The 241,444-nt window shown below is 48.7% G+C and overlaps 3 protein-coding genes, 1 non-coding gene and 1 pseudogene across 6 annotated transcripts; 4 read left to right on the forward strand and 1 right to left on the reverse strand.

Moving 5' to 3' along the window:
- The first annotated feature begins 18,442 nt into the window (after window positions 1-18,442).
- Window positions 18,443-35,753, forward strand: LOC115836413 (translation initiation factor IF-2-like). Its single transcript, XM_030818381.1, has 5 exons — window positions 18,443-18,450; window positions 20,391-20,503; window positions 24,822-24,898; window positions 34,848-34,998; window positions 35,171-35,753. Exons 1-5 carry the CDS (start codon window positions 18,443-18,445, stop codon window positions 35,635-35,637), a joined length of 816 nt encoding a protein of 271 aa, XP_030674241.1. The 3' UTR covers window positions 35,638-35,753.
- On the forward strand, window positions 35,335-186,108 carry SHB (SH2 domain containing adaptor protein B). The gene is made up of 6 exons (XM_030817438.1): window positions 35,335-36,493; window positions 87,997-88,117; window positions 130,649-130,864; window positions 149,370-149,541; window positions 156,665-156,784; window positions 185,233-186,108. The coding sequence occupies exons 1-6, from the start codon at window positions 35,777-35,779 to the stop codon at window positions 185,414-185,416; spliced, it is 1,530 nt and encodes a 509-aa protein (XP_030673298.1). The 5' UTR covers window positions 35,335-35,776; the 3' UTR covers window positions 185,417-186,108.
- On the forward strand, window positions 168,630-168,691 carry LOC115836485. The gene has a single exon (XR_004031563.1). It is a non-coding gene; the product is annotated as a U7 small nuclear RNA (small nuclear RNA).
- A 14,670-nt stretch (window positions 186,109-200,778) lies between the features above and the next one.
- On the forward strand, window positions 200,779-223,335 carry SLC25A51 (solute carrier family 25 member 51). 2 transcript variants are annotated; one of them, XM_003263306.4, is made up of 3 exons: window positions 200,779-201,034; window positions 205,154-205,278; window positions 222,347-223,335. In XM_003263306.4, the coding sequence occupies exon 3, from the start codon at window positions 222,389-222,391 to the stop codon at window positions 223,280-223,282; it is 894 nt and encodes a 297-aa protein (XP_003263354.1). In that variant the 5' UTR covers window positions 200,779-201,034; window positions 205,154-205,278; window positions 222,347-222,388; the 3' UTR covers window positions 223,283-223,335. The 2 variants fall into 2 exon arrangements, with proteins under 2 accessions (XP_003263354.1, XP_012364542.1); XM_012509088.2 differs by lacking the exon at window positions 200,779-201,034 and adding an exon at window positions 201,329-201,571.
- Window positions 223,336-229,122: 5,787 nt separating this feature from the next.
- Window positions 229,123-232,320, reverse strand: LOC100590741 (annotated as a pseudogene). Its single transcript, XR_004031502.1, has 2 exons — window positions 232,314-232,320; window positions 229,123-230,421 (listed from the first exon to the last, which is right to left on the reverse strand). The product of XR_004031502.1 is annotated as a multifunctional protein ADE2 pseudogene (transcript).
- Window positions 232,321-241,444: the final 9,124 nt, after the last annotated feature.

The raw sequence follows: 241,444 nt of genomic DNA on the forward strand, positions 1-241,444 counted from the left end.
ATATTCAGTCCGTGAAGGGCTGCCAGGGAGCAGAGGGAATGGACCTGTTCTCTGTGTCTAAAAGGGCAGAGCCAGAACCAGCTCTGCTACAGAACCAGAGGAAAGCTACATGAAGAAGAATTTTTTTTTTCTTAGTAAAGAACTTCTCAAAAATCAAGCCATTTAAGACCAATGGGGTTGTCTTGAACAGAAATGATCTCCCTGTCAAAAGAGGCAAGCAAGCAAGCAGGTCTGATGAGCACTTGGCAGGGAGGCTGTGGCTCAGGGTTGGCCCCAATGACCTCTGATCTGAGTCCCCTCCCATCCCAAAGGGTACTTGTCTGCCTGCAAGTGAGGGTCCCTCCTTGCAGTAGGAATCTGTCTGGTGGATTTGCCAAGCATATTCCAGTCCATGAGACCTTTATTAGTGCTCCTGCTTTGGGGTGGAGCATTTCATTTATTCAAAATTAAGATATAATTCAGACACCTAAAAATTCACCTTTTAAGTATACAATTCAGTGGGGTTTAGTATATTCACAAAGCTGTGCAACCATCACAACTATTTCCTAGAACATTTTCATCACCCCAAAAAGAAACTCACACCCATTAGCTCTCACTCCTGATTTTTCTCTCCCTCCAGCACCTGGTAACCACTAACCTGTTTTCTATCTCTATGCATTTGCTAACTAAGACTGTTTCATATTAATGGAATCAGACAATGAGTGACTTTTTGTGTCTGACTTCATTTATAATGTTTTTAAGGCTCATCTACATTGTACTATGTATCAGCACTTTATTCCTTTTCTTGGCTGAATACTCCAGTGTGTGGGTATACTCCATTTTCTTTATCCACTTATCTACTGACATTTTATTTTGACTTGGCTATCATGAATAATGCTGCTATCAACATTTGTGTACAAGTTTTTGTTTAAACATGTTTTTAATTCTCTTGGGTGTATACCTAGGAAGGGAATTGCTAAGACATAACTCTACATTTAACTTTTTGAGGAACCACCACTGTTTTCCAAGGTGGCTGCACTTTACATTCCTACTGGAAATGTATGAGGGTTCCAATTTGCTAACACTTGTTATTGTCCATATTTTTATTATAACCATCCTATCGGATATGAAGTGTTATTATGGTTTTAAGTTTGCATTTCCCTGATGGCTAATGATGTTGAGCATCTTTTCATGTTTATTGATCATCTGTAGATCTTCTTTGGAAAAATATCTATTCCAATCCTTTGCCAATATTTTTTTGCATTTATTTGTTTATTAATTTTTGTGGGGATTTGGGGTTTGAGACAGGGTCTCTTTTGCCCAGATTGGAGCACAATGGCCCTATCATAGCTCACTGCAGCCTTGACCTTCCAGGCTCAGGATCCTCCCACTTCAGCCTCCCAAGTAGCTGGGACCACAGGTGAGCACCACCAAGCCCACCTAATTATTTTTATTATAATTTTTAGAGATGGGGTCTCCCTATGCTGTCCAGGCTGATCTTGAACTTCTAGGCTCTAGCTATCCTCCCACCTCAGCCTCCCAAATTGCTAGGATTACAGGCATGAGCCACTGAGCCCACCTTTTCATTTTCTTGATCATGTCCTTTGAAGCAAAAAGTTTTTAATTTTGACGAAGTCCAATTTATCTATTTTTTTCTTTGGTTTGCTTGTGCTTTTGGGGCTGTATCTAAGAAAGTGCTAAGAAAGTCCAAGGCCACAAGATTTACACCTATGTTTTTTTCTAAGAGTCTCATAGTTTCACCTCTTGCCTTTGATCCATTTTGAGTTAATTTTTGTATGTAGTGCAGGGAGAAGTCCAATATATGAAATCAACCTAAATGTTCATCAACAGATGAATAGGTAAAGAAAATGTGGTATATACACACAATGAGATACTATTCAGCCTTTAAAAAGAAAAGAATCCTGTAATTTGTGACAACATAGATGAACCTGGAGGACATTATGCTAAGTGAAATAAGCCAGGCACAGATACAAATACCACATGTTCTCATTTATATGTGGATCTAACAAAGTCAAACAGCTAGTCATGGTGGCTCATGCCTGTAATCCCAGCACTTTGCGAGGACAGGGTAGAAGGATTGCTTGAGACTACAAGTTCAAGAGCAGCCTGGGCAACATAGGGAGACCTCGTCTCAATTAATTAATTAAAGTAGAATAAAATAACAAAAAAGTCAAACTCATAGAAGCAGAGAATAGAATAGTGGCTACCAAGGGCTGGGGCTCAGAGGTTGGGGAAAGAGATTGAGGAAATATTGGTCAAAGGATACAAACCTTCAGTAGACAGTGGGAATAAGTTCAGAAGATCTATTGTAGAACATGGTGACTACAGTGTATTCCATACTTGAAAATTGCTGACAGTCCAGGCGCAATAGCTCACGCCTGTAATCCCGGCACTCTGGGAGGCAGAGATGGGTGGGTCACCTGGGGTCAGGAGTTTAAGACCAGCCTGGCCAACATGGTGAAACCCCCATCTCTACTAAAAATACAAAAATTAGCTGGGCATGGTGACACACACCTGTAATCCTAGCTACTCAGGAGGCTGAGGCAGGGGAATTGCTAGAACCTGGGAAGAGAGGCAGAGGTTGCAGTGAGCCGAGATCGTGCCACCACACTCCAGCCTGGGCGACGAAGCGAGACTCCATCTCAAAAAAAAAAAAAAAAAGAAAGAAAGAAGAAAAAAAGGAAAATTGCTGACAGAGTAGATTTTAAATGTTCTCACCACAAAAATGGTAAGTATGTGATGTAATAAATGTTTATTAGATTACTTAGCCATCCCACAATGTACATTTATATCAAAATATGATGTACAACATAAATATAATTATATTAATTAAAAGTAAATTAATTTTTAAAAATCAATTGAACATAGATGTTTATATTTCTGGACTCTCACTTCTAGTCCATTGATCTATATGTATATCCTTATGCCAGTACCAAACAGTCTTAATTACTGTAGTTTTGTGGTAAGTTTTAAAATTAAGAAATGTGGTTTCTCCAACTTTTTTTTTTTCTCAAGATTGTGTTGGCTATTTTGAGCTTCTTGCATTTCCACATGAATTTTAGGATTAGCTTGTCAATTTCTCAAAAAAAGCCAGCTGAGATTTTGAGATAAGTTGCATTGAATCTATAGATCACTTTGGGTAGTATTGACATCTTAGCAATTTTAAGTTTTCCAATCCATGAGCATGGGATGTCTTTCCATTTACTTAGGTTTTCTTTAATTTCTTTCAGTGATGTTTTATAGGTTTTAGTGTACTAGTTCTGCACTTTTTTTGTTAAATTTATTTTTAAGTGGTTTGTTCTTTGTGATGTTACCATGAGAGGAATATTTTCTTAATTTCAGTTCTGGATTCTTCTTTGCAAGATTTAGGATTCTTCTTTGCAAGAATCTTGTATCCTAAATTTTGCTGAACTCGTTTATTATTTCTAAGGTTTTTTTAATGAATTTCTTAAGTTTTTCTATACTGACAGTCCCCAGCTTACAATGGCTCAACTTAGGATTTTTTTACTTTACTATAGGTTTATCGGGACATAACCCCATCATAAGTCAAGCAGCATATGTATAGTAGTTCATGCCTATTTGCATGCAAAAGAGCTAGTTTTACTTTTACTCCTTTCCAATTTAGATGTATTTTATTTCTTTTTCTTGCCTGATTTCTCTGGCTAGAACCTGCAGCATAATATTGAATAAGAGTAGCAAGAGCAGACATTCTTATCGTGTTCCTGATGCTAGAAAAAAAGCTTTCAGTCTTTCACCATTACATATTACATTAGCTGTGGGTTTTTTATATACTTTACCAGGTAGAGGAAGTTCCCTTCAATTTCTAGTTTCTTGAGTATTTATCATAAAAGGGTGTTGAATTTTGTCAAACGCTTTTTTGCATCTATTGACATGATCATATGGTTTTTATATTTTATATTTTATTCTATTAATATGGTTTATTAAATAAATTGATTTTTCTATGTTGAACCAACCTTGAATTCCTGGAATAAATCTCACTTGATCATGGTGTAATCTTCTTATATGCTGTTGGATTCATTTTTCTAGTATTTTGTTGAGAATTTTTGCATCTATATTCATAAGGAATGTTGGTCTGTTGTTTTCTTGTGATATTTGTCTAACGTGGGTATTATGTAAGTTATACAGCCAGTATCATGATAATACTGGCTTCACAGAATGAGTTGAGAAGTGTTCTCATTTTAGGGAAGAGTGGTATTACTTCTTCTTTAAACATCTGGAAAAATTCACCAGTGAAATCATCTTTTTTTTAATGGGAAGGTTTTTTTTAATATTCACTATCTTTTCTTGTTATACTCTGTTCAAATGTTTTAATTCTTCTTGAGTCAGTTTCAATTGTTTGTGTCTTTCTAGGAATTTTTCCTTTTTAGGTTGTCTAATTTTTTGGCATCAGTTTTTGTTTTTAAAAGATTACTCTGGCTGCTATATAAAGAACAGATTACAGCAGGGCAAAAGTAGACATGAAGAGACCTGTCAGGTAGTTATTGCAATGATAGTTGGAACAAGGACCATGGAAGTGTGGATTGAAAGAAGTAGACAAATTCGGGACACATTTTGGAGGGTCTTGAGGATGGATTAGCTGTGATAATAGGGAAAAGCAGGAAATAGAAATAATGCCTATACTTTTGTCTTGAGCAACTAAATGTTTGAGCTCTTTGGTGAAAATTGAGAGGACATGAAGAGAAATTGGTTTGGGATGGAGAATCAAGGGTTTTCTTTATCCTTGCTAAGTTTGAGATGCCTTTTAGATTTCCAAGTGGAGCTACAAACGTGGAGACACAAGTCTAAGATCAGGGAAAAGTATGGGCCAGAGATACAAATTCGGTACTGTTCAGAGGAGAGATGGTACTTAAAGTTATGGCTCTGGATAGACTGTGCAGACAGAGAAAAGAAAAAAAGGCCCAGGCCCAAGTACTGAAGTGTTTCAATACTTCAAAGCTGAGCAGAGGAGGAGCCAGGACAAAAGGCTGAAATGGACTGGTCATGAGGTAGGAGGAAACTCAAGAAGTGTGATGTCAGAGTATACAAGAGAAAAAAAGAATTTCAGGAAGATAGGGAGTGGTTGTCCATGTCACATTCTTCAGAAAGCCTGAGTGATAGGAGAACAGAGAAATGTCAGTTGCATCTAAGAAAAGGATAAGCAACTAAATTAGGAAAAAATGCTTTAAAATGTAATCCACAATTGTTGAATTTCAAATCTCCATCAAGTCTGTGTCTCTATGAATTGGAAAGACAAACACAAGGCATTCTCCAGTAGCTCAAAGAACAGAGAAGATCAAAGTGACTCGAATGATGAATCCAGATATTAGTAGGAATCCCTAAGAAAAAGAACAGAGCAAATGAAGAAATGATCATCAAAGAAAAAGTAGAAGAAAATGTCCCTGAACTGAATAAACACTGTAGCTTTCAGATGAAAAGGGATTACAGAATACTAGACAACTCGTTAAATAAATGAGATGTACGTTTTCATATAAACTGCTGAAATTTTCCTTCAGTTAGTCTGTCAATGTAGATTTACTAAGCTCCAGCTATGTGTTACACATAAATAGAAGAAAATTTCTATAGGCTAATCAGAGCAGGAGAAAAATTAGTTATGTTTAAATGAAAAAAATAAGATTGCCACAGTTCTCTGAAATAATGAAGTCAAGAAGAAAATAATGTAACATCAAGAGTTTGAAGGGAAAAGATTGTAAACTAAAAATCTACATCCAACCATGTTGTTATTTATGTACAAATGCAATGCTCAAGTAACTTTTCAGGTATAGGTAAAGCCACATTCTGAGAACAATTTTTGGGTTTAAATATTGGCTTAAATACTTTTTGCTTTTAAATAAGAAAAACATTTTTAAAAACTCAGCATTCAACCAAAAAAGACAGTTAGAGGAAATTAATTCAATCAATCCAATTAGCAGATGGTAAAGGTAAAAGCAGATATTAAGGAATTAAATATCCACACAAACATGCACATACACAGGAAGTAGAATTAGTAAATACCTCCAAGAGCAAATTCCTTGAAAAGACCAGCAATCGAGGAAAGTAACAATTATCTCTAATCGTGAAAAATAGAAACACAAACAATGATGGAAGTGAGAAAGGTGATATAATCAGAGATTCTAAGGAAATGCTAAAATTTGAATTAAAATAAATAATCCTCTAAAAATATAAATTACCAAATTATTCTGAAGAAGATATAGAAAAGATAGACAAAAATAGAAAGGTCTAGAAAACTTATTTTTAAAATAATCCCTTAAATAGGCACCAGGTCCATACAGTTTTACAGGTGAATTATTTTAAGCCTCACACAATAGATAACTTCTATGCTATTTAGGTGGTTCCACAGCATAAAAGCTGAAATGCTCCTTAATTTGTTTTACAAATCTAACATGTCATTCATATCAAACCTGATAGTTTTTTATTCACAAAAATATACCAAGCACATTAAAAGCTAAATATTAATATCACATAAATATATTTGCAAAAATAGCAAGTCAAATACTGCAAATCAAATCTATATATTATATATTCATATAATTCATTAAATGTTGCATATATTTAATATATGCAATGTATTAAAATAATAATATATCATGATTACAAGTCTGATTCAATATTGGAAAATCTATTATACTTTATTGTTTTAATAGATTAAGAAAGAAAAATATGATCATCTTGATAAAAACCCAAAAGGAATTTAATAAAAATCCTGAAGACAAAGGATATGTAATTATATCCACACCCATTTAGGAGAAAAATTCTAAGCACAGATCTTAGAAAATCAGAAGAAAGAGGAGAATGAAGGATACTTATCACTTCATTGTCTAATATTGTCTTGAGGGGACTAGCTAATGCAATCGACAAGAAAAAAAAACTAAGAACTTAACTCTACATTATTAATTAAACTTTGGGGCCGGGCGCGGTGGCTCACGCTTGTAATCCCAGCACTTTGGGAGGCCGAGGCAGGCGGATCACGAGGTCAGGAGATCGAGACCACGGTGAAACCCCGTCTCCACTAAAAATACAAAAAAAAAAAAAAAAAAAAAAAAAAACTTTGGTATAATCATACAATGGAAAAAACTGTCCCACATATCAGAGAAGATGTAATGTCATGGAAAAATACAATGTATATAAGAGAGATAGTGATAGATGATACAGATTACAGATATAGGCAACATATTGAGGCATATACAACAAAGTTTTGAGCGGAGAATGTTCTGTTGATGGAGACAGTGGGTTGTCCCGTTCAGCTGGCCTCTCATTCACTATTCACTAGAGTTTCAAGGGATTTCAAATAAGTAGGAAGGGGTGTGCCCAGAAAGAGAAAAATCTGACCTAATTCCTATTCTTAGGATCAAAAGGATACTATAGTCCCCTGGTTAGTGAGGGACCCCCAAGACTTCACAGTTGATGGAAAACAAAAGAGTTCCCTTAGGAAACTAATCCCTTAAAATTGTAAACCCTTTATAATTGTATATAGTCATTTGACAGGACCAAGTAATATGGGAAATGAAAATAACACTGCATTAGGTTGCAGTCTAGCTGCACCACCAGCTCCAGTATGTGACCTCAGGAAAGTCTCCCTTTCTTTCTGGGCCTCCATTTCCCCATCTGTACAATGAAGGTGCTCATTGTAGACTAGATCACTTCGACAAACCTACCTAGCCTAAGTTCTAAGATCTCACAGGTAAAACAAAAACTCACCTCCATCCCCTGGGATGGCTTGGGTGATGCTACGGCTGCAGTCCAGTCCTCTGGTGTTGTATTGTGTTCTGCTTTCCCCAAAGAGGGCTGAGTCCCCAGGAGCCCAACATCCATGCCTGTCCCTTCTATCTGCTGTGCTGCTGGGCTCTCTAGGATCTTCTTTGGCCCTGCTTCAGGGTTGACAGCAAAGTTATGCTCACAGGCTCCTGTGCTCTCCCAACATGTTGAAACTCAAGCCCATTTGGCAAGATATTTGGCACCATTCGTGCCAAGGATGGCAGTCTGCCCACAGCCCCACTGCATGCCAGGCTTGGCCTGCAGGTTGGAGCTTGCTTTCCTTCTACTCAGGGCTTGAGTCACATGGGGCAGGGACTACAGGGTTGCCTGGCTTTCCATGTGGCTTGGGAGAGTTTCTGGCAAGCCTAAGCCAGCTCTTTTGGGCTGTCCTTCTCAAAGGATGAGTGGCAGCCAGTGATAAAGTAGTTCCTTGCCACTGGCAGGAAGCCTCTTTACACCCTAAAAGGGAAAACCTCTAAGCTTTCATGGATTAGGAAAATTCTGCCCCTTGAGACCTTACCTGAGGCCAGGCTAGACTTGAACTCTTAAGGAACATGGTGGAGGAAATCTTTCTATAGGTCCACAGGAAATGGAGGAGATGTTCCTGCTCAGGCTTCAGGGTCAAGCAGACAAGCCTGGTCCAAATGCTTAGTCCAGTTATCTCCTAACCTCTTTTGTGAATTAGTTTTTTTCTTACATGCTGTGTTATTTCTTTGGTTTAGTTCTTACATGCTATGTTATTCCTTTGCATTGCTATAAAGGAATACTTGAGGCTGGGTAATTTATAAAGAAAAGAGGTTTATTTGTCTCACGGTTCTGCAGGCTGTACAAGCACGGCACCAGGATCTGCTCAGCTTCTGGGGAAGCCTTAGGAAGCTTACAATCATGGAGGAAGGTGAAGGAGGAGCAGGCCAGTCACATGGCGAGAGCAGAAGCGAGAGACAGAGGGCACCACGTTCTTTTAAACAACCAGATCTCACATGAACGAACAGAGTGAGAATTTACTGATTCCCAAGAGGACAGCACCAAGCCATTCATGAGGGATTCACACCCATGACCCAAACACCTCCCACTAGGCCCCAGCTCCAACACTGGGGTTCACATTTCAACATGAGCTTTGGAAGGGATACACATCCAAACCATATTACATGCTTTGTATGGTGTCTGGTAAACATACAGTACAGTAACGGCTTAATAAATGTGAGTTGACTGTTCCTCCTCCCTAAACCTTCCCTGTTTTAGATGCCCTGACACCACACACACACACACACACACACACACACACACACACACTCATTTCCCAACCAGGGCCCTGGAAGCCCAGATTATGGAGGAATTAGAAAGCAGATAAAGGGGCCAGGCGCAGTGTCTCACACCTGAAATCCCAGCACTTTGGGAGGCTGAGGTGGGTGGATCACTGGAGGTCAGGAGTTCAAGACCAGCCTGGCAAATATGGAGAAACCCCATCTCTACTAAAAATACAAAAATTAGCTGAGCATGCTGGCGCATGCCTATAATCCCAGCTACTCGGAAGGCTGAGGCAGAACTGCTTGAACCCAGGAGGCAGAGATTGCAGTGAGCCGAGATCACACCATTGCACTCCAGCCCGGGCGACACAGCGAGACTCTGTCTTAAAAAGAACAAAAGAAAAAAAAAGAAAGAAAGAAAAGAAAAGAAAAGAAAAGAAAGAAAGCAGATAAAGGGACCAATACACTCCCCACCATACCTCACTTTCCAAATGTGACTCCTCCCCCGACTCCCAACCTCACTGCCAAGAGAAGGTCCAGAAGCCCTCTCCCTCCACACCCTAGAACATCACAATTATATTCAATAGTTACTGAGCAGTTCTCCTGTGCCAGGAGCTGTGCTGAATGCCTTTTGTGCAGGATTCCCCAACCCAGGAGGCAGGTCAAGCCACCCTCAGGGGTCCCAGCCAGGCCCGAGTTTTCAAGACAAAACCTTCTGCAACTCCTGCAGCCCCAAAGCCCAACCCTTTAGGTAACACCAGCCCCAAAGATCCCCAAGCAGCTGGGCATGGTGGCTCACACCTGTAATCCCAGCACTTTGGGAAGCCAAGGCAGGCAGATCACCTGAGGTCAGGACTTCGAGACCAGCCTGGCCAACATGGTAAAACTCTGTCTCTACTAAAAATACAAAAATTAGCTGGGCATGGTGGCAGGCACCTGTAGTAATCCCAGCTACTCGGGAGGCTGAGGCAGGAGGGTCACTTGAACTCAGGAGGCAGAGGTTGCAGTGAGCCAACATTGCACCACTGTACTCCAGCCTGGGTGATAGAGTGACTCCATCTCAAAAAATATTTTAAAAAATGATCTCCAAGCATGGCTTCCTGAGGCTGGACATTACTGAGAACGAGCCTTCAAAACCCAGCGCTCTCCCACATGCCACCTTTTTTAATCTTAGGATTGTAATTTCGACTTTTTTTTCTGAACTGATATAGCAATGTTCCCTGGAAAAGAAAAAAAAATTGAAAATGACATTTACCAAAGTCATTCTATCAACTTTGCTTTTCAGTTGGGTTTTACTGAGTTTGATAAATTGGAGATACAGTAACAGCTTTCCAGTCCTTTCATAAATATATAGATCTGCAACCCTGAAACTTGAAAGGAAAGGAAATTATCCGTTTAAATAGACTGGGTTTGCCCGGCAGCTGCCTTTCCCCTTCCTTTCTCTCCCTATACATATTAACAGAATTTCATAAGATGTCTCCTAGCAGCATTTCCACTGTAATTAATTGCTTTTCACTCAAAGTGACCCATCTAAGAAATGAAGTAGCACAAAGAAAGATATATTTAAGAAACTGAGAGCTCAGTTAACTTTGCTACAGACTGCTGTGAAAACAAGTAGCTCTTCTTTAGAAAAAGAGGGACTCTCGAAGATTAAAGAAGTTTGCAAGTTTGCCTCACTTAGAAAAAGATTACAAGAAACGGAGCAAAATGTTATCAGGTGTTGCGTCTGGGTGATCGAAGGGTAGATACATATTTCCTCGCTTCTAATGCTTTTGTGAGCTTTCTACATGTTCAAAAATAAGCATGAGTTATTCTTTTTTTTTTTGAGACGGAGTCTCGCTTTGTCACCCAGGCTGGAGTGCAGTGGCGCGATCTCGGCTCACTGCAAGCTCCGCCTCCTGAGTTCACGCCATGCTCCTGCCTCAGCCTCTTCGAGTAGCTGGGACTACAGGCGCCCGCCACCACGCCCGGCTAATTTTTTGTATTTTTAGTAGAGACGGGGTTTCACCATGGTCTCGATCTCCTGACCTCGTGATCCGCCTGCCTTGGCCTCCCAAAGTGTTGGGATTACAAGCGTGAGCCACCGTGCCCGGCCATGCATGAGTTATTCTTATAAAGAAAAATATATACTCGGGGTGATGGCTGCTGCGATTAAGACCCCAATCTCACAAGTCATTTCCCATCTCTCACTTCCCACCTTTTCCTGGTGAAAACATCAGGGGAAAGGAGGGAGAAGGTTGTATCATTGAGAAGGCCTTGTCCTGAAGTGAGCAGATGAGAACTCAAGAGATCACACAACTTGCCCACAGTCACGAGGTCATTGGCAAAGTTATGATTGCTCTCTGTGGCTCTAGGCTATCAGGTTATCTGCCCATAAAATGATGTGATACTTCTCCCATTGCTCAGTTCTAATAAATAATTAAAAAATGTTCTAAGGCAGTCCAGAAACAGGCACACCCATTAGAATAGATACTACCAAGAAAACAGAAAATAACAAGTGTTGGTGAAGATGGGAAGAAATTGGAAGCCTTGTGCTCTGTTGGATGGAACATATGATTGTATACAACTGCTGTGGAAAATAGCATGGTAGCTCCTCAGAAAATTAAAAATCGAACATATGCTCCAGCAATTTCTCCTCAGGGAATATTTCCAAAAGAATTGAAAGCAAGCGTCTCAAGAGATATTTGCACACACCCATGTTTACTGCAGCATTATTTACGATAGCCAAGAGATGGGAACAACTCGACATTGACAGAGGAATGGATGAAGACAATGCATATCCATATCATGGAATACGATTCACCCTTAAAGAGGAATGAAATTCTGATACATCCTACACATGGATGAACCTTGAGTACATTACACTAAGAAATAAGCCAGTCACAAAAATACATATACTGCATGATTCCACTTATATGAGGTATCTAAAGTCATCGAATTCATAGCAACAAAGTAGAGTGGTAGTTGCCAGGGGCTGGAGGGAGGAGATGAGAGTAGTTATTGTTTAATGATTGTTTAATGGGTATAGGTTTCAGTTTCACAAGACAAAAGCTTTCTGGAACGCTGCTTCACAACAACATGAATATATTTAACATGACTGAACTGTACACATAAAAATGTTACAACAGACGGACACGGTTTCTCACGCCTATAATCCCAGCACTTTGGGAGGCCAAGGCAGGTGGATTTCTTGAGTCCAGGTGTTTGAGACCAGCCTGGCCAATATGGCAAAACCCTGTCTCTACCAAAAATACAAGAAATTAGCTGGGCGTGGTGGCACAGGCCTCTGGTCCCAGCTACTCAGGAGACTGAGGTGGAGGATTGCTTGAGCCTGGGAGGCAGAGGTCGCAACGAGCTGAGGTCACCACTGCCCTCCAGCCTGAGTGACAGAGTGAGATCCCTTCTCAAAAAAAAAAAGAAAAGAAAAATGGTAAGATGGTCAATTTTATGTTATGTGGGGTTTTTTAAACCACAACTTTATAAATAAAAATAGGTTGAAGACATAAGCAGGCCATTGTCTGTTTCCATGGGCTTAAATGCATTTCTATAACAACCCTGGCAGTGATCTGATTAGCAGGCAGCCTGTGGTCACCCTCTGTAGATCCCATTGTTTCCTTCACGTGACACCCACAGCAGGAGCCAGACAGAGGTCCACCAGACATGGAGTGGCCAGAGCCCAAGAACAGGGAGGGCCCTGACACCAAGCTGACTTCCTGCAGATGCCCTGTAACTCCTAAGTGAGCACCCCCAAGGAAAGACAGCGTTGGCCTCAGAGCTCAGCAGGTCTGAGCCTTTTAAGAGAAGAGGGGTTGGAGTCCGCTCTGGGAAATGGAGGGCTGAGGGACAGAAAGCTAGGAATAGAGCTACAGTCAGGCCCCTGCAGAGTCATAGATCAGTTGGGGCCCAAGGATTGATTTCCAAAGCAGAAAGAGGAACCAGAGATCAGCCCTTCCTGCTGCTGGGCTGCCTCTCATGTTCAGGTCACTCAGCTTGTCTTCTTGGTTTCACTCTGATTCCTCCAGCCTCTGATGTCCTATTACTTACCTTGGCTCCTACCTCTTGTGTCTCCCTGATCTTACTACCGTTTGCCACCTCTGCTCATGAATTTTTTCATTTATTCTTCCACTCATTCTTCTGTTCATTCATTCATCCATTTGATCTATTACAGAGGTTAAGAGCACAGACTCTGCAGCCACACTGCCTGAGTTCAAGTCCCAGCTCTGCCCTTGACATTAAGCAAGTTACTTCTCTGTGCCTCCATGTCTCCATTCCTAAAATGGAAATTAAAATGACGCTTACCTCAAAGTGTTACTAGAACATTAAAGGACTTTAATCCATGCCTGGCACATAGTCAGCACTCAAAGCATGTTAGCTGTATTCATTCATTCAGTCAGCAAACATTCAAAGTATGCACGTCAGGCACAGGTGAGACTATACTGGGGGCAACGAAGAAAAAGAAACTAGATACAGTCCTTGCCCTTGATTTGCTCCCAGTCTACTGTGGGAAACAGACTTACACGCAACTAAATGTAAACCAAAATAGGAAAATAAGCAAAACACAGTGGGCAAGAGGGCAGAGAGAAAGGAAGAAATGATTTGTTGGGGGAACGTCTTCTCAAAAATGTGTCCTGTAAGCTGGACCTATAAGTCAGTGTAAGACTCAAGAAACTGTAAAATAGAAGAGGCTGGAGGGAGCCTCTTTCTGGTGGAAGTTGAGCCTGGAAATGTGTATGTACTCGGGAAATGAGGAGAAGTGCTATGCTCCTGGGTTAGGGTTGCCAGAGAAAATACAGGATGCCCAGTTAAGTTTGAATTTCAAATAAATTTTCAGTAAACATATATCCCAAATATACAAAAAAAAATCATTGCTTACCTAAAACTCAAATATAATATAACTGTGCATCCTACGTTTTTATTTGCTAACTCTGGCAGCCCTACCCTGGCGTGAGAATAAACCTGCTTTGAAACCTGTGACCTATATCGCAGTTCTGGGTTCCCCCCTCACCCCATTTCTGGTTTGCTACCTTCATGAGTCATTTGGCATTCTTGACTCTGGGCTTCACAGGGACCTTTATGAACGAACTGTCAACAAATCATTTGGTGTCACTTTGTTATTAACGGTCACCATCCCCATCCCCCAGGCAGAGATGAATGGAAAAATCTCACATTTGTTCATCCTGCTGAAGGTCACTGTGTCCTCCATTTTTATGTTGGTGTCTTTATTTGTCTGAGATCTTATCTGTTTTTTCTCCCCCCTTTGAGATCCATTAACATCACTATGGGAAGGAATTCATTACCTTCATGGCTGTGGGGAAGAGGGGCGGGCAGGGGGGGATCCAGCAGAATGGAGTGTCTGAAGCCTGCAGCACTGGCTGTGAGGTACACTGAGAGGACCAGGTCTTCAGGGTGGGCCCAGAGCTGCTATAGGCTGGTGGCATTTTGTGCCAACTCTTGGGGCATGTCTAGCTTCCACCCAGGCTGGGCCTTCCAGAGGTTACCAGCAGTGAGAGAAGCAGCTGCTAAACCTTCACCTACAGAAGAGTAGGCTGGGCGATCTGCAACCAAGTCAGAGGCTGAGGACATGAAAGGCAGTCCTCAGACCCTCCCCTCATCCATAAAACATGCCATGCAGAGTCATTTCATGCCCCAGCACCCACTCACTGTTCCAGAAAGGTACACCTATTCATCTTTCTCAAAAATGTTTATGGAGAGGAATTATCAGCAAGAGAAAACAAATTCTCAGGCGAGATAGTGCCCTTTGTGGGATATCTACTTCTGTGGAACCCTGACAATGGGGATGATGTCTGGCTTCACTGTGGTATGCCTGAGAGCACTGGGGAGAGACAGGCTTTAGAAAAATCCCTGGGCCTGCAGGGATTCTGCCACCCTGATGCCTGCCTATATGACTGCTTAGCTGAAAGACAGATGTTGAAATGAAGTTTCTGAGATTAAAGGAAAAGTGAAAGGGGATGTTCTTTACTTGTTGATATACTCAAAGCTTGCACAGGCTCTCAGGCCAGAAGACATGAGACAAAAACTAATAATGAAAAGAAATGACCCCCCACTTCAACTCAGCTGCCTTAAGCAGGAGGATTTTTCCCATCAGGTGCCACAAATAGAGGACGGAGGACCTACCAGCTTCTCAAGAGCCTCGAAAAATGTCTCATGCACTACAAAAATGCTCATTGACTCCAAGTTACAAAATGAAAATTCCGCAGTCAAAATGTAATGAAATGCCCTGAAATTGTGTTACATCAACTCTATACATTGTCATACTTAGTATCTGTAAATTTTTTTATATTTGAAAACAATTAGCAGATTCTTTCACTTCAAGGAATTCCTAACTATGCACAATGATTTCTAAGAAACCGTAGCCATTGAAAATAAAATTAGCAAAATAATCCTCAAAGCAAAATTATTAAAATGCCCCCAAAAACTATTTTAGAGAAAATGAATTGCATTTCCAGTGGGATGTGGGGGCATTTTGGTGTGTGCTATGTCATGGGTCAGCGCATCTAGAAATTAGACTGCTCAGCTTCTACAAAGGTCTTTGAACAATTCTGGTCCCAAAGGACCAGGGCCTCCTCAAAACTCATAAAGAGAGTAGGTGTACACAGGCAGAAGTGAGAAACACAGGGTCTTTGCAGCCAACTAACTGTTTTGTTCATGTCACTCAGAGACCATTGAAACTGAAAGGAACCCTGGTCATCACGGTGCCCAGTGCAAGGGTGGGGCTGGTCTCTCAGTCTCCAGACATCAAACTTACTTGGTAAGATGAGACACCTGAGGCTCAGAGAGGGAGAGGTTATCACCTAAGGACACACAGTACAAGCTTTCATCAGGGGCCATAGACACAGGATTGAGGAACTACAAGGTTAGAGATCAGACTCCAGACCCCTGCCTCCCAGACTCAGTCCTTGCCACTGTACTATGCCTGGGCTTCCTGCTTCCTTCTCCAGGACATTGAGTCATCCCCCATCCTTAGCAGAATATCTGGGTCACTGGACATTGACTCACTGGTCTAATTTTGGAGATTCTAGCTCATATTCTTCAATGTTTATCAATGTTTGCCATCCGTCTGTTCATCCTTGGGCTTTCCTAACCTTGGTCGAGGCACACTGCTTCCTAGGCCTTCTGGTTGGAGGCCTACCTTATCCTGTGCAAATCACCTAGGCCAAGATCCCCTTTCCAGCCAGGGCTCAACTAGCAGACCAGCCAGCTGGCTGACCCCACAGCCACAGCAACATTTTGGCACCTGGACCATGCCCTCTCTCTCTCCCCCTTGTGGCCACTGAGAGAGGTACACCGCCTGGGACTCAGGGTCCACCCCATGTGTGCCAAGTGCATTTGAGCCAGCTTGATTATTCTTTCCGGAAAGGCTTCCTTATTTCTGGATGACTGTTACTTGCGCAGCATTACTCTTCTCCACTCCTGCTCTCCCATTTAACTGCCCATGGCAGCCTCAGACTCCCTGTTTGATTCATCAGTCCATCAACTCCCAAGGATTCTTGAGCACCAGTCAAAGGCGATAAATCTGTGGATGAGGATGCAGTCCATGGCGGGAAGTTACAGCCAATAAAGAGCAGCTGAGGCTACTCACCAAAAATTTAAAAATAATTTGGGTTAAAATTAGACTGTGCCAAGAACTTCAAGAATTAAGAAATGGGGTAATATAGCTGTGGAGGTCCCAGAGAGAAAGGAATCAAATTGGTCTTCGGGAGACAGGAAGTCTTTTGAAAACAGAAGGAAAGGAAGAAGAGAATTCTGGAAGAAAACAAAACCCATGAGAAGCAGTAACTAACAGCCTGGGCAAAATGGGGAAACTCCATCTACACCAAAGATACAAAAATTAGCCGGGTGTGGTGGCATGCACCTGTGGTCCCAGCTACTTTGGGGGCTGAGGCAGGAGGATTGCTTCAGCCTGGGGAAGTCAAAGCTGCAGTGAGGCAAGATCGTACCACTGCACTGCAGCCTGGGCAACAAAGTGAGACCCTGTCTCAAAAAATAAAATAAAATAAAAATAAAAATAAGTAATAACTAAGGTAGAATTATGGTTTAAATAATATTTCCAAGGAAAAAGATAAAACGGAGATGAACTTTTTTTTTTTTTTTTTTTTGAGATGGAGTCTCACTCCTGTCGTGCAGGCTGGAGTGCAGTGGTGCGATTTTGGCTCACTGCAACCTCCACCTCCCAGGTTCAAGCGATTCTCCTGCCTCAGCCTCCCGAGCAGCTGGGACTACAGGCATGCACCACCACACCCAGCTAATTTCTGTATTTTCAGTAGAGATGGGCTGGTCAGACTGGTCTCGAACTCCTGACCCCAGGTGATCTGCCCGCCTTGGCCTCCCAAAGTGCTGGGATTACAGGCGTGAGCCACCACACCTGGCCGAACTCTTTCTTATTATCTTCTCTAGATGTTCAGATTCCTTCGTTAGTTCTTTTTGCAAAGCACACACCATACTCTGACTCTGCAATGTTTACATGCTCACCCTTCTGCTATTCATGCTCTTGGCTGCAAGTAACAGAAATCTAACTGAAATTAGCTAGAGTGAAAAAGAAATGTATGGATGGAAATAACTGAGAAGGACATGGATAACACTGCATAAGGTAAGCCTTCAAATCCAGGGCTGGCACAATATGATCAGTGTGCTCTCTCTTTCTCTCCTTTTTCAGCTCTGTTTTTTGCTCTGCTTTTCACTGTTTGGGGGCCTCATTCTCTCCTACCACAGCTGGGCTTCCTCTAAGAGTCAGGGATAACGGCTTCCAAGGTAACCAGTTTCACATCCTTCCAGCTGTGACCCTAAGAAAGAAATAGGAAGAAAATGTCTTCTCCACTTGTCTCCAAGGAGACACCTTTCCTTGACCAGCACCCCTTCTCTCCCCTGGATCACAGGTGCTAGAAGCCTGGGAAATACATGTCCCAGAATCCCTGTCTTCAGAGTCCTGCACTGAAAAACACTCATGAGAAGCACTTGCCAAGATCCAGAAGGTAGAAAGAAGGCAGAAGCCAGATTTTTGCTCCTCTGGCAATGTCAAATCTTGGGCTTAGGCAGACATGGCATTTTGCAGCAGCTTCTATGTACTTTCCTGAAAATCTCAGGCCTCTGGATTGGAGGCAGCTGAGATCATCCCTAGTAGTTGTCCGAGTTCCTTCAAATTTCGTATCTATGAAAGCTAGTGACAAAACCAGTGGCCTTCCTTGACCTTGGCTTGTCCAGACTGTCTTTTGAGTTGTTTGTCCAGATTTTCCAAGCACCTGATTGCCTTCATTAAATCCCTTTCCACGTGGAAGCCCGAGTGGTTTCTGTTTGTGACCATATCCCAAGTGATTTATGCATGCACCCTTGTGTGGGAGTACGGGAAATGAGGGAAGTCAGGGAGAAAGTGCTAGGAGCCAAATCAAGAGCAAATAGTCGAAGAAATGTTCAGGTAGGGGACGAGGTGAGACCATGAAGGGTGATGAGTGCCAGACAGTCAGACTTGACGTGCTGGGGAAAAAGGAAGCCAGCTGAATATGATGACAAGGGCCACATTTTAGGGCAACCCATGGTGGCATGTATGGGACAAATTAGGATGAGGGCAACAGAAAGGAGGCAGTATCAATAGAAGTGCCCTAGAATGGGGAAACGGGAAAGTACAGAAAAGGGTGCATCTGACAGGTGTGTTGGAAGAAAAAGTAGGATATTTTGGTATATTGTAATTAAGGACTTAATAGTGGCTGCCATTTATGAAGTTATGATTAATTATGCATCAGGTGACCTGCTAGGTTCTTTACTTATATTTGTTATAATCCTGCAAGGCCAAAACCATCTACATTTACAAAGAAGAAAACCAGGTTCTAGGAATATTCTTTGATAGGCTCAAGGTCAATCAGCCAGGGACATGAGCCAGAACTTGAGCTCTCTTCTGATGCCCTTCACAGTGCACATTCATCCCACCAAACTGGGCTGCTTTTCTTCCCACTCCAGGCCTTTTAACAACATAAACGGCCATGCTCCATCCTCACCTGGTAAGAGGCAGTGGCAGATCATCAAAAGAGTAGAGCCTCTGTCCCCCTGACATGAAGCTCTAAGAGGGAATGACCAGTCAAATCCAAATTGACGGATATTCTGTAAAACAATTGGCCTGGTCTCCTTAAAAAAAAGTCAGTGTTATAAAAGACCAAAAAACAAAAAAGACTGAAATACTCTTTGAGATGAAAAGAGACTCAAGAGACTTGACAAGTAAATGCAGTAAGTGATCCTGGGTTGAATCCTGAATCAAAGAAAAAAAAAATACTATAAGAAACATTTTGTAAACAATTGGGAAAATAAACCAGATATCATTAAATGGTAATGTATTAATGTGAAATTTCCCAAGTGTAATCATTGTATTATGGTTCTGTGGGAAAATGCCCTTGTTTCTTGGGAGATAAACTGAAATATTTAGAAGTAAATCAACACAATGTTCCCAAGTATTCTCAGATGGATTAGCAAAATTAGTTAGGTAGCTGGGTAAGGTAGGTAGACAGAGAATGCAGAGGTGGCAGAATGCTAACAATTAAAGGGTCGAGGGGTGTTACTATACTATGCTTGCAATCTTTCCATAGTCTGAAATTTTTCAAAATAAAAATTTGAGGGGAAAAAGACCGGGCGCAGTGGCTCACGCTTGTAATCCCAGCACTTTGGGAGGCCGAGGCGGGCAGATCACGAGGTCAGGAGATCAAGACCACAGTGAAACCCCGTCTCTACTAAAAAATACAAAAAAAAAAATTAGCCGGGCGTGGTGGCGGGCGCATGTAGTCCCAGCTACTTGGAGAGGCTGAGGCAGGAGAATGGCGTGAACCCAGGAGGCGGAGCTTGCAGTGAGCCGAGATCGCGCCACTGCACTCCAGCCTGGGCGACAGAGTGAGACTCCGTCTCAAAAAAAAAAAAAAAAAAAAAAATTTGAGGGGAAAAAAACTTAAATGTATCCATTGCCCCACCCCTGCAAGAGAGAGAAAGAAAAAAAGAGGAAGGCCTTTAAGTAGAACATGACTGAGTTTACAACAAAGCATCTGCCATTTCCTAGCCGTGGGACCTCTGAGCCCTCAGCTGGAGAAGTGTGCAGTAATGCCAACCCACTGTGCTTCTGTGGGGGTGATGTCAGACACAATCGGTGTGAAGCCCGGAGCTCAGCATCTAGCACAGTGTTCTCACTGTTCATATTTGTTCTCTTCCCTTCCTCCTTCCTAATCCCCATTCCATCTGCAGAATCCATTAAACTGGGCACTGAGGGAGATTAGCTCAGGATAAATAAGAAGAACTATGGACCCTGCAGGGCACACAATGGAGACGTGATGCCCCTGCAGGGACACTGACTGCAGCCTGCCTGCCTAACCTGTGATGCAGGCTGGCCGATCCTCTGAATGTCAGACTTTTGGCTGGGGACATCGACCAGCCAAAAGTCAGAAATGCCTCCATCCCAGATTTTGTCACCCACAACTTGCTGGTTCATATCACAGGTGAGAACTCAGACACTAACCAGAGTTTCTCAAAGTGGGGTCCTCGGCCCGTCGGCAACAGAATCGGCTGTGGCTCGGATTCCTGAGCCCCACTCAGCTCTGTTGAGTCGGCTTCCCTGGAGTGGCCATGGGAGTGTCTATGATAACACGGATGTCTATGTGGCTCTGAGGCACAGTCGAGTCTGAGTGCCCCTGACCTGCACTGTGGCTGTGGGAGATGTGCTACCTTACTGCAAAAAACTGGTCCACTGGAGGAGTAAATTCCTGTGGTGAGTGCCTAATAATAATATGCAAAGGCTATACCTACCACAAAACCGTCAATAGGAGCAAACAGAAATACAAATCGACTTGTACATAAAATAAAACTGGGCCAGGCGTGGTGGCTCACGCCTGTAATTCCAGAACTTTGGGAGGCCAAGGTGGGTGGATCATCTGAGGTCAGGAGTTCAAGACAAGTATGGCCAACATGGTGAAACCCCATCTCTACTAAAAATACAAAAATTAGTCGGGCGTGGTGGTAGGCACCTGTAATCCCAGCTACTCTGGAGGCTGCGGCAGGAGAATCGCTTGAACCCGGGAGGTAGAGGTTGCAGTGAGCCAAGATCGTGCCATTGCACTCCAGCCTGGGCAACAAGAGCGAAACTCCGCCTCAAGAAAAAAAAAAGATAAAAGGAGGCTTACGAAGAAAGCAGTGCTTCTCTGTGGCCTGTGCCAGCTCCTGACTCAAAGCGTGCAAATGAGACGCTGCCCAGCCTTGGAGTGAGGAGGTCCATAGTCTACAGCCCCCAAACAATCACTGTCTGCATCTTAAGACTGAAAGGATCAGAGAGGGCTCGAAGGCCCGGGCAGAAGGAGCCCCTCCACCCACCATGACTCTGGAAAACTGCAAAAACCAACAGTTCTCTCCTTCAGACATTTGCAATATGCAGTGATTCTACAGTATCTTGTAAACCCTAAGAGATTCAGAAATCCTAATGATGAGATGCTCACTGAGATTCTGCTCCAGATCTGCCAGTGCCTCTCTGCACTGTGTCCAGCAGCCTCAGAGGACTCTGTGGGGATGGATGCTCTGTCAGATGCCACTTAGGTGAAGGAAGATGACAGCAGTCATCTGGGTTCCCTGAGGGCCCTGAAAGAGCTTGTTAGTGGATGTTTGGTTTGGAAGGTTACTGAGCTCCTTCTTCTCTCTTCCAGCCCAAGAGATCAGACCATTTGGCCAGGAACATTCCCTTCCAACCCTGAGAATCCTCCATGCCAAGCTAGCTCCTGCTCAGGGCAGGCATCTCCCCACAGGGTCTGAGTTATTTTAGGAGACTTGATATCCCACACTCAGCCCTAGGGAGGGGAAGAAAAGGACAGACAATTGGGCGGTATCCACCCCCATCCCCAGACTGAGAAAGACGACAGACGGCCATTTGCAACTTTAACTCTTTCTTGGCTCTGGCAAAGACCAATGCATCCCACTTAGCGAAGCCTCAGATGGCAGCGTGGTAACCATTTCAATTCGAGAAAAAAAAAAATAACAAAGTGTAGCGGGAGAAAATTATGCATGGAAAGTGACTTTTAAAAATTGCCTTTAAATATTACAGCCAAAGTGAGAGGCTGGAAATTGCATCAGAACATTTTTTGGTGTGGTTTAACACTGAAGAAATCAACCATTTTCCCAACTGCAGGGCGTCAAGTAACATTTCATCTTTTCAGGAACACCAAAGTTTAGTTTGAAAATGAGGAAAATTGGATTAAACTCTTCAGATTTAGGGTGTTTTCCTGGCACCCTGGCACATGAAGCCACTAACAAGTAAACCCAGGTAAGTTTAATCTTGGTGGTTTCAATGTTTAATGCCTTTATGTCCTTTTTTTTTTTTTTTTTTTTTTAGACAGGGTCTCACTCTGTCACCCAGGCCAGGCTGGAGTGCAGTGGCACAATCATGGCTCACAGCAGCCTCGACCTCCTGGGCTCAAGCAATCCTCCCACCTCAGCCTCCCAAGTAGCTGGGACCACAGGCACACGCCACCATGCCTGGCTAATATTTTATTTTGTATTTTTTGTAGAGATGGGGTTTTGCCATGTTGCCCAGGCTGGTCTCGAACTCCCGGACTCAAGCAATCCACCCACCTTGGCCTCCCAAAGTGCTGGGATTATAGGCATAAGCCATAATGCCTGGTACGTCTTTTGTTTCAATTGTTACAGTCAGTGTACAAAGCCCAGGTCCAGGAGCTGGGTGGATCTAACATCTGGACTGCTGTGCACAGACAGGATGCTCTGCAGGAGGATGTGGGAGGGAAGGAGAGATGGACACAGCCAGCAGGAGAGTCTGCAATGATTCTACAATGATAAAGGTGCCCTTTTGCACGTGGTGGTGTGGTTTAAGGCCAGAGATAATAACTGAGATTTAAGAACTGTGACTTGGTGGATGTCTATTGGATTCAATTCCATACACAGTCACTGGGGCTAACACTTGACAGGCACTCAGCCACCCACTGGGGTGGACAGAAGTAAATAATGCACAGCCCCTGCTGCCTGCTCTCCAGACCTCTCTCAAGAAGAGGAGAATCACACATCCTGGGCACCTGGTAATCCCAAAGCTAATCCCCCACAGAAGAAAACCTAAAGGTGCTGGTGGGCACGTAGTATTTAAGTCCTCTTCAGTTGCAGAAAAACACTGCTGTGTTCTTGATCACCACTTGCTTCTAAAGCAAAGCAAGCACAGCCTTCCTGCTCCATTCTGACACCTGCCTCCTCCAGTCTGCCCCAGTTCTGGCCTGACCTGAGGCAGAAGCTCCCAGCAGAAGCAAGGTCTGACCACCCACCCAGCCCTGCAGATATCCGCAGATATTCTCTCTCTGCCGGCACCCTTAGAACATGGGGACTTGGCACCTGGCTGACCTGTGATGTCCTCTGACCAGGCCTGATTTCCTTTCTCCCCACATTCACTTCCTCCTTGCCTACAAGCTCCATAGGTCCTTCTGCCATACCTTCAGGCTATCTGACCCAGACCTTTCTGCCCCTACATGCCCCTGTGTACTTCTGACTCTTATTGGCCTAACTTGTCCTGTTGCCAATAAGCCCCAGGTTCCAGTGGTGGCCTTCAAGACAGCTATCAGTCTGACGTCTGGGACTGAAAAAGCCACTGCACTCAGTGGATTTGCAGCCTCCATCATTTATGCTGCACTTGCCAGATGGCAGGCAGTTTGACCATTAAGATGCATCGCTGCAAAGCAATTCAACTCATTTGCTCTCTTAGCACCCACCTGTAGATCAGGGCCCTGTGTACACAGCCCCTTGAGTAAGGTCACCAGAGAAAATATAGAGCATTCAGTTATACTTGGATTTCTGGTAAATAAATAAGAATTAGCTATAAGTATGTCCCAACTATTGCATGGATGTCCTTTGTTGTTGTTGTTTTTGAGACAGTCTCCCTCTGTCACTCAAGCTGGAGTGCAGTGGCACAATCATGTCTCACTGCAGCCTCAACCTCCAAGGCTCAAGTGATCCTCCCATCTCAGCCTCTTGAATGGTTGGGACTACAGGCTTGCACAACCATGTCCGGCTAATTTTTTTTTTTTAATTTTTTTTTTTTAGAAAGAGTCTTGCTCTGTCGTCACCCAGGATGGAGTGCATGGTACAATCTTGGCGCACTGCAACCTCCACCTCTGGGTTCAAGCGATTCTCCTGCCTCAGCCTCCCGAGTAGCTGGGGTTACAGATACCCACCACCACGCCTGGCTAATTTTTGTGTTTTTAGTAAAGACGGGATTTCACCATGTTGGACAGGCTGGTCTTGAACTCCTGACCTCAAGCGATCTGCCTGCCTCAGATTCCCAAAGTGCTGGGATTACAGGCATGAGCGCCCAGCATAATTTTATTTTTTTGTAGAAATCAGGTCTCACTATGTTGCCCAGGGTGGTCTCCAATTCCCGGACTCAAGCAATCCTCTCTGCCCTGGCTTTCCGAAGTGCTAGGCATAAGCCACCATGCCCAGCCTGTTTTGTTTTTTCTAAATATGGTAGCCCTATCTTAAGGCACCTCTACTATCCTGAATGGAAAACAATGATCTGCTAGCTCCCATTTTACAAACAGGGAAAGTGTAGCCCCAGAGGTCACAGAGGATGTCAGGTAAGAACTCAGGAGTCTTGACCCCAGACTAGAACTCTTTGCTTCCATTACACTTAACTTTGCTAAACGCATGTACCCTCTTCTTGCTAGAAGGCGACTGTCAGTTGCCTGGAGGTGATTTCAAAGGGGTCACTGAGGTCATAATTTATGACCTCTCTGCTCCACCCCATCCTCACCTCTACCCCGCTTTCTATTGCTGTAGGTATCACAGAGGCTATCCTGGGTTATGGCCATTCTGGGGCCATATCATTAATGGCCACCTCAGGGAGGAAGTGGGCTGTAAGTGGCAGGGTCAGAGACAGCTGTGAGTGACAGCCCATAATTGGGTAACACAAGGACAAGTGGGATTTGAAACAGGCAAACACCGGGCAAAGCATGTTGGGAGAGGCCCACTTAATTCACAGAGACACTTGGAATTAGCTGTAAATTCTCTGGGAAGAGATCAAGGCAGCGGCATAAACTGCTCAATTAAACTGTCGGCTCAATGCTCAGTGCGTGGTAATGGTCAAAACACAGACTTTAATCTAGACATAGAGGATTATTTCTCGACCCATAATGAGATTCCTAAGATTAGTTGTACCTGATGTGGAGAGAACAACAGCTGGCTCAGTGACACTGGGGACACGCTTGCATGTCAGCAGGACTGAGACTCATGTGGAAGCGGCTAACTGGATGCCACAACTTTCCTGGAGCCCCCTCCGGATGCCAGGAAGGCAGAGATGAGTCATGTTCTGCTTCCTCCATTTAAGAGATCTGGGAACAGAACCCCAGAATGCATGTGCTTCAAAAGTACAGCAAGTCAAAACAGTATGGCTCTGGCATAAAAACAGACGTATAGACCAACGGAAAGAATAGAGCCCAGAAATAAACCCGAGCATATATGGTCAACTAATTTTCAACATGGGCACCAAGAACACACAACGGGGAAAGGACAGTCTTTTCAATAAATGATGTTGGGAAAATTGGATTTTCACATGGAAAATAATAAAATTGGACCCTGACCTTACACCAGACACAAAAATCAACTCAATATAAATCGAAGACCTAAATGAAAGACCCAAAGCTGTATAACTCCTAGAAGAAAACACGAAAGAAAAGCTCCTTGACACTGGCCTTGGCAATGATTTTTTTGGGGTATCACACCAAAAGCATAGGCAATGAAAGCAAAAACAAACAAGCGGAACTACATCAAGTTAAAAAGCTTCTGCATAACAAAGGAAACAGTCAACAAAATGAATCGGCAGCCTACAGATTGGGAGGAAACATTTGCAAACCACATATCTGATAAGGGATTAATATTTAAAAGATGCAAGAAACTCATACAACTCAATAGCAAAAGGGTTTTTTGTTTTGTTTTGAGATGGAGTCTAGCTCTGTCACCCAGATTGGAGTGCAGTGGCACAAGCTCGGATCACTGCAACCTCTGCCTCCCGGGTTCAAGCAATTCTCTGCCTCAGCCTCCCGAGCAGCTGGGATTACAGGCGCCCGCCACGCCCGGCTACTTTTCTGTATTTTCAGTAGAGATGGGGTTTCACCATCTTGGCCAGGCTGGTCTCGAACTCCTGACCTTGTGATCCACCTGCCTCGGCCTCCCAAAGTGCTGGGATTACAGGTGTGAGCCACCGCGCCCGGCTTTTAACTATTAAATAACTCAATTTAAAAATGGGCAAAGGGCCGGGCGCAGTGGCTCATGCCTGTAATCCCAGCAGTTCAGTAGGCCAAAGCAGGCGGATCACCAAGGTCAGGCATTCAAGACCAGCCTGGTCAGCATGGTGAAACCTCGTCTCTACTAAAAATACAAATATTAGCCGGGTGTGGTAGCAGGTGCCTGTGATCCCAGCTACTTGGGAGGCTGAGGCAGGATAATTGCTTGAACCTGGGAGGCAGAGGTTGTAGTGAGCTGAGATCACACCACTGCACTCCAGCCTGGGTGACAAAGCATGACTCCATCTCCAAAAAAAAAAAATAAATTAAATTAAAATGGGCAAAGGACCTAAATAGAAATTTTTCCAACAAAGACATAAAAAATGGCCAACATATATAGGAAAGGTGCTCAATATCAGTAATCAACAGGGAAATGCAAATTAAAACCACAATGAGATACCACCTCCCACCTCTTAGGAGGGCTATTATCAAAGAGACAAGAGATAACAAGTGCGGGTGAGGGTGTGGAGAAAAGGGAACCTCTGCACACTGTTGATAGGAATGCAAATTAGTGCAGGCATTATGGAAAACAGTATGGAGGTTCCTCAAAAAAAGTTAAAACTAGAACTGCCATATGACCCAGTAAACTCTCTTCTGGGTATATACCCAAAGAAAATGAAATCAGCACTTCATAGAGATGGTTAACCTCCCTTGCAGCAGCTTTCACAATAGCCAAGATACAGAATTAACCCAACATTCACTCAATGGATGAATGGGTTAAAAAATTGTGGTGGATACTCCATTTAGTCTGATGTGATTATTACACATTGCAGGCCTGTACTAAAATATCTCATGTCCCCCATAAATACATACACTTACTATGTACCCATTAAAATAAAAAATATGCTGAGTGCAGTGGCTGACGCCTATAATCCCAGCACTTTGGGAGGCCAAGGTGGGCAGATCACTTGAGCCTAGAAGTTCGAAACCAGCCTGGACAACATGGCAAAAACATTACAAAAGTCTCTACAAAAAACTTAAAAGTTGGCCTGGCATGGTGGCACACAACTGTAGTCCCAGCTACGCAGGACGCTGAGGTGAGAGGATCACTTGATGCTGGGAGGTTGTGGCTGCAGTGAGCCAAGATCATGCCACTGCACTCCAGCCTGGGGGGCAGGGCAAGACCCTGTCTCAAAAATAAATTAAAAATTAAAAAAAATGTATGTACACACAATAAGATACTATTCCAGCTTCAGAAAAGGAGATACTGCCATTTGTGATGACATGGATTAATCTGGAAGATGTTCTACTAAATAAGTCAGATACAGAAAGACAAATACTGTTTGACCTCGCTCGTATGTGGAATGTTTTTAGAGAAAGTTGAATACATAGAAACAAGAGAGGGGAATGGTAGTTACTAGAACAGGGGAGAGGACAAGATGGGGGAGAATGGGGAGATGTAGGTCAAAAGGTACAGATATGCAGAAAAAATAAGTTTAGAGCTGTAATGTACAGCATGAGGACTAAAGTTAATAATATTGCATTGGATACTGAATATTTGCCAAGACAGTAGATATTAGGTGCTCTTACTGTGTCCGGAATTGGTGGGTTCTTGGTCTCACTGACTTTAAGAATGAACCCCCGAACCCTCGCGTTGAGTGTTACAGTTCTTAAAGGCGGTGCGCGTCCGGAGTTTGTTCTTTCTGATGTTCGACCTGTTCAGAGTTTTTTCCTTCTGGTGGGTTCGTGGTCTCGCTGGCTCAGGAGTGAAGCTGCAGACCTTCGGGGCGAGTGTTACAGCTCTTAAGGCGGCCCGTCTGGAGTTCTGGAGTTGTTTGTTCCTCCCAGTGGATTCGTGGTCTCACTGGCTTACAGCAGTGAAGCTGCAAACCTTCACAGCAAGTGTTACAGCTCATAAAGGCAGTGTGCACCCAAAGAGCAAGCAGTAGCAAGATTTATTGCAAAGAGCAAAAGAACAAAGAAAAGAAGCTGACGCCATAGCAGTTGCTACTGCAGGCTCAGGCAGCCTGCTTTTATTCTCTTATCTGGCCCCACCCACATCCTGCTGATTGGTCCATTTTACAGAGAGCCGATTGGTCCATTTTACAGAGAGCTGATTGGTCCGTTTTGACAGGACGCTGATTGGTGCATTTACAATCCCTGAGCTAGACACAAAAGTTTTCCATGTCCCCACTAGATTAGCTAGATACAGAATGTCACACAAAGGTTCTCCAAGTCCCCACCAGAGTAGCTAGATACAGTGTCCACTGGTGCATTCACAAACCCTGAGTTAGACACAGGGTGCTGATTGGTGTGTTTACAAACATTGAGCTAGATACAGAGTGCCGATTGGTGTATTTACAATCCCTTAGCTAGACATAAAGGTTCCCCACCAGACTCAGGGGCCCAGTTGGCTTCACCCAATGGATCCCATACCGGGGCCACAGGTGGAGCTGCCTGCTAATCCCTCGCCGTGCACCCACACTCCTCAGCCCTTGGGTGGTGGATGGGACTGGGCGCCGTGGAGCAGGGGGCGGCGCCCGTCAGGGAGGCTCGGCGGCCCAGGAGCCTACGGCGGCGGGGGAGGCTCAGCCATGGCTGGCTGCAGGTCACGAGCCCTGCCCTGCGGGGAAGCAGCTAAGGCCAGGCGAGAAGTGGAGCACAGCAGCTGCTGGCCCAGGTGCTAAGCCCCTCACTGCTCGGGGCTGGCGGGCCGGCTGGCTGCTCCGAGTGCTGGCCCGCCGAACCCACGCCCACCCGGAACTCACGCTGGCCCGCAAGCGCCACGCGCAGCCCCGGTTCCCGCTGGCGCCTTTCCCTCCACACCTCCCCGCAAACTGAGGGAGCCGGCTCCAGCCTCAGCCAGCCCAGGAAGGGGCTCCCACAGTGCAGCGGCAGGCTGAAGTGCTCCTCAAGTGCCGCCAAAGTGGTAGCCCAGGCAGAGGAGGTGCCGAGAGCGAGCGAGGGCTGCGAGGACTGCCAGCACGCTGTCACCTCTCATTACCACACACACACAAAAAGGTCACTATGTGAGATGATAGGTTAACTTGCTTAATTTGACTGTAGAAATTATTTCACTATGTATATGTATATCAAAACATCATGTTGTACATCTTACATATATATATTTTAAAACATAGTAAGTCTGACATGCTCCTACCTTCAGGCCAAGGCTAGCAAGCTGAAGTGGACAAAGATGTCCCACTGTTACCTTCTGTTCTTCCACCCTCCACGATATCAATTGCTTCCATCCACTCATTCATTCAACAAATAGTCATAATGTGCCTACTATGACTACAGGCACTGTTCTGGACACTGGAGGTACGCAGTAAACAAAAAGGCAAAGATCTCTTTCCTGCTGTGGGGCAAGACAAAGAATAAACAAGAAATATACGTAAAACATACAGTAGGTGAAATGAGGAAGAGAGTTATCGGGAAAATAAACCGAGGAAGAGGGATGGCAAGTGTTGAGCGGGGACTGCAGTTCTAGACACTGTGCCCAGGGGAGGCCTCACTGAGCATGTGACATTTAAAGTCCTGAAGGAAGGCACAAGTGTGCCTAGAGGCTTCAAAGAACAGCAAAGAGGCAGCCTGGCTGCAGCAGAAGAGAGAGAACAGTATAACAGGAGGTTAGGAGTTTAAGGGGACCAAGTCATATAAGGCCTTATGGGCTACTGTAAGAATTGTGGCATTTCCTGTTACGAAAATCAGGATTCCAGGAGGGATGTGAAGAGAGGAAAGACATAATCACATCCATTTTTAATAGGATCACTGGCTGCTGGGGTGAGATGGAAGCAGGGAAGATGGATAAGAGACTCCCACAATAATCCAGGCAAGAGGTGAAGGAGCCTTGGTCCAGGGTGGTAGCAGTGGAGGGGGTGAGTAGTGGCCAGATTCTGCATATACTTTGCCAACAGGCTGGGTAAAGTAGGAATGAACTAAGGGGTCATGGATGACAGAAGTTTTTGCTTCAGATCTTTACTGAGTTCTAATAACTCCCAAATCTACACCTCCAGCCCAGACTTGTGCCCTGACCCTCACAGCTGTTTATACAGGTAGCTAATGCCAAGTCAACGACCTTCTCCTTCCTGTAGTATCACCTTTCGCTGGGAAGTGGTTGGTCACCACTCACTAAGTGGCCCAAAGGCAAAGACTTGAGAGTCAGGCAGAGTCTGTCCTCTAAAATGACTTAACACCTTTCACTACTTCAACGTTATTTATTCATTCAACAAAAGTACTGAGTGCCTTCTGTGCATTAGCTACTGTTCTCTGCGCCATTTTCTGGTTCCTTAACATTTCTTTAACTGCTCTGCCTAGTTTCTGTCTCTCCCCAAGAAATACATCTTCCACACTGCTTCCCAAATAATCTTTATAAAATGCAGAAAACATAAGGTAATTAATTTCCTTGCTCAAAGACCTTCAATGGCTCCCTATTGCCTACAAGATAAAAAATTCTCCTGAGTTTGATATTCAAAACTCTTCCTGATGGGGTATAGCCTACCTTTCTACCCTTACCCACCATTCCATGCATTCACAGATTCTCAGCTACTCCCACTCCACTTGACAACTCACTATGGCCCAAGTGGCTTACCATATGTTCCTGCTTCTATGCCTTTCATGATGTTGCTCTGTCTCTCTCTGCGTGGAATTCTCTCATCTACTTCTACTATATCATAATGCTACTCACTCTTCAAGGCCCAGACCAGATATCACCTCTACTAAGAACCTACTATGATCTACCCCGCCCCATAATTAAAATCTCCCTTCCCCATAGCCCCATAGTTCTTTGTCCATTGTTCTGTCTTGCACTTCTCTCATCTTGCCTTGTATAATTATTGGTGACAGACTGTGGTCCAGATCATCTCTGCATCCTACAGGGCCTGGTTCACAGACAGGGGACCAACGTTAACATTCAATGGACAGAACTGAATAATGTTATCTAAAAGAAGTAGATGAGGCCGGGTGTGGTGGCTCACGCATGTAATCCCAGCACTTTGGGAAGCCAAGGTGGGCGGATCACCTGAGGCTGGGAGTTCCTGACCAGCCTGACCAACATGGAGAAACCCCATCTTTACTAAAAATACAAAATTAGCCCAGCATGGTGGCGCATGCCTGTAATCCCAGCTACTCAGGGGGATGAGGCAGGGGAATCACTTGAATCCAGGAGGCGGAGGTTGTGTTGAGCCAACATCACCCCGTTGCACTCTAGCCTGGGCAACAAGAGCGAAACTCTGTCTCAAAAAAAAAAAAAAAAAAAAAAAAAGGCCAGGTGCTGTGGCTCACACCTGTAATCCCAGCACTTTGGGAGGCTGAGGCAGGTACGTCACAAGGTCAGGAGATCGAGACCATCCTGGCTAACATGGTGAAACCCCGTCTCTGCTAAAAAAATTACAAAAAAATTAGCCAGGTGTGGTGGCAGGGGCCTGCAGTCCAGCCACTCGGGAGGCTGAGGCAGGAGAATGGCGTGAACCTGGGAGGCAGAGCTTGCAGTGAACAGAGGTCGCGCCACTGCACTCCAGCCTGGGTGACAGAGCCAGACTCTGTCTCAAAAAAAAAAAAAAAAAGAAGAAGAAGAAGAAGAAGTAGATGAGTCTGTTGGGTTGGTGGTGGCACTATTTTTCTGGACCTGTACAAGTGGCACAGCCGTCCTCCAGATACTGGAAGGAGGTGCAGCAAAGGAGACACCATGCCCCTGGCAGCTTGAGGAGTTCTTGGTCTAAAGTGAGAAGCTGAGATAGAACAGAAACAGAAACAAGGCCATACTCAACCCTTCTAATAAGAAAACTAGGGTGGGACTGGAGGAGGACATGAAAAGCAAAAATTCCAAAAATGATGGGCATAGTTTACAGCATCAGATAATGTTGAGTTTGTGATGTCAAGAGACTGGGGACCAATCTTAGCTGTGCCTCTTGATTTAATCTCTTCCCTTCACTGGTCCCAGTTTGCCCTCTGTAAAATGGAGTGGCTGGATCTCTGAAAAGAGAGTCTGTCCAGCTGTTACGTCCTATAGTGCTCTAATACTTCTCCTACAAGTGTTTGTCTTCCTAAACCATTTGGCAAAGTCCTTAGGAAGCTTTTTCTATTTCCCTTCAGAATGATTATTTCGGACTCTGAGTCTTGGATGGTTGTCTCTACAAGCTCCCAAAGGAAAACACCCATGTGGTTTTTGCCTGCTTGAGGTAAATACCACCTTAGGCCAGCTACCCCATCTGTAAACTGGAAATAACACCAGATTGCAGGGATGTTGAGGAGGGTTAATTATATACAGAGTGTCTAAGGGTTGAGCAGATACACAAGTGCTCTGGAAGTTCTTGGCATAATACTATAGCATTACAATAATTCTGGCTTGCAAATTATACCCCAGCAGAGGTATCACATGGGAAAGTGGATCCGACTCTATGGACTGCTGAAAGTGACATGGAAAAAATAAGTTATGAAATATAACTTCTCTTCCTGAACCTTTGGAAAAGGCAGAGATAACCCTTCCATGTGCAAGACACATGCAGGGAGTGAGCTTCCAGATTCCGGAGAGGACTTTCTTGTCTCAGGTGGCCTGGCCTATTGCCAGGATCTGAGCCCAGAAGTAGAAATGGGAAGGAAGGGAGCTGGGGAGGATTTGTGGTTGGATGAAAGGTGGGGCTTAAAACAAGGATGTCCTTGCCTTTCAGGTTTTCTACTGGGGCCTCCTTATATGCAAGATAATTAAGTGCCAATGCGACAGAGAAGTAATTTAAAGGGTAACGGAAATACTTAAGTCTAGGTATATTCAAAATAAACATCCTAGCCAGGTCAACTTCTGGGTTCTCTCTGCATGCCCCAGAACACACACACACACATACACACACACACACACACACACACCCCTTAGATCATTTCCTGTGAAATGCTAAGTAAATAGATCTCAGGCAATGAAGAGGCTCTGTAGTTGGTGATAGTATCTGCGACTGTGAGACGTCACATAGTGGGTTTGGAAAATTCAATTGGCCACAGAGGATGACAGTTTTGTCTGACCAAGGAGGGAAAGGGCAAATAGCTTGATTCTGGAATAACAAATTTGAAGTCAATTCCACTTTACCACTGTGTATGCCTGAGCAGAGGGAGGTCAGCTTCAGGATAAGACCAAGTTCAAGTCCTGCTTCTATCACTTCTGTGCTGTGGCCTCAGGCATGAGTCTGGGTGGGTTACAGAGAGGAAGCAGTAACAGCTCTCAGGCCTTCCCTGTCCAAGTGTCTCAGATTGAGAGTTTGACCTCCACTTCCGGCGTGGCCAGACTATGATGTGATCAAAAGAGCCCCTGGCCTTGCTGTCTGCCCTCACAGTTCCCGCTGTTACTACAGGATACAGGAAAAACAGACTCCCCCAAAGCGCATCTATAATAGACAGACAGCAAATGCAGATTATTGATTTCAGCTATTGTTTTAGTAAATCAACATTCTTAGAGAATTTCTCAGCTCTCAGGTTCCCACATCTTAGAGTTAAGTCACATTTTGGGGCTTGCCCAGGCAAATTCAAAGCAGCACCAGGCCCTAGTGGTAGCTACTTCAGCTTTAGGTAGCATTTCCCTCTCAACAGGGGGCATGCCACCTCCCCTGGGTGCAGATCCCAGGAAAAGTTACACTGACCAAATTGGGCCACTCCTTGGGCCTGTTTCCTCAATTTTGGTTAATAATCAAAGGATGATCTGAAATCGCAAAGAAGAGACTCTTGGAAAAGACATAATTATGGTGCCACCCGACTTAGGAACTGGCATCCAAGTCCACCTGTGTGACTTTCCTCTGGGCCTCAGTTTCTCCATCTGTAAAATGAGGTCCTGTATGTATTTTTTGAGAATCTCGCTCTGTCGCCCAGGCTGGAGTGAAGTGGTGTGATCTCGGTTCACTGCAACCTCTGCCTCCCGGTTTCAAGCAATTCTCTGCCTCAGCCTCCCGAGTAGCTGGGATTACAGGTACCCGCCACCACACCCGGCTAATTTTTGTATTTTTAGTAGAGACGGGCTTCACCATCTTGGCCAGGCTGGTATTAAACTCCTGACCTCGTGATCCACCCGCCTCGGCCTCCCAAAGTGCTGGGATTACAGGCGTGAGCCACCGCACGCGGCTGAGGTCCTGTATTAAATGGAGACTTGCCAGCTCCTACAACATAAGGCATTAAATGTTCCCACAACTTGCTCCGCCGGGCTGGCAGTGAACAGGGCTAACGCCTCGACTTCCTCAGAGGTGAAAAGGTAAGCAAACATTCCGACCTCCCCTAGCCTTGCTCTCGGATTGGTGCTGGGCCCGGCTCCCACCGCCTATCCCGGCCACGTCCGTCATCTGGACTGCTAATACACTCATTAGCATAAAGATTCCTCCGAACACCTGGCACACGGGGCTGAACCGGAGTCTGTCCCTTTAAGGAAAAGAGGGACAGCCACTCTGTCCCTAAAGGCACTCGGCACTGCATTTCCTCCACACGGGCCACGCTGTAAACTAGATAGGTTCCGTGTTAATCCACCCTCCCTCCTCAATCCCGACAGGGGGATCCCTGGAGTGAACAACGCGCAGGGTCCCGGGGGACTGCGGAAAGGTTTGGCCTCTGCGCGTAGCAGGCTCCTCCTGGCAACCTCTCGCCCGAGGCGGCGGCGAGCTGCAAGCTAGGTGGAGCCGGCTGCGCGGCGGGACCCCAGCGCCCTGGGGCACGACCCTGGTGCTGGCGCCAGGGCGGCCGCGGGAGGTGGCGCGTGCAAGAGCGGAGAGGTGCGCCCACCCGGGCCCCGGGCGCGAGGGGGGCGGGGCTTGGGCCGCCGCCCGGGGCCAGGCTCGCGGGGGTGGGCGGTGCTGGGTCTGCGGGGGCGGGCGAGGGGCGGGGCGCGCGCGCGGGCTCCGAGAGGGCGGGGCGGCGGCGCGGGGCGGGCTCTGGCGGCCTGAGTGTCACACACGCGGCGGCTCGGGAGGCGGAGGCAGTGGCAGCGACAGGCGCCGCCGGGACGGGCACGGGCGCGCGGGCGCCGGCTGCCTCCCTCCGTCGCTCGCTGTCTCTCCCGGCCGCATTCTCCTCCGCTGCGGGGCCGAGCTCGCCCCAGCGCTCGCAGGAAGGAAGAAGGGAGCCAAGGACGCCGAGAAGTTCCCGCGGCAGCCGCGGATCCCGGCCAAGGCGGAGGCTGCGGCTCCGACGGGGCAGGAGCGCGATCCACGGCGGGGGGCGTACGGCCACAGGGTCCGCGGCGTGGAGCGCTCGGACCTTCCGCTCTCCCCCGGGCCGTGGGCCGGGACCCCATGAGACGCGCCCACGAGGGGCGCGAGAGCCCTAGCTCGGGCGGCGCTAGGCGGAGGGCGGTGCTGCAGCTGCTGGAACCAGAGAGCTGCCGGCAGGAGGCGGCGGCGGCGAGAACTTGAACTTGGCGTCGGGAGCGGGCGCCCCGGACGCCCCCCGCCGGGGCCGGGGCGCCGAGGGACCTGCGCCGCAGCGCTGCCCCCCGAATGGCCGCGGCGGCGGACCGGGCTCCCGCGCCGCGGCCCTAGGCGGCCTCTCGCCATGGCCAAGTGGCTAAACAAGTACTTCAGCTTGGGCAACAGCAAGACCAAGAGCCCCCCGCAGCCGCCGCGGCCAGACTACCGCGAGCAGCGGCGCCGGGGCGAGCGGCCCTCGCAGCCCCCCCAAGCCGTGCCGCAGGCCTCCTCTGCCGCCTCGGCGTCCTGCGGTCCGGCCACTGCCTCCTGCTTCTCGGCCTCTTCGGGCTCGCTGCCCGACGACAGCGGCAGCACCAGCGACCTCATCCGCGCCTACCGCGCGCAGAAGGAGCGAGACTTCGAGGACCCCTACAACGGGCCTGGCTCGTCGCTGCGCAAACTGCGCGCCATGTGCCGCCTGGACTACTGCGGCGGCAGCGGGGAGCCAGGCGGGGTCCAGCGCGCCTTCTCGGCCTCGTCCGCGTCGGGCGCGGCGGGCTGTTGCTGCGCCTCCTCGGGCGCGGGGGCCGCCGCGTCCTCGTCCTCGTCCTCCGGCTCTCCGCACCTCTACCGCAGCAGCAGCGAGCGGCGGCCCGCCACGCCGGCCGAGGTGCGCTACATCTCCCCCAAGCACCGCCTCATCAAAGTGGAGAGCGCAGCGGGCGGTGGGGCCGGGGACCTCCTGGGGGGCGCCTGCGCGGGCGGCCGCACCTGGAGCCCGACGGCCTGCGGAGGCAAGAAACTGCTCAACAAGTGCGCCGCCTCAGCCGCGGAGGAGAGCGGGGCCGGCAAGAAGGACAAGGTAAGGTGCCCCTTGGCCTCTTCCCGAGGTTCCAGAGCCACGGTGCGCACGCGGAAACCGAGGTACCCACCGCTGTGGTGTCGAGTCTCTACTTCAGCTTCGGCCTAGGACCCTGGGTCGGGGCTGGCGTGCTTCTTCCCGCTTCTGCCCCCTCCCGCGCCCATTTCCTGGGACCGGCGGCCTCCTGACCCCACCTCTTTCGCCACTGCTCCCAGAACGTCCCCTCTCTGAGCCCACAGCCCGAACGAGAGCGCCCGGCCCAGCCTTGCCCCAGGAAGACGGACCCAGCCAGCCTTTCCGGCTGCCAAGGAGTAAAGTCAGAGTCAGAGCTGTCTAGGACTTCAAAGAGCTTTGACTCCTGACACCCCTTACCCCAGCCTCCACTCCGCTCACGCTGTAGGTGGGGAACTGAGGTCCAGAGCAAGGAAGGGACTCGCCCAATATTACACAGCATTCTTGGTGGCAGATCCGGACCGGCTGTCTCCAGCGTGTATATGTAAATCCCTCGCGGCTGCCCTGCCCGGCCCTGCCCCGCCCCACCCCCAGCTCCAGGTTTCCAAATCCGGGCTGCCTGGTACCGGAGCTGCTCTGGGAACCTCCACGCGTGCTTTTCCGGTTGAAATGCGCTGCCTGCAAGAGAGCTCCTTATCGAACCCGTCAGTTCCTCCCGCTGCGCGCGGGAGGGGGTCAGCCTATCAGGCCCGGCTAGAAGGAGACCCCACCCCTCCTATCCTTACCTGCTTCCTTCCTGACCTCACCTCTACCTCATAAGGTCCCAGGAACACGGGGGGGACTTTGTGACAGCCCCCTTCCTAACGCATTAGGCCATCTAGATCCCTCCCTTTGAAGCAGACGAGTTAATTACAGCCAGACTAGGCCCCCTCCTCCCCCTTCACACTCCCCCCTTCCCCCATAAAATAATACTTGTTCTGTCTACTTCTGGTGGAAGGCAGTGTTTTGATTAACTCTGAGGCCCGGTGGGAGAAGGGCTCCTTCCTTCTCAGCGCCCTGGTGCGTGGCTGTTGTTCTCCCCACCTTCTTCCCCCAAAGGTAAACCTTTGCCCAGGCCTGGGCTGGGGAAGACTGTTAAGAGTCTGAGTTCCTTTTAGACTGAATGTCCAGACAGGAGGGATACAGGCTCTTACCTGCCAGCTGGTGCTTGGAAAGGGATCTTTTTTGTTTGCCAGGAGAGAGGAGGAAGGGAATGTCCCTTCTCTAGTTTTACTGCCTGGTCTCCTCTCCCCGAGGTCCCCAGAATATCCCCTCCCCTGTTTGATCTGCATGGGCAGTCCGTGGAGGATCCCACCTCTCCCTGGAGGCAGTTTGGGGCACGCCTCGGAAGCTTGGACTCTGGGTTTCTAAAGCACCTAGGATGCCACACCTAGATGACGACTAGCTGGGAGCCAGGTGGCTACCTAGGAGCTGCTTTGGGAGAGGGGGCAGATTTCCCTGGGAGCCACCAGGACCCTGGGCTTGTGTTTGATCAGTGAGGGAAACACCAGATAGGCTCGGTGCAGTCTTATGCATAGCTGAAGCTTGGCTTGGTGCAGGCACTGGGGAAACCTGGAGGTCTTGGATATAAAAGGCACGAGAGGGTCACGGCCAACTGCGCTGGACTTTATGCATCCTCCTTGTTACCCTGCAGCCACACCCCACGTGGGCAGATCTCCTTTCTCTTGCACTGCTAGTGGTTCAGAACTTCAGTAAACATTTTTTCCCAGTTACAGTTAAGACTGTTTCAAACACTGAGGAATGATTTGTTTTATAGCCAGGATGTCAAGATGTTTAAGACTTGACTTCTTTTCATCACCAGATATTTCTTACGGGTCTTCTCTGTGTCCTCCCCTGCTGGGTGCTGGAGCAGGGACCCTCTGCAGTGAATGCTATGACAGAGGCCATAGTGGCGTGATGGTGATGAGTGCTATGATAAGACCTTGTGTTACAAGGTTACAGGAGGGATGAAGGGCAAGGGAGAGGTTGGGGGATGTGGCATCAAGGAGTGCACCTTGGAGGCAGGGCCATTATTGTGAGGCAGGGGTGGTCACCATCGTTGGCTGGAGAAGAGCCCTGTGCTTCAGGGAACTGCAGGTGAAGCCCCTTGTGGCTGAAATTGAGAAATTAAGAGTTGGGCAGGGCCTGGATCAGGGAGGACCTTGTAAGCTAAGCACAGAGGGGGCCTGTGAGGGGATTTAGCCGCGAGAGTGTTGTGATCAGATATGGTTTTTTAGAAGGTCTCTCTGGGCTCCTTTTCACCTACCAGGTTGTGACTGTGAGACCTTTGATCTTTTGAGAAGTTGTCCAGATGTTCTTTCTACCCAGGAGGGAGGAGGCAGCCAGGGAGGGTCAGCAGGGCGTTATAGTGCAGCGATCCTCAAACTTTAGTGCACCTAGAGGGCTGGTTACAACAGATTGCTGGGGCCCATCCTGCAGTGTCTGATTGAGCATGCCTGGTGGGGGACCTGAGTGTTCGCATTCCATCATTTCCCAGGTTGAGGGGAAATGGCTGAGGGTCCTGGGACCATGCTTTGAAAACCACTCATGCAACAGTGGCTTCTCCTTAACTGTCCCTCTGGGTCTTCTGGTCAGGGCAGCCTTGGGATGCAGAGACTCTGGATGCCCTTGTTTCTGCCATCTGTGTGTGGCTACCTCCTGATCCTGGGCCAGCACACCTCCACCCCATCAGGCAGTCAGGAAGCAGTTGTTTTCACATTATTTCCAGCCAGACAGCTTTTGGGAGGCCAGGCACACTGTAGATCCAGCCTTCCTTCTGCCCCTCACTCATGGATCCAGGAAAACCCACGTCTGGCACCTCATTTAGCCTTTATCCATTGTTAGAGGCCTCACTCTGTCACCTAGGCTGGAGTGCAGTGGTGCAGTTATGGCTCACTGCAGCCTCAACCTCCCAGGCTTGAGCAATCCTCCCACCCTAGCCTCCTGAGTAACTGGGGCCATGTGCTGTCATGCCTGGCTCATTTTTTTATTTGTGGAGGTGAGGTCTCTCTGTGTTGCCCAGGCTCCTGGGCTCAAGTCATCCTCCCGCCTTGGCCTCCCAAAGTGCTGGGATTACAAGTGAGAACCACAGCACCCTGCCCACTTTTCCATTTAGAATTATTTAGAAGAGAAACTAGCCTTACTCTACTGGTTTCTCCCCTAACATAGCCCACTTTTTCCGGCATTTACTTTGTGCTCAGAGATGTCTTGGTATAAGTGTGAGTGAGGAGGGGAGGTAATGAAGGATGCAGGAGACTTGTCCATGATCTCTGGCCTGAGCCCCTGGAGGAGATTGACAGGAATTTCATCCTTTGTTTCCCAGTGTTTTTATCTTGGAGAATTTGGGAAGATCGTCACCTAGGAGGTGGCTTTGAGCTGGATCTAGAGTTGGAAGTGGAATCTCAGCTCAGGGGAGAGGGTGACTGCACATTGCAGGAGTGCTTATGTGTCAGGGTGTGTATATGTTAAGTGTATACGTGTGTGTGAACATAGACGTGTGTGTATGTGTATAAAATCTCAATGTGGGGCCTGTTCTTGGAAAGCAGCACGTTCATGCAGCTGGGCCTTGTTTGGGGAATGAGAGATGACAATGTGAGTGAGGTAGGGGCTTGAAGTTGGACCCCACAGGGGAGACCTTGAAGGTTGTTGAGCCAGGGGAAGGGATGTACTCAGAGCAATGGTGGAGGGACATCCAGGCTATAAACAGCTGCCAAAATCTGGGGAAAATAGGATCAAGGTTAGGGGACAGTTGTTGTTCTGGTGAGAGACGGTGAGGGCCTGAGCTCCTGGGATGAGAAAACGAAACTGGAATAGGTAGACACAGTATTCCTTCAAGTTGTGCTTTGTAAAAAAAAAAAATGATGACAAAAGAGGCCAGTTACTTTGGTAGGTCTCCTTTTGTGCAGCCAAGCAGGTCTCATCCAGTTATAGTTTCTGCTGAAGTCTTGTTTCTTTTACTATAATTAAATAAATGTTGTTTCCACCATAAGTCAGGAGCATCATGACATCAGTTTTCCCAGGTTTTAAATACATACTAATGTGTACCAACACTTTATGTTTTGTCAGCATCCAGAGTTGAGTTAAATAACACTTTTCCGTAGTTACAGAATAAATAATATCATGTCTAACTTTTTTTTTTTTAAACATTCAGCAAATAGTTTCTAAACTGCCTGCTAGGCAGAGGGAATTCAGAGAGAAGTAAGTGGTGGCTAACTTTCCAAAAAGGAAGCTTCTCAGTTTGCAGTTGAATACCAGCTTCTCCCGGTCTAGTCAGGGAGGCAGATACAACCAGAGAGACGCTATCACAACCCAAGGAATGCCAGAAGTGTGTGCAGAGGGCCGGGAGGGCCTGAACTTGGCTGGGAAGCCAAAGAGGGCCTTCAGGAGAAGGTCGCTCTTGAGCTGAGTGTAGAAGGCTGAGTGGGAATTCCCAAGGCAGGGGAGTGGGGAAGAGGGCTTTTCATGCAGAAGGAATAAAGCAGCCTGTCCCATGGCCTGGAGGCTGGAGAGGATGGCTGGGGGCAGCAGGGCAGGTGTGGCGGGAGACTGCAGAAGGAGGTTGGAGCCCACAAAGGGAAGAAAGTCTCATGTGCCTTCCTGCGGAGTTGTGAATTATCATTTGTCCTGTTTCACATAAAATCATTGATGTAGGGCTTGGTTGAAGCCGGGGTCAAACATGAGTTGTCCGTCATTCCCATTTGATGAACAGCCACATTCTCCAGTTCTTAAAATGTCATTAATGGAAAAGGTCAGGGTCGCACTTGATAGCTGTGGTTTGGCTTGGGACACTTTCCCCTTTGAAGTCCCATCCCCTGAAAGCAGTGTGAGAGAAATGCTGCGTATCAAATCCAGTTTTTCCTGGTTGATTCCCCAGAAGGGAAATACATTCTCCAGGCTTCATAGTAACCACTCAATCGGTCATTTAATCCTCACCGTCCCACTAGGAGAGGCTTGGGTACTGTATTAGCTGTTGCTACATAACAAATCACCCCAAAACGCCGGTGGTTTGATTGTGGGCCATGCTGTCTCTATCGTAGCTCTTCAGCTTTGCCACTGTAGCTTGAAAGCAGCCATAGACAATATGGAAATTAATGGGAACAGCTGTATCCCAAAAAGACTTTATTTACAAAAACAGGCAGCTGGCCTGTGCGCTCTAGCTTCCAACCCCTGCTTTAAACGATAAGGTTTTATTATAGCCACGAGCCTGCATATCTGAGTCATTTTTCTGGTCTCAGTTGGGCTCACTCATGTCTTTGCAGTCACTGGGGGTGGGGTGGGTATGCAGCCCTGCTGATCCTGGCTAGGCTTGCTTACGTGTTTGGTGGGCTGGTTTAGGATGGCCTTGGGCTGCAACAATTCAGCTCTGTTCCGTGTAGTCTCTCCTCCTCCAGCACATGTTCATATGATGGCAGCAGGGTTCCAAGAAAAAGCAGGAGCACATAAGGTCTCTTGAGGTTGGAAACTGGCATGCTGACCCTTCTAAAGCAAATCATAAGACCAGCCACAATTCAAGGAGAGAGGAGGAGCTGCAGTGTCCCATGGCAAAGGGCAGGGATACAGGCAAGCCATTAATTAGGGCCTTCAGTGCCATCATCTACCTTATCCCCATATTCCAGATAAAGAAACTGAGGCTTAGAGAGGTTGATGACTTGCCTAAAGTCACACAGCTGCAAAGTGATAGAGCAAGGATCACACCAGTGCGGTCTTGAGTTCAAAACCTATATGCTTCCTCTATTTTCCGTGGTTTCAATGGAAATAAGCAGTATAAGGCTTGGATATTTACTGGAATATGTGTTACATGTCTCCTCCTCCCCTTTATTTAATGCTACTCTTCTTGCATCCCTCTGCCCTAATTTCTCTGCTTTCAGCCTTTGCTTTAGTGTCCCTAGAAGAGGCCCTAGAGCTGGCTTTTCTGTTTCTCTGTCTCCCATCTGCCTCAGAGTTCCAGAAATGAGATGTTAATGCAGCACTTGAGTTATTTTATAGAGAAATTCTGAGCACAGAGTTGGCACATCCCAAGGGACAGCTGCACAAAACGTGAGTCTTGTAACTGTCATGTCTTCTCATTCTAACACCAAGCATTCCTTCCCTTCAAGGATTCGCCAGGCTGTGTGTGCTCTGTTTGGAGGAAGAGACTGGTGGTACATTGGCCCTGATCAACAAGGAACTTAAGTTTCCTTGAAGGAGATCAGGTGACTGTCCTCTCTAATCTGACAATCTCAGAACATGACTGATTACCCCAGGGCTTAACCCCCGTGACTTGACCCTATCCTCTCTTTGCCCCCAGAGCATTTCTGACCCATAAAAATTAGCTTTAAAAGTCAAATCTGAAACAGCTGTGGTTTCCTCTGATCAGTCAGCAAGGTCTAACTTGCCTGTGGTCAAGCCTTCCCCTGATTAGTTTAGCTTGTGCTGGGAGAGCCCAGAAGTGGTGGCCTGCGGGGAACGGGTAGGTCAGGCTTGGCCCTAGAAAATAAACTGGGACGTGTGACTTTCCAACAGAGCTCGCATGCTGGCTGGCTGACGGCAACACACCCTGTGGCTTTGTGAGGTTGGTTGGTGGTGGCGGTAGGGGTGGTGCGTTTTCTATTTCTTTTTTTTTTTGAGACAGGATCTCACTCCTGTCCCCCATACTGGAGTGAGTGGCACGATTACAGCTCACTGCAGCCTCAACTTCCCAGGCTCAGGCGATTCTCCCACCTCAGCCTCTCAAGTAGCTGGGACTACAGGTACACGCCAGCACACCCAGCTAATGTTTGTATTTTTTTATTGCCCAGGCTGATCTCAAACTCCTGGGCTCAAGTGATCTGTCCGCCTTGGCCTCCCAAAGTGCTGGGATTACAGGTGTGAGCCACTGTGCCCAGAAGGTTGTGCATTTTCCGCAGGACAAAGGTGGTGGTCGTCTCTGACTTCCTAACTTTCATTTGGCCTGTGCTGACTGGGGGATTGTTATATGCAGGCCACCATCAGGAGCTGTGTGGATACAGGGATGAACCAGGGCGTGGATAGTGCCCGCCCCTGAAAAGCTTATCTTTTGGTTGATGACACAGGAACCAAAGTTGAAACCCACATCTGTATGTCAGAATTTATCTGTAAATAAAGTGGTGTGGGTGAGCCAAAAGCCATCTTGGCACAGAGACTGTTCTGGGCAGGGCCTTGATTTCATGGAGCCACAGGAGATGCAGGGTGAGGAGGAGGTATTTGAGTAAAAAAAGTACAATCACTTGAATTAAGGGAGTTTTCCACTACAGTAACAGCTAATGCTTTTATTATACATACTCTGAGCTAGGTGCAGTTCTGTGTGCTTTGTATGTAACTTTACTCCTCACGATAGTCCTTTGAGGTAGCTACTACTGTTGCTACTTCTATTCTCATTTTTACATATGAGGAAACCAAGGCACAGACAGGTTAAGTCACTTGTCTAAGTCAGGTCGGCCGGGCGTGGTGGTTCATTCCTGTAATCCCAGCACTTCCTGTAATCCCAGCACTTTGGGAGGCCGAAGTGGATCACCTAAGGTCAGGAGTTGGAGACCTGGCCAACATGGTGAAACACCGTCTCTATTAAAAATACAAAAATTAGCTTGGCGTGGTGGTACACGCCTGTAATCCCAGCTACTTGGGAGGCTGAGGTGGGAGAATCGCTTGAACCCAGGAGGCAGAGGTTGTAGTGAGCTGAGATTGGGCCACTGCACTCCAGCCTGGGCACCAGAGTGAGACTCTATCTCAATAAAAAAAATAATAATAATAAAGTCAGACAGCCAGTAAGTGGCAGAGATGAGATGTGAAGCCAGATCCAGCGTCTGTTTGTAACCACTGTGCCATACTACCTCAAGCTGCACAATCCCATGCCTGTATTTGCTCTATTGTCTCTGCCTTATTTGTGGCTAGACTTACTCTTTGTAAAATATCCCCTCTGTTGGCATGGTAGAAGTGACTGATTCCAACATTTATGTAAGTATTCCACAGCTTAAAGGGCACTTTCACACCGGTAATTGTTTGCTTCTCAGAGCCACTCTGTGAGGAAGGGGCTGTAATCTCCCTTTTGCAGATAGAGAAACAGAGGCTCATGGGGAGGAGTGCATTCTGCCCTGCCTCACAGCAGAGGCAGAGCTGGTGGCCAGTACGTGCTATGTGTGTTGACCTTGTGTTGAGGCCAGTGCCCTTCGTGCCGGGGTGGTGTGGAGGTGGCGTGGCCGAAGCTGGAGTCTACAGGAAGGGTGACAGCCTGATTGATTTCCGCTTCTTCCCATGTTTTGATTCTGAAAGACTTTGCTGAGACCATTAAGGAGCATCAACAGAGGACCTTGCTTCCACAATGGAATTTTCCTTCCCTTCCTGTTTGGTATTTTCCAGTAATATTTCTATTAATGTTTCACTTTCAGCGGCACTGACTTCCTGAGGGTTTGAGCTTTCCTAACTCCCGAGGCAGGAAGAACTGAATTTTCCTCTAAATCATTCAGTTCCTTTCCATTTTCTCCAAGGGGAGCTGTCTCTGGATTTCCCATTATGCTGTAAAGGAAGGATCTTGGAGGTGGGTCCAGGGGATGGAGAGAGAATTAGAGCCCTAGCGAGTGACTCAGGCCTGGTGTTTTCCAAGCAGCATGTAATACTCCTGGTCAGAAAGGGGCTTCCCATGGCCGAGGAGGGGAGAGTGACTCGACAGGTGGGTGGGTGGGTGGGTGGGGGAAGCGGATCCCCTGGCCCACTGCCGGGCCTTGACTTACGGGCTGGACCCAGAGTTCCCAGCGGGGCTGTGAGAGCCCATGCCAAGTCCTTTCTTCTCATTCATTCATTCATTCATTCAGTAGACATTGTTGAGAGCCTGCTATGTGCTAGGGATTGTTCTGTTTAGGTGCTGGGAATAGAGCCACGAACAAAGCAGATAAGAGTCTATGCTCTCCTGAGCTTGCTCTCTCGTGACAGGAGTCAAGTAAATACAGTTACGTCAGGGATAGGGACTGTGGAGGAAAGTAAACAGGAATGAAGAGGCGAGGGCAAACATTAATTTGGGGTGGGATGCTTTTTATGTGGGTGCTCAGAGAGGGCCTTGCTAAAGGTTGTGATGGCACGAGCCACCCCGCTCTCCGAGGAGGGCATTCCAGGCAGAGGGAAGAGGAACAGTGCAGAAGCCTGAGGCAGTAGCATGCCTGGGTGGTTCAGGGAGCAATGCAGAGATCTACATGACTGAGCGGAGAAGAGGAGGTGTGAAGGCAGCTAAGGGCTGAGAGGTGGGGGGCAGAGGATGTCGGGCCTCACAAGCATTGAAGAGGCCTTCCTCGCTAACCCTGCATGAGATGGGGGCAGCAGAGGGTTCTGAGCAGAGGAGCCAACCACGCATCTGACTTGGGTTTTTAAAGGGTGGCTCTGGAGATTCTAGAGCAGAGAGGGCACCAGCCGGCAGACCACTGGAAGCAGGGCTCTGACAGCAGGTAATGAGAAGAGGGCGGATTCCGGCATGTGGTGAAATTGGGCCTCAGGATTTCCTGACAGAGATGAGGGAGAAGAGCCAGGATGGCTGCAAGGTTTTGGTCCTGAGCAGCCACTGATGAAGTACATTCAGCAGCTGAGGCCTAGGGGTCCAGAGTGCGACACGCCCTGCCCTCTGGGGCCAGGAGGTGCCTGAGATCCCGGGGAAGAAATGGATGGTCCTCTGTCTGGGTCTGTGGGAGGAAATGGGGAAAACCGTCAGGAATAGGAGGACTCACTGGAGATGGGTCCAGAGGAAGGTGTGGATGGGGTATCCAAGATAGAGGGGATCCCATCTACAGTGGCTGAGATTGGAAGGGGAACTCTGCTGTGTGCAGTCAGGGGTGGCCAGAGCTTGGGGCATGCCATGGTGTATTTGCCAGGGATAGAAAAAGGTGGCAAGGGGCCGGGCCCTGCCTGCCACCGGTCTGAAATTGCCCCAATACTCCTAATTCAAAAGAGGCCACCTGCTATGTTGCATGGCTGAGCTGGGCACCACAGGAGGGTGGAGACAGTGTAGTGATTAAGTCTCCAGGGACAGGGCTGGAGCAGCCACTGTTTTGCTCAGCAGAGCATTTTATTGCTGGCTGCTTCTGATAGGAAGTGGTACCTTATATTGTGGGTTCACTGGTACATGGGCTATGGGGAGAATGCAAACAGAACTAGGAGGAATGAGAGTTTGCAGGTTTCTCCAGGCCACGGCTAAATTCTAAAAATGAAAATCATCAGAAAGTTCTTAACAGTGAAACTTTACCATTTTGTTGGACGTGCACTCCCAGAAAGCCAGACAGCCGGGTAATCCCTCTGGTGCATTCCAAAGCCACACATGTGATTGGGGACTGCATGGCATTTGCGGAATGGCGCGGTGCCTACCTGCCCTTTGTGGGGCCCTTGCAAGTTGTCTGTGCTCTGAGTCGGTTCCTCAGAAAGGGGCCAGCTTGCATTTTGAGCTGTAGTTCCACATTTATCTTTTGACTTTTTACCCCTTATAACAAAATTAAGACAAGTTTGGTATAGAAAATAATAAGTAAGCAAAACTCAGAAACCAACCCTAATTCTGTAATTCAAAGAAACCACCATTAACATTTTACTACTTTTTCATCTAGCCATTTTTGAGTGTATATATATATATATGTTTATTTTTCCCTCCACAAAAATTAAGTGATACTGTCTATTTTTTTTAAACGTAAAGACATGGAAAGATGTCTACAATAGCTTATTTAACAACTGTAATTTAATAGCTGCATTGTATTCTGTTCACATGTTAGGCTTTTCCTCGTTTTCACCAATTTAACAGTGCCGTAATGAACATCTTTGTAACTTAATTCTTTGCATAGATCTGTGATTATTTCCTTGAGGTTGATTCTGAGAATTGTTGGATAAGACAGTAAAAAGTTTGATACATACTTTCAAATTGTGTTCTAGAAAGACCTTACAAGTTGACACCTGTTTTACCCTTCTCACACAATCCTGGGAATTCTAATGCGAGTTAGTTGCATTTGCAGTTTCCTGGATTCCTGGTGCAAATGTATGTTGACCATTTGTGTTGCTTTTCCAAAACTGTTTATCATCTGTTCATCCTTTTCTGCTGCAGGGTTTTCTTTGTTGATTTGTAAGAACTCTTTGTGGATTAACAATGGCAGCCCCTTGCCTACCATTTGGGTTGCAGAATATTTTTTAAAGTTTGTAATTTGCCTTTTGGTTCTATATATGGCAATTGTTGTTGGTTACAATGAATTGTTTTCTATTTAATCAGTCTCCACCTTCATGATTTCTTGAGCATGCTGCTGAGAAAAGTCTTCCCGTCTGGGCGCGGTGGCTCATGCCTATAATCCCAGCACTTTGGGAGACTGAGGCGGGTGGATCACATGAGCTCAAGATTCGAGACCAGCCTGGGCAGCATGGCAAAAACCCGTCTCTACTAAAAATACAGAAAATTACCTGGGTGTGGTGGCATGCCCCTGTAGTCCCAGCTACTTCAGAGGCTGAGGCACGAGAATTGCTTGAACCCAGGAGACAGAGGTTGCAGTGAACTGAGATGGCGCCAGTGTACTCCAGCCTGGAAGACAGAGCAAGACTCTGTCTCAAAATAAACGAAGTCTTCCCTACTCTAGTATTTATATTTTCTTCTGATACTTTGATGGATTTTTTTTTTTTTACATTAAAATTTCCATCCCCCTAGAGTTTGATTTCATTGTATGAGGTAAGGTTGTCATCTTGTTTTCCAAATGGCTAGTGTGTTTCTGGGCACCCTGTATTGCTTGCTCACGATCTTCAGGTACCTTTTGAGACTTAAATATTTTGACTCCATCTTGCCCTGACAGTGTTTAGGTCTCATCAGTGATTATGATAATGATGATGAAGGCCTGTCTTTATAAAATGACACCTTTCTTCTGCAGATACCCATGCGCTTATTACACATTCAACTCCTGACATCTGAGAAAAGTTAACTAGGTATTAACTAGGGCTTCATCTTTACCCACCACAGCAGAATGCCAAACCTGCTGTGATGGGTGGGATGTGGCCAAGACAGCCTTGTCTTGCCTCTGGTGGAGTCGGCATCCTCCTCTAATACTGGAGGCTGGGCTGTCTCCGTGTATTTGAGGCAGTCACGGTGGTCTGCCCTGCCCATGTGGCTTGAGCCAAGCGAGTGTTTCAGTTTTCACAGAGTGGGTATAGTGTTCAGTCATCCAACCATATTCCAGCACTGGGCTATGGAACAATCAGAGACAGTTAAGCCTGGGTGCTCTAGCTGAGAGCGCAGGAGTGGGTATTGGAGAGGGAGGAATTCATTGCCAGCGTAGACAGGCAGGTAAATGACTCCCTGAGCAGACAAGATAAGCATTTGGGCTGAGGTGGGTGTGGCTGGTGGGAGAGTTCAGAATGGGTAGGATTTGAAGGTGTGGCCTGTGTGGGCCACACGATTTTGGTCACTCAAATTTTTTAACACCTGCAAAAAGTCCAGGTGATGATAATTCACCAAGTTCTTCCTCTGCACCCCACCGTTTTCTGTCCACCATCAACCCAGGTGTCCCGTGTCTTCAATCAGTGAGAGATTTTTTTCCAGACCACTATAGCCTGTTTCTCTTCTTCTGGCTCATGCTGGTGTTAGGAAAATCCATCCTGCAGTGTTTGCTGTGAGGTTGATAACATTAACAAATTGGTATTAAAGGAAAAGATTAAGTCCAGGAGTGTTCATGGGGAATAAATCCAGGAAAAATGCAGATTTCTGAACACTGCCGAACATGACTGTGGTTCTAAGAGGCTGAGGGTGTCTGCCTAACTCACATCACGTCACTGAACCCAGGACCAGCCCTGGCAGCACAGTAAAATTACCTGCATAGCATTTTACAAATTTCAGTTCCCTAGGCTCCCATCCCAGATTAATTAATTTCTGGAGATAGAGCCAGGGCATCAGTATTTTTTGAAGCTCCCAGATGAATGTGACCTGCAGCCAAGGTAGAAAGCTGCTATCCTTGACCTTTGGTGTCCCAGACAGCTGGGGATCACCCCATCCAACTCTCTTCCATCCATGTTGAAAACTTCCAATGTTGAGATTTGTTACCTTTTGTCCGGCCACCTTTGCACAGCTGGGGTTGACTTTTTTTTTTTTTTTTTAAATGTTTACTCTAGCTTTTTGAGCACCTGGTATTCACAGGAACTCTGTTGGTTGAACTCTTTTTCTTTGTAGATTCTACTGCTGTCTTGGTTTGACTCTCTAAGGTCAAGTAGAACCAGTCTAATCTTGCTTCTCTCTTATAAGGACCCTCACATGTGCGATTGTATCTTCAAAGGCAGAGAGAAGCTGCAGGCTATAACACTGCCCACAGAGCCAGATTCCCAGCCAGGATCCCAGCTGCTAAGGGCAAGGACCTTAGGATGTCACAACTGTGGAGGTCTTGATGGAGCCCAAGTCTAGGAGCTTCCTGTGGGCACGAAGTAATAGGCTAGAGCAGGTTCCCAGTGGGTGAGTTGAGGTTGGCACTGAGGTGTTAACTGTACAGGCATGTGACTGGATGGGGAACAAGGTCAGATTCCCAGGTGGATTTGGGGAGTCTCAGCAAAGGAGCTGTCAGGAGTGGATTCCAGAGGAGTAGGTAGCAAGTGGAGCAGAGGTTGCCTGGCTGAAAGCAGTGTGATGTCAGGGTTGGGCATTCCCTGTCCTGGTTCTTGGCCCCTTGTGGGGGCTAGCTGACAAGGTCATACACCGCAGGAGCCCAGGGCTGTTGCTCCAGACACAGCAGAACCCAAGTGTGTCCCACTGTGGTGGCATGAAACACTCACTGGCTTTAGGGTCGGAAGTCCAGAGCTCAAATCCTAGCCCTGGTGCTTGGAAGCTTAGTAATTTGGGACAAGTGATTAAATTCTGTGGGCCTGGAATGCCCCATCTTCTATGTAGGTAAAATAGTAATAGATGGTGTTTACTGACCATTCACTCTGTGTCACCATAGGTAACACTTCCAGTACTTGATCCTTAACTGTGTGTCTTTGAGATGTTGCTGTGAGAATCCCCATTTTACAGATGGTAAGGCATTTGGGAGATGAGGTTCTGGGGAAGTACATTGGCTCATTGTGAGGATTAAATAAAATCATTTGTTGAAATGGCTGAGCACAATGCCTAGCATTTAGGAAGAGCTTTATGAATGTTTTATATTATGTTGGCCTGTGTATCTTGGGCCTTGGTCCAGCTTTGAACTTTGGGCTTTCTATAGCCACAGTAAAGCCAGTGGGGTTGCCCTGTCTGGGCTGATGATGTGGTCCTCAAAAAGTGAACCTGTCCTTATCTTTGTGGGTCTGCTTATGGTTAAGCTTTACCTAGGATCACCACTCTGTTCTAAGAGCTTGAGGTATGTTAGCTCACTGATGCCCACAACACCCCATAGGAGGCAAGTTCTATTAAGAGTCCCATTTTGGCTGGGTGGGGTGGCTCACACCTGTAATCCCAGCACTTTGGGAGACTGGGGTGGGCAGATCACGAGGTCAGGAGATGTAGACCATCCTGGCTAACATGGTGAAACCACGTCTCTACTAAAAATACAGAAAATTAGCTGGGCATGGTGGCAAGCGCCTGTAGTCCCAGCTACTCGGGAGGCTGAGTCAGGAGAATTGCTTGAACCTGGGAGGTGGAGGTTGCAGTGAGCTGAGATCACGCCACTGTACTCCAGCCTGGGCAACAGAGAGTGACTCCGTCTCAAAAAAAAGAGTCTGATTTTGCAGATGGAGAAACTGAGGCAAACAAGTTTGTATCTTATCGTAGATGACACTGCTAGTAGTGGGCAGAGCAGGAGCTGGGGTTCCAGCCAGGCAGTCTATGTTACACAGATGCAAGGGACAGTGACAGGGGTCAGCTCTGTGTCAGCTGATGGCCATTTAGAAACCATACGTCTCTACTGTCGATAAAGTGTCTAGTTTGGGCCAGGTACTCTCCATAGGCATTCTCAGGACAATACTGCCAAAGGGGCATCAAGGAAGGCTTCATGGAGGAGGCGGCATGGGAACTGGGCCTTCATGCATAAGGAGGATCTGGATATTTAGAGATTGCTGGATGTGAGGAGGACATCCTGGGAGAGGGGCCCTCTGAATGGTCCCTAGTAGATGATGGAGGAGAAGCCAGGTGTGGGAAGGCCTTCAGGGCCAGGCCACAGTTTGGTCTTAATTCTGTGGGTAATGAAAGGTGGTGGAGGGAGGGAGCAAAAGGGTCAGCCTCATGCTTTAGGGACACCTGTATGTCTGTAGCCTGAGGGGATAGTTAGAAAGGGGTGGGGGTGGGGGGGCTCTAAGCTGGGCATGGAGGTGGGGACCCAGTTAGGAGGACATGGAATGCTTTAGGCAGAGGCACCAAGGGCCTGAAATACTGCAACTGACTGCTCAGGCAGCTCTCAGATGACACTGGGCAATCGAGAGAAATCGACTGAGCGCTTGTCAAGAGGATAGATTTTTCTGTCAATAGCCGAGACGCCCTCTGTGGGAGTTTGTGAGTTACTCAGTCCATCAGAGCATTTGTCCACATTCTGTCAGAGCCAGACGGAACATGTGCTGGGGTCACGGAGTCTGGGCCGGGAATGGCCCTGCTGGTCGCAGAGTTGGGCGGAGGAGGCCCTGTACAAGTCAGACTGCCTGTTTCTGCTGAAACATGGAGCAGGAAAGGACAGAGCTACCGAGCAGCCCATCCATGAGGAAAGACGTGGGGGACTAAGGAGATGGGGGAGGGGGCTGTGTGTGTTCTTGGGGTGGACAGAGCTAGTCACCTGCCCTTGACATGGAGCTCTCACATCTGATGGCAGCACCTCGTGGAGTTAAGAGGCATTCCAGGATGTCCAGGCAAACGATGGCAGTTAGAAAGAAGCCATGTAAAGTTGCTGGCGTCGTAGTTGAAGTCTTCAGAAGGCAGCAGTGCAAGAGGGGAAAGGGAAAACCAGGGCTCTGAGCCAATGCTGGATGCTGACCTTCAGAGGAGGTCCTCCCAGGGAGAAGCTCTTTGAAAAACAGTAAGTGCTCAGCCTGCTTTAGGTCCCCAGAGGGAAAGAAACGTTAGCCTTGAGGAAGATGTTTGCTGGGCTCAGTCAAAGAGCCCCTTGAGGATCCCTGGACAATTCCTTACGCATTCACCACTCCATCAGAGGGCTACTGTGGGCGGCAGAGCTCGCTTTACAGGCTCAGAAGAAACGCTTTGTAAAGATCTAGGAATAATGTTGCCATCAGTCAGCTCCTGCTTGCTGGGCTTCTGTGGGGCTCTGGATCATCTGAAAGCCATCTGTCGTGTGACTGTGAAGTGACGAGATGGTGGGAGTTGGTGTCATCACTTCCTCGTCACCCACAGGACAGCTGAGAACACTGTCACAGCCTGGATGATATTCCCAGGCCTTGGGCCTGAAGGTTGTCAAAGTGCAGACACTCAACCCGGGCATGCTTTGAGGTCTTGCCTACTTGCCCTTTGTCCCTCTGCCTTGAATTTTTTTTTTTTTAGATGGAGTCTCACTCTGTCACCAGGTGGGAGTGCAGTGTCGGGATCTTGGCTCACTGCAACTTCTGACTCCCTGGTTCAGGCGATTCTCCTGCCTCAGCCCCCCAAGTAGCTGAGATTACAGGCATGCGCCACCATGGCCAGCTAAATTTTTGTTATTTTTTAGTAGAGACAGGGTTTCACCATGTTGGTCAGGATGGTCTCCATCTCCTGACCTCGTGATCCACCCGCCTCAGCCTCCCAAAGTGCTGGGATTACAGGCATGAGCCACCCCACCTGGCCTGCCTTGAATTTTATGTGCAACTTTGACTCAGATTCTTTGTCACCTGCAAACTAGGGTAGAAGTGGGCCTGGTTTTGAAAAGGGAGAGAAACTTTTCTTTATCCAGGCAAACTATTTGTTTTGAGGAATCCTTACAGATGATTAGACTTGAAGCCTCCAGTGGAAGCAGTAATTGTGACAACTCAGAGGATGCTAAATAAGCAGTTTGGTAGTAAAAGATTGTAGTCAGTGGTTGAGGTGTGAAGGCACGTTCTTTTTTGTGTGTTTTATACTGTTCAGTTTTCTCCCGTCACCCCCAAATTAGAAATCTTTCTCTTTTTTTGTATCTGCCTGGCCTTTTTGGGAATGATTATCCTAGAAAATATCTTACCCTTTACTTTTGACGGTTTCTTCTGATTACATCTTTTTTCTACAAACTAGCAGACACTTAACAGTATTGGATTTCTTAACATTCGGCGGCTTCTAGTTCCATATATATTCAAGCATTTCTTACTCTGAAAGTAAATTTCAGTTGTGTACATTCATTCATTTAGAGAGTCATTGTATGCTTGGACATTTCTGACAGCCACCTTCATAGTTATGGGGAAGGGACTTTAGATCTGTGAAGGGTACTGAAACAAAACATATATTTTGTTCATACGTTCTTGTGTCTTCCCAGACTTTTCTTTAAAAAAAATCCCAAAAAGGGAAATCAGGGCTTCCCTTGCAGAAAGAGGCCTGGCTGCCTTAAAAGATCCATATATTTGAATTTCAAAGGTTTGTTTGAATGTGAAATCTAAGGTAACCTTGCATTCATAGTCTAAATTCAGAGATGAGCAAATTGGATTGTCATTATTAAGTCTATTCCTTAGACTTAATTGGGACATGGCATTTTCTGCCGCTTAGTTCTTTAGTGGTAAAAGAGGACCTTTCCCATTGCTGAATAAAAGAAAGACTACTTGAGCCCTTTTGCCGAAGGACTATGACATGTCCCTGCATCGGTTCTGGGGTTGGATGGTCAAGACATTGACAGGTGGATTTAAGATTACAGGGTGAGGCTTGGGGACCATACCAAGCTGTGTTTCAGATCATCACGCATTCAATTTTTAAATGTTGGCTGGGCGCAGTGGCTTATGCCTGTAATCCCAGCACTTTGGGAGGCCAAGACAGGAGGATCACTTGAGGTCAGGAGTTCGAGACCAACCTGACCAACATGGTGAAACCTCGTCTCTACAAAAATTAGCTGGGTGTGGTAGCACATGCCTGTAATCCCAGCTACTTGGTAGGCTGAGGCAGGAGAATCACTTGAATCCGGGAGGCGGAGGTTGCAGTGAGCCGAGATTGTACCACTGCACTCCAGCCTGGGCAACAAGAGCGAGACTCTGTCTCCAAAAAAAAAAAAGAAAGTCCCCATGGTACCTGCTCAAATACTGGCCTGCCTAGGGGCCTATGAGGGTAGCAGTGTGGGCCAGTGAAGGAGCTCTGCCGAGGGTTAGCCTGGGTTCAGGGTCAGACTGTGACTGTGGGCAAGTCACTTAACCTCTCTGAGCCTGTTTTCTTTTTTTTTTTTTTTGCTTTGTTGTTTGTTTGTTTTTTTGGGACTGAGTTTTGCTGTGTTGCCCAGGCTGGAGTGCAGTGGTGCGATAGCTCACCACAACCTCTGCCTCCTGGGTTCAAGCGATTCTTCTGTCTCAGCCTCCCAAGTAGCTGGGATTACAGGCGCGCCTCACCACACCCGGCTAATTTTTGCATTCTTTTAGTAGAGATGGGCTTTTGCCATGTTGGCTAGGCTGGTTTCAAACTCCTGACCTCAGGGGATCTGCCAACCTCAGCCTCCCAAAGTGCTGGGATTACAGGCATAAGCCACCACACCTGTCTGAGCCTGTTTTCAGTGAGGATGTTGGCTGGGCTCTCACACCTGTAATCCCAGCACTTTGGGAGGCCGAGGCAGGAGGATCACTTGAGCTCAGCTTGGGCAACATAGGGAGACCGCATCTCTACAAAATAAATTTAAAAATTAGCCAAGGGTGGTGGCATGCATCTGTGGTCTCAGTTAATTGGGAGGCTGAGGTAGGAGGATCACTTAAGTCTGGTAGGTTACGGCTGCAGTGAGCCGAGATGACAGAGCAAGACTCTGTTTCAAAAATAAATAAAACAAAAAAGATGTTCGTTCCTGTCCTGAGATCAGCTGAGAAGGTGCCTGTGAATAGACTGTAATGTTGCCCTAAAAATGTTGTAGACTTGGTTTTAGGTCAAAAAGAGTGACTGGAAACAGTGAGAGAGCAACATGGAGAGGCTTAAAAGTTGTTACCCTGGGAACCCAGTGGTGCCCTCCTAGGGAAAAGCACCTAAAACATTTGGCAAAACCAAAAACTGGAAATTACCTAAATATCCAGCCATGGGAAATGGCTAATGTGTGGCCTAAAGTGAGAGGGAATACAGCCAACAAAAGCTGAGTTGAGTAACTCCACTGCAAAATCGTTAAGATGGAAAACACTCAATGACGTAATACTTTTTCATTTTTTATATTTGTATTTATCATTATTATTTTGAGGCAGGGCCTTGCTATGTCACCCAGGCTAGAGTGCAACAGTGCCATCATAGCTCACAGCAGCCTCCACCTCCAGGGCTGAAGAGATCCTCCAGACTCAGCCTCCCACGTAGCTGGTACTACAGGCACTCACCACCATGTCCAGCTAATTTAAAAATTTTATGTAGAGTCAGGCTCTTACTGTGTTGCCCAGGCTGATCTCAAACTCAAGTGATCCTCCCACCTCAGTTCCCAAAGTGCTAGGATTACTGGCATGAGCTGCTGCAACCGGCCAGAAGTAATACTTTTTTAAACGCAGGATATAAAAAACGATGAATATTTGTATTCTTTTCCAGTTACTGCATTCCCACCTGCATATGTAGAAAAAAGACTGGAAGGAAATCGACCAAAATGTATACACTGGTTATCGCTGGAAGGTTGGAATATTTTACAGTTTTTAAAAACAAATGCAAATAATTTAATTACTATTGGAAATTTTTTTGAAGTGGTAACATTGCAAGCACAATGCGGGGAGGGAAATGAGAAAGTGAGGTAAGGGAGCACAGGCTCTCCACCTCCCAGCAGAGTTTTTGCTGGGGCCATCTGAATGAGTTGTTGAACTTCAAAGCCGCTGAGTGTCTCATTGTGTTGGAATGCTGGCGATGAGGATCACAGGAAGTGGTGACAAGCCCTTTGTTATATAAGCTCACCAGGCTTGCTCATTGGTGCCAGCTTTGGCCCTTAGTGTTCGATCGGGACTTTATCTGTCTGTGTCCGGGGCCACAGCCTTAGCTCGGGCAAGGACCTGTACGGGAACTGCATAGTCAGGCACAGGAAGCTGCAACTCACACCCTTGTTTGCTTAACACCCACTGGCACATTGGTCTATTCCATGAAAGGAGAAAGGACAAAGTGGAGGGATTTACTGGCGCTATTCCTGACCTGTAAAGATGGGGGATTTTCCCTTGCCTCTTTGGAAGAAATCTGTCTCGCATCCTCCAAAAGCAAGAGCAACCTGCTTTTTGATCTGCTGCTGTTTCTCAGTTCCTGTTAGTTCTGTGTTTATAATTGTGGTCCTGCTGAAGGCATTAGCCAAGAGGGGTAGGAATGTTGCAGTTCCAGAGCCAGATTGCAGTTTTCCCCTCTGTTAACTTCCCTGTTGGAGGCAGGCAGGGTCAGTCCTCGCACAGGACAGGTGCTCAGTGAAGCCTTGCAGTCTCCAGGAGTTTTCTGTACCGAAGGGGAGGTGTGTGTACACACTTGTGGGTAAGAAGATTGGACCGTTGCAACTGGAAAATAGCTCAGCCTTGTGCCTGAAGTGATTAGCTGCTTTCGGTTGAGCACTTACTGTATGCAATACTCTGCTGGGTGCTTCAGGTACATCTCTCACTGGAGTCCTCACAGGAATTGTGTACGGAAGATACTATTTTTCATACAAGTAAGCAGACTTGGAGAGGTCAGGGGACATACCCAAGACCTGCCAAACTTCTCTGTTTTTATTGACATTCCTGTGTTATCTGGATACCAGGGACTTGGCTCTTGGAGAACATGAACTCATTTTTCACTCGCCCCTCACAGCTGGCACCGAACCTGAAACACTGGCCACTTTGGGTGCGTTGAACCTTGAGGTGCCATGGCTTGGTGATGTTGGCAAGGCGCCTCCGCTCCCTGGGCCACAGTGTCTGCATTTGTAAAAAGGCCAGGTGTTCTTTTCTCTCACCAGGCCCCATCTTTTCCAAAAACTTCCCAGGACAGCCCTTAACAGCCCTCTCCAGACCGCAGGTTCCTGTGGAATGTGGTTTGTCTTGTAAGAGGTAGTCATAAGCCATGAGCGACGAAGGGATTTTTACTGTCAGGCCTGTCAGGCCGAGGCCCAAACATTATATGACTGTTGTCCCCAGTTAATGAGACACAAGAAACCAAGTTGTGCAACTTTACAATGAAGCCACATCTCATTGCGATTTCAATTCCTTCCGTGTTAGAGGCATGCGTCCTGCCTCTGGCAAGCTTGCATGTTTCATTCCTTGGCGTGATCACCCACCTTTTCACCTAAATTGGTTTGGAAAAGCCGTGGGCAGTTTCTAGAAATTAAATGCAATCCAGAGTATGGAAGATTGACCACCCAAGATGTTCAGAGGAATGTGGTGTCTCCTGAGGGCCCTACTCGGAGAAGAAGGACCCGGCGGGCTTCGAGCATCAGTATATTGCCCTGAGGGCGACTGCTTGTTCTAGTTTGCCTGTATTCAATTCTTATGTGTCTAACATAGAGGTCAGCAAACTTTTTCTGTAAAGGGCCAAATGGTATTTCAGGCTTTGCAGCAACACGGTTTCTGTTGCCTCTGTTCACTTCTTCAGGGGGCCATAGACAATATATAAATGAGCAGGCCTGGCCACGTTCAGCAATGCTTTACTTACTGAAGTGAAGCTTTGCCCATCCCTGGCTGAAAACATGAGGTGCCTCTTTTCTTCTTTTTTCTTATCTTGGCTCCCTGCAACTTTCGCCTCCCGGGTTTGAGCGATTCTCCCACCTCAGCCTCCCGAATAGCTGGGATTACAGGCACGCACCACCGTGCCTGGCTAATTTTCGTATTTTTAGTAGAGACGGGGTTTCATCACGTTGGCCAGGCTGGTCTTGAACTCCTGACATCAGGTGATCTGCCCTCCTCTACCTCCCAAAGTGCTAGGATTACAGGCGTGAGCCACCTGTGCCAGGTGCCTCTTTTCATAATCATGACCCATGTTGACTTGTCATCTCTGTGTTTTATACATACCCATTTTGACCTGATTGTTTTGACCCCACTCCCTCTTGGTTTCTTTCAAGCTGTCTCTGGCCTAGACACGCTAGAAGATCTTTAATCAATCTTTACATTGCACAGAAATTGCCCATGTTCTTATGTCAAAAAACATACGTCTTTTTAAAATGCACCGTTTTCACTGTACCTGTGTTGTGCTGTGTAGGATCTCCCGTTGTATAGTCAGGTTCATTACAAAGTGGTAGGAAATTGATATGTTGTCAAATTGTTTATTGTTGTGGCTTTTTCTCTTTTTTTTTTTTTTTTTTTTTTTTTGGAGACAGGGTCTCTCTCTGTTGTTCAGGCTGAAGCACAGTGGCACAATCCCGGCTCACTGCAACCTCCACCTCCCAGATTCAAGAGATTCTCCTGCCTTAGCCTCCCGAGTAGCTGGGATTACAGGCGCGTGCCGCGCCACCTATTGGCTAATTTTTATATTGTTAGTAGAGACGGGGGCGGGGATGTTGACCAAGTTGGTCTCGAACTCCTGGCCTCAGGTGATCCACCCACCTCAGCCTCCCAAAGTGCTGGGATTACAGGCATGAGCCACCGCACCCAGTCTGTTGTGGCTTTTACAAATGTTATTAGAAGAAAAGTTCCATACCTGATATCCCATGTTGCTAGAGTCTTGACCCTTTTGATTTGTCCTTTATCTTCTGTCTTCCAAAAGTGAGTCTGGACATGTCATCATTTAGACACTACTCATGGCTTCTATCATGTCCAGACTCGTAGCTTGACATTCCAGCTGACCCTTACCTCTTGGAAGGGCGTCTTGTTACTCCATCCCTTCCATGACAGCCAGCTGAGAACCTCTGGCCTTGTGCCAGGATGCAAGGCTCACCTGTGAGCCTCTGTATCTTCACTTGTGTGTCACACCTTTATCGTCCTTGTCCTCTTAAGTTCAGCTCAGCTGTCCTGCCATTTGGAAGGCTTCCTGACCTCTCACCCCTCCCTCCTCTGTGTACACATGTCCACACCTCTGGCGGGAGCAGTCGCACCATGTCATGGCTCCTGGAGAGCCACAGTGAGAGCTCTGCACCTTGCACAGGGCCTGACCCCAGAGTGGATGCAGGAGTGCTTGTCAGATAAGTGATCTCAGGTTGATTGAAGAGCCAGTATGCTGTAAAACCCCAATAGTCCCCAAATTGCCAATAACTCCAACGTGGGAACAAACCTCCAAACTCCAGTGCCCTCCAGAGCAGCCAAGACTCTACATTTTAGGCTTCTAGTGGCCTCATGCAGGCCTGTGCTGCCTGCCTTTTGGTGTGGTGGTGGGCATTGGGAAGAGCAACTTTGATTCTCCTCAGTGGCTGGTGGGAGTGATGATTAGAAACAGTTACTAATTACTGAGCACCTCCTCTAGGCAGAGCTTTTAGCTGGGGACTTGTGTGTGATCTGCAAAGGATTCAGGACCCGTGAGACCTTAGGAGTGCTTCAGCTCCTTCAGCATCATGCTTGGCACATAGTAGGTGCTTAGTAAACATCTTATAGATGAATAAATGAATTAGATTAGAAAGAGACTTTTCTGGAAAGAGTTGTTGCAGCCAGATTGAAGGGCTGCAAATACCATACTAAGGAGTTAATTGAGCCTTTGGCCCACAGGCAGTGGGACTCCAGGACAGGTTTGTGCAGGGAGGGACGTCTGCACAACATGTGTCGCGCTCACCCCATTATTTGCCCTTTCCGGTGTGACTGAGTTGCCAGATAATGAGGTGTTGGACTGCACAAAGCGCTTCCTTGTGCTAGAGAGAGGCAGGGCCAGCCTTGAAGCCAGTTGGCCACTGGCCTCCTCCCTGTAATTTATGTGCAGTGGCAGGTTAGAGTGGGCTGCCAGGCAGAACCAGGGCATGCCCGCTTCTCCAGGTCACCGCCTTGGTGTGCTGGCTCCAGCATAGGGGCCACGGCGCTGGCGTGAGGCCTGGCCCTGAGCTTTCTCTGCCACCAGTGCGTTCAGGGAAAGTGGTTTATTTTCTTAATTTTTTTGTGTGTGTGTGATAGAGTTTTGCTCCTGTTCCTCAGGCTGGAGTGCAATGGCATAATCTCTGCTCACCTCAACCTCCGCCTCCCAGGTTCAAGCCATTCTCCTGCCTCAGCCTCCCAAGTAGCTGGGATTACAGGCATGTGCCACCACACCCAGCTAGTTTTGTATTTTTAGTAGAGACGGGGTTTCTCTGTGTTGGTCAGGCTGGTCTCAAACTCCCGACCTTAGGTGATCCCCCCGCCTCGGCCTCCCAAAGTGCTGGGATTACAGTTGTGAACCACTACACCCGGCCAGGGCGGATGATTTCTATGGCAGGGGAAGGGGGAGCCCCACTGACCCTCGATACCTCTCCCCTCCAGCTCCACGTTCCCAGACTCAGACACCTTGGGTTTCTCTCCCATCTAAAGGTGGCTGCCTGCACAGCAGTGCTTCCCAGTCATCACTTTTTCAGGGAGGATGCAACTCACTGCTTTCAGACGGGGAAATGCACAGTTAAGATGTCAGTCCCCAGAATCTAAGTGCATGGAGCAGTTATCCTGTTCAAAGGAGGGTGTTGTTTTGTCTTTGTTTTTGGTTCAGTTCCCTATGTGTTTACTAGGTAATGTCCCCAGGCATAGGCACAGTGGAGAATGCAGGACAGGTCACTGTGGCATAGGCAGAGAGAAGCTAGGGGCAGAGCATTGGACACAAGGACTTCCACTGCAAAGCAAGACAGGGTGTTGCAGTGTGTCAGATGGATTGATTCTGGGAGAGTAATCTGGGCAGGCTACTTGGAGGAGGTGGTTTTGGTCTGGCCTTGAACACGGGGTAGGGGAAGAATGAAATGTACTCTAGGCAGAGAGCATAGCTTGGCCAAAAGCACGGAGTTTGGCAAGGACAAGTTGGGTCTGGTGAGAAAGGTAGAGGACTGGAGCTCAGAGTGGGAACAGGTGGGGCTGTGGGCGGTCTGGCAGACTGGGGGAGTTTGAGCAGCTCCTAGAGCATGGCCAGAGACTTAGCTGGGTAGTGATGGGTCTGAGGAGCCTCTGTGACTGCAGGGAGTCTGGGAAAGCCCAGAGCCTGGCCTGGCCTGGGGCAGACATTTGGTGGGGATAGTGAGAATTAACAGGAATTCGACTTCGAGGCTGGGCCAGGTCGCCCCAGGAAAGCCCATGCTTGGCCAGGCATGAATTGGGCCCCTGCTGTTCTGGCTGCAGCTGCTGCTTCCTTGGCTCAGCCTTCCAAGAGCCTGTCACAAGTGATTTCCAAGGAAAGCCAACAGAGAAGCATGGTGGAAATGTCACTCCCTTGGAGGTGGATCCCCTCTTAAACACCCAGCTGAAGGTGGAGGCAAGAGAGTGCTGACCTCTGCACTGGCACTTTCCAGCTCGCTTTGAGCTGCCCCAAGAGGCAGAGAGACTGGGGATTCCCCTTTCCCATTTTAGGGTGGAGAAGTGAACTGCTTGGTCACCCAGAAGTCAGTGAATACCTGAGCGGGCCTGGGGCCTCCCCACTCTGGACCCAGTGTGTTACACACAACACTGCTCCTCAGTAATTAAAGGGCATGTGTGCAGTTTGGAGGTGAGGTTAGCAATTAAATGATAACTGAAGATGATGGGTGATTTCTGGATCTACTAGTACATAGTGAGCTCTTACTGTGTCCCGGGCACCGTGCTAAACTCTGCCTTGCTTTGTTGCAGCAACACTCGTGGGTAGGTATTTTTGTTACCCTGATGAGGAGACGGGTACAGAGGGTTTAAGTAACATACTTGGTGACCCCGCACAGGACAGATGTGGCAGTCCCACCCTAGGGCCTGCGCTCTAAACCTTGATGCCTTCTCGGCGAAGCCAGACGTTGGCACGTTTCCCCCGTCTGCCCCAGCGCTCCTAGCATGCTTTATAATTAGAACAGACTGCAGCGCCAGCTAATGACTTCCTCATGAGATTAATATTCAGAAACTCTGGAGAAAATTGAAGAACAAGAAAGGAAATAGATAGAGAATGAGGTTGTTTCCACTAAGGCCCAAAGCACTATTTAAAAAGTATGTTTGAGAGCCGAGTTTGGCTGCGTTTTGGCAATCGGGAGGCTCGCACTGTGAGTACCTCTCCTCTGCCTGTGCTTTGGGCATTCAGTACCGGCCCCTGTCATGACCTGTTTGTGGAGGGCAGCTGATCACATCCCTCCTGTCAAAGCATAAGCCTGAACCAGTTCCTCGACTTCTCAAAACCACCGGTGGCTTCCCACTGCCTTTGGGAATAACGTTGGGTTGCTTTAACCTGGTATCCAAATCTCCACCCCACCACCACCCCCAGCGAGGTTTTCTCCACCTCCCTTTTCTTCCCTGAACTCACCAAAGTTTTATACCTCTGCAGTTGCCTGTGCCCATTTCTGAAGCAGGCATGCCCTTCTCCTTCCCATCACCCATCCAGCCTAGTAAATGCAGGTTTGCCTCAGATCCTACTAGTTGGCAAAACTCTGTCCCAATGCAGTCTGCCTCTTGCCCCATACCCATGGGTCATGCCTGGGCCTTGCTTGTGACTACCTGGCCCATCTCATGTCATAGTGGTCAGGTCACTTTAGGTCTGAGTCCCTTCCCCATACACAGCCCCCGCTTGGCTGGTGGATTCACCAGTGTGTGTGCATGGTTATAGGAAGGGAACTGGGGTAGAACCTTTACTGGGCAAAGGTAAAATGCAGGCTGTTGATTAGGGAAAAGGGCTTTCTGGGTGTCAGGCATGAAGGGGAAGGGCTTGTTTCAGTTTGTGTAGAAAGAGAGCAAAGGACTTGGTGGTGGCCACTTTTGACCGTCCATCCCTGCCCAGAAGAAACTAAGCTGTGGCTTGTTAGCCTGGAGAAGAGGACTTCGGTAAGGACAAATGTCCTCGGACCTTCTCTGCTCGAGTCCCACCAGGTGCGCAGTCCTGTGGAAGTTAACGCTAAGCGTCCCTGGGTCAGTATCTTCCACCCCAGCCCTGCCACATGTCCTCAGTGTGGCTTTGTTCCCACCTAACCCCACCCTGCACCCTCCCTTGCCATTCATCTTCCAGAGCACACATCACAGCTCTGCTCCAGTACTTTCATGCTTCCTCCATTTATGGCAAAGCCCCAAAGACTTTAGCATCTAGAGCCCTCAAAATCTATCCCCAAACTCCTTTTCATCATTTTGCTCTATACCTCCCCACAAACTCTGCAATGTCATAAACTGGTCTCTTGACTGCCCCTTTCCTCACTTGCAGTCCTCCCACCATAGTGTGCCCTATTGCTGATACCCCTGCCTGAGCCCAGGAGAGACCGCCACCTCCTCCAGGAAGCCCTCCCAGCCACTCCAGCACTACCTGCCTGTCTGCCTGCCCGCCCACTCACTTGCTGTTGGTGGTATGGCATGCGGTGGCTGGGGACAGGGATAGCTCTTCACTTGAGCAGAGCAGCGGAGCTCTGGCTGACCCTGTGCCCTCGCTGTCCCTCCACTGCACTGCATGGGTGCCGACACATGTCTGGGGAGGCCTCCCTTCCCAAGCCCCCCTTTAGGGATAATGGATGCGGCAGCTTCCCACCGTGGTGTGGCTTCCTCCTCACGACAGCCCTCAGCAGACCATCATCTCTGTCTTACCCTTGAGGCAGCCAAGACTTGCTCAAGGTCACACACATGGCCAGCCAGTGGTGCAGTCGAGGCCACACCCCAGCCAGCCTTGCCCCATCGAGTTGTGCCCTCTCTGCTTCTCTGAACCTAATGTTCAGCTGCCATTGATGGTGAGTTCTGAGCCTTGGAAGGAGTCGCTTTCCTGCACACAGCAGACAGCGGCTATGGGGAGAGACCCGCTGACCTGAGGTAGTGTACTAATTTCTGAGGAGGAAAAACCCCCAGGCTTATCCTCCACAAACAATCACCACAAGAATTAGGCTGCTGTAAACACGCCTGGGGCGCAGCTCTAGGACGTAGTTTCAGAACCCAAATCCTGGATTCTGGCTTAAAATAAGACTGAGGCCCAGGGATTCATGGAGGGCAGGGCATGGGCCACCAGCCTCCCGTCGAGAGGCCCCTTCCTCCTCCTCTCCCCTCGCGCCTTGAGCTCCAGCTGCGAGTTGCCCCAGAGGCCTGTGGCCTACTGGACCAGCCGCTGCCCTCGCTGAGGCAGGAGGTGATGGTGGGCCCGGCCAGCCTGGCCTGGACTCATGAGGGAGCTGAGCTTCCCTGAGGTATTTCTTATATCAGGGCTGTTTCCGGATGACCCCTTTGCTACATGTTTTACTGCAGTTGTGTGGTCAAGTTAAAGAGGTTGTTCAGGAAGTAGGATTACAACGGGACCTTGTCGTGGCTTTGTAACCTCTGCTCTGTAGATAGCAGGGACTGGGCCCACAGGGAGGGGCCAAGGGTAGTAAAATCCAGAATCTTGGAATCCATTCGTTCACATACTCCTTTGCCACAAAATCGGATGGCTGTGCTTGGCCCCAGGGCCATGACCCCCTTTGGATCTTGCAAACTTGAAGTCAGCAGCAGCACATACAGGCTAATGACTGAGCAGTTCCCACTACGCTTTAAGGTCTTGCCTTAGGCTTTCAGTTGTGCTTATCATTCAAAATACTCTTTTTTGCAAAAGAGCCCATTTTGTCAGTTTTCTTCTTGTTTAGATGTAATGATTAATGAGAAAAGTGGTTTTTTGTTTTTAGGGTTTTTTGTCTGGTTTGGAGATGACGTTGGAGGCTTAATGGCCTGACAGCAGTATCTGACAGGGCACTTTATCTTAAGGATGCTTTTCACCATTTTGGCTATATATTATCCACATTTTTCCGGGGAAGAAAATGTTCTCTGGCGACCCCTTTTTTGTAGTGTAGTGTCCTGGGCTGTCACGCCCGCCTGCCAGCCCTGCCTGATAAGCTTCAGGAGTTCAGAAACATGTTTTTCTTCACGGCTGACAGTCTGTCTCAAAAAACTTCCATCTCCTCACTTCCTCGGGCTCCCGATCCCACCCGCTCCATTCCTGCCTTTGTTCTCTTTGGCAGACACTCCTTCTCCAGGGTTCCATCTGCCTTTCCCCACTTTTCCTTGATACCTCCCTGGGGGGGTGGCCCCTGCCCACTGTCACTCCCCAACACCCAGTTTCTCCCTGCCCCCACCCCGGGGTCTCCTAGATGCCCAGGCAGCTCATTGGTTGGCCTGGGAAGCTGGGCTGGCTCATGACCCGAGTAGGGAGCAGAGTGGGCTGCATCCCTGTGTCCCGGGGAAGGAGGCACTGGGCTGGGGCAAGAGGGAGTCTGGGAGTCAGGCAGACCTGCTGCTTTCCTTTGCTGTGTGACATTGAGCACATTTCTTAATCTGTCTGAGCCAGTTTCCTCATTTGTAAAATACATTTTTTCGTCACTCAATACCCTACTGTGTGCCAGGCCCTGCATTAGACTCAGGGACCAAAAAGATAAAGTGAACATAGGCCGTGTCCCAGAGTCTCCAGTTTGGGGTGGGGGTGGGGGGTCTTAGTAATCATGGTAAGATGACTCCCTGGGTGTTTGGGAAGGGGAAGTGACAGACACAGATGTGTTTTATGAACTGTAAAGTGCAGTGCACACGTGGAGAGTGTTGGTTCCTGGGGCTCCCAGGTCCGTTGCTTTTGTGATAGAACAGGGCCTGCCTTGTGGCACTCTTAAGTCTGGAGGTCCCCCACGCCTGACCTGACCACGCCTGGTGCCTGTGCGCCCAGCCTGTTGTGTGCTGCTGAGCTCTGGCCTGTATGGAATGCCTGGGCTGGGGCACACATGCATGGGGTGTAGGGTGGGGAGGGCAGAGCCGGACAGCCAGACCCAGGCTGTAAAGCAGGGTTAGGGGAAGATTCTGGGTGCTGTTTGGAGTTCTCCAAATAGAGTTTGGCCTGACTTTTAAAAACTCTTAGACAATGTGTTAGGAGTTAGTTAAACCACTTTTAGTCAGTACGAAGAGAGCCAGATTTAAAAAAAAATCTTGTTAGAGTGTGACAGAATGTGAAATGTCACTTTTTAGCTCCTCTTCTAGCCCAGCCACCTTGTGTCATGGCTATTTGTGAGCCTGTGGCTATCCCCCAATGAGCCTGTGGCTCCTGCAGGAAGGACCACTCCTTCTGCTGTATGTTCCAGAGCCCAGCACAGGACCTGCCCCAAGGTCGGCCCAGGGAGGCTGAATGGAGGAGCAGACAGAACTGCAGGGCTCAGAAGAGAGAGGCTCACTTCTAGCGGAGGTGGGGGTCTCACAATGGTACCTGGGGGCTGAATTGATGATAATGACACACAGTTGAACCCCTCCTGTTATCAAGCACTGAGGTGGGTTCTGTTACTATCCCCACTTTATAGTGAAGAAACTGAGGCCCAGAGAGGTTGAGCAAGCTTCTCAAGGTGACACGGTGTGGATTTGAACCCAGATTTCACTCTAGAGCTCATGTTCTCATGTGCCGAGCATTGGAGGTTAGATAGAATTTGAACATGCAGTGATCAGAGAAGAGAGAAGGAGGGCACAGTATGAGTGAAGACCCCCTGGGGAAGTTGGGGGCTGGTGACTCTGCGTGTGACTGGAGCAGGCAGTGGGGCGGGGGCAGGTGTCGGAAACAAGCTCACAGCCCTGTTGACCATGGGCCTATGTGGAGGTAAGATAGGAAGTTTCCAAATGACACGGAGTACGCCAGCAATTGGTACTTTACACAGACTGCAGACAAGAGCCCTGTGTGCCATCTCTGTCTCCAGTTCTCTTGTTTGAGCCCACTGTTGTGTCATAAGGAGATGGCAGGATTCTTCTCCAGGAAAAGAGGGAGTTGTGTCAGCCTAGTAGGGCCCAAAGCCAGGCTGTCTACAGGGCAATACACAGAACTGCTTTTACCCCAGCTCCCGCGCTGCATGGTCCCGCACCAGCCCCTTGCTCTCTCTGGGTCTATTTTGCTATCTCTGCAGGGAGGAGTTTCACAGTAGAGTCACTTCTAAGTCTGCTGAGCATAACATTAAGAGACAGCACCTGAGTTTCAATCAGGGCTCTGCAACTTACTGCTTTGGTGACCTTGGACATGTTATCAAGCCACCCCCTGCCTCGTTTTTTTTCATCTGTAAAATGGGGACACTATGAGAATCAAATCCATAGGGATGTTGTATTAAAAGAACTAAGCATAGTCCCTGGTAGCTGCTCTCAGTATTTCTTGTATTATCACTGTGCTTGTCCCACCCTTGTTCTCTCAAGTCCCTCACTGTCCTGTGGCTCAGTGGAGAGAACCCCAGAGGGTCTGGGGCTCAGAGATTCTCCAGTTATCTCCACTAGCAGGGCTCCTGCTAGGCGGCGGATGCCTGGGTCTGCCCTGTCTGTCGGAGCTCGTTTGCTCTGTAGACGTTGAGATCATCACCGCCAGTGGCCGCCCAGCCTCAGCCAAGCTCTTGCAACATTCCCAAGGGCTCTGGGGGTTCCTTGTGCCCAAGTCCTGCGTGGGCAGAGCTCTGGGCAGGCGGCACGTTTTGGCAAGTCTTTACTGGTGTCATTGGTAAAGAGTTTGCTGTGGCTGCGCTTGTTAGGACTGAAGAAATACAGTTTTTACAGCCCTCTTTTGTTCCTCCCAGATGCTAATAAACTGTTAGCAATTTTGGTTAAAATGTGGCTGTTTTGGAAATTCATTCCCCTGTTAGTTCTACGTCGTCTGGAGAGAGGGCAGTGCTCCATGCGTTAGAGTGGGTCGGGGCAAATGTGGCTGGTGTTTCTCTGAGGTCTTCACCTTATGGGGCAGCAGGGCTTGAGCAAGAAGGCCTGGTATCCTGAGCTCTGGAACAGGAGTTCAGGCCTGTTTGTGCCTTGGTGCTGCAGGGAGAAGATCTTGGGCTCAGATTCTTTGCCTCTTGACTCACTGTATGACCTTGAGCGAGTCACTTCCCCTCGCTGGGTTTGGGAAATCACTGGGGATTATGCTGAGGTTTTACACGCGCCTGTTTCTGCTGGAGACCAGTGAGTGATTCTCAGTGTTGGATGGACTGTATCCAAGATCCTAGGGGAGCTTTTAGAAATACTAATCCCAGGCCCCACCTTGGGCCACTTAAATCAGAATTTCTGGGGGCCAAACTTAGGCATGGGTGCATTGTAAAAGCTCCCCAGGAGCTTTTTCTGATGTGCAGCTATGTTGAGAATCACTGGGCTAAACCAGGAGTACTGCATGACCCTCAGAAACCTAAAATATTTTCTATATGGTAATTTACAGTAGAGGGTTGCTGACCTCTCCCTAGACTATCCACTCGTTGAAGGTAGACACTGACTGAGCTTTGTCCTTCTGTCCCCAAGACCTACCCCACCGTGAGCATTGCTGAAGTTCAGGGTGTGATTCTGTGCTTCTCTCACGGCACCCAACCTTTCACATGCCACTGGGGAAAGAGGTGGAGAACCTCTCCCACTGAGCAGCCTGTGGAAGTGAGCGGGAGGGATGCAGTTTTATAAGGTTGGAGCAACTGCTTCAACAATGGCTCCCCTATCCCCAGTCCTATGCTTTAGGGTACCATAAAAATCTCAGGAGGACTATAGAGTTTCTAGTGGCAAAGGATCTCAGTCTAGGTCCTCCTTGCCAAGTGCTCAACCCACTTCTGCTTGGAGGTCCCCTGTGGCAGGGAGCTCACTACCTCCCAAAATACCCTGTTATACTTTGAATAGCTCTGTCTGGTCATTTTGCCTAAAATTGAGTTGAAATCTTTTTGAGAACTTCTACTGGTTGGTTCTCATTCTGTCCTCTGATCCCACAGAACACGCCTGCATCCTGTGCCAGGGGTTGACCACTGTCTTGCATGCCCCCAACAGACACCCCTGAATCTTCTCTAGTGGATATCCCTCGGTCCCTTCAATTATGCCCATGAGACGTGGGGGAGAGTCTCAGCTCTTTATCATCCTGGTGACCACTCCTTAATTAAAGTACAAGGCCCAGGCCAGATGGGGTGGCTCATGCCTGTAATCCCAGTACTTTGGGAGGCCGAGGTGGGTGGATCACCTGAGGCCAGGAGTTCTAGACCAGCCTGACCAACATGGTGAAACCCCATCTCTGCTAAAAATACAAAAAATAGCCGGGCATGGTGGTGCACACTTGTAATCCCAGCTACTCTGAAGGCTGAGGCAGGAGAATCACTTGAACCCGAGAGGCAGAGGTTGCAGTGAGCTGAGATTGCACCACTGCACTCCAGCCTGGGTGGCAGAGTGAGACTGAGTCTCAAAAAAACAAACGAACAAACAAACAAAAAACATAAAGTATAGGGCCCAGAGCTGGACGTGATTCTCCGTTGGTCCTCTGGTTGTACAGAGTAGAGGGAGACAGTCTCCTCTCTCGTGGTGGATCATAACATCATATCACTGTCCATGCAGCCTGTGGTCAGGTTGGCTGTGGGAAGCTGTGTTAGACCACATGAGCACTGCATCACTTTCATAAAGGTCCCAGGCAGTGGAGGCCTCTGAATTCTTGGATACGGGTGGCAAGTTACTACATTATTTCTTCCTCCTGCCTACCTGCAGTTGGTTTTATGTGGGGCGTTAGCACACTTCCCAAAGGGCTTGCCCACAGGGTGAGAGGTGCATATTGAACTCCCTCACCAGGCAGATGGGAAGTGTGGCCATGAGAGAGCTTCAGGGGCCCTGGGTTTATGACATCGCTGGGCCAGGAATGAGGTTAATATTTTTAATGGCGAAGGGTGAGCCCCATTATTACCCGAGCTCATTCATCAATGGCAGAACCCGTTTTACCTGTTAAGTGCCCTCGGTGTGGGTAATTCATGAATGGGAATCCAATTTTCTTTTTAAAACCCAAGCCACCTCCCCTTTCTTAAATCCAGGAGGTGGTGCTGGGGAGGGTGTCAGGATTTTACAGCAGTTTTTTCCTGGGTAGGAAAGGCCGTGAACAGCTTCGAGGGCCCTTCCTGCCTTATTCAACAAGCAGGCCTGCGTGAGCCAGTACATAAGACTGAGAGTTATGGAGAGGCTGAGGCTGCAACAGCTCTAGTTGTGGGACCCAGGATAGATGGGAAACTCGGGACCACCTGTTTTATCCTGTTGCCCACTGATCAGAGGATGGGCATAACAAAAATATGGGGTGGGGGAGTGTAACGAGACCACTCAGGTAAACCCTCTCCAAGCTTTTCCGAAATGATTGGTCAACTGGGGCATTGGATTAATTTTAATTTTTATTTTTTGTGGAGGCAGGTCTCCCTATATTGTCCAGGCTGGTCTTGAGCTCGCGGACTCAAGCGATCCTCCCAACTTCTACCAGTGTGAGCCACTGCACCAGCTGGGGTATTGGTTTAAATGTCTCCAACGAGTACATTTTTCTGGGATCTGTGGGTTGGAAGGGCCCCCTCCCTGAATTGGCTGGCCCCAGTCACTGGTATTATCCCTGAGAAATGGGCATGATGATGGGGCACCCATAGAGGTGATGGGGTGCTCACTTTTATCTTAGGAAAGCATGGCTTTAAATTATTCCCAGATGCCCCATCGGAGCCGGCACCTGCTCTGAGGTGTGATTGCAGGCTAACCATGCCGACCCTGAGGGCTGCCTCATCTCCTTAGACGTCCAGTCCTCACTGCATTGCGGATGCTTGGTTTTCTAATTCAGCTGGTCTCACCCTAACCAGATGAAAATGGAACCACTTCTACCGTAAAATTCCCTTTCCTTGCTAGTTCTGATGAGAAAAATCAGGTTTTCTTTACAGTCATCTTTGAAAATAACAACAGCCAGCATATTTTAGCACTTAGTACTTAGTGCATACTGGGCCCAGTACCAGGGCTCACTCTTCCTAGGGAAGCAGGTTTCCCTTCTGGCTCTCATTCCCTCCTGTGCCTGGCACGGGTATGCTTCCATGTGCAGAGGTTTGGTGATGGGGTCCGGGGCCTCTCCGTGGGGACAACTTCAAAACAACGCTGGTGCTCATTCTGTGTAACTTGAAGACAAGGACTCTGCCACGCTGCACTGGTTTTGGTATGTGGGGAAGTAGGATCCCCCAGGCAGGAAGGATACGCCTGGTATAGGGTGGAAGGAGAGGAGAGCTAGAAGCCAGGCCTCAAAGGCTGCAGGCGGAAGCACTGCTTCCTCAGGTGTGGCCCGGGCAGGGCAGGTTGGAGGTGTGCCGGAGTCACAGAGCAGCTGAGGAAGGGGAAAGGAGACTTCCAGCACTCAGCTGACTTAAGGGAGTTGTCAGGTGGCCTTTGCTCACGGTTGGCGCAACTGAGCCGAGTTGGCAAAGCTGCTTCTTCTTCCTGTCAAACTTCCCTTCAGAGTCCTCTTCCTGTTGCCCAGAAGGAGGCTGGACTTAGAAACTCATACAACAGGCTGTGGGTAGCCCAGGAGAGCCAGAGCTTTGAGGTGACGCTGGTCTGGGTTGAAACCTGCGTAGCCTTCTGTGCTCTGAGGCCTTGGCAGGGTTCCTAGATATTTCTGAGCTTCGGTTTTCTCATCTGAAAATGAGGTGATTAGGAAGGATGAAATACGATGATGTACGTGAAAGCACAGAGCCAAGAGCCTGGCTTGTAGAGAAGGTGCTCTCTAGGCAGTGCCCCCTCTGTAAGCATTGTCCTTCAGCCTCCTGCCACTTCTAGTCCTCTAGAACACTCAGGCGCTTGGAGGGTCTGGTCTGAGGTTCTCAGGCCCTGGCACTGGAGGATCCCAGCCTCCGGGACTCAGCCCCCGTGAGTCCTGCCTGGCCTCAGGTCTTCACAGAGAAGTGGGTGAAGAGAGAAAGCTGGGTGGTAGATTGAGGTGTCTTCTGATAGCCAAGTTATCAGCAAGGGGCCTGCCTCCCCTTGATTTACTCATCAGCAGTGGATCAAAGTTTGCTCTTTTGAAATGGGTAAGTCTGGGATTCAGTTCAAGATACCTTTGCCTCCCTTTCAGGATAGAATGTTTCCAGTGGCAGATGATTTATGACTTTCCATTTGGAAGGGGATTTTACAATGTGCATTAATAAATAAGGGCCATTCTGGGCCTGATTCATACAGCCTTGTCAAGTGCTGTGTTGGGGTTTCATGGAAACCAGCCACTGTGGTGGTCTCAGATGTGCCCTTAAAGCGGAAGGGACACAGGGTGGGAAGAGGGTCTGGAAAAGTCAGTGCTCTTAAGCAATAACATGTACACCAGACTACTGACACCCATAGGAAGGCTTGGTTTCTAAAGTAATACTAAACGGACTGAAACACTCACCTGGGGTAATGCTTCCCCAGAAGCATGGTGATCTCCAGTGAAATTAGAAAAATGGACGGTTAGGGGGTTTCTTACGAGGCTAAACTTACTCACCTTAAAGGACTATCCTTTATTCTCAATTTCCTTTTTACCTTTTTACTGTTAGATTGTTATTGTCTTTACCTTTTTTGTTTGTTTTTGTTTTTGTTTTGTTTTGTTTTTTTGAGACATAGTCTCACTCTGTCACCAGGCTAGAGTGCAGTGGCAAGATCTCAGCTCACTGCAACCTCCGCCTCCTGGGTTCAAGCGATTCTCCTGCCTCAGTCTCCCAAGTAGCTGGGATTACAAGCACACACCACCACGCCCAGCTATTTTTTGTATTTTTAGTAGAGACGGGGTTTCACCATGGTTGGCCATGATGGTCTCGATTTCCTGACCTCGTGATCCACCCACCTTGGCCTCCCAAAGTGCTGGGGTTAAAGGCATGAGCCACCGTGCCCAGCCCTTTCCTTCATAAAATGTGGGTGAGGACAGATGGTAGTCGGGTTCTTTTAGTGTTTGTGATCTTGTCTCTCCCCCGACCCTTTTTTTTTGTATAGTGGTCCATGAAATCCAGGATTCGGGCCCTAACGACCCACTGTACCCATTCTACAGATGGGGAAATTGAGGAACTGATAGAATGACTTAGCTAATGGTGTCCTGCTGGCAAGAAGAAGGGATTACAGTCAGGGCCTCAAGCTCCCCATGGAAACTTCTGGATGTTGGTGTTTGGGGAGGGGTCATCAAGATCAGCTACATAATTTGCAGGGCCCATCCCACAAAAAATAAGAATGTGAGGCCCCTCATTTAAAAACTATTAAGACTTTCCAAATGGTGATGGCAGGCTGTTATACCAAGTGCAGGGGCCTTTGTGACTGCACAGGCCACTCACCTGTGAAGCTAGCCCTGGAGACTATAAACGTCAGTCCCTGATATACTGGCATTTAAAAATAAGAACCTAATGTTCTTAACCCCAGAAATAAAGTTCATTGGACCGGGCCTTTTAAAATCCCCGTTATGCCCGACTTAGAGCATTTCCTCTGCTCTCTGCAGCCCTCTGTGAGGAAGCTTGAGGTTAGATAAAGCAGCAAGTGGGAAGAATCGCAGCAGTGAGGCCTCTTATAAACGGGAGGAAGGAGGTGGGCAGGTGGTGTTTATCTGGGCTCATTTTGCTGTGTCGTCTACAGAGTGTGTGTTCTGGGGGCTCAACATCTCTGAAGGGGGGGAAGTTGTACATGGTCCAGGACTAATGGATCTGGGGTCCCCTGTCCCAGGCCAGACCTGTGTGGGCTTGGGTGGGCGGGCAGTTGCTCTCTGACTGGGAGCGGCAGCTGGTGTGATAGCTGGGTCCATTGGCCACAGCTGCTGGTCATGCCCTCACTGGACTTTGTGGTTTAGGGCAGACTGCAGCCCTTCTCCCTTTCCCCACTGGCTGTGAGAGTACACCCACATCCATCTTGCAGTGATGTGGAGAAAACCAGTTGCAGTACATGCTATTGTGCTGAAGCACACGGGAGTGTGGGCATACCTGCTTGTGTACACGCGTGCACATGTACATCTAGGTGCAGGGGCAGATGCTGTGCAAATGTGTACACATTTACTTATTTACCAAATACTTAAACGGTGCTTACCATGCATATGGGTCTAAGCATTTGACAAATACTAAGTCATTTAAATCTCATAGCAGGCTGGGTGTGGTGGCTCACACCTGTAATCCCAGCACTGTGGGAGGCCGAGGCGGGCATATCACTTGAGGTCAGGAGTTCGAGACCAGCCTGGCTAACATGGTGAAACCCTGTTTCTACTAAAAATACAAAGATTAGCTGGATGTGGTGGCGTGTGCCTGTAATGCCAGCTACTCGGGAGGCAGAGGTGAGAGAATTGCTTGAACCCGGGAGATGGAGGTTGCAGTGAGCCTAGATCGCACCATTGCACTACACCCTGGGCAACAGAGCAAGACTCCATCTCAAAAATAAATAAGTAAATAAATAAAAATTTTAAAAAAATCTCATAGCAACCCCATGAGGGTAGGTCTTAGTATTATTCTCATTTTATAAATGAGGAAATGGAAGCACAGGGAGATAAAGTATGTCATGTAAGTTGCCCAAAGTCATGCAGCCAGAAAATGGGCAAGCACTTGAGTAAAACCTTGCTTGTCTATACTGTTGTATGAATTGTCCCTTATTGGCAAGGACTTCTGGCTTTGCCCTGGAGAGAAATGGCCCCATAGACCCTCTGTAGATTCATTTGCTCATTGACTCCCCCAGCATTTACTCACACCCCTTTATGCCAGGCTGGGGCTGGGCAGAGTTGATTGGAGCACTTGGTGTTGAAAGCTTTGGGCCTGGTGGAGATTTCAAGGCAAAGGCTGTGATGGACTAGAATCATTTACGTGTTTACAAATAGGCTTCTGGCTAGGATGTAGTAAGGGGTCCGGGGCCATGAAGGGAGGCTCCAGGAGCAAGGAGGGTTCCCCGGGCCTGGGAAGCTCAGTGGTCCTGTATCCACTCGTCCACGCCCTGGCCCTGGAGGGCTTGATCAGAGAGGAGCAGCGGGCAAGGTGCCCCTCTCACCCCACCACCCCGTGGAATGGCAGGTGACCAGGGAGGCGGAGAGCGTGCATCTGTGTGTGCTGTATTTCACTTCATTTCTTTCTGGTCCTTTTTCTATGGATATAAACACATTTCTTTGATGTTATATTTTAGAAAAATGGAATCCTTTTATAAGTACTGTTTTGAGACCTGATTTTGTCAATTGCTGAGATGCCAAAAAGGATTTTGTTTTAATGAATAAATAGACTCCTTAACTTCTTTCACTGGCTGTTAGTATGTCTCCTCAGCTAACTCACCCTGCTCTGGAGCTGGCCTTGCCGGGTTAGAGGTGCCATAGGCCTTCTGGCTAGAGTTCCTCTTCCGCAATTCTGGTGTGGCCTGAGCCATATTTGTTTGCACAAAGGAGGAGATTGGTTTTAGAGGCAGCCAGGAAGGGCATCACTGAAGGTGGCTTGCTTCTCTGTGTGTGGGGTTGTGAGCAAGCCTGGGTTTCCAGCATCCCAGCTGCAGAGTGATGAAATGGGCACACCATAGTGTTCTGATTTACCACTAGCCAGTCATGAGGGACTATGGCCTGGCCCACATGGACTCACCCCTGAGGCCCTCATAGGTATCATGGGGTGCATGAGCCCGTCCATTATTGGCACAACAGCTCTGGGCCCTCCTTGAAGCTGCCAGGCTAATGTTGCAGGATCTAAAGAGGCCCGTAGGGTCCCCATTTGGTTTTGTCCGTGTGCTTCCTCGGGGAGGTGCCTGCTTAGTCGCTGGGACAGGGCAGAGGAGAAAATGATACTTGGGCTTTGGGAGGGGAGGCAGCCTGCACTAGGGAGGGTGGCTTCTGGGGACTCCTGTGATTCTGTGCAGTCTCCGATGCATTTGCAAAGCCATTATCTGGCTTCAAACCCTAGGTGGGAGATGGGGCATGAGATCCAGGGTAGGAGCCAAGCAGATGGGAGCCCCACACTGTACCATTGCTTCAGCTGGGTAAACGCACCAGAAGAAACCTCTTGGCTCAGCTCCATCCCTCTCCAGGAGGTGCCCCCTGCCCTGGGCAGCAGATGCTGTCAAGACCCACCCTGTCCCTTCTGCCTCCCCAGTCTGGCCTTCTCCAACTGGCTCATCCACATCTCTGTGCCCGAGGGCTTTTCCAGAACATAGGAATGGGAACAGCTGCTCTGTCCACACCAGGAGCTCCCAGGAGTTGGTGCCTGACCCCCAGCTCCCTCACTCTTGGTAAGGTAATTCTGAGGAGTGGGTTGTGCATGGTTTCCCAGAGTTTCCTCTATCAGATCATGCTCCATCTAGTTGCCCACCGTGGGTAGCTGGCTTAGTAACCCAGCTTTCCCGATACCCTTCTCAGGCCCATTTTCCCGGTCCCTGGTAAGTGTCTCCTCCCAGATCAACCACTTGCACTTGAGTGCCTGCTTCAAGGTCTGTGTCTGGGTTCCCCAGACTAAAAGGCATGGCCTGTGGCCTCTAGAGGATAACAGCAGCATCTTTTCTGTGTTCTCTAGTGCCCTTGTGCCCTTGCCTATGCCAGCATAATGTGCCACGCACTACATATCCCTTGGTTCATTGACTCAGCTTCTCCTGCACCGCAGAACAAAGATGTTTTCCCAGTGAAAGTGGGAGGGCTCAGGCTTAGAGAAAGTAGAGCTCCACAGCTGGTGAGAAACCTGGCGGTGTTGGAGTTCAGGACCTGGAATCCACCACCCTGGAGGCCCTGCCCTGCCCTGCCCCTGGTTTCGGCCCGGCACACCTTGCTGGGACCCTGCTGTGCACCAGGTAATAAAAAGGAAACAGAGCTCCAGAACCTGCCTTCCTGGTGGAGTGGAAGCAGATGGGCCTACACATAGCTGCAATTCAGGGCAGGGTGGGAAGGGCCCTTCACCCAGGCATTTACTCCCCCTGCCTGGCACATGCCAGCCTGCCTTGGGGAGGTGAACTGAATAATGCCCATCTCCCCTGGGGACCTGGAAGCAATGCAAGAGCAGGGGGAGGAGGCCTGCCTTTCCTCTCCTCTGTATCCCCAGCACAGAGCCCATTGCCTGGCACGTGGAGGCACGAGGTGATCGGACTGAACAGCGATAAACACCATCACAGACCTGCTTGACATCGCAAAGCCCTAGCCACCCTAACTTTCCTGTAGAAAGCGCCGAGTACATGTGAGAAACAGGCCTGTGAGGTTCAGGGTTTCCCAGCCTAGATGACGGCACAGGAGAAAGAGTTCATCAAGGCTTGGTTGCTGGAGGATACAGCATTATTTTAAAAAGTGAATCAGCATTTATGGAGCACCTGGTGTTAAGCGGAGTATAATTGGGAGCCCTCAAACACGGGGCTGGTAATTGTGGCTGACGCTGCCTATCGTCAATAAAGAGAGAGTGACTCTTGGGGAGAGCAGCTGTTTAGTGCCGCTTGTGCCTTAAAGGGGCCTGGCCCAGCCTTTTAGCTCCCCCGTGGGAAATGTGCATGAGTCATCCTAATGGGCCGCGTTCCGGGAGAAATGATCCTTCACTTAGTGCTGGTTCCTGCGCCTCTGCAGCTGATCATTAAAACACACTGTGCTGGCCCGATCTCGTGCTCCTCCAGGCCTGAGCTCTTTCTCCCCTTTAACCTCGGCTTCGAGCACAGGAAGCACACACGAGAGAGAGGGTGCACTTGGTGACTCCCAAGCCTTGGCTGGGGCACGGAGGCCTGGCTTTGAAAGGTACCACACTGCACAGGAAAGGCCTTTGGCTCACAGGCGCTGCTGTTTTGCTTTTACATACTTTTCCTGTGACCACACTGGAAGTTATTCTTACTGTACAGAGCCTTACGTTACCGTGAGAAAGCCTCACGGGCATTCCTGATCCTTTCTTGGAAAGGGGGTGGGAGACCAACGGGCTGTGCCTATCAGAAGCAGAAAAATGCCTCGAATTAAGCTGTCTAAAACCAGTTTGGGAGGCACGCTGTAAATACGTAGTTCAACAGATGACATAGGTCCTCTCATGGTTGGGATTTGATGGGAGTCTAGTTCTGTCACCCACTCAGGAGTGTTCTGCTGTGTCACTTGTCTACTTGGGGCCTCTGGCAGCTTCTCATCAACATGGGGAGGGGGATAGTCTGGATTTCTGATGTCCAGTTTACCCTGGGCAAGACCCAGACTCTGCAGGCTGGATGGTGTGTTGAGCTGATGGTGATCACACCTGACACCGAGCACTTGCTGTGCGCCACCCTGTTCCGAATACACTGTGTGCACTGGCTCAGGTAGGCCTTGCCCCATCCTCATTTCACAGATGAGGAAGGTGAGGGCAGAGGGCTAAATGATTTGTGGAACCATCCAGCACCTGTGACTAGTACCTTCCCCTTACCCTTCCAGCCTTCAGCTCTGAAGGAGAAAGGAGAAGAAAATCTTGCTCTTACTCTTCGTGACCAGGGCTGGTCTGAGAGCTGGCTTAGTAACCCAGCTTTCCTGATACCCTTCTCAGGCCCATTTTCCCTGTCCCCGGTAAGTGTCTCCTCAGGCCTCAGGCCCCTAGAGGAGCACTTGTACTCCCTAGAGCAGGAAGCCTAAGAGGAAGGGCTGTCTGGCAAGGTGGACAGAGGTTGATGGAGTCTGCAGGAGAGCTGAGCAGAGCCAAGTAGGAGTTCAGGGGAGAATGAGGGGCGGCTAAGTCAGTGGCTCCATGGGGACCCAGCCTGGCCCAGAGCCCACCTCCCACAGAGAGCTGTCCACAGCGATGGGTGGTTGGTCCTTGTAAGGGGAGGTGGGGGGGTTCTTCTGTGAGGCAGTTGTGGTGATTATACTCTGAAATTTTTAAAGATGATTTTAAGAGGAAAGTCAGCGGTATAGGCATTGAAGAAATCGTGTGGACCTGGGAGTTTGGAAACATGGGTTGGGTTACCTGGTCCTGGCATTAACTTTACTAAGTTCATCCCCGCTCAGGGCCTTCTGTCTCCAGTGGGTAAATGGTTTTCAGACTATGCATGGTGTCACTTTCTTCAGTGGTGCATGTTGGGATTCTGTGTTAAGATTCCCTTTGCAGAAGTCATGCACACACAAGAGTTTGAGATCTAGCAGAATAGACCATCCCCCAGGGATCCTTTCAGTAGTGGCTGCAGACCCTCCCCGGGTGTTTTTGTCCTCAGGAGGGATGTGCTGGATTTTCTATCCATAGTCCCTGGCTGAAAGCACTTAAGAAATTCTAGGATTGAGGTATTTCTGAGTTCAAAATAGAACCTCCCACTACTTGAGAGATGCTGAAAAGCCTGTCTCTACCACTTGAGGTTCTGGGGTAAACAGAGGGTGGAGCCAGGCTTTGTTCCCAGCAGCCTCCTACCCAGGACCCATAGCTCACTCTGAGGGGGTGAAACTGGAAGACAGTGGGCTGTGGGTGTGTATGACAGAGAGAGAGAGAGAGAGAGAGGAAAGAGAGAGGCCGAGCAAGCAGGCTTGAGAGGAGCTGACAGAGGCTGGAATTTGGAATGTGTTTTTCCTAACAAGTTAGAGCCTGCAGGTGTCTAGGCAAGCAGCTGTGGCCGTGGGAGGGGCAGGACTGGAAAGACCAGTGGTGACCACTTTAACCCCCCACACTCCCAGCCTCCTGACATGTGGGGCAGGTCACTGTCAGGTCTGTAAAGGAGCATTTAGGACAGAACACCTTAGGTCAGTACAAAAACGGATAGTGGCTGCTGGGAGACAGATTTCAACTCAGTGTAGGGAAGACCACTTTAGTGGTGATGGCCGTCCCAGAGGACTGTGTTGCCACATCATGAGCTCCCTGCCCCTGGAGGTATGTGGGCGGAGTACTTGGCAGGGGCCTTCATGATGCAAGAGGGGGCTTAGAACTTTGAGGCGAGCCAGATCTTAGAAGGTAGAAAGCAAACCAATCCTAAGTGGAGTGGAAAAGCGACCTCCCCACCGTCTGATTTCCACGAGTTGCAGCTGAGTGCATGAATGTAGCTAATCTTCCCTAAATTAATTTCCTTACCATGTCAGCAGTGATTTATTGGCGTGCCTATAAGGAGAGTTGGTCTATGATGATAGTCAAAGCTGAGGACAGGAAGAGGCGAGTAGGGGGCGCTTGTATGTGTACCTGCATGGGGTGTCCCCATATCCCTGAGTGGTGTAACAGCCTGGTGCTGTGGACCCCTCAGGGCCCTGGCTGCTGGCCATAGGCAAGTCACACTTCTGTCTCCCAGCACACAGGCAGAAGTGCCTTGAGAGTTATGAGAGCTTCTCCACCACTTTGCCAGGTGCCCCAACTAGGGCATGGATCTTACCCAAAGCATGAAAGGGGGGAGAAAAGAGCATTCACAAACATTTTCCTTTTTGTGGTTGAGAAATAGGACAGCTGTTGTCATGCATAATTGTAGCCATTTTCCCTGGTAATCACTGGGGGCTTGGCGGGGGTTTTTTTTCACGTCTTTGTCTTGTCTTCCCTACCAGATTTTCTTCTTCTCGCGGGCAGAGACCCTGCCTCACAGTGCTTTTGCCCCTCACCGCACTCACTTTCGTCCTGGAGGTGCCACCTGCTCTGTAACAAGGACATGGCCTTTTCTTTATAAATTACTGACACATCCTTGGATCATCTGATTATTTGCTCCTTACAACGTTTATGTGAAGCTGAGAAGGCAAACCACCCTGCTCCACTTCACAGGTGACCTGCCGAAACTCAGAGAAAACAGCTTGCCCCGAGTTACCCAGCAAGGGTGTAGCAGAGCCAGTTCCAGAGCTCCACTTGCCTGGACTGTCCCTGCCTGGCTGCATCCTTTCTGCACTGCCACCTGCCTTTCTGTATATTTACATAGCCTCGGGCAGCTGCTGCAGCCCAGCTGCCACTGGTCAGGCTTGGGACTTTGGAAATGCTGCCTGCCTCGGCCATGGCAGGGGTTCTGCAAACAGCCACCCACTTAGCCAGTCCTTAAAGCCAGGGCTCTGCTTGAGGCAGCTCAGACCTCTACGTCCAAGTTGAGTCTGGGCTCTGCACTGCATGTGCACTAGAAAGATACTGAGTGTGGCATCCAGTCAACTGACCTTCCCCCCAAAGCAGAAGCCCATCTTAGAGCCTCTGTTTGGACACCCCAAGCAGCAGGAGCTCCCTTTCCCAGGCAGCATGTTCCTTTACTGGCTGTCGATGTCCTTCCTGAATCACCTGGCTTGTCTCTGTATGGCTTCTGGGTCTGCACAGAACATCTGTCCATTGCCTCTTCTCTGAGCGGCCTCATCATTATTTGAAGCCCTCTCCAGACCCCGAATCTCTGTTTCTTTAATGTCATCTTCGTTGGCATGGCAACAGAGCCTCCTTCCTGTGGACATCAGGCCCGCCAGGGCCTGTGTTATGGGGGGGTCCCAAAGGAGGACTGGGACTTTAGGCCTCGGAGCGGGGACAGAGGCACTTCTGCTGCTGCTGCCACCTCACATCCCCAAATGCTATTTGCTCACCTTCAAGGAGCCCTCCTGACCCCCAGAGCTGGGGAGAGGGCCAGGGCTCCTGGCAAGCCAAGACAAAGAGCCCCAGGCCATCATTCTCTCACAGTGACCCCCTCACAGCCAATGACAGGCCTGTGTCACACACCACACTGCATTTTTAGCCAGGTGAATAATGAGTGTTGAATTACGATGCAGTCAGCACGTCGTGTCTGCGCACCTGCCACCTTGCTAAGTTAAAGGAGAGTGTGTCTTGTTTTCACTGTTCGTTACTGTGGCCCTAGACAGGGGGGCTTGCTTCGTGACCTTCCTGTGATGTGCTCAACAACACTGTGGGTGTATGTAATGTGATGAGGGGAGGCACAACTTCATCAATGATCATATTCTCTAAGAGATTAGCGGCCCGCAAACTGTTAAGGAAATTAACGTATAGTCTTAAAGGTGAATCCGTGAGAAAATGGTCTGACTGGGAGCCTTGAGAACATTCTCAAGTGCATTCATACGCGGTTTGCTTTGGAGTAGAACAAAAGTCAAGGGCCTGGCAAGAATCAGGGGCCTTGGGGTGCTGCCCCCTCACTTTCCGGGGAGAGGAGAGCAGCACAGAGACCCTTCAGCCAGCAAGACACTCTCTCCTTTGCCTTAGCAAGGTGGCGGATGTGCAGACACGACGTGCTGACTGCATCATAATTCAGCACTCATTATTCACCTGGCTAAAAATGCAGTGTGGTGTGTGACACAGGCCTGTGCTGTCCCATAGACAGCAGGGCACATGAGGGTGACCATGGGGCAATAGGGACAGTGTGGGTCACCAATCCTGGAAGATGGCAGCCAGTCTGCCTCTCTCACCATTCTTTTTTTTTTTTTTTTCTTTTGAGACATAGTCTCGCTGTGTCACGCAGGCTGGAGTGCAGTGGCATGATCTCAGCTCACTGCAACCTCCACCTCCCAGGTTCAAGCAATTCTTCCCAAGTAGCTGGGACTACAGGCATGCACCACCACACCCAGCTAATTTTTGTATTTTTTAATAGAGACAGTTTCACTATATGTTGGCCAGGCTTGGTCTCCAACTCCTGACCTCAGGTTATCTGCCCACCTCGGCCTCCCAAAGTGCTGGGACTACAGGTGTGAGCTACCGTGCCCGGCCTCATCATTCTTTTTTATTTTATTTTTATTTTTTTGAGACAGAGTTTCCCTCTTACTGCCCAGGCTGGAGTGCAGTGGCGCGATCTCGGCTCACCACAACCTCCACCTCCCAGGTTCAAGTGATTCTCCTGCCTCAGCCTCCCAAGTAGCTGGGATTACAGGCCTGCGCCACCAGGCCCAGCTAATTTTTTTGTATTTTTAGGAGAGACTGGGTTTCTCCATGTTGGTCAGGCTGGTCTTGAACTCCTGACCTCAGGTCCGCCCTCCTCGGCCTCCCAAAATGCTGGGATTACAGATGTGAGCCACCAAGCCCAGACATGCCTCATCATTCTTTTTAGCAGGTTTGAGCAATTTCAGCAGAGATTCCCTTTGCATTTCTGCAGTGGCTCCTCTTGGCAGTGCCACTAGCCCTTCCTGTAGCCGGGTGATCTTCCTAGAACGAGTTTGCTGAGAGTAAATTGGCCTTGGCCTGAAAGCTGCTGTGGGTTTCAAACAGAGAGCCTTGGCTTGCAAGCTGCTCAGGGCTAGGATCCCTGTTGGGCCACCCCCCCCTCCCACCCCATCCCTTTCGGGGTGGTGGCAGGGCAGAAGTCGTTTTTTTTTTTGTTTTTTGTTTTTTAATTTTTATTTCCATAGGTTATTGGAGAACAGGTGGTGTTTGGTTACATGACTAAGTTCTTTAGTGGTGATTTGTGAGATTTTGGTAGCCCTCTCCCCCTGCACAGGCCGAATTGCTCAATCTGGAGCCAGCCCACATGATTGCAGAGAGGTTACCATTTCCTCCATGTCTTAGATCCTGGAGATGGCACGTTGGGTCCTCTCTTTCTCCAGCTGACCCCCAGGAAAGAAAGCAAAAGAGCTGCAGTTAGCACAAACTTCTTGCTTCACTTCAATGAACAGGGCTGAGCAACACCTGGGAAAAGTGCAATTCCAGAGTAATATCTGGAGGCTTGTCTCTAGACTGGTGGGGAAGGGTGCTGGCTCTAGCTTATTGTTTCCCAAGCTTTCCTGATAAGGATCACCTGGCTTGCTTGTTAAAATACAGATTATTGGGCCTAGGAATCTGTTTCCTTAACAAGCGTTCCAAGCCATTCCTATCTTCAGGCAAGTTTGGGAAACAGTCTGTCTACTGTACCAAAAATAGCCTGTGGAAGAGGAGTGCTTTTAAGCAAGTTTAGTTTTGCACATAGTACATGAGTAGGTTCTCCTTGTTTGAAAATGTTTTAACATTACAGAGAAGTAAGTCTCTTTTGACTTCCCCTAAGCACCGCATTCCAAGTCCTTCCCTCCTTCCCAAAGAGGGGTCAGTTTGGAGTTTGCATCTCCCAGACCCTTTCTTTAACTTAATAGAGATACAGGTTTCTGTTTTGTTTTTCATAAGTAGGTATCATGTTGTAGTTATCATTCTACAGCTTGCTTGCTTTCCATTCAGAGCTATGTCATGGAGCGCTATGCCAGCTCACACAGAGTAACTGCTTTTTTTTTTTTTTCTCCAGCCTGCTGCATAATGTTACATCGTATGGAACTAGCACAGTTTATTTAGCAATTCCTCTATTGATGAATGTAGTAGTTTTGGGTGGTTTCTCATGATTACTTCAGGCAGCATCCTTGCCCATGGACCCTTGTGCACATTTGGGAATAAATACTGAGAAGTAAAATTGCTGGGTCAAACTCGGTGCATTAGGGGATTTTAATGGATTCTGCCCAAAGTTACCCTTGTAAGTGTCTCCACCCGAGTACATTTCCACTGAAAGCATGTGGAGAGGACCCAATTCTGCTCACAAGTGCAGCTGTCCCACAAAAGCAACTAAAACTCTCACCGGTCCATAGGGAAGTGTGGCCAAGGGGCAACACCCACCTTCCTCTAGTCCTTTCCTTTGGGATGAACAGCTGCAGACTACTTCCTATCACAAAGTGAAGTTCCTAAGATAAAAACACAGGGGCCCCAGCAGTGTGCATTCCAGAGAGGAGGCATGGAGGGGCCATCCCCAGGCCACTGCTGGTTTGCTAGGTGACTGTGACAACGCCCTGCCTTCTGGGCTGCAGTGGGCCCTGTGGAAAACAAGGGGAGGCCAGAGCAGGTCTCCAGGAGGACGAACCTATGGAAGCCCTGTAGGGGCTTTGGGCTGACCTGGGGTCTATGGTTTTGTCTGAAAGCAAGAAAGGTGCTTGCCTGGGGTTTAGCACTGATCCCAAGAGGCCAAGCAAACAAGACGACGTGGCTCATTGGCTAAGCAGCCGCACTCTGCAGCCGTGTTTTCTGCTACTGCTCAGCTCTGCCTCTGTGGCTGCCAGGTCTCTGCCAATCTGAGACTAAAATCAAAGGAAAGCTTCTTGTGGACCCAGGTGGCCTGGCCTGCAGAGGAGTCCCGGCTGGCTCCCTTTTGGTTGAATTGTTCAATTAGATATACAGGAGTTGTCCGCTAACTGGGAAGTTTTAAAGCAAAGCAAAAGCAATCCCATCAGAAATCCAATCCCACATCTGGAGGAAACTCATTCCCTTTCTTTTAGCTCAAAAAAGCAGCACGCTTCACACAAACCTTCTGCCTGGCCATCTGGACTGGCGGTGAGCCCCAGGCAGCTTGGACAGTGGTCACACTGCCCAGTCCTGGTGGCTGGGGCCCATGGTACTTCACAGGGCACTCTGGTTGACTGCCTGCCCAACTCTCCTAACACCTGGTTGAATTTTTATTCCCAAAACTAGGACATGATTTTACAAAAGATCAGACAGTTCAATATAGTGTTTGCCAAGTTTCAGGTTGCTCAAACCTCAAATTTCTTTCCCTCCACCAACCTCACTTTGAAGTTCAAAAGCAAATTGATTAAATATACATTTTAGGAACTTTCCAATTTGCTTCTTAAACTAACAGAATTCTAGACTTTTTTTTTTTTTTTTAATGGAAGGATTTTCAACTGTCAGCAGGTATAACTGGAACCATATGTCAGCAGAGACCAGGGGCTTTTCCTGGTTTTAGGATTTGTACATTCTCATTGAAACGGAAGTAAGTGGAGCAGGCAGCTCCGGCTCCATGACAGCCTGAGCTCAGATCTCATTTTAATTAGAAAATATAGGTAGCACTTGCTGAATCACAGGCCTCCCAGAACTCCTGTCCCAGGGCAAACAAAGATTTGGTTTATATCCTGCAAACCTCTGTGTTTGCAAATTACAGAGCACTTCTGAGAGCTGGAATGGCGATTTCTAGATTACTATGGAGACTGCAACCCAACTGCCTCTCACCCCACCAGCAAATCCCCCCAAATGATTTTGTTTTCCAGGGGAGATATTTTTTCCCTTCGTTACTGCAAAATAGATGGAGCATGTTCATGTTGAAGAGAGACAGTGAGGAAATCTGGGACAAGAGAAATAAGATTGGATGTCATCCACAGCAGCAACATCATTTTCTCCATTTGGATGTCTGGCCCCTTGAACTCTGAGACACAAAACCCTGCACCTGACCAGCATCTGAACTGTTCTGTTTGACAGCAGTTTATGTGTATAATTTTCTCCCTAATGTATTCTGCAAATGGTAGAGTAGAAATAGCAAATAAAAGACATTGCAAGGCCTAGCTCTCTCCCACCCCTTCTTTCCCCGGCCTGGTGTCATTTGAGCTCAGTGAGTCTCAAGAAAGGCTGCCATTACAATGTCAGCATCTGGAAGCCACCCCCACTGGGTCCCCACTGGGACTCAGAGCCTGAGCCAGAGCCACGGAGAAAGCGGTGGAGTGGGGGCAGCGGGAGCCATAGATGCTCCAGTGCTGGGCACTCTGGGCTTCGGTCTTCATTGATGAGCTTCTCTTATTTGGGGAGCAGTGACCACTGTGTGCTAAACCTCTCGTTGGCCTCCAACCGCTTGCCAGGGACAGAGCTGCCGCCTGCTGTCCCTTCCCGGGCATCACATTCCTGGCAGCTGGCGGTCACTTGCTCACCCTGCCAGGACGGCTGCCACAAGCTGCCATTTACCAGGCAGACAAAGGGGGATTTTCCCTTCCCCTGAGTTTGCAGGCCCCTCAAATGCCTTACATTCCAGGAGCTGGGAGAGAGAGCAGGCTCCTGTGGTTTCTAATTAAACCCACAATTTAAATAACAATTCATGTAACCCCAAGGGTTGAGAGGAACGCTAACCTACCCCCTCCCAAGAGAAGCAGCCGGGTGGCACTGGCTGAGGAGCTGAGGGCTTGGCCTTTGCCAGATATGTGACCAAAAAGGGCAAGAGTCCTAGGGAAATTTGTGATGAAGCGGGGCTAAGCAGGAGGGGCATGGATTCGGTGGGTTCTGTGCCTCTCCTAAAGGTTAGGAAGTAAAAAGAGGGAGGAACACTTGCCACGTTTAATTGGAGCCTCTAATCGAGAATTTTTACTCTTCTCCAGGGAAAACATGGAATGGTGGTCTCTGAAGTGTTAGAATCCCAGATACTCAAGGTTCTCATGGGAGTTCCCCCCACCCCCAGGTGACTCACTCTTTGTCTGTGATTTGGAGAATTTTTCTCTGGGGAGAAGAGGCAGGGGCTGTGTTCTGGAATACAGACAAGTGGGGAGCTCAGGCAGGGCCCTGGGAGGCGGAAGATCTGGCCAAGCCTTTGCTCACACTGGACCTCAGTTTACCCATGTGTTGTCGAGGGGTCTTTGGGTTTGTTGCTTTCGGGTCCTTACTGGCCCTGGCTGTCTGTCGATCCTTGAGCTGCTTTTGTGTTTTTATTTGGCCTGTCTGGGGCCACAGTGATCTTTGTAGTATGTTGATCTCACCAAATTGTTGTCTGATGACCCAAGGCGTGGTTGTGTTCCAGGTCTGGGGAAATGGAATTCCGAGCTAATTATCTCTAGACAGACTCTTCTGTGCCTCAGCCAGCACCAGGGGCATGTCAGCATTTCTAGGCTTTCTGTGATCTCGTTTCCAACTTTTCCTCCACTTCCATTCCATTAAACCGAGCAACTCACATTCTCTGAGGATGCCCTCCAGGTTCTCGCCTCCGTGCGTAGTGTGTGTTATTACCTCCACCAGATGCCCTTCTGTTCTCACCTCACTGTGCCCGGAGCCAGCCAGGCATGCACAAGCTCAGAGGGCTCTTCCTCGCAGTGGAGCCCTGCCAGTGTGGGTCCCTATTCGTTACCCCTGTGAGACGTGGAGCTCCCTGAGTCCGGGTGCCGGCTTTGGTTGCTGCCTCTCCTACCTCTTCTTGCTCATCCAGCTGAGGCCCAAAGCATAGCTGTGAAGAGATGTGAAACAAAAAAGCCAAAGGTGGACTCACACCTGCCATCTTCCTCTCTGCAGGTGACCATAGCCGATGACTACTCAGATCCCTTTGATGCCAAGAATGATCTCAAGAGCAAAGCAGGAAAGGGGGAGAGTGCTGGCTACATGGAGCCCTATGAGGCACAGAGGATCATGACAGGTAAGCGGAGCTGAAGCACAGGGGCTCACAGCTGGGATTTGGGGGGTAGAAAGGGAGTGAGGGCACTGCTTGGTGGTCCCCAACCAGCCTCAGTGGGGGCATGGTGCGTGCTTTCATGTTGGTAGGTGGGGGCAATGGTGTATTAAATCTTCCCCACAGTTTACCTGCTTATGTTTCACCTATATTAGGAAAAAAACTGGCAGGGCACCATGATAGTCCAAATACAAGGATATCACTTACAGATAACCAAAGGTAGGGGCCAAGAAGTAAGTGGGGAGAGGAGGGAGAAAAAGTAGTTCTATCAGAAATTTCTGAGTGAAGAAAGATAGCATTTGAGACATAAAACTTTACTTGGAGCTTCCTAGTAGGCAGGGCAAAAAGGGAAGCAGGCTGGGTCACCTGGCTTTCATTGCTCAGTGGAAGATAGCTGACCAGATTACTAGTAGAGACAAAATTATTTCTGGCCGCATACCCAGAAATCTTTGTTTTGGATCTGGAAGCAGCATAAAGAACCCTGGTCTACATGACAGGGTTACAGGAAGCATGGAGACATTCCCCCAGTGGCTGTTTTCCTGTTGGCCCTTGATGACAAAACCTTGTCAAAGCAATTGTGTGGAGTCAAGAAGAATGTGGCTGGGTATGCAGCATCCTGGGGGCCTATTTTAGCCAGGATAATACAACACTTGGAGCATCTTTAAGGAGTGAAGGGCTATCAGACATCAGTCATCTTGTAGGCAGGATTGGGGGAAGGTCACAAACAAAAGGGAAACCCCTGTTGTGGCTTCTCCTGGTTCAAGAGGGCAGGCCAGACACTGAAGAGCAGCTGTGTGGGCTGCCCCTGTGACCCTGAGAGGTGACAGCGTGCTGGCAGTCCTCACAGCCGTCGCTTGCTCTTGGCGCCTCCTCTGCCTGGGCTCCCACTTTGGCGGCACTTGAGGAGCCCTTCAGCCCACCGCTGCACTGTGGGAGCCCCTTTCTGGGCTGACCAAGGCTGGAGCCGGCTCCCTCAGCTTGCAGGGAGGTGTGGAGGGAGAGGCGCGAGAGAGAACCGGGACTGCGTGCGGCGCTTGCGGGCCAGCTGGAGTTCCGGGTGGGCGTGGGCTTTGCGGGGCCCGCACTCGGAGCAGCCGGCCGGCCCTGCCAGCTCCGGGCAATGAGGGACTTAGCCCCTGGGCCAGCGGCTGCGGAGGGTGTAATGGGTCCCCCAGCAGTGCCAGCCCACCGGCGCTGCGCTCAATTTCTCGCCGGGCCTTAGCTGCCTTCCCGCAGGGCAGGGCTCGGGACTGCAGCCCGCCATGCCTGAGCCTTCCCTTGCCTCCATGGGCTCCTGTGCAGCCTGAGCCTCCCCGACGAGCGCCACCCCATGCTCCATGGCACCCAGTCCCATCGACCACCCAAGGGCTGAGGAGTGCGAGCGCATGGCGCGGGACTGGCGGGCAGCTCCACCTGCAGCCCCGGTGCAGGATCCACTGGGTGAAGCCAGCTGGGCTCCTGAGTCTGGTGGAGATGTGGAGAACCTTTATGTCTAGCTCAAGGATTGTAAATACACCAATCAGCACCCTGCATCTAGCTCAGGGTTTGTGAGTGCACCAATCGACACTCTGTGTCTAGCTGCTCTGGTGGGGCCTTGGAGAACCTTTGTGTCGATACTGTGTATCTAACTGATCTGATGGGGACATGGAGAACCTTTATGTCTAGCTCAGGGATTGTAAATGCACCAATCAGCACCCTGCATCTAGCTCAGGGTTTGTGAGTGCACCAATCGACACTCTGTGTCTAGCTGCTCTGGTGGGGCCTTGGAGAGCCTTTGTGTCGATACTCTGTATCTAACTGATCTGATGGGGACATGGAGAACCTTTATGTCTAGCTCAGAGATTGTAAACGCACCAATCAGCACCCTGTCAAAACAGACCACTCGGCTCTCCCAATCAGTAGGACGTGGGTGGGGCCAGATAAGAGAATAAAAGCAGGCTGCCTGAGCCAGCAGTGGCAACCCGCTCGGGTCCCCTTCCACACTGTGGAAGCTTTGTTCTTTCGCTCTTTGCAATAAATCTTGCTACTGCTCACTCTTTGGGTCCACACTGCTTTTATGAGCTGTAACATTCACCGGGAAGGTCTGCAGCTTCACTCCTGAAGCCAGCGAGACCACGAGCCCACCGGGAGGAACAAACAACTCTAGACTCGCGGCCTTAAGAGCTGTAACACTCACCATGAAGGTCTGCAGCTTCACTCCTGAGCAAGTGAGACCATGAACCCACCAGAAGGAAGAAACTCCGAACACATCCGTTTATCAGAAGGAATGAACAACTCCAGACGCGCCACCTTAAGAGCTGTAACACTCACCGCGAGGGTCCGCGGCTTCATTCTTGAAGTCAGTGAGACCAAGAACCCACTAATTCCGGACACAACCCCACACAGGCAGGGCCATGAGCAGGGGCACATCAGCACATTGTGCTGCAGGGTGCAGGAAAGTGGCTGGGAGCAAGTTTGGGGCTGCCCTGGCTTTGGAGGCCGGTCAAATTGGTACCCTGTATATCCGGGGACTTGGGATACAGATACCTCTTTCTGTGGCCTGCTTATTGTTTGTCTGGTTTTTGCTTGTTTTTTGCATTCCTGTCTTTGAGTACCTTCTTCTGATTCCTTCTTGAATTAGGAGAAAGAAGGGAGAGGAGGCAGCATTTACTGAGCACTTAGCATGTGCCAGGTCCATGTCCATTGTCAGCTTATAGGGCTGTGCAGCCCGTGCAGGTTGATTGTTGAAGGATCTGGGTGCACCTTCTCGGCTCTGCCTTTGCTGTTCTCTGCCTCCTGCTCCTCCTTTTCATGAAAGGAGATTCTCTGACCACCAGTGTGGCCTCCAGAACACTTAGCCATTTAGTGAGGGCCAGGGCAGAGAGCAGTGGACCGGAGGGACTTAGGTCCAGACTTCTGGAGGGTCCCTCTCACACTCACTCCCATCTTTCTAATCTCCTCTGGCAAAGCAGCCTCACTGGGCAACAAGAGGCCAAGAGCTGAGCTTGTGTTTGGATCTGGGGTCCCGAGGGAAGGCAGCCTGCTGTCCTCCAGTGGCTCAGAGAAGCAGGCTGGCGGGGGGAGTCCTCACCACAGATGTGATGCGTGCCTGGGCCCTGCGACAACCACGGCCAGCGCATCCCATCACCTCCACCAGGCTTGGTGAGACACCAGCTCTGTGGAAGCCCCAGAACCAGCTCCATCCCTTGGGCTGTTGCCTGTACCCCCCTGCAGCTCTGTCAGTCTTGCATTCAGCAGGTGTTGGCTCTGGCTTAAAGGAGTGGTGGTTACAGGAGTGACTTTGGGTCATGTTCAGAATGTCAGGGTGGGAAGGGATCACTGAGGTCATCTAAACCGAACAGCCTCATTTTACAGATGGGGAAACTGAGGTTGGGGGGGGACAGAGACTTGCTTGAGGACGCCCAGTGAATTGATGGCAGAGTACAAAGTATGGCCTGCGCTTTGCAAACTTTGGGGTGGGGTACTGAAGGAAGTGTAGTGTTTGCATCAGATGCTGGGACAGCCTAGACATGAGGAAATGGCAGGAGCCCCTGCCAGGGACCAGACTCCATGCTGGGCACTTTGACATATACCCTCATTAAGCCTCATTATGTCTCTTCATCATGAGGCTGAGGGAAACTGAGAGGTTCGGCTGCTTTCCTGGAGATGCACTGATAGAAATAAGTGGCTTGCTCTGAGTGCAGAACATGGGACAGGGGCTGAGGTCCCATGGAGCCACAGGCAGGATGTTGGTATAGGAGTCCAGACTGGGAGGACAGGCAGGATGTTGGTATAGGAGTCCAGAATGGGAGGACAGGCAGGATGTTGGTATAGGAGTCCAGAATGGGAGGGGGCTGGGAGGGGCATCTGCTGGGAGCCCCGATCTCATGGAGGGTTTGCCTTAGGAATGGAGCCGGAGTCCCCTACCGGGTGCTGCTGAAGACCTCAAAGGTGAGTAGTTGTTCATCTGGCTAGAAGTGACCTGAGAAACTTCGGCTTTTTTTAAGACAGGGTCTTCCTCTATTGCCCAGGCTGGAGTACAGTGGCACAATCTTGGCTCACTGCAACCTTCGCCTCCCAGGCTCAAGCAGTCCTCCTGCCTCAGCCTCCCTAGTAGTTGAGACCATAGGCACGTGCCACCATGCCAGGCTAATTTTCTTGTAGTTTTAATAGAGACGGGGTCTCACTGTGTCATCTCGGCTGGTCTGGACTGAAGCAATCCTCCCACCATGGCCTCCTAAAGTGCTAGGATTGCAGGCATGAGCCACTGCACTGACTTTGCCTTTTAAATGAGGGCACACCCCATGGGGTTAGGTCCAAGGCAGGGCAATTTGATTGAGGCAGTTTGATTTAGAACCTCTTAAAGACCTCATGCATTCTCTCTCCAAAGAAGCATTCTAGCATATGCTGCTCTGTGTTTGCATCCTAGCTTGGCAGCTATGCCCTAGTTTACCCACAATTCTTGTTTTTAAGAATATAGGTTATTAAAAGGGGTGTTTTCTGGCTGTAACGATCCTTGCTGAAGCTCCCTTTGACTCAAAATTATTTGTGTGTAGTTCTTTGTGGCGTCACCCCAGTGATTGATGGCAGGGCTGAATGTGGGCCAGGATGAGCCTTCAGTGCGTCGATGCTCCAAGAGGCTCACAGAGCTGACGTGAAGCTCTTCGAAGGGGAGATGGTGGGGGAAGACAGAGTGGTGCTGGTGACGGCAGTGGAGTAGGAGTGGCATGGATAAAGTTTAACGTTTTAGAGTGATCCTTTTTGGATGATATCACATTTTATATGTATGTGTGCGTGTAACTTGTAGTTACAGGGCAGCGTCTTGAATAAGTAAGCATAACGCTGACAAGAAGGCCGTGCCCTCCGTGTGCCGCAGGTGGCGTACCTGTGCAGGAGGAGCCCAGGCTGGAGTCAAGCAGATCTGGGATGGTCACTTGCCACCTGAATGACCTAGGGACCTCAGTTTTCCCCTGCAAAGTAATAGCCTCTGAGCAGGCAGTCATTAGTGCTTCTAGCGACTTTGGGCTGCTAACTGGCTGTGTGACAATGGGCAGCACGTTGTGTGCCCCCATATTTACTTATGTATGGAATGATAGGTCGGTGATAACAACAACGGGGAGGCAGCTAGTAAGCTCTCTAGTACTTGCTTACAGCACTTGATGTCAGTTCTTAACTGGATCCTCACCATTACCCTTTGGAGTATAGGCTGCCCCACTTGACTAATGGAGAAACCAAGGCACAGAGAGGTTAAAAACTAGCCCAAGACAACCCAGCTGGTAAGTCAGTTGTGGGGCTGACTTCCCAGCCTGTTTGAACCATCATGTGGGGCATTCTTTCCAGGGCCTCTCCAGCCTTGGTGCACTGCAGTTTGGTTTTTAGATTCCCCAGCACAGCCATCCTGGGCAGTGATTCACTGACGAGGCTTTGTCCTCTGTGTCCCTCGGCTCCATGCAGCAGGTGGTGGGGAGATTGGCCCAGCCCTATGGGCTACAGCTAGGATGGAAGGCATGAGGAAGTGTGCCTGTTTCTCCCAGGGGCTCCTCTCACACCTGCCCTCTGAATGCCTCAGCTTATCCTCTCCACAGGCTCCAGTTTGTATCACCTGCAGGAAGTATGTTCTGCTTCCAAGATGGATGCTCAGCCCTTCACAAACCTCTGAGCCCAATTGTCTGGGCCTCACTTGCCATCCCCATCGCCTCTCTCACCCCAGCAGCATCTCTGGGGTGTCTCCTTAAACCCTGCAGCTCTATGGAACCTAAGTTGGAGAGCTGGTGACCTGGTCCAAGCTTTCTTTTTTATAGATAGGGAAACTGAGGCTCAAAAAAGTTATAATCCTTTGGAGATTTTTTTTAAAACCCACTGATTAAATGTGAAGCTGCTTGTAAACCAGTGAACTGCCTATCCCAGAGGTATCAAAGCAGAGGCAAGACAGCCAGCATTGGGCAGTGACATGAAAGGGAGTTGAGTCTCAGATGGGTGTCTGGCACAAGCAACTTCTGAGGTCTGCATTAACCCTGAGCTCCCAAGATGCCATGATTCACTGTGACCTGCCTTTCAAGCACAGTGACTGTCACTAGTCCCCCAGGACCAGCCCCACAAAGATAGCACCTGAGACCAACTGAATAGGAGGGATCTGGGCAGGGCTGGCAGCTTCCTTTCTCAGTGCTGGCCTGGCTAATTGCTCAGTCCTATTTCCCCTTTTCATCTTCCTTGACTCATCTCTCAAGATCAGATTCTGGTCTTGGCCTTTTCTGTGCCCTGCTGCCCATCTGGGCCTCAGTTTCCTTGTGTATAATTTAAAGAGAAAGTACCAGAGCGTTTCTGGGTTTCCTTCATGCCCCAGCATCTCTGTATTTGGAATCCCCAGGCCAAGCCTCCTGTTGAGCCAGTGATCAGGCAGCTTCACAGCCCCTTGTTTCCCTCTTCCCCAGGTCTTGATCCCAGGCTAAAGGTCCCCAGATGCATGAAATCCTGCTGATGCAGCAGGAAGGGCACTGGACACTGATCAGGCCGACTTGGGTGCCTGGATGGGTCAGCGTGCCTAGCCCACTGAGGGCCATGGTGTCATGGTAAAATAGGGCCTGTGATCCTGATGCCCAGGTGGAAAACAAAGTTTGCACATGTGCATAAGATTGTTGTTATTGGAAGACAGAGGACCTGTTTGTCCTTCCTGGGGTACGCTGTGCTGTTGAATTCTCTCGTTATTCCCTGTAGGATCACCTACCCACCTGGAAGTAGGTTGCACCCTTGCCAGTGCTGGAGCAGGTGGTCCCTGGGCCCTCTGCAGTGCACTCAGTCATCGCAAGGGCTCCAGGCCAGGCTGTGTTGGAGACTGGACCGAATAACCTGGGCAGATACCACCACTGCCCTCCAGGAACATCCACGAAGCTGATAGGCATGGACCTGGAGTGGTCAGTGGTGGGTGCACTGAGATGAGCATGTGGCTCTCCAGGAGTTCAGAGTAGCGAATGAGGGCTTCCAATTTGGGTGATCCAAGTAGAGTGGGTTGTGGGAGGTGGTGGTGATGAGAACTGAGTCAAGCATCCAGGCCGAGGGAAGAGCTTGAGAAAGGCGTAGAGGTGGGCCCTTGTTGATAGAGAGGAGTGGCTGGAGATGAGGCTTTTGATAGGATAATGATAGGAAAATCTCATGGGGCAAGAGCATGTAGAGACTGACTGGGATCTGGAAGCCCAAGTTAGCCTAAAGGCACAGCGTGTTTTTGTGCCTGAGATCGTCTCTCCACTGGCCTTCAGCCCTAGGAATTCTCAGAGGTACCCAAGGAGTTGTGGTGGCATGGATGACAGTCACTAGCTTTTGCAAAGGGCTTCCCTGTGTGCCAGGCACTGCTCCAAGTACTCTCCATGGATTAGCTCACTTAATCCTCGCCTATGAGGTATAGGGATGTTCGTCATCCCCATTTTACAGAGGAGAATACCGAGCCTCAGATTAAATGAGCAGCAAAAACAGAACCAACAAGCACCTTCTGGAGCCCTCGCTTGCAACTAAAACACTCTCACATCTGTCCTGTGTTCCCCAGAGAGTCTGAGGAATAATTGGAAAATGTAGTTACTTAGGCCGCCTTTTTAGATGTGACTAACCCTTCCTCTGGCATCCTTTATAAAACTGTTCAAAGTGTCATCTCACAGGATGAATCTTTAAGCATTAATTGAAAGCATTTTCACATAATTTTTAATATGTAAGCAATTACACATTAAAAAGTCCTTAGCATGTTTTTATTATTAAATCAACTTTATAGCCTAATAAGAGGAAATTAAAGTCATTTCACACAGAGCCCCCCTGCTTTGACGTGGCTGTTTTCCTTGCTTACAACTGGCCTTCTGCCCTTTTTAACCGTGTGCTAGTAGGCACAGTCCAGATGAAGCCAGCCACTGATTTTAAAGGCAAGAGGGGATGTTCTTTTGTATTTTCTCATTGTCTGGCATGGCCTCTTCTAGTAGCAACATGCTCTCTGGGAGAATCATGGGGTTTATCATGTTAAAGACGATGTTCCAGTTGTGGCCTCTGTGTTTCAGGAGAAAGGAGGCAGGAAGTACAGGTTCTAGCCTTGGCTGTGCCCCTGGCTCTGCCCTTGGGCAGGCTGCTTCTCTTCTCTGGGCTTCAGTTCCCTCATCTCTAAAATCAGATTCTGCCTCCTTCACTGGGTGTCAAGAGGATTCTTAGAGGTCATGGGTCTGTAATGACTTCATAAACCCTTAGGTTACCCACCCCTGCAGTCACACTGGGCTTCTCCAGCTGCCCTTGTCAGGCCTGGTTCTAACAGTCCTGAGGGTCCTGCCCAACCCCCAGCCACCTCCATGTGGCATCAGCCTCAGCCCCTCCCAAAAGCATGCATGCTGCCATCTGCTCTCAGGACAGACAAGACACCATTCTGGACAGCCAGCTCTAGAGGCTCTTCCTAGGGCTCCTGTTCTCATTCTGGAATGAACTCTCCTGGAGACCGGCAAATGCTTCTCAGAAAAAGGAGCCTGTGAGTCTTGCCTGGGTGTCAGAGAAGCTGTCTGTGGCCACCCTGCCTGAGACTTCAGCCTTCCTCTCATATTTGCCGTCAGCCCTGACCCCTGGTTCCAGGCAGCACTGTTCCCCTGACAGCTGGGAAAGCAAAGGGCCTTCTTTCTGGGTCCTGAGTCCAGGCCATTCCCAGCCCCAGCTCTGCAGTACTGTGGACTCTGCTCCCAGGATGTCCACACACTTGCCTCCCTGCACAGCTCTGCTCCCCAAAGCCTGTACCCTGAGCCCCCTCACTTCCTTCTGTCCTGCTGCCTCTCACCCTCTGCAGGCCTCAAGCTCCTCCCTGGCCTGCCCTCCCCACCAAGTCACCACAGGCTTCAGCGTGTCCTGGTGGTCACAGCTCTCCCCCAGCTGGATGATGGCAGGATGGGACTGTCCTTGAGGAGCAGTGCTTCTGGCCCCATATAGGCTTCCTGCCCGAGGCCCAGAGAGGGGTGTGGCACTAGCCAAGTTTACACAGCAGCAAGCCACAGGGCGAGTCTCTTGACTTCCATCCTGGAGCTCCTGGGCCTTATTTTGAAATGTGAAATCTGTTGTCACATCCTCCTGCCTGGCAGATAGCAGGCTTGGTCATAGACTGTGCAGAGTTCCCTGGCTGGTCTGTCATTTACCAGAATGACTTACCTACCGGACAGGAAGGAGATCATCAAGTGTAAATAGATTTTGTATTAGTCACCTGATGACTTTCCTATTCTTAAGAAACAGCAGGGCTCACACACCCAGCCCAGTGGTGCTCACCCGCAGAGCTGTGGGCAGGGAGAGAAGTGGGAAGCCTGGGTTTCCATGGCGACCAGCGAGCCCACTCTAGGAGCCGCTTCCTGTTCTCTCACCCCTGCTCCCCTCTTGTCTTTGACCCCTGACACTGAGCACGTTCAGTTTTTCAGGAAAGTTGCAGCAGGCCAAGGAGAGCAGACAGTCATTGATAGCACCCCCGCTGTGGGCTGAGGGTCTTTGCCCTCCAGGTGCTCCTGTCACATGGAAGGTGGACAGGGGCCCAGAGAATGCTTGATGTCTGTAGTATAAAACAAACTAAGAAAAATTACACTGGAGAGAGAAATCTGGTCTTGGAGAACACAGAAGAAGGAGTGGTACAGCCTCCAGGACCAAAGTGTGCTGCACAAAGAGGGCAGCACCCCAGCAAAGCCACGCTTGAAGTCCTGACTCAAAATGACCTTCTCAGGGAGGCCTTCTGGCCACTTACCTTACATTTCCACCCCTCCCTCACCTCTCTGATGTTGTTCCTTAACACTTATCATTATTTAGCATATTGCATACTTTTTTTTACATTTTCCTTGTTTGTTGTCTGTCTCACTGCTGAGATGTGGCCTTCACAAGGGCAGAGATAAAGGTTTTGTTCCCTGTTGGAACCTGAAGTACCTGGTACAAAGCAGGTGGTCAGTAAACACTGGTTGAATGAATGAGTGCATTAATTCACTCCAGGGACCCGGGCTGGTCCACAGAGTGCTGGGTGCCCCTCAGGAGCCCAGGGACCTCCTGTCCTCCTCCAAAGAATGCCAGATCTGGAAAGTCTGAGTTTAGCCACTTGCTAGGTGGGCAGGGAGGCTGCCTTGGCCTCAGGGTCGGAGTTGGGTGGGCGTTCTGACCAGTTCTGTCTCCACAGCTGGTGGACTGCATAGGGATAGCTGATTCTGCCTCTTCTCCTTCCCTCTCTGGGCCGAGAGCTCCATGAAGGAAGGGACTGGTCTTCACCCATCTTCATTTATCTTCTGGGCCTAGTAAATATTCACCAATTGAATGAATGAGCATAGAAATGCAAGTCTGTATGGAGAAGAAATGAAAGAAAAGGAAACAAACAAATACTCACTATAAACAGCCTCTCCCATTCTGCTGAGACTTGCTTGCTTGAAGTCACGGGGCCTGGGTCAGGGGAAAAATGCAGTGCATTCGTTCATTGGCTGGGTGGCTATTTGCGAGCACCTGCCATGTGCTGGCACCGTTCTATGCTCCCGGGTCTATCCATGAACAAAACAAAGTTGTTCTCTTGGAGTTAACAGTTGAGTGAGGGACCAAGGCGGCAGTTGCCTACCCATGATTCCCCGAAACTCATTTCCTAGATGCTGTGGCTCTGGGTTATCGAGGGCTGGAATTCAGGGGCTTTCTCAAAGTCAGGAGCTGAGTGGAGACTTGTCCCCAGGGCCAGGGCCACCTTCAGTAGGAAGGACGGTCTCAGTGCTGTCTTCTGGGGGTAAGGGGGACAGCTGTGGCCCAGTGGCTGGCAGGTGTGTTCCTCTGTCCTTGGCCTCAGTAGAGGAGCATGGGCCCTGAGGGTTGCCACTGTTTTTCCCCGTGCTGCTGGCACTAAGCCTCATAGATGTGAGGGCCCAGCAAACAGATTGCAGTCCTGCTGAGTGTTTGTCAGCGAGGGCTCAGGCCCCTCGGAACACTTCCCTAACTCCTTGTCTTTCCTGGCAGATGTGAGAGAAACGTGCATTTTACCCAAGGTAGAAATACAGGAATAGAAATGTGAAATGGAGGAGTTCACCTCCCCAGGCCTGCCTCCGTCTTCCATTTCGGAATCCCAGAGAGACATTAAAAGATCTGAAAGTGCAGAAACTGGTGGAGATACCTGTCCTGAAATAGGCTCAGGGAGACTCAGATTAATCTGCAGCAAAGCTCCTGCATCCTGTACCCGCCAAGCTCCCTGCATGCTGGGCAGGGTGTGGAAACCTTGCGGAAACCCACACTGCAGGGGTGTGGCACAATTAGGAAGTCATTTAGGAAAACAGGCCCGCCTGGGAGTGTGGGATGGAATCTTGCAGTGCCTAGCAAGAGGCAGGGAGACAGGTTCTATGGTTCCGAGGCTATAGCAATCATCTAGGCCAGGCCAGGGGCTGTGGGGTCAGGGTAGATGTGGTGGAAGGGCCCACCAGCCAGTGGGTGCTGTGTGGAAGGGAGAGGAGAGGGTGGGGTGACACCACCGGTGGGGTCCTCTGTTAGTGGGAGGATGGGAAACTCAGTCACCTGATGGGGCCTGTCCTATCTGAGAAGGGAAGAGAGGTTCCTGGGGAGGAGTCAGAGTTGAGATGTGGTCACCTTTGAGGTGGGAGCAGCCAGCTGGGTGCTTGGGAGAGATTGAATGCATTCATGTGTTAGGGAAGGTGCTGGAGTCAGATCAGAGGAGGGCCCCAAACTATTCCAGGGGCCTGGGGGCCACCATGAGAAGTCCTGGACTGCGTTTCTGGTCTGGGGAGAGGAGTAGTGTGCAGGGAGTGGCCAAGGAGATAGCCGGCCACAGTTCCTGCCTGAAGGAGGAGATTCCGTGATTTGCCCCACCCCTATTATTTGACTAATTAATTAGTACTCTCCTCTAAGTAGGGCTCAGGCTGGCTTTCTGGAAACTTACAGAGATGACAGAGGTCTGTGTTTAAAGGCTACCTTTTATAGATGATACCAGGAATCTCCCTAAGGCCCTGAGAGGAAGCAGGTGAGATGATTTCCATTTTGCAGATGAGAAAGCTGAGTCCTGGTGGCTGACAGGACTTCTGGCCCCTTCTCCCTGCAGGGGTCACTGCCTGGTGATGCAAGGGAGGGATGCTGAGTAACAGCAGGTTTGAGTCCTGCCTCAGTGGCGGCAGTGTAGCCGGTGCCTCAGGTTCAGTGCTCTTCCCCATCTCCTGGAGAGTCCCACCTTCTCCCTTTCAGCCAGCTCAGCCCGTTTGTGTTCCTGTGGTTAGTGAGGGCTGGCTGTGGTCCTTTTCCAAAACAGGCAGCTGAGCAGAAGGAAATAAAATGCCACCTCTTCACTCTCCCTTTCAGGGTATAGGCATATAATTGTACCTGGCCACCTTAAAAAAAAAGCACCGAAAGAGGGGCCATCTCCCAAGCCCAAGCCTCAGCTTTCGGGCCTCTGTGTTCCTACTGCCCCCGTCACCCCATTCTGTCCATATGCCGACACAGCCCTCACCGTGTCCAGTGTGGTATATCTGCTAGACTGAGAGCCCCTGGAGGGCAGGATGACAGGACAGGCCGGAGCTGGGGTGTCTTGTGCTCAGACTGTCGGTGCCCTGTGTTTGAGGTTTTGACCTGGAACTTTCTGGTGAAGAATGTCCCCTCGTCCAGAACTTGCTGGTTTTGATGGAGTGGTGTGTGCACATGATGAGTAAACATCCCCCACAAAGCTCTCAGCTCCCAGAACTGGGTCTCATGCCTGCTGGGCTGGCTCACCTCTGCCCTGGCCAATGGGGCAGTGCGTATCCTGTGCCCGGCACCCCAGCTGGTCTCTCAGCTGCTGGCCTGTGGCCCTGTTCCCTCCCATCTGCTAAGCCTCGAGTCTCTGCGTGGACGCTGGCACATGCACTCGTGCCCATGCCCCCAGCCACACAGCCCTCTGTGAAGCCACCCTCTCTGGCAACTCCTCACCAGGTCGGGGGCCTTCCAAGTCTTCGTGCTGCCCTAGTGGGCCTCTCTTGGCCCCTGGGTCCCCCTTCCCCACCCTCTGCCCCTCAGGCTGGGTTCTGGAGTCCTCAGCTTCCTGAAGTGAATGGCCTTCATCATGCCTGCCTTCAGCTCTAGCCTCTTGCTGCCCAATTCAGAACACCTCTGACCTGGTCCCCCCACCTTTGCCAGCACAGCCCTAGGGGGTGGGCTGGGGGGCACCCACCTCCTCAGCAGATCTTTATTCACTCGTCTCCACCGCGGCCCTTCCAAGTCCCACGCAGCCCCCAGCAGCTCAGGTTCACCTTCCCCAGAAGCCTCTGCATGCTTCAGGCTCCCTGACCTGCTGCTTTCCCCAGGTGCCTGTGGCTCAAGGCAGAACCAGGCCAGTTGGCATTCAGCTTTCTGCTCAGGTGGTGTTTATTGAAGCCCTGTGTTCTCATGCCCTTCACAGCCTCTCTCCTAAGCCTCCCTAGGGCCCAGGGAGGGAGCGCCTGGGTTGTTTCCATTTGCCAGTGAGAAAACGAGCAGAGGCTTCCGCGACAGCTGGGGACCTGGGAGCACCTTCAGGAACCTGGGAGTTGTGTTCCAAAGCCCAGGCAGGAGCAGGGCAGGCGGTCATTGGGCCGGATGGACCCTGGGCTGAGGGAAGCACATCGGCCTGAGATAGATCCCCCGGGCCAGTTCCTGCCCTCCCCAGTAACAGAAGCAGAGGTCTGGAGCCAGGAGGCCCCCAGCAACAGCCTCACCACCCCACACAATTGGGAAGCAGCCGGTGGGCGACAGCATCCTCCCTTCCTTGACCTCTTCTAGGATTTGCTTCCGTTTCTGTGCTGCATCCCTTTACTTTATGGAGAACTGCTTCTGCTGAGCAAGTCTTTGCTGGGGGAAGGGTTAGTGCCGAGCCACTGAGTGGCCTGCTCCGGTGGGCACTGAGGGACATAGTACAGTTGGGACGGTGTCAGAGCTGGGTAAGATAGAGGAGGGGCAGCCAGGCCCCATGCTCCTGTCCTGCCCTTCAGGGTGAAGCTCAGGAGGGTCTTTGTGGAGCATCCATGGAAGCCCTGCTGTTCTGGGCACTGCAACAAGCACAGGGTCTGGGAGGTGGAGCCCACTTTGTCCCTCCCCTCAGGAGGGCTGTCCACTGGGATGTGGCTTATGACTGCTGTCACGTGTGGGTGTAGAACCCTGCCCTCGTCGGATGGGGGGCCACGGGGAGGGTGTGGCCCATTCTGCTTAGTTAGGGGTGGATGTTGGTTAGGACTGGGTGGGAAGGGTGGTGGAAGCAGGTGCAGCAAGGGGCATGGCCTAGCCCCAGGGTTTAAGGGTGGAGTTGTAAGGAAGTGGAGGCTCCAGCCTAGGACAGAACCCAAGGAGGTCCTGTGTTTAGCTGAAGGGGACTCAGAATTATGAAAAGCACCCACCTGGGGCAGGTCCCTATGCCTTTGGCTCGCCCATCCCTGCCCCCCCTCGCTCTCATCCCCAGCACAGCCCAGGCTGCCATGCAAAGTGAGCTGTCCTCCAGCTGATCCTCAGAGGAAACTAGACAATATTTTTAATTATTGTCTAATTTACACCCAGAAATTAGGAGGAAGGGCTTGGTCCTTATTAATAGCCTCAGCCTGTTTACCCCTAGACTTGAAACTAATTTTCATCTGGACCAAGATTTGTTGTAAATTCCCAAGGCTCCATACTAATAAAAAGTTTCTGGCTGCCTTTTGGGCCCCAGCCCAAATTTGGGCCTGGCTCCCAAATTTGCAGCAATGTGTGATTTCTTGGGGTGAGACAGGGTGGATCTTAAAACTCACGGTCTCCACCCCAGGGAACTTGATGCAGGGTCCTGGAGTCTGCAGGATCTAGTACTGCAGTTAAAATTCACAGTCTGGTTTTAGCTCACTTTTTAACTGAACTGTATGTGATGCTGTTGGAAAAGCTTGAACTCGGGCATTAGAACCTTTCCCCTCTCTGGAAATCTTCCTTCACAGAGTGAGAATTTTAGAGCCAAGCTAGGTTTGGGGACTAGACAGATGGTGGTGAGGCTAGGGTGAGGAGGGTGTGGGAGGGAGGGTTCTCACAACTGTCCCCTGAATGGTGGCCTGAGCTGAAGTCCCAGCCCAGGGCCCCTTCCAGTCACTAGGATGCCTTCTTATGTGGTTCACATGGTTCGGTAGTGCTCTTGCAAAGCAAGGCCTCCTGCCCTGCCTTCCCCTGTAGGAACCCTGTCCAGGCCGGTCATTTGCTCTGCCTCTAGGTCCTCTGGGGGGAGTGATGGCTTTTCCACCTCTCTGTTTAAGCATCGAGGAGGAAAACTTCTTTTTTTCAGGACATCTATGGCTTTGTGGAAATTTCTAATTAATATTGTCAGATTGTTGGCATTTCTCTAATTTCTTCCAAGACTGTGGCCTTCAGTTATATGTGTGGGGTTATTGCTATCACCATTTATATTTATTTCTCCTTTTGCTGACTACTCATATCTCATTTCATCCTCAGAACAACCCTGGAGGCTGTCCTTGCTATCCTTTTTTTAAGATAGACAAACTGGAAAACCAGAGAATCGACATGACCCACCCAGGGTCAGCCAGCAGTAGTGCCAGGGCTCGAGCTAGGGTCTCTTTGCTATATCACATCAGTCCCTGTCCCCTTCCCCTCCCTCCCATTAAAAAGAGTCTGTGCTCAGAGCCAGGTCCTGTGAGGTGGGATCAGGGTGGATGAAAGTCACTCACCACCACTCGTGCCCTCTGGAGCTCATGGGGAGGATGCAAATGGCCTTTTCTCTCCCGTTCATCTCCTTTGGGCTGTTATCTACAGAGGTCTCAGCAGGTAAGTGTAGGTGAACTGCCAAGCGCTCAAGTCATTCTTCTAACTCCATGGTAGACACTGGGAGAGAGCCTTTCTCCCAGCAAGGATGTGGCCCCCAAGGGAACTAACTCTGACCCTCTGTGGCCAGCCAGTCTCCTCCCACTCTAAGAGGCTGCTTGTGCCTCAGTGTCCCTGGCACCTGGTCTCACCATGCCGCGAGGCAGGACCGCAGAAGACCTAACTTGGAGAGTGTCCAACCCAACCTGCCTGGACACGGCTTCCAGGTTAAAGCGTCCAAAGGGCTTCGCCTGGAGAAGCCATCCTTGGCTGAAGGACAGAACTGGCCACGCTCTCCCCAGCCCACAAAGAGCCTTGCACGTCTTCCCATTCAGGGTGAGGAAAGGCATAATTGTGTCTGGAAAGAGCCCTGGGTTTGACACTAGCCATGGAGCTGTAATTATCGTCTTTAATTACATGATGGTGCTTTTGCCAGGAAGGTGTGCTTGACGATTATCTCCTCTCCTGACAAGGGTGGTTCCATCTCCCTTTGTAAGTACTGATGTAAACACACAGGCTCACTTGAGATTTCAGGATTACCAAAGAGCCATTCAGAGTTGCCTACCTAAGGACCCCTGCCTTTCAGAGGAGAAAGGGGCAAGCCAGGTATCAACCATGCAAGTGCTTTCTTGCCTGCTGCTGGAAAAGAATGTCTATTTACCTCTGAGTTGACTTGATCTCTGAAACTGAAAAAAAGAAGAAACTTTTCCCTGATGCTTAAAATAAAGAAAAAAAGGAAGAGCAAAAAGCCATGTAACAGTATCCCGTGCATTTACATACCAAGCACATCCCCGCTGATTTGATTCTCACACCACCCTGGCGAGGCAGGCAGGACACGTGGTGCTATCTCCATTGTATAGATGGTGAGATGAGGTCTCAGAGAGGCTAAGGGACTTTCCCGAAGTCACATAGGAAACCAGGACTAAAGCACCCTGCCAGCACCCTGACTAAAAGCCAGGCTTCAGCACCTACAGGGCAATATTTTGGTTCATTTTGTGAGATCCCTCAACTCCAACTCACTCTGGGGCTCCTACGTGGCAAGTAAAGCCCCTCAGCCTTGAGGGGCTTCTGAGGGCCAAATGCCATGCACTTTATAGGACTGAATTGAGCGGCAGCCCCCAAAGACTTTGGAGGCCAAATCACACTACATTCCCCAATGGACTGTACAGGTTAGCCCAGTATTGCAGACAGAATCAGCCCACCCGGCCTCGGAACAGCGCCACTGGGGAATCAGCACACACTGCAGAGGATGGGAGGCTCGGTAGAATGCCCCCCGTCCTCCGGCTCTGCTCACCACATTGGGTCAAGGTGAAGGACAGGCTGCCCTGAAGATCCATGAGTGCAGGGCCTTCCAGGGTCAGTTGGTACCATGATCAACATGGGGAAACAAGGGCAAGGTCGTGGGCAGTGGTGAAAATGCAGATTCCTAGGCCCCATCCTCTAGAGGCCCTCAATGAAGCCCGAGAACCTGCTCTATAATACATGGCTCCATGGCTCTGGGACAGATGGTCCCATGGTTAGAGAGTCCCTGCTTTAGCAAAGAGCTTAGGCCTGGGGTCTCTTTCAGTTCTTCGAGCTGTGGCCTGGCTTGGGCTGCCAGCAGCAGCAATTATCGCTGACTTCTCCCTCCCTCTCTTTTCTCTCTCCACTGCCTGCGGGAGGGATGGACATCCATTCTGTTGTCTCCTGGAAACTACCTGTGCAAGTCCTGAGGACCCAGCCCTGGGCCTATGGAAGGGAATGGAAACCACCCACTTAGGTGTGGTGCCCCAGCCTCGTGGCTCTTCTTGTCAGCCTTCACAAAGCTGTGATTCATACTGGAATCTTGTAAATCTCTGAATGGCCAAATAGAACAGGGCTGGGGGTAGAAGGCGTGGGGTGACTAGTGGAGAGAGTCATGAGCTGGAGGCTGCAGGAGTGAATTGCAGCTCCTCCAACACCTGGTTTGAGCTTGGACAAGGCATTGCCTCAGTTTCTCCATCTCTAAAGTCAAGGCTTCAGCCAGATCCTAAGGTGACTTTAGTGCTAACCTGCCCTGGTAGTGGCGGCAGTCACACAAAGACACACTGGATGCACACAGGGACACAATCTCCCAGAACACAGAAGCCTCCCACGTGCTGCCGGTGGTTGGGCTGCTGCCTCGGCTGCCTTTGTCCCCAGTCTCTGTCAGACCTCCACTCAGTATGTGGCGCTTAGTGTCAGCAGTGGAAGTTTCCACTCAGCACTCCGGAAACCTGTTTGTGAGCTAAAGTCACACTAGCCCCCCTAGGAGATATCTTTCCACAGAAGCCTACTTCCGAATTGGCCTAATTGTAGCATATATACCTTTAAATAATTTTTTTCAGTGTATTTTAAACAGCTGTCATTTTGCACGTGCATCACCTGAATAAAGTGGAGCAGCCATTTGAGCTCCTGGTCACCCCGAGTCTGCAGCAGGCTGTCTTCACCCCTTGCAGGAGAGAGACCTCAGGGAGTGAGATCAGCTCGCCTGCTGGTCTCAGCCCTTCCCAGATCCCTCCTCACTGTCCCCTGATGAGTTTCCCAGGCCTGGCTGGATCATGTTACTTTCCTGCTCAGAGATCTCCACTGGGTTCCACAGATCTGAGCCCAGACTTTCCAGGCCTTCTTCAAACCCCACACCCTAGAGGGTTCCCAAGGCCCGGCAGCACCCCAGCACCCACTTGCTTTCCTGTGTAAATGCTCACTGTCCTCTTCACTGAGGGGCTCCCCAAGGCTCTGTGATCCTGCAGGGACTTCCTCCCTCTTGTTCTGCTTTGCTCTTGAGGTCCTCCGGCAGCCTGGCCAGGGCCTGAGTGACTCACAGTGGGTTCCTCAGAGCCCAGCACAGAGCTTGGCTCTTGTGAAGAGCTGGTTGAAACCAGATGAAAAACTGGCCTTTCCTCTGCTTCCATCTCATCCCTGCCTTTGAAGTCAGTTTAATGGCTGCAAACGTATTAACCATTGGACTGTTGGATTTCCTGTTTGTCCCTGAAAAATAAGCATTCAAAATAGGATTTCGAGGACAGGCGGGACAGCTCACACCTGTAATCCTAGCACTTTGGGAGGCCAAGGATGGTGCATAGCCTGAGCTCGGGAGTTTGAGGCCAACCTAGGCAACATGGCGAAACCCTGTCTCTACTAAAAATACAAAAATTAGCTGGGCATGGTGGCGTGTGCCTGTAGTCTCAGCTATTCGGGAGGCTGAGGCAGGAGGATTGCTTGAGCCCAGGAGGTGGAGGTTGCAGTGAGCTGAGACCGTGCCACAGCACTCCAGCCTGGGCGACAGAGCCAGACCCTGTCTTTAAATAAATAAACAAAATAGGATGTTGAGACCATCAGAACATGTGCTTTCCTGGATTTGAAAACAGGCGATGCAGAGACCATGTATCTGGCCCTGAGGGTGGTGGGGGAGGTTGTGAGTCTCTGGGGCGCTTGCGGTTCTGGGAAGTTTACTGTTTGTGGAGCCCTTGGTGGTCAGGAAGCCCAGGCCAGCAGGATAGCGGTCCAGCTCAGTACTGTGTTGGGGCCCTGGCCCTAGTGCTTCCCTCCCTCCTCCTTCCGAGCTGCCTGCTCCCGGCCACTGGTGCCTTGGAATCGTAACTCAGAGCTCAGAGCAACAGGAATGCTGTAAATCTGCATCGCGCTCCCCTTTACAAGCAGGCAGTTGGGCGCAGCAGCACTTTACAAGAGAAAGCAGCTCCACCACAGCAGAATGCAGTGAGTGCCTGTCACACGGGCTGTCCTGCCGCTGCCTCTGCTTGCTCGGTTAGACAGGGTACTACAAGCCAGGAAGAAGCATTGCTCTTGTTCATCCCCATCCCGTCTCAGGGCCCTCTTTCCCTTAGCAGGGTCTCCTCCTGGGCCTCAGGCCCCCACAGCCTTATTGTCCTTTCTCCCACTTGCCCTTGTCACACAGTGAGAAGCTGCTGTCACCCTGTACAGCTGTTGTTTGACAAGCTGGCCATCTGCCCCGGGGTGAGAGAGCAGAGTGCCTCGGCCTCCATGTCTCTGTGATGTGAGAGGTACAGGGCTCCAGTCCTGAGGTTGAGCTGGACAGCCCAGAAGGCCAACCACAAGGATGAGATAACTTGGGGTAGCAGTCCTTTAGGAGTTTTGCCCACTCTGCAGTCATTTTGCACCCTCCTGTGCCAGCTTCTACACTGGGCGTCCAGAGATTGACATAAATGAGACCCAGGCCCCAGTGGATGTGGACTCAGGTCTGACATGTCTTGGGCTTTACTTTGTGCTGGGGGGACCCCCCACAGAGATGTTTTGATCACTCAGGTTCCAGGGGAAAAGGAGGTAGGAAAGGCTTCCAAGGAATTGGAGCTTGGCCTGAGTCTTAAAAGATGAGCAGGCCAGGAGGGAAGGGGCTGTCTAGGCAGCAGCCCGAGCTCAGACCTGGAGGAGAGGACTAGCTAGTGGCTCTGGGGACCCACCAGTGGTTTCATAGGTGCTGAGCTGACACCTGAGTTGGGTCCTGAAGTTAACTCAGAGGTGGGTGCCATGTAGAGAAGAGGGAAGGGGTGGCTTGCAAATGGAGATACAGCCTGTGGCCAGCAGGTCTGCAGCTTCAAGAACTTGCAGAGGGGAGACATGGCTGCCAAGATGTTCGATGACTGGTTCATAAAGGGCTTTCTGAGCCCCCTAAGGGGCTTGGACTGTATCCTCAGGACTATCTGAAGTTGTTGAACCTTCACCTGCTCCCACCCACCTCCTGCCTGTCAGCTTACCATTTCCCTGACTCAGACTATTGAGCTCATTGAAATCCTCCTGACACCAGGCAGACACACAGATTTATCACATACAGCCTCTGTTCTCAAACCTGGATCAAGTTGGAAAATTAGTCCAGGATAAGAAGGTAGATATGGAGAGTCACAGGGCAGTTAGAACCAGCACTGGCAATGTCTTAAGGCCTTGGGTGATTAATTGACATACGAATCAGACAGATAATTAGCGCTACATTGGGGTACCAAAGGGACAGAATTCTTCTCCAGGGTGGTTAAGAGACTACAGTAGAAGGAGGGGAGATCTAAGCCCAACCTTGAATGCCTTTGGGTGTTGAATGAGGAGCTGAAAGGAAGGCCATTGCTGGGGAGGTGGGGACCAGCAGGTTCCAACCTTGGCCCAGAGCCAGCACATCAGTGGACACTCTGTGTCTGTCCAACATTAGGAGATGGGGAGCCAGCTGGTGCTATAGAGATAAGGGCTTTAGAGTCTCACGTAAGTGTTCATTGAATTACCAAATATTTTTAAAGAACTGCTGCTTTATTTAGGCGCTGGGCTCCTATGTACATGATCACAGAATTCTGCACATGTACAGGCCTCAGGCCTGAGTTAAGGACCCTCTACCCAAGGGCTGGACAGGCCGCAAGGCTGTCCCTGCTGTGTGCTATTTCTCCCTGTTGAGCAGGCTTCAACCATGAGTACCAGGTAAGCTCAGACTTTATGATCCAGGTGAGAAACAGGAAAGTTCATCCTGGGTGTGAAGGAAGAGGAGGGGTTCAGATGCTCCTGAAAATGGAGTCGCTTCGTGCAGCCTGTGGACAGATGGCCTGGCGGCTTCCTCAGCAGGCTGCCCTGTGTCCACTCCCACCTGCAGACCCTGGCTGACTGTGGGCACACAGAATGGCTGCAGTCATTTCGGCTTGGACATTATTCAAAACCGCCATTTCAGGTCATCCACCACATAGAAAAATCTCCACAAAGCACCCTGGTACATTTCATTTTAAACAGTGGGAGCTTCCTGGTGAACCCTGTAAGAGAAATTACTTGCAAATTAAAACCTCAAGAAACAGAATGATTTGACCTATTGTATAGAATTGCTGGGTGTAAGCCAATTTAATGTTCAAAGACACCTGCCTAAGATGGCGATTTGGGTCTTAGAGCAATGGCTGTTAAACTCCTCTGGCAGATGTAAGGGAGTGCCATCAAGTGTCCTCAGAACAGTGACCTTCTCTGCAGAATAGATGAGAATGATGGGAATCAGCCAGCATGGAATGAGGTCCCTGCAGGTGCTGGGGGGCTTTCTGGATAAGTTTGTCAAGGACTCTTCGTCTCATTGCTGCCTCTGCCCCCTAATATTCCTTCTGATATTAATATACATGACATTGACAGTGAGGAAAGCAAGCTAGGAAGGAGGCTCCCTGCCAGTGGAGGAGGAATGAGAGTGTAAGGACCTTTGGGGTGATGCAAGACTCAGCAGGGCCTGGGCCTCTGAGGTCCTGTGCTCCCCAGGCTTGGAACACGCTGTGACCCAGGCTGGCCTATGGAGGAGCATTTTTCCAGACCGACTGACAGTGGCCAGCCCCTCTGCCAGAGCTGGGAAAAGCAGGGCCTTCTCCCCATCAGCAGTGGGCAGATGGCAGGAATATCAGGCCCAGAGGCCAGCAGGTATACACAGCAGAGGAGGGCTGGCACTAAGAGGGGTTTAAAGATTCCTTGGGACAGTGGGGTGGGACTTCCCCAGGAAAGTGTCCACCTCTTTGTCTCACCAGGACAAGGATGAGCAGGATGAGCTGGAGCCTCAGCGGTCACGTGGCCTGTGGCTGGTGCCTCCCTCCATCCGGGGACGTGAGTGAAATCTGAAGTGCGTGTCTGTGTGGTGGCAGCTGTAACGTGACAGCTGCCGCCCGCCCGCCCTTCCCCCAGCTTGTTCTCGAGTGAGGAAGCTTGTCTGGCAGCGCCAACTCAGCTGTCATCCCACATCAGTTTTTGTAGGTTCCCAGCTAGTGGAAAAGTGCCAAATGCAAGCAGATGATATACTTAATGAAACACTCAGGAAGAACGCTTCAGTTCCAGATATTAGGGGTTTGTGTGTCATGTTGCTGAGCCCTGGAATCAGATCATGCCTCCTCAGCCTTGTCACAGAGTACAGGGCTCTTCCTTTTAGGGGTGAATGTAAAAAATATTTCAGAGTGAGGTAGAAGTTTATGCTATGGAAGGACAGCATACATGACTGATATTACAAAAGAAAAATGAAATGAGACATCTTCTCCATGTGGACACAAACCGATTGACTGGTGAGTCATTTATACCAGATGTCAGCTAGAAGGAAGGTTGTGTGTCTGCGCACTCTATGTATATTCCTCATATGTAACATCTGCATGGGGTTTTATGGTTCAGGGCTCTTTTATATACCTTTTGTTTGGTTTTATTTTAAATAGCCCCATGAAGTTGATATTAATATTCTCCCCACTCCACAACAGAGGTTGCCAAGTCTCTACTGGGGCATATTGCTCCCCGGAGGGCATAGGCTGGTAGGCGGCACAGCCAGGGTTTGAACCTAAGTCTCCTGAGTCCAGTTCCAAAATGAACTTACTGGTATTTGGAATTGCCAGTGTATTTCATATGTGGAATCAAAGGGGAAGTAATCAGTCATTTGAGTTATATTTGCGTTTATTCTAACCTGATCAAGTTTAATGAGGGATGGGACAGAAGAGAATAATGTTTATATGCACAGTGCTCTTCATTGGTTACTCTTTGATATCTACTGATGTCATTTGGCTTTTGAGGATCTGGAAGCACAGAGAAGTTGGAGGATTTGCTGGGGTCACACAGCTTGGAGTGGCCAGCTGAGAGTCCATTCCAGATCTCATGGTCACTTTCTACTCTCTCACATTGCAGTGTTGCTATAACTGCATATAAATATAAACTAACAAAGGGATAATATGAAAAAGGGTGATTCCGTAAATAAATGAACCACTGAGGTCAATCAGCCACCTATGGTTCCATCATTTTGCAGACAAGGAAGCTGCAAAGGAGAGGGGGTGCTGTCTGGGGTTTCCCAGCAGCAGCTGGGGCCAGGCTCCTGACCCCAGCCATGTTCCACCCATTGCCCTCCTGGGTCTCAGCTTCAGGCAAGTCTTCACAGTCTAAGTTTTTTGTAGGTCTTTGAGCCAATAGACAGGAATGCTCTTGGAGTTGATCTCAGTTCTGTATCGTCAGCTTCCTATTTAGAAGAGAACCTTAAAATTCTAAAGTTCAGGTAACTCCTCCCTGCCAAGTGAGACTGTAAGCTCAGGCTTATATCAAAAATTCTGCATTTCTCAACGGTGAAGTCCACATTTATACTCTCAGTTATTTTTAGGTGGGAACTTTATATTTTCTTTTTTTTTATGGGAGAATGAATTAACAAATATATGTTTAATTTATGTTAACACAAACTCAATATTTATGTTAACGTAAAGAATAGGATTTCTTTATTGTAATTTTTTTTTTATTATACTTTAAGTTCTAGGGTACATGTGCACAACGTGCAGGTTTCTTACATATGTATACATGTGCCATGTTGGTGTGCTGCACCTATTACATTAGGTATATATCCTAATGCTGTCCCTCCCCGGGAACTTTATATTTTCTGTTTCATATCACATTGGCTTCCCTGCCTAACTGAGGTTATATTTTCTGTCTCGCAATAGTGTTGGAGCAGCCTTATTTTTAGCTGGGTTCGTTTTTCTTCCTGTGACTTCCTTTTTCTTGTTTAACACACACACGTGCACACACATTCAAGTAGGCATCCGTTCCCATCGCACTCTCCTTGCCAGTTCTCATTCACTTGGTCACAAGACTTCATTCAAAAGGCAAGTGTTAAGCCTCATCTCATTCCAAGAAAAAAGGAAGAGGAAGAGCCTTCAGCAAACCTCAAGAATCTACTTGTAACATAGGCTGCTGCTTGTCATTTTATTAAAATCTCTTCACCTGTCACTCACCTCGCCTGCCGCTGACTCCTGGCTGAGACACTCTCATGTGCACACCTGATAAATGCTTTGGAGCCCCCTTGCAGAGAAAACCTGTTGACTATGGTTGGGGGCATCTCAAGAGCTTGGGTGTCAGGCTCCTAGAGGGCCTAGAGTGTGAGACTGTGTGTGTGTTTGTGTGTGTGTGTGCGTGCATATATGTATATATCCCTGACACCTGTAGCATTTGATTCTGGTGGCAGGCACCCCATGGAGAGCACTTGCCTGTGGTCCTGTGGTTGATGATCCTTGTTAGTGCTGTCTAGTTCATTTACACCATGCCGTATGGTGGCAGGCCACCAGTGAGAATCCAGTCTAAAATGTTAGGAAACAGGCCGGGGGAACACGACTTACCCAGCCCCCTGCATGGGATAAAGTCCTGCTCACCCCGAGTCTTCCTCAGAAACCTTCAGTGGCTCCCTGTTGCCCCTCCACTGAAGTGTAAGCCTCTTTAGCCTGGTGGTACTTGAGCAGGTGACACACTTAACTAGCCCCAAAGAAGACCACGTTTTTAGGTCATGAGCTTCTCTAAAGCTGGACCAGGTTTTTATATATTTTTTATTTTTATTTTTTTGAGATGGAGTTTCGCTCTTGTTGCCCAGGCTGGAATGCAATGGCGCGATCTCAGCTCACTGCAACCTCCGCCTCCTGGGTTCAAGCGATTCTCCTGCCTCAGCCTCCTGAGTAGCTGGGACTACAGGCGACCACCACCACGCCCGGCTAATTTTTGTATTTTTAGTAGAGAGGGGGTTTCACCATGTTGGCCAGGCTGGTCTCGAACTCCTGACCTCAGGTGATCCTCCCGCCTCGGCCTCCCAAAGTGCTGGGATTACAGGCGTGAGCCACCATGCCCGGCTGGACCAAGTTTTTAATTGTTCAGTGTTTTCCCGTAAAACAGCAACACAGATGCTTGGGAGGGGAGGAGTGGAAGAATGAACTAGTGAGGTGATATGTCATATCTGGACCTCCTTCTTCACCTACTCTAGCCACTCGTCACCAGAAGCATGTTTCTGGTCTGGGAGCCTGGGACCCCCTGTTAATCTGTGGGAAAGAACCTGTCGTGGTGCTGCCTGTAACGCCTTCAGATCCCTCAGTGAGGCGTAGCCTCTTCTGACAGGGTGTCTGACCTCCTTCGCTCCCAAGCACACCTTCCTCCACAGAGCACAGCCTATGGGTTATCATCCACTCAGTTTGGTTTTTGGTTCAGAGCTTTGCTGATCAAAATTGGGTGATGGGCATCACTTTGCCTTGTGACTTAGAGGGTATCAAGCTTCCAGGAGAGTGGGGCCCTTTGCAGTGAAACCATGGGTCCCAAAAAGTCATTAGGCCTGTCCTTGTAGCTGTGTTTTTAGGGAAATCTTTCATCATTTCCTGTGCTGAGACCGTAACTACGGTTCTTTAATAATCGGGTACCTCTGTGGATGACCAGGGTCATGTTTGGGGGCATGTTATAATTAAAATGTACATCTTGGAGTTGAAAACCAAAACATAATTTGTTCCAAACTTAATTTCCTAAACTTCAAAATGTATAAACATTACATGAAGTGAAAATTGTTTAGAAATACTCATGAATGCAGAAGCCCATTTCACTGGAATATTAAGTAGAAGTTGATGGAATTCCATGACACAGTGTCCCCGGAAGTGTGGAGCCCTGAGGAGAGCGTGTACAGACTTTGATCGGAGAAGTGGAGGTGGGAAATTCTAGCCCTACCATACCAGCTCAGGTATCTGCCCTCTCAGTCTCAGCCTCAGTTTCCCCATCTGTCCTAGGGGTTAATGTAGAACTCCTGGCACTGTGCCTCATTCCACATAGGCCCTCAACAAGTGCTGTCACAGATATTGATAATATCAAACAGGAGAGTCTTTATATGCCACATTTGCAACTTCCTTTTAAAATTTTAATTATCACATTAAGTAATATGTGCTCTGAGTAAGAAGATTCAGCATACAGGCTTATAGGAGGTGAAAAGTGAAATCTCCCTCCAGAGACAAGGATTGTTAATAATTTGTTAGGTATTCTTATAGCCCTTTTCCCATTTGCTTACAAAAATACACATTTGTGCCTATCTACAAACACAGTTTTCTACATAAATGCTATCCTGCCAAACATTGTTCTTTGTCACAGATCTTGTCTGAGGTCATTTGTTCTATTGAACGATTCTGTGTGACTGTAGTGTGATGTGTTCAGTTGTTTTCCTGTTCGTAGACTTGTAGGTTATTCCTAGTTTCTGGTCCCTTCATTCTGGGCTCCCTTCATTCTGTAGCAAACATTTGTGAGCAGTTATTTCTGCCTGTGGGTCTGGATATTTCTGTAGAGTAGGTTTCTAAAAGTGGAACTTTAGGCCACAGGATATTTACCTCTGAAAAGGGCATTTCCAGTTTATACTCCTCCAACAATCTATGAGTACAGTTCCTTTCTTAGAGTACACAAATTTTTTTTTTAAACATTTGTCTTCTGTGCTAAATTCTGAATTTGCAAAAGGCTGTTTGTTTATGTTATTCCTTCAGCAGTATTTACTGAGCATCTGTGGAGCTGGGTTCTGCTCTGGGAATCACAGGGGATGTGTTAAGTGGATTCAACTGGAACTTGACCCCCAGAGGTGGGGTGGGGTGGGAGCTGAGCACGCAAAGGGCTAGAAAATGGTAGAAGCCTCAAGGCTCCCAGGGTGGAGAAGAGATGACAGTGAGAGTATTGGATTCATCTCTGAGCCCCTGTACCACTTCCAGCACCCTTGACAGTTTAGAGTACCTGGTGCTCTAAACTGAACAGAGGCTGAGACTTGAAGCTGGGGCGGCAGCATGTCAGGTGGGGCACCTGGAGGGGACTCCATTGGAACAGACCACCAGGGTAGATGAGGCCATCTCTACTCAATCAAGGTGCCTCCAGTCTCGTGTTCTGGAAGTTGACGACATCTTCCACACAGTCTGGAACCTCTTCAGGATGCCTTTTCAGGGCCCTGAGCAGGGGCTATTCTCGTTTCTTCCAGCACAAAAATGTTCATCATCCAGATGTTTCCTTCCACATAATTCTTGGGATGGTTGTGTGGATGGTGTCATCTATAATAACTATTGACAGGAAAGAGCCGCCTGAGAGTAATTTTGAATAGTGGCAGCTTTCAGGTTCCTGGCTCTTGTGCATGGCATCCCACACACACCTTTTCCTTCCCCACTCCTCTTTAAGACAAAAGCGAAAATAACAACAACAACAACAACACTTTAATAGGGTTTTATGTGCTGTAACACCAAGAAATACAAGAAGTGACCTTAGAGTTGTAAAGGCCATTAGGGTAGGAAGTGGAGACACAGGAACTGTGCCGACCACTCACTCTGTGAGTTTGGCAAGGCCCTTCAATTTTGAGTTTCCCGTTTCCCCACTTAAATGGAGTTGCCAGCTCTGTCTGCAATCAAGTGGTTACAAGAACCAAATAATGCAAAGGGTTTTGTGGACCGTGAAGTGCTATATGGAAGGAGGGAGTCTTGCTGTTAGTCCTTTCTGTTAAATTTTGGTTGACCCCTGGCAGGCGATCGCTCCTGGGCCAGGTAGGAGGCCCCACCGAGATCCTTGGGCTCATGGCGGCTTTGCTACTGTCAAGTCTCCTGAAGGAAGAATTGCAGGTCCTCTTAGGGAACTGCTGTTTGGCTGCATGCCTTGTTCTTTGGGGTCAGGAGAAGGGGCAGACAGATCCCTCTGTATTGTGATAAAGATAATTCCTCATAGACGACTTTGAATTGATCCAGTCTTTGCAGGAACTTTGTCTCCTAAGAAGAGAAAAAGACAAGCAGCTAGTTTAAGGACCACGTTCTGGGCATGTGGGGAAAGGGCTCTCCATAGAGGCATATATTAGGGTTCTCCAGAGAAACAGAGCCAACAAAATGTGCGTGTGAGTGTGTGTGTATGTGCATGTGCAAAGAGATTTATAAAAAAAATGGATCATGTGATTATGAAAACTGCCAAGTCCCAAAATTTGTTGGTAAGTTAGTAAGCTGGAGACGCAGGAGAGCCAGTGGTTTAGTACCAGTCCAAGACTAAAGGCCTGGGAACCAGGAGAGGCAATGATGTAGTTCAAGTCTGAAGGCAGGAAAAAGGCTAATGCCCCAGCTCAAAGGCAGTCAGGCAGTAGAGTTCTCTCTGACTCAGGAGAAGATCCACCTTTTTGTTCTATGCAGGCCTTCAACTGATTGGATGAGGCCCACCCACAACGAGGGGTGTGCAATCTGCACTATTCAGTGTACTAATTTAAATGTCGATGTCATCCAGAAACACTCAGAATAATATTTGACCAAATATCTGGGCACCCCATAGGCCAACCATGTTGATGCATAAAAAGAACCATCCTAGGCAGGAAAGCAGAGCTTTGTGTATGGAAGAGAAGCTTCTCAGTGGGCAGAGTTCTTGTTGCATGTGGTGGTCGGATTTTGGAGGCATTTGCTGGAAGGTGGTCAGGATGCTGGGTCAGCGTCCAACATGCTAGTAGGATGGGTGCTCTTGACAGGTCCCCTTCCACCTTAACTTGATGGAGCCACAGCATTAGCAAGTTACAAGAACAAGAAGAAGCCGGTGTGAATATCCACTCTTCATAGAAGCAGACTGAGAAACTCTGGAGTCAGAAAGGCCTCTGAGATCATCTAGTTCAACCCCTCTCACCTCACCTGCGAGGAATATTAGCCCTGATGGATCAGGCAGCTGGCCAAGGTCACACAGCCGGTGAGCGGGCAGCCAGGCTGGTCCCAGGCTGGCAGCCTCGTCATTGTTATCCAGAAGGCAAAGGTTGTCTCTCAGTCCCTGGGGGGATTAGTGCCTCTCTTGAAGCAGTTCCAAAGTGAAGAAGGGTGGGCAGAGCATGTGCCAAGATCTCAGCAAGTTGCTTCCGCCAGGGCAGCTGTGCTGGCACTGGACACATTGTCAACAGCACCCCTCAGCTTGAGGCAGTGACCCTGTGACTAGCCCCAGGTATACAGGTGGGGTTTGGCTACTTTGGTTGGGAAGGCTGGCATGTGGTGAGGGGCACCTCAGCCCAGGTGACCAGGGCCCCCAGGGTATATAGGTAGAGGGGAAGGTCCTCGCCAGCAGAGGACCCTGGCTCTACTCTAGGCAGCTGGCACCCTGCCCCCACTGCCAGTTTGTAATCACTAAGCACCAGCCAGACCGGCACCAGCAGCCTGCGTTGGCCGCCCCTCTGACACATCTAGAATGTGCTGAATACCTCCTTGGTGGGCCACTCTCTTCCTCGTGATACCACCCCAGGCTTTCCTCCCAGGCCCCCCAACCATGATGAATCCTGTAGGGACCTGTGTGTGGTCAGATAAACCTCAGGGCTAGAGGGCAGGGAGCCTGAGATTACTCCAGTGACACTGACTGATGACCAGCTGACAGCCAGAGGGAGGAAGCGACTTGCCTGGTGTCACTCAACCTGGTGGGATCGGGACAGAGCTGGAGCTGGGACTGGGCTCTTGCAGTGCCTGCCTCCCTTGCTGACCTGAATGTGTCCGTGTTCTTTCGTCCCTAGTGGAGTGGAGGGAACACTGACCTGGGCTGGAAAGGCCGTGTAGATAGCTGCACAGTTAAGGACATGGACTTTGGAGCCAGGCTGCCTCCATCCCTTCCTCGCTTGTCCTGTGGCTGTCCATAAAATGGCAGTGTCTGTGGGCTACCACCTCATGGGGTTGTCTTGAGAGTTAAACAAGAAGCTGGATGGCATGCACTTAGCACAGACCCCAGCACGCAGTGTTCCTAGAATGGTGATTACTGCACTATTGACAATTGAGTTTTTGAGATGTTGGCCTCACCACTGAGCTTGTCTGAGCTGTGGACTTGGCAGCAGTCAGGCGGGGAGGGGCCTGGCTGCACCACAGCCCCTCTGAGGTTCGCTCTGTGAGGTTCTGTGAGAGCTGCAGGTGAAGCCACTTGGTGAGCAGGGAAGCCCCCACAGGGTAAGGGTTATAGCCGTGACTGGTCTGGCGTGAAAGTCTGTCCCCTATGGCTTTACCTCATTAGAGTAAAGAGGCCCCAGGCCTCTCTGGAGGCAGAGACCTCACCGTGCCCAGCAGACTGGAAGATCGCGTGTGTGGGGCGCTGGCCCTTCATGCAACTGTGGTCTGTCAATACTCAGAACGAACAAGCCGGGACGCACATCTGCCTGTATGTGCCGCAGCCCTGTGAAGTCCCTGCTGGGCCCTGGCTCTGTCTGCAGCACAGGGGCCTCGGGGATGCCCGCCCTGTCATGGTTGGCCTGAGGATGGATGCTGGTGCCACCCGTGCTAGCCCAACCCCTGCTCCTCATCCCAGTGGATGTGCCAGCATTTCCACATCTGGGGGCTGTTCACAGGAGTGTGTTTTGCTTTCTGGAGCCCTGGGCATCTTCTGCCCACTTCTTGAAAGGGTGGAGCCCTAGTTGTTTGGAAGGCCCAACCTTCAGATTATCAGTTTCTAGTTACCACATCCCCATGTTTCCTGCCAGCTTCTTAAAGGATTTTGTGTATGTGAAGCACAAACTCAATGAAGTCTCCTGGTCCACCTTTCCCAGTTTCCTGCCTTTAGTGGCTGCACCCCTAGTCCTGGCATCCCAGATCCTCCATGGCCTGGCCCCACCTTCTGTGGGGGCCACTCCCTGTTTCCTTCTACCTCATGAGCATTAGGCTTAAGGCAGCAAGCCCTGATTTTCACCTCAACATCCCCCAGCTTTCCTCTCTCCTAAACTTGGTTTATGCTTATCCTGCCCCAGTTGCCCTTTCTCCTGATGGCCTCATCTTCCTCCTCTCCTGGAGAGCCTTCTACACCTGGGCCCACTCCTCGCTGTTTGTGACACCAGGCAGGTCCATCAGCGTCCCTGGCCCTCAAGGTGTCTCCTTGCAACAGGACTTGAGATTCTGTGAAATGCCACCTCCTCCCTAAAGTTTTACTGAATCCTAGGGCTAGATTTCCTTTCTGTCTCCACCAAGCTGCTGGTACATGCACCACTCTAGGGCCCTGGGAGCCAGGCAGAACTAGGCTTGTCCTGGCTTAGCCCCTGCTCCTGTGTGAACCTCAGTTTCTGAATTATAAAATGCAGTATAACTCTTGCCTCTCTGTTTTGAGGATGAGGAGTAATTTACTCCCAGTGCCCAGGACACAGGACAGTGCCTGGCGCAGGCAGGCGCTCACTCATCACTGCTGTCCAACTCAGTGCTTACAGACGGTGGTGTCCCGATTTCTCCTGCTAAGCCACAAGTTCCCTAGGAGGCAGGAGCCTCATCTAATGCATCTAGTGCTCAGCATCTGGCCTCGGGTCTAATGTGGCACATAGTAGGGGCTCAGTGGGTGTTTAAGGAAGAAAAGCAGGCACCCCACTTGCCTATGAAGTGGGATCTTGCAGTCGACGAGGATTTGGAAAGCAGTCTCCTAAGTAGACGTGGCTGCTTTAAAGGGAGGCCCGCTCGCCCCCTGCTTTTGGCCCCCAGAGCAGCAAGCTCGCCTCAGTGAGTCTCTACAGGGGATGGCGCCAGAACGCGGGCCTACAGCGGCTTAGAGGCCTCCGCACGCAAAGGCAGTCACTGGAAGATGCAGAGTGACGGCAGGGCTGAAGGACACTGTGGATCATTGCAGAGCTGCACAGCAAGGTCCACGTGGCCTTTTTACTCACAATGAAAGCAATTGGTCGTCATCAGGTTTGCAGGCTTTGTCTCTCTTCTAGTACTTCAGGCCAGAGGGGCTCATGAGAAGACCCTGTCCTTGTACAGATGACCAAGGGAAGGGAGCAAACCCAGGCGCCCTGACTCCAGACTTGGGCCTTTCCCTTGCCCTCAGGCTGAGCATAAAAGATGAGGCAGTACAGGTTCAGCCAGGCAGCCACAGGCCCTACTCTGCTTCCGAGGTGACCATTGTTCTTGTCCCACAGCTCTGCTTCCGCGGAGCCCGCCCTCTGTTGCTTGGGTGTTTCTGTGCACGCCTGGAAAAGAGATGACAGAAGAACTCCAATTAGTCAGTCTCCTGGCTCCTAGACAGCTCCGGAAACTAGACTAGATAGAGGAGGAGGAGGAGGTGGGGCCTCCTGCCCTGTGACGGTTGGGGTGGCTCCAGCTCCGTCTCTCAGCTGCCCTGCCCTGCCCTGCCCTTGCCGTCCTGCAGCCCTGCTGTTCCGTGCCACTCACCCTCAGCCTCTGAGGGACCCCTGAATTCAGGTGTTGAAGCACCCTGGTTAGGGGAGGATTCTTCTCCAGCAGACGTTTGAATGGTTTAGATGGGGGTAAAGTCATCTTCCTTTTGATGTGACACCTGGAACTTGGCTGGTTTTGCCGCGTGTCTAATTAGGAAGAACCGCCTGCCACTCCCGCGGAGCTCATCACTCACTCCGTGGTGCCAGGTGTGCTTTTAACACCTCGGGGACCTGACTGCAATAGACGCCCTGGCCCCCGGAAGACCAAAAACAAGACAGACTGATTTAAAAAAAAAAAAAAAAAAAGTCAGAAAGTGTCTGGAAAAGGCCAGGAGAGCCCTGGTCCAGGAGTTAAGGAGCCTGGGGACTCGTCCCTGTGACTTTCTTCCCTTCCTCTAGCCTCAGTTTCCCCATCTATAAAATGGGGTGACTAGACATACATGAGACCTTCCCTGTGTGTTTCATGTTACATACAAGAGCTGACCTAGAGCATGGCTCCTATGTGGGAGTGTCAGATTATCAAAGCGGCACTGGCCTCGGGAGTTGTGGACCCAGAAATGGGAACAGGCTTAAAGGTTGGTATTGGGACCCTCCCGTCCCCAGTGCATTTTTGGCCTGTGAGCTTCAGTCAGCAGGCCTTCTGTGGCTCTGTGGGCAGAGACAGCCTCGGAGGAGGAAGAGTCTTGGAGATGGGGCTTCAAGGAAGCCCCCAGGAGTGGTCATTGAAATGACAATATTCACGAAACACCCTCTGTGCACCAGGCACTGTTCTAAACACTTGACGTATATGGATTCATTTAATCCTTGTAACATCCTTCCTCCAGTGGGTGCCGTTTTCTCCCCTCTAGAGATGAGGAAACTGAGGTAACTTGCCCCAGGTCACCTGTTGGAGCCAGGATTCAGATTAATCCTCCAGGTGGTTGGCGAGGGACAGCCCCGGTAAGTGGCAAGTGCATCATTCCCATAATGCAGCCCTTCCTGACACCGCTGGGGCCCTGAGCCTAATCTACCTGCAACCCTGGTGTGTCGGGCACAGATCCCCGGTGGCTGCAAAGCCATGTGAGAGAGATCAGATGGCATGCCTACCACTGGCAGAATAGAGGCTTCCTGGGCCGAGAGGTAGAGGCAGGGCCTGGGAATGGAGAGCCATACAACTCTACCTAGCTTGCTACCCTATGATTAGGGAGTGGTATGGATTCCCAGACAAGCCCAGCTGGGAAAATTAGAGGTGAAGGGCCTGCAGGCCAGCGTCTATCATTTCCAGCAAGGCTCCTTCACGTCTGTGCCAGCCTGTGTCCTGCCCAGCTACTCCCTGCCCAGAGGTTCCTGGGCATCACTCCTTAACCACTCCTGGGGATGCTGCCGTGCAGTACTTTTAAGGCCATCCAGAAACCCACTTCCGTCTGCCTCCAGCATCATCTCCCACCAGGTACCTGTCAGTCCCCAGCCCTCCTGAGCAACCTCATGTACAGCTTAAGCTTCTGATTCCCTGGGCCTCTGCCTTGGTTCTTCCTCTGGTACTCATTTTCGCCACAACATCACTGTGCTATGACCTCCTTTCTAAATTTTTTAAGGCCCTCCCAGGTTCCCCCAATGGAAAACTGTCTCTTAGTTATCAGATTGTGGTATCAAGTCTGCTCCCATTAAGGAGGCTGAGCTGTGTCTGTCCCGGTTGGGAGCTCTGCCCTCTCCTACCAAGAGCTTCATGAAGGCCGGGACTGCATCTCATTCCTTTCCGTCTCTCATACTGGGCATTCAGTAGATACTTGGTTGGTTGGGAGGACAGGTGGTTGCCAGCACTGCTGGAAAAGATGGGGAGGGGGCACCAGAGAGGCCTGCTCATTTCCTTGGCCTCAGTTTTCCAGAGAGCAAACCCAAGCCTTTTTTTTCTGTTCCTAAAAAGAAGGTAAAGAGGTAAAGAACAGGTTTCTTCTGATGTTTACCATAAGACATGTTATGTATCATTTCATTAGACGCTTATTCTTTTTTTTTTCTTTGAGACGGAGTTTCGCTCTTGTTGCCCAGGCTGGAGTGCAATAGCGTGATCTTCGCTCACGGCAACCTCCGCCTACCAGGTTCAAGTGATTCTTCTGCCTCAGCCTCCTGAGTAGCTAGGACTACAGGCATGTGCCACCACACCTGGCTAATTTTTTTTTTCTATTTTTCGTAGAGACGGGGTTTCACCGTGTTAGCCAGGATAGTTTCAATCTCCTGAGCTCATGATCTGCCTGCCTCAGCCTCCCAAAGTGGTGGGGATTACAGGTGTGAGCCACTGCACCCGGCCTGCTTATCCATTTTTTTTTGAGACGGAGTTTTGCTCTTTTGCCCCAGCTGGAGTAAAGTGGTACAATCTCAGCTCACTGCAACCTCCGCCCCCTGGGTACAAGCAATTCTCCTGCCTCAGCCTTCCCAGTAGCTGGGATCATAGGTGCCCACCACCACACCCCTCTAATTTTGGTATTTTTAGTAGAGTAGGGGTTTCACCATGTTGGCCAGGCTGGTCTCGAACTCCTGTCCTCAAGTGATCCACCCCCCTCGGCCTCCCAAAGTGCTAGGAGTATAGGCGTGAGCCACCACGTCTGGCCCATCTTCTTTCAAAATATAGATTTTGAGACTCTCCATAATAAAATGTTTAGGCATACTTCATTTTATTGTGCATTGCTTCATTGTGGTTTGCAGGTATTGCATTTTTTTTTTACAAAATGAAGGTTTGTGGCAACCTTCTGTCAGGTAAGTCTATCAGTATCATTTTTCCAACAGTATGTGCTCACTTTGTGTCTCTGTGTCACATTCTGGTAATTCTCATATTTCAAACCTTTTTATTATTATAACTGTTACGGTGACCTGTGATGAGTGATCTTTGATGTTACTATTGTAATTGTTTTGGGGCACCACAAACTGCACCCACATAAGATGGCGAAGTTAATAAATGTTATGTGTGTTCTGACTGCTCCACTGACTGACCATTCCTCCATCTCTTCCCCTCTCCTTGGGCCTCTCTATTCTGTAAAACACAACAATATTGAAATCAGGCCTATTAATAATTCAACAATGGCCTCTACATGTTCAAAGGAAAGGAAGAGTCACACATCTCTCACTTTAAACCAAAACCTTGGAAATAGGCCTAGTGGGGAAGGCATGTCAAAAACCGAGATCTGCCAAAAGGTAGGCTTCTTGCACCGAATAGATAGCCAGGCTGTGGATGCAAAGGAAAAGTTGTTGAAGAAAATTAAAAGTGTCAATCCTGCGAATACACAATCGAAAAGAAAGCAAAACAGCCTTCTTGCCGTTATGGAGAGAGTTTGGTCTAGATAGAAGCTCAAACCAGCCACAGATTCCCTTAAATCAAAGCCTAATCTGCAGCAAGGCCCTAACTCTTCAATTCTGTGAAGGCTGAGAGAGTGGAGGAAGCTTCAGAAAAGCTAGCAGAGAATGATTCCTGAGGTTTAAGGAAAGAAGCCATCTCCATAACATGGAAGTGCATGGTGAAGCAGCAAGTGCTGATGTAGAAGCTGCAGCAAGTTATCCGGAAGATCAAGCTAAGGTCATTGATGAAGGTGGCTATGCAAAACAACAGATTTTCAGTGTAGACAAAGCAGCCTTCTGTTGGAAGAAGATGCCATCTAGGACTTTGAGAGCCATAGAGGAGAAGTCAATGCCTGGCTTCAAAGCTTCAAAGGACAGGCTGCCTCTCTTGTTAGGGACTAATGCAGCTGGTGATTGTAAGTTGAAGCCAGTGCTCATTTGCCATTCTGAAAAATCCTGGAGCCCTTAAGAATTGTGCTGAATCTACCCTGCTCGTGCCCTGTGAATGGAAAAACAAAGCCTGGATGGCAGTTCCTCTGTTTACAGCATGGTTTACTGAATATTTTAAGCCCACTTTTGAGACCAACTTTTCAGGAAAAAAAGATTCTTTTAAAAATATTCCTGCTCATTGACACTGTTCCTGGTCACCCAAGAGCTCTGCTGGGGATGTACAAGGAGATGAACGTTGTTTTCATGCCTGCTAACACAACATCCATTCCGCGGCCCACAGATCAAGGAGTAATCTCAACTTTGAAGTCTTATTATTTAAGAAATACATCTCGTAAGGCTATAGCTGCCAGAGATGGTGATTCTTCTGATGGACCTGGGCAAAGTAAATTGAAAACCTTTTGGGGAAGATTTACTATTCTAGGAGCCATTAAGCACATTTTTGATTCATGAAAGGAGGTCACAATAGCCACATTAACAGGAGTTTGGAAGAAGAGTCCAATCCTCACAGATGACTTTGAGGCCTTCAAGACTTCAGTGGAGGAAGTAACTGCAAATATATGAAAATAACAAGAGAACTAGCATTAGAAGTAGAGTCTGAAGATGTAACTGAATTGCGGGAATCTTATGATCAAATTTGAACAAATAAAGAGTTGCTTCTTACGGATGAGCAAAGACGGTTTTCTTGAGATGGAATCTATTCCTGATGAAGATGCTGGGAACATTGTTAAAATGATAACATAGGATTTAGAATAGTACATAAATTTAGTTGATGAAGCAGCAGCAGAGTTTGAAAAGATTGACTCCAATTTTGAAAGAAGTTCTACTGTGGGTAAAATGTTATAAAACAGCATTTCGCTAAGAGAAATCTTTCGTGAAAGGGAGAGTCAATCTATGTGGCAAATTTTATTGTCTCATTTTAAGAAGTTCCCACAGTTGGGGGGAGGGGCATAAAAAAATTTCCACAGCCACCTCAGCCTTCAGAAACTACCACCCTGATCAGTCGGCAACCATCAACATCTAAGCAAGACCCTCCACCAGTAAAAAGATGACTCACTGAAGGCTCAGATGATTGTAAGCAGTTTTTGGCAATAAAATATTTTTAAAATTAAGGTACTACATTTTTTTAAGGCAGTGGTATTGCACATTTAATAAACTACAGTATAATATATTATTAGTAGAGATGGGGTTTCACCATGTTGGCCAGACTGGTCTCGGACTCTTGACCTCAAGTGATCTGCCCGCCTTGGCCTCCCAAAGTGCTGGGGTTACAGGCATGAACCACTGCACCCAACTTTGGTGGGGAGCTTTTTTTTTTTTTTTTTTTTTTTTTTTCAGGGAGGCACAAAGTTGGTGAATACTAGAGCAAAGTATAGCTTGTTGCTTGTGGACTAGGCAATCTTTCAAACCCCCATCACATCATCTCAGGATTATTGCCTGCTGTCTTCCTCAGCCCTTATCTTCTCCACATTCCCATGGGCAGACCCCGCCATGGCCACAGTCTGTGGGGAGCACACCCGCCTAGCTCCCCTGGTGAATGGGCCCAGGCAAATTCTTAGGGTCCCTTTCAGTTCTAACATTCTCTGATTCTAAAGAAAGTGCTTTATTCTTCCATTCTTTCTATGTATGTAGTTCTGCTTACAAACCTTTCTGCTCCAGAGGTCAACAGAAACCCCCACCCTGTTAATGTTTCTGCCTAAGAGGCATGAAATTACAGCCTGCCCCCTAATATTAAAGGTCATTTTGCATGAATGTGTAGATGGTGATGTCCAGATAACTTGTGACTTAAAACATATGGTCACAGACTCCCCTGTGAGATCGGTCTCTGGACACTCATGGATTGGCCCAGCTAATAAGGAGGACGGGCCTGGTAGTTAGGCAGGAGGCAGCAACATCTGGCCAGCTGGCCTGGCACAAGGGCCTTCGATGTCCTGGAGCTGTTGGTGAGCATCTCCCAGGAGAGAAGATGCTCCCAAATGGGCATTTTCTCAGGGAAAGGCAGCTGCTTCCACAGCTCCTGGAAGTCCAACCTGCTTAAAATCATATTTACTCTCATGGGGCTTAAAATCATATTTACTTTCATGTGCTCCTCATCTTAATTACATTTTTTCTGCTCTAGTGTCTTTATTCATTATTTAAAACAACTTTCAAAAATAATTATGGGATAATCCCTTCTCCTCTACACAGTAGCTGTTTACCTTCCTGTATTGGGTTTTTCAGCTGTTGGTGTTGGGGATGTCTGTACTTACAACGTTGCTGTCATCACAGTGTAGATATAGGCCGAATGTGTGATGTCAGTATTTACCAATGCCCAGGCAAGGAGCAGAATTCCCTGTGGGGCCCTGCTCACATTGACAGAGACTTGTTTAAAAAGCCTGCGTTATGCTTTGCCCTCCACACATAAACAATCTTGTATTTCACTTTTTAGCTTAGCATAATTTCATGCACGGTTTTCCATGTCGCTACATAATCTTCAGATTTATCATTTTAATGGCTGCTTAATATTCCATCCAGTTAATATGCCATAATTTACTTAACTGTTCCCTATTGTTGGGGCCTTAATGAGAATTTGAATTCACCATGTAATATAGTGGGGGAGGCTTGTTTTAATGATTACCTTTATAACATCCCCTGCCCTAACTGCATGCCATTACTAGCCCAGCTTTGGTAATATGAAGATGCTTCTGGAACAATAAATCCTGCATGAGAGGTGTATGCACAAGTCCTCTGATTTAATAGCTAGTCTGTTCACTGCACATGTTTCCCTTTAAGGCTGGTGTTTATGGAGAATATCCGTCTCTTCTGCATATTGTGTAACACTAAACTGTATGCATTTGGCATATTGTCCCAGATCCTTTATCACTGCTGTCAGGGACTTTCATAAAGTATCTGGAATTTGGGGGTAAATAGTGGTTTCTGGCTGTCAGTTCTCTCATTTATCCCACCACATTCACTGAGTATCTCTATGGCGTGAGAGTGAGCAAAAGCACTCCTGATTATCAGGGGCCCGACAGGAAGTACATCTGTGAATTGTTTGTGGTTCCTTTAGATTAAATGGCGAATTGCATGAAAAGTGCTTCATCAACTGTGTACATGGGAGTGGTTGCTGGTCCTGCTTTTGTGAAGGAGGGTGAAGAGGAAGGTGGTTTTCCCAGGTCAGTGCCTTCTCAGCTGCCGTATCCTCAGCCCCCAGAATTCTGCAGACAGGAGGCTAGACTTCACTCCTCAGAACAGAGGAAGACGAATCCAGCTGATGAGGACCCTACAAGGCAATAAGTAGCAGATTAGTTTGGTAGATTTAGTGATTTACGAAGTTGTCCACCATACTTAACGGTTGGTCTTCACCTTAAAGTGACAAAGTCCTACCACTCTATAGCTTTTCCCTTCTCTTTTCCTGTTCCTCCCTCTGTGAAAAAAGGAAGCATCATCCTCAAAACTAATAAATGATCCCCGTTTACTCATGGGACCCAATAAAAGCTGTGTTTGCCAAAGTGTGGGACACCTTCTCATAGATGTGATATTAGGTGCCCTGAGAAATAGAGTGAGAAGGTTTTTCCCTTTTTATTCTTCCTCTTTCCAGAGAGAGAAGATTCTTCGTATTTGCCAGAGAAAGTGTTTGCTGATTACATTTCCCAGTGGCACTCTAACACTTGCAAATCTCCCCTCTCAGCAGAGAAAGCAAGCCCCACACTCAGCTTCCCAGCAGGCATCAGCACCTACCTTGTTGGTTCTCATTCATTCTGCTTAGTATCTATTTTTGGCAAAGAATAATGGCTTATGGGATGGTGATCCAAAGTCTCTTTTTTAAATGAGTTTATTTTATCTAAAAAGTGAGGCGAGATAAATAAAAATGGTAAGCAACCACCCAGGTTACTACCACCCAACTGGTAGGCAGAAATGGCCCAAGTCATGAAGTCACATGACTAAATAAAGTTTGGGAAATACTAGCATAAAGTTAATTCATGTAAACACTAACGATCACAGGCGTAGCATCCTTGGCTTCTGTTTCATCGGAGCGTGTGTCCACATGAGCCGGCCTGGATCATAAAGCCCAGCCTGAAAGCAGCTCTCTTTCTCGGAAGGGCTGATGTCATTTGTGTGTGTTTTATCAGCTGCTCTTCAAGGAGCATAACTCCCGTGGCTTCTGCCATATCTTTATGCCATCAGAATTCTGATTTCGGAAGGCCTCAAGAGAGCATTGAAATAACTCACTTACAGTCCTCACCCATTTTGCGTCAAGCCTCACCTTTACTCCCTCACCTCCTTGGACTTGGTACTCCAGCCAACATGGACAGTGAATATACATAATGATGACTTTCCTGAAAAAGGAAAGTCATACATATGCTACAACATGGAAGAACCTTGAAAACATTATGAAACGGAATGATTCCACATTGTTCAGGATGTGCCTAGACTGATCAGATTCATAGAGACAGAAAGTAGAAGGGTAATTGTGGGGGCTGGGGAGGGATAATGGGGAGTTAGTGTTTAATGAGTACAGGGTTTCAGTTTGGGAAGATGAAAAACTTCTAGAGATGGATGGTGCCAAGGGTTACCAATAGTGTGAATGTACCTAATGCCACTGAATTGTATGTTAATCATGGCTAAAATGGTCAATGTTGGCTGGGTGCAGTGGCTCACACCTGTAATCCCAGAACTTTGGGAGGCGGAGGCAGGCAGATCACATAAGGTCAGGAGTTCAAGGCCAGCCTGGCCAACATGGCAAAACCCCATCTCTCCACTAAAAATACAAAAATTAGCCAGGTGCGGTGGTGCACGTTTGTGCTCCTAGCTATTTGGGAGGCTGAGACACAAGAATCATGTAAATCCGGGAGGCAGTTTGCAGTGAGCCGAGATTGTACCACTGCACTCCAGCCTGGGTAACGGAGTAAGACTCCATCTCAAAAGAAATAAAAAATAAAGTGCTCAATGTTATTATATGTATTTTACCACAATAAAAAATAAAGTAGGCAGCAAGCACATTCTTTCCAGCCTCATTGCATTGGCTTGCCCTGGTCCTACCACCAGGAAGCCGCCCCTCTCTTGTTTCCACTTGTCAGAGCTGACAGTTCAAATGCCATCTCCCTTCCCTCCTGCTCTGCCACTCCCAGGTCCTGCACTGAGCCCCCTTTGCTGCCAAGCATGATGGTAATTTAGGCACATGTTGTGTCTGCTGGGAACAGTGGGGTTCCTGAAACCAACCTCCATGGTAAACCTTCCCCACATTCCCCGCTTGGGCCATGCACATAGTATCCATGATCAAACAGCAGGTCAGATTTCCCTGTTTGACTGGGAAGCGCCTGATTTTAGCATCCATCCTTCCAGCCCCCACTGGCCTCCCAGGACTGAGCAGCAGCCAAAATGAACACCTCCTGTCTGGGACCTCATCTAGACAAGCAGTCACCCCTCAGCCCACACCAGTGCCAGGCCTTAGCATCTTCTCTAGAAGATCAAGAGCTTTCTTTCTTTATTCAGAGGTGAAGCTGGACACCCTCTCAAATCCCTAAATAAATTCAATCTATTTAGAAGATGTTCTGGGGGAGGTAGAAATAAAAGGAAGGGGTCACTCAGGCTTTTCAGGGGAGAAAAGTGGCCTCTGGTCTCCTTGGGGAGGCTCTTGTTGGTTCTTTTAAATGAATGTTGAGCTTGTGGGAACCGGGAGCTGGTGGGAACTGCATGGCCCAGTCTTTTCCTTGTACAGATAAGGACTGAAAGTCTAAAGAGGGCAAGGAACTGCCCTAGAGGGAAAGACCTCAGCCTGTCTATGAAGCAAGAAGTCAGAAGCTCTGCGTGTTCTGGGTGGGCATCAGGACACACCTGGTGCATCAGGTTCACATCTGGGCTCTGCCTCTTAAGACTGAGATTCATGAGTGGATGGAGGCAGGGCTGTCATTAGGTCTGCGAGCCTGTGAGCCTTGTGAGCAAGCCTGGCCCAGGAAGAGCAGAGACATGGCATTGGGGGTTGGTGGGGTGGGTAAAACAGGGGTCTGTCTCTCTGTCGTCCTCACCTCTTCGTTGACAGCTCTGAGTTTGTGGTGTTTCTGGGTGGGAATCCAGGTGAGGAAGTGTATACTGCACTTCCATTTCATCTCTGCTTCCTTCCTTTTTGCCTGCAGAATTTCAGAGGCAGGAAAGTGTCCGGTCCCAGCATAAAGGTATCCAGTTATATGACACCCCTTACGAACCTGAAGGCCAAAGTGTGGACTCGGACTCGGAGAGCACAGTCAGCCCCCGACTGCGGGAGAGCAAGCTGCCCCAGGATGACGACAGGCCTGCCGATGAGTATGACCAGCCTTGGGAGTGGAACCGGGTCACCATCCCAGCCCTGGCAGGTGAGGAGCCCTGGCCCTGCTCAGGAGGCAGCTGCTGAGCCATGCTCAGCACTCACCTTGGTCCCCACCTGCGCTCAGGACAAACTCCAGGGCTGTTTAGTAATCCAGTTGGGTGGTCTTTTTTTCTCAGTACCCTCAAAGATGTAGGCTGCAGAGGAACGGGAGAGGTGAGGGTAGGGAAACCAGGCCAAGGAGAAATTCTGGGCCTGGCTTCCAGGGTCTCAGTGTTCCAGCCTCCACACAGAGACAGCTCAGATGCTCTCATTGTCTGGCTCTGTCTTGGTCCTATTTATTGATAATGCCCTAGCTCACTGAAGCCAAGAGTTTAGTTTTCGGTTTATTTATTTATTTATTTATTTATTTTTTTGAGATGGAGTTTCACTCTTGTTGCCCAGGCTGGAGTGCAATGGTGCAATCTTGGCTCACCACAACCTCCCCCTCCCCAGTTCAAGTGATTCTCCTGCCTCGGCCCCTCGAGTAGCTGGGATTACAGGTGCCTGCCACAATGCCCAGCTAATTTTTTGTTGTATTTTTAGTAGAGACGGGGTTTCACTATGTTGGCCAGGCTGCTCTCAAACTCCTGACCTAGGTGATCCGCCCACCTCGGCCTCCCAAAGTGCTGGGATTACAGGCCTGAGCCACCACACCCAGCCTGATTTCAGTTTTCTGAAGGAACTTTCTTAGAAAGTAAGAGGAAACCAGTGTGCACAGCAGCCCCTGTTGACCCTGAGCGGGCCCAGTGATCCCACCCAGTGCTGCGAACTGAGCTAGGCCTGCAGGGCTCACAGGGCCGCTGTGTCTTCTATCCCAGCTTCAGCGTGCACCCGCTCACAGAGCACAGGTGATGGACAGAGCTCAGCCCCTCCCAGATGACCCTCTCCTGGCCAAGAGCCCCTTGAGTGACTTGGGTGTCCCCTTCCTCCCTACTCAAAGGCTGGTTTTTCTAGAATCTGGGTATCTATCACAATTCTAGAACTCCTCTCCCACAGCCCTTTTGAAAAGTCATCTTGGGCATGTGCATCATAAGTCATAAACCTAAGCTCACACCTTTTTATTCTAATCCCACTCCTTAGAATCTATGCCAAAGTTATGATAAAAAAATTCAGAAGGCCGGGCGCAGTGGCTCACGCCTGTAATCCTGGAACTTTGGGAGGCCGAGGCGGGTGGATCACCTGAGGTTGGGAGTTCGAGACCAGCCTGACCAACATGGAGAAACCCTATATCTACTAAAATACAAAATTACCTAGGTGTGGTGACACATGACTGTAATCTCAGCTACTCGGGAGGCTGAGGCAGGAGAATCGCTTGCACCTGGCAGGTGGAGGTTGCGGTGAGCCGAGATCGCACCATTGCACTCCAGCCTGGGCAACAAGAGTAAAAAAAAAAAGGAAAAATTAAAAAATTCAGAAAAGTCATTGTTTATAATCATGGAAAATTGAGAGCAACCCGAATGTCCAGCAATGGGGACTGGATTTCTGTGCGTCTGTGTGGTGGAATATTGGAATATTGTGCAGCCTCTAAAAGGTGATGTTTAGCAAGAGTTCATAATAACCTAGAGAAATGCTTATATCTAATGTTAAGAGTTGAAAAGCCAGATGTCAATGTTTAGGTGTCTGAGAGTTTAGGCATGTAAAAAGAGAGACAGTGAGTGACATTTAATTCCTACTATACTGACAGTCATAAAGGGAAACTTTTTATCTTTAATTTGTTTAAAATTTATTTTGCCTTATATCTCCCCTTTTTTCCTATATAACTAGACCCTTTCTCCCTTTCTAACCCCGAACAGTGAGGCCTCTACCCTGCCCTCATCCCAGGCCCCTTAATTGCTGTTCTAGCCATTCCAACACAGATTACTCATAGTTCCGTGAATATAGCATGTGCTGAGCAAATCCCATTTTTCTAGCTAAAATGCCCTTCCCTGCCTATCTTATCTGGAACAATTCTATGCCTCTTTTGAGGCCCAGCTTAAACATTATCATCTCTCCAAGCCCTCCCTGGTACACAGCCATGCACCCCACAGGCTTCCTGCTGCCCCTATGGGTCTGTCGAGTTTCCTGCATGCATCACTGGGGGAACATTTCTCATACCACATCAAGGTTAGTTCTGTAGGTGTTGGTCTTGCCTGCCAGGCTGTGAGGTCCTCAAGGACAACCTGTCCCATCACATTTCTGGAGCCCCAGCCCCTGGCTGAGAGCCAAAGATAAGAGTCATCCTGTGGCTGTAGGTGCTTAGTTGCCCCAGGTCTCTCCTGTGCATTTTGCAGCCTCCTCTATTCCCTTGAACCAAAGGAATCCAAGGCCTTGTCCCCTGGGCGTGGCTGATCAGGGGCTGTGCTTCTCTGGGCATGGGAGGAACTAGGGCCATCCGAGAGCTTACTCTTTGCAAAACATGAGTTTGATTAAAGGGCTAAAAAGGCTCATGTGGCAACTTTCCCAGACACCGAGGGCCCACATTATAACGTAGCACCACAGGCAGGTGTGGGGACTCACCCTCCCCTGGACTGACCACCTGTGGGCCTCTCAGGGGCTGCCCTTGCCTTTGATGGTCTAGTCTAGTCTGACATCTTGTTACTCAAAGTGTAGTCCCTGAACCAGCAGCATTGGCCTCACCCGGAGCTGGTTAGAAATGCAGAGTCTCAGGTCCCACCCCAGGCCTACGAGTCAGAATCTGTTTTAACAAGATCCCAGGTGATTTGTGAAAGTGAAAAGCAGTTCCCCTATTGGACATCATCTTTGAAGAAAACTCTCAGGCCAGAACTTGCCCACTTCTGCCCAAAGGTGGTTTTAGAACTCCTGTACATTTAGTTGTTCACAAAGGGTCATAAGGTCTCAGATGGAACTGTCTCAGAATGAGTTTCTGAGCCCACAAGCATCCGTTTTGGCCTGGGTTTTGTGTGGCAGAGTTGCCATCACAGGTGTCACGGTCAGTCTGAGTTATTGGGCTGTTGATAGAAGATAGAGAATCACATCCAGGTGTGTGTCTCATCGGTCACCGGCCTCTGTGGGTCATGCTCCAGGGTGGGTGCTGGCTGTGCTTTTCCCAAGCAGCTTTTGGCTCAGTTCTGCCTCCTGGGGCATAGAAAGAGGAGGCCATCTCACTCAGGGGCTGGAGGGGTCCTATGGGCACCAGCCTTCTCTCCCCGTGTCTGTGGACAGAGTCCATTAGGCACAGCATTGGCAGGCAAGAAGCATCCTCACTGTTTACTGTCGCTGGAGGGAAAGTGGAGAGGTGGGTGGGCCACCTCTCAGGTGGTGAGGACGAATTGAAGCAGCTCAGTTAGATTGCTGATGTGTTGCCACAGCTCCATGTGTAAAACCAGAAGTGCAGCTGCCTGGGAATGACGGCGAGGACCCCCACCTGAGTCAGTGTTGTGTGTGCATGTGAGAGTGTACATCCATCTGCATGTGTGTGGGTGTGTATGCAAGTGTATGCACTCACACTTGAACGAGTCGTTGGTGTGGTCAGTGAATAAGGCAGCTTGGCTGGGCCCCATCCTTAGCATAGTACCCGTCGGAAATGCCCTGTGCGGTTTTTTCTCGGCTTTTGGGAGCTCTGTGCACTGAGTCTTTGGAGCCTGAGGTGCAGGATCCATAGCTGGAAGAAGAGCTGTATGGGATGGAGTCGGCTAGCCAAAATCATTACCCTCTCCTTTCACCCCTTGTATTCGCTGATTGTGCAGATTTGGCCTAGATGGGGAAACTTGGGCTGGGAATGGGGTCAGTGCTTTCAAATTAACAATGGGTAGAGAGTGTGGGGGACCCCTAAGGGACAGACCTGGGCCTCCCAAAGGGGGAGTCACAGGGATGTAGGGCCCAAGTGAAGTGTAAGACTTTTGGTTAGACCTGAATGTGTGTAATGAGCTTCCCATCACTGGGGGTTTGCAAGCAGAAGCTTGAGTGAGGCAGGGCTCTGACAGAGGGCATGTCCTGGGAGGTCAGTCTGCAGCCAGCTCTGGGGACACATCCAGGCTTCATTCCGTCAGAGACCCAGCGTGCTGGTCAGAGACGGGGAGAGGGGAAGATGGCTGAATTAGCTTCATCCATCTGTGAAGCAAAAGTGCCTTCCAGCTTTCAAAGCGCTGTCCCGAATTGCGTTCAAGAAAAGACGCACCTCTCAGGCACTGCCTCAGCATTCTCCACCAGAGCGCCCTTCTTGGGCAGTGTTTCTGGAAGTCAGCACCTTCCTTCCCATCTCATCAGGCTGGGGCTGCCACCGCGGAAGGCTCAGTTATCATTTCCCAGTTGTCACGAAAACAGCTCTTAGAGTGTGTGAGGTGGCCCCAACTTCTTAGGAATGAAGGTTTCCCCTTCTCTGAGAATGGCCAACATGGAATTTAATTAAGGATTTGGAGAGTTATTGGTGAGAAATACTTGGAGCTGTCCAAACAGCAAACCCTGGGTGTTCGTTGCCTGCTCTCCTCCAGGAAGCTGACTGTGGCCTCACCAGACCCCCACTCCCACTTGTCGGATCCCAATCCCCAGGACAATGCCCAGTCAGGTTCCACTACCGGCTACTGGCTGCAGGGAGTGGAGTGCAGCTCTGCCTCCACAGAGAAGTGATGTGGCTTCCATCAAGCTGTCAGCCCCCTTCCCACCCGGCAGAGACACCAGCCTTCCAGAGCAGGCTAGACTCTGTTCCTGGCCCACTTTGAATCACCCCAGGAGTCTTTACAGCAACCAACAAATTGCAAGGCCAGCAGGTGGGTCTAGAAATGGCCTTCTTGCTCTGTCCCCAACCCACCCCCGCCAGATGCAGCTCGGGCCCACACGAGGCCTATGTGGCACCCCTTGCCCAATGTCGGGAAGGGGACAAGGAGCCTTGGATGATGTCATGGTGTCTGGGGGTGGTGCAGGTTGGTGTGGCAGGTCTACTTGGTTGCCAGGCTTTGTGGCACAGATTGCAAGATGGACAAATGGAACCTGAGCAGAAAGTGGCCACATAGGGAGTGGCCCAGAGGCAGGGACCAAGGAGCCGGGGTGGATAGCCTATAGAAGCAGACCCTGGTGGAGGTGGCAAAGACACCAAATTGGTGTCTTCACATCTCTGAAGGACCAGTGTGAGGACTGGGCATGAACATGTCCTGGGAGTCTCAGTTTCTCCACCGGGGAAGTGAGACCAGTAGTTCCCACTTCAGGAGGGTCTTGGTGAGACTTGATGGATATCACATCAGGAAAGTACTGGCATCGTTGCTAGCATTTACTGAGCACCTTCTGTGTGCATTGTCTCATTCAGTCCTCACAATCACCCTCTGGGAGGTTAGTTTCCTCCTTTTACAGATAAGGAAGCTAAGGTCCCATGAGAAGAAATAACTTGGCTGAGGGCCCAGGCCATGGCTGGTCAGCAGCAGAGCCGGACTTTGAACCTGTCGGCTCCAACTCCAGAGCCCCTGCCCTAACCCAGTCAAATGTCTGGCCTCTCTGGTGCTATCCAAGATGCTGCAGGAAATATAGTTGGAGCTCTCATCCTCCCATAGCCCTCAAGAAGTATCGCATGCCCTTCATCTCACTTGCACTAATTTCTGCCGCATCTACACCAGGACATGTAACTGGGTGATGGCTTCCCACCTGAAATGGTTACAGCCAGAGTTTCTGTAGGGGACTGGGTTCTGGAGGTTCATGCCTTCATTGGGTGGGGGGGACCAGTGCCATCCCATGGGTTGGTCTTCTCCTGCCACCACTCAGCACAGAGAGGGGCCCACATACCATAGAGTCCCACATACCATAGAGTCCCACTCCCTGTCCTTCTGGGGAAATTAAGGCTCAGAGTGGAGAAGGGAACAGCTGGAGACCTCATGGCAGAGCCAGTCAGGCCATACATAGAGGAATGACCAGCATTTCCTTTTAACCCAGTGAGTAAATGGCTATGTCTTTAATAATTTGCACTTGTATCTGAGAAGTGAGTAACTGCAGCTCTTGAGCTTGATAGAGGAGCCAGATGACAGGAGGGCGTGTGAAGGCCCTTCTCAAGAAGGGCCTTCTTGAGGGCCCCCAGACCTTCTTGAGAAACTAAGTCATCTCATTTCAATTCACCGTCTGAAGCTTTGTCTCCATGAAAGTTACTCTTCAGGCAGTGTCCTTGGCTCAGCCAGGTCTGCCTCAGAGCAAAGATAAAAGACACATGACTCAAATACTGCTCAGCATACTTATTTTGGGTACTTATCTGTCTTCCCTACTAGCTCCTTGGCAGATTTCTCTGCCCTAGAAGTTTAGGACAGCATCTTGCATGTTGGGACCCATGGGGCAATGGGAGGAGTCAGACAGTCCCAAGTTCACATGCCGGCTCCACCCTTCACCGCTTCGGGACCTGAGACAGACTGTTCAGTCTCCCTGAGCCTTAGTTTACTTATCTGTAAAATGGGGATGGTCACAACTTCTCACACTGGATCTCTGTGTTGATTAAATAAAAACAAAAGATCTGAATGAAAAGACGTGGTAAGCCCTTAAGGATCATGCATGTAAGAATTGGTTTTGGTGTTCAGAGAGGGCTTGCTATATTACATAAAATTCAATTTAACATAAAAACCATGCTGCATGAAGAAGTACTTAGTGGCCACAGAGGACCTGTTTCCAAAGCTCATTCCCAGTTATGCCTGGCAATGGGAAGCACGGATGGTGTGGAAAGCAACACTTCTTCAGGAAACCCCATATCTCAATTCCAGCAACAGTTCTAACGAGTCCCCTGGTTCTTCCATTCTTTACTCAGTCCCTCCCGAGGATTGGGCCACTGGTCCCCTGGGTAGGAGAGGGTCCCCGGGGCCTTCCTCCGATCCGCGCCTTCCCTGTTCTAGGTCTGACACGTCTGTGGATTTCTTTTTTGCCTGGAGCAGTAAGTCTTAAACTTGCAGGCATCCAAATCACCTGGAGGAAGTTTATATAGATTGCTGGGGTTCCACCCCCGGGGTTCCTGATTCGGTAGATCCAGGGTGAGGCATGGGAGTTTGCATTTCCAACAAGTTCCCAGGTGATGCTGATGCTGCCATCTGGGGAACCCACTTTGAGAACATGGAGGGAACAGAGTACATGCTTTGTATTAGGTGTGGGGTTGGGGTAGAGTTAGGGAGGGGAAGTCACCTCCTCCAGGAAGCCTTCCCTGACACAACCAGTTCCTTCCCCTCTGTGCTCCTACTACACCCTGTACTGGAGTACGTTGGTTTATTCTGAAATAGCTAGATACACACTAGACACTGTCAGCGTGTGAGGTGCTTACGCTATGGTATCACTCCTTAGGCAGCCTCCCTCTTGAGTTTTGACACCTTCAAAGCCTCATCAAGTGAGGCTAAAAGGGAAAAAGTAAGGCCCCAGGTATGTCTGTTTCCTAAACAACTGTGAATTATCTCACAGCCAGCTCAACTAGCTAATTTAAAATAATCCCATTAAGGTAAGGAAGGATGAGGAGGAACCAGGGACAGGAAATTAACATTTATTGAGCAATAATTATAAACCTGGCATAGGTTAACCCTACAGAGCCTTGCAAGGTAGGGGTCACTTCATTGTCATCACTCAGATGACAGTACTGAAGCTCAGAGAGGGTGAGCAGCTTGCCCACAGTCACACAGCTGTGAACTTGGGCCAGTCTGACTGCAGAGCACTTGTTCTCTCCACTGCTGCCTTGATATCCTGTGTGTGTCTGGGGTCAGGCTGGACATTCCCTTGCACACCGGTACAAGGCAGAAGCAGTTGCACCCATACCATGTTGCCCTCATGACTTGTCACTGTCCCCCTCAAACACAGTCGCCCTGAAGCTGGTTTAATGCCACCATTGTGTGTGTAGGGCACTGCTCCACACTTGCTATTCCCACCAAGCTATGTAACTCATCTTCATGTGCTCAGAATAAACAGGGCCCTGGCATCTGCAGAGGGTCCCTTGGAGAATCTTAAACCCGGCCACCACCACCTGTCCTAGCCAGGAGAATGCTGTCTCTTCCAAACTGGCTCCCCTTAGGCTCCTATGATGCTTCCTGTCCCCTGTATAGCTTCCCAGAATGCCTTGAGACTGTGAGGAAATTAACAATTGTATTTGTACCAAATGCTTTTTGCTATGTAATGAGTAACAGTTGTAATTAATGTTTAACATGTGTGAACAGCAGGTCTGCCCAGGAAAGGGGGGTTTCAGTGAGAGAACGGGGATCAGTTGCTTCCTTTGGCTAATGTGTTACTGAGGGACAGGTTTTTCCAGTTGGTTTTTCTATTTGACATATGAATAAATTCATTTAGTAATCTTTAAAAAAGGAGAGAAGAAAAACACCAATGTTTAATACCTTTGTTTCATCTGCTAATTACATTGATAGAAATACTCCTCCAAGTGCCTTTGTCTCCTCAGTGGAAAAAAAAGATTTGATAGAATACCTTTGCTCTTCTGTTTGGCAGCTCAGAGATCTTCATGTGGAGATTTTTAAGTTCCCTGAGGTCAGAGACCCTGCCTGTCTTGTTCACACCTGCGATCTGTGCCTGGCACACAGTGAGCCCTCAGATATTTGAGTAAATCAGGCCGGACGCAGTGGCTTACACCTGTAATCCCAGCACTTTGGGAGGCTGAGGTGGGTGGATCACATGAGGTCAGGAGCTCAAGACCAGCCTGGCCAATATGGTGAAACCCTGTCTCCACTTGAATCCAGGTCTCTACTTGAATTCAGGTCTCCTGAATCCTGGAGACCCCTAACAAGTTCAGCATAAACCCCGTGTGCAGTGCAATATAGTCTCAGAAACAACCACAGTAACCACAGTGATACATCTATGAGCACTCACTGTGCCCCCAACTCTCAGTGCATAGTACCGCCCCCACTGTACAGATGAGGAAACAGAGACAACTTGGCCCAGGTCATCCCGCCAGCAAGTGACAGCACAGGACTTTAAATCCAGATACCCTGGCCCCAAAATACAAAATTAGCTGGGCGTGGTGGCAGGCACCTATAATCCCAGCTACTCAGGAGGCTGAGGCAGGAGAATCACTTGAACCCCGGAGGTGGAGGTTGCAGTGAGCCGAGATTGTGCCACTCACTCCAGCCTGGGCAACAGAGCGAGACTCCGTCTCGAGAAAAAAAAAAAGATATTTGAGTAAATCAGGTCTCAGGAAAACCAACCCTGTGTTCTCTTAGGAGCAGTAGAATACCAGTAAATCTCATGGCCTGCCCACACACAGACGGTGTGTTTTCATGTCTTTCTTGCATGCTGCATACCTGTCTCCTCACTAGGTGAGGCAGTGGGAGAGAATTTCTGAGTAGCCGTTGACTGCTGTGGCTGCCACCTCTGGTCTCAACTCCCAGGAACAAGTGGACAGCATGTCCCTGCCTGTCTGAGGATTGACTATGAATCCAGATGCCACATTGTGGGCCTGGAGACTGGTGTATTGGTCGGGTGCAGGCAGCCCTAGCAAGCCATATTTGTGGCCAGTACCTGGCTTGTCCCCCCGACATCCACTCCTCATCTCTCCTGGCCTCCCTCACAGCCATCCACAATGGGCAGCAGAGAAACATACACAGTGGGGCTGGGACTTTGGGTCTTATGGACAGGGAGACTCATTTCCATAAATGCCCAGCCTGCTCCTTGCAGGTCTTTGGGCTTGTGGATGGGGAAAAAGTCACTTTCCCAGGCTCTAGGATTCTAAATAAGTGTCTGTGGTTGTCTGCAAGTGAAAGTGTTGGGAGACATACTGTATCAGACGTGTGTAGGTCCCAGGTATGTCTGACAGATGGGCCTGGCCCAGAACTCAGGAAGGAGCTCAGGTGCTGGGGCCAGGGGTATCTGGATTTAAAGTCCTGTGCTGTCACTTGCTGGTGGGATGACCTGGGCCAAGTTGTCTCTGTTTCCTCGTCTGTACAGTGGGGGTGGTACTATGCACTAAGAGTTGGGGGCACAGTGAGTGCTCATAGATGTATCACCGTGGTTACTATGGTTGTTTCTGAGACTGTATTGCACTCACCCAGGGTTTGTGCTGAACTTATTAGGGGCCTCCAGGATTCAGGAGACCTGGACTCAAGTCCAAGTTCACGTCTAACTGTTGACTCTGGGTGAGTCAGTCCTTTTTCCAGCCCTCCATTTCCCATCTGCATAATGAGTTATGACAATAAATGTGGCTTGCTTTGGCAGCCATAGAGGCCTCTGTGTTCGGGTTATTTCATCATCTTCATCGGGCTTTATCTTTAGATTTCCTGTAGTCAAGCAGCAGATCTTAGGGTGGAGTCTTTCCTCCCAGTAATAGCATTCATTTTTCCTCTGGGGATGTCACAAATAAGAGGACAAAGGCACGCCCCTTCTGCCAGGCCCGCCATCCCCATCCCAGGCTTGGACATGTGTGTACAGCATTCCTGGAACCCAGGCAGCGTCCTGGCACCTGCCTCACAGCCTTCCCGCTTGCCTGCTTTGTGGTGAGTTGCTGGCCGCCTCCCCTCACAATGAGGACCTCTGTTTTCAGGCACCTCCCATCACGAGTGGCAGCACAATGCCCTGAGGCCTGTGTGTGTCTTCCAGGCGAACACAGAGGCCTCTTGTTGGTGATCCTGGAAATACAAATCAAACATTTGCTGAGCCACTTGTCCTACAGGTACCTGAAAGGAACGTACACTCACTAGGCAGGTGGGGTAGGTGGGTGAGCGAAACTCACTCTTGAACTAGAGGGAAGAAGGGGCCTCACCTCTCTGGGCCTCGGTTGTGTCATCTATAAAATGGTAATTCTCATACTTGTTTGGGAATTCTAATACTTGTCTTGCTGTGTGTTGGTGAGGGTCAGATGAGATGATATGGTATGTTGTTGGGAAAGCTGAAACAGCAGAGGCCCATTGTCATGCGAACAGAGTTTCAGTCATCTACAGGTGTTAGTGCATTGTTGTGAAAGTTGATGGCATTTTCATAGACTCCGGGGGTCATGTAGTCCACACTACCTCCCAAACCAATGCATAATCTCCCCTCCTTGCCCCTTCCTGGGGTCGCACAACTATGTGGGCAGCAGCGCCTTCTGTGCTCTCCACCTCAGCTCTCCCCACTCTCACCCACCTTTCCCCCTCACCAACACCCCAGAGTCCCAGCCTAGCTGTTGGTGCTGTGCAGGAACCCCTGCCAGGGACTGTGCAAGGCTTTGGGCACCTTGACTCTGCCTCTGTACATTCGTGAACCAACACCAGGGCTGCAACAGCCTTCAAGCCCCTCCTGTCAGCCACATATGGTTTACACATGTGGCCCATGTTCATTCCAGCTCATGCGCAGAGGGGCTAAGAAGCCTTTGGCGGTTGAGAGCTCCTTGCAAGCAGTCTACACACGGTGCCTTGTTTTTCATCGTTCCAACCTTTATTGCCTCTGCTTAAAGGAAACTCCATCTTATACTGGAGAACTGAGAGGGTCATAGACTTCAGGCCAGAAAGAAGCAGCCAGACAGTCAGAACCATGCCAGTCTCCTCTGGGTCCTGTTGCTCTGTTCCAGTTCTCTTTGAATGACCCTCTATCCCCGGAGGCCACTGCCCGCATCCTTGGTCAATGGTGAGGACAAGAGGATGTGTGGCAGACTGTCAGCTCTTCTCTCACTGCACCTCAGCTGGGGAAGGCACTCCTGGGTTGGGGAGGCTGCCCAGGGCTGCAGTCCCAAAGCAGAGGGCTCAAGGGCTAGCCCTGGGACCCATTGCCTGTCATAGCAACCTGTTCCTATTGCCCTGGGCAAGTTACCTAACCATACCAGGCGTCACTTGTAAAAACGAGGGCAGTAATAGCACTGACCTCATAGGTTTGCCACAACGACTAGAGGAGAACATGGACTTTAAGTCCTCTATGGTGCCTGCCCATGAGCAGGAATCACTAAATAAAGAGTAAGCTGGGCCAGGCGTGGTGGCTTCTTCCTATAATCCCAGCATTTGGGGGAGACTGAGGTAGGAGGATCACTTGAGGCCAGGAGTTCAAGACCAGCCTGGGTAAGATGGTGAGATGCCACCTCTACAAACTTAAAAAATAACTTAAAAAAAAAAAAAAAACTTGGCCCAGCATGGTAGCATGCATCTGTAGTCCCAACTGCTTGGGAGGCTGAGGCAGGAGGATGGCTTGAGCCCAGGAGTTCAAGGTTACATTGAGCTATGATCATGCTACTGCACTCCAGCCTGAGCAACAGAGTGTGACACCCTGTCTCTTAAAAAAAAAAAGAAAGATGAAGCCATTTTTCAAAACTGTTCCCAAAATCACTTGAGTGAGCCCAGCTCCTGAGTTTCCTTTGTTGGCTGATGAATGGAAGATTTACAGTCCTGCTGAGCAGGGTGCAGGTTCGTTCCTTCAACAGATGTTGAGCATCCACTGTACATCAGACACTGTTTTAGGTATTGGAGATTTAGGCTTAAAACAGAATGAAATGCCTTATCTTCTTGGAGCTTCTGACTCCGGAATTTCAGCAGGAGTCAGAAAAAGGGGTGGTTTCTTATAAAGGCATTGATTGTATCAGAGCATAGATGTGACCATGGGTCAGGGTCTCCCGCTTACAGGGGGCCTGCCTGAACCTTGGTACATCATCTGTTACCTTCACGGTACAGGTATTGTCAGCCCTGGTTTGCAAATGAGGCAGCTAAGGCTCAAAGAAGTTTAAGAAACATGCCCCAAGTCACTCAGTAATGACAGAGACAGGATTCAAACCCAGGTCCTCCTGACTCCTAAACTGTGAGTCGAGCCACTGCAGCTCCTCCATTCCCTGGGTGGGTTTCAGCCATGGGCCATTCATCAGAGTTAGCTGCAGGTCGGCCATGGGGAGACTCCAAGGAGACTGAGGCACATGGCCCCATCTCTGCAAAGTGTCCAATTCTGAGAAGACACCTACATGCCTCAGTGTTGCAGAGGCCAGTGCCAGGACAGTGGTGCAGACTTTGGAGCTCAGAGGAGGAGAAAGGAATTCTACCTGGGGGTCTAGAGCAAAACCTACCCCAGGAGGTAACGTTGGAGGTGAGCTCTGAAGAATAGCTGGGGTTTTTGCAGAGAAATAGTGAAGTAAAGGGATTCTAGAGGGTAGACTTAGCCAAACAAAGCCTTAAAGACAAAAAGGCAGATGATAGATCTGGGGACTGGCTGTCCTTTGTGATTGGAACCTAAGGGTGGGTGTGGAACCCACAGGGGTTTTGCAGGGGAAGATGCATCATTACATCAAATTCAGAGGAACTTGAGTGCCGGAATGAATTTGTCCTTTGTCCTGGGGCACTGGGGAGCCAGGGAGGGTTTGCAAGCCCAGGAGAGCTATGCTTTAGAGGTCCATCGGCTTTTTGGAGTTTACTCTCTGGCCAGCTCTGAACAGTGGACAGGACAGTGGAAAGAGATCCACCCTGAAGGAACACATTTATCTCATCCAAGCACCTTCTCCACATGAAACTTGTGTGAGTTAGGGGCAGACAAGAGCCTGGAGAGGGCAAAGAAAAATAAATCCCAGGCGCAGCACCCACAGCACCCAGGCTGACTGAGAGGAGTGGTGTGGGTGCCCCCTGAGCCACAGGAGATGTACTGAGGGCTGGGAGCCACCCAGAGGAAGACAATAATTCTCTGCAGGTGGGATCAGGGTAAGCTTTGTGGAGGAGGTGGCGTTTGTGCCAGACCTTTTCTAGACATCATTCAGATGGAGCAGAAGGGCAGTAATTCCAGGCCTAGAAGTAGGAAGTGCACAGCAGGGAGGCCAGATGAGTGAGGCCCGGCTCCTGCCAGACCAGCAGCCCTCAGGTATTCTTGTGCGGAATGAAGACCCAAGGGTGGGGTGAGCCTGACCTTGCAGGCCTGCAGTCCTGGGCTTGACCCTCGCCCTGCTATTTGGCTTTGAGACCCTGGAGGAGTTCCTCCTACCACTCCTCTGGACCGCCGTTCCTTACCCGTTACCCAGGTGGCAGGGCCAGTAGGAGGGATAGAGCTAAGCTAGGTGTCTTGGATGCTGTCTTCTGTTGTTGGCAGTGACCACACTTCAGGACTGATTGATGTAAAATCTGTAATACAAGCAGAAAGGGGACCAATCCAGATGGGAGGGCCAGGAAAGCTTCCAGAAGCAAGACACTTGAGCTGGGTCCCAAGGAATGAGTCCTGCCACCATGGCAGAACTTTTGGAAAGACATTGACCAGGCTCTCTCTCCCATCAACCACCAGGGTCTGGTCCCCATCATCGGAACCAAAGTCAGAAGGGCTCCCAGAGCCTCAACCTGCCCAGCTCTGAGTCTTACTTTCCTCCTTCAGATTCCGACTTCCATTTTTAATTGCCCACAGGTGAAATTAATTAGGTTCTGTCATTCTAATGACTCACGGGGGTAACATATTTTTTCTCTAAATGCAGATATTCTTTTGAGGGATTGTGTCTTTATCTTTTGCAGAAAAATCACTAAGTTAAAAGAATTGCCATGTTAAATTGCAGATTAAGGAGAAACGTAATTAGAAGGAATGAGAGCAGTTGTGTTTGGTGCTTTTGTTCTTAACATTTTTTTTCTTAGGCTGCCAAATCACTGCACTTGAAGTTTGTATATTTGTATTTTAGGTGAAATGATTTGCCTAATTAAGCCTGTCACTCATCACCACCTGTTCTCTCTAAGATATATGGCTATACTATTAAGCTTGCCAGCAAATGTATAAATTATTTCAGTGGGGAATTACAGTGTTGACTAGGACATTGCTAGTTTTTATCCAATTTATCTGGCATGAAACCGATTTTTTTTTCCCAATAAAGCAAAACAGCAGTTCATTAAGTTTCTTCATTTAATCACTTATTGAGCACCTGTTATGTTGCCAGTAATGGGCTAGGTATGAAGGAAGGGGCACATGATACAGCCCCTACCCTCAGGTGGCTCACCGGGAACCAGGAAGGACACGCAATTAGGGTGCTAAGATCAAGGTGAGTCTTGGGAGAGGTGAGGTCCAGGAAGGCTTCCTGAAATAGGTGACCTTTGGAGGGTAAGTGGTATCAGTGAGGTGAAGAGATTGGTGGACTTGAGGCTGGACAAGCAGCCGGGTCCTAGAGAGCCTTTTGGGTTGTGCCGAAAAGCTTGGGCTCCCTCCACAATCATGTTCTGTGCTCCATGCCTCTCTGCTCACCTTCTGTGTCGGGATGTTGATTGTAGAGATTTATATTGGCAGAAATCCCCCAATCCTGATTTTAGCCAGTGGAGCCCCAGGATGTCAGGAGTGAAAGTGACTTATAATTCATCTGGTCCCTCGGTCTCCTGAGCCTGTGGCAAAACTAAGCCCAGAACCTCACTTCCAGCTTAGTCCCCTTCCTATGCCAGGCCAATCCGCTGCCTTTCAACGCTGGCAGCCCTATGGGCCAGGATGCCTGCTGAGTTATATCCTCCCTATTCCTGACAACCAGAAAATTAGCAGCAGGGAGGCATCATGGAGAAGTGCAGGCTGGTCCCATGCTCCCTGACCACATCCCCCTCTGTGCCCATCCCAATGGGGGCATCACCCTCCCCCAAGCCAGAAATCTGGGCATCACACAGCAGTCATCCCGGACTCACTCCCACAAATAGTCAAGCTTCTACATCCCTCCCGTCATTGAGGGGGTCAGCCTCTGTCACCTTTCCCTGACTGGTCTTCCCGTCTTCAGGATTGACCCCAAACCCACCCTCCACCAGCACTCAGAGAGGTCTCTAAAGCCCATTCTCTGATTATCCCCATCCATAAGTTCAGGTCCAAGCTCTTTAGAAAGGGGCTCCAGGATGACATGGCCCCAATTTGTCTATCTAGCCCCAGTGCTCTCCCCTGCCCAAGGTCACCCATGGAGGGCTCTGCAAAGTAGGGGCTCGGGTAAAAACCTGCTTCACCTCTTTCTCTCCTCCCAACCCCCTGTCCAAGACCATATGTCCCATGATTGGTTGCTATGAGGGTGCCATCATTCAGCCGGAACCCCAGTGGGAGATCCAGGCTACTGGAAGGCCAGCGAGGGGTAGATGCTGGTGGTGATGTGTGTGCTAGGGCCCCAGCTCCAGGTTTTAGGCCACTACCACAAAAGCCCCCTTATCAGCTGATGCGAAAGGGCCTTCTCACTCTCCAGCCCCAGGACCTGTCCCCTGGGAAGGCCTTGAGGTCATTGCTGTCTGTGTGTAGTTTGACACAGGACGGAACTGTGGCCAGAAGGAAGGGCAGGAACCCCTAGCGAGTCCTCGCTCTGCCCCCTCTCCACGCCACCAGCCCTGGCATCGCGGAGCTGTGAGTATCCCTAGGTTAAGGCATGGCCTCCATGCTGCTTTCTGGAAGCTTAATTAGGACCTTTGGTGAGTCTTCCTCTTGTGGGTAAGGCCAGCCCATCCTTCCAGCGCTTAGGTCAACAGCCTGTGGTCACCCACAGTCCTCCTCTTCTCACGCTGCACTTTGCATGCACGGGTGAGTCCTTCCATCTCTGCCTGCAGAATGTGGCTGGATCTGACCACTGGTGGGCACTGCCTCGCTGCCCTCCTGTGTGCCCGTGTACACATGCTCTCTGTCCCTCTAATTAGCCAGCTGTACTTTCTAGAGCAGTTTTATGTTCACAGAAAAATCGGACAGAGTCCAGAGTGTTCCCATACACCCCTTGCCTCCATCTCTTTTCAGCACAGCAATCCTGTAAGGAAGCGCCTGGTCAGAGCGGCTCTCCACGTCTCTCAGAACAAAGCCAGAGTCCTTCCCAAGACTGGGAAGCCCGGCTTCCTTCCCAACTCCCTTCCAGTCACTCTGGGTCATTTTGTGTCTCACTCTAGGCACAGTCCCACCCCAGGGCCCTTGAACTTGCTCTTCCTTCTGCCTGGAGTGTCCTTCCTACAGATGTTCCTCCCTCCCTTCAGGTATTTATTCAGATGTCACCTTTGGAGAGGGCTTTCCTGCCCTGCTGTATTTTTCTCAGTGGCACTTGTCACCAGCCACTGATAGGCAGATTGATTTATTGCCTGTCTCTCCTCACAGGGCCGCTGCGCTCCATAAGGCAGGGATCTCTGTCTGTTGTGCCCACCACTATTTTCCCGGCCTTGAACTGTGCCTAGTACATGTGGATGAGTGGTTAGGAGCGTCATCGCGGGTGGACTACCTGCTGGTGTCACTGCTGGGTAGCAGGCTGGCCACACGCTCAGCACAGTCTGGAAAGCAGGTGGGTCCGGTGTCTCTGGAGCCTTCTGTTGGCAAGAGCCTCCCTTCCCACTGTTTTCCAAAGTGGTTAATGGAGAAAGAGTGTCTTAGAGGGACAGAAATGCCCCACAATCCCTGATAGGGAAGATGGTTCAGTGGCTGAGATGTAGAACAGGTTCATCACGCTTCTCGGTTTCAGCAGACAGCACATTTCCCCACCGGCGCTGAGGTTTCTCCAGGACCTTCTGTGAGCATGGGGGTTGATTTTCATGTGTCTGGCCGGGCTTGGAGGATAGCTTGCCACAATCATGCTTGCTGGTTAGAGGAGAGGTTTATGCCTTTGTGTGGCACAGCCAGGGACATGTTTGTGAGCCTGCAGCTGGCCTCGGCTTCAGGAACCTTCCTCTGCAGGCTCTAGCCTCGTTTCTTAGGTACCCTCTGTGTGTCAGGCACTGGAGTATCCTCTCATCTGACCTTCACAGCAGCCTGGGGACTCAAAGAGGTTCAATAGCGTAGCCGAGGCTCGCAGCTAATCATTGGCAGGCTTAGGAGAGGAACTCAGGTTGGTTCAGTTGCTTCCGTGAGGTGCCTAGTATTGTGTGTGCATTGAGCAGACACGATAAGTGTGATTTATAATAACAGCACAGACCACGTTCCAGGCACAGTGCTAAGATTTCTAGGTGTGTCACCTGCTTTAATCCCCATGAGACGGGTGCTTTCATTATCCCTGTTTTTCAGAGAAGGAAACAGGCCCAGCTGGACAACTGGCAAGGTGGTCTCCAGGAACCCTCTGGCAACTCCAGTTTTAGCTCAGTGCTTTCTGCCCTTTGTGGTGTCTCCAGGGTCTCCCTTAAGGAGCATCCTCCCCCAGCCTGTGGGGGTTAACGATGCTCCCACAGGCCCAGGGCAGGGAGAAGAGCATGTGGAATGGCCCTTCCTGTGCTATAGGCACTGCTCTAGCCTCACCTCGGCGCTGGGTCCTGGGCCCATGCCGGGGATCTGAATACAGGGGATGTAGCATGCTCCCCAAGTGGCACTCTGTAGGAGTATCCCAGGGAAAGGGGCAGATGTGGCCAGTATGGCCTGAGGTGGGATGAGAGGAGGAGAGGAGCCACTTGGAGGCAGATTTTTGGCCCAATACAAGAAACAGCTTTTTCCCCTGAGAACTGTCCAGAGGACAGAGCTCCCCCAAGGCAGTGCCATGCCCCCCTGCTGGAGGCCACAGAGAGGTTCCTGTGGGGGTAAGGCTGAGCCCAGTGGCCTCTGGAGGCTCAACCAGCCCCTCACACGCACCACTGGGCTGTGACCATGTGGGTGTCCTGTCTTAGGAAGCCAAAATCTTTTGTGCTGTGTTATGTCATTGCTTGAAACCCTTCCTCCTGCAAGTTATAAAGTGCCAACTAGAGCAGCTGAACGTTACCCTTCTGTGCATCACAGTAGCTCCCTGGGCTGAGCTCTGCTAACCCTGCACTTTCTCTCTCTCCCCACAGCACAGTTTAATGGCAACGAGAAGCGGCAGTCATCCCCCTCGCCTTCGCGGGACCGGCGGCGCCAGCTTCGTGCCCCTGGAGGGGGCTTTAAGCCTATCAAACATGGGAGCCCTGAGTTCTGCGGGATCCTAGGAGAAAGGGTGGATCCTGCCGTCCCCCTGGAGAAGCAAATGTAAGTTCTGAGGGAGCAAAGCCCAACCTAACCTCCCAGTTCACCTAGTTTTTGCCCTCTCTTTCATGTCATCTTCTTTTAAAAATCCACAGACTGGGCTGGGCGTGGTGGCTCACACCTGTAATCCCAGCACTTTGGGAGGCCGAGGTGGGTGGATCACTTGCCTAGGAGTTCAAGACCAGCCTGGACAACATAGTGAGAGTCTGTCTCTACAAAAAAAAGAAAAAAAATACAAAAATTAGCCAGGTATGATGGCATGCCCCTGTAGTTCCAGCTACTTGGGAGGCTGAGGCAGGAGACTGAATTGAGGCCAGGAGGTTGAGGCTGTGTTGAGCTGTGATCACACTACTGCAATCGAGCCTGGGCAACAGAGCGAGACCCTGTCTCAAAAAAAAAAAAAAATTCCCAGACTGAGGCATGCTAGAACTCCAGGGGCCTTCTAGTCTGCCCCTACCTCCCCCTCTGTGTATACATGGGCAGGTTAAGGCTCTTGGAAGGTTGAGGCTCCCACCCAGCCAGTGGTAGGCCCAGGACTGGAACACATACCTCCTGGCTTCTAGCCCTGAACTTGTTCTCTCCACACTGTGTTGCCACCTTTACCTTCAATGGCAGGAGGAACTGCAAAAGAGCCTACAGGTGCACTCCTCCTTTTTACATCCTAGTTTCTCATTTCATCATGCAGCAAATAAGTCCTTGGGAAAACTAAATAGAAACTAAATCCTTTCCCCTAAGTGTAAAACTATGTGTAAATTACATTTATTTTGTAGCTACAGTCGTGTTCTTGCTCCATGTCTGCTTGATACTATTAGAGTTGGGCAAGGCCTTTCCACTCTTGATGCGGGTTTTCTCAGCCCCTTTGCCCAGAGATTTCCCACCTCCAGTCAGTGGCCAAGTCCCATCCATGCTGCCCCCAAGGTCTCATATCCCTTTCCATCCTTGCTGCCCCCCAGCACTGTGCAGGGCCAGGCCCTTTATTGCCCCTCCCCTTGGCCATGGTTATCATCTCCTTGCTCTGCCAAGTCATCCCTCGGTGCAGGTTCCTGCTCTGCTCTGAAACCTTCAGTGGCTCCACATTACCCCCAGGACAAAGTTCCACCTCCCTAGCCTGCCATTCATTCTGTGAATTGTCTCCAAACTATGTTTTCAGTTTCTAACCGTGCCTCATACCTGGACTAGAATGAGCTTCTCCAGGAACTCGACAAAGCAGGTGTGGGACTTGTGCTGGTGTCCTCAGGTGTCTTGTCTGCTTAAACAAGCAAATGTGCAATAAAGGGTTGTCAGCCCATTGCCTAGATGAGAACATCAGGGCCCAGAGTGGTGCAGAGCCTTAGCAAGGACTCACGGCTCAGAGTGCCCCCAACCTCGTGACCCAGACCCCACCCTCTCCCCTCCCCTCTCCTCCACTTACTCCTTGCTCATTCCCACCCTTTTCCTGGTACAGAGTAGGCACACATAAGGCCACAAGACTCGCTGACAACCACACATGGTCCGTGCCTTCCCTGGTGTGTGTCATGCACTGTATTTGTCTTGGCCCGGGGATTCTGGTCTTGGCATGGCCGGCAGGGCATCCCCTCACAGGAAATTCTCACTCGGTGAGCAGGATGCAGGGTTTTCCGAATGACGTCACATGCTGCCCTTTTAAGCAAGTGCTGTCACCTCTGGAGGCTTCTGCCACCTTTGTGAGTGCTCCACTCCTGCGGTTCAGAGCACATCGGGGGTGGGGGGTGCTCCCAGCCGGTGCTGTGAATCATTTCTCACAGCTGTGCAGATCGTCTGACAGGTTTTGCTTATTTCTGATCAAACTGTGCTCTTTTAATCAACAAACTGTGACCCACAGATGTTCGGCGTGCGTCCTGACCAGCAGTGGCCAGGTCTACCTGGGTCAGTCTGGGCCCAGCCTGCCCTCTCCCACCCCCAGACTCAGCCTTCATCTCAAGGCGGGAGGGTTGGGCTCTCTTTCCTTTCCTGTTCCCGCTTGATGGGGCCCCCAGCCAAGTCCAGAGTCATGACTGGCTTTTCCTCCCCCATCGTGTCATCTCCCCACGATTAACTCCCCAAGATGAGTCAGAAGTCCTGACTCTTCACCCAAGGGGTTTGCTTAAGATAAAATCCCATTTCACATAGAGCCTGATGACCCCAGTAAAGAGGATCACCTAGTCCCCCACCTGAACTGATGCTGTTCTAGAGTTCAGGAGGCGCCTTCCAGTCTGAACCTCTCCTCCACCCTAGCACAGAGGGAGGTAGGAGGGGGAGACCGAGGCACTGGGGGTATGCCCCAGGTCACACGGGGTGGCCATGGATGGGCAGGCACACATCTGCCTAGGTGCTCATACCACCTGCCTTCCCTCCTGGGACAGCAGAAAGGCTGCTCCAGTGCTCAGGGTCTGTCCCCACTGCCTCCTGGAGGCAGCCCCACCCGCACCCCTCTTCCTTCCTCCATCATTACCATCAGCATATGAACGTGTCCCCGTAACAAACTTTGCCAACCTTGACTCAACATTCCTCTCGACTGCCCCTGCTGAGAACAGAAACTCCATGAGGGCAGGAACTTGTCTAGGTCACCACTGCATCCCCTGTGCCTAGAACAGTGCCCAGCACGTAACAGGTGCTGAGTAAATAGCTGTTGCATGAATAAACAGTCTCCAAAGAGCTGCCAGCACTTCTCCCCTCTCTGTCACCTCCCCTTCTCACTCACCCACCACAACCAGCCTCCCTTTTCTGCCCTGGTCCCCAGACGACCCCCTCTGTCCTCCATGGCAGTCACCACAGTTGACCACTCTCCTTCTGGGCCTCTGGGCTTGGTGCTTCTCCTGCCTCCCTGGCCACTCTTCCATCTCCTCTGCTGGCTCCTTGCCTCTGCTTGACCTGAAGGTCTGACTTTCCAGGGCTCAGTCTCCAGCTACATGCTCTCCCTGGGTTGTCTCTCCCAGGATCCTGGTGGTGACTCACAGACGCGTAGCATCAGCCCACACCTCTCTCAGAGCTCCTGACTCCTGCGTCCAGTTGCTTCCTGGCATCTCCATTTGGCTGACAAGTGGGCATCTCAAACTTAACGTGTTCAAAACTGGGCTCCTGATCTTCTCCTCGAAACTTGCCCCTCCCCCAGCTTCCGCACCTCCATAAACGGTGTCACATCTAACTAGTTATGGCTCAAGCCACAAACCCGTCATCATTTTGATTCCTTTTTTTGCTGGACACCAGCATCTGTTGCTTTACCAAATTCTGCCAGTGCTCCCTCCAAAGTACCACCAGAATCCATCATTCCTCCATCTCCGCAGCCACCTGCCATGTGAACTACTTCACTAGCATCCTAACTTGTCTCCTCTGGCCCCTCCTCACGCCAACCTGACTGACCATCTGTAAGATTTCCCAGGGCAAGTAACATCTCTTAAAACTCTTATTGCTGTGGATGAAATCAAACTTCTCCTGCTGGGCACAAGAACTGGGCCTACCTCCTGCCCGCTGCTCACAGTGCCTGGGCCATTCTTGCCGCCTTTCTGCTCTGTGAGCACCGCAAGCGCAGTCCTACCTCAGGACCTTTGCACTTGCTGCCTGTTTTGCAGAGATGTTTTCGTTGGCTCTTCACGATTGGCTCCTTCTCATGTTCTCAGGCCACGTGTCATCCCCTCAGGGGCCTCCCCTGCCCATTCATTTCTAAGCAGGCATCTCATCCAACCCCAGTCACTGCCTTATCGTAACCCCAGGATGCCTGCATAACCCTTGTCACTATTTGGAATTGTTTCCTGTATCTCTCTGTTGACTCTCCCTCTCCCTCCATCAGCCCCGTGAGATCAAGGTTATAGTGAGTGGTGAGTAAATACTGGATGAGCTCATGGGTATTGGCTGGGGTGAAGGATGATAGTTGAGTCGCCCTAATCCCCCTGGTTCTGACCTGACTGGCCAACCCCACGAGGTCCAGCCCATCCCTGAGATGACCTCCTGCCTGGATTCTCTTTCCAAGTGAAGCAAGGCCTTTCTGGGCCCAACAGTTGGCTGTAGCCCCCCACAGGACCGCCCAGCCCAGCCTGACTCCTGGTCTCCAGCCTCATGCTGACAGGCTGGCCAGTGCCGGCCCAGCCCCCCGATCCAGCACCCTCTGCTCCTTCTCTCGCCTGCCCTTGCCTCTGTGTGGAGCAGTCAGGGAAGGGACTGGTACTTATCCTGTTAACCACCTGGGATTCCCCTTAACAAGAATCCAGAGGCCATGCCCCGCTCTCAGAGCAGGGCTTGCTGGTGAGCTCAGGGAGGGTGGACGGCCCGCAGCACCTCCCCAGAGACCACTTCTAGGCCTTTCCCTGAGGACGGCTCAGCTTCAAATGGCTGGGACTTGCTTTCGTAGTAAAACGTTTTTGTCAGCCCACTGAGGGTGTGTTACACAGTGAAATCTCCCAGAGGACAGCCTTCCCAAGCCTGTTAACTCTTACTTCCGAAGCCAATGCTGTCTTTGTTTCTCCTGATTACAGCCATGTAGCCTTTCTAAAGCATAACATGGGCCTTCATGTCTCAGGAAATGTTTTACTTGTGGTGTTTTCATTGTGGCAACCCATGCATCCCCCAACTTCACGTTCCTCTTTACATATTTCTCTGTACCTTTAGAAAGAAAGGGGTCTGTGGTCTGCATGCTCTTCCTGCCTTCTCCCCTGGAAAGTCTCCCCTCCGGATGTCCAGCTTGGTGGCCACCGCCTGGACCATCCACCACTTGGCCACATTCCCAATGGACAAGGACACTCACATTTACTCTCCAGTCCTTGACTTTAAAGTTGATTTTTTTTCTTAGGGTTTTAGTTTTGCTGTGGCCACTGCTACTAACCATTGAGCTCTGCCTCATGAGTGGCGGGAATTGCATGGGGATGGGCGGTTTGGGTTTTTCTCTGAGGAGAATGTCAGTGCCGGAACTCTCAGAGGCACGGTTTGCAGGACACTCTAAGACAGGCACCAGGAGGCAGCATCCCCACTTGCACCTGGAAGTGTAAAATGCAGCCTCTGGATGGGCAGGGGCCTGCAACCATTGTAGGTGGGGATGTCACCACGCAGTCTGCAAGGGCATTCTCGGTCTGCTAATGCTGCAGCTGCCGTCAATTAAGACTCACCCCGCATCAGGCTCTACGTTAGCCCTTCCTGCAGGGCCACTTGTTACATTCCCACAACCCAAGAGAGGTTGGCATGATCCTCGCTTAATAGAAGCCGCCTGGTCAGTGGCTTGCCTGGCCAGTGGGCAGCAGAGCCACCATTCGGAGCAGCATCCATGTCTCTGTGGAAAAAGCACACTCCAGCCACAGTACCGCCCAGTGCCTCTGCCTCTCCTGGCTGAGTCTCACCCCCTCCACTACCACGCAGAGACCATCATGTAAACAGGAATGTATTTTGAGTGTGTCCACTCATGGGCAGTGAGGATCTTTATTCTTTCCCTGCAATTTTACCGTCCGTTCTTCCAGTCATGAAAATCAGTGAGCCAGACATGGCGGTGTGTGCCTATAGGCCCACTACCTGGGAGGCCGAGGCAGGAGGATCCCTTGAGCCCAGGAGTTTAAGGCTGCAGTGAGCCATGATCACACCACCGCACTTCAGTCAGGGCAATAGAGTGAAAACCTGTCTCTAAAAACCAAAAAAAAAAAAGGAAACACACACACAACACACATACACAAGGAAAATTAGGCCAGATGCAATGGTTCACGCCTGTAATCCTGACACTTCGTGAGGTGGGGTGGGAGGATCACTTGAGCTCAAGAATTCGAGATTAGCCTGGGCAACATAGTAAGACCCTGTCTCTAGAAAAAATTTTAAAATAGCCAGGCATGGTGGCACGCACCTGTAGTCCCAGCTACTCTGGAGGCTAAGGGTGGGGGGGATTGCTTGAGCCCTGGAGTTTGAGGCAGCAGTGAGCTATGATCGTGCCACGGCACTCCAGCCTGGGTGACAGGATGAGACCCTGTCTCAAAAAAAAGAAAGAAAAGCATTGCTCCCATTTCCTCCTCTGATGGGAGATGGGGGATGAGTCGGGCCCTCTGCACAGCACTCCTCCCCTCAGATTCTGCTGCCTGCCCTCCTCTGGCATGCATGGCGTCTGGGAGCAGTAATTGGGCTGGGATTCCCACATGCCCAAGTGGTGCTAGAGCCGTCTGACAGGAGCATGGACAGCTACCTCACTGCCCACCATCCATGTCTGCACACATCCCTGAGTCAGAGCGTGGCCCTCCCATCAGCACCCTCTGATGGTTTCCATGTTGCTCAAACAGAAAAGCCCCTGCTGCAGCCCCATTTCGGGACCTCTTGCCCACCGCTTCCCCTTGCTGCCTCTGTCCATGCTGGCCCCTAGCTGTTTCCAGAACACTCTAGGCAGCCTTCTGCCTTGGCCTTCACTGCTGATTTGTCTACCAGGAAAGCTCCTCTCTGGCTTCCCTCCTTGCCTCCTGCAGGTCTGCACTGAAATGTCACTTTTTTTTCTTTCTTCTTTTTTTCTTTTCTTTTCTTTTTTCTTTTTTGAGTTGGAGTCTTGCTGTGTCTTCCAGGCTGGAGTGCAGTGGCGTGATCTCAACTCACTGCAACCTCCACCTCCCAGGTTCAAGTTATTCTCTAGCCTCAGCCTCCTGAGTAGCTGGGATTACAGGCACCCACCACCACGCCCGGTTAATTTTTGTATTTTTAGTAGAGATGGGGTTTCACCATGTTGGCCAGACTGGTTTTGAACTCCTGACCTCAGGTGATCTACCTGCCTCGGCCTCCCAAAGCGCTGAGATTATAGGCGTGAGCCACCTCACCTTGAGAAGGCTTCCCTGGCCACCCTGCCTGAAATAGTCCCTCACCAGCCCCCAGCTGCATGAGCCTATGCCACTTCATCTCCATGGTGGTTGTCCTCACTGTGTGCTCTGTGATGACTTGAGTGTCTGTGGCCTGACTCCCTGCACCAGAGCATAAGCTTCCCGTGAAAAGAGACTGGGTTTTGTTCACTGTGCTCTCCCCAGGACCCAGCAGCAGCAGGCGGGCAGTGGGTACCCATGGAATGAACCAGTGCATGCCTGCTTGTATAGGGAGGCTCTCTGTGGGTGCTGAGTCTCCCAAGGCAGGTCAGGGCCGTGGGAATCTCATCGCGCTGGGCTCTGAGCACTCTCTGCCCTCTCCACAGATGGTATCACGGAGCCATCAGCAGAGGAGATGCCGAGAACCTGCTGCGACTCTGCAAGGAGTGTAGCTACCTTGTCCGGAACAGCCAGACCAGCAAGCATGACTACTCCCTCTCCCTGAGGTGAGTGCCGCCCCAAGCACCCACAGCCCTCCTCGGCAGCCTCTGCAAGTGCAGCCGGCTGCCATGTCTGTGGCAGAAAGACCCGCCAGTGTCCCCTGGGAAACTTGCCAGCACACGTTATTTCAAGCCTGGGTTTTTCAATTGGATCCTATTCTCCTGGGATACAGAGGAGTTTTTATGTTTGCCGTTGCTGCCCTTCCAGAAGATGAGGGGCCTTCTCCTAGGATTTTATATTAACTATCCAAGAAAGCTTTCACATCTGCTGTGAGCCGGGGTGGTACGAAGCTCCTAGCATGCCTCATCCCGCTCTCGAAGCCCACGACGACGGTCCTTTGATTTTTTTGAGGAACATATCGTCGCCAATTTGCAGATGAGTAAACAGGCTCATGGAGGGCGGTGTGGCTGGCCCAAGTGGCTGGGCCAGGACTTGTGACCAGCCCGTGACTCTCTGCCACTGTGAGCATGACCCTTTCCTAGCACTCTGGCTTGCAGTTTGGGTGGGCCTGAGTTTGGGTGTCGCACAAAGTCTAGGAGGAGCACGGGGAAGAGCTGGTGTTACTGCCTGTCGCAGCTTTGGAAACTCTTCAGGTCTTTCTGACTCGTGAGGCATTTCTGTCAGGATGGCAGGCCCAGAAATAAGAAAAGCATGTTTTAGTTGGGTGCTATTGCTGGACGGGACCCAAAAGAATGCCTAAACCCATTTTATAGAAAAACTGAGGTCCAGAGAAAGGAGGGATTTGCCAAGGACACATAGAGAGCTGGTGACATAATTGGGGTGTAAACCCAGGCTCTTCAGCCAGCACAGACCCCCCAGAAGCAGTGAAGCCCTCTGCCTGGCATCCTCTCTGTCCCACTTACTGCTGTTAGAGGCCGTGGGAGGGAGAGCAGACCTTCAGGGACATGTCTGTCAGGAGAGCTCACACACATGCCAGCCCTGTAGACAAAGGCTTCGGTAAAACCAGGAAAGGTGAAACTGGCCTGTGTTCTGTGCTCACGACTGACCCCTCCCCCCACACCTTCTGGGCTTTGCCCTGAGAGGGACAGTGACAAACTGCAGAGTCAGGAGGGCGGCAGGCATGGGCAGAGGCAGGCAGGGCAAGGCACACAGGCTCTGGGAGTCCACCTAGAGAAGAGAGAGCATGTGGACACAGGGTGGGGACCATGCATCTCTCAAGGACTGTCAGGGCAGAGGGAGCCGATGTGCAGACAGGGGACTTGTGGGCAGACGATGCATAGACAGATGCCAGCTCTGCAAGAGGAAAAGTTTCCTAACAGCCAGAGCAGATCAAGAATTAGAGCTACCCAAGCTGACTCAAGATAGTGAGCCTGTCATCACTAGGGGAATAAGACCAAAGGCTGGACCACCGCCTAACCAGAGAGGATGCAGAGGGAACTTCTAGCCCAGCGGGTAGGGCACTCAAGACAAACAAGAAATAGGTACCTTGCTCTTCTCCAGGCTGCTGGTGCCTGCGTAATTCGTTGTCTGCCATCAGACCTGATGGCTGAAAGAATAGGGTCGGTTATGGCAGCCGAGGAAAGTTCAATATGCTAAACTGCAACTGGGGCCGGGCAGAAGGTGGCCAAAGCCAGAGGAGCAGAATTGGACTGAGGAGAGGACAGCGGCGGGGGGCGTGCATACCACCAGGCATGCTGATGAGGCCGTCAAGGTGAATGGCGCTCTTCTGGGCTGTGAGAGGTAAAGGAAGCAGGTGGCATCAGCGACAGGACTCAGTGTCACCAGCCTTCCCTGCATACTGGGCTTCCTCAGTGCTCCAGGGACTCTCTGGGGCACTGGTCATTTGGGGTTATCACTCTGTCTCCCTCCCCATCTGTCTCTGAGTTCCTCAGTGAACCTCATTCCTCCTGGAATCCCCGTGGCTGGGGGCCTGGCCTGGAGGGGCCTTCACGAAAGGATCAGGGAGGACGGGACAGAGCACTCCATGCCAAGCCAGGCCGTTCATCCTAGAGGACCAGAGCCCCATCAGCTGCTCCAGCTTCCTGTTCATCCAGGCAGAGGTGGGGAAGTGCTGAGCCCTTGAACTGAGGGCCTGCCTGGCTGACACTGGGTCCCTGTGGTGACTCCAGCGCAGACCTGCCTTCGAGGGAACAGCAGCCTATTGAGTACCCAGGATGTGTCAGGGCCGAGGTCCCAACCAGGGAGCACACAAGGAACCTAGAACCAGTGGCAGAAGTAATAGCACCAGCTGTCTCCTGCAGAATACGTTTCTCAATCCCCTATGCAGCGTACCCTCAGTTATAAAAGCAGACCCAGATGCCAGCTCACAGTGGGGCTCAGAGGGCCAGGAGCATCATTTCCCCTCCTCGCTGGGGTGTGCCATTCCCTAGAGGGTAGGACCACCCTTGACGACACATTGATTCTGCCCTCACAGCGTAGGCATGTAGTCCCAAGGGCCCGGCTGTGTTTGGTGGGGAAGGCAGGGGACAGGCCTCATGCCAGGCCTCCTGCACTCACTGGCCTTGTGGCCTTGGCCAGTCACGCCATAGGGGCCTCAGTGTCCTCATCTGTGCACTGCATATGGCAATGAGCTGCTGATAGACAGTGTTCCCAGCCCAGACAGTGCTGTGTCAGTGTTATCTAGTGTGATTCCCATTACCCTGCCCCTGTTACCTGGGGTCAGCCCTGCAGTTTGATTGAAGTCCATTTTTAAGAGCCACAGGAAGGACCTATTGTCCAGAATTCTGGATAGGAGTCCTGTCCTGCCATTCGCTGGTCCCTGTGTAACCAAGTTTCTTCCCCTACATCTGTCCAGTGGGGAGTTGGGCTTTGATGGGCTCTAAGGCCACCTCCACCAATGACATCAGGGGTTCTCTAACTCTCCCCATGTCCCCATCTGTGGGCTGGACCACCTGCCCCTCCCAGGTGAGGGGAGGCGGTGGAGGGAGACTGGGAAGGCAGCCCAGCAGCCTCTACCATCAGACTCTGTGTTTGCCTTCCTGCACCCATCCCGTGGACCTCATTATCAGGAACTGTCATTTGGGTGACCCATCTGAGCCCAGAGGAGCTGGAGGTAAGGTCTAGTTTTGCATGCAGATCTAGAGGCATTAGATCACCACCTCCAAAGGCCGGGGTTGTTCTTACCTGCCCAGCTTTCCCCTGAAGAATGCCAGAATTGGGGAGGTGGGCTGGGCTAGGCATCCTATGGCCGAGCCAGGCAGCCCACTCAGGGGAGATGAACTTGCTTCCCAGAGGAGCCCCAGCTCCTGATGACCAGTCCAGCTGCTGGTTGGGGAGCAACGCCCTGGAATGAATCACCTCAACCGCAAGGGGAACCGTCCTGGTACTGCATGTCCTGGCTGCCTGGAGCAAGCACCATCTTTGCAAGCCACCAAGTGAAGGGCCTGATCTCTCAAATACTCACGGCCTGCCTGGCAGGGGTGGGTGGGGAATGGCATTCCTGACACTGTCAGGAGCTTGGTGCAAATTGACATTGGAATTCCAGCTATGCTGGTTATCCGCCTCTGGCCATTTTCATGTGAGTTTGTCCTGCCCTGAGGGTGTTCTAGGGTGAAGAAAGGATCTGGGGGAGTTCAGCCTCAGAGGACACTCCGTGCACCCTTCCCTCAGCAGATATTTTTCAGAGCCCTCTGTACCAGCCACTGGGCTGGGCATCAGAGAGAGTCCAGAGGTGAGAACAGTCAGGCCCAGCCTCCAGGGGCTCAGCCTGGCCAGGCCAGCCTGTGTCTTGTTGTACACAGGTCTGCACAGGGGGTCTTGGGAGCCCAGAGCTGGCATATGGGTGGCAGTCCCTGCCACAGAGAGTCAGGAGAAGCTGCAGGGAGAAGGCTGCACCTGAGCCTTCAAGAGAAGGCAGGTGTTCCCCAGACAGGGACGGCTAGCAGGGCAGCTCAGGTAGAGGGGACAGCCCAGGCAGAGCCATGGAGGTGCAGGAGAGCCTTGGCGGGTCTCGGGGGCTCCCAGAAGAGTTGAGATGCAGTTATCAGTGATGGGGCCACTGATGTGCAGGTTGCACTCACCGGGGTCCTGCTGCGAGGCATTTTCTTCCTCATCTTAGGATGAGGGAAGCTGAATACCTGCCAGGGTCCACAGCAGAGCCAAGACTGGAGTGGAGGCCATGGGACTCCCAGCCATGTCCTCCCATCTCCTCCTTACACTCAGTCAAAAGGTCTTCCGACGTCAAACCTAGAAGTGTTTGAGACCCATTTACTCCAGTCCCTTTGCTTCATGGGTGGGGAAACCGACACCCAGAAGGGATTCACGGTTGATGTAAGGCTGCCCAGCTGGCAGCTGACCACTGACCACAGAGATGGTGACAGCTTCCCACTGTGACCAGACAGGTCCCTGGATCAGCCCAAGCTGCCACCTGTCTGCATCCCACCCCCCAACTTTCTGCACTTGCAGTGACCCACGGTGGCACCTGCACACCTCATCACATCTCAGAGCCCCCTCCATGGCAGGGGCCCCCACTGTGAATCGTCTTCAGCGGTTCTGCCTGATTGCTCTTGAACACTTTCCTTATCCCCTCCTGCCTGCAGAACTCTCCCCCTTGGCTGCCTGCCAACCCATTGACCTGGCACCCACCACTGGCCCCTGGATACTCTCACTCCAGCCTCAGGGAGCAAAGGGTTGAGCTGAGAAATCGGCAAGAAAATGTCAAACTCTTAACACAGTTTCCTGTCTCTGGAAAGGCTGGCAGTGGAGGAAGGGATGAAAAGCCTTGGAAAAAATCTCATTAAAAGGCTCTTCAGGCACTTTGGCCTGCGAATGAGTCTTCGCAAGTTCTGGTTTGGTGAGTTTTTGCAAAGGAATGTGGACAAGATGAGCGAAGGACTTCAAAGACTGGGGGACTTGCAGCTGGGAGCAGACAGCAGGGAGGCGGGGTGAGTGCTGTGGCCTCCAGTTCTGCTGGGCAGGCTCTGCCCTCATGGAGCAGGGATCCTGTGTGACCCATGGGAAGGGGCACTGAGTGGCACCTCTGAGGCCTCTGCAGTCAGCAGCTTTGACAAGGACCCAGCCCCTGCTTGGTTGAGGTGGTGAGAGTCCCAAAGCCAGTGGAGGTAATGGCTGCATACAGTCCTTATGGAGGGACCTTTGGCTTTCTAATCCCCGAAGGCAAATTGCCCGGCATCTTGTAAATGTGACCTAAGAAGATGCCTCTGGGGTCTGGCCTGTTTCCATCATGCTGTGGCACTTGGTTGTTCGCAGCCTCTCCAGCCCAGCCCGTGAGCTCTGCCCCGTCCAGTGCCAGTTATTGAATGAGCTGCAGCCCTGCAGGAGCTCACAGCCTGACAAGGAAAGGAAGACACTTATACCTGTAACTCACGGAGAACGTGTTGAGGGCTGCCCGAAGCAGAAAGTACTCTCTGTGAAAGTTTCCAGGCTGTTAAAGAGGGAAGGAACCAGGAAGGGGAATGTAAAGGATAAGCAGGTCTTAGACCCATGGACAGGGGAGAAAAGGCAGGCTGCAGAGAGAATGGGCCCAGAGACAGGGCAGTGCAGAGCTTGCATAAGAACAACAAATGACACATTCATCTGAGCCCAAGAGAGGTGTAGCCCTGAACACCAGGTGGAGGGGTCGGGGCTTTACCTGTGAGGCAGCAGGGAGTCCTCAAGGTTTGAAGCAGGATGCAGTGCTATTGTCAGGGCTGTATTCTAGAACCATGAGTGAACTAGGGGGCCCATGAGTACTGGTGAGGAGGGACGCAGCTTCTGTCTGCCCATCCCCCCAATGATCCCCCTCTTCCCCGCCATGTCCCTACACATGCCACGTGAACTGGCACAGACCGAGAGCTGGGGAGGGGCCTGATGTAGGAGTCCAGAAGGCGAACAGCATGTGGGCAGGCATCCCAGGAGACCGAGGCCGCCCTTTTCAAGATGGAGAGGAACAACACAGGCTCTGCAGTCAGATACCTGAATCCAAGTCCCGCTTCCGTCTCTTTCCCCGCACCCGATGCTAGGCAAGGTACTGCACCTTCCTGAGCATCACAGGATGCTTGCCTCAGCAAGAAGTAAGACTTGGCAGATAAGCCCTACACACAGATGGTGCTCAGTACACGCCAGTCTCTGCTTCTCCCAGCTTTTCCAGAGCCTTCAGAAATCACCATGGAAGCAGCAGAGTGGACAGAGCCCTGGGTGAGTCCAGGCTGTCCTTGCTGCACTAGGTGACTTGGGCAGGTATCTGGCAGGTATCTTCTCCACTTGCATCGATAAAATGAGGGTCTGGGGTCTGATTAATAAACTTGCTTCCAGTTTAAGGGTTCCATGACTAGACCACTTTCCTCTCAGTCCAAGGATGGCAGGAAGGTCCCATCTCCTCCAAGGAGGGGAGGAGGAGCAGGACATTATCAAGAACTTGCCTCTTGTCCTTCAGATTGCTTGATGACATCTATTTGTATCCGGCTTAGAGCAGCTGGGTTCGTGTTGACTGCTGGGTACTCAGTCTTCAACCGGCAAATACCTCCGGCAGCTCCGGAGGAGGTCGGGTGGGTGTAACAGGGCCAAGAAGAGCTGAGGGGCAGTGGGGGTGCATGGCAGTTAGGGTTGTTTTTCTTTTGTCTGTCCCTTCATTGATTAATATAGCAAAGGAGAGAGTTTTCAAACAGTAGGCATGTCTGGGTCCAGGCAGGCAAGTGATTAATCTTAGTTTGTTGCTGCTGACAGCTAGGAGCAAGAAATAATAAAGGTTTGGGGGCGGGTGGGAGTGGGGATATGAGGAAAGGCTGCTCTCCCGTCATCTATCAGCAGGGAGCAAGTTTCCACTTCCTTCTGCCATCCAAGCATCCCCTTGTTGGGTTAACATCTGAGACTCGACACTTAGTTCCATGGTGGTTGCTTGCTCCCATGTGTGAGCCACCAGGGCGGTCCCTGCAAGGCCACAGTGGGACCTCCCTGGCCATTGTTGAGTTCCCTGCACAGCCCCAGCATACCTGAATACCTGACAGTGGACTTAGTCGGTCACTGTGTTCCCCAGCCAGGCCCCTGCAGGGATGATGAAGCCTTTTAAGAGCAAACTTCAGGGAAGGCAGGTGTGTGCAGCTCGGGTACAGTACTGCTCACCTCGGGACCCCCACACTGCTCAGCTGTGGTTGCAGGGGCCCTGAGCTCCTGGCCACGTGCCCCATGACTCCCCCAACAGAGGGAGCTCTGCACAGTGGTGAAGACAATGGCTCTGGATCTTGGCTTAGGCTGTTGAAACCCAGCTCCACCACATACTAACAGGGTAGTGTTGGGCAAAGGGACTGAACATCTCTGAGCCTTGGTTTTCTCATCTATAAAATGGGTTTCACAGGTGTATTAATGAAGAGACAATATATGTGAAGTGCTTAGCATATGCCCCAGCATATAGTGAGTGCTCTATCAGTGGTAGCTCAAATATCTTTATTATAGACCTCAGAGAGCCACAGTTTGTGAGGGAAAGAGCTCGGTGTGGCCCAGTGCATTGCAAATTGTCTGGGTTCAACCTGGAAGTCTCCATCTGTGCCCACATCCACTGTCCTTTACGATGATGGGTTCTAGATTTTATGTGGCCACAGCTGGAAAGTATGCTGGAGAATCTCACAGAGCTGGAGTCCAATCCAGGCTACCCTCTTCCTGGATAACCTGTCTTGAACCTCTCACCTCTCTTGCACTCTGTACATTGTGCTTTGGTGTGACCTTGGATGAGTGAGTGAACTTCTCTGACCTCCTAGTTGCTCATCAGGAGCTGGAGATGATGACCACTCAACAGGTATCCTTTTTCATCACCATGCTGCTGCCCCTCCAGCTCTCCTGCCCATCTTCTGAACTTGTGGTCTGGCCTCCTCATCTCATAGGGAAGCATGTTGGCAGCCAGTCACGGTAGCAGCTCCAGGAGTACCCTGAGCAGAAATCTTGGGGTTTAGGGAACAGAAAGAGACTTTTTCCATTTTCTGGTCCAATATCTTGAACAAGTGGAGATACTGAGGCCCAGAAAGAGGAAGAAGCTTGCCTGCCTCTGGCTTTCCCAGCAGGCCCTGTTTGCTAGCAGCATTTGAGCCAGCCTGAGTCAGGGCAGCAGGGGTGGTGGGGGAAGAGGGGGTCTATCTCTTTGCTCTTATCACATGGAGGATTTCATGTCCTTTCAGGGCTGATGGAGGAAAAATGAACTTTCTGCTCAATTAGCGTGCTTCGTGTTTTCTCCTTCTAAAAGGTTTAAAAGAAATGCCACAATTAGAAGCAGCTGCTGTAGGCAAAACAGAGACTCCTCAAACGCTCTTTGCAGAGAACTAAATGAGAACAGTGAACTGTAGAATGTGCAGATGCCTTGCAGGATAAGAGAGTGCACCATTGAGAGGACACTGTGAGGAATATTAGATGACATTTGCCTTTTTTCAGAATTACTGAGAAAATGTGCCCTGCTGGTGGTAAAACATTGCCAAGGATGCCACCCTCAACATTAGACTGGCACCTCTCCTGTACTCCGAGCCTGGTGCTTTGGTGATTCTGGCTCGGTAGGGGTGGAGAGTGTAGGAACAGCCCTGGGCCTATGCCCAGGAGACCTGGGTTCAAATCCTAGCTCTGCCTCTGACAAGTTATGGTATCCCAAACTAGTCACCATGATTTGCACCCTTCCTTACTGAAGGGTTCAGACAGACTCTAGTTTGAGTTCTGCCTATTCTCTGAGCCCTCTGTTTACTGTCTAGTGCAGCAAGTGTAAATCCTGCCCCACCACCTGCTCTGGGCTGCTGTAACATGTCAGTAAGGTGATACGGGTCAGCATGCCCAGCACAGGGCCTGATATTTGGGAACAGCCAGCTTTCACACTGTGATAGTATGTTCGAGAAGGGTAGCAACCATTGCCATCATTTTTACAGATAAAGAAACTGGTGTTCACATTACGTCACAGTTAATGAGTAAAGAGATGAGATTGCAACACAGCTCGAGGCCTCTTTCTACCTTGTGGGATCTCCCGCAATAGAAACACCCCCATTCCTCTCCAGCAGGCACTGAGAAGCCCAGCCAATGGCCAACCAGGTCTCTGGACCTAAGCTGGATTTTCTGACAGGACCTGTGACCATGAGCCCTGTGCCCAGCATTTCTCAGACACCTTTCCCCAGGCAGTGGTGACATGGAGAAAGCCCAGAGACCTGAAACCAGAGGGGCTGGTTCTGAGTGGCTATAAACCAACAGTGTCAGCATCCATGACCCAACGGGAGGAGTCTAGCTTCTTCTCTGGGTCCAGCCCTCAAGCAGCTGTGAAGAAAGTGCAACTCATTGCTCCTACTTTACGGAAGAGGAAACAGAGGCTCAAAGGGGTTTAGGAACCTAAGGCCATGTTGTCAGGGAGGGGCAGAGGCTGAGCCTGCCCAGCTCCTGGACCACTGTTCTTTCCTGACCATTCTCAGCCATTTGCTCCAGCTAAGCTTAGAAGTTCTCCGTTTGCACTCAGGTGCTAGGCTGATGATGCTGAGACTGTCTGGTAGCAAAGTAGGAGGCCAAGGCCAACTCAGAGGGGCCAGTGGCAGGCGGCCTACATAGCTGATGAGAGAGAAGTTTAGGAAGCCCTATCTGGCCCTGGGTGTGTGATAGATCAGGAGCGAAGGTCTAGGGCAGTGGAAGTAGAAAGGAGAGGTGTGTGGAGGTAGAATTGATGAGAGGGAGGAGGAATGAGGACTCAAGGACCACATCCAGATTTCGGAGCAGCTGGGTGGATAGTGGCACTCCTGGCTGCAACGTAGACCTGGAAAAGACCCAGGAAAACAGACTCCCTGCAGCTCAGCTTCCCGCTTCCCACTGCTGCCTAAAATGCAGAGGCAAGAGGTGCTTGCACTCATTCTGCCTCACTCTGCCAGTTCACGGCCCAGTGCACCACCCCCCAACCTGGCAGTGCGAGACGTGCCCGTCAACAGGCTGGGGTTCCCTCCCTGGACTGCTGCGTCTCCCCTCTGAGCCAGGGATGCAGCACTACCCTTTGTTTTACCGGAGCTCGTTGGTCTTCTCCAGCGTCTGAGCAGCCCCGATTACATTTCCAGCCGGTTTTTAATTGTCTCATATCAGCCCACATAAATCTGCCTGTGCGGCTCCGCCACCAGGGAAGCATTCCGACTGCCCGTCTGTCTCCAGGAAACCTCCTGTGCCCCGGGACAGTTGCCTTCTGAGGCACTGGGTGGTCTCTCCAAATGAGAAAAACATCTCTTTCCAATCACATTTCTAACATCTTGTTAATTTGAATTATTTAACAATATTTTTTGCAAAAGCCATCTGGGAATGAGTTGGTTGGCGACTTGCGAGAAGGCGTACAGGGTGCTGCAGGGAAGGCCACGAGGACAGCTGCAGACATCACATCTGCCATCAGTGAAAGGGTGGCTGCATGGAGAGGAAGGCTGTGATCAGCAGCCCGGGGATTACAGCCTGAATCCCACCATTCCTACCAGCCAGGAGGTCACCAGTGAGTCACTTCCCATCTCAGCCTCTCAGCCCTGAGGCCCAGATTTGCAATGGCAGCGGAAGCTCTTGTAAACTCTGAGAGGCTGCACAGATGCAGGTAGGGTCGTTTACAGAACCTTTGTGCTGTAGGGGCTTATTTTACTGATAGCTGGGTAAGCAATGCCAAGGCCCCACAGGAAACATGATTGGCCTTTACCTGGAGGCATTTGGTGGGGCTTGAAGCAACTAACTTCACATGGTAAAATCCCAGTGTTAAGGCAGGGCCTGACCGTTCCCCAGACCTTTGGGGAGTCAGAGCCCAAAGGGAGTTGAATCATCCAGGTCAAGACCCTGGTGGGGTCAACTGAGGCACAGGAAGGCAAGAGGACCTTCCTGCGGTCCTGTGGAAGGCTGCTGGTAGAGCCCCCAGATGTCCCAGCTCCCACCCCAGGGTTATCACCCTTTGGAGCCCGGTAAGCGCTGTATTTTCTTCTCTCATTTTCTCCACAGACATTGTCAGTACTTGAGGCAGATTTATAAAATCAGACGTCAAATTTTATAGCCCTCGTCTTCGCTCCCGCAGTTCGAATGCTAGGGCTATAAAATGAGGTTTTGTTGTGTGTGCGGCACACTCTCACGCACGCGCCCTTGCCCTCTGTTGGAGCAGAGGCTGTTCCATCCGCGGGTCTGTGTCTTGCACCTGCTCTTCTCTAGGAAGCTCCCCTGTGAGCAGCCTCCATCCTCCTTCCAGCACGAGTGTTTTCTGCCACTTTAAATAATGCTTTGCTTTTTTTTTTTTTCTTATCTTTTTAAAGATTATTTCACCCAAGAGGAATATCAGAAACAATTGGGTTTGGCAAAGCCAGCTTATTACAAATGCTTTAATTAAAACCATTTTTTTAATTTTAATTTTATTTTTGCCATTTCCTTTGGAAAATCCACACTCTGCTTATGGCCTCAGGCAGCTTGGAGATCCCCCTGCCACGTTTTAAGCACAGGCTTTCAGGGCAGGGCTTATAGACAAGTCAGGAGCGTGGCTTTCACCACTGAGCTCTTATCGTGCCCTGGGCTGTCAGCTGGGTGAGGAGACAAAGACATGTCAGACTCTAAGCTCACAGTCTAGACAAGGAGACAGGACGGTAGGGAAGTACTGTGATGGACAGAGGTGTGGCAGAAGACAAAGCGCGGGAGGAAGAAAGTGTGACTAGGGGCATCTTGGAAGTCTTCCTGGAGGAGGGGCCAGTTGAGGAGGACTTCAGATGTTAAGATGTTTGAGAGGAGAAAACTGGGGAAGTTATGGGGAAGCAACAGTGAAGTACAAGGACATTTAGGTTGGAGATGAAAGGAAAGGCCTACGCAGTGTAAGTCCCAGCTTGGCTAGGGTGGCCGGCTGTTCAGTTTTCCCTTGGAAGTGACAGAGCCTCTCTCTGTTTTGTAAAATGTCACCCAGTTTTTGTTTCCAGGTTAAAACTGAGGTGCATAAAATGTTACAGCTCTCCTAGAATTTGTCTAGCAGATTTTCCAGTTTTTACTAGAAACCCCCCCAGTAAAAAATCTAGGTACATAAACCGTGGGACCTTGCTTTCTAAATTTGCTGTCTAACATCTGATTTTGACCCTCAGGGTTGTAGCGTGAGATGATTTGTCATCTGCTAGGAACCTTTCTTGGCTGAGCATTCCTTTGGGAATGTGTCTTTCGGTCTCAACACCCCAGAGGGCCTGGCACATGATAGATACCCAGGAAACATTTGGAGATTATATTCAGGAGAAAAATAATCACAACATTCAAAATGAGCCATGATTGTAATAAAATCAGATTACAAAGGTCAGCCCAGTCGGTAGCCATATATCACATGCATGTACCCGTGTGTGGGAAAAATATAGGAAGGCACTATGCCAAATTGTGATTAACCACTATCTGCGCTGATGAAATGGCAGGTTTTTATCTTCTTTTTATTTTAGATTTGTGTTTTCTGGATTTTCCACAGTGAATCTCTTTTATAATGGTGTTTTGTTTTGTTTTTTGAGACAGAGTCCCACTCTGTCACCCAGGCTGGAGTGCAATGGCGCTATCTCGGCTCACGGCAACCTCCGCCTCTCAAGTTCAAGCAATTCTCCTACCTTGGCCTCCAGAGTAGCTGGGATTACAGGTGTGCACCACCACACCCAGCTAATTTTTGTATTTTTTTGTTTTTAATAGAGATGTGGTTTCACCATGTTGGTCAGGCTGGTCTCGAACTCCTGACCTCAGGTGATCTGCCTTCTTTGGCCTCCTAAAGTTGCCAGGCCTATAATAGAGATTTTTTTTTTCCTTTAACAAGGCAGAGCAGGAAGCTCATTGGCTTTGGAGTTAGGAAACGCATTTCTGGTTCCAGATCTGTCTTGAGCTTTTCTTTGTGACTTCTCTGTGCCTCAGTTATTTGGGGGTACTCTAATTGGCTCAAGAGAAAGAGCATAGAGTATCATAGCTAAGAAGGTAGACCACCTGGAGCCAGAATCCCTCCCTGGTTCAGATCTCGATTCTGCGTCTTACTAGCTGTGTGGCCTCCATTTCTGCATCTGTACAATGGGGAGAGTAATAGTTCCTACATCTCAGGATTGTTGTGAGGCATAAATGCAGTCGTGGTCCAGGACCACGATTTTGTACACTCTGCAGCCCTAGTCAGCTCTTTCTGATTCCCCACAGCAACCTCACTTTACGCTGAAGGAGACAGACTCAGAGAGATGAGGGGCTCACCTGTGGCCACACCAGTGCTCTACATCCCATCCCTCCATCCCTTCAACAACTCCCCACCACCTCCCAGTCTGCCAGAGAGCAAGCCGTGTGCCCATCATTTCCTCCTGGCACTAAAGGCGTATGCCCCACCGAGGCCGAGCACAACCTCGCAGGGAGAAACGCACTTGCACGGTGCTGGGCAGGCTTCTCTTAGCTCCTGGTATAGCTTGAACAGGCGTCTGCAGAGTGTTCTCAGAGGCAGGAAGAATGATGCCAGTAACAGTGATTAGAAACTCGAGGCAGTGTAGGATTCTGACACATCGATGGTAAGATGACTGAGGCAGTAAATGCAGGAGATGGTGTGACCTGGACACCCACATTTTAGACTCACAGTCTCCAAATATTCGCATAACTCCATGTCGAGTTCAGATTTTCAGGCTAGGAAAATACATTTTCCTGTTCTGAATTGTTCCAACCCTAACCAAAATGTCATCTCTGAAGAAGCTAGGTTGCCTGTTTTACTTCTGTGGGAGCTGTGTTTTCAGGAAGCAGTCAGTTCCTATAGTAAGTAACTTTGTGGAACTCAATTACTTGCAGACGTGCAGGGGGGAAAAAAAACAGCAGTAATTAATGTGGTCAAACCCAAGCCAAATAATAAAATGAAAGCTTTGTTGTCTGTCACGGCAGAAATCAATTTCATTAGGGAGCAAAGAGCCAGAGATTTAATTTTGAGAAAATTCTCCACCCTGTAGAAAGAGGTTGTCAAGAAGCTGCCAGAATGAATGTCCAACATGAGAAGATTTGCCCCCCAGAACCCCGACTATGAAGAGCTGACAGTGACCTTTCAACGTTCCATTTCCAAACCTTCCAAGTGTGGCCAAAGCCAGTGGGCTTTTGCTTCTTAAAATTCTTGGACCCAGTTGTACACAGTGGCTCACGCCTATAGTCCTAGCACTTTGGGAGGCCAAGGCAGGAGGATTGCTTGAGCCTAGGAGTTCAATACCAGCCTGGGCAACATAGTGAGATGTGTTCTCTACAAAAGAAAGAAATGAATTAGCTGGGCATGGTGGCTCACACCTGTAATCCTAAACTACTCAGGAGGCTGAGGCAGGAGGATCACTTAAGCCCAGGAGTTAGAGGTTCCGGTGAGCTATGAATGTGCCACTGTACTCCAGCCTGGGCAACAAAGCAAGACCCCCATCCCTTCCCACCACAGAAAAGCTCTCGGCCCCATGCCCCTTTTGGGGTGGTCAAGAGATGAGTATTACTATACCTGATGACATCTGCATGTCAGTAAGACCCTGTCTCTTGGGACTTGGGAGGGGCTGGAAGAGGGAGGGACTCAGGAGGTCCACAGACCCCAAAAAGGAGTTCAACTGAAGCTCAGGAGTGTCTGTGTTAATGACGGAGTTGTGTCTGACCAGCAGGGCTGATGGCCAAGCTGGACAGACCCCACAGGACCCTGTTTAGTTGCTGGCTCCCGCTGTGTGACTGCCTGGGGAATGGGCAGCAGAAATGACCAGGATGGGAAAGGACAGGAAATTCTGCCCCAGGGGGACAGCTGGAAAAGAGCAGCCCGGGTCTTCCTGTCTCTGAGGGACCTTCGCAGGGCAGAAGCAGTGGCCTTGGCCTTGGCCTGCAGGAGCTAGAGCTCGGAGCTGGGCTAACCTCAGCAAGCTGTAGTTAGCCGCATTTCAGCTCAGGACATGGAAGAACTTAACCATGGGCAAAGCTGTCTGTTTGGAAGGGGTTGTCTTGGTGGGGAATGAGCTCTCTGGTGATGGTGGTAAGTAGCAAAGCTGGACAGTAAATATTGCACATATTACAGAGGAGTTTCCATCATCAGATGGAGCTAGAATGATGGTTCTCAAACTTGAACATGCATCAGAATCTCTTAGAGGGTGAGTTTAAAACAGATTTTGGTTGCAAAGAGACCCAGGGGGCCACAGGCTTAATAAATAAGTCTCTGGGTACTGGTGGATGTTCTAGGAAACACTTGAATAAACTTTTTTAAAAACCTCCACTCCTCTTCCAGCCCTGGGGCTCCGGGGTGTCTGTAATGAAGGCGAGTCCTTTTGTTTAATATCCTTCCTTCCCATGTTGTGTGAGCATCTCCTATGTGCCAAGCTTCAAAGGTTGTCTCTTCATCATGTAGATGGGGGAACCAAGGCCTGAGAAGGCAGAAGCCAGGACCCCAACACCCACTTCTGAGCTCTTTACTTAGCTTGCAGTGGACTTCAGGGAACATTGTAAACTATTCTCCATTTCACAGATGAAGAAACTGAGGCCTAGATTCCCAAGAACTATTGGGAGTTTTTCCACCAGGAACCACGGTCATTCATATAGTTTGCAAAAGGTCCTTGGCAGGGTTTCTGGGTGGTTCCCAGTCAACCAGATGCCTTTGAAATTCCAGGGAGGAAAAACCACCCTCGGGTTAGATGCAGTGGCCTTTGAGCAGGCAGATCTGTCTTAATCTGCAGTTTTAAAAGACCCCTCTGGATTCTTTTTCTTCTTTTCAAATAAAGTTTTTTGTGTATAATGAAGATATACACCATGATGTTATAGAATACATATAGATAGTAAGAAGGTTACTATAAGCTAGATGCAGTACCTCATGCCTATAATCCCAGCGCTTTGGGAGGCCAAGGCAGGAGAATTGCTTGAGCCTGGGAGTTCAAGACTAGCCTGGGCAACATAGTGAGACCTTGTTCCTATAAAAAGTTTTAAAAATTAGCCAGGCATGGTGGCACACCCCTGTTGTCCTAGCTCCTTGGGTGGCTGAGGCAGGAGGATTCCATGAGCCCAAGCATTTGGGGTTACAAAGTGAGCTATGATTTCACCACTGCTCTCCAGCCTGGGCGACAAAGCAAAACAAAAAAAGTTCCTATAGTGAAACAAATTAACATATCCCTCACCTTACATAGTTATCTTTTTTCTTCTTTTCTCTTTTTTTTTTTTTTTTTTTTTTTTTGTGGCTAGAGCAGCTAACATCTACTCATTTAGCATGAATCCCATATGAAGTACAATTTGTTTATTACCTGTGGTCCTCATGTTGTGCATCAGCTTTCTAGACTTGTTCATCCTGTATGTCTGCTCCTTTGTACCCTCTGACCTACATCTCCCCATCTCCTCCCCACCCTGCCCCAAGGACCCACTGTTTTCTCTATCTCTACATATTTGAATTTGTTTTAGATTCCACATGTAAATGAGATCTATCATACAATATTTTTCCTTTTTTTTTTTTTTTGAGATGGAGTTTTGCTCTTGTTACCTAGGCTGGAGTGCAGTGGCATGATCTTGGCTCACTGCCACCTCTGCCTCCTGGGTTCAAGCGATTCTCCAGCCTCAGCCTCCCGAGCATCTGGGATTACAGGCACCCGCCACCAGGCCTGGCTAATTTTTGTATTTTTAGTAGAGACGGGGTTTCACCGTGTTGGCCAGGCTGGTCTCGAACTCCTGACCTCAGATGATTCACCCACCTTGGCCTCCCAAAGTGCTGGGATTACAGACGTGAGCCACCACCCTCGGCCATATACAATATTTTTCTTTCTGTATCTGGCTTATTTCACTGCCCCTAATGTCCTCCAGGCCTATACCTGTGTGGTGAATGACAAGATCTTTTTTAGGGCGGAATAGTATTCTATCATACATACACCACAGTTTCTTTATCCATTCACCCTTGACAGACCTTCAGTTGTTTTCATGTGCTAACTGTTGTGAATGGCGCTGCAGTGAACATGGAGTACAGATGTCTTTACAAGATGGTGATTTTATTTCCTTTGGGTATATGCCCAGAAAAGGGATTGCTAGGTCATACTGTAGTCCTACTTCTAATTTCCTTACAAAGCTCCTTACTGTTTTCCATAATGGCTGTACCAATCTACATTCCCACCAACAGCGTATAAGAGTTTCCTTTTTTCCACATCCTCGCCAACATTTGTTATCTTTTGACTTTTTGATAATAGCCATTCTACTGGGTATGAAGTGATACCTCCTAGTGGTTTTGACTTGCATATCCCTGATGATTGCAGATGTTGAACACCTTTTCATATACCTGTCAGCCATTTTTCTATGTCTTCTTTGGATAAATGTCTATTCAGGTCTCTTGCCCATTTTGTAATCAGGTTATTTCTTTTTTCACTATGGAGTTGTGTGAGTCCTTTATAAGTTTTGGATGTTAACCCTTTATCACATATATGGTTTGCAAATATTTTGTCACAATCTGTAGGCTGCCATTTCATCTTATTGTTTCCTTTACTGTGCAGGAGGTTGGATGTAGTCCCATTTATTTATTTTGAGCTTTTGATATGATATCCAAAAAAATCATTGCTAAGGCCAGGGTCCAGGAGCTTTCCCCCTAGGCTGTAAGAGTTTTATAGTTTCTGTTTTTCTATTTAGGTCTTTTATCCATTTTGAGTTGATTTTTGTGTATAACAGAAGATATGGGTCCAGTTTCATTCTTTTGCATGTGGAAATCTAGTTTATTAGCACCATTTATTGAAGGGATTATCTTTTCTCCATTGTGTCTTCTTGGTACCCTCATCAAAAATTAGTTGACTCATATGTGTTTGGATTTGTTTCTGGGGTCTCTATTCTGTTCCACTGGTCTATGTGTCTGTTTTTATGCCAGTACCATACTGTTTTGATTACTATAGCTTTGTAATACAATTTCAAACCAGGAAGTGTAATGCCTCCAAGTTTTTTTCTTCTTCAGCATTATTTTGGTTACTCAGGGTCTTTTATGGTTCCACATGAACTTTAGGATTGTTTCTTCATTTGCTGTGAAGAATGACATTGGGGTTTTGATAAGGATTGTTGAGTTTCTCATCTTTACTTTTTTTCTTAAATAAAACTGTAAGTTGGATCGGTGCTTTGTGGATAGTGAGTCTGCTTCATTGCTGTGCTGGTGAACACCCTTGGTCAGTTGGTGAGGAGGCACCTACCAGGGTGGGCCAGGAAGACTGGTAAGGGTGAGCACCATGCTTTACCAAGAGCCAAGGTCCACGGGGTGAGTCGGGATGAGAAATGAGGAGCAGGGGGCATTGCTGCTTCCTTCCCCTCTCCCCTCCCTGCATGTCCCCTCCTCCTGCCACATCCCTCACCCCAGCTTGTCACACCCCATTACTGCAGACTCAGTCTGCTGGTCTTGCCAGAGAATCCTCCACAATAGAGGCATGGGGCAGGGGCTGTATTGCAGAAAGAGAGCAAACCTCTGCCCTTCTCTGAGCCTCAATGTCATCTGTAAAATGATGGCAGGGAACCAAATGATCTCAGAGTATCTGGTTGGTGTCTTGTCTCCCTCAGAAATGTTGCATATAGAGCAGTGCACACAGTAGACACTTAATAAATGCCATTGACCATCTATGACCAGTTTCCTGTTTAGTTCCTTTTCTGTTTTGTTTTTTGAGACAGGGTCTCACTCTGTCACCCAGGCTGGACTGCAGTGGTGTGAACACAACTCACTACAGCCTCAGCCTGCCAGGCTCAAGCAATCCTCCCACCTCAGCCTCCCAAGTAGCCAGGACTACAAGTGTGTGCCACCATGCCCAGCTAATTTTTAAATTTTTTTTACAGAGATGAGGTCTCACAATGTTGCCCAGGCTGGTCTCACAAACTCCTGGGCTCAAGAAATTCTCCCGCCTTGGCCTCCCAAAGTGCTGGGAGTGCGTGAGTCACCATGCCCAGCTTCCTTTTCTGTTTTCATGTGGATGCTGTGTGCAACAATGTGCCTTAGAGAGTGTGGTGAAAGAACACTTGATATTTCAGGAAATCGATCTCAGGGCAGTAAACGCCTTGCCCCGTGTCACCCAGCCACAGAGCTGGGCCAGAACCCAGGTATCCCACCCCAGCCAGGCAGGCTGCCCAACTGGAGGAGATGCTCCTGCAGCCACATCCATGGCTTCTGGGCTGCCAATGCAGCCATGAATGACAGAGCAGACGGACAGGGAGCCTAGCTCAGTGCTCAGCCCAGACAGCACAGAGCCAGCCAGGTGCACCAGACACACCAGACAGGTGGCCACTGGGGCAGTGGCTCCTGCCCAGCAGGTGAGAACAAGACCCACGCCAGGACCCTGAGTCCTGCACTGGCGTCAGTATTTTCTGAAAGGCACTGTTCTTCATTTAAAAATTTTAAAATGCATTAAGCTGGAATCTAGTGCCAGCCCCCTGTTTCACATCATACTTATCTGAGGGGCCTGCCAAAGAGTGCAGATTTGTACCCAGGTGACCAGGCTCCAACGACATCCTGCACACTCGGCGGCACCTCCGCACCTGGCGAGCCTTGCTTCCCTGCTGTCCTTGTGGGTGAACAGTGAAAGCTACTTCCCAGATGAGGGACCTGAAGCTCAGACCAGGCACAGTTCAAGGCAGGGACTCAGATACAGGTCTCGACCCTGAGCCTGGGCTGCATCCAGCACCATCCTCAAGCACCCCAAGACCCACCCCCCTCTCCAGCCCTGCCTGGGTCAACCCCAGGGTGCTGGCCCCCCTTGGCCTATAAGAGCCATTGTGCGCTCCAAGCCCTCCCCTCGGCAGCTGGGGCTTCTCCCGAGGCTGCCTTGGCCCAGCCTCTTCATGGTCCTGCTCTGGAGTCTCCTCAGATGCGGTACAACCCCCACGATGTGCTGCTCAGGAGGGACTGGGGGGTCCTGTCCTTGGAAACAGCCTGGAGCCCACTGGAACCAAGCCATTTGGCAGATTCTGCTCTGTGTCGTAAACCTTTACCTAAGGGGCTTGGCGAGCCAGGATTCGTCAGACGTTCACACTTCATGTGGAGGTTCTCATCTGCCCCTCACCACAGCCGCGAGGGTGGACTCTGGTTATTCCCATGTTGTGGATGAAGAATTTGAGGCATTGGCCGTCTAGTGATTGGTGTGGCTTTAGCCTAGGCACTGTTGGAAGCTGGGCTACATTATTCTTTGTTGTGGGGGCTGTGCTGTGCATTGTAGGACATTTAGCAGCATCCCTGGCCTCCTCTTACAAGATGCTAGTAGCACCCATGTGTCAAGACATTGCTGAATATTCCCTAGGGAAGAGGGAGTGCAAAATTGCCCCATGTAGGAGCCACTGCTTTAAGGAGCCTAAGGGCTCCGACAGCCTTGTCCTCAGTAGGAAGAGATCACCCTTGGCCTGGATTCTGTCCATCCTGTTGGCACAGGCATGAGAAGCCTGCTTTTGTCATTTTGCTGTCCCCAAGCCCAGGATCCACTGTGGCCAGTGTGCCCACCTGTCTCCCTCCATGAGGGGAGCCATTCTGCCCTGCCGTGTTCCTCCTGCTGGGGTGCTCCCACCCACCCTGGCATGTCCATCACTGGCTTGAGAACTCAGCACTGAAGGGATCCCCTCCAGCTTTTCCAGAGGGAGACACTGAGGCCCAGGGAGAGGGGACTTGCCCAGCCAATAATATCAGTGGGATCAGACTTTGAACTTCCTCCCTTTGGGGGGCGCCCAGGGCTGAAGAGTGGAGAAAAATAATTTCTGACACACATAGGCCTTCATGTTCCTAGAAAAGTCCTCAATTAGAGGTAGAAAAAAAAAAAAAAAGGAAAGAGAGAGAGAGAGAAAGGAAGGAAGGAAAGAAAGAAGCCCTAGACCCTGTTTCCCCTTCCTGAAGCTTCGGCAGCATTTCACCATCCCCCTCTGCTTCTGCGTCCAGCCCTCCTTGCAGTTTCCATGTGCACTTGACTGAGGCTGGTGGGAACCCCGAGGGGGGACTACAAAAGGCATCCAGCGGGATCCACCCACCAAGTGTCATTGCCTTCCCACTTACACACCCCTGGTAATGGGAGGCTCACTCCCTCAGCCTGAGCACTCATCATTTAAAAACCTCTTGTCTGATAACGTGTTGGTTTTCTCATGAGAAAATTGCCCAAAATGGGTTCATTTTGACATACCTACTGCTCTGTGTGCTAAAACAAGCCTTATGCCTCTACATGTTCGCCAGGAGAGGCATCTGCCAGCTCTCCTGCCTAGAGATGGCTTTTTGTCATGATTTACTGAAGGCCTTCACCCTGGGCCGCCAACTTAGAGCTTGAGAAATGCCCGGGCGTCTCGGGTAGGCTAATCGCTGCTGATGCATTTATTGAAAGTCTAATTATTTGGTTGTAAATCACATCATTTCGCTCAGCAGCGTTTACATCGAGACGTTTGTTCACAATAACTTGGCGTGTGTGTCTTTGGCTTGTCACTGTGAAGGCTGCTTTGGAAGCTGTGGGCAGGATGCAGATGTTGGCCACGTGGCCCTCCTAAGCTCCTTTATCCCGGCTCCCTTAACTATTAGAACATCTCAGCTAGAAGGAGCCTCCATGCCCCCTGCCCCACGCCTCAGACAGTTGGAGAACCCATTCACACAGTGAGATGCACTTACATCCTGGTCCCCTGGCATGGGAAGCCCTGATAGCCTTGCATGGTGACTTTGCAGGCAAGTTGCTTCTCCCTCAGGCCCTTAGTCTTCTCATCTGTGCAGTGGGTATCTTGCATATAATGCCAGCCCTCCCAGCTTCCTTGGGAGGCCACAGGTTAGTCCAGTCATGGACCAAGGGAGCGTTTAAGGTCTTCTCAGCCATGCCAGAGGTAGGCCAGGCCCTGTGTGAGTGGGATCTGCCTGGGCTCTGGGTGAGTAATTGGACCACAGAGGTGGACTGTTGAAATATTTGCTGCGGTGAAGCCACATCTCTCACAGTGTTGGGGCAGTGTCTGTAGGGAGGTAGCCCAGGTCCAGGCTGCAGCTCTCCATGCATTTGGGATTCTTGGCTTTCTGCTAAGATAGCAGGGCCCTCTCTTTGCTGAATGCTGTACTGAAACAGTGGCCTAATTCTCTTCAGAGAGCTCTCTACCGCCTCTTTATCTACCACACATTGAGGGAGAATGGGGTCGTGTGTCTGCCTGGCAGGCGGGCACCCACTCTGGCTCTGTGAAGATTCAGTGGACTTGTGTTCAGTCTCACTTCTCGCCTCAGTGGCTGCATAGTCCCAGGCCAGTCACTTGAGCCCTGTGACTCTGTTTCCCCACCTGAAATCTGTAGGCCCATCTCTTGGTGTTGCTATGAAGAGGTACATAGAGCTCTTGGCAGCATGGCCACAGTCGGTAAGATGGGTAATGCTGTGCTTCTGGAATCTTCTAGCACTAGTGTTGCTAAAGTGGCTGCATCCTGCCCGCGGGTGTGAGGAGAGTTTGTTTAGAGGCATAGACCTAGCGAAATGTCTCACTTCCCTGGAGGTCAAAGAGGCGGCAGGAGGAGAGCAGAAGTTGTGAGTCATAAAGGTACTGCTTTCAAGAGGCAGAATTGCCTGGGGTTATGGCAGGAACTACCCATTTTGCAGGCTTGTAGGTGACCACGGAGGTAGCTTGCCATGGTCACCCTCCAGGCTGGCTCTCTCACCCACATCACAGCAGGTTAGCATTACAGCTGGGCCTGACTCCCTTCAATTCCGCACAAACTTCCCTGTTTGCCTCCATCCTGTTGGAAGCAAGTACATGTCTGTGGGGGTGGAAGGGCCCTCCCCCATGCCAAGCATAGAGGCGGTGCTCCCAGGGCTCAGAGTGTGAGCACTCGCTGCCCTGCTCACCAAGGCCAAGGGACCTGCGACACCTCCCTCCCCTGAGAATTATCTGGCAACTGATGGCTGAGTGCACTTTAAATGCACAAGCTCATTCTGTCTCCTTCCACCGACCTGGCCCAGGAATCTTCGCACAATGTAAGATTTAAATGTTTAAAATGGCCCAACAGCTTTGTGCCACATTCTTTGGGGTAATAGAAAATAAAGTCATAAGAAAGAGTAGGGGTAAAAAATACCAAAATAAAATAGCCCAACAAGAAGAAAAGACGCAGCCACTTAGAGCCCGAGTAGGGAGGGGCAGGGCCAGCGCTCACCTTACCCCTTCAAGAAGACCATGATTTTGCAAGGGAACTTGTCTCACATTCATGTTTTATTTAGGGTTGGGCAGGGGGCACTGGGCGGCTGAGCGGCCTCAGGAATAAGTCCTTTCCAAATCCTAAGGGAAGAAGACTCTGGCGCATTCTTCCCTGTGGCCTCCCTGGGGGAGACTTTCTGATGTGAAAAGCATGTGCCTGTGTACTCACCTCATAGGGATGACCCTCCGGAAGCTCCCCAGTCCTTCCCACTCTGCCAGTTCCCACTGGCTTATCCTGGGACTGTTGCTGACTGGAGAAAGCATCCACTGTATCCAGCCTCAGAGTGGGCAGCTTCTCCCTTTGCTGGGCCACAGTCAGGGACAAGGTCGACCAGCCACCAGCCTGCCCTGGGAAGCTTACGTCTGGAGGGGAGGACGCATGGGGCCTCATTGTCCTGGCTCTGGGCAGACCTTGGTGGGTGGATGGATGGATAGATGGAGGGATGGATGGACGGACGGATAGATGGGTGGATGGGTGATGGGCACAGTGCCCCAGCTGTATGCCAGGCATGTATGTGTGCCCAGAGGCCAGAGGGGGCTAAGGCTCAGCCTGCTGAGAAACATCACAATGGGCTGACAGGATTCTCAACCTCCAGTTCTCACCAAGCTGCAGGGAAGCCAGATCTTGGGGCAGAAAGAGGCCAACGGGTAGCTGAGCAGAGGCAGATGAGGCTGTGGTGGGAGCTTCAGCGCCTTGAATGCCAGGCTTTGGAGTTCAACAAACATAGGTTCAAATCCTAGCCCTACCATGTCCCATGAGACACAAACTTCCTGAGCCTCAGTTTCCCCATCTGTAAACAGTGATCATTCTAACAACTTATAGTTGTTTGCTCTACAGTTTAAATGAGATAATATGTGGCAACAGCTCAGCTCAGAGCCCAGTACCCAGTAGGGGCTCTTGAAGTACTGGGTGTTGTTACATCTGTTTTGGCCACGAGGAGCCTTCGATGGTTTTGACCTGAGGGCTAATGTTCTGGGGACATCTGGGTCAGGACAGCAGCTCCCCACGCACCTTTCAAGCTAAGGTAAACCAGAAATCCCCTCTGTGTCTGGAGTCCTATAACTGGGTCCCACACGTTAGTCCCAAAGGCCAATTTCCATCTTTCTCCTGCATGAATATTATATGCAAGTATTTTTAAGTCATTTCATCATGAAAAGAAGCGATTTAACATAACTATTACCCAGGATTCTTCATGAAATATGCATCAAGCAATTAGGTCTAAAAGCGAGAGGTGAGGCCTCGCACCCTGCTCAGCGGCCGGCAGCTGCAGGGTGAGTAATGTTTTATTAAAGACCGTGATTGCGCTGTGAGGTGGGGCCTGTTATTAGCCCTGCATGCCCGACACGTTTGATAATCCTGATGATGAGGAGTTGCTTTTTCTGATGATAATGAGCGATCTGAACGCCTGTGACAGCTCCAGCACCCCGGCCTCTGCCAGCCCTACAAGACTCATTAGACAGGTCACCCACCAGAGACACCTCTCATTGTGACTTTGCCCTCGCAAGATGTCCTATCAAAGGAGACGTGGCTGATGCAGGAGCTTGGCAGGCACAGCAGCCTGTTGAAGCTCCCCGGGGGCAGTGCCCTCCCTGAACGACGATGGTGCTAATGATGGTGCCGAGGTGCGGAAGCCCACGCTGCCTTGAAGAAGGGTGGGAGGAGATGTGGTCCGGAGCCCAGCTCCCCTGGCTCGGGATGCAAGGCTGGGGCTCTGGGTTCACCTGCAGCCTGCCTTGCTGCGCACCTTGGGCCAGGGTAATGTATTCTCTGGCCTCAGTTTCCTCCACGGTACCCCAGGGGAGTGAGAGGTGACCCCCAGGCTGCTTGCAGCTCAGAATACATGCTGCCCGGAGCAGCCATACTCCTTGCCTGATGAACCCCTCTGTTCTCCACAGAAATGCTCGTGCTTCCTTTGCTCGTGCTCACGTCTCCTTTTGTGTGAAGGTGGGAGTCACTGCAGGCACTCCTGGCAGCTGCTTTTAAATCTTCAACTGTTAGGTGGCATCTCCCTCACGGGGACCTTAACCAATGAGAATGTATTGTCACAGCACGTCTCCTGGCTGTGTGTGTCCAAGGCGTCACCTGACCCTTGCATTGGTCGAGGATTGGCAGATAGTCTCGGGACCTCGGACCCCTGGGGGGCGGTCACCACCCTGCCTTTCAGGCTGGGGGGCTCCACCAATCAGAACATGCCATTTCCAATCCTCGGCACAGCCCCTTGTGTGGGTGCCATGCATTGTCTTTTACTCCCAGCCCCTCTGCTGTCTCTGACCTGCCATCAGCCCTGCACCATGGGCGCAGTGGAGGCGGAAGATCAGCGTGGAGGGGATGTTTGCTCAGAGTCTGACGCCTCTCATCCACCCCCCTGCCTGGCTTCACATGGAGCACCGAGGGTTACATGAGGCCCTCTCTTAGCTCTGGGGAGTGCTGAGTTTAGGAGCACTGACTCTGGGTATCTGCTGCTGATGATCACTGTGTGACTTTGGGCCAGACACCTCCCCTTTCTGCACCTCGGTGCTTCAGGACATAGAGCCTGGCCTACAGGAAGGATTGTCCCTGAAGGCAATCCTGGCCAATGCCCCCAGTGAAAGCAGGACTGGGGATGAGGGCAGCGGTGGAGGGAAGGTGTGAGGCTGCTTGCAGACCCCTTCCTGCAGGAAGCCCTCAGTGGGTAGGCAGCAGATTATGTTTTGCACATGTGGAATCCAGGACCTAGGGCTGGAAGCACCCCCCAGGGTCATCTAGTCAGTCTCCCTGTGGATGCAGCAGGAGAAGGAACAGAGCCCAGCAAGGCACAAGGATAGCCTGAGGGCCAGGGAACCCACGGGGTGCAGTGCTTGAGCCCGGGAGGATCAGCATGTGAACGCGTCTTTCTCTCTCTGCCTGAGAATGGTCAGGTCACAGATTAGGGGTTCATGGAGCCCAAGTGCTGGTCCCAGCTCTGTCTTGGTCTCTGAGCTTCATGACCAGTCTGCCCCATCGGCACAGCCTGGCTCAGGGTGGTAAACTGGTGGGTACTTACACAGGCGAGATAGGAGTGTGTTGGGGGGAGATGAACAGCAGGCTCAGACAGGCAGGAGGCACTTCCAGGGGACGTCTAGACTCTTTTCAGCCTGGCAGCTGCCCCACCTCGCTATCTGTCGACAGCCAAGGTACAGAGAACATTGCACGGCTTTTAATACTTGGTGGCCATTCTAAGCCCCTAATTTGGGAACAGAGGAGCTTAGCTTCTGCTTCGGACTCTGTCAGAGCCATTGCTGCCATCACTGTCCACTTCCCTTGCCAGATGCCGTAGAACAAATTCGTAGGAAATGTTGCCTTCACCCATGAGTTACTCTCCTAACCTTGAAAATGAAACTGGCTTGTTCCCCTGCAGCTTCATACCTGCACACTGGCAGACTCAGTTCCCACCAGCAGCTGTGACCCTCTGCCTGACACCTCCTCCACTCTGTCCCCCAGGCATAGATCTGTGAGAATCACAAAGCCTGCTGGGTCCAGCACCCCAAAAACGTAAGGCCTCTCAGTGCATGCACGCAGAGGGGAATGATGTGCCCAGGGTCATAGCCTCCTCCCTGCTGAGTGTCCCTGGCACCTGAGAGCTCAGCTTTTTAACTCTTCTGCTGTTTTCTCAGCCACACAGTTTCAGCGCATTACTTAAGCAATCATAGCCCTTTCCAAACTGGCACAGATCTGTGGTCTCTTCGGCGTGGCGGGTAGGTGAGTCTTCGCTGGAATGGAGTTTTACATTCTTCTTGTAATACACATGCCGTTTCCTTTCTGCAGCCTAAGCGAGTGCGCCGCCTGCTTCTCAGACGTGTCTAGGCAATTCTCCGATGAAATGACCCTTCACTGAGGAGCAGAGCTTGCCACAGGCTCTGTAATTAGAACATTGCCAGCCTTAAAAAAATCTTGATTTAAATTTCAGTTCTTTACAGGAATTATTCTCTCTTGAAATGTAATTGGCTCTCCCAACGATTTCCTTTAAGCTGAGGGTGACATCTCTAAATACATTATTATGAGCAGACATATTGCTTAGTGCTCGCACTTCATTAAGCATTTGTTCTGTCCATTTGAAAATGGTCCTGGAGCCCAAATTAAGGTGTTAATAGAGTGGGCACTTGTAAGCTTGGGAAGCCCAGTCCTGACTGGAAGACGTGTGTTCAAGCCCCGAGAGCCCCTGTGGGAGCGACAGCGGCGAGGGGCGGAGCTGGAGCAGAAAAGCTGCAAACCTTCAAGTCTGCTCGGAGCTCAGGTTGGGGGAGTCTCCTGGAGGCCATGGAGATGGGGGCAGGTGATTTGTCAGAAGCTCCAGCTTTCTGCCTAAGGGACAGACACCCAATAAAGTGGACTGTGCTTTGGAAAATCTAAAGCATCCACAGGTGTGGTGGCAGAATCATAGTAGAATCATAAAAGGTGTGGAACTGAGTGGGCAGGCAGAGGGCAGGCTGGTGGAGGGGTGAGGGAACCAGTGTGGCTGCAGCCCCAGCGAGAGCTGGGAGAGGTCTGCTGGGGCCAGGCAAATGCTGATGGGAGGACCGTGGCCTTGGCCCTGCGTGAGCTGAGGCAGGCGGGCTGCAAGGGCTGTGGGCACACAGGCTCTCCTCTGATCTCTGAGGAACCCACCCACTGCTTTTCCTTGAGCAGACTTCAGGTGGCTCCTCCCAGGCAGGTCTGAAGCCAAGCATGGTGGACATAGACTGGGCCCTGCTCCGTGGCATGCTCAGAGGAGCCGGGATGGTGGCTAAGTACCTACAGTTCAGGAAGGCATGCGTGTCCTCAGTGCCACCAGATGAAGGAAGGAGCTCTGCCTGTGGGAGCCTGGAAAACCACCCAGCAGAGGCAACACAGGCTGGACCTTGCAGGAGACAGGGTTTATGAAGAAGGGCAGGTAGTACAGACTTTCTGCCCACCTTCCATTGGCTAAGCCAAGTCACATGGCTAACTGCCTACAAGGGAGACTGGGAAATGTAGTCCCTGGCTGCGTGGCCCCTTCCCAGTGACAGTTTCCTACTACTGAAAGGGAAGGACAGATCACTTGCCATCCCTGCCACACAGTTTCCTCCTCTGGAAACTGGGAATGATGACCCCTGCCCTACCCACTTGTCATGGCATTGGCTTAAACAGGCAAGGCTTAAACAGGGATATGCACTGGTAATAGAAGGGCTAAGTTTTGTTTCGTTTTGTTTGGTTTTTCTGAAGAAGCCCCTAGAAGCGCTCAATGTTGGAATGCTCTCCTGTAGCAGTGGCGGCTGCTGCTGGTTCCAGGTCAGATGCTGGCTGCGCTTGGGTGCAGCTGCATTTCATCTGGTCTTGGGCCTCGGTCCTGGCTTGGAGAGGTGCAGCTTGCAACCACTTCATGGCTGGGATTCCTTCTGTCCCAGACAGCTGAGGGAGACCCTTAGCCTCAGCCTGAGTGTCAGAGGGGTAGTTCTGATAATCTCTATGTTTTGTTCACAGGAGCAACCAGGGTTTTATGCACATGAAACTGGCCAAAACCAAAGAGAAATACATTCTGGGTCAGAACAGCCCTCCATTCGACAGTGTCCCAGAAGTCATCCACTACTACACCACCAGAAAGCTGCCCATCAAAGGGGCCGAGCACTTGTCCCTCCTCTATCCTGTGGCTGTGAGGACCCTGTGAGCGGACCAGACCTGCCCTGCTCTGTGACAGAGCCTGAGACTTGGAGGCGCCAGAGGCCCCCCACCAACCAGCCCTGCCACTGTTGCTGGCTGTGTCATTTGTGTTGTGTGTATGGTACTAGCACACCACTGCATGTCTCTAGAATGCTGTTGCCACTGACGGGGGCTGGAGAAGGCCTGGATAAAGACAGAAGGGCGGCAACACACCACCCCAGCCCCCACCCCCACCCCCACCCTCTCCTTGAGTTTCTGTGAATTAAAATATTTGCAAATCCAAAGAGATGCCTTCCAGGATGAACAAAGGCAGACCAGCTCCGAGGGGCGGGGTAGGGTGGGGCGGGAGCTCCCTGGCTGACATCTCTTTGTTCTCCAGCTGTCTCAAATTCACACCTGTGTACGGGGCAAAGTTTTCCCACAGGAGCCCCCCTACTGATGCTGGGAGCCAAATGCTGGTGCTTTGAGAGCCCCTGAGGCCCCGGGGTTCCTGCCCCCGCTGGTGTGTATATGTGTGTCTGTGTGTGTGTGTGAGTACAGATGTGAGAAGGTGGTCACACACAGATGGGTAAGCCCACTGATCTGCTTGTAGTCACTCAGTGTAATCATTAGGTGATCTTCAAGGAATCATTGTGCAGTCAAAAAGAGGATTCAATTATTTATGAATAGGGTGTGTAAATAAAATAGTCATTTAATATATAGCCTTATCCTTTTTTGATATACTGTAGAGGGTCTCTGAGGGGGCAGTGCTGGTTTCACTCCCAGAGCAAGGTGTGTCTCCTCTGGGCTTGCTGCTGTGGCAGGCCCCAGGGAGGGGAGGGAGGCCGAGGACTCAGCTCCAGCCCTCAGCAGCTCTGGACACCAGAGCTGTCTGCTCTGGCAGCTGGGCTGAGGCAGTCGGTAGCACTCTGGGAGTAAACCCAGAGCTCAAAGTTCAGGCTTCAGCAGTGGACATAGTCAGGAGCCTCCAGTGTTGATCAAACAACCAGTCTTTCCCTCCTGCAGTGAGACGTCTGTGTTGACACCCCCCCCCCCCGACCCCGACCCCTGGACACAGCACCCAGCTGGCTACAAAGGGCTCTCTCCCCACTATCTGTCAGCACCACCTGGGACGTATTTAACATGTAGGGAAAGGGAGACAGAGAAGGAACATCATTTGCCCAAAGCCACACAGCTCACCAGCAGCAGAGCGGTTCTGCAGCCAGTGCTCTTTCATTGGTTCTGCATGGCCTTGCTGTCACCCTGCCAATGGAGGAGGGAGAATCCTGACCTCCCAAGGACATTGAGCCCTCAGTGGTCCACACTGCTTCCACACACAAGAACACCTACACACACGCACACACACACACACACGACCTCTCTCTTGCTTGCCGTAGCAGGGTCCTCCCACACAGGCCAGGCAGCCCCGATGAGGCTAAGAGTTTCTCAGCTCTCCTGCTTTTTCCACCCACCCAGCAGCATGAAGATGTGGCTGCCCTCTCTTGAATGAGATACAAGGGTTCCAGAGCCTTCGCCAGGCACCAGCTGGTCTGAATGAACTGGAAGTTTGACGACCGTCATCCCTGGCCCACCTGGGCAGCGCACAAGGGGCCGAGTTTGAACGTCATCAGCGGGTTCAGACATCAGCACTGCTTATGTCTTTAGAGACTGTTTGGAGGTGGTTCCAGCTCACTGTTCACATGCAGAGACACAGGCCCGGAGAAGGAGGACTTGCCAAGGCCACGTGTTGAGCTGGGACAGAGCCCTGCCCCTTTAGGTAGCTGCATGGACTTCAGCGGTTTGTGCAAAGCCCTGTCCTTGGTGACCCGCCTTTAGTGACCAGTCCGCCTCTTGGGTCGTCCTCCCGGGCCTTGTCTGGCAGTCCACGTGGCCCAGCCCTCATGGAGACCACGCTGGCTGTGGCCTGGGTTTAGTCTCTTAAAGAAGCCAATACTTTGCTTGCCTGTTTGGCATTTCCTAAAACATCCCTCAATGAGGGAGGAAGGCAGGGACACCCTGGAATGATTCGTGCTTTCCTTTGGGGGAGTGGGAGGGTAGGTGGGAAATGACGAGTGAGGAGTTGGCACTTGTCCAAACAGGAGCCTGGACCCCAAGGCTTATCCTCAGAGGAGGCCCATGAGAGGCTGAGGAAGAGGGGGAACAACCCTCTCGCGGGGAAGGAGGGTGAGACCTCACACTGGCAATTTCAGGTCCGGCCACTTCCTGAGGCTGCCAGGTGGGGCTGGGCCTCACGGTCCTTCTCTGTAGACAGTCTTCCTGGGCAGATCGCTCCTCAGAAAAGGCTCTGGGAGGGTCTCGGTGGAAGCTGGCAGCTGTGCCCTCTGGCCCTGACTTGGCCTCTTAGGGTATTCCTGGGACCCTCCCTGTCCCCGGCCTTCGTCTTCCTGAAGTTTCCCTGGGAGGCCCAACCTCCTGCCCCCCTCAGGGACAGAGGCTGGCAGAGGAGCCTGCTTACAGGATGGGAGCTGCTGAAAAGAATTTTTTTCCCTTAATTTTATGAACCTCTCCCTCTTCTTCCTCTAATTGTGACCGTTTCCTCTGTCAGCCTGTATTCATGTTTTCTTGGACACCTAACAATTGAAACAGCTTTTCCCTTTCAGAAACACTCGCATTCAGGTTACTGGCATTGGTTTGGTTTTTGTTTTGGGGTTTTTTTTTTTTTTTTTTCATCTGCTGCCAATTAATGGGGGAAAAATTGAGCTGGATTTCTTTGAGAGAAAAGAAAAGCTCCTGCCACACAACGTCGCACCCTCGGCATTTTGTCTGAGAACCTCTGGCACTAGCGGCTGTTTCTGTGTCTCCCTTCTTTGCTGGCTCTATTATTGACCATAATGCCTGACCACTTGAGCAGCTCTGTCCTTGAGCGCTGAGGAGTCAAGGGCCCTTCTGGCAGCCCCCAAACAGGATGGCGCCCACAGAAAGAAAGGAGGCTTTGTAGGGGAAGAGGGCCCCACTGCCTGCCAGTCCTGTCCTGAAGTCAGAAGAATGGCCCAGGCTGACACCCTCTCCTGGAGAGAGGCTCACAGCACAGCCTTTCGCAGGAAAGGGGTGCAAAGACTCCGAACCTTCAGGAGGCAGGCCCTGTCCTCACAGAGCGGCTGCGGGCCGGGGCCCCTCTGTGGCCTGAGTATGAGCAGGAGGGAAACCTGCAGCAGCTTCCCGCAAGGCGTCCGGTCAACAGGGTGGAGCCTGCAGGCTCCCTCTGCCCATTCCCAGAACCAGCGGCCCCCTTTGTAAGATGCTGAACACGAAGTTCCGGTAGCTCCCCAGACGCTCTCTCAGAAGTGGTGACGTCATTGACCAAGGGCCTGGCAAGGACCGGCAGCCAGGGTCCCCATTTGCTCTTGCAGCCCTAGGGACTGTGCAGGTAGAAGCCCTGCCAGCAGAGCAGGCTGGCATTTGGTGTTGGCCCACAGACACCTGTGAAGGGTCCTGGCTGAATCAGGCAGCTGTCCAGCCAACTGTCTCTCCACCCTTCCAGAATTGGTGATCAGCAAAGACCAAGTTCGGCAAGCCATCCAGAGGGAGTGCAGGGCCCACAGTCTTAGATGTGGGCGCACCTCCCAGAACCCCACGGGGACTTATTCACAGGCACGCTCGGAACACAGGTGCCCCTTGGCCTTTCCACCCCCTCCTTGGGGCTGTTTGCATCCCTGCTAGGAGCCTCAAACCAGCCACCTACTGCTAAAGTCTCTTGTACCACTCCAATTCTATGTGACACACTGTATAATGATGAATATTTAATGTGAAGCTCTTAATATACTACAAGTGTCTTGTTTACCATTTGTCTTTTTTTTTTTTTTTTTTTTTTTTGAGACAGGGTCTTGCTCTGTTACCCAGGCTGGGGTGCAGTGGCACAATCTCCACTCACTGTAACCTTTGCCTCCCAGGCTCTGATGATCCTCCTACCTCAGCCTCCCACATAGCTGAGACTACGGGCATGCACCACCATGCCCAGCTAATTTTTCCATTTTTAGTAGAGATGGGGTTTTGCCATGTTGGCCAGGCCACTGGTCTCAAACTCCTGGGCTTAAGGGATCCTCCCACCTTGGCCTCCCAAAGTGCTGGGATTACAGGCGGGTGCCCGGCCACACAGTGTCTCATTTAAATGCACCTCCTTGAGCATGCATGATTTTTGTTTGTTTTTTAATGCAGCCATGTGCCCCAGGAATCTAGCTGCTTCTGCTTGCAAAAGCTGAGCTCTTGTCGTCAGCTTCCAAAGGTGGATTGTTAAAGGAAAAAGCAACCTGTCTGTTTCCTAATTATGAGGAAGAGAGAGGCCTAATGAGCTCAGTGGAAATAAATGAATTCGTTCAGCGGCCATTCATTGAGTACCTACTGGTCCTCAGGTCTGGTGGATACAGTGGTGAATGGGACTCAGCCCCTGCCCTCAAGAAGTTTCCAGTGTGTAAAAACAACCCAAGGAGCTGTGGGATCCCAGATGAGAGGGAATTGAATCTGCTTGCAGTGGTCAGGGAAAGTTGGGCCTTGGGGGATGGTAGGAGTTCAGCAGCGATCCTGGCGGGCTGCATGGTCTACGCAGAGATAACAGATGGTAGAATCATCAGGGTGAGTCCATCAGAGCCTGATGTGGTGCAGCCTGCCTTGGTGGGAGGTGGCCAGACTCCTGGGACTCCAGAGGCCTCATCCCGCGGAGGCAAATGAACAGGGCAGGGCAGGGAGGGTCTCCCCAAAGATGGGGAGATGCTGGCCACCTGTTTCCTAGAGGAGCTGAATTCTTAAGGAGAGAAGGGAAGGACATGAGTCTTGGCACAAAATCTGCCATTGTTTGCCTGCCACCATCGCCATGATGCCACCATGATGATAGCATTAGATAGCCCAGGTCCACCTGGAAGGTGTGCGCCCAAGCCCCTCCTCACCTACACCTGAAGGGGCACAGCATTCCCCAGCGTGTTGGGGGCCTGCTCTGGAGTGATTCCTCGATCCCCCCGCCCCTGCAGGAACTTAGCTGCCACTCCTCCCTCCCTTACTCGTCCTTTTCGAGAATGTGGCTGTCTGTCTCCCCTGCTGGCCCCCTTCCTCCCCCACTCCCAAGGACTCCTGGGCTTTGGTTCACTTCTTCTCCCCCTCTCCCCCACCTCCCCAACACATCCCAGTGTCCCAGAATCCACACCTCTGACTGTCAGGCTCCCTCAGAGCATTGACACCAACACCCCCATGCCCCCGCATACACATGCACACACACACACACACACACCCACACACCCAGGGAATGCCGGTGCTCGGGGAGGGCAAAGCCCTGGCACGTGGTCCTGGTGACAAAACATTCCTGAGCTTGGTCAGGACCAAGGGGCCATAGGCAATGCCAGTGCTCTGCCACCCGGAATTTGCTGAAGGGAGGGAGGAAAGGTCACCTCTAGACTGTGTTCTGCGTGGTGGTGGGTGGTGGTGGTGGTGGCAGGTATTTCTCTTTCAGTTCAATTTAACACACATTAAGCATGAAACAGATGGGACAAGCTGGTGACCAGGAGCAGGAGACTGAGCACAGGAAACCCCTTCCTCATCAGAGTCCACAGGAAGCGGTGGGTCACCAGATGCCTTCATCCCTGCACAGAGAGCCAGCAAGGCGGGCCAGAAATGGAGGCCCAGACAGGGACAGAGGCATGCTCAAGGCCGCAAAGCAAGTCCCTCTCCACATGCTTTGGGGTGCTTGAGGGCGACCAGCTCCAAGGGTCGCCTTGGCCAGTGCAGCTCTGGGAAGACTAGGGTAGGGTTGGGGGATTCTTCTCAGTTCAGAGTTGATAAGCCATTTCTTTCCTCATTGGCTCCCCCAAGTGGGAGCATCCCAGGCCTGTAGTGACTGGTGTCATCTCTGGCTTAGGGGACAGTTTCCGAAGCCACGATCTGACCAGGATGGCAGGAAGTCACCAGTGTGGCTCTAGTACCCTCGTGTGGTTTTCTTTAGTATTGCAGCCAGTCCTAGGGAGCAGAAATGCCACCTCCAAGTCACCCTGTCAATTACAGAAGGAGAACTTCTGTAGGCCCAGAGAAGGAAGAGGCAGGCACGTAAACAGATAAATGGCAGGCAGTGCGGAGTGATGGATGATGGGTGCTCCAGCAGAAGGGACAGTAGAAGTGGCATCTGAGCCAGGCCTCACATGCAGGGAGTAGGGGCATCGTAGGCAGAGGAAACAACTTCAGCAAGAGCTGGGAGGCTCCCTCTGACTCCCGATCCAAGCTTTTCCCTCTGCAGTGTACTCTAAAGTCACGCCTATTCATGCCCACTGGGAAGGGAGGTCAGGCCAAATCAGAAGAGCTCAGTACAGAACAATTTTATGCAATATTATTTCAAAGTTACTGACTTCCGATTATAAAATTAGCGTGTACTTTGTGGCCTGGCGCAGTGGTTCACACATGTAATCCCAGCACTTTGGGAGGCCAAGGCAGGCGGATCACTTGAGGTCAGGAGTTCAAGACCAGCCTGGCCAACATGGCGAAACCCCGTCTCTACTAAAAATACAAAAATTAGCCGGCCATGGTGGCTGGCGCCTGTAATCCCAGCTACTCAGGAGGCTGAGGCAGGAGAATCACTTGACCCCAGGAAGCGAAGTTGCAGTGAGCCGAGATCCTGCCACTGCACTCCAGCCTGGGTGACAGAGCAGGACTCCATCTCAAAAAAAAAGAAAAAAAAAAAACACAAAGTTTGTGCTTGTGGCCGGTCACGGTGCCTCCTCACACCTGTAATCCCAACTCTTTGGGAGGCTGAGGCAGGCAGATCACTTGAGGCCAGGAGTTCAAGACCAGCCTGGCCAACATGGTGAAACCCCGTCTCTACTAAAAGTACAAAAATTAGCCGGGTGTGGTGATGGGCACCTGTAGTCCCAGTTACTTGGGAGGCTGAGGCAGGAGAATCACTGGAACCCGGGAGGCAGAGGAGCCAAGATCGGGCCGCTGCACTCCAGCCTGGGTGACAGAGCAAGACTCTGTCTCAAAAAAAAAATTTTTTTTTTACTTGTATTAGTAATGGAAATTTGTATTTCAGGAAAATATAAAGAAGAAAATAAAAATTACCCTAAACTCAAAGAAAGTACATTCACGTTCTGAAGTATCACCTCAGTCTTTTTTTCTATGCACATATATAATTATTTTAAATTAAAATTGGGCTCAAGCCATGTTTACATAGTTCTATAGCCTCCATCTTCTGCTTAATATAGTGTCGTGTCCCTTTTCCTCTGTTATTAAATCTCCTACAATATGATCTTTTTTTATAGCTGTAAGGTATTTTCTACCTTAATTTTTTTTTTTTTTTTTTTTTTTTTTTTTAGACAGAGTTTCGCTCTTGTCACCCAGGCTGGAGTACAGTGGCACGATCTCAGCTCACTGCAACCTCTGCCTCCTGGGTTCAAGCGATTCTCCTGCCCCAGCCTCCCAAGTAGCTGGGATTACAGGCGCCTACCACTATGCCCAGCTACTTTTTGTATTTTTAGTAAAGATGGGGTTTCACCATGTTGGCCAGGCTGGTCTGGAACTCCTGACCTCAAATAATCCTCCTGCCTCGGCCTCCCAAAGTGCTGGGATTACAGGTATGAGCCACCGCACCTGGCCTCTACCTTAATTTAACTTATTCGAATTTTTGTATAACCAGTTCTGCAGGGAATTGTTCAGAAATCTTTATCCATATTTCTGGTTTTTTTGTAAGGAGAAATTAATAGACGGGGCATTATGAGGCCAAAGGCTAGGTACATCTTCAAGAGTTCCTGTCCTCCAGAGATGCATCAGTTCCTCCTCCACTGCTGTGTCCGGGAGCGCCCCCACAGAAAAGCTGTCCTGTTACCTTTAAAGACTTTGAGCAACTTGGACCTTGCCTAAAACATGAGGCACACTATAAGTAGCTTTTCTCTTCAGGGACAGCATGAGTTCAGGCTGCCCATGGGGTTGGACAGGAGACTGGGCTCTGCATGTAGGGTGAGTAGTTGTCCCTATAAGAGAAGCTTTTCAGGGTGCACGACTCTGAGGGCTAACACCAGGATGGTCCCAGCAAGCCGGAACAGTTGTCCTTTTACCCCAGGGACAAGCCCCTTACCTCCCATTCAGTAGACCCTCCCTCTGCCCCTGTGAGACAGCCAGGGTCAGGGGTTGGAGCTGGGGCTGGGGAAACCCAGAGAAGCTCAGAAGGAGCCCTGCCCTCCTCAGGTCCAAGACACAGGTGAGCAGAGAAACAGCCATCACCCAGGGGGAACACAGTCTAATTCCATCCCTTTCCAGCTGTGTGACCTGGGCAAACTGCAAAAGCTTCCGCTTCCTCTGCTGCAAAGTAACACAAAACCAGCAGCCTCACAGGGTTGCTGTAAAGATTACATGCAGTGTTAAATGACTGCCCTTAGCAAGGCTTAGCGTCATCAACCTTCAGAGGTCAGCTAGGATGAGAACAAGGTGTAATGGCAGAGGCCAGTGTAGCCACAGGATTTCAAAACAGAGGTCTAGGATGCCAGAAAGGCTTCCTGTGGGAGGCAAGAAGTGGAGTCTATTTTATAAATAAAAAATGCTCCAGCCTCACTGGACATCTCCTGAAGTTAGGACCACAGCTCTTAAGATCTTCCTCTCCAGCTGGACGTCCCAGAGCAGTGCTCACAGAGTTCTCTCCATCCCCTCTCTCAGCATCCTCTAACATCCCATCTTTCTGTGTTATTTAAATTAATTCTAACACACTATAGTTATTATCTAAATAATAAGCATCTGTTGGCCAGGAGCGGCGGCTCATGCCTGTAATCCCGACACTTTGGGAGGCTGAGGCAGGTGGATCACATGAGGTCAGGAGTTTGAGACCAACCTGGCCAACATGGCAAAACCCTGTCTCTACTAAAAATAGAAAAATTAGCCAGGTGTGGTGGCAGATGCCTGTAATCCCAGCTACTTGAGAGGCTGAGGCAGGAGAATCGCTTATACCTGGGAGGCGGAGGTTGCAATGAGCCAGCATGGCACCACTGCACTCCAGCCTCAGCAACAGAAAAAAAAAAAAAAAAGCATCTGTTGTGTTTACAATTTAAATAATTACATTTATTTATGTCAAGGTTAAACCTATTTATTGTCTTGTTTAAATGTTAAATCTGTGCAGCAGCTTTGTTCTTTAAATAGTAAACATGTATTGTGTTTATTATCTATTGTCTGTCTCCACCCACTAGAACGGAACCAGAATGCAGACTCCACACAAGCAGGGATCTAGGACAGCTCCTGGCATACAGCAGGTGCTCAATAAGTATTTGTTAGCTGAAGTGGCGATGATAAAAGATCCTATCTGTGGCGGGTTTACTCTATGTGCGCCTCACATTGTACATGCATTGGTCTCCCACAATGGAAGCCCTGCTGTGCAGATGAGAAACTGAAGTTCAGGCCTGGTGTGGTGGCTCATGTCTGTAATCCAAGTACTTTGGGAGGCCGAGGAGGGAGGAGCACTTGAGTTCAGGAGTTCAAGACCAGCCTGGGCAACATGGAGAAAACCCATCTCTACCAAAAAAATACAAAAATTAGCCAGGTGTGGTACTGCACACCTATAGTCCCAGCTACTTGGGAGGCTGAGGTGGGAAGATCACTTGAGCCCAGGAAGTGGAGACTGCAGTGAACTGAGATCTTGCCACTGCACTTCAGCCTGGGCAACACAGGGAGGCCCTGTCTCAAAATAAACAGGCCGGGCATGGTGGCTCACGTCTGTAATCCCAGTATTTTGGGAGGCCGAGGTGGGCGGTTCACTCGAGGTCAGGAGTTCAAGACCAGCCTGGCCAACGTGGTGAAACCTCCCCACCTCTACTAAAAATACAAAAATTAGCCAGGCGTGGTGGCAGGTGCCTATAGTCCCAGCTACTTGGGAGACTGAGGCAGAAGAAGTGCTTGAACCCAAGAGGTGGAGGTTGCAGTGGGCAGAGATTTTGCCACTGCACTCCAGCCTGGGCGACAGAGCGAGACTCCGTCTCAAAATAAATAAATAAATAAATAAATAAATAATAAAAGAAGTAAGCAAAAAATATCAGAAAAGAAAAACTGAGGTTCAGAAAGGTGAAGTGATGCTAAGAAAAGCAGAAGTTGGATTTAGTGGTGGAGGCTCAGAGGGAGGTCACAGCCCGGAGGTGAATGGGATCTAGAGAGAAATTGCATGGTCCCTTCTGCCCCAAGGACAAGAGAGAAGGGTAGCATTTTGCGTCCCTGAGCACCACTGCCCCCTCCATACCTGAAGGAGGATGAGCTTCCATCGCACTGGAGCTGCCATCATGAGGAACCTCCCTCAGGGTCTTGGAACATGGTCACCAGGAAGGACCCTCATCCTGTAGATGGAGATATTGAGGCTGGTAGGGGGCTATCCAGTGACATCACTAGGAAGTGATGGATCAAAGATGCAAACCCAAGTATTCTGACCTTGCAGCATGCTACATAAAGTTCAGTGTTTCCCAACTAGCCTCACCTAAGGTTTACACAAGGTTCTTATAAAAATACACATTCCTAGGACCTCTGCTTGGAGATTTTTATTCAGGAGGTCTTGGGTCAGCCCTGGAAGCTGATATTTTTCACAGGTTCCCCATGGGTGTCTTATGATGAGGGAGCTCGGGAGATACTCCCCTGGGGTCAAGGCCAGGCTGCCCACCGCCCTGCAGCTCACCATCCACCTGGGCCTTTGAACAAGTGCCAGGAAAAAGGAAAGCATCAACTATCACACTGCACATCTGTGGCTAGCTCCATCCCCCGAAACAATAGGAGTGGCAGAGTCCCAGCCTCATCTCTCACTAGGTACGTAACTCAGATAGGTCATGGGACTTCTTTGAGGACACAAAGTATGTGAAAATCAGAGGAAATGACATACTGTGTGGCTGCTCGGGAAACACACACAGTATTGTGCAACTGCTGCTTGTTTCATTGACTTGGCCCTTGGTAGGTAAAAATGTGTTTGTATTTCACAAGTATGTGTCACTCAGACAACAAGTAAGGTGTCCCTGATCTTACCCAGAGGTCACCAATCTTTCTGAGCTCTGGGACTTGTCAGGGGGCATAAACTTTGCCTGTTGGTGTGCTGGGAGAAAAAGCTGGGATACCGAAATGATGACAGGGAGAAAGCCACCTGGTGTCTTCCTTCTTATACACTTTTTCTCATCCCATGCTTTTACTGGAACCCACCTCATTTGAATCTTAGCTTTCCTTTACAGATCACCTTTCCCAAGTAGCCTCCCCTGATTGCAGCTGGTACAACTTCCCTCTCCTATCAACACTCATAGCACTTTGTATGTGCGGCTCTCAAGCAATGCTGATCATTTTTCCTTAGGACTGTTTCCCCTCTGGGCTGCAGGCTCATTCACTTACACATTCCTGAGCCCTGCAGGACCCTGTGTTTCAAACCACAGGTCACTATTATGGGTCAGGATGTCAATTTAAAGCTATAATTTCCCAAAATTGCCTGAGAAGAATCAGCCAGGGCCAGCGTTAAATATACACAGGCCAACTGGCCTCTCTCCTGAGGATTCTAATTTAGTCTGTCTTGGAACTAATTTTATATATACATATATATACCATATATCATGTGTGTATATATCATATGTGTATATATATCATATGTGTGTGTATATATCATATATGTGTGTATATATATCATATGTGTGTGTATGTATACATATGTGTGTGTTTGTGTGTGTATATATATATCATATATATATATATGTTGGGTTTTTTTGAGACAGAGTCTAACTCTGTCTCCCAGGCTGGAGTGCAGTGGTACAATCACAGCTCACTGCAGCCTCAACCTCCCAGACTTAAGCAATCCTCCCGCCTCAGCCTCCCAGGTAGCTGGGACTACAGATGTGTGCCACCATGCCTGGCTAATTATTTTATTGTTTATAGACAGGGTCTCACTGTGTTGCCCAGGCTGGTCTCAAACTCAAGTGATCCTCCTGCCTCAGCCTCCCAAAGTTCTGGGATTACAGGCATGAGACACTATGCCCAGCCTGGTGATCTATTTTTTAACCAGACGTCTAGGACCTAGAATCTAGGTCAATGCTTTTCAATCTGTAATGTGCACACAGCACACCTGGTGAACTTGTTAAATACCAATCCTGGTTTACTGGGGCCAGAATTTTGCATTTCTAACACACTTCTGGGTGACTCAGTGCTGGTGCTGTAAGTGTATGGCCCATAGGTAGTTTGCCCAAATTCAAGAGATTCTTATCTTCAGGCACATGTGGAAGCAAGATTTGAACGCTGTTGTTCTCAACCTCAGCACACCTGGGAAGATTTTAGACCATATTAAGGTTCAGGTCCCACTGCAAACCAATTAAATCAGAACCTCTGGGGCGGGGAAGTGGGGCCGGAGAGTGGGGCGGGGGCTGGGTGTTGTTTTGTTTTCAAAGCTTCCCAGATGATTCTAATGTGAAACAGGGCTAAGAATCACTGATTCAGTGGGTCCCCACCAGCATTAAAATGAATGAATGAATAAATTGAAGAGAAAAAACAATCTAACAATCTCCTAGGCTTGCAGGGTAAACCCTTGGTCTCCGTTATATGTTATAAATATAGATGCACGTGAGTTCCTGGATCAGAGCAGGTTTGGACATGAATGAAGCAGAAAGGGAGAAGGTCCTGGAGTTCACAGACCAGCCATGGGGACAGACTGCAAGGACCTGAGGTGGGGGCCAGGGAGGATGGGGCTGACAGCACTGAGGGGCTCTGCAGCAGGACGTAGTGAGGTCAGATGGAGCAGCAGTGACCAGAAACCTCTCAACTGAGTCATGCAGGAGGAACAGGACATTGTTATGAAGCAAGCAAGACCTTTTAGGCACAGAGGACAAAAAATATGCAAGCGTTGGGGGGCGTGAAAAGAATGCAGCAAGTTCAGGGAAGGGAACACCAAGGGGCTGGCTGGCCCTTGGCCATTTGGTACTGGGGGTGTGAAGGGGAGTGGCAGAGATAGTCACTCACAGTAGCTGAGACTCCACTGACAGCTTGCGTAAGGCTGTTTTCGTGCACCTAAGAGCCAATGAAGTCTGAGGGCACCAGACAACCTTCTAGAAAGCAATTTTTGAGGGGAGGAGTGGAGGGTGATTAAGCAAAGATCCACCAGCAACCTTCCTATGGCCCTTTCCCCCCAAGAACCCAGGCCCTGCCTTCCAAGGCAGGTGAAATGCCCTGCTCTCCACCCGCAATTCATTTCGGCAAACATCTCCTAGGCGATCTTTTTGCCAAGCGCTGAGTTGGAGAGCCAGGAAAAAGCCAGACAGCTCTGCCCTCATGAGCTGGCGGTGGGAAAGATCACACTGTCATGAGTGACTACCACATAGGACAGGATGTCAGAAGCGCCCCAAACTTTGGGCCATGGGAAGGCAGGGGCAAGAACCTTCAATTTTGCCTGAGATGATCAGGGAAGGCTTCTAGGAGGAAGAGGCAAAAGGACCTTGAAGGGTGGTTTGGTGAAGGGCTAATATTTATCAGTGGTGAAAGGGGGAAACAGGCTTAAGGAACACAGGATTTGCAAAACACTGAGACTGCATATTGCTAAAGCACAGAATATAGTTGGGGCTGAGGTGGACAGACTGGCAAAAGGGCCAGGACAGGACAGCCCCGTGCACCAAGTTAAGGAGTTTGGATTTACTGGGGGAAGCAAGAGGGAACCATTGGAGATTTTTAAGCTGGGGGATGACATGATCACAGCTGGGTTGGAGGATATCTGGCAGCTGACTAGTGGCTGGAGGTATGGAATGCAGGAATGGGTGGATGAGGACAGAAATGAAGGGCTAACTTTAAGATGGATCCGGAATCCAGAAATAGAGGGTTTTCATCCCCAACATTTATATGCCCAAGAAGAGCCAATGAAGGGCCTGGGGGTTTCTGACAAGGAACTAAGAGCTGGAGGGGCAGAGGCCTGTGCTGTGGCCTGCAGCAGCAATAAAAGCAGCAGACTGGGCTCAGCTCCAGACCTGAGCTTTCCTGTTAGCCTGGGATTTTCTGAGTCTGGTGTGCCCCAATTGTGTGTTTAATTTCAGTCTTTTCCTTCTTGTTCGGGTTTTACCGCAGGAGAATAACCTCTCCATTCTAAGCTGAAATTAATTATTTATGCTTATGAACACGCTGGATGCCTGCCTGGTTTATTTATTTTTCAAATAATGCATCTGAATAGGCATTCACACAAGACAGGGCAAACATAATTTTGAGGCAAAGGCCCTTTCCAACTGTTGGCCCGATAAATCGTTCTAAGCCATCGTGTAGCCTTGTCCTTATCCTGCGGAGTCCAAAATTTATCCCTCGCATACTAATTAGGTGGCAGGTGTCTGTGTCTGACAGTCAAGATTCGCACTATCCAGCCCCACCACCTGACCCTTAGAATCTTATCTCCTGCTGCTATGACTTTCTCCACTGGGCCAAATTCCACTCATCCATCCTCCAAGGCCCAGTTCAAACGTCTACTCTGTGAAGCCATCTCTGGTTCTCCCTCGAGGGAGAACCTCATGCTTGTGAATTTCCAGTCTTTTGTTTTTGTATCCTTCATCAGACACTAAGCTCCCCAGGACCTGGCACGCAGTAGGCTCCTCAATGGAGCGTTTGCTGGAATGGGGGAGGGTGGTCTCCAGCTTCCCGAGAGGCACTTAAGCACGCCAGCCAAAGCGGGGCTGGGCAGAGATCAGACCCGCTTTTGGAGTCAGTGTCTACAAAGTGCTCTCGGGGGAAGGGGGCACGCGGGGAACGTTGCCCACCCGGAGCCGATCCCCCCAAGAACGCTTCACTCGGGCGGGGTTACTGCTTGGGCTCGCCCCAAGCACAGTGCACACACTTCACACATCCACAAGCCTCCTGAAACGCCTCTCCCCTCAGGCCGACCTTTCCGTTTCCTTCATCGCCTCCCATCTGTTGTGTGCTTCCAGTTTCCAACTCAGAGTCAGAACCATCATTTCCAAAGACTCCTGCAACAGCCCGAGGACGCATACAAGGCACGGGTTACTTTTCAGACGGGGATTTGGGGCTCAGGGTCCAGCGACTCGTCCAAGGTCACTCTCAAGAAGTATGAGCGCTATGACTTTGACCCAGGCCTTCTAACTCCCCGGGCAGCGCTCCTCCCAAGCCCCCCACAAGCTGTCTGAGCTTCAAAGGAAAAAGAGTTCAAAAGTGATCCATATGTCCCAAACCACCCACAAAGTGTTCTTCTGTGAACTGCGGCATGGGTCGCTGATACAAGGTCCCTCTGAAGGTTTGAAGATACCCAACAAGGCTCCACAGAGGGCACTTTGGAGTTTTCCGCGAAGGCGCTCGCCCCGCAAAACGACAATGCACCTAAAACCGACAATGCCCAGACGCCCCCTGCAGGCAGCGCGCTAGAGAACGCGTTGGCTGTTTCTGGCACGCTGAAGCCACCGTACGGCATCAAGGGTGAAGCATGGTGGCTAGCGGAGCCCGCAGCTTGACAGGTGTGCTGGCGTGGCCGTCTACCTGCCCCGCCGCGGCGGCCTGCGGCCAGCAGAAGTAGGCTGGCGACATCTGGCGGGCCGCGGGCAGAGGGAGGGGAGGCGGGGCGGTGTCTCCCTCACGTGACCCCAACGGCGCCTAGCGCGTCGCGCTGCGCCCCAACCCCGGGGTCGGTTACGGTCTGCGCCTGCGCGGGCCCCGGCTCGCTAGCCGTCCTGCGGGACGCCGGCGGTGATGGGTGAGTGTGGGACGGGCGTGGGGAAGCACCGGGCTCTCTTCGCATGAGGTTGGAGGGAGGGGAAACGCGCCGAAGGGCCCGTTGGGGCAGCCTGCTGCCCTGGGGGCCCATCCCTGTCTTCTATGCGCTCCGGCTGCCCTGGCCCGGCCCCTGCGGGCCCCACCCAGGCGGCGCGCGCGGAATCAGTTCTGAGCCTCCTCGGCTCCCGGCTCCCCCGCCTGCCGCGGGTGTTTGTCCGGCTGCTGAGCGACCTTTCCCGCGAAGGCGCTGTCCCTTCATCTGGGCGCGCCCTGGGCTGGGGAGGCACCTCCCTGGTGCACAGGAACCGAAGGGGCGGGGAGGAGCAGGGCGCTGCCTGCGCCCGGGGGAGAGCGGGGATGGCACCGCGCAAGGGCCCCTGCCTCCCGGGAGACTGGGATTTCGGCCTCACCTCGGGACCCCTGACTGTGGAGTGTCAGAGACGGAAGAGGACTTAGTGATCTTGTCCAGCCCCCTCCCCGCCTTTCACAGGTTGGGGAAATGGACGCCTGGAGAACAGTAAGTTCAGCTACATAACCTGGCAATGCTTGTTGTGCGACACCATGTTGCATCGCGTTGTAGGGAGCTCACTTGTACAAGAATTTTCGGGGACAGTGGTGTTGGTGGTGTTAGTCTCCATCCATTATTTGGTGTTCAGTTTAGCTAGATGGAGTAGGTCAGCACCTCAACTTTCTGCATAACCTTTGTTTTGCACCTCACAGCTCTACCTAGCCGATCTTAATTCCCACCTTCTGTTTCTCTCTACTTGTAATCTGTGAAACAGAAGCCCTTGAAATGTACAGTGACCTTGCCATTTTGAGCTGCCTCTCCCCGTGCTTTGAAAGGATTCCATAGGATCAAAAGGTGCTAGGACTCTTGAGATCCCATAGTGGTTTAGAGCACAGGTTACCGCTTTGGAACTGGAATCACCCTTAGCGCATCTCAGGGGAAAATAAGCAAGGAGTTGACTCATCTGATCTCTCGTTTGGTAAGTGAAAGCAAACTCAGATTAGTGGATTTTAAAATCAGATATTTCTTTGTCTTTATATTGGCAAGATAGTGTCATAACCAGGATTAGACCCGGGCTGATCTTGTTCTGAATGCTGACTCAGACCTGCTGACTAGTGGAAATTCACATCCTTTGAGAATTGGAGTCACCCTCTCCCCAGTTTGCAGAGACCTTTGTGCTGGGATCATATCTGTATCATGCTGATCCATGTAGGCTGTAAATTACAATAAGGTTTTAGACTTTACACTGTTTTCTTAGTCACAGAAGCTTGACACTTGTAGTTGCTTGAAAATCAAGTTCATTAACTGCTCCCTTATGATGAGATAGTTTTACGTAGCAAACAAGCGTAAAGTTATGGTAAATAAATTTTGCAATAAGTTGCAAAGAATTATCCACATTAATGAATAAAAATATAAAGATCAGTTTAGCAAAGAAATTTAACCATGTTCACAGTATAGGTAAACATGCAAAATTCTAAACTGCACTACCAAATAATGCTGTGCACATTATGCTTCTATTGCTAAATTAAGAACATGTTCACACCATCCTGGTGTGTAGGATTAAACTAGAGAAAAAGCTTTAAATCTGTAAAGTCCAGGAGGGTTTCATAACATTTTTCCCCCATCTAGGCCTATTTTTTAAATCTGAGAATCGCAATGTACAGTAATGTTCTTAAAATAGTTTGATATGGTAGTCAATAAATGGTTAACTTCTGTTAGCTGTAGTTTTCTGCTTAATAACAGTCCCCATTCTCACACAGAGTCATAAATAAACTAACCTTTATTTGCAAAATTTCAGGAAGTAATACACGTAACATTCCAGTAAAAGTGAACATGGACAAAATTTTTCTTGTTGTTCAAGTACGCAAATAACTTGGCTTGTACTGTCAAGGAGCATATGTAAACAGCTTGTAGGTGGTGACTTTAGAATTTAAAATGTTTTGTGTGCTCAGTGTGTAAAAATGGTTTTGACATTCATAAATTTTTGTCACAATATCATGTAATCATGTACATTAATCTAAATATTCTTGTTGATTTAACATTGTTTAATTCTGAAACTGAAGAAGTGCAAAGCATTACATAGGTATCAAGCATTTCTAGACTAAGTTTTAGAACTTCAAATATTGATTAATCTTAGCTTGTAAGTGTACTAATAAGAGTTTTTAACTCATACCTATCAGCTGAATCAGTAAAAAGTAAGGATGTGGTAGACTAATAATTATCAAACTTAATACCCTGACAAACTTCAGTGTCTAGAACATGTCTTGAAGTTAATCATATTAAGCCCCAAAACTCTGTACATTAAGAAAGGAAGAGGAGAGAGGGAACAGATGATAATTCTGGAACCTTTTTTTTCCTTTTCATCTTATTTTTACTGTGAATAACAACACTAAACTGACTAACTGAAGATTCTGGGACACTTATAAGCAAGCAGAGTTAAGACAAAATGCCAACTCTCTTAAGTAGTAAGAGTTTTGCTCAAAGAAAAGTACATAGCCTTAAACAGTCAAGTTATGAAACAAAGGATAAAAATACTTGTCTCACTTAAGAATTACAAGAAAATAAGCCAGGCACAGTGGCTCACACCTGTAATCCCAGCACTTTGGGAGGCCAAGGCAGGCTGGATCACTTGAGCTCAGGAGTTCGAGACCAGCCTGGCCAACATAGTGAAACCCCGTCTCCACTAAAAATACAGAAATTAGCCGGGTATGGTGGTGCGCCTGTAATTCCAGCTACTCGGGAGGCTGAGGCAGGAGAATCGCTTGAACCCAGGAGGTGGAGGTTGCGGTGAGCCAAGATTGTGCCACTGCACTCCAGCCTGGGCAACACAGTGAGACTCTGTCTCAAAAAAAAATTTTTTTTTTTTTTAAACTAGGTGAGCATGGTGGCTGATGCCTGTAGTCCCCTTTGGGAGGCCAAGGCTGGCAGATGGCGTGAGCCCAAGGAGTTTGAGACCAGCCTGGGCAACGTAGAGAAACCCTGTCTCTACAAAACATACAAAAATTAGCTGGGCTTGGTGATGTGGGCCTGTGGTCCCAGGTACTCAGATGGCTGAGGTGGAAGGATTGCTTGAGCCCAGGAGGTCAAGGCTGCAGAGAGTGCAGTGAGCTGTGAGGTAGCCACTGCACTTCAGCCCAGGTGACAGAGCAAAACTCTGTCTTAAAAAACAAAACAAAACAAAACTGAGAAATAGTAAAATTGGTAATTCACAAGCTGCTTCTTTGCTAGGAGTGGGAAGGTTATAAATTAGATAAACTGATAACCCTGCTCAAGAAAAAAGGGAACATAAGCACATAGGTTAGAAATAATTTTTTAAAACAGCAAGTGTTGGATGGGTGCATTGGCTTGTAAATCCCAGCACTTTGGGAGGCCAAGGCAGGAGTTCAAGACCAGCCTGGGCAACAATAGCGAGGCCCCCTCTCTACTAAAAAAATGTTTTTTAAAAGTTAGCCAAGCATGGTGGCATGCACCTGTGGTCCTAGCTACTCAGGAGACTGAGGCCCCCGGGGTCCAGGCTGCAGTGAGCCATGATCATACCACTGTACTCCAGTCTGGGTGACAGAACAAGACCCTGTCATCATTTTTTTTTTTTTTCTGGATGGAGTCTTGCTCTGTCACCCAGGCTGGAGTGTAGTGCTGCGATCTTGGTTTACTGCAACCTCTGCCTCCTGGGTTCAAGCGATTCTCCTGCCTCAGCCTCCCAAGTAGCTGGGACTACAGGCGCGTGCCACCACACCCGGCTAATTTTTTGTATTTTTCGTAGAGATGGGGTTTTACCGTGTTAGCCAGGATGGTCTCGATCTCCTGACCTCATTCATGATTCGCCTGCCTTGGCCTCCCAAAGTGGTGGGATTACAGACTTGAGCCACCACACCTGGCCAAGACCCTGTCTTTAAAAATAAAAATAGGCTGGGAGCAGTGGCTCATGCCTATCATCCCAACGCTTTAGGAGGCCAGCATGGGAGGAACACTTGAGCCCAGGAGTTTGAGACCACCGTGGACAACATAGTGAGACCCTATCTCTACAAAAAAAAAAAAAAAAAAAAAAAAAAAAGCTATATAAATTAAACCAGAATTTTTTTTTTTTTTAAGGAAATCCAGTTATCAAAATTGATTCAAGAAGAGAGAACCTAACAGAACAATAACAATGGAAGAAATTGGGAACATTATCACAGAGCTATCATCCTGCCAAACTCCAGGCTCAGATGATGTCACAGGTGAATGCTATTAAACTTCAAGGAACAGATCATTTTGATAAGATTTAAGTTGTTCTACAGTATGATGGGGGTGGGGGGCAGGGAACCACATATTCTTTTTACAAAGCCAGTGGAGCATTGACACTGGCACTTGATGTGAAGATAGTATTAAAACTGAAAACTTATCTGAGTGCCAAGGCTTATGCCCATAATCCCAACACTTTGGGAGGCTGAGGCAGGAGGATTTCTGGAGCCAAGGAGCTTCAGACCAGCTTGGGCAACACAGAGTGACCCTGTCTCTACAAAATGAAAAATTAGCCAGGCATGGTGGTGCACGTGTGTGGTCCCAGCTGGGAGAATTGCTTGGGTCTAGGAGCTTGAGGCTGCAGTGAGCCATGATTGTACCACTGCAGTCCAGCCTGGGTGACAGAGTGAGACCCTGTCTTGTAAAAGAAGAAAAAAAAATGACAACATGATCTGTTATGAACAGTAATATGAAATTTTAAAATATTAGTAAATGGAAGTTAGCAATATGATAAAAGAATATTTCAGCACAGCCAAGTAGCATTTATCCACATATTGCAAGAGTGAGTAATCACCAAGAAATATGCTAACATAATACACCAAATGAATAAGTCAGAAAAGACAGAAAAGAATAATAAAATAGCTTCCCCTTGTTGAGTTCCTACTGTACACTAGACTGCTGTCCCGGGCACTTTACATGTTCTTAGCTCAGTTAATTGAGCGAGTCTATGAGGTAGTTAATAGCCGTGTTTTATAAAGAGAATAAGCAATAGAGTGACTTGTCGAAGGTCACACAGTACATGTGTGGTGGAGCTAGGATTTAAGTAGGTAATTAGTAGGTTCCAGAGGCTGTACTCTTAAATATTACACTGGCTATCTCCAGTGTTTGTATGATCATCTCAGGAGCTTTCTAAAAGCATTTGACCAAAGTTTAAGATAGACTCTTGAGTTATTGGTGGTGGGAAGGTGTGGAGGTGATTGAACTTCAGTACAACAATAATAAATGTATATTTCTTTCCCGTGTTTGAAAATTCTCTCAGTTTGACTTATCAGTTGACTAGAAAAATGGAATCCTTTTTTATTTTATTTATTTATTTATTTTTGAGACGGAGTCTTGCTGTGTCGCCCAGGCTGGAGTGCAGTAGTGCAGTCTTGGCTCACTGCAACCTTGCCTCCTGGGTTCCAGCAGTTCTGCCTCAGCCTCCCGAGTAGCTGAGATTACAGATGCATGCCACCACGCCCGGCTAATTTTTTTTTTTTTTTTTTTGAGATGGAGTTTTGCTCTTGTTGCCCAGGCTGGAGTGCACTGGTGCAATCTTGGCTCACTGCAACCTTGCCTCCTGGGTTCCAGCAGTTCTCCTGCCTCAGCCTCCCGAATGCTAGGATTACAGGCATGTGCCACCACGCCTGGCTAATTTTGTATTTTTAGTAGAGACGGGGTTTCTCCATGTTGGTCATGCTGGTCTCGAACTCCTGACCTCAGGTGATCCGCCTGTCTCAGCCTCCCAAAGTGCTGGGATTACAGGTATGAGCCACTGTGCCTGGCCACCCCCGGCTAATTTTTGTATTTTTAGTGCAGATAGGGTTTCGCCATGTTGGCCAGGCTGGTCTTGAACTTCTGACCTCAAGTGATCTGCCTGCTTCGGCCTCCCAAAGTGCTGGGATTACAGGTGTAAACTACTGCGCCTGGCCTGGAATCCATTTTTAATGGGAAGCACAATTTCATAGTTAATAGTTGGGGGCAGGAGCTTAAGTTATAATTGCAGCTCTACTAATTCTTAGAATGAATATAGATTGAAGTCTTGGGGTTTTTGGCATAATGTGTGAGATGAAATTATGTGATAGCAGTAGGAAGGCCTCCTTCACTTCATGTTTACAGTAGAGTCCTACAGATGGGCAGGGGTAGATGATAAACAGGGAGGAGGGATACTTGAGTGGAATAAATCTTATATAACTCAGCTCATCAGTGAACGTTTTTGTGTCTTGATGATTTGTTTCCCTGTGTAAACTTGAAAACTGCTAGGACCTGGATTATGAACACTCAGATGACAAGAACTTCCTGTTAAAAACCAAAAGCCAACTTAATGATAATCCCCAGGAGAGTTCCCACAGGTGTCAAGAAAAATATAAGAACTATAATTATATATACGTAATTATATATAGGGATTTTAATTATAATTTATTATAATCCTTTATTATAATTTAATTTTGTTCAGGAAGTATTTGTCAGTTCAATAAGAAGAAAGAATTACACGTAAAAGAGAAGGCAAAATTTTTTGCAAGTGATCTTTTACATGGTGGAAACTAAAACATTCACCAAAAAACTGAGACATAGTAGGAATTCAGTAAGTTAGCTGGTTCTAACCTTAATACCCAAGAATTGTTTTTTTTCTTATGCAAACAAAAACTAGTTAGAAAATTGATGGAAGTAAATAGCCTATGAATAATAATAATCAGGCAGGGCAAAGTGGCTCATGTCTGTAATCTCAGCACTTTGGGAGGCTGAGGCAGGAGGATCACTTGAGCCCAGAAGTTGAAGACCAGCCTGGGCAACATAGTGAAACCCCATCTCAAAAAGTAAAATAGTTAAAAAATTTAAAACAGGGCGGGGGGTGGAGCCAAGATGGCCGAATCGGAACAGCTCTGGTCTACAGCTCCCAGCCTGAGCAACACAGAAGACGGGTGATTTCTGCATTTCTGTTTGAGGTGCCGGTTTCATCTCACTAGGAAATGCCAAACAGTGGGCACAGGACAGTCAGTGAAGCGCATTGTGTGCGAGCTGAAGCAGGGCGAGGCATTGCCTCACTCGGGAAGTGCAAGGGGTCAGGGAGTTCCCTTTCCTAGTCAAAGAAAGGGGTAACAGACGGCACCTGGAAAATCGGGTCAGTCCCACCCTAATACTGCGCTTTTCCAACGGGCCTGGAGAACGGCACACTAGGAGATTGTGTCCTGCACCTGGCTTGGAGGGTCCTATGCCCACGGAGTCTCGCTGATTGCTAGCACAGCAGTCTGAGATCAAACTGCAAGGCGGCAGCGAGGCTGGGGGAGGGGTGCCCGCCATTGCCTAGGCTTGCTTAGGTAAACAAAGCAGCCAGGAAGCTCGAACTGGGTGGAGCCCACCACAGCTCAAGGAGGCCTGCCTGCCTCTGTAGGCTCCACCTCTGGGGGCAGGGCACAGACAAACAAAAATTCAGCAGGAACCTCTGCAGACTTAAATGTCCCTGTCTGACTGACAGCTTTGAGGAGAGTAGTGGTTCTCCCAGCACGCAGCCGGAGATCTGAGAACGGACAGACTGCCTCCTAAAGTGGGTCCCTCACCCCCGAGCAGCCTAACTGGGAGGCACCCCCCAGTAGGGACAGACTGACACCTCACTCGGCTGGGTACTCCTCTGAGACAAAACTTCCAGAGGAACTATCAGACAGCTGAATTTGTGGTCTCACGAAAATCTGCTGTTCTGCAGCTACCGCTGCTGACACCCAGCCAAACGGGGTCTGGAGTGGACCTCTAGTAAACTCCAACAGACCTGCAGCTGAGGGTCCTGTCTGGTAGAAGGAAAAGTAACAAACAGAAAGGACATCCACACCAAAAACCCATCTGTACATCACCATCATCAAAGACCAAAAGTAGATAAAACCACAAAGATGGGGAAAAAACAGAGCAGAAAAACTGGAAACTCTAAAAAGCAGAGCACCTCTCCTCCTCCAAAGGAACGCAGTTCCTCACCAGCAACGGAACAAAGCTGGATGGAGGATGACTTTGACGAGTTGAGAGAAGAAGGCTTCAGACGATCAAACTACTCTGAGCTACGGGAGGAAATTCAAAACAATAGCAAAGAAGTTAAAAACTTTGAAAAAAAATTAGACAAATGGATAACTAGAATAACCAATGGAGAGAAGGGCTTAAAGGAGCTGATGGAGCTGAAAGCCAAGTATCGAGAACTACGCGAAGATTGCAGAAGCCTCGGTAGCAGATGCAATCAACTGGGAAGAAAGGGTATCAGCGATGGAAGATGAAATGAATGAAAGGAAGCGAGAAGGGAGGTTTAGAGAAAAAAGAATAAAAAGAAATGAACAAAGCCTCCAAGAAATTTGGGACTATGTGAAAAGACCAAACCTACGTCTGATTGGTGTACCTGAAAATGACGGGGAGAATGGAACCAAGTTGGAAAACACTCTGCAAGATACTATCCAGGAGAACTTCCCGAATCTAGCAAGGCAGGCCAACATTCAGATTCAGGAAATACAGAGAACGCCACAAAGATACTCCTCGAGAAGAGCAACTCCAAGACACATAATTGTCAGATTCACCAAAGTTGAAATGAAGGAAAAAATGTTAAGGGCAGCCAGAGAGAAAGGTCGGGTTACCCACGAAGGGAAGCCCATCAGACTAACAGCTGATCTCTTGGCAGAAACTCTACAAGCCAGAAGAGAGTGGGGGCTGATATTCAACATTCTTAAAGAAAAGAATTTTCAATCCAAAATTTCATATCCAGCCAAACTAAGCTTCATAAGTGAAGGAGAAATAAAATACTTTACAGACAAGCAAATGCTGAGTGATTTTGTCACCACCAGGCCTGCCCTAAAAGAGCTCCTGAAGGAAGCACTAAACATGGAAAGGAACAACCGGTACCAGCCCCTGCAAAAACATGCCGAATTGTAAAGACCATCGAAGCTAGGAAGAAACTGCAGCAACTAACGAGCAAAATAACCAACTAACATCATAATGACAGGATCAGATTCACACATAACAATATCAACTTTAAATGTAAATGGGCTAAATGCTCCAATTAAAAGACACAGACTGGCAAACTGGATAAGGAGTCAGGACCCATCAGTGTGCTGTATTCAGGAAACCCATCTCACATGCAGAGACACACATAGACTCAAAATAAAGGGATGGAGGAAGATCTATCAAGCAAATGGAAAACAAAAAAAGGCAGGGGTTGCAATCCTAGTCTCTGATAAAATAGACTTTAAACCAACAAAGATCAAAAGAGACAAAGAAGGCCATTACATAATGGTAAAGGGATCAATTCAACAAGAAGAGCTAATTATCCTAAATATATATGCACCAAACACAGGAGCAGCCAGATTCATAAAGCAAGTCCTGAGTGACCTACAAAGGGACTTAAACTCCCACACAATAATAATGGGAGATTTTAACACCCCACTGTCAACATTAGACAGATCAATGAGACAGAAAGTTAACAAGGATATCTAGGAATTGAACTCAGCTCTGCACAAAGTGGACCTAATAGACATCTACAGAACTCTCCACCCCAAATCAACAGAATATACATTTTTTTCAGCACCACACCACACCTATTCCAAAATTGACCACATAGTTGGAAGTAAAGTTCTCCTCAGCAAATGTAAAAGAACAGAAATTATAACAAACTGTCTCTCAGACCACAGTGCAATCAAACTAGAACTCAGGATTAAGAAACTCACTCAAAACCGCTCAACTACATGGAAACTGAACAACCTGCTCCTGAATGACTATTGGGTACATAATGAAATGAAGGCAGAAATAAAGATGTTCTTTGAAACCAACGAGAACAAAGACACAACATACCAGAATCTCTGGGACACATTCAAAGCAGTGTGTAGAGGGAAATTTATAGCACTAAATGCCCACAAGAGAAAGCAGGAAAGATCCAAAATTGACACCCGAACATCACAATTAAAAGAACTAGAAAAGCAAGAGCAAACACATTCAAAAGCTAGCAGAAGGCTAGAAATAACTAAAATCAGAGCAGAACTGAAGGAAATAGAGACACAAAAAACCCTTCAAAAAATTAATGAATCCAGGAGCTGGTTTTTTGAAAAGATCAACAAAATTGATAGACCGCTAGCAAGACTAATAAGAAAAGAGAGAAGAATCAAATAGATGCAATAAAAAATGAAAAAGCGGATATCACCACCAATCCCACAGAAATACAATCTACCATCAGAGAATACTACAAACACCTCTATGCAAATAAACTAGAAAATCTAGAAGAAATGGATAAATTCCTCGACAAATACACCCACCCAAGACTAAACCAGGAAGAAGTTGAATCTCTGAATAGACCAATAACAGGCTCTGAAATTGTGGCAATAATCAATAGCTTACCAACCAAAAAGAGTCCAGGACCTGATGGATTCACAGCCGAATTCTACCAGAGGTACAAGGAGGAACTGGTACCATTCCTTCTGAAACTATTCCAATCAATAGAAAAAGAGGGAATCCTCCCTAACACATTTTATGAAGCCAGCATCATCCTGATACCAAAGCCTGGTAGAGACATAACCAAAAAAGAGAATTTCAGACCAATATCCTTGATGAACATTGATGCATAAATCCTCAATAAAATACTGGCAAACCGAATCCAGCAGCACATCAAAAAGCTTACACACCATGATCAAGTGGGCTTCATCCCTGGGATGCAAGGCTGGTTCAACATACGCAAATCAATTAATGTAATCCAGCATATAAACAGAACCAAAGACAAAAACCACATGATTATCTCAATAGATGCAGAAAAGGCCTTTGACAAAATTCAACAATGCTGCATGCTAAAAACTCTCAATAAATTAGGTATTGATGGGACGTATCTCAAAATAATAAGAGCTATCTATGACAAACCCACAGCCAATATCATACTGAATGGGCAAAAACTGGAAGCATTCCCTTTGAAAACTGGCACAAGACAGGGATGCCCTCTCTCACTGCTCCTATTCAACATAGTGCTGGAAGTTCTGGCCAGAGCAATCAGGCAGGAGAAGGAAATAAAGGGTATTCAATTAGGAAAAGAGGAAGTCAAATTGTCCCTGTTTGCAGATGACATGATTGTATATCTAGAAAACCCCATCGTCTCAGCCCAAAATCTCCTTAAGCTGATTAGCAACTTCAGCAAAGTCTCAGGATACAAAATCAATGTACAAAAATCACAAGCATTCTTGTACACCAATCACAGACAAACAGAGAGCCAAATCATGAATGAACTCCCATTCACAATTGCTTCAAAGAGAATAAAATACCTAGGAATCCAACTTACAAGGGATGTGAAGGACCTCTTCAAGGAGAACTACAATCCACTGCTCAATGAAATAAAAGAGGATACAAACAAATGGAAGAACATTCCATGCTCATGGGTTGGAAGAATCAATATCGTGAAAATGGCCATACTGCCCAAGGTAATTTATAGATTCAATGCTATCCGCATCAAGCTACCAATGACTTTCTTCACGGAGTTGGAAAAAACTATATGGAACCAAAAAAGAGCCCGCATCGCCAAGTCAATCCTAAGCCAAAAGAACAAAGCTGGAGGCATCACGCTACCTGACTTCAAACTATACTACAAGGCTACAGTAACCAAAACAGCATGGGACTGGTACCACAACAGAGACATAGATCAATGGAACAGAACAGAGTCCTCAGAAATGATGCCACATATCTACAACTATCTGATCTTTGACAAACCTGACAAAAACAAGAAATGGGGAAAGGATTCCCTATTTAATAAATGGTGCTGGGAAAACTGGCTAGCCATATGTAGAAAGCTGAAACTGGATCCCTTCCTTACACCTTATACAAAAATTAATTCAAGATGGATTAAAGACTTAAATGTTAGACCTAAAACCATTAAAATCCTACAAGAAAACCTAGGCAATACCATTCAGGACATAGGCGTGGGCAAGGACTTCATGTCTAAAACACCAAAAGCAATGGCAACAAAAGCCAAAATTGACAAATGGGATCTAATTAAACGAAAGAGCTTCTGCACAGCAAAAGGAACTACCATCAGAGTGAACAGGCAGCCTACAGAATGGGAGAAAATTTTTGCAACCTACTCATCTGACAAAGGGCTAATATCCAGAATCTACAATGAATTCAAACAAATTTACAAGAAAAAAACAAACAACCCCATCAAAAAGTGGGCAAAGGACATGAACAGACACTTCTCAAAAGAAGACATTTATGCAGCCAAAAAACACATGAAAAAATGCTCATCATCACTGGCCATCAGAGAAATGCAAATCAAAACCACAGTGAGATACCATCTCACACCAGTTAGAATGGCCATCATTAAAAAGTTAGGAAACAACAGGTGCTGGAGAGGATGTGGAGAAATAGGAACACTTTGACACTGTTGGTGGGACTGTAAACTAGTTCAACCATTGTGGAAGTCAGTGTGGCGATTCCTCAGGGATCTAGAACTAGAAATACCATTTGACCCAGCCATCCCATTACTGGGTATATACCCAAAGGACTATAAATCATGCTGCTATAAAGACACATGCACACGTATGTTTATTGCGGCACTATTCACAATAGCAAAGAGTTGGAACCAACCCAAGTGTCCAAGAACGATAGACTGGATTAAGAAAATGTGGCATATATACACCATGGAATACTATGCAGCCATAAAAAATGATGAGTTCATGTCCTTTGTAGGGACATGGATGAAACTGGAAAACATCATTCTCAGTAAACTATCACAAGGACAAAAAACCAAACACCACATGTTCTCACTCATAGGTGGGAATTAAACAATGAGAACTCACGGACACAGGAAGGGGAACATCACACTCGGGACTGTTGCGGGGTTGGGGAGGGGTGAGGAGGGAGGGACAGCATTAGGAGATATACCTAATGCTAAATGACGAGTTAATGGGTGCAGCAAAACAACATGGCACATGGATACATATGTAACAAACCTGCACATTGTGCACATGTACCCTAAAACCTAAAGTATAATAATAAAAAATAAATAAATAAATATTAAAATATAATAGTAACCAAAAAGGTAAAATACATAGATGTAAGAAATAAGATCTATGTGAAGAAAATTTTAATGCTTTAAAGTTTGCAAAAAGTTGTAAGTAAATAGGAAGATACCAAGTTCTTGTAAAGTTAAGGTTCAATTTTGGAAAGAGGATCAGTATTTAAAATTAAGATAGACTTGCCATGTCCTGCCTGTCATTCCCTCCAGACAGCTAGTTAATGACCTCCTGGTGCACGGGGCCTTGATACCTTCTGTGATTGCACTTACCTCCCTATAGTCTAATTATTTGCACATCTCCCCTGACATAGGTACCTGACATACATATGCTCTTTAATTTTCACTCTTTCCATCTAAATACCACTAAAAATTCAAAGTTAATACTATTCTGAACCTTAAATATTTATTTATTGAGACAGAGCTTCGCACTTGTCACCCAGGCTGGAGTGCAGTGGTGCAATCTCGGCTCACTACAACCTCCCCCTCCTGGGTTCAAGTGATTCTCCTGCCTCAGCCTTCAGAGTAGCTGAGACAACAGGTGCACACCACCACGCCTGGCTAATTTTTGTATTTTTAGTAGAGATGGGGTTTCGCCACATTGGCCAGCCAGACTGGTCTCGAACTCCTGACTTCAAGTGATCCACCCACCTTGGCCTCCCAAAGTACTGGGATTATAGGCGTGAGCCACTGTGCCGGGCCACCCAGCCTATTTTAAATATATATGCTTCATTCTGTGGATACATCTTCCACCATAAAACACCAACAGGATTTCGGGGAAGAGTACACTGAAGTTTACCTGAGAAAAGTGAGAGGGCCAGAAAAACTGTAATAATTCTCTTTGGAGGGGGAAGCCCTACTAGATGATGAACTATATTTTGATGTTGCAATAGGTTAAAACAGGTTAGTACTAGAGAAGAAATACTAGGCTCTTTGTGGAAAAGAATGGAGTGCAGAAATAAACGCAAATGCCCGTGGGTATTTAGGTTATACTGCGACTGATGGAAACAAAGTTCAGTCATCAGTGATGTTGGCAGTCTCTTATCTTTGCCTCACTTCTTATACTGATATTCCAGAGAGATTACAGTATATGTGATAATTCACCATAAAAATTATGGAAGGGCCTATAATCTGAGCACTTTGGGAGGCCAAGGCAAGCAGGTCACTTGAGGCCAGGAGTTTGAGACCAGCCTGGCCAATGTGGCAAAACCTTGTCTTTACTAAAAATACAAAAATTAGCAGGGCATGACGGCACACACCTATCGTCCCAGTTACTTGGGAGGCTGAGGCAGGAGAATCACTTGAACCAGGAAGGCAGAGGTTGCAGTGAGCCAAGATCATGCGACCGCACTCTATCCTCGATGATAGAGTGAGACTGTCTCAAAAAAAAAAAAAAAAAAAGCTGTGGAAGGAAGCCTGGATTACTTGTTTATAATTTTGAAGTAATGAAGACCTTCTTAGGAGAACATGAAATCTAGAAGTTGAGATATGTTTAATATTCAAATTAAGAACTTCAGTGTATAAAAATGATACAGACATGGAAAGATTATTTGCCACAATTTGACTAAAATAGATTCATTTTCTTCATATCCAAAAGATATTTTACAAATCAATAAGACAACCAAAGTGCCAGCAGAAAAATGGGCAACATATGTGAAAATGTATAGTAAAGAAGTAGTCAATAGAAATGAAAGATGCGGAATCGTACTCAAAAATTTTAAATGGCAGGCAAGGTGGCTCACTCCTTGTAATCCCAGCACTTTGGGAAGCTGAGGCATTAGGATCACTTGAGGCTAGGGGTTGGAGACCAGCCTGGCTAACATAACAAGACCACTTCTCTACAAAAAAAGAAGTAAAAAAAAAAAAAAAAAGCCGAATGTGGTGGTGTATGCCTGTAGTTCCAGCTACTCAGGAGGCTGAGGCAGGAGGGTCATTTGAACCTAGGAGTTCGAGGTTACAGTAAACCATGATTGTGCCACTGCATTGTAGCCTGGGCAATAGAATGAGACCTTGTCTCAAAAAAAAAGTTTTTAATGGCGAAACAATTCACATGGTATAGGTACAAGGTTGCCCATTGCTGCATTGTTTAAAGGCGAAATAGAAAAAAAACAATACCCAAAGGAATAGTTCTACTATAAGGACACATGCACAGCCATGTTCACTGCAGCGCTATTCACAGTAGCAAAGACATGGAATCAACCTAACTACCCATCAGTAGTACATGGGATAAAGAAGACGTGGTACATATACACCATGGAATACTATGGAGGCATAAAAAGAACAAGATCGTGCCCTTTGCTGGAACATGGATGGAGCTGGAAGCCATTATTCTTAGCATACTAACTCAGGAACAGAAAACCAAGTACCACATGTTCTCACTTATAAGTGGAAGCTAAATGATGTGAACCCATGGACACATAGAGGGGAACAACACACACTGGGGCCTATAGGAGGGTGGAGGGTGGGAGGAGGGAGAGGATCAGGAAAAATAACTAATGGGTACTAGGCTTAATACCTGGGTGGCAAAATAATCTGTACAGCATACCCCATGACACAAGTTTACATAACAAACCTGCACACGTACCTCTGAACTTAAAATACAATTTTTTTTAAAAGGCCAGGCCAGTGGCTCATGCCTGTAATCATTGCACTTTGGGAGGCCAAGGCAGACGGATCGCTTGAGCCCAGGAGTTCAAGACCAGCCTGGCCAACATGTTGATGGCCCGTCTCTACTAAAAATACAAAAATTATCCAGGCATGATGGCGGGCACCTGTAATCCCAGCTACTCGGGAGGCTGAGGCAGGGGAATCACTTGAACCCAGGAGGTGGAGGTTGCAGTGTGCCAAGATCGCACCACTGCATTCCAGCCTGGGCAACAAAGCAAGACTCTGCCTCAAAAAAAAAAAAAAAAAGGTGGGTGGGGGCAGGTTTAATTAGACCTTTCCTCTAGACACTGTCTGGAAGGTCTTGGAATTAAAAACATGTATCTTTTGTATACCCACTCACACACTTGGAAAGCTGAATTGTCCACAGGCTTTTCCAGACCTTACTAATACAAAACAAAACCATTAAAAAAAAAAAACAGCAACCATAAATAGGAGGTAGAATAAATTGTATACAGTGCAGTCATTTCATAGAGTACTGTGCAACCATTCTAAACACCGAGGTATCTCTGTGCTGATAGTAGATTCCAAAATGCATTGTTCCATACCTCACTTTTTTCACTTAGTAGTGTGTGTGTGTTTCTTTTTAAAATGATGAGTAGGTTGAAGAGGGCAGGGAATAGGGGTTGGTGAGTGTGAACAGAGTTAGGCTGATTGCTGCAGGGTCCCTTGCATTAGTTCAGGTGAGAAGGGACCCGAGTAGGCCAGTGAGCCTGGAGGAGAGGCTCTCTGTGTGTTTAATTGATTTCCAGCTTTTTTTCTCTATTCATGTAGGTAATACACGTTTCTTTTGTGAATTTTTATTTAAATGATTTTTTGTTGTTGTTACTGGATCTATAAACAGCCCAACTCCAAGGAATCTGACATCTCAATGGAGCATACAGGTGACTTCATAATCTAACCTCATTAGTAACCGCCAAAATTGGAAGTAATTTCTCTCTGTTTAAAAGGCAGTGAAACAAATTTTCAGAGCAGGTTTCTTCACCTGAACAAAATATTTTGGACTCTACTTAGAGGTGGTATGGCTGTCCTTATCAGGGAGGGACAGTGAAAGGTTTCAGCTCTGACACTGCCCACCTCTCTGGATACAACCAAGTGACTTTCTTTGAGTGGGGAGAAGTTTCCTGACTCCTTGTATTACCTTCCTTAGGGTAGACTTTGGGCCTGCAGTGACATTAGTCCTAACTTGCTCTCAGTTAAGAAGAGTTCATCTTTTCTAATAGGAACATGACAGCAAAGCAGCTCAAACTCCCAAGAGGCGTTAGGCCATAGATTGTACAGATGTCTACATTTTCTTAATAATAGTCTATATTCTTAGAAAAGGACATACAGATCTTAGTGTAACATACTTAAGTAAAATAGTTTCTTTCATTTGCATCACAAGAGAAAGCAAAATAATTTGGCCGGGTACAGTGGCTTGCACCTGTAATCCCAGCACCTTGAGAGGCTGAGGCGGTTGGATCACTTCAGCCCAGAAGCTCAAGACCAGCCTGGGCAACATGGTGAAACCTCATCTCTACAAAATAAAAATACAAAAATCGGGCCAGGTGCTGTGGCCCACACCTGTAATCCTAGCACTTTGGGAGGCCGAGGCAGGTGGATCACCTGAGGTCAGGAGTTCAAGACCAGCCTGGCCAACACAGCAAAAATCCGTCTCTACTAAAAATACAAAAACTAGTTCAGCATGGTGGTGCGCACCTGTAATCCCAGCTTCTTGGGAGGCTGAGGCAGTAAAATCGCTTGAACCCAGGAGGCAGAGGTTGCAGTGAGCTGAGATCTGTGCAGCCTGGGCAACAGAGTGAGACTCCATCTCAAAGAAAAAAAAACCAGGTGTGGTGGCACGTGCCTGTAGTCCCAGGTACTCAGAGGACTGAGGTGGGAGGATTGCTTGACCCCAGGAGGTTGAGGCTACAGGTGAGCCAAAATTGCACCACTGCATTCCAGCCTGGGCAACAGTGAGACACTGTCTCAAAAAAAAAGAAAAAAATATATATATATATATAATGTAGTATTGTATATATTGTGTGTATATATATATATATATATATATATATATATATATATATATATATAATGTAGTATTGTTCAGAGGGTCTTGGGATTTTCCTGAGGGTCCTAACCTGCTTCTCTGTCATCAGCTACCTATCCTTCTCCACCTACATTGTGCCTCTGCGGGGCATACACAAGTAACCTCCAAGAACGCGATGCCACTGCTCCGTTAGCCCAACACCTATGCCTTAGCCTGTGCTGCTCCATTGGCTAAAATGTGCTTCACCCTTTTGTGCACAGTGACTGTTATTCAGCTTTCAGAGCCGAGCCCACGGGTCATGTCCTGCCTGTCATTCTCTCCAGACAGCTGATTAATGACCTCCTGCTGTACGGGGCCTTGATACCTTCCATGACTTCATTTATCTCCCTGGTTTGTTTTGTTTTTTTTTTTTTTTTTTTTTTTTTTTGAGACGGAGTCTCGCTCTGTCGCCCAGGCTGGAGTGCAGTGGCGCAATCTCGGCTCACTGCAAGCTCCGCCTCCCGGGTTCACGCCATTCTCCTGCCTCAGCCTCTCCGAGTAGCTGGGACTACAGGCGCCCGCCACCACGCCCGGCTAATTTTTTGTATTTTTAGTAGAGACGGGGTTTCACCATGGTCTCGATCTCCTGACCTCGTGATCCGCCCGCCTCGGCCTCCCAAAGTGCTGGGATTACAAGCGTGAGCCACTGCGCCCGGCCAATCTCCCTGTTGTCTAATTATTTGCATGTCTTACCTCCCCTGACATAGGTATCTGACATACATATGCTATTTAATTTTTACTTTGCATCTAAATACCATTAAAAATTCAAAATTAATCCTACACTGAACCTTAAACACTTCTTTATTTGTAATAACTATATGTGTCATCCTGTGGATGCATCTTCACTTACACGTTGTGTCCTTCACTGTTGAGCATTTGTATTCATTATTTGCTGTTAAAAGCCTGGCTGTGACTATCTTATGGCTGAATCTTTGTGGACATGTTGTGTGAATTATTTTCTTAATCTGTAGTCTTAGAAGGAAAATTATGGTTGTGTGTGTGTTCCATATTCATTACACATCAGTGGCTCCGGCAGATATACGCCCCTTAGGAACTAATGCTTTCTGATTCTTTCTGTGCCTCAGCTCTACGCTTTCTACTTTGAGAGTGATCATAGTTCTCTTTAACATCTTTTGTCCTGAGTGTTGAGCAGTTCACCACAGTATGTGTGTAGTATGAGGAGGGAAAAGAAACATAAGGAACTTGGCAATTTTTTGTTCCAAGTGAAAGACCTAGCCGGTTTTTTGTTGTTTTTATTATTTCCCATTGAAACCCTTAAATATGGTTTGGATTGCTTCCACCTCTTGGCTGTTGTGAATAGTACTTCTGTGAACGTGGGTGTACAAGGTCTTTGAGCCTGCGCTTTCAATTATTTTGGTTATATCCTCAGAAGTAGGATTGTTGGATCGTATGTTCTTTTTTTTTTTTTTTTTTTTTTGGCAGGGTGTTACTCTGTCACCCAGGCTGGAACGCAGTGACATGAACACAGCTCACTGCAGCCTGAACTTCCTGGGCTCAAGAGGTCCTTCTGCCTCCACCTTCCCAGTAGCTGGTGCACGCCATCATGCACAACAAATTTATTTTGATTTTTGTAGAGGCAGAGTCTCACCATGTTGCCCAGGCTGGGCACAAATTTGTGGCCTCATGCAGTCCTCCCACCTTGGTCTTCCAAAGTGCTGGGATGACAGGTGTGAGCCATTGCGCCTGACTATTTTTAATTTTTAAATTATTGTTATTATTTTTAGAAACAAGAGTCTTGCTCTGTTGCCCAGGCTGGAGTGCAGTGGTGCAATCATGGCTCACTGCAGCCTTGACCTCCCTGGCTCAATTGATCCTCCCACCTCAGCATCCCACATAGCTGGGGCTACAGGCATGTGCTACCATGCCCAGCTAATTTTTAACTTTTTTGTAGGCATGGGATCTCTCTATGTTGCCCACACTGGTCTCAAACTCCTGATTCAAGCAATCCTCCTGCCCCAGCCTCCCAAAGTGCTGGGATTACAGGCATAAGCCACCATGCCTGGCCAGTCTGTTACTGTTAAGGAATTAAAATCCAATTAAAAAATATTTAGTCTCATAAACACACACACATACACATATGTGTGTATATATTTCTATATATTTCTAATATACAGAAGCTTCTGTATATTTCTAATATATATAGAAGCTTCTATATATTTCTATTATATCTAAGATATAATATAGTTATCATGTTATCCCCCAAATAAAGGTGATTTCCAAGACCAGAACTGGGAGGTAGGAATTGTTCTGTATGACCCAACTATTTGGATCTAGATTTTTTCATGGAGGAGGAATCAGATTTAGATGACTGGCAAGGAAAGATCATGCATTTTCCAGAAGGAGGTATATTATAGGGGTGGAACTTTGGCTTAGTTCCAGTCATTTTCAGCAGTATCTAGCATAGCTACCTCTTATCCCAGGGCAGCCTCACAAAGTCATTGCCCTCTGTGATATGGTAGCAGGGATATGAGCCCTGGAATCAGTCAGACTTCATTTCAGAATGCTGACCTCACCAGTTACTAGCTGTGCCTTGAACAGAACAAAAGAGTATACTGGTTTTATTCATTTGTAAAACTGGAAAAATAATTATGGAGTTGTTTTGAGAATTCATACATGAAAATAGAGTGCATGGTACATACCTGTAGGCCTTCCTTGCCCCCATCGTCCCACACCTCCACCTTCCAAGGTGCATGTTCAGTGTCCCTTACCTGTGTTCCCACAATGGTTGGTTATCATAGAGGCTGTCACATTGGTGTAATTGTTCACCTTGGCACATTCTATTAGTTTGTGAGTTCCTTATCTTTGAATCTCTAGCAACTTATCAGAGGACCTAGTTCATAGTAGGTACCAAAGAAGTATAAATATTAATAGAATGAATGCATGTCTTGCTATTTTATTTCTCATGGGAGGAATGTGGACCTATTTCAGCAGGACAATAGATAGATACCCTTATATAGTGTAGTCAGTAATTACGAACTAGTCTAGTGGCTCTGAAAGTTTTTGGTGTTAGGACTCCTTTACACTCTTAAAAATTGTGGGCCCCAAACAGCCTTTGTTTATGTGGACTGATATTCAGGGTCTTTAGGAATTTAAGATTAAAATATGAATTTTAAGGTAATGATAAACACATTACATGTTAACACATTTTCATGAAAAATAACGTTCATGCCTCCCATTTTTTTCTAATGATTTTACAGTCATTAGAAAATATTTTACAGTTTTCTAAGCCTCTTGCATGTCTGATTTAAAAGACAGATGGAGTTTCCTGTTTACTGCATTCAGTCTGTTGTGATAAGTCATTTTGATTAAAGTATATGCAAAAAAATCAAGCCTCACATAGATATGTAGTTTGAAACAGGAAAACCTCCTGGACTCCCAAAAGGATCTCAGGGACTTCCAGGGGTCTTCTGAAAATGCTTTAAGAATCACTGATCTAGTCTGAAAAGGAAAGTGTGGTGTCCAGATATTAGAGGATGGATTAGGGAGAAAGCCCATGTGTTTAGCCCTCTATAAAATGGGTTTACCTGTTGTCATTTATTATTTCTAGGTTAAAAAAAGTCTTTCATGAAAAAGAAAGATCTTAAGCAACATGATGGATTCAGAAGCTCATGAAAAGAGGCCACCAATACTAACCTCTTCAAAACAAGATATATCACCTCATATTACAAATGTTGGTGAGATGAAGCATTACTTGTGTGGCTGCTGTGCAGCCTTCAACAACGTCGCAATCACATTTCCCATTCAGAAGGTCCTCTTTCGACAACAGCTATATGGCATCAAAACCCGGGATGCAATACTTCAGTTGAAAAGGGATGGATTTCGAAATTTGTATCGTGGAATCCTTCCCCCATTGATGCAGAAGACAACTACGCTTGCACTTATGTTTGGTCTGTATGAGGATTTATCCTGCCTTCTCCACAAGCATGTCAGTGCTCCAGAGTTTGCAACCAGTGGCGTGGCGGCAGTGCTTGCAGGGACAACAGAAGCAATTTTCACTCCACTGGAAAGAGTTCAGACATTGCTTCAAGACCACAAGCATCATGACAAATTTACCAACACTTACCAGGCTTTCAAGGCACTGAAATGTCATGGAATTGGAGAGTATTATCGGGGCTTGGTGCCCATTCTTTTCCGGAATGGACTCAGCAATGTCTTGTTTTTTGGCCTTCGAGGTCCCATTAAGGAGCATCTGCCTACAGCAACGACTCACAGTGCTCATCTGGTCAATGATTTTATCTGTGGAGGTCTGTTGGGTGCCATGTTGGGATTCTTGTTTTTTCCAATTAATGTTGTAAAAACTCGCATACAGTCTCAGATTGGTGGGGAATTTCAGTCTTTCCCCAAGGTTTTCCAAAAAATCTGGCTGGAACGGGACAGAAAACTGATAAATCTTTTCAGAGGTGCCCATCTGAATTACCATCGGTCCCTTATCTCTTGGGGCATAATCAATGCAACTTATGAGTTCTTGTTAAAGGTTATATGAAAAAACCATCAGTTAAGTGCCATTTATCAACTGAATAACCCTTCTAAGAAGAATGCAGTTCGGCCTCTTTCTTAATTGGCCAAATACAAGTTGGTGTCATAACTCCAGACCACAGTGAGTTATGGGCAAAGCTTTTTTCCTTAAGCATCAACAAAATAGAATAAAAGGTTCCAATAGGAAAATACAAGGTTTTTGTTTTGTTCTGTTTTCTGTTTTTTTTTTTTTTTTTTTTTTTTTTTTTTTTTTTTTTTTTTTATCATTACCTAAGAGCTTTAGGCTAATTGCCTGGTAAATAGCTGTCCATCTGATGGCCTTTGACAGGGAACCTAATCCCCAAGATAGGATTCTTTTTCTCAAACCAGTCTTGAAATCTCCTGCATTGAAACATAAGTGGCTGTGACCGGCCAGAGAGAAGGTCCTCAGGGGCCAGGGGTTCCTCAGGCTTCCTTTGTGACTCCATTGCTTGCTTCTCTGCCCTCAGGAGCAGCTGCAGAGGACAGTCTTCATTAAGCTCAAGCATATGACAAAGGGGCAGAACAGAGAAGAAAAACAGCTTATTAGGTATAGGCTTTTCATGATAAATTGCTTGTATTAGTTTTGAAACTAAGCACCTATTGGATAGTCATTATACTATTTCTATTTAGATATGGTAGATCAAGGAGCTGTGAAAGTTCCTGTTTTGCTTTCTAGGTTTGAAAGTTTTCTGTTTGATTCTGACTGTGACCTTCAACCCTTCCAAAATGTCCTTATGTTATAATTTCACTTATTTCATTGCCAAAAGATGAAGGGACTTAAATCTTGTTATAGTTGTTCCATCTTGTTAACAAGTTTTTATTTTGTATGTGGATCAAATTCTGGTTAGCTTGGTTTCTTTGAATTACTGGTGCCATCTCAGCAAAGGTCTGTGGTTATTTTTCCCCTTGAGTGGGAGTTGGTCATATTCAAGCATCTTGTTCTCTTAAAACTCTCCTTTTAAAAAATAAACACTTCCATAACATTTTGTTTTGGAAGTCTATTAATGCAATCCCACGTTTTCCCCCTAGTTTCTAAATGTTACAGAGAGGGGAAAAAAGGCTCAGGATAGTTTTCATCCCACAGTGTTCGCTGTCTTTTATTTTACTCTTGGAAATAAAGACTCCATTAGGGTTTTGACATTTTGGGAACCCAGTTTTACCATTGTGTCAGTAAAACAATAAGATAGTTTGAGAGCATACGATCTAAATAAAGACATTTGAAGGGTTAGTTTGAATTCTAAAAGTAGGTAATAGCCAAATAGCATTCTCATCCCTTAACAGACAAAAACTTATTTGTCAAAAGAATTAGAAAATGTGAAAATATTTTTTCCAGATGAAACTCATATGCCACTTCCAATTGACTAATGAAATACAAGAGACAGACTGAAAAAGTGGATTATGCATCTTAAAACCCTTTCTGTAAATATTATGTAGCTAAAGATCGACTTCCAGCATCTGACATGACAGTAGGTTTCTTGTTAACCAGTTTTTCTTCTTTCTGGGTAATTGCATGTGAATATTTACACATACTGACCAAAATAAAGGCCTCAACTTGGTAGTTTACTGAAAGTTCCTGGGCAAATAGTCCGTAAAAGCTGTTGACCTCTAAATGCACTATGGCTGGTTAAATACAGTGACTATCCTTCTTCCAGCTGTAAAGGATGAAGCGTATTAAGCATTAGCCAGGCAGTAATAAAGCTAAATAGCCATACAGCAGCTCTGACAATGTTGTGCTGGATATTGCAGTTTGCTTTCAAGGTGCAGATGTAAGGATTTAAAAAATAATAATTTGGCACCAAATAAATATGAGTAGCATCCTTTGGCCTATTAAAGAGTCAGGATTTGAAGGGAATTGAGTTTGAGAAATGAATAAATAAAGGCACCTTGGTGCCTGACCCCCTCAATCATGTGTGTGACTGAGCACTCACAGGCATGTCCAGCTACTCAGCCCAGGGCAGGTGGGTTAGCCTGGGGTTATACCTTGGCCCTGGGAATAGACACCATTGGGCCTTTGGTTTTGTTGGGTTTTCTGTTGTCTTTACACTCCATACAGGTGGTAGAAATCTGAGTTCTAAAGCACTTTTGTGAAAGACAAGCTAAGTGAGAATTCTAAAGAAAATGCTTTGGTTTCTGCTGTCTCAAATAAGTGGCGTTTAAAAACAATTGTTAATAAATATTTTTAATGGTTTTAACTCAGTATTTTTTTTATTTCTTTGTCACTCTTTACAGCTTTTGAAGACCAAACTGCAAATACATTACCAGGGATGGTTTTGTGTTGTCCTATAGACTTCTTAATTTGACAAAAAATTTAGCAGAACTTTTAACCAACAGCTTTGTCTGAACTTGAAGTCAAAATGTGTTGTTAATAAGAGATTCTAACTATTGCTTTTACCTTCAGTATGAACCAGTGTGGTAACAACTTTAAAAAGGCAGGCCGGGTGCAGTGGCTTACGCATGTAATCCCAGCACTTTGGGAGGCCGAGGCGGGTGGATCACTTAAGGTCAGAAGTTTGAGACCAGCCTGGCCAACACGGCGAAACCCCATCTCTACTAAAAATACAAAAAATTAGCCAGGTGTGGTGGCACATGCCTGTGATCCCAGCTACCCGGGAGGCTGAGGCAGGAGAATCGCTTGAACCTGGGAGGCTGAGGTTGCAGTGAGCCGAGATTGCACCACTGCACTCCAGCCTGGGTGACAGAGTGAGACTCTGTCTCAAAAAAAAAAAAAAAGTGAAAAGGCAAACAAGATTGAATATCTGAAAAGCTTTAAAAGTGGCCTTTCTGTTACATATGTGGCACAAATGGCTCATGAGCGCAGGACACTTACGGTCTTGTGTCCTATACTTCATGTGTGATGCCACCAGAAATGTTATGGATTCCGTATTGAACACACTGAGAGTGGTATGAGCCCTCAGGACTGCACCACAGAGTAAACACAACCTTGATATGGTGGCGAATATGTGTGTCTTTCTTGTTTCATTTGTGGTTGGGGACAAAATCGATGTGTTTGTCTAAATAGTCGATATTCATCTTAACATGGTTGGCTGTGTAATCACCGGCTATATTGTGAACTGTGCAATAAAACAGAATCGTTTGTGTATATAATTACCTTTGGATACCTGAAATTCCCAAGCTCGGTTACAGTGTAATACTCAGTATAAGGCTGTGCAAACATGTAAGGGAATCATGGTGGTCGATGGGATATATGAAATGGGATCTAGAGGGCTTCGAGTGAAGCCAATCATGTTGAACGAACACTGGTTCAGTGTAGATGAAGTAGAGTGAGGTGTATGCAGTCATAAAATGAAGGGTGGACAGGAGATTACATTTGAAGAAAGGATAAGCACTCAGACTTGGTTTCTTTAAAATTAAAATATTTCTTTTCTCGTGCAAATGCATATCAAAGACTTGAACAGGTATTCTCTTGAAATTTGAGGATTTTTAGTTTTGAATGCTGTCTTTGCTTAATATTAAATATGTGTTGCCTATTGGCTCCCAAATTGTGTGGGAGTCTCTAAATGTTTCCTCTTGAAGGTTCATTATTGAAAGTGGTTAAGCGCACAATGCTATTTTTGTTTGATAGTTTGAGTTTTATGACCATATGAGTTTAAATGAAATCTGTTAAATGTTTCAGAGTTAACACTTTTTTTTTGATAATTTGGAATAAAGTTTGTTTTTTAAGCCCGCTCTTTTTGGTCTTCTCTTATGGTTGAGTAGTTCCTTGTTACTGGCACATTCCTTTTTTGTGGTATTAATAGATTGATCTGTTAGTCTTTTTATTCAGAAAACATTTAGCACACTACCTTGACTTTCAGCAACTTAACCTGGGGATGTTGCAGGTAAAACATTCCTTTGTCTATCCATCTTATTTGGTCAAGAGGGGTTTCATATAAGTTTTATTTTCCAGGTAGTTTAACTGCAAAGCTTTTTGTTTGTTTGTTTGTTTGACAGGGTTTCTATTGCCCGGGCTGGAGTGTAGTGGCATGATCATGGCTCACCATAGCTTGACTTCCTGGGCTCAAGCGATCCTTCCGCCTCAGCCTCCTGAGTAGCTGGGACTACAGGTACGTGCCACCAAGCCCAGCTAACTTTTGTAGAGATAGGGTTTCACCATGTTGCCCAGGCTGGTCTTGAATTCCTGGGCTCAAGCAATCCGCCCACCTTGGCCTCCCAAAGGTCTGGGATTACAGGCGTGAGCCACTGTGCCTGCCACATTTTATTTCTTGAAGGTCTTCCTCATATTTAATAACCTTCCCTACTGAGTTTAAACTTTCTTGGTTTAGCTTATCAGTACTTTCTGTTGTAATAGAGTAGCCTCACGTAATGTTTACTCCCAAGTTACATGGTCTGGATGTTTGTGCTTTTCAGTGTTTTTTTTTTTTTAATGTCTACTTTTGCCTTCAGAGCTGCTCCTTTCTGTTGTAGCTCATTGGTTAGGAGAGTGTGAAGTTTTAGCCACATTGTGAATTTGCATGTTAAGTTTTAGGTTGTTTCCTGGCTTTAGAGATCATTGAGGTTGCCTGATAAGGACAGCAAGGTAAAGGAGCAGTTGCTTCTAAAAGTCCTGTTTTGGATTGAAATCCATCATAAAGAGAAAGTGCAATATCCTGAACTTGTAAATTTAGATTTGATAAAAAGAGTGTTTAATCATCATATCATCTGATGAAATCTTTTTTTTTTTTTTTTTTTTTTGAGGCAGAGTCTCGCTCTGTCACCCAGGCTGGAGTGCAGTGGTGCGATCTCGGCTCACTGCAACCTCTGCCTCCCAGATTCAAGCAATTCTCCTGCTTCAGCCTCCCGAGTAGCTGGGATTACAGGCATGTGCCACCACGCCCGGCTAATTTTGTATTTTTAGTAGAGACGGGGTTTCACCTTATTGGCCAGGCTGGTCTCGAACTCCTGACCTTGTGATCCACCCACCTCGACCTCCCAAAGTGTTGGGATTACAGGCGTGAGCCACCGCGCCCCGCCTGATGAAATCTTTTAACCCACCCATAGCAGCCACTGTAGAGTTCAAGCAGCCACCGTAGAGTTCTAGCAGCCACCGTAGAGTTCTAGCAGCCACTGTAGAGTTCTAGACCTCCAGAGTGAGGAGTAGGTGTGGCCAGGAACGGCCCTGGGGGATCTCTGCATAGCTACAGCGCACTCCCAATCCCCAAGAGACTGGTTCCCATCTTAAATCTTTTTATTTATTTATTTACTTATTTATTTAGAGACAGGGTTTCGCTCTTGTTGACCAGGCTGGAGTGCAATGGCATGATCTCAGCTCACAGCAACCTCCGACCCCTGGGTTCAAGCGATTCTCCTGCCTCAGCCTCCCAAGTAGCTGGGATTACAGGCATGCGCCACCACGGCTGGCTAATTTTGTATTTTTAGTAGAGATGGGGTTTTGCCATGTTGGTCAGGCTGATCTCAAACTCCCAACCTCAAGTGATCCACCCGCCTCGGCTTCCCAAAGTGCTGGGATTACAGGCGTGAGCCACCGCGCTCGCTGCCTTAAATCTATTTATCTGACGTTCCCAACTAGGAAATTTTTTCTCCAAATGAGTGTATCTGATTTTAAAGTAGAAATTGAAGGTAAAATAGGATTTATCTCATTCTTATCTCCCTTCAAGCTATTCTTCGTATTGTCAATAATTTTTTTTTTTTTTTGAGACACGGTCTCACCCAGGCTGGAGTGCAGTGGTGAAATCTTGGCTCATTGCACCCTCCACCTCCTGTGTTAAAGCGATTCTCCTGCCTCAGCCTCCTGAGTAGCTGGGATTGCAGGCATCTGCCATCACACCTGGCTAAATTTTATATTTTTTCAGTAGAGACAGGGTTTTGCGCCAAGCTGGTCTCAAAACTCCTGACGTCAAGTGATCCACCTGCCTCAGCCTCCCAAAGTGCTGGGATTACAGGCGTGAGCCACCGCGCCCAGCCATTAGTTATTTTTAAAAATGTCACTTCAATAAATGCCTTTCCTCTGCCATGAAGACCAAACACCTTGCTGTGGCCTACAGGAGACAGGATGATCCAGCCCTTGCCTCCCTTACTCTCATCTCTAGCTAAAACTGCACTGCTGTCTCTGCACTCCAGCCACCAGCACTCCTGATTACTTGGGGCACGCTGTACTCATCTTGCTCCCAGCCTCTGCCCATGCAGGTGCCCTCTGCCCTCAGCACTGCCTTTCTCTACTTCATTTATAGACTGCTGTCCTTCAGATCTCGGTGGAAATGTCACTTCCTTGGGGAAGCTGGCTTACACTCTCAGGACTCGGTTAGGTTCCCCCATCAGGCTCTTCCTATGTCACCATGTTTCTATTTTTCACAGCACTTACCTGTTTTAATTACGTTGCAAATAGTTTTTGTTTGGGTCTAGAGAAGCATGTATTCACTAGTACATTTTATTTGTGTTCTCTAATTATTTTTTCATCTTGCTTAGTTTTTCTGCAGCTTAATTAGAAATTTGTAGTTTTCCCCCTAAAAATGCAATGATGTTCTTTCTCTGATTTTCTTGTCACCTTTCTTCCAAGAAATCCGTGTGTTCAAAGTGCTTGCTTGCAGTTTGCCCCATAATAGTTGTTTAATCCAAATATCTGAGCAGCAAACTGAGCTGATCCTTCTGGAGAAAGTATGGTTGAATAGCCGAGACCACTGGGTAGTCGAAGAGAAGACGACACATCCCGAACTCCTTAGTCTGGTGTGAGGGGAGGACAGCAGATAACTGGATGTGCAGTGTTCCCAAACATCACCGATCCCAAACCATTGCTTCTGCCTGCCACTGCCACAAATACAGTACGACTGCCACCCCTTCATACTCAGCTTTAATCCTCAGCGTTTCTTCTGGTCCTTTATGTGCGGATGTTACAGAAGTCTACGTGGAATGTCAAAATTTCCACAGGCCTTGATTTTTTTCACAGTGACTAAGATCAGAAGTAGAACCCATCAGTACTATAACACTGCACTGACTTTCTGATTTCAAAAGCGACTCTACTCTCTACAACCCATGCAAAGTTTTTCTTTACCATTTGGAACCCTTCAGTAGTTACACTGAAGCCTTGATAAGACTGTTTCGGCCAGGAGTGGTGGCTCACGCCTGTAATCCCAGCACTTTGTGAGGCTAAGGCAGGAGGATTGCTTGAGCCTGGGCAACATAGCAAGACTGGTTCTATTTTTTTAAAATAACATTTTTAAAAGTATGATTAAAAGACTGTCTTTCTATTGGCTTTGATCTCCTAATGGTCAGTGTCTCTAGGAATCATTATCAATAACATCAGTGAGAACAATTTCTTTGCTGGTCACATCAACACCAAATTCAATCTTCATATCAACCAGTGTACAGTTCTGGGTGGGGGCAACCGGGATTTCTCCGGTATTTCAAAAACAGCCTATGTGGCATGACTCATGATATCCACTTCAGTTTTATACCAAGTGCAGCAAAGCCAAATTTTGCTGCAATTAGCTGTTCCCTAGACCACAGGTGTGTGCCACTACACCCAGCTAAATTTTGTATTTTTTGTAGAGACGGTTTCACTATGTTGCCTGGGCTGGTCTCAAACTTCTGAGCTCAAATGATCCACTCATCTCAGCCTCCCAAAGTGCTGGGATTACAGGCATGAGCCACCAGGCCCGGCCCTGTTGCCTCTTTAAAAAGCCAGTCCTGGCAGGGCACAGTGGCTCACGCCTGCAATCTCAGCATTTTGGGTGGCCAAGGCAGGAGGATCTATTGAGCCCAGGAGTTTGAGAGTTCAAGTCCAGCATAGGCAATATAGTAAGACCTTGTCTCACAAAAAAAAAAAAAAAAAAAAAAAGAATCAAGAATGATGGGACACATGGATATTCAGTATCACAGCATTCTGGAATATCCTATGAAATGACCAAATGAAGGTCAGCCTTCATTGTTAATGGGTCATGGAGGTCATTTAAGGAAAAGGTAATTTTTACATTTATCTTAAAGTACTGAATTGTTTTAGCTTGGGCTGCCATAGTGAAGTACCATAGACTGGATGACTTAAATCAGGGTTCCCCAACCCCTGGGCCATGGACAGGTTCCCATCTGTTCGGAGCCAGGCTGCACAGCAGGAGGTGAGCAGTGGGTAAGTGAGCATTACCACCTGAGCTCTGCCTCCTGTCAGATCAGTGGCAGTGTTAGATTCTCATTGGAATGCAAACCCTATTGTGAACTGCAAATGCAAGGGATCTAGATTGTGCACTCCTTATGAAAATCTAATGCCTGATGATCTGAGGTGGAACAGTTTCATCCCAAAACCATTGCCTCGCTCCACCTATCTGTGGAAAATTTGTCTTCCATAAAACCAGTCCCTGGTGCCAAAAAGGTTGGGGACCACTGGCTTAAACAACATTTATTTCTCATGGTTCTGGAGGTTGGGAAGTCCAAGATCAAGGAGCCAGCAGATTTGGTTCCTGGTGAGGGCCCTCTCTCTGGTTTGCAGAGGGCTGTCCTCTTGCTATGTCCTCACATAATGGAGAGAAAGTTCTAATCTCAGCCCTTTATAAGTAATTATAAAATAGTTATCTTTATAAGTAATTATAAATTAGTTATCTTTATAAGATTACTAATCCCATCATGGGCACCTCTCTCATGACTTCATCTAACCGTAATTACCACCCAAAGGCCTCACCTCCAAACACTGTCACATTGGAAGTTAGGGCTTCAACATATGAATTCAGTCCACAACATAAGCTGCATGATTGATGAGACTGTTCTTTATTCTCCTTTAGTTTCCGAACACTGCCAGTGATCCTTTACTCTGAGAAATGTCTAGCCAATTTGAGATAAAGCACTTGTGCATGAGTCAGGATTCAGAGGTACAGGCACTCCATTTTTCTTATCCCTCCTGGCACTGTTTCTGAATTGTGGAACTCAATTGAATGAAATTGACTAGGAAGAGCAAGAAGAAAGTATTCTTTAGAATAGTTTGTCATGGAGCACTGCTTTGTTACTGTTAGAAGCATCATTAAGGCAGTGACTTGCTTACATTGTTTTAGGGCAGCTCACCTCTATAGCTGCTCTACCTTTCATGATCAACAGAAATAAAGCAAACTCAGTTCAGGTACTCTTTATTAAGCAATTACTTCCTTCTGATGTACACTAAAAAATGCATTTAGTTACACTGAGATGCTCTCTGTTTCAGATAATATGAAGAAAAATAAACTTTCAAGGGTCATCATATCTATAATGGGTGGTTTATAGTAAGTAGCTTTCTTGTTTGCTTGGGCAAAAGAAGCTTCAGAATTTTCCTTAGCCCCTCAGTTTTCTGGGGAAAGTGTGGCTAAACAAATTTCCAGGTTTTCTTGGGCTTCCCCTCCTCACTAAATAACAGTGATAGAGTTCTGAGAAGGACCAAGAGTAGGAAAAAGTGGGTACAGATGGAAACAGGATCTTTCATTTGTAATCTGTGTGTAAAATATGGAAGTAAAGAGTAAAAAAAATTAGGAGATGAGGGCCTCAGTTTGAAGATACAATTGATTTGGTTTTGGTTTTTGGTAGAGATGGGGTCTTTCTATGTTGCCTAGGCTGGTCTCAAACTCCTGGCCTCAAATGATCCTCCCGCCTCAGCCTCCCAAAGTGCTGGGATTACAGGCGTGAGCCACCATGCCCAGCCAGCAACAGGATTTATATACCTTGAGAAAGTTAAAGGGAAGTCCAAGAAGATAGCTGTTGCTATCTAGAGCTCTTGAAAGCTTCTGCCACTTGTGATCCAAGAACAGGAATACATGTTATTTGTGTTTGGGAGCAATACCACATCTATTTGAGTCTTATTTCAACTTAAACTAGAGGAAAACAGAATCCCCAATAATTTCAGTTTGTGCCTTTTACAGTCTTTTCCTCATTTATTTTATTTAGCGAATTTGTATTACACCCATTCAGTATTGTAAAACTGCAATTTCAGGACAAATCATTTTGAATTAAGAGGTTCTAGACTTATGGAAAATAAAGAGCATTGGCTGCCCAAGACAGGTTCCAAAGTAAAAATGTAAATGTCCCTTGATTTCTCCATTGCCTCCCAGGCTGGATTAGGCCCCTTCTGTGCCAAGTGATAACTGTTTCTTGCCTGTCTCTAACTGCATGTTTGTACTTTATCTGCCAGGACAATGTGATCTCCTTGAGGGCAGGGTCTGTCTTTCAGATTTCTATATCCACAGATTAGAGGTTCTCATAATAAATACATTTAATGAAGTAATCAATCTGATCTCTGATATTTTCTTTATCAATTATTCTTGTTTCGGAAACACTTTTAATTTCTTAAGAATTTCTTTTAGAAATGAAGAGGAATACATAATGGATAATTTCACTTATATGAAGTTCTAGAAGAGGAAAATCTATAGCAGAAAAAAAAAAAAACAATGGTTCCCTCTGGAAGGATGGGGGCAGAGGTTCACCTGGAAGAGGCAGGAGAGAACTTGCTGGGATGGTGGTAGTAGTCTATATGTTCACAGAAGTTTGGGTTACAAATTTAAGTAATGTAGAGTTAATCTGTGTACTTCATTGTATGTAAATTTTACAACAAAAGAAAAAAACAATTGTTAAACTCTAGTCATGTGAGGCTTTTAGAAGGATGGGTACAGATGTCAGCAATTTAAGATGCATCAAAAATTAAGATGGATTAGGCTGGCTCATGCCTGTAAATCCCAGCATTTGGGGAGGCCGAGACAGGTGGATCACCTGAGGTCAGGAGTTCGAGACCAGCCTGGCCAACATGGTGAAACCCCATCTCTACTAACAATACAAAAATTAGCCAGGCATGATGGTGGGTGCCTGTAACCCCAGCGACTTGGGAGGCTGAATCAGGAGAATCACTTGAACCTGGGAGACGGAGGTTGCAGTGAGCTGAGATTGCACCACTGCACTCCAGCCTGGGTGACACAGAGAGGCTCTGTCTCAAAAAAAAAAAAAATTAAGATGGACTGATGGATAGAGTTAGTTAAGGGATAAAACAAGTAAAATATTAATGGTAAAACCTTGGTAAACAATGTTCACTGTAAAATTCTTTTAACTTTGCAGTTTGAACATTTTCATGGTGAAATGTTGTGAAAAAGCATTAGGGGGTTTATCATTATTGCTGAATACTTGAGAAACTCAGTTTAGCTTTTTTAGTATGCTATTCTTAGATTGCTATGAAGTTATAAGATACCACTGAAATACTTGCTAGAAGGGAACACAAGCCTGTGGCCTAGAAATTTACTTGTCTTCCCCACTAATGATAATAATATGGCAGTTCCCTCCCACTGAGGTCTGGACTATCCCCTCCTGATTGTGACAGGGCTGGTGGCTAAAACAGAGGCTGATCTTTCAAACATTCTTTCCTGCTGGGCACGGTGGCTCACGCCTGTAATCCCAGCACTTTGGGAGGCCGAGGCGGGTGGATCACGAGGTCAGGAGATCGAGACCATCCTGGCTAACATGGTGAAACCCCTTCTCTACTAAAAATACAAAAAAATTAGCTGAGCTTGGTGGTGGGCGCCTGTAGTCCCAGCTACTCGGGAGGCTGAGGCAGGAGAATGGCTTGAACCTGCGAGGCGGAGCTTGCAGTGAGTCAAGATCACGCCACTCACCGGGCGCGGTGGCTCACGCCTGTAATCCCACCACTTTGGGAGGCCGAGGTGGGCGGATCACGAGGTCAGGAGATTGAGACCATCCTGGCTAACACAGTGAAACCCCATCTCTACTAAAAATACAAAAAATTAGCCAGGCGTGGTGGCGGGCGCCTGTAGTCCCAGCTACTCGGAAGGCTGAGGCAGGAGAATGGCGTGAACCCCGGGGGGCGGAGCCTGCAGTGAGCCGCAATCGCGCCACTGCACTCCAGCCTGGGCGACAGCAAGACTCTGTCTGAAAAAAAAAAAAAAGATCACGCCACTGCACTCCAGCCTGGGCGACAGAGTGAGACTCCGTCTCAAAACAAACAAACAAAAACATTCTTTCCTAAGACTGCCCAGCAATAAGGGGTCTACCCATCTCCTGACTAGCAGGGACCAGGCAACCAGGAAAATTATGATTTTCCTGCAATACACTGCAACTTCCAATAAATGCCAGGAAATCTTTCTTTTAATTACATACATTTATTAAGTATGCAAGAAAAAAACCATTTAGGTAATAACTGCTTAAGAATAAATGCAATGTGTTCAGAACAAATCTGATGCTTTGTATTTTAACTTTTAAAAAGTAACCATTTCACAATTAAAATTTGGATCCTTCATTTTACCCCAGCAAAAACTAACCTTTTATAGAGAAGGACTTTAACAAGTAATGTCAACAAAGCATTCTAAAGTACTCATAATTTAAACAACTTGCAAAGAGACAATTATTTTTTTTGAGACAGAGTCTCGCTTACGGTGGTGCAATCTCGGCTCACTGCAACCTCTACCTCCCAGGTTCAAGTGATTCTCCTGCCTCAGCCTCCTGAGTAGCTGGGACTACAAGCATGTATCACCAGGCCCGGCTAATTTTTTGTATTTTTAGTAGAGACAGGGTTTTGCCATGTTGGCCAGGCTGGTCTCGAACTCCTGACCTCAGGTGATCTGCCTGCTTCAGCCTCCCAAAGTGCTGGGATTATAGACGTGAGCCACCGCACCTGGCTCCCTGGAAACAACTGTTTTTTAAAAAAACTTTTTTTTTTAAGGCTAAAAAGTGTTTTGAGTTGTGTATGCCCTGGTTAAAGTTTCGGTTGTTCCTTTTCTGGATTTATTGCTATTAACAATAGTTGTGAGAGGTGACAGCGTGCTGGCAGCCCTCGCTCGCTCTCGGCGCCTCTTCGGCCTTGGCGCCCACTCTGGCCACGCTTGAGCCCTTCAGCCTGCTGCTGCACTGTGGGAGCCCCTTCCTGGGATGGCCGAAGCCGGAGCCAACTCCCTCAGCCTGCGGGCAGGTGTGGAGGGAGAGGCACGGGTGGGAAACAGGGCTGCATGCGGTGCTTGCGGGCCAGCTAGAATTCCGGGTGGGCATGGGCTCAGCGGGCCCCGCACTTGGAGCGGCCGCTGGCCCTGGGCAGTGAGGGGCTTAGCACCTGGGCCAGCAGCTGTTGTGCTCGATTTCTCGCCAGGCCTTAGCTGCCTCCCCACAGAGCAGGGATTGGGACCTGCAGCCCGCCATGGCTGAGCCTCCCCACTCTCCCCACCATGGGCTCCTGCGTGGCCCGAGCCTCCCCGACAAGCACCGCCTCCTGCTCCACGGCACACGGTCCCATCCACCGCCCAAGGGCTGAGGAGTGCGGGCGCATGGTGTGGGACTGGCAGGCAGCTCCACCTGCGGTGCCCCCGCCCCCTGCGAGATCCACTGAGTGAAGCCGGCTGGGCTCCTGAGTCTGGTGGGGACTTGGAGAATCTTTATGTCTAGCTAAGGGATTGCAAATACACCAATCAGCACTCTGTATCTAGCTCAAAGTTTGTAAACACACCAATCAGCACCCTGTGTCTAGCTCACGGTTTGTGAATGCACCAATCGGCACTCTGTATCTAGTTAATCTAGTGGGGACGTGGAGAACTTTTGTGTCTAGCTCAGGGATTGTAAACGCACCAATCAGCACCCTGTCAAAACGGACCAATCAGCTCTCTGTAAAACAGACCAATCGGCTCTCTTTAAAATGGACCAATCAGCAGAATGTGGGTTGGGCCATTTAAGAATAAAAGCAGGCTGCCCCCCAGCCAGCAGTGGCAAGGCGGTGGCGTTCCCGTTCACATTGTGGCTGGTTTGTTCTTTGGCTCTTTGTAATAACTCTTGCCTTTGCTGACTCTTTGGGTTCACACTGGCTTTATGAACTGTAACACTCACTGTGAAGGTCTGCAGCTTCGTTCCTGAAGCCAGCAAGATCACGAACCTACCAGGAGGAACAAACAACTCCAGACGCGCCGACTTAAGAGTTGTAACACTCACCGGGAAGGTCTGCAGCTTCACTCCTGAGCCAGCGAGACCACGAACCCGCCAGAAGGAAGACTCTCTGAACACGTCAGATGAACAAACTCCGAACACGCTGCCTTTAAGAACTGTAGCACTCACCGTGAGGGTCCGCGGCTTCATTCTTGAAGTCATTGAGATCAAGAACCCACCAATTCCGGACACAGTTGCAGCTATTTATGGCTCATACCAGGGAGTGTATATTTCTGTAGCTGCTGTCTCATTTTGAGTTAAAAGATAAACCACACAGCATCAGGTTTGTTCCTGAGAAGGTAAGATCATCTTAGCTTTCTTCACTGCCCAGTAATGTAAATATCATGTTTTTGTTTTGTTTTTTGAGACGGAGTTTTGCTCTTGTTGCCCAGGCTGGAGTGCAATGGCACAATCTTGGCTCACCGCAACTTCCACCCCCCAGGTTCAAACAATTCTCCTGCCCCAGCCTCCCGAGTAGCTGGGATTACAGGCGTACGCCAGTATACCCAGCTAATTTTTGTACTTTTAGCAGAGACGGGGTTTCACCATGTTGGCCAGGCTGGTCTGGAACTCCTGACCTCAGGTGATCGCTTGCCTTGGCCTCTCAAAGTGGTAGGATTACATGCATGAGCCACTGCACCCGGCCAATATCATATTTTAATCAAGGAACTCTTAGTTCTAGTTCAAGAAGTGCAAACTTGATAATGTACTGAAAATGATGTAGCTGAAGGGACACGTTCTATATTGGCCTCAAAAAGGTAAGAGGTTCTCTAAATGGACTTCTGTTATCTACACAGAGATCCATGGCATCTGTCATCCATGGAAGATCTAAATCTTAACTGCATTTTCTATATCCGTGCTTCTCTAACTGTGGTCCGTAAGACCTACAGCATCAGTGGAGGACTGATTAGAAATGCAAAACTAGTGCTCCCACTCCAGACCTACAGAATCAGAAACTCTGGATGCGGACCCAGCAATCTGTATTTTAACACATTTTTCAGGTGATTCTAATGCACAGTAAAGTTTGAGCACCGTTGTTTTTTGTTCTCTGCCAAAAGGGAGGAGTCTGGAAGAAAAATTGACGGGCCCGGTGGTTGTTATACAAAAATTGGACTTTCCCAAGAGGGGATGAAATGCCATGAGGTAGGGGATAGCATGAAGTTCTCCAAAGAATGAGAGTGACACTCCCTGACTACGACAAAGTCAGAGCTAATTAATGCGGTATTACAGCAGATGCTTCTAATACTTCGTGAGCAGACAACGATAAAGCTCCCAAGAGTACTTGCCCGTGGTCTTGAGTACTCCTGTAGGGGTGGGGGAGTCAGGGATAAGAACCTGATTCTAAGGCCTAAAATGGCAGTCTATTTCTGCCCAGTATACTCACTGGGACACACTGCCAAATAGAGATGATGCATAGACACCAGATAACCACTGATGACTAATAACATCTCTTAATACATCCACCTTTACCCCATCAGGAACCAGGCAATCCTATAATTATCCCACTATTGTGGAAAAAATGTGTGGTTGAAGCCACACAGATCAAGAGAAAAACTTTAAGATTATGGCTCTGGAAGCAATAAACCTTAAAAAGTTTTAAGGTTGCTTATCTTTGCCCTTTAATAATGTTGTGGATTTCTTTTTTCAGCCTGGTATGTAGTTTTTGAGATGCAGCAACCAACTGTACATAATGTTCCATAAATGTACATGTGTCATGATTTAAGTACCTGTTTCAAGTTGATATCCTAAATAGTTATTAGTTTTTATTTATTTATGTATTTTTGAGACAGGGTCTCACTCTGTCACCCAGGCTGGTGGCACGATCAAGGCTCACTGCCGCCTCGACCCCCTGGGCTCAGGTGATCCGCCCACCTCACTGCCCACCCCTCCCCCCACCTCACTGCCCACCGCTCCCCCCACCTTCCCCAATAGCTGGAACTACGGGCTCGTGCCACCATGCCCAGCTAATTTTTTCTATTTTTTGTAGAGATGGGGTTTTACCACGTTGCCCAGGCTGTTCTCAAACTCCTGGGCCCAAGCAGTCTGCCCGCCTTGGCCTCCTAAAGTGCTAGGCTTACAGGCATGAGCCACTGCATCCAGCATTATTTGTTTTAGAAGTAGCGTATGATAGCTATAAACTAAAACAGCTAAGCCCTAGTAGATAAAGGTCTGGGGAATAAAAAGCACTTTTGTGTTACAAGACAACTCTGAAAGTGTTACTGGCCCTATACACATAAGCGGAAGCTTTTCAACTTTTTCACAATGATACTAGAATAATTTTACCTGATTACGGAATAAAGCTGCAATACATTTCTCTTACAGTATGACACCTGTATTCACAACGTCCTACATAGTTTGTAAGCAGTAAACGTTTTCTCACTCAATTACCAAAGCTGCATAGCAACTGAAGTTAGGCTATGAAGTCAGACAGAACCAGGTAGGAGTCTAACTCTGAAACTCACTAGGTATATGACTAGGTAAACGAATCTAAGCCTCAGTTTCTTTCTCTGTAAAATGGGAATAACTGTGCCCACTTCATAAGAATGGCTTAAGGATTAAATAGTGCCTGTGAAGTGCTAAGACTGGTACCCAACAATAGCACACAGTAAGCAAACAGAACAATAGCCTCTAAAGATGTCCACGTGCTTAATACCCAGAACTTCTATGTAATGTTACAGGGCAAGGGTTAATTAAGGTTGTAAATGGAATTAAGTTTGCTAATCAGCTGGCCTTAAAATGGAGAGATTATCCTGCTTTATGCAGTGGGCCCAATGTAATCACAAAAGTCAGTGTAAGCCCGGTGGTGCACACCTGTAATCCCAGCACTTTGGGAGGCTGAGGCAGGAGGAGCACTTGAGCCCAGGAGTTTGTGCCCAGCGTGGGCAACATAGACCCTGTCTCTACAAAAATAAGTGCTTTTTTTAAAAAAAAGAATATGCTTTTCTGCTGTCTTTGAAGGAAGAAGGGGCAATGAACCAAGGAATGCAGGTGGCCTCTAGATGCTGGAAAAGGCAAGGAAATGAATTCCCACCTTAAGCTCCCAGAGGAAACATAGCCCCACCAACACCTTGATTTTAGCCCAGTGAGATCCATTTCTGACCTCCAGAACTGGAACATACATTATTGTTGTTTTAAATAACTGAGTTTATGGTAATTTGTTACGGCTGCAATAGAAAACAAATATACATTGTTGATTCATTGTTATTAATGCATGCCAAATAATTATTTCCCTTTCAATTAAAAATATATTTTTAAACAGCCCAAAATATGTCAGTCATAGAGATAACGAAATAGTGATAATTAGTGCTATGGTTAGTTAAATCAGTTTGAATGATTAATTTCACAAAATAATTTGAGTTCAAAGGGATTCACTCTTTTTTTAATCTCCAATGATTTACCAAAAAGAGTGTCCCAAATATGATTATCATATTCTGGTGAATGAAAATAATCTGGTAAAATGAACCATCGATCACACTGTTAAATAATACAACAAGAAAATGAAATTCTAGGGAACACCGAAAAATATCATGTTCTAAGTTCTTATATAAGACTCAGTCACTGTAAACAGCTTGACAAAAGTAAAAATCTATGAATGATGCTTCCTATTGATAATACAATTTTCACTGAATAAAGAACTAATTTTAAAAACTCTACAAACATATTCATACCAAATAAACTTGTAAATGGCTAGAACATTAGTGAACATATGTGAAAGAATGCAATCTTAGTAAATATGTTTTTAGTGTAAAATGCCAATTCTACATTTTAGATAGTGGCCTTCCTAAGATGAAATGTCCATATACCAGCTGAGGCCCAGTTTATCCCTGGAGGTACAGGAAGAAATTTAGAACTTTAATTTTTAAAAATCATATCCTTTTAAACTTTCAATTTTCCTCTGTCTATGTTTTATAATGTACTTAACAGATCAGTACAATAGTATACCCATCATTTATAGATAATCAAAATTTGGATCTTAAATTTTTTCTGACGGAGAGTGCATGATTGAAAAAGTCCAGAATGTCACTAACAAGAATTACCAAGCCACTGCCATTGTCATAGCCTTGTGCTTGATTTTGGTCTAAAAATGCACGTATAGGTAGTTTAAACAAAAAATCTCCAGCAATTACTAAATCAAGTTTGCCATCAACCTTTTAAACAGGTTAACCACACACAAAAAGTGTGTCAAATGTTTCAAAGTAGCGTTTATTTTTAAAAAAGCATGTTATGAGGTAGACTTGTATCGCATATTTAGTGCATTTATAATATAAAGGTTTTTTTAATT

Source organism: Nomascus leucogenys, chromosome 8 (genome assembly GCF_006542625.1).
Source record: "Nomascus leucogenys isolate Asia chromosome 8, Asia_NLE_v1, whole genome shotgun sequence".
In the NCBI taxonomy this organism is placed as follows: domain Eukaryota; kingdom Metazoa; phylum Chordata; class Mammalia; order Primates; family Hylobatidae; genus Nomascus; species Nomascus leucogenys.

Bases quoted from the DNA above. Each gene is read 5' to 3' on its own strand.
- LOC115836413 (XM_030818381.1), top strand. The intron at 24,899-34,847 runs GTAAGTGGCAGG...CTCTGCGCGTAG, and splicing joins CCTCAGGGAGGAAGTGGGCT to CAGGCTCCTCCTGGCAACCT. The intron at 34,999-35,170 runs GTGCGCCCACCC...TGGCGGCCTGAG, and splicing joins GCGCGTGCAAGAGCGGAGAG to TGTCACACACGCGGCGGCTC.
- SHB (XM_030817438.1), top strand. From the start codon at position 35,777: ATGGCCAAGTGGCTAAACAAGTACTTCAGCTTGGGCAACAGCAAGACC. The intron at 36,494-87,996 runs GTAAGGTGCCCC...TCCTCTCTGCAG, and splicing joins GGGCCGGCAAGAAGGACAAG to GTGACCATAGCCGATGACTA. The intron at 149,542-156,664 runs GTAAGTTCTGAG...CCCTCTCCACAG, and splicing joins GTCCCCCTGGAGAAGCAAAT to ATGGTATCACGGAGCCATCA.
- SLC25A51 (XM_003263306.4), top strand. From the start codon at position 222,389: ATGATGGATTCAGAAGCTCATGAAAAGAGGCCACCAATACTAACCTCT.